This window comes from Rhopilema esculentum, chromosome 14 (genome assembly GCF_057945365.1).
Source record: "Rhopilema esculentum isolate cy_ngs chromosome 14, ASM5794536v1, whole genome shotgun sequence".
In the NCBI taxonomy this organism is placed as follows: domain Eukaryota; kingdom Metazoa; phylum Cnidaria; class Scyphozoa; order Rhizostomeae; family Rhizostomatidae; genus Rhopilema; species Rhopilema esculentum.
In genome coordinates, this window is record NC_142828.1 from 1,738,559 (window position 1) to 2,019,750 (window position 281,192).

At 36.4% G+C, this 281,192-nt stretch overlaps 22 protein-coding genes across 35 annotated transcripts; 11 read left to right on the forward strand and 11 right to left on the reverse strand.

The window, feature by feature from the left end:
• Window positions 1-1,359: 1,359 nt before the first annotated feature.
• Window positions 1,360-10,664, reverse strand: LOC135695916 (protein O-GlcNAcase). The gene is made up of 15 exons (XM_065215140.2): window positions 10,552-10,664; window positions 10,242-10,293; window positions 10,002-10,099; window positions 9,220-9,350; window positions 8,737-8,908; window positions 8,077-8,175; window positions 6,532-7,305; window positions 5,704-5,894; window positions 5,157-5,331; window positions 4,703-4,797; window positions 4,185-4,289; window positions 3,499-3,590; window positions 3,016-3,151; window positions 1,900-2,055; window positions 1,360-1,590 (listed from the first exon to the last, which is right to left on the reverse strand). The coding sequence occupies exons 1-15, from the start codon at window positions 10,595-10,597 to the stop codon at window positions 1,387-1,389; spliced, it is 2,526 nt and encodes an 841-aa protein (XP_065071212.2). The 5' UTR covers window positions 10,598-10,664; the 3' UTR covers window positions 1,360-1,386.
• Window positions 10,665-13,038: 2,374 nt separating this feature from the next.
• Window positions 13,039-15,675, reverse strand: LOC135682974 (52 kDa repressor of the inhibitor of the protein kinase-like). The gene has a single exon (XM_089112464.1). The coding sequence runs from the start codon at window positions 15,673-15,675 to the stop codon at window positions 13,039-13,041; it is 2,637 nt and encodes an 878-aa protein (XP_088968590.1).
• A 1,969-nt stretch (window positions 15,676-17,644) lies between these two features.
• On the reverse strand, window positions 17,645-27,066 carry LOC135696052 (uncharacterized). 2 transcript variants are annotated; one of them, XM_089112383.1, is made up of 7 exons: window positions 26,935-27,066; window positions 24,027-24,218; window positions 23,313-23,401; window positions 21,580-21,754; window positions 20,301-20,529; window positions 19,081-19,215; window positions 17,645-18,662 (listed from the first exon to the last, which is right to left on the reverse strand). In XM_089112383.1, the coding sequence occupies exons 2-7, from the start codon at window positions 24,216-24,218 to the stop codon at window positions 18,298-18,300; spliced, it is 1,185 nt and encodes a 394-aa protein (XP_088968509.1). In that variant the 5' UTR covers window positions 26,935-27,066; the 3' UTR covers window positions 17,645-18,297. The 2 variants fall into 2 exon arrangements, with proteins under 2 accessions (XP_088968509.1, XP_065071393.2); XM_065215321.2 differs by having other exon boundaries at window positions 17,648-18,662; window positions 19,081-19,219; window positions 20,305-20,529.
• LOC135696053 (rRNA-processing protein UTP23 homolog) lies at window positions 24,253-26,815 on the reverse strand. Its single transcript, XM_065215322.2, has one exon. The coding sequence runs from the start codon at window positions 26,800-26,802 to the stop codon at window positions 26,092-26,094; it is 711 nt and encodes a 236-aa protein (XP_065071394.2). The 5' UTR covers window positions 26,803-26,815; the 3' UTR covers window positions 24,253-26,091.
• A 2,943-nt stretch (window positions 27,067-30,009) lies between the features above and the next one.
• LOC135696051 (uncharacterized) lies at window positions 30,010-45,380 on the reverse strand. The gene is made up of 13 exons (XM_065215320.2): window positions 45,082-45,380; window positions 43,306-43,644; window positions 42,662-42,887; window positions 38,221-38,792; window positions 37,397-37,665; window positions 35,292-35,375; window positions 34,561-34,680; window positions 34,157-34,301; window positions 33,218-33,353; window positions 31,342-31,457; window positions 30,939-31,025; window positions 30,501-30,518; window positions 30,010-30,105 (listed from the first exon to the last, which is right to left on the reverse strand). The coding sequence occupies exons 1-13, from the start codon at window positions 45,119-45,121 to the stop codon at window positions 30,026-30,028; spliced, it is 2,232 nt and encodes a 743-aa protein (XP_065071392.2). The 5' UTR covers window positions 45,122-45,380; the 3' UTR covers window positions 30,010-30,025.
• Window positions 45,381-50,879: 5,499 nt separating this feature from the next.
• LOC135696144 (pyridoxal phosphate homeostasis protein) lies at window positions 50,880-56,279 on the reverse strand. The gene is made up of 8 exons (XM_065215426.2): window positions 56,047-56,279; window positions 55,103-55,219; window positions 54,648-54,683; window positions 53,881-53,956; window positions 53,397-53,531; window positions 53,131-53,276; window positions 52,170-52,268; window positions 50,880-51,612 (listed from the first exon to the last, which is right to left on the reverse strand). Exons 1-8 carry the CDS (start codon window positions 56,197-56,199, stop codon window positions 51,538-51,540), a joined length of 837 nt encoding a protein of 278 aa, XP_065071498.2. The 5' UTR covers window positions 56,200-56,279; the 3' UTR covers window positions 50,880-51,537.
• A 4,989-nt stretch (window positions 56,280-61,268) lies between these two features.
• On the forward strand, window positions 61,269-63,350 carry LOC148958511 (uncharacterized). The gene is made up of 2 exons (XM_089112465.1): window positions 61,269-62,409; window positions 62,556-63,350. Exons 1-2 carry the CDS (start codon window positions 62,245-62,247, stop codon window positions 62,706-62,708), a joined length of 318 nt encoding a protein of 105 aa, XP_088968591.1. The 5' UTR covers window positions 61,269-62,244; the 3' UTR covers window positions 62,709-63,350.
• Window positions 63,351-66,348: 2,998 nt separating this feature from the next.
• Window positions 66,349-79,527, forward strand: LOC135696114 (putative E3 ubiquitin-protein ligase HECTD2). Its single transcript, XM_065215395.2, has 21 exons — window positions 66,349-67,337; window positions 67,789-68,195; window positions 68,626-68,728; window positions 69,684-69,773; window positions 70,032-70,096; window positions 70,288-70,333; window positions 70,590-70,699; window positions 70,825-70,870; window positions 71,677-71,779; window positions 71,923-72,037; window positions 73,090-73,189; window positions 73,540-73,647; window positions 74,142-74,274; window positions 74,522-74,610; window positions 74,961-75,122; window positions 75,429-75,503; window positions 75,785-75,872; window positions 76,540-76,646; window positions 76,992-77,107; window positions 77,781-77,930; window positions 78,425-79,527. Exons 1-21 carry the CDS (start codon window positions 67,209-67,211, stop codon window positions 78,543-78,545), a joined length of 2,463 nt encoding a protein of 820 aa, XP_065071467.2. The 5' UTR covers window positions 66,349-67,208; the 3' UTR covers window positions 78,546-79,527.
• A 7,415-nt stretch (window positions 79,528-86,942) lies between these two features.
• LOC135696115 (uncharacterized) lies at window positions 86,943-94,116 on the forward strand. The gene is made up of 9 exons (XM_065215396.2): window positions 86,943-87,187; window positions 87,594-87,723; window positions 89,151-89,271; window positions 89,375-89,505; window positions 89,985-90,067; window positions 90,817-90,928; window positions 92,137-92,262; window positions 92,690-92,854; window positions 93,342-94,116. Exons 1-9 carry the CDS (start codon window positions 87,105-87,107, stop codon window positions 93,468-93,470), a joined length of 1,080 nt encoding a protein of 359 aa, XP_065071468.1. The 5' UTR covers window positions 86,943-87,104; the 3' UTR covers window positions 93,471-94,116.
• Window positions 94,117-99,293: 5,177 nt separating this feature from the next.
• LOC135695884 (uncharacterized) lies at window positions 99,294-130,577 on the forward strand. Its single transcript, XM_065215091.2, has 33 exons — window positions 99,294-99,641; window positions 102,887-103,045; window positions 103,887-103,972; window positions 104,150-104,195; window positions 104,419-104,521; window positions 104,938-104,977; window positions 105,502-105,559; window positions 106,013-106,094; window positions 107,402-107,478; window positions 108,912-109,153; window positions 110,065-118,285; window positions 118,425-118,493; window positions 119,028-120,096; window positions 120,820-120,988; window positions 121,273-121,376; window positions 121,911-122,021; window positions 122,468-122,623; window positions 123,226-123,327; window positions 123,520-124,940; window positions 125,269-125,344; window positions 125,488-125,583; window positions 125,701-125,747; window positions 126,344-126,387; window positions 126,763-126,837; window positions 127,369-127,427; window positions 127,545-127,615; window positions 128,159-128,210; window positions 128,640-128,713; window positions 128,866-128,928; window positions 129,233-129,289; window positions 129,413-129,532; window positions 129,894-130,028; window positions 130,452-130,577. The coding sequence occupies exons 1-33, from the start codon at window positions 99,438-99,440 to the stop codon at window positions 130,536-130,538; spliced, it is 13,575 nt and encodes a 4,524-aa protein (XP_065071163.2). The 5' UTR covers window positions 99,294-99,437; the 3' UTR covers window positions 130,539-130,577.
• Window positions 130,578-131,285: 708 nt separating this feature from the next.
• Window positions 131,286-144,217, reverse strand: LOC135695885 (uncharacterized). 3 transcript variants are annotated; one of them, XM_065215093.2, is made up of 18 exons: window positions 143,841-144,217; window positions 143,217-143,281; window positions 142,975-143,078; window positions 141,016-141,102; window positions 140,790-140,877; window positions 140,132-140,229; window positions 139,734-139,833; window positions 139,359-139,482; window positions 139,172-139,251; window positions 138,815-138,855; window positions 138,467-138,525; window positions 138,159-138,257; window positions 137,670-137,784; window positions 137,144-137,248; window positions 136,483-136,534; window positions 135,890-136,029; window positions 135,016-135,508; window positions 131,286-133,555 (listed from the first exon to the last, which is right to left on the reverse strand). In XM_065215093.2, the coding sequence occupies exons 2-18, from the start codon at window positions 143,248-143,250 to the stop codon at window positions 131,307-131,309; spliced, it is 4,068 nt and encodes a 1,355-aa protein (XP_065071165.2). In that variant the 5' UTR covers window positions 143,251-143,281; window positions 143,841-144,217; the 3' UTR covers window positions 131,286-131,306. The 3 variants fall into 3 exon arrangements, with proteins under 3 accessions (XP_065071165.2, XP_065071164.2, XP_088968470.1); XM_065215092.2 differs by having other exon boundaries at window positions 143,217-143,318; window positions 143,841-144,216; XM_089112344.1 differs by having other exon boundaries at window positions 143,217-144,217.
• Window positions 144,218-147,866: 3,649 nt separating this feature from the next.
• On the forward strand, window positions 147,867-152,475 carry LOC135695881 (armadillo repeat-containing protein 7). Of its 3 annotated transcripts, none has more exons than XM_065215084.2 (7): window positions 147,867-148,029; window positions 149,046-149,144; window positions 149,824-149,892; window positions 150,068-150,134; window positions 151,260-151,330; window positions 151,534-151,619; window positions 152,033-152,475. In XM_065215084.2, the coding sequence occupies exons 1-7, from the start codon at window positions 147,921-147,923 to the stop codon at window positions 152,057-152,059; spliced, it is 528 nt and encodes a 175-aa protein (XP_065071156.1). In that variant the 5' UTR covers window positions 147,867-147,920; the 3' UTR covers window positions 152,060-152,475. The 3 variants fall into 3 exon arrangements, with proteins under 3 accessions (XP_065071156.1, XP_065071157.2, XP_065071155.1); XM_065215083.2 differs by having other exon boundaries at window positions 147,868-148,029; window positions 151,528-151,619; XM_065215085.2 differs by lacking the exon at window positions 151,534-151,619.
• Window positions 152,476-154,911: 2,436 nt separating this feature from the next.
• On the forward strand, window positions 154,912-164,576 carry LOC135695878 (nucleolysin TIAR). 3 transcript variants are annotated; one of them, XM_089112435.1, is made up of 14 exons: window positions 154,912-155,040; window positions 156,635-156,663; window positions 157,751-157,871; window positions 158,821-158,913; window positions 159,857-159,920; window positions 160,262-160,355; window positions 160,555-160,630; window positions 160,742-160,772; window positions 161,107-161,193; window positions 161,763-161,937; window positions 162,046-162,121; window positions 162,379-162,647; window positions 163,010-163,038; window positions 163,910-164,576. In XM_089112435.1, exons 1-14 carry the CDS (start codon window positions 155,035-155,037, stop codon window positions 163,987-163,989), a joined length of 1,230 nt encoding a protein of 409 aa, XP_088968561.1. In that variant the 5' UTR covers window positions 154,912-155,034; the 3' UTR covers window positions 163,990-164,576. The 3 variants fall into 3 exon arrangements, with proteins under 3 accessions (XP_088968561.1, XP_088968563.1, XP_088968562.1); XM_089112437.1 differs by lacking the exons at window positions 154,912-155,040; window positions 156,635-156,663 and adding an exon at window positions 158,231-158,281 and having other exon boundaries at window positions 157,857-157,871; XM_089112436.1 differs by lacking the exons at window positions 154,912-155,040; window positions 156,635-156,663; window positions 157,751-157,871 and adding an exon at window positions 158,231-158,285.
• A 1,475-nt stretch (window positions 164,577-166,051) lies between these two features.
• LOC135695877 (uncharacterized) lies at window positions 166,052-170,499 on the reverse strand. The gene is made up of 2 exons (XM_065215072.2): window positions 170,339-170,499; window positions 166,052-167,505 (listed from the first exon to the last, which is right to left on the reverse strand). The coding sequence occupies exons 1-2, from the start codon at window positions 170,380-170,382 to the stop codon at window positions 166,128-166,130; spliced, it is 1,422 nt and encodes a 473-aa protein (XP_065071144.2). The 5' UTR covers window positions 170,383-170,499; the 3' UTR covers window positions 166,052-166,127.
• A 2,040-nt stretch (window positions 170,500-172,539) lies between these two features.
• On the forward strand, window positions 172,540-183,707 carry LOC135695882 (small ribosomal subunit protein bS18m). 2 transcript variants are annotated; one of them, XM_065215087.2, is made up of 7 exons: window positions 172,540-172,590; window positions 179,728-179,812; window positions 180,445-180,524; window positions 181,908-181,982; window positions 182,235-182,301; window positions 182,881-182,940; window positions 183,300-183,707. In XM_065215087.2, exons 3-7 carry the CDS (start codon window positions 180,498-180,500, stop codon window positions 183,356-183,358), a joined length of 288 nt encoding a protein of 95 aa, XP_065071159.1. In that variant the 5' UTR covers window positions 172,540-172,590; window positions 179,728-179,812; window positions 180,445-180,497; the 3' UTR covers window positions 183,359-183,707. The 2 variants fall into 2 exon arrangements, with proteins under 2 accessions (XP_065071159.1, XP_065071158.2); XM_065215086.2 differs by lacking the exon at window positions 172,540-172,590 and having other exon boundaries at window positions 179,564-179,812.
• On the reverse strand, window positions 175,354-179,552 carry LOC135695870 (importin-13). The gene is made up of 2 exons (XM_065215064.2): window positions 178,082-179,552; window positions 175,354-177,153 (listed from the first exon to the last, which is right to left on the reverse strand). The coding sequence occupies exons 1-2, from the start codon at window positions 179,403-179,405 to the stop codon at window positions 175,673-175,675; spliced, it is 2,805 nt and encodes a 934-aa protein (XP_065071136.2). The 5' UTR covers window positions 179,406-179,552; the 3' UTR covers window positions 175,354-175,672.
• Window positions 183,708-185,812: 2,105 nt separating the features above from the next.
• LOC135695874 (uncharacterized) lies at window positions 185,813-187,735 on the forward strand. The gene has a single exon (XM_065215068.2). The coding sequence runs from the start codon at window positions 185,813-185,815 to the stop codon at window positions 187,733-187,735; it is 1,923 nt and encodes a 640-aa protein (XP_065071140.2).
• Window positions 187,736-188,798: 1,063 nt separating this feature from the next.
• On the reverse strand, window positions 188,799-208,927 carry LOC135695868 (tRNA (34-2'-O)-methyltransferase regulator WDR6). Its single transcript, XM_065215063.2, has 22 exons — window positions 208,805-208,927; window positions 207,845-207,940; window positions 207,282-207,381; window positions 206,716-206,901; window positions 206,292-206,454; window positions 205,820-206,063; window positions 205,482-205,586; window positions 204,581-204,686; window positions 204,041-204,207; window positions 203,414-203,757; window positions 202,280-202,441; window positions 201,761-201,835; window positions 201,393-201,488; window positions 200,646-200,735; window positions 199,704-199,764; window positions 194,198-194,257; window positions 193,532-193,946; window positions 192,231-192,652; window positions 191,706-191,849; window positions 190,160-190,260; window positions 189,356-189,444; window positions 188,799-188,936 (listed from the first exon to the last, which is right to left on the reverse strand). The coding sequence occupies exons 1-22, from the start codon at window positions 208,893-208,895 to the stop codon at window positions 188,867-188,869; spliced, it is 3,387 nt and encodes a 1,128-aa protein (XP_065071135.2). The 5' UTR covers window positions 208,896-208,927; the 3' UTR covers window positions 188,799-188,866.
• Window positions 208,928-208,999: 72 nt separating this feature from the next.
• On the forward strand, window positions 209,000-235,668 carry LOC135695867 (poly [ADP-ribose] polymerase tankyrase-2). Of its 2 annotated transcripts, XM_065215060.2 has the most exons (35): window positions 209,000-209,240; window positions 211,277-211,345; window positions 213,531-213,686; window positions 214,812-214,907; window positions 215,436-215,472; window positions 216,091-216,166; window positions 216,335-216,373; window positions 216,566-216,660; window positions 216,784-216,850; window positions 218,038-218,108; window positions 218,752-218,867; window positions 219,585-219,706; window positions 219,857-219,948; window positions 220,352-220,430; window positions 221,005-221,176; window positions 221,552-221,631; window positions 222,091-222,236; window positions 222,660-222,726; window positions 223,013-223,111; window positions 223,465-223,605; window positions 223,736-223,814; window positions 224,402-224,511; window positions 224,673-224,795; window positions 225,368-225,433; window positions 226,052-226,322; window positions 227,162-227,247; window positions 228,547-228,676; window positions 229,540-229,640; window positions 229,948-230,022; window positions 230,274-230,330; window positions 231,224-231,272; window positions 231,842-231,919; window positions 233,126-233,234; window positions 234,713-234,869; window positions 235,397-235,668. In XM_065215060.2, the coding sequence occupies exons 1-35, from the start codon at window positions 209,000-209,002 to the stop codon at window positions 235,466-235,468; spliced, it is 3,624 nt and encodes a 1,207-aa protein (XP_065071132.2). In that variant the 3' UTR covers window positions 235,469-235,668. The 2 variants fall into 2 exon arrangements, with proteins under 2 accessions (XP_065071132.2, XP_065071133.2); XM_065215061.2 differs by lacking the exon at window positions 216,335-216,373.
• On the reverse strand, window positions 235,466-240,707 carry LOC135695876 (tRNA (cytosine(72)-C(5))-methyltransferase NSUN6). Of its 3 annotated transcripts, none has more exons than XM_065215071.2 (10): window positions 240,567-240,707; window positions 240,047-240,168; window positions 239,187-239,383; window positions 238,521-238,674; window positions 237,947-238,107; window positions 237,723-237,763; window positions 237,310-237,448; window positions 236,684-236,850; window positions 236,453-236,578; window positions 235,466-235,816 (listed from the first exon to the last, which is right to left on the reverse strand). In XM_065215071.2, the coding sequence occupies exons 1-10, from the start codon at window positions 240,651-240,653 to the stop codon at window positions 235,619-235,621; spliced, it is 1,392 nt and encodes a 463-aa protein (XP_065071143.2). In that variant the 5' UTR covers window positions 240,654-240,707; the 3' UTR covers window positions 235,466-235,618. The 3 variants fall into 3 exon arrangements, 2 of the variants coding, with proteins under 2 accessions (XP_065071143.2, XP_088968560.1); XR_016144595.1 differs by having other exon boundaries at window positions 235,794-235,816; window positions 236,453-236,594; XM_089112434.1 differs by lacking the exon at window positions 235,466-235,816 and having other exon boundaries at window positions 236,443-236,594.
• An 82-nt stretch (window positions 240,708-240,789) lies between these two features.
• Window positions 240,790-279,601, forward strand: LOC135696343 (drebrin-like protein B). Of its 3 annotated transcripts, none has more exons than XM_089112430.1 (18): window positions 240,790-240,930; window positions 241,482-241,537; window positions 243,350-243,462; window positions 243,581-243,655; window positions 245,705-245,845; window positions 247,010-247,087; window positions 250,341-250,427; window positions 251,326-251,390; window positions 251,790-251,922; window positions 263,339-263,665; window positions 266,305-266,361; window positions 266,808-266,855; window positions 270,730-270,787; window positions 271,682-271,827; window positions 273,602-273,764; window positions 277,908-278,059; window positions 278,250-278,337; window positions 278,967-279,601. In XM_089112430.1, exons 1-18 carry the CDS (start codon window positions 240,845-240,847, stop codon window positions 279,101-279,103), a joined length of 2,010 nt encoding a protein of 669 aa, XP_088968556.1. In that variant the 5' UTR covers window positions 240,790-240,844; the 3' UTR covers window positions 279,104-279,601. The 3 variants fall into 3 exon arrangements, with proteins under 3 accessions (XP_088968556.1, XP_088968557.1, XP_088968558.1); XM_089112431.1 differs by having other exon boundaries at window positions 273,605-273,764; XM_089112432.1 differs by lacking the exon at window positions 266,808-266,855.
• LOC135695871 (extracellular calcium-sensing receptor-like) lies at window positions 259,310-263,252 on the forward strand. The gene has a single exon (XM_065215065.2). It carries the CDS (start codon window positions 260,362-260,364, stop codon window positions 263,068-263,070), a length of 2,709 nt encoding a protein of 902 aa, XP_065071137.2. The 5' UTR covers window positions 259,310-260,361; the 3' UTR covers window positions 263,071-263,252.
• Window positions 279,602-281,192: the final 1,591 nt, after the last annotated feature.

Genomic DNA, 281,192 nt, shown 5'->3' on the forward strand with positions numbered 1-281,192 from the left:
TTGACATCCAACAAAGTGATGACCTCATGGAAAATCATTTTCAGAATGATCTTTGGAATTTCGTTGTGAGGGTGGCTCAGTGATTAGAGTTGTAGACATCAGATCGAAAGGTCCGGGGTTCGGGTCCCTACCATGACCAAACATTCAACCAGAGTGAGGAGAGTCGCTGGCTCTTTGTTATTCCAGGCGGTGGTCACGAGGTGGGGTCACACCACTGATTCGCAATTTGGATTGGCCAACTATAGATGACATTTATAGAAACGAAACAGCTGCAATAATGTACAAGTCGTTAAATGGGCTCGTACCAGAGTACCTTTCCAACCTGTTCGAAAAAAATTCGACTCGAAATGTTAGAAAACTGAGAAATACCGATAGCGATCCTACGCTACCCTTACGGAAAACAAACAATGGGCAGAGAGCTATTTCTTTTCGTGGACCTAAGCTTTAGAACCAACTTGAAACGATGCCAAACAGGCACCTTCCCTGGCCACCTTTAAGAGAAGAATAAAAAACTAACTATGAACGACCTTTATTTCGTAGTATTTATCTTCTTACTTATTAATGTTTTTGTCACGGCCCCCTGAAAAGCAGTTATCGTGGATTGACGGGGCTATCGTGCCTAAATAATTAAAAATGTAAAAATGTAAATGTAAAGGACCTGGACTGTAGCTTTCCAGTGTCCTGAAAAAGCCTTTCTTTGGAAGCTTGGAAGTAGCAAAAACAAAAAAGGAATCCTTAATTTGGACTACAGAGCCAGATAGAACATTGATCTAGGGGCAAAATTTGGTATTTTTACAAATTCGTTTACTATTTCTGGAGCTGTGATTGGCCCAGTGGCGAGAGAGGCCACGTGACTTAGCGTAAACTCTCGGCTAATCACTACTCGAACCTTAGGCCTGTATCTCGATGGTCGCTTATAATCATCTGTTCTGTTCGAACACTCTGCATAGACTCAACAATAATTATTTCAAACAGGATTACAACTGGGTTTCTTTCTAAATGGCCTGCATTTCCCTTACTTGAAAAGTCTGCTACTGTGTACAAAAATCGACAAGACATTAAAAGAGATAATCAATTCATCTTATCTTTTACCTGATTTTTAATTTTTCGTTCCAGGCGAACCGAATTTAGTCTTGATTACTAGCTTCAATTTAACATATACTTTATACCGAACATTCTGGCTGCAACTAAATCCCTTTAAGAGAGTTAAAAACTAAAAGAACAAACAGACTTTGTTCATTTTCACTCTCTTTCAATAAGAAGTCGCAATCTAAATCACAATACTTTAGACAAGGCTAAGAAATGGACAAAAGATGGCTGACGCAGCGATCTCCTCGAGCAACAAAAAGAATTTAAATCTTTTAAATTCAATTACCTTGCGGCTTCTTACTTGGATTTTAAGTTTCTAACTAGTATCACTTCTCCATCAGTGTTTTCTTCGTTTATAACAAATTTACTAAAGCCGACGGCACCAAGAAGGGCTAGGCAACGGTCGCTGCTTGGGCGTACTATTGTATGTACTCCGATGACGTCATGAGCTTTGAGAACGGAAACGAGGCATGTGAGAATTCGCTTACCAATGCTGGTGCCCTGGAGGAACAAAGTGCATCGAAAGATGATAATTAAATTGCGTGAATAAGTCAATAAAAAATATTAATGATTACGCAGGTATAATGCTATAGAAATCTTGCTATATATCAAATTATAAGATAACAATTTAAATAGCGCTTAAGAATCTCACAAAAGTAGACATGGAATCTCAAATCTGAAATGAAAGTGTGCTGCGAAATGCAAAAAATAAAGGGAGGGCGAACGATGTTATATCGTGGTTATTTGCAAGCGCCATTTACATATACAGGAAGCTACGTCTTAATACAAAAAAGAAAGAAACTGACTTACTTGGGCACGTGGTAACAAAGCAATAACAAGCGAGGCCGGGTAATTGGAGAGACCGTTCGGATAGACGAGCGAGGGATTGTGTAGGAATTCGATGAAGCTTTGTTCAGGGCTTTGAAAACCAGACCCGGATTCAGGTTGTTGGTACTTTTTTGAAACCTGACAAGGAAACTCTAAATTAAGCAACATCATTTGACCCATGAGACACACAAAGTAAGCCAAGCAAGTGAAGAAGTTCTACCAGGCAAAAATCCTTGAAATAATAAATAATAAACATGCAAACCCTCCTGGGTGTTTTGCCTTTCGTCATTTTTGGAAATTTTGAGAAAATTGTGAATGGCCACGGGGTTGTTTAGAAGATTCATACCCCTTGTGGTATCGTTATAGCACTGTACTTGTAGTAGTGTTTTGTAAACTTATAAAGAGAAAAATTGAAATATAATGTTGTTTCTAGTAAAATATTTGCTTTAGTAAAGAAAATTGCATAGTGTAATCGCATAGTAACAGAAATAAACATGTTGGTATGTGTTCATTAAGTTTCGAATGTTGCAACTTCTGCATGTCAAAGTGGGTTTGGTTAAATAAGAGAAAAGAATAAATGTTTGTTTCGATTGACAGATCCCGCCTCAGTTCTTATAGGACCTAAATGCTTCGATTTTGCTATTTGATCGATTCTATAATTGCGAAAACATGGTTCGAATCTGAGACATTAATTTGTTTAAAACACTCACTCAAGAGTACTAGATAACATGTAGTTACGAAGTTTTAGTATCATTTGATGGGTATTTTCATTCATGTATTTTGGAACCCATCTTCAACATAGCGAAATTCATATATCAAAGAGAGTTCCTTTTTCATTAGGGCTCTTCGACCAGATTCGAAATATTCGAAAATTCGAAATTCGAAATTCGAAATAATAAAGCAATTAAAATTAATTTATCTCTCTGGAGCTATTTCGTCCCAGACTTGGATGAAGATTCCGGTCACCCGTAGTTCATTACACGATTATTCCTGCTATAATGAGTATCAGAATAAGTCTTTTCATGCTTTTTTCCTTTACATACTAAAGGTCAACTAACTTACTATAACAAAATAGAAAAATTAAAAAGATATTTATACCTCTGCAAACCACTGAAGGGACTTATCGTTGAAATCTTTACAGTCTAATGCTGCCCCGCAATACCCACACAGTCCATTCTCATCTTCAAGAACGAAGAATGTTCCTTTTGCATGTTGTAAGTACGCACCAATGAATCTGAAACAACATCATGCAAATTCGTTAATGTTCAAACCTAAACAAGATAATAGGCAGGGATAAATCTGAAAACCATCAAGTTTATTTTACCAAATCTACTTCCAAGTCTTGAAACAAATAACTACAAAAGAGATAATTAGCAATGTAAACCTCAGCTTAGCAAAATTCATAATGATAATAAATATTCCACTCTTGCAGTAAGCAATCAAGGAAAAAGATTGAAGCATGTATGTTTTACAAAGACTGCTGGCAACAAAAATAACAAATTTGGCAGTTATTGTACTGGCTTTTATAAACATGTACAAGGCTGAATTTTCAATAAAAAGCGAAAATCTAAAATGGCCTACCTATCACCTGCTAAGTCAGGTTGATTTGCCAACGCATCTTCGTCCCCGAGTTCGATCGCGTAGGCCTGTCGACAAACGTTATACACATCGTTCTAGAATGAAGTAGGATGAAGTTAAGCATTAGAAGTAGCGTAAACATGAGAAGCGTTAACATGAGAATCTATAAGGAATCTTAACAGGGAAATTCATTTTTGGTTTTCATCCTACCATCTTAACAGGGAAAATCATTCTTGGTGCTAGGTATTTCAATATGCAGTGAACCTATCGGTTATGGAAATGAAACCAATAGAATACTAGAAGATCAGATTTTGTGTTATTCTATTTGTGAAAACTGGTCGTAGATTGAACGAGCGTAGTGAAAGAAAGTAAAGATTACGTTAATATTCCATGCATGGTTGCAGCCACATCCGTTACAAAAATAAACTAAATTATTTCTTTTATCCAGCATTTACCAGGTAGTATCTAGCACTAAGCATGCAGTGTGTAGAGTGGCATTTTTTGATCGCAGTGCAGAATGTAATAAGCTCGAGCAGTAAGTATTAGGAACATTGGAATCAATCAACCAGAATAGATTAGAGAGTAAAAGTCATAATGATCATAATTAACATAGTTAAAAACTGTACAGTTCATTATATGTAATTAATTAGACGAAAAGGGGACATGGAGATAGAAAATGAGGAGTTTACCTTGTCACTGTCCAGATACGGTCTTATTGTGTACACCTCGGGTGATGGTACAAGAGAATGTCGTACAGGTGCAAGATCAGGTTTCATGTCAACAGGAAGAAGGCGCTGAAAAGAATAACAAACGGGTCTGTTGTCAGTTAACATCGTTGATACTAAAGAGATAGGGTAATCACTGATACACAGTGACGGAACACTCCTTACCAGCATGTAAAATAACCAACTATTCGTTTACAAGGGCGAAAGGGAGTCAAAATTTATCTTTTCTTTGCTCGAAAATGGTAGTGACATTGGAGAAGAGATCAGTTTCGTTAACCAGGTAGATTACCGTTCTCAGGAGTTAAAAGGGTAGTTACGGTGTTTAAAAGGTATGAGATCAGTGTATACAATAATTAGGATCGCTTTTAAGTTTCGCTAAAGCAATAAAGATACGTTGTTGAAACGTTTGCAGAGACAAAATAAAATAATTCTTCATTAATGAACAGATTAAATGCCGTATTTATATCAACGCCGAACTCTACTTCTAGCTCCTCCGCAATGCCGCCTCTAAACATCCAGGGTTCGGGGTCTTCAGGTATTAAGTTCGATCCGGATTTGCATTTGCGAGTTTTTGATCCTACAAGAAGACTGGAGTATTAGGGGACGATTGGGGATCTCCGTTTATGTCAACAAACATTACAAAACAATGGCTTTGAAAAAAGCAAACGTTTTTAAAAGTATTTAGTCTCTTCGAGAGATCCTAACAGCCAATCGAAATATTCTGAGCTTGTACACCCAGTTGTACACTGTGCTCACGCTTTTGACTGGCCTATCTCAATTCACGACCTGGGTTTATATATATTTTCTAGCTAAGAAATTTTCGACCATTGCTCTCTTTACTGCCAAAGAGTTGTTTCCACTAAAAATATTTCAAGGAACTGCGCAACTGCCATTCCCATAGACACTGGCAAACCTTTTTTGAGCTAACTGACATACCTAGCCATTTTATAAAAGCACTCAACAGCATGGCAACCTCTTTCACGTCCCAGATGTACGGATAGAGCTCTTGCACAAGAAGCTTATTAGGTGCATTCAAAATGCGTGAAAACATGTCTGACACAGCTTGGCAATGCTTGTGGTAACTGGCAGCTCGCGTCTCCCAATCTTCAACCTGTAAAGCAGAGTTTTGTGAAATAAGTTACAACACTGGAGCAGCTATGAAATTTGGCATTTTGCTAAATTACAGCCCTCAATGCAATTCTTGCCATCCAATTGATTTCGAAGGGGGGGGGGATGGAATCCACCACAGAAGGCACCACGGGCTCTCTTTTTGTGGAGCTCTTGGGGCAGTAAGGAACAGACAAATTGAAGCTATCAAGTCTTACGCCTCTTCATGGCGAAAAGTTTATTCAAAATTTCTTGAAGTTTGACGCAATCTACCAAATTAAGTCGAAAAGGCTTTCTTTTCCACCCCCCCCCCCCCCCCCAATGATGCCCTAAACCTATGTCCCTGGTCTTTCAAAAACAATTTGAATAAGCTTACCAGCTTCGACTTCTTGTCCAAAGTATCGATTGGAAGTGCGTTTGCTTGAAGCCATTTAAACTCAGCAATAAGATGTTTTGCTTGTTTACCATGTTCATATGGCAGAAAGAACAAGTCAATCAACAGCTCTAAGTCACGTTTTGTTACATCTGACTTCTTCTCCTCTTTTACATTTAGTTTAATTCGCTTCCCTGCAATAATCAATTAAATTTTCATTAAATGAACCACTTAATCAATGTTTCTCAACAGTGGCACGAAAAGGCCAATCAAACATGATCAAAATTGAACAAAAAATTGAGTATTTGTACCTGCTTGATGAAATACGGCAGAAGAGCTCAAGCAAGCCACTAGGAAAATTTATAGCATTTAGCTAGTCCCCCTCCCCCAAAAAAAGCTTTAAAAGCATTACCTCCCGCCTTACCTCCTGCCTTACCTCCTGCCTTACCTCCTGCCTTACCTCCCGCCTCATCTCTTGCCTTACATCCCGCTTTACCTCCCGCCTTACCTCCTGCCTTACCTCCTGCCTTACATCCTGCCTTACCTCCCGCCTTACCTCCTGCCTTACCCCCTGCCTTACCCCCTGCCTTACCTCCCGCCTTACATCCCGCTTTACCTCCCGCCTGACCCCCTGCCTTACCTCCCGTATTCAACTGCATAAATAGTTTACATAAAAAACAAATGATTCTCATTTTTCTTGAAGCATAGGAACCAAAATCAATTTGAAAGGTAATTTCTATAATAAGCGAATAATATATAATACATTCTAATGTTAATTTGCTTCAATTTTATTTTGACACACAAGAAAATTTTATATGATAGAATAAGCACCTGAAACGTGATGGGGACAGCATTCTTCCTCCACGTCACAAAGCTCGTCCTCTTGTCTGCTAAAAACGGCAGTTTCTTGGTGGCCTAGTCCAGCGTCTTGCTCTTTTTCCTTCTCAGCCGAATCTGATAAAGAATTTACGTCACCAGTGACTGCTAGTTTTGATGGAGACGTAGATAAGACCATGTTTTTACTTTTTAGTTCTTTTGCCTTTTTAAATTCCTGAACCCAGTCAGCCACTGCCCTAGATAGTGCATCTTTCACATTATAACCCAGCAACTGATTTACAGATTCTGATGCCTCCACCGTGTCATCTGAATTATCATAACCAACCTCTTTTAGTGAATCGCTTTCATGCTTCGTGATACTTGTACAATCCATATCCTCCACTTCTTCACCAGCCTTTGCCGTCGCCTGATCACCTGTTTTCATAATTTCTTCGTTTCTTTCTTGTTCATAAAGGTTTTCATTTCCTTCTTCGGAGCTGTTTGAATTATCCTTCCCAGCCAGAGTAAAAGCCTTACAACAACTGACCCAGGTTTTAATAGTATGAAATGCAATAAAATTACATTCATATTCGCAGTTAGGGTTACTTAGTATGCCATTCACGTGCTGGTAAAGTTCTTTTGCTCTTCCATCATAAGGGCCTAAGAATAACCTCCTCTGGTCATAATCATTTGAATGGCTGTTGTCCCAGATAACAGGCTTCCTTTTCAGAACCCCAGCTACTTCCTCAATTGAAGACACTGAGATCACACGAGACACAACCTTTGGCCCTAAAATTGCAAATATATCCACTTTCATCAATGAATTAGAAACATTTTTTGCCAAAATGCCATTCAAAGTTAGTTGAAAGACTGAATAATTGGTTTTGTACTTCTATACTTTTCATTTCTTTCCTCAGCATTTCTTGGTGCCGGAATAAACCAAATCAAAAGATTCGAAACAAATATTACCACTTCCGCCCACCCCCCTTTCCAGAAGAAAGTTTATCTATTTATCGTAAAACTCACACAAAAAACGTACTTCCAGGCCTTTTTTTGACGTGAGCGATCACTAGCAAGCAATGGGCCACTCGAATGGGCTATTTCTTAAGAAAAGGCCTGTACTTCCTAATTTCTGCTTCGTTTTATAGAAAATCAACATTGTTCCCAGTGGCAGAGCAGGCTGAATTGGCTCTTGAAAACCAAACGTTGGTGTTCCAAAAGTTTGTGCAGAGATTGTGCTACTTTTAAATAAATTTAATCCCTGAGTTTATTAATAAGAGCCTTACTTTCTAAACATCACAAGTTCCTTTAAAAAAGACTGTATAACAATAAAGGCATTGACAATGTAATAACCAAACTGGGAGACTTTATTCAATTTCAGCTTAACTTGCTGCTCTCGAATCTATAGTTAGTAAAAATCAGAGCAGTAAGTCTACTTTCATTTACACATCACCTTGTCATTTCTATCATTCATAACCCTAATAAGTTTCCCTTCAGCAACTATTACTTTTAAAACAAAATATAATTGAATCCAAATTTCTATTGAAAGATAAGCAATACCTGTCCAAAGGATGTCAATATTTTTGTTCAGCTTTTTTCCAAGGATCTTCAGATACTCTGACTTTTTAACAGAAGGTTTTGCTCTTGTACAACAATATTCTGCCAGGTAAATAAAAATCATTTTTATAGCAATCATCCTCTTCAAATATTAGTACATAATCTGGACTTGCACCATACCTTTATATTTTGAAAGTTGAAGGGGTTACCAACAAGAAGTATTAAAGATGGCACATAGACTATGTCCTGATAATTGAGATAAACTACACACTACTTGAGAAAATTTAGTGGAAGTTTGAAAAAGTTGAGTACACTCACTGACTTTTATACTCATTCATACTTCTGATACCATATTGGGAAGAACATGGAATTTGAAAAAGTGATACAAAATTTGCAACATAAACCATTGTGATCACCTGTGCTCAGAAAACTAAATGCAGAACAATAACAAAATTAGGAAAATAAGATACAACCACAATAAATAAACTAGGTATACAATATCATGTGAAGTCATTAAACCAACAATGCTCCTCAAATAATATGTGCTATTTTATCTGAGAATCTGATTCCAACTTCCAATTTTCTCAAACTTCTATTTTCTACAGATTATAGACACAGCAAACTTTGTAAAGTATATACTCCTAAGTTTTTATGACAACCAACCTGTTGGACAGAACAGGAATGTATTTGGGGTTCCAAGGTGGTCATAGATCTGGTTTGCTATTGCCACCTGGGCATCTGCAAATGTGTCAAAGTCTTGCCTGTCTGGAAGACTGAGTTCTGGCTCTATGTCATCAAACAGCAATGCAAAGGCCTTGCAACCAAGATCAGATACCTAAAATATATATGGTTTCCAATATAATAATTCATTTTGATAAAATAAGAGTCTTCCAAAAGAAAAACACTCCTAAAGAAGTTAAGATCAATAAGAAACTTAGTGAAAGCAAAAAAAATACTTTTATATGATACAGATCATGATCTAATTCTAATCACATCTTGACATACTTAATTACATATGTAACAGAATCACTGTTAGTCCAACTTTTCCAACCTTATTCATATTTTTCTAATTTTTCCATGTTGGTCTTAATTTTTGGATGACAACAAGGAAATCTGATTGCTATGGACAAATTATCTATGGAGTACCTGTTTTAATTTTTTCTTCAGAGATTCTACATCTTTTGGACAAGAAAATATCATATCCAATCCAGGTGACAAAGCATATACAAATGTGATGCCTTTATTTGCAGCTTCAATGATAAGACTTTTCAAGTTCTCTGTTTGAAAGCAATTGAAACAACATCTCTGAGAAAAATAGTTTTATAAATTTAAACAACAGCAAATCTACACATTGGCGTGAAGCAAAAACTCTCAGTTGCAAATTTTTGTTTTATGCTTAGTGGAATCATCATACATGTATTTGTGTTAACTGGATGTTAAATACTACATATCAATTATATTACATATAAACATTTTGATGTAACAGTTTTGGTCATTTGTGTCAACTGTTTGAGTCACTAGAAATAACTAGCATGTGATTTTCAATGAAATATCCCTACAATTCTATGATTTTTTTAAAAAAACAACAGAGCAATAGTCCAGAAAATTTACAGTTGCAGAACTTTTACAATAGGAGGCATGTGGGGTGTGACACCCCCTTGAAAAAAAGTTCCATGGCAAAAAAATGATGAGTTTCTTGCCATTTAGGGGTGCTTCATCAGCAAATTTCCAAACTTATCTGCAAATGGGACTTCCAAACCCCCTTGAGCACAACAGCTTTCTTGAATATTTCACAGGATATATTTAGGTCTTCATAATCGCAAAATTTTCCAAAAGGAAGATTGGCTGACTCAAAAATTATTGTACATACATCAATTCACATAAATAGCAACAAAAAAGATGATTACTATAAATGTATCAAAACATACCCTGCTCTTGTTCTAAGTAAAGCTCTCTCCAGCATTTTCTGTGTTTAGCATCATCTTTGGGTGCATACATGTAGGTATTTAATCCATACTCCTTTAGCCTGGAAAAAATCAAAATTATTACATCAGTTCAAACTAAATTATTTTCAGCATTTTACGGTATCTAAAAATCAAACTCAAGCACGGTCTCAAAGCATAAAATTAATTTAAATACAGTTTTTAAAAATATTAGATAAAGCTTACCTTTTAAAAAGGTCAAATCTTTGTTCCTTTGTCCAAGGTCTTCCATAAAACCCTAAAATATGTACAAAAACCTGTGCAATCGCTGTAATTCAATATCACAAACGCTTAAATAATTATTATCTTGTGCGTCTAACTTTTTTTATATATCGAAACAAAGCTTTATTTCATTTAGCTCTAAATTCATTTATAAATGTTATGAAAATTCAAAAGAGCGTGGGCCACAAATCGAGTTGCTAGGAAATCAGTTCGGAAGAAAAAAGAGCGCATATAAATGTCAGAAATTAAGAAAAGTTAAGAAAACATCAATCACCTTCCACAACTCCAGCAATAAATTCATTTCCAATCTCTTGGGTCATGTTTGCAATAAATATCCAGGGACAAAATAAAATGGCAATTTGAACAGGTCAAAGCCTCTTCTTCACAACGAGGCCCATTTTTTATCACCAGTTTGGACTACTTCTATCTGAGCTTTTTCTATTGAGTTTTTTGAGCAAAGTAGTTTGAAGTACATTCATCAAATCTACATTGTGCTAGCATGATTCAATTCTGAAATTGTTTCAATGATGAAGAAAGACAATATTAAAATTTTGAACTCTTTTTCCCAATTTTGACATTGGCGCCAGGAATTTTAAAGTGGTGGCGTGGGGGGGGGGGGGGGGGGGGCTCGAGCTGATATTTTTATTAGACTAAGAACCAACTTTTGAAAAACGTACTAAAATGCTTCACGATAATTTACGGCTATGATTTTATGGGGGACTCTATTTGCTAGCGGTACATTGGAATAGGGCGGGGGGCGAGAAGCTGTCATATCCAAGATAAAATGAAAGAACTCTTGGTACACCTAAAAGAAGAAGCTTCCCTGCGAGCGAAGCGAGCAGAAAATTTTGTAACCACGTCCTTAAGATTAGCTTAAAATACATTTCAGAATATTCCTTGCAGTTATTTTCTTGCAATTCACTACTTTATGAGGCCTCGTATGATAATAGACCTCGGCTTATTCCTCAGAAATTAAGCAATAAAAGGATTTATCACACTTTTTTCTTTTTCTTTTCTTTTATTCTTTCCATTTTCTTAAAAACATTTTTTTGGAAAAAAAGTGGGGGGCTCACCGCCCTTGTTAATGGTGATTTGATAATGATTTAAGACTCAGCATGATAGATTTTAGATACGAGGCTCAGTAAAAATTTAGATATCCTTGTATAAAAGTGTGCACGATGAGAATAAATTAAAATGTTTGTTGCATTCAAAGCAACATGGTTCCAGGGGCGGACTGGCTGGTCGGGCTATTCGGGCGATCGCCCGAAGGGCCGGTCGGTTTAAGGGCCGGTTGATAAAAGTGCAAGAAAATAAATTAGCTTAAAAAGTGAATGCAAGGCAAAAAACTATACCCATGCGTTCATCTGTTTGCCTTGAATTTTCAGAGACTTTGTGGAAAAGAATAAATATACACGCGAGTACCCCAAAACCATCAAACTTATGAATTCATTATTGTCACCGCAGCCCAAACACACTTCTTCAGAAAACATGTTATTGACATCTTGTTCTATTTTCTCTTGACGGTATTTTTCTTTTTGGCGACATATTATACTGTTTCAATGTTTCAATGCGATAACACCCCTGTTTCAATGCGATACAAAAGATTTTAACCTGCCCTGATGTCTTTTTACTTAGCTTTTGCTTGAAGCTGGTCATGTTTTTCCCTAAGCACAAGCTATTGCTAAATGTAATAAATTTAAAAGTCCAAAAATTAGAGTTCACTAAGCGATTTGCTCTGTGATGTGAGGCAATGAAGATGACATACGTAGAACAAGAGATGAGCAAGAAGACTTCGACCAAAGGTGATGCACAGAAATTTCGTGAGGAAAAGCTGCGAGACTTAAAAAAGGATTCAGCTACGATAGCTTAAAAAAGGATTCAGCTTTTTTATCAAGCAAAAGCGACAAACGTCACAAAAAACAGCAGGGTCTTGCTCATGCTCCTTTCAATAAACTCATACAAGTTATGGTAAGTTTATTAGGCTTATACTATCATAAGTCAAATGCACCACCCCCCCCCCCCCCAACAGGGGTATGGTGCTACACGATGAAATTTCAACAGGGGTGCCCATGTTCTCTTTCTGGGGTCAGAAATTGACAAATCGATATTTTTGGGCTGCTGAAAATCATTTTGGTTTTCCGGAGGATTATAAAATTATTTGTCACAAGTGGAGTGTGATAGAAGCTTTTCCACTTTAAATATATAAAGAACAGATTACGTAGTAATTTTTCGCAGCCAAACCTGGAGTCATTCATGTTAATGTTCTTAGAAAAACACCTGTTAGATGACATCCAGAACGATCACATTATCAACATTGGCGGATCTACAGGGGGGGCCGGGGGGGCCATGGCCCCCCCCAAACGATTCGACAACGAGAAACTTTGAATGAAAAGACAGTAAATACATTAACTAAACATGTAAATTGATAAGGTAAAAGTTTTTGCATAACAAGAAACTAGTTGTTTATATAACTAACAAACCAAAATTACTTATTACATTACATGAGAACACTAACTGCGAGCATAGAAACATGAGAGCTTTGATTGAGTAATTTTGTGGAAATCAGTGATCCCAACTGATGTCAATATATTCAGAAAAGAATTTGAAAAGGAAGTAGCTATATCGTAGCAAAAACGTTATCGGAGATTTTGCCTTTGAAACGAAAAGCTACATGCGAGCTCATTTTGCGCGAGAAGTGGTGTGTTTCAATGTTGAGTATTGCGATATAATAGCAACGTCATTTTGTCCATCTTTTAACTACTTACAGCTTTAATGGGATTCGTCTTGATTTTAATGCTGCGAATGAGTCAATGAGTTTATCGCTCGTTGGTGTTCTGTCACGGTGAACTTGCAGAAGAAGTAGGGATTCTAATCTCTCCTCAGACATTGTTGACCGAATTGCTGTCAGGGTACTATTCAGTTTAGAAAATAGTCGTTCGGGTTCTGCTGTTGTCACCGGTAGCACAGTGAGAATGTTGAGTAATGTATGCAAATTAGGAAATACATCACCTTGGCAGTCGCCTAAAGCGCCGATAGCGGTATTTGCTACTGTACTTGTTCCACGTGACAGCCATTGCTGCTTCCAAATTTCATACTCTCCTTCAACAATGGACAAGGGGTCTAAAAAGACTCCGTATTTTAGTGCTGCAGGCAAAATATCTTGCCAAGTTGATTCTTTGACGAAACAAGGCAGAATTCTTGTAAGCGTCGCAATCTTCTGCTGATGGGGACCAAATCTTGCTTTCATATCTCCAGCCACTTCATCAAGAAGAGGTAAAAACACATTGATACGATAATAATCAATGGCTTTTTGATTGGCTTCACCTGCATTTGATCTGAACCTGGATTGACTGACTGCTCGAGGAATTGCGTGCATCTCTTCTCTGGTCACTCCAATATTTTCGCCAAGAAGCATTGCCTCTTCAAACATCGAAGCAAACTCATTTTCTTCACCTTTACGCCACGTGTAAAGCTTTGACTGTGTCGCAGAAATCGTCGACATTGCTTTCACAAGATCGCTACCAATTTGTTGCAAAGAACGGGACACTGGGCGAAGTACAGCAGACACTTTCTCGGCCAATACTAGCGCTACAAGGAACTGAGGGTCTTGCAAACTTTTTAACAATCTCCTGGCATCTTTTCTTGTATCTAATGAGTCCCAAGCGAGCATTTCCTCCAAGCACACAACGATGTAAGGCAAAAGCTGTCGTGCAACCAAAACTGATTCATGTCTTTCGACAAATCTTGTTTCACAGAGGGTCACCAACTGCCGTCGCTGAAGCTCTTCAATTGATTCTCGTGCTATGACTGCTTGCAAATAGCTGTTTCTTTTCGCATGCTTGAAGAAATTGTTGATATCTTTGATGTCATCCATGCAATGTCTGATTGCTGGTATCTTTGCGGCTCGAGAACAACTTAGATTTAGCGCGTGCATGCAGCAGTGGAAGTAGTCAGCGAGTGGCGCAGCAGATTTGATAAAGGAGCAAACACCAACTCGCTCACTGGACATCGATGCAGCACCATCATATCCTTGACCAACGAGGTACTGCAAATCCAACCCAAGCTCACTTATATGGCGGAGTAGAGTCTCCCCTATTGCCTTGCCACATAGCTTAATTTCATTGTGCTCTGTTTCATCTGATTGGTCACTGCTTTTTATGTCTGCAATCAGGTCTAAAATTGCGACCGGTTCTTCTTTGATAATTTTTGGCACATTTTTTGTGTCAACGTAACGAATTGCAATGACCAACTGTTCTCGTTTCGCACAATCTTGGGTTTCGTCGGCCATTATTGTCCAGAATTTTGCATTTTTTACATCTCTTACTATGTCCTCTTTGACAATATTTCCTGCACAGGCAATTAGCTCGTTTTGTATCGTTTTGCTTACCAAAGAAGCATTGCGTTTGCAAGATTTCAAGTGATCTTTCAAGTTTGTATCTCCTCCCCGTACTCTCAATCGTAGCAATGCCCTGAAGTTTCCATCATTGTGCTTGGGTTCCATCCCAGTTGAATCTACTGGTCCATCATCACGATGGCCTCTAAGCGCAATATTTTGCCTGGCGCATGTTAGAAGGGTGTCGATGATGGGAACCAGCGCAGTCCTGTTTCTTTCAATCTCTTTCTGCCTTTCAATGTTCATTATTGATCGAACGTCCTTCTCACTCCCAGGTGTTGCACGGCTCAAGAACTCCGTGTACTTTATGGCACATGTCTTATGAAAAGATGTTTCTTGGTGACTTGTGAGGGCTCCATTTTTCCCTGTCAAGTCTGAAAAGTTTACAAGAGGCTTGTTAACAAGTTTGCCCATTGACTGGCCTGCTCCACCTCCGTATTGTGCACCTCTTCCACCTCCACTCTCGCACGTCTTGAATAAAACGCAATAAACACACCAAGCACCGCAACATTTTGGCTCTCTGCTGACAGCTAGCCAGGGGAAGGTTTTCAAGTGATTTTCACCCAGAAAACGCTTCGTTGTCGAGGACATACCAACCATGAGCTGATTCTTTGGTTTTTTCTTTTCAGAAAATGGATATTCATCCCTTCTCTGCGGCACCCACCTCTTCGATAAATATGCTTCCCTTTCGTTATCTGTCAGCTGTTCTCCTCGTTTTGTTTTCATTATAGCTCTACCAATGTCATATCTATCAGATATTGCAACATTTACTTGTGTCGCCATACAACAGAGGTCTGGGTGTGTTTCCTCTTCAGGACAATCCTGGACTACCGCAACTTGGCTTTGTGTGTCGAATTCTTCACCAGTAGATTTTGATTCAAATTCTTGGCAAGTGGTAGTTTCACATGTTTTAGAGATTTCAGGGTTATCTCCAACTGAACTGGTGCGGCTACTTTTTGAGAAGAATGATTCAAGAGTTCTTGATTTCTTTGGCGGACCAGACATTTTAATCAAACCTCCAGTCGGCTTTATTCTCTCGCTTTCAGTGAGGCAATAAGTTGCAAGTGGATGTGTAACACAAGAATTATGATAAGCCTAAAACAATAGTTCAATGCAAAATTAGATGTGACCGGATCTCGCGGCTCATATGGACTATGGTTTAACACAAATCATGACTGCGATCATGAATGAATGACGTCTGCAAACGTTAATGGTTGAGAAAGTTATGGCTAAAATGGGTTACAGTTCAAACATTGTTCATCGTGTTATTGCGATTGTGATACCCAAAAAGCGTCACTATTTCCAACAAAAGCAAAACAGTACCTATAACTACTCAGCTTTGCCTGTTATGCTGCGATGAATTTTTGGTGACTACCCATTTTGAAAATTTACCATTCAAATTATACGCACCAAATACGTGGGGACTTTTGCTCATTTTCTAAATCTTTTTTTCATCTTAAGGGTACGTGTCTTATGCCGGCTTCTTGAACACAGGAATTATAATGTCATTCACGAACTCTGATGCGTCATAGTTCCCCTCCCAAGTCAAGCGCGAAAGCTGCTGACCAAATATTCAATATGAATATTTGTAAAGGCTGAAATACACGATCAGTTTTTTATGTCAGTTTTCCCCAAAGTTATTTCTATATCCGTTTTTCATCAGTTTAACTAAAGAAGCGCGTGTTTACACGATTAGCCAAAGTTCATCAATTTTTCATCATGTATTTTAGCCTTTACTTCGCTTGGAAGTTTCTCGCAGCAATGAAGTTTCTTAATTTTCAGTGTTCTGAGAGTGTACCTTCTTATGAAATTTTTTGATAGAAAGGGGCGTTTCCCGCGTTCGGTGAGACTTTGAAGGGCGTGTCTGTGAAATTTTCGCAGGCCTCCTCTTCTTTCATAAATGGCCCTCCCCAAACGCAGACGCTGGATCCGCCCCTGATTATCAACATATAAGTTACTGTATTTAGAAACAAAGTCAAACTAATGAGTTAAAATTTTTCTTTATTTACTATTTAGTCAGCATTGACATATTTAACATGTTCTGTTAACCATGTTCTGTTAACCATGCACAAAATTGCTGAATTTAAAAACTTGTTTTCCTTACAGACTAAAATTTACTTGCATTTTCCTCAAGTTTTTATTTGCTATTATTAAGGGCCGGTTTGATCAAAATTGGCCCGGGCCAAAAAAATTAGCCAGTCTGCCCCTGCATGGTTCTGAATAACAAAATGCTCGATATATTTGGTGGATAGCATCACAGAACTCCTTCACCGTCATCGGATCTGCAATGGGTTCTGGTTGTGGTGGTAAAATCATAATTTTGCAAAAAGATTGGACTTTCCCAAATTCTACTCATTGCTAACAATGAGCCATTGCGCTACGCAAGCATCCCATAATGCATATTTAGACAGTCTGAAATCAATTTTGGCTAATCCATAGAAGTTTACTGCCATTGTTTGGATCCTCGCGACGCTCGCAAAGGCCACAAACAACATTTGTTTGATTGATAATCAGACAGCTTTTCTAAACAATGAATCTTTACCATACGTTGATGCTCCTTCGGGGCGTAGCAACTATTTTTTCATAACATAGGAATAACTTTTTAAAACACGCCGGAATGTCTACTTGATCACCAAATTGACGAAAGGAAAAACGAACAGTTCCCAACCTTTGAACGACGTAAGCAAAGAATATTGGTATATCTGGTGTCCATAATTCACTTCTAAAAGGGGCAGCCCTTGGTCCTAATGTTTCACGTTAGGCTCACATGTTCACCTCACTCAAGCAGTGATACAATCTAATTTCTACTATAAATTTGCAGCAATGATTTAAACTGTAACACTGTCACAACATGACTGGCTCAAACATCCACCGTCGAAAGAAACTAAAAAAAATTGATTTCAAAGATTTTTGTTAGTTTGAAATTTTTTTCTTTTGATATGAATAAGTTTGTGAACCGAAGAGAAAAAGCAAGAGAGCTTAGTTCAGAACGAAATCACCTCAACGCTCATTGCTCGTTTGAAGAATTCAGTTTTCTAAACGGAGGACAATTAGAAGTTTAACTCAAATGTTGAAAACTCGCCGATGTCTTTCGAAAAAAACAAGACCAGACAAAAAATGTCACTGTTTTAAGCATGCGCTCTATCGAGTAAAATCGGAGCCTGGATTAAGTTTCTGCCTTTTTGGGCCTGGCCAACATCAGAACTCGGGCCAAAGGGTCGAGTCAAGGTTTTCCCTGGCCTAGCCTGGGCATAGTTTGAAAGAGCTAAATATCGAATTGAAGGACTTTTTTATTGAAATTTAATACATTTTTAGCAACTTCATTAATGTTGATGCAAGAAAATAAAGCTGATGTTAATCCTCGGGTAAGCGCTCCATTTATATCAACCGAAGTTTTCAAAAAGTGTCTCCTTTAAAAACAAGTCAGCTCCTTTCATTTGTTTTGCAAATGGTGTACTCCAATTGCGTATTAAATTTGCTTCTTCTAAGATACATATCAGTATGAAGAAGACTTTAGAAAAAATTAGCATTAATTATGAGGCTTTTATTTTGGGCAATCTGTTGTGAGGACAATGTACCCTATTACGTAACTCTGCCATAACCAAAATCCAAAACCCTACTCTACAATTATAAAGTCTTTACGCTTCCAACCATTCTTCGTATTAGTTCTTTCAGTGAATCTATATTGATAGAAAGCTTCCCTGAGATACCAATGACAGGCACATCCACAGATTTCGCTATCCTTTCTATCGATTCACAATCTCTCTCCAATGTGTCTATTTTATTTGCAACAATCGCTGTTGGGAGTGTCAGGAGTTCTTTGTTATAAAGACTTACTTCTTCTCTTAAAATTTCGTAATTTTCAATGAAGTTGTCGTCATTTATGTCAATAACATATAACAGAGTAGAGCATCTTTCGATATGGCGGAGGAATGAATGCCCAAGTCCTTTATTAGCGTGTGCACCTTTCACCAGGCCTGGAATATCTGCAACTGCAAATAAAAATATAACTCAAAAGCTCCTTTTCTAAAATCATACCAACATTTAAATACGACAAAATATTTCAAGAAATGGAATGGAAGTTAGCTAGCACGAATATTGGTAAGATCGTCACTCAAGTAACTTTGAATCGAACACGTGGTTACTTGAAACGGAACATGTGATTACTTGGAATCGAACATGTGCTGAGTTAAAACTGAACATGTGGTTACTTGAAATCGAGTTTGCTATGTGAATAATTTTGCATACGTTCTTAGGCCATTTCAACACTGCGAATAGAACGTATTAACTTGCGCTAGACACAGAATTGCAACCAAGGCTAGAAACGCATAGGAAAACTGCAGAACACATCATTAAAAAGTAATCCCAAAAAAGTGAAGATAATTTTAAGAGAACAAAGATCAGCCATACCTGCTATTTGCAACATGTCTTTATATCCAATGATGCCAATTTTCGGCTTCAATGTTGTGAATGGGTAAGAGGCTACCGCCGGCTTTGCTCTTGAAAGAGCACGCAGCAAAGTGGATTTACCAGCATTTGGGAAACCTACCTAAAAGGAAATTAAAATATCATTGAAAATTAACGGAAATAAAAACCTATTTCCAAAAAGCATTCTGTAGTGCAAAATTTGAAGATACAACAGAAAAGCTGAAACATACGGATCTTATGTAATTTTCGTCTGTCTCTCCTCTTCAGAGTAATGTCCGAAGGTAAGAAGAAAGTTTATACCGAGGAATAAGACGGAAGGTAAAACAAGTGGAAGAAGGGATCATTTGATTGGTTTCTTATTTTGACCAATCAGACTTTTAGGCTAAGTTCCGCTTTTCGGTGCTATCTTCAAATTATTTAGGGACTAAAGATGAACTCACATTGTACCATGAAGGACATCAATACATTGTAATTCAGTTCTCAACTAGTTTAAATGCAGTTTTTGTTAACATTGTCTATCTGCTGGAAAATAATATAGTTACGACCTTAAACCCGGGGCTGAGGTTAAGCATGTAAAAACACACTAAAGATTCCTCTAGACCCCATGATCAAAAATAAATTTTATGCCAGTTATAAGTTTTCTTCACTAGTGAAATTTTGCAGAATTATCAGAATTACATGCTGCTAATAAAAAATTCTGACCATGACCAGTCTAAAAGTGTCCGAAAATTGACAATTTTGCCACGGTATGCACTAATGCAGTATCTTCCATTTGTGATCAATGTAGTTGTGCGTGTTGTGCGTCGAACATGAACAAAATTTGATCCAATAATAAAACAACTTTGTACAAGAATTGAATATTTAGTATGACGTTTCAAGGATAACTCTTAATCAGGTAAAAAGAATAGAAGGAGAAACGGTTAAGAAGCGAATAGAAGAGTAGAATAGAAAGATAATATGTGGCAAACAGTGGCGGACACTTGGGGGGGGGGGGGCGACCGCCCCCCCAATACTTAAGAGAGCAATGATATTTTGTTCTAAAACAATGGGAAATGTGACGTCATCTTATTAAAACAATAGGCTTGCCCCCCCCCAATATTTGACCAAGTGCCCGCCCCTGGTGGCAAAGACCAACGGCATACCAGATGGAGTTACTATAATTACATTGATGAATAACAACAACAACACAAAAACCATTGTACTGACCAATCCAACATCAGCAATGGACTTCATCTCTAATTCTATTGTCGCTTCTTCTCCTGGAACTCCAGCTGTTGCTTCCATCGGCGACTGATCGGTTGATGACTTAAAATTTGCGTTACCATAGCCACCAATGCCGCCAGTTACCACAACAAAAGTATTGCCATGACTTGCGAGGTCTGCTAATATCTCTTTCCTGTCATCACATTTCACCACCGTACCAACTGGAACCTGAAATATTTTCATAAAAGTTTCTTTCACGTCACGTATATGTTAAAAATATGTCAAGGTCATTAAACCAAGGACATAAAAGTGGCGGACACAAAGCTGACTGTAAGGATGGTCAGTGATAAAAATCGAACTCGAGTTACCCCAGCCATGACTTTGCCCCAGCAAGACCAAGCCTTTGATTGATTGTCTTTCTAGGGTAGATTTTGAGAGTTTTGTATTTTTTGCCAAAGAAAGAATGAAAACTTTAGTGAACTTTATCAGAAGCATTAGATTGCAAAATTGGACCTCATGTTTAATGCTATCCTCTGGCAATAGGTACAACATGAAACCGTTCTGTTCTACACATCAAACAGGTACCGCATTGTCTATATAGCATGGACGGAACACTATAATGGAGTACAGTAAATAATAAATTGTCGTTATGGCCCAAAGTTACGTACCAGGTTAAGGAAACAAAATTGGACTTCTGATAAGTTATGTCATACAAATACATTTCTATAACTACACAGTAGAAGCAAGAAAACTAATAATACACTCAAAAACAATGGCAATTTTAAATCAATGGAAACTGAGATATGTAGATGTCAGGTCAACAAAATTTACTAAGCAAACGTTTGAAAGTTTTTTACTTTTATCATGCCTTGAAAATCATAACCTTGGATTAGATTATCGACAAAGGTAAAACCCAGACCTTTGGCTCAAACCATTCCTTCAAGTAATGCTAAAACCCAGACCTTTGGCTCAAAATATTTATTCAAGTAATGCTAAAACCCAGACCTTTGGCTCAAACCATTCCTTCAAGTAATGCTAAAGCCTAGCCTTTGGCTCAAAATATTTATTCAAGTAATGCTAAAACCCCGACCGTTGGCTCAAACAATTCCTTCAAATAATGCTAAAACCCCGACCTTTGGCTCAAACAATTCCTTCAAGTTACGCTAAAACCCAGACCTTTGGCTTGAACAATTCCCTCAAGTAATGCTAAAGCCCAGGCCTTTGGCTTGAAGAGCCAGTGACGCATTACATGTAAGCGTTGACAAAATCTATACTGACCTTGATAGTGATGCCTTTACCATTTCTTCCTCTAGAAAAATTGCTCCCTCCTTTGCCACCATTTTCTGCTTTATAGTGTCTCTTTATTCCGGTAAGACTTTTTTGCGAGTTGTCAGCCATAACAGTAACGTCTCCACCTCTTCCACCATCACCTCCATCAGGACCAAGCAATCGCCTAAAACGAACTTTTCAAGTTAAATAAAAACTTGTTACAAGCTTGCACTCCAGAGTTTGTCATTAGTATGACCAGGTCCATAGAAGTAGGGAAACGGGAGGGCTTGGATGCCTGGAAAGTTTCTTTTGACTGGAAAATAAACGAAACTCAATGACATAGAAGATATACAACAACTTTCTATAAGGGCTGCAGTGGTATAAAGAATATGGGGCCCCCATAAAAAATTCTGAGAAATCAATAGCAGAAAGTAGAAAAAGGCTACTTTGGCAAGCTCCTCCCTCCTACTGTTAAATCAGGACAATACAGCCTCGAAAGAAAATTAGGACCACAAATACATTAGAAAACGTTTCACTTGTACGCTTAAAATGTAAACAATAACCTAACAAAATAAATCTTTAACCTTAAAATTAGAAGTGGAGGTAAGGTGCAGGGCCAGATAGTGGACTGGGGTGGACTTGTCCACCAAATTTTCTGTTCGTTCGTTCGTTCGTTCGTTCGTTCGTTCGTTCGTTCGTTCGTTCGTTCGTTCGTTCGTTCGTTCGTTCGTTCGTTCGTTCGTTCGTTCGTTCGTTCGTTCGTTCGTTCGTTCGTTCGTTCGTTCGTTCGTTCGTTCGTTCGTTCGTTCGTTCGTTCGTTCGTTCGTTCGTTCGTTTGTTTGCTTGTTTGTTTGTTTGATTGATCGACTGACTGAAGTGATTGATTGATTGCTTGCTTATCTATTGTGAAAGGGAAAGAGAGACTTTGCACCTGATAATAAATGATTACCTTTGATTTTCACTGTATGATAAAAGACAAGAAATTCTTTTTCATATCAGCATAAGATGTGACTTGGGGAACAGTGTATAGTATCGTAGATAAACTGAAAGTGCTAGTTGCTGTAAACTTCTGCTACTAAGCTTATAAAGAATATGTCTTGACTATAAAACCTGACAAAGCCGAAGGCGAAAAAGCTGTTTTCACACTGCTTTTGAAAATTTTTGAAAAATAGATGCTTAAGAGGGAGTGATACCTGAGAAATTTGTTGACAAGCCCCCTAATGCCCTGTCCATCCCACACGTTTCCAGCTGATGCCACCCATTATATGTTTACTCGGGGGCATATAAGGCAGATTGCCCTCAAAATCCAAGAGATTCGAAGAAGATTTTAGTAATAAAATTGATCGAAATAGTGTCAGCTTTTCTGGGCCTTTGCCCTTGGGCCATGTGTAGGAGCTTTTACCGCCACAGCTCCAGGAGTTGAGCGCCCATTGTTTTCGAAATTACGTCTTTGGTGTAACTAGTACCACTTGACATCAATCTTCGCTCCCCCACTTAAACCTTGTGCATACGTGCCTGATTTGTAATCAAATTATAAATATAATCGGAATATTCTGGCTATATTAGGCTACAGAATGTTGACTCTTCTTCTTACTTTTTGCATGGATGTTGTACTTTCAAAAAAGTGTGTCTAAGGGTCGTTTTTTAATATTGTGCCCACTTCTGACTGGTCACTTCAAGACTGGATACGTTACCTAAAGAAGGAGAATTGTGTAAACAGATTTTTAAAAAAGTCAAAATACCTTCCTCTTTTTAAATGTGCAGCCCCACCACCTCCATCACCAGCCTTGACTTTCAGATACATCCAATCAATAAATCGCCCCTCAACATCCTAAAATTTGAAATAACATTACTACAAGGACAATCTTTAAAATAAACTTAGATATATACAATGGGTTCCCAAAATTCCAATAGATTAATTTCTTCAGAATATTTCCTCCTCGTGCGCTGAATTCTTGAATAACTTTAATAGTGTTATACAATATATTATCCTTTTAGAAGATAACTTAAAAACCCAATAAAGGGCATATTTGAGAAATTTTCAATCGATCCCTGACCCCTATCTCCAGATCTATATTCATAAGAAACAAAATATAACCCCCAACCAACCCCCAATTTCTTACTGCTGGTGCAAATTTATGTAGGCATTATTGCATAAGGATCTTTTAATTTCAAGCTCACCAATTTTTTCAGCATTTGGGGTCCTATTTGTGCTTCATGTTAGAAACCATTTTGGAAGACTTTTGAAGTTGATTGTGAGGACCATGTGAGAGGTTTCTTAGGAAATTTCTTGTAGAATTTGTTTTGTTTCTTTGTTAAAAATACGCAAACTAGTGTAAGAACAGGCCATAATCCTAGGAAGTAAAATAAATAAACTACGTTTCTCCTAATTCAAAGATTTGAGACCCAATGTAATTCAAATTGCACTCTAGAAGAACAAAAATAGCAACAATGACCTTTCCATAGTTATCTTCCATCCATTCAGTTAAATTTTCATCAGAAGTAGCACTGCCCACTTTGGTCCTCAGCAAAAGAAACATGAAATTTGGTTTCAGTCTCCTCCAGACAAATTGTGACATAAGTTGCTGCTGCATTTTACTTCTAGTGATAAAAGAGCATTTCCAACATGCAATTGGCAGCATTGTCATCTATAAAAATAAGTATTTAGATAATGTGTTGAGACATCTTACAGTCAATATAAAAACAGGATTGTTCATATTTTGTAGATAAAAATAAGAGTTTTTCTGCCAGATAAGAAAAGAAAGTTACTCAAGCAATGAAAAGCCCAAGTGAACCATCAGGCTCAAGACAAGTTACTTATTTTCCAGGTACAAAAAAATGTAGCCTGGAAGTTTCTTTAAATTTTATCACTCAAGAATTTTATGACAAATGACACCAGGGTAATGATTAACTATGATTGACTATGATTGACTATGATTGACTCCCTGCCTAGTAATGTTTTTGCTAGTTGATCCCTTCTAAGCTAACTCTCTTTGAAGAAGCTGCTTTGCTCTACTTCATAGTTACTTTATATCTCGAATGCTGGAGATCTGTTGTTCTAGTTGTATGCATCATTTTTTTTTAAATTTTTATCTTCTATTTTTTTCACCCCCAAATGCTGGAGATTGTAGCACAGTATGGGGGAGCTGGCAACTTCTTTATACTTGGAACTGAATAATAGTGCACTTAGTAAGGAACCCAAGATGAGATGCTTTTTGATTTTTTAGAAGTAGTGCTGAGCAGAAGTCGTTGGTACAAATTTCTTGATCATCGTGTAAGACAATGAAAGGTGCATTATCAATGAACCCACTGTTGTAACCTTAAGACACCAGTATCCTCCATGTTTCTTGACAATTAAACATTTGTACCAGGATAATCAAAATTTCTATTACCTTACCATAGTAAGGAGCCTTTGATGTGTTCTAATACACTCTTTTTTACAGGAACCAGGTAATTTGAATTCAGGCTGACTGTTCTAAATTTTTCCAAAAATGTTCCAAATTAACAATAAGCATGTAAACAGCAAATTCACTAGCTATTATGCTCAAGGGGAGTGTTCAGGCACCACTTGCCAACAAAATTAGTAGGCCATCTTTAATTTGCCGAAAAGTTTGAAAATTCACAAACAAAACACCTCTAGATGGCAGAAAACTCCTTGTTTTTGAGTTGATATTTTTAAAGATATAATAGAGATAGAATATTACAGTACCCCAGCCTCAGCTTGATCTTGCTTTGTTCTTAGCATAAGACCAATTCTGAGGCTTGCGTTCTTATAAAATTGTTCTTCTAAGGAAGAACGTAAATGTTATGCCTTGTTTTTAATTTCTTGCATAATTTTTCTTTGATCTTACACTAGGTAAAACATGACAGAGCAATTTGTTGGGCAACTATAGAAAAAACAGGAGGAACAACATAATGAATTCTTGCATTAAGATCAGGATCTTTAAAAATATCCAAATTTATTTCTAAATGCATAATAAAATATCGATCACTTAGCTGTCAGGAATTTAACACACTTTAACCCCTTAAAAAACCTATATGCAACTGGAACTTAGAACATCTCTTAGGACAAATAAATTTAGTATAACAATACCCACAGAGTGAGTATTTTTTCAGCTGTTTGACAAAGCCTGAAACTCGGTGATGCAACTTAGCACCACCCTGTACTGTGTACACTGTCTTGAGACTCATCGAAAGTAGCATTCATTCATTTCTATCTGGCATATTTTTTGTTTTTTATTTAAAATTGCAAATCTTAGGATAAATATTTCAATAGACTTTAGTACATCTGTTTGAAAAGAAAGTTGCATGTCAGTAATTGCAATTTCTTGATTTAATTGCAATTCATAGCTTTATGTCACTTTCAAGACTTATTTCTATGACTAAACTTTCAATTCAGCCAAGACAATCACATGTCTATTGAATAAATGAGCAGCTAGCTATCTACATGACAGGTCTAAAAATATAACAGGTCTAAAAATATTCCAAAAACATATCATATATTGTTTTTAGTACAATGTCTTAGGCCTCTCCTCCATTGGCATTTCTTTTTCTTCGTCTTTTCCTTTTCTTCTTGGTGACATCATCACCAGCCTTCACTGTACTTACAGCAATTTTTTTCTTTTTCTTCACAGACAGTGGATTAGGTTCTTTAGGCCCTTTTCTTTTTCTTTTGACTCTAACAGGTTCTTCAGTTTTCTTCAATTGCTTGAGAACTTCTTGTTCATGTTTCGAAATAAGTCTTTTACTTTCCTCACACTCAGATGCTGATACTGATGCGGCAGATGGCTTCTCTAATACAATGACATTATGATTTACATGCAATAGAGGAACCCCTGGAATTTTTCTAAGTTCATCTCGTAATTCAGGATCTTGAGTTGCAATGAAAAGTCCATGTTTATTTCCTTTCTTCACAAGACTGCTTATGCATTGCACTGCTGTGACTGGATTTTCATGGTTACACTTCCTTATCTCAAAGTTTTCAGCAACCACCATTGCTCCATGAACAATTGTACCAAGCTCCTTTCCTTCTGCCAACGTGCAGCTTGTGACAAAAAAATTTATCTCTCCATCCAAATACTGCTTGAGCTGCTCTTTGATTTGAACTCTGTTTTGGAGTGCAGCCTGACAGAATGTCAAGTCAATAATAAGCTGGTACGGCTGATGGATTTTAAACTTGTTTTGATAAAAGGAAAGATATTTATTACAATGTTTCCTTCGCTTAAGTTTCATATTATCAGCTGATGATGAAAGGAGTCACGCTGTTGCCGATTGCCTACGACAACGTAACAACCCCCAAACGGCACTACTTTCTGTCTAACGCTTCTTAACTTTTTTCTAAAAAAACTTAAATTTGATAATCACCTTCGCTCAAGCTAGACAAGTAAAATTGCCAACCTCTGCAGACATGTATTGCACGCGCTTTCTTTACTACTGGCAGTGCCGTTGGTGGCCATCTTTGTCCGCCTCAACTTGTAAACGAGACTGAGCGTTTCACTTGAATGTGAGGCTAAAGTAGTCTGTTTTCGACAAACAGGGGGGCCGTGGCCAATCGAAAATCAAGAGTGTGCTAGATGTCCACAAAAACAAAACGATTTCCCAGGATGTACAGATTTCTGCCATAAAGTGATTTGCTGCTCGGATTTCGTCAGTTAATATCCGAATCTTCAAGGGCCAAATTTGGCTATGGAAATTTGCAATTTTGGTCATAAATCATATCTTTATTTGATTTTGAAGATCGGGACAGTGCCAATTGTTTGCCTATTACCAAATTTGAAAATGTTGTCCCAGATTTGAAAATTTAGCCAGTGATGTTGCATAAGGTAAAACAAGGAAGAAGTCCCTCATTTTGAAAATAAAATTCATTATTAAAATTTGCTCCAAAGAATGCAATTTCCGGTGAACTTGAAGCATTAAGATTATTGAAAAAAATTTCCTTTGGCGCCAACAATGGTGCCGCTCAGGTAATAACTTTATTCAAATCCTTGTCCTAATCTACCGATCTATAGGGTTGCGATATATCAGGGACTTTCAGATATATCAAGTATGAGAGAAACAGAGACAAGTTAAAAGTGCATCTTAAATATCTTTCTAGCCAAAGCAAAGCAAAGAAACTCTCAGTCAGAGCCTTCTGTGCAAGGGGCATCACTTGAGGGGGTATGGGGGCAGGTGGTTAACCCCCCACCCCAAGACACGAAAATAGAGCCGTCTCGCATGGCAAAATTGATTTTGCAGGGCAAATGTTTTCTACCAATGGACCTGCTTTGCTGTTTTTCTTATAATTGTAATAAGAAAGAAGGTTGTGCTTGAAATTTGTTTGTTCCAAAAGTAAAATGATACAGACTACCAGTTACACGAAATGGGAGTTGCCGGCGTGAGCTTGGGCTGGATGGAATAGATTTCTAAATAGATTCTGATTTTCTTTAACTGAGGACTGAAATGCTACACCCTTTTATAATAATTGCGTCTTATTACAAAAACCATACAAAAAAGACAAGCACTGCTTGCCAGAAAACTAAGAAAGAATGGTGTAATCCAAAACGGGCGTTGCCACATAGCGTTGTACCGGGAGAGATCTGGAATCCAGTTTGTTGCTAAAGTAATGTGCCCAAATAAAAGCAGCATTTGTCAGAACAGAAATGATACAGTAAACTCGCGGATGATATAGTGTAAATTCCTGTAGGTTTTGAAGCTTATGTTGCCAGATAAAAACTGTGTTATTGATAAATATTTTTCAAAACATTAGAATACGCCTGATCGGGGCATTGCTCAAGATATGTTGTTCTATGGTTGTCATGAATATGCTGGCATAATTTGTGGCAAAGGGCCCTATTGCTCTGCTTCAAGGGAGGTTAACAAAATTTACATCCCATGGACGGCTAAAGACATTGTTCAAAGGCCATATTCAAAGCTACATTTTAACTGCCATAAGTATAAAATGTAAATGACTTTTTTCCAAGTGGTATGCCTAAATGAAATCATTCCATAGATATTTAACAGGATCATAGCCTTAAAAGCAAAATGCTTGTACAAATATGGATTGGGTGTGTAGATGAAAAAAATTGAAAGTTGGTGTTAGGATTTGTATATTGTGTTGTAGGGTTGCCAAACTTTAAGTATGTCAATTCTTCATAGATATTTGTTGCTTAATTGGCCAACACAGATAGATATGATTCGTAAAAATATCTCCACATCCACGTGTGGTTTTCAATATTGAAAATTGAGCTGAAATTTAACACAAGGTCAGTCGATTTCTTCAAACAGGAAAGCAAAACGACTTCTAGAAATATTCCTTTCGCAAACTTTGTGGTGCATTACTTTATCTAAATACATCCTAATATCAAAACCTTATATGATGTACTTTGGTCCTTAAAATTGCTGAACAACTGTTAAATTACATTCACAATTACTACCACAGGCTGAAAGCAGAGAAATGTTATGAAATTATGAAAGCATAAAAGGAAATTGCATTGTGAAATTACGGATAAGGACAAACAAATCAGTGCAACTAGATGTTTGCTTCAAATAATTGGTCCCGTTTCTTGAAAGAGAATAAAAAAGAAAGCAGATTTGAGTCATACTTCAACTTCGATTGACATATATTTCCAAGGCAACTTGATATTATGTATCTTGCTTCGTTGATATAAATTAAATATAGAAATTATTAGTAAATCAAATTATCATCCTAAACGTTATTTGTATAGCATGGAACTTACATTTGCTGATGGATCTGTAATTAAGTGACCCCAAACTATAAACCGCTCTATTTTTTGCCTGTCCAATACCCAAAGAGGGACTGGAGAGGGTAGCAATCCTAGAAGCTTATGTGTCAGAAAAATGCAATCTAGATAGTGAAAATTTCAATAAGATCACAAGTACAAAGGGAGATGTTTAATCAAAATAACAGAAACTGAGATTTGGCGAGATTCCACAAATAATGTTTTAATGCAAGGCAAATATAGCTCAAATTTGGCCACACCAAGCTCCTATCCAACGTAACACATACGGTCCTGCCAATAGAAATTGTTATGATTCGTTCAAGGCTAAAATGTTTTGAAAGGGGGCTTTGCCATTCAAGGTTTAAACCTCCGTAAATATTTTTGTAGAGGTGGAGGCTCTGGTTTTCTAAAAAGGGGAGTGTTTTACCAAGAGACGATGATGTCATTTTCTCGTTGTCTTTGTTTACTGGCACACGTCACATATTTTTTCTTGCAAATGGTGTTTATAATCAAAATACACCCGGCTTATTTCTGGCACCATTCACGAGACAGCACAGTAATTTCCCTGGATAAAATTACAAATACGATGGCCCTTAATAGTATGAATATTCCCTACAAAATTAAAAACCCAGCTGGATAAATATCATCCCAAATTCAATCAATCTTCTTACAAAAAATTAAAAGGTTAAATCATACGAGAGAATGACAAGGTTTATTTACACATTATTTAGAACATTTTATTGTCTTACGAAGTAAAAGAGTAATAATGAGACAATACAAATTGTCAGCGAAGATGGAGCAAAAGTTTGATGAATTCCTGAAAAGATAGAGAAAATAAATCAGCAATGTAAAAAGAGCAGCGATGAATTGGTCAGGTCCTAATTACAAGGTTCCTACAGACCAAAAGTTGAAAGGTGTAGTCTATTGTAACTTTTAATCGAATTTATATATATATAAAAAAAATCAAAAGTTGGAGTGTTATAATTTGGCATAAAACTGGCAACAGAGAGAAAGATAATTCTTATTCGCCATTCCATTCGTTATTATCCAATGGCTGTTGTTACGGTAGATGAAAGTCTTAGCAAAATATCAAACAGTACGAGAGACTCAATGTGTTTATACAATCATAAAATCTTCTGTATAACTTGAACTGACGAGTAGACACAAACGTTTTAGAACAATGAGCAAACAAATTTAAAGATTCGTCCATACCTGCGCTTATTGGAAGACCTGAAAATACAACAAAAGATATCATCGTTATCGAATGACGTCATCGTTAATACAAAACGGATAAAACCATCATCAATTAAAATTATATGGGTGACATTAAGAAATAAATAGATTTTTCGACAGATAGTCATTTCTAATAAAGAGAAGTCATTTCGATAGTTAGGAAGAATAAAATAGAAAAATCATGTTGTTTGGGTCATGTGACAAGTTGAGTTTGACGGATTTAACAAATATCATTTACCATTTTAACCTTTGAAAATATATATACTGATCAATATAAAATTATCAACACAACTATAATTAAAGAGTTTGCTCAATAATAAACAACATTAGATCTAGTGAGAAAGATCTTTTTTCGAGATAGAAGGTGTTCGAGATAAAGGGCATTCATGATAGCAATGAATCAATGGGCTCACTCACAAGGATTGTATTTCCCTAACTGCTTGTTTTTGGCACGTTGTTGAAGTTGATGCTTGTAGTATGTTGCGTTGGGAGAGCCACGGTTATCTGAAAAAATACGGAAAAGATCAATGAAATTATATGCAACGTATAGTGTGTGGAGAACACAATGCAAAAGAGAACACAGGGCATAAGAGAACACAGGGCATAAGAGAACACAGGGCATAAGAGAACACAGTGCATAAGAGGAAAGAGGCGATTAAGCTGAAAGAAATGCCTTACTTGGATTGATTAAAGAGAGGGAACCAACATTAGCGACCGTAGGTCAGTAAAGTATTGAAAGCTATACAAATAAAATGATAAAAATGTCCATCTCATAGAAAAGAATATTCAGTTTTGAGGACATATTGCTGATAGTACATACCTAGGACGTAAAAAGAGACAGATCTGCAGACTTTTGAAGACAAAGTGCCTTTTATGTATCGAATTTGCCAGGAAGCGATTCTTAAGGTATTTGCGATAAAGGTCTGAATATCCGTTCTAGAATAAATATTTCAACATAATAAGATATATGTAATCCAACACCTTGCAATATACATATGTTCAGATTTTGTACTGTAGATATTGTAATATATTGCAATGAAAAAAGGGGAATATATTTGAACATAGATAGCGCTTTATATTTTAAACAATCTTTTGGTGGTATAAAACTTGAAAATAGCTTTTAAAAAAGCAAACATTTAGTAAACTAAAGCTTTCCACAAGCTTTAGTTTACTAAATGTTTGCTCTTTTCAAAGCTATTTTCAAGCTTTATATTTTCTAAAATATTGTTACTCAAAATAGTGTTATATGGTATTTTACAAAGAGTGTTATACCTTGTAGCATCTAGGTATTTTGACATGCTTTGATACAATATAGAAAAACAATGCAATGCAGGTAAAGTAACTGTTTACTGCTAGCAAACTGATGGCAGATAACAAGCCGTTGTACAAAAACTAACTTGCAAGTTTGTCTAGCCATGTGAATCTTAAATCACGTATGCACAACTTTCAAAATATTGCGAATTATCTAAATGAAAACGAATCAAAAGTTCTGTGTCTCGTTGAAACGATGCTCCTTAAATTTTTCTACACTGGAAGACATTTTCAAATGTTTGGAGTTTCAGTTACAATTGCATTTTTGCATGCACCCAGGATGAAAAACCTGGGGAAACGATTACGTTTTTATTTGTCAATTCTACGTGTAGACGGGTCTACGCAATACAAAAAGACCTTGGCTATTTTAGATATCCGAACAAATAAAGTGCACGTTAACTATGTTGCAACAAGCTTATCTCCAAAACGATTTTTAAGGTCTTGTTAATAACATATTATTCTTTAAATACGGTAAAAAGATGACCGATAAGAAAAAGTGCTGCTTCAAGAGGTTCATTTCAGTATATTTTTATAAACTGTCTTTATATTAGGTTTAATTATCTAAAAGCTTAACCAATAACAACAAATGGAGGCTCTTTATCAGCATTTAAAATATATACTTGAAAGAATTTTGAAATTATTTAATAGCTGATGTTTATAGAGAATGATTAAAGACAACAATGTTAAGATGCAAAATTTAAAGACAATTTTATAAAGGCATGTTAAAGTTATTGTGTTATATTTTTTTTAAAAGGGAAATTACGCTTTCTAATTTAGGTTTACAATTTGCGTTTTAATTTCAACTTTAAATTAATGAGTTTTGATCTAAAGGTCTAATTTGCAGAATGGCTTCAATTGGGCGTTCTTTAGCAACGGAGAAAAGATTGGAAGTTTAAGATTATTCAGTAGTTTTAGGTTCCTTATTTGCAGAAATACTCGAAGCCTAAAGTGTGATCAAGATTATTTAATTGATCGGCAACCTGTTATTATTGAAGCAAAAACTTAATATACTTTGAATGCTTAAAATGCATCTTTAATAGTGCAGGCACCGTTGCTTGAAATGCCTTAAATTTAATTTGCAGTTCTCTTGCATTATTTGATAATCAAAGGACACTTTCAGATATAGATATTTTATGCTATTTAATAATTAGTTGTCATCTATTTTATAATTTGAGACTAGCAAGAAAACATAGGTGCACTTTCATTACCCATTAAGTGTCTAGTTTAATATATACTTGAACATCTAAAAATACGAGTTTTAGGCATATGGCTTTTAAGCTTGCTTGGTTAATCTTGGTTCTACAAGCAGTTCTGGCGAGCAGCAGAGAGGGTGAGCCGATTGTGACCGGCTTTGTTGAGTTTCATTCCCGTGCGGGCAGCCTTACTTATTAAAAGGAACGTCTTCTGGGAATGTCAGATCAATTTGAGCAACTGCAGCAATTGAATCTGGGATGATGTCAGCACAGGCTAAGCGAGGGGCTCCAGCATTTTCAGTATGCACGGTGATTGAACGGCCGATAACTGAAAGAGGCAAATCAAAAATGGTGTTACCTACACACAGAAACCAACAACCCCAAAAAACGAAATTATCAAGTGAAACCACCCTAAGGGAATTCAACCTATCGACTGTTTTTATTTTCTTTTTATTTTCGTCAAAATAATGTAGCTTAACAAAAATGGCTGTTTAAGCAGAATGGGCACTGAAGGCAATGGCTTCCCGGCAGAATTATCTACAGCTGAAATAAGACTATTGGCCTATCAAAACTTCGTAGAATAATACTCTCCAGTAACAAATAATGGAGAAGCAAACAAGATCTTAAAAATATCTACTAGAAAAATTTCCAAAAGCCAGACCGATATTCGCGGCAAGCTATTCCTACCAGTGTCTCAGACCAGGTCTACACGGATACATTTTCAAAAGACATCTCATGTTAATTTTGAACTTTTCATCTAAAAATACGCTGATGTAAATATGGCCTTCGTTGCACTCTCATTACCGGGAGGCCAAATATTGGAAACCAAAAATATATCACTACTTTGTGCAAAACCAAAAACTTTACATCTTGAGTCAATTTAGATAGCCTCTTGAAAAATACTGAAATTAAAGATAACATCCTGACTGTTTTCTAAGTCGAAGCTAACAAATTAGTTAGGAATTATTTAACTTCTTGCTTCGGTTTTGTAAATATGATGGTTAGCCTATCCGCTTAAACCAAAAAAACAAATTTTTAAATCAGTCGATGGAGAAGTGGTTCTATGCATATAAAAGATGGTGTTACATGCAACATAGCGAAGAGAGCTAGCAACAAATGTGACAAACTAACCTGATGTTGCGCTGAACAAAGGAGTGTTTACGTCCAAGTAGTATTGCTTGCCACCTCCAATGTTATACTTAGCTTGCTTTGCACTCAGGTCTCCCAATTCGCACCGGAATTGGGTATCTGGGGAGCACTCTTTTGAATATGTACCCTTCAAAAATAGAGGATACAGTTAAATGTACAATAAGAACTTTAATGGTATCATGGAGTCACTTTTGAGGCTGGGTGCATAGGCCTAAATTTTTACTGAAACTCCAAGGAAAGGTGTAAGATTATTTACTGTCTTTCCTGTGAAAATGTGAAATCTGAGTTATGATATTCTTATTGTTTTCTATTCCACAATTTACACGAAAAATGGTAAATTTGAACAAGAAAAAATCAAAGTGGGAGCTATAGTGAAATGAACTCACAGTGGCGTTAACTTTGTATGGATTGTAATGCGGCCCAACACTCTTGCATCGCTCATTGATGGCAGATTTCCAGTCACTTCCAACTGGCTCTATATGCACGTGCCAGTTGTGGTTCTTTGTCTGTAAAAATGAAAAAGAAAGCGTGTGTCTACAATACAAGAGACAAATCCTGGTAGCTTACAGATACTTTGCATTGCATTATTTGGTAAAATACAATTATGGGTTTTACTAAAGCTCTCCGTCTGACACTCTTCAGAGTATAAAATTTTAGAACATAGATCGAAAATTCTACACTAGGAAATATATATACCCAGTTGTGGATCGAAATAGGCCAATTAGAAACACGAGCACATGACTGTTGTGGTTGCCCAATTAGTGCCGCTTGCCTGTTGAAAATGTAACCAAAGGAGTCCTAACGTGAAAACGAACTCCTTCTATCTACACAAATAAGGGTTTCCTTGAACAAAGCTCTGTAACAGTTTTGGCTTAAAAGCAGATGGACTTGGGGTGCTGAGACAACTTAAGGGGCCGAGTGCATATCCCATTGGCCACTTCTTATCTATTTTAAAACACAAAGATTTTATCATTTGTATGACTGTACCAAAAACAAGGGTTTTTAACCCGTCGGAGCCCGGGGATGGTGGCACTCGATCAAGACCAATTATTCTCAAGATGTGGGGGGAGGGCTAATCTCAATTTGGGGGCCTGTTAATAATGAAAAACATACTTACGTTCTGTGATGATGAACTTTTGTAATCCAGTTTCATTGTAATTCCTGTATCCGTCATAATACCATCTGGTAGCATAAATTGAATCTGATGAAAAAATAGTTAAAGACAAGAGTCAAGCCTGATAATATTAATGGAAACGATAGCTTAATTGAAAGTAAGCCTATATCATACACCATATATCATTCGTTGATTTTCTGACACGGAAAGGATGTTGCAGTACAAGTTGTAGTGCAAAAACAAGGATGTTGCAGTACAAGCAGTACAACAACAAACAGAAAGAAAGAAAGAATTGCTTCTTCAGGAAAATAGGTAATAGAAATCGTTGTATCAGAAGAAGGCTACATCATCGTGAGCGAGTTTGGCCGTCGGTGTATCGGTGTAAATTGCTTAGCCTACAATACACTTCTAACAGGAAGGGATAACTAAGGGTAGCTACACACAACCTCAATTGTAATTTAATTTGAGCAGGGAATAGGCAAGAAAAGCACCTTTTTCCCTATAATGAGCTGAGATGCCACCTCTTAATTTAAGCATCAAAGGTACGAGGAAGTATGGTAATGGTGAAATCAACTGATAAATATGCACATTTACAAACAGAATGAGAGTTGGAGGGCTAGGAAAAACGAACAATACGCTTGTAATGAGTATGAAGGCACAGCATTTTAACCACAAATTCTCATAAAAACAAAATTCCCCAGCACTGGGCTTAAGACGGGCACCAGAAAAAGTGTGATGAAGAATGTCACAAAAGACCATCAACATTAGCAAACAATATCAATGTCCCTCGTGAAATGGAGTTCGGTTAAACTTTATTCAATCATCATTCAATGTAGTAATTGTAATTGCTGCAACAGTGATGCAATAACTATTGAAAGAGTAACTTTCAAAAGTAGTTGCATCTCAAGTTTATCAAATGACATTTTAGAAATACTTATCAGTACAATAAATGCCCAAGAAAGCAGAATGGGCTAACAGGTTATGTAGCACGATAAATAAATGGCAAGGATATCAACAATAGCAGTAACATTTGACAAAAACTCCAGTAAAATTAATTTCATTAACATTTTACTGAATAGAGCCTGTAAAGAGACTTAGTTTTGAAGGAAAAATCACAGCCTATATGAACTCAAATTTATGTGTCATAGTATGACATGTAAACTAATGAAAAAAATTTATATTAGACTGTAATTTCTTAATCTACATAAAGCTCTAGGGCATTGGTACTATGGCGAGGGCATATCTAAACTGCGAAGGAGACTAAATTGCGATGGAGATAATAGAGGGCGAAGGAAAAATAATAAATTTGTTTGAAAAGTCAAAACTCTCCATCCAATAGCGTACTTCAGGTTTGCTTTTCGTTGAAATAACAGTACCGCTGTGCCTGGTATTGTAAACGCCTGCACATTAAATAGAGAGGTGGTGCAGTGGTAGTTATCTGAAAAGATTAGATTTGCCCTCGCAGTAGAACGAATGCCTTACCGCTTTAACAAAGATGACTTTAGGAGAGGCTAGTAGTTCGTTTGTCCGCAGGGGATGGCGGCAAACCTTCTCAAGTTTCACAAGATTTGCATTTGCTACTTCCTCTTAGAAAATCGAAGTAAAAGTAATCTACAGGCAGAAAAGGTATTTAAAGTAGGTTTTGGGCCTTTAGGAAGTTAAAGTTTCTCAGTTGAGAAACGAGTATTTGGCAAATTAATTTTGATTAGATAAATTTGCATGTCTTATTTGCATCATCTATGCATACCTAAACAATGCAAGCACAATATCTGAGGTAAGCAGCAACGTATTGAAGAAATGAATCGAAGTTTCAAAGAATATTAAATCGGATCCAGACAAAACCGTACTTGAAGCAGCCTTAGAATTCAATTCTGTGTTCATCGTGAATTTTGTTTCACGACGGCGAGTTTTTGCGAATTGTACCAATTTTGTTAAAAATATGCCTTTTGGCTTTCAGTTCATGATAATAAACGGAAAACTTAAGAATTTTTTAAATAAATATGGGCCGTATCTGCAAAAGCTTCTCAAACTTTCGGTGACTGTAACACTTGTTTCTTATAAACGGGTTTCAGCAATGTGTGTGTATTCTGAATAAAGCTTGTACATACCAAATTCACGGTTCCCTGTAAACCAGAGGTTGTAGTAAAATTTGCAGTTGCGGACAGCTGCTTTGACGACGCGTCCGGGAGGATATTTGCACAAACCCATCTGGAGCCGGAGGCATCGTTCCGGTGAATAACCAATCCCCGGTTCAAAATGCCGTACCGACCAAACAGGTCCATCTGTACATCGACGACTTCTTTATGCACTGATGACAATCCTACTAAATTTCCAAACTTGCCACTTATGTCGCCAACTTCATATTTGTCCATTGTAACTAAAAATTCATTTAAGAAATTCAATAAACTGTCCAAAGAAAAGAAACATGATATAAAACCGGCTTAAATTTATGTGAATATTAATAACTTAGAGAGAAAGGTCATACACTGAATAAATTATTGGCAATACTATTTGGTCTCACTGCTTAAACGACTTGTCTGCTATATTGAGTCTTGATTTGAAGATAATCATATCAAGATATATATCTTGGCAAATTTTGCCTTCAAGATTACATGAAAGAGCAGGACCACATTGATATAAATTAAAACAGAAAAATATTTTACACTAGTAATAATAAACTGGAAAATTGCTGCTGTACCAATATTGGTATGCGCTCAAATTGCTCCACTTTTTACACAATCTTGAATTTTTTACTGCAAAAGGTTTTAGCTTGGTCTTTTGCACCTATTCCTCGTTGGGGTCACATGCTATTCAAATGTACTAATGCTAGCGTTAAAAACTGGATGACAGTGGAGGTAGGGGGAGGGGGGGGGGATAAACGACAAAACTGAAAACTGTGCGGGCAAAAACTGAGCGACTCTGTAATGCTTACCATTAGCCCCATCAACAGGGTAGCTGGAATCCTTGACCACTTTGTATGGATTCAAATGCCCCCCAACAACTGCATTTGCACAAGGGCTGGAAACAGGGGCAGGACTGGGAATGGGATACTCGTGCACATGAATTCCATTGGCTTTGTTTGCTAGGCCATCTATCGCAAATTTGATGACTGTAGGATGGTATGGGGAATCTTGCTTGAATGATACTGAGCCGCTAACACCATCGTGTTTACCTGATGAAAAGGAGGCTGCTAGAGAAACAGAACCTCCTTTTAAAATGTTAGTACAAGCAACCGGAGATCCTGAAACATCACGAATAACAAGTGCATGGCCAAAAACGTTTTCTACGGCTAAGTTCCCATCAATAAGTCGGAATGGTTTTTTGAGACTGTTACTGTTAGCAATACCGACTGAGATGTTGGCAAGCTTCGAAGACAAATCTCCCATTTCACACGCCAAAGGCTCATATATGCTGCAAGTGCCATTGCCTTTGCTACCACTTGAGTACACCGCGGTGAGTTTCGAACAGTCATTAAAATCTGACGATGAGGAGGAGCTTATGAACCTGCAAAAAACAGATATGATGTGAAGATTGTGGAATAGAACAAATAACCGCGCTGGAATGACACGTGAGTGGGAAATATGCGCAAATTTGGTACCGTATGATTGAAGATGTATCAATTGCTCATCAAATAATACGGAACAACACAAATACACCAAGAAGAACAGTTTGGCGCAGCTTTGCAGCATTTTCAAATGCATAGTTCTTTTCAATTTAGAAAAAAATCGTGTCTAAATAAGGAAAGATCTTACAACGGATGGGCTACAAAGCAAATATGGTAACATCGATCCAGAAACACTGACAAAAATCATTCGTCGTTACAGCTTGTGAGTTATTAATGAAATCCTGGAATGATTCTGACAATAATGTACATCTATCACGCTACCTTTGCCACTCGAGCAAAGACTTTAAGGGCAGTACGGCTTGGTGAAAATCTTTAATGAAGAATAGCCCCAAGGCGACAAAGAATCAATGAATCCTTATAAAGGAGTTTGTCTCTTATCATAGCTTCTGGGTGTACATAGACAAAGTCTATCTCATGCAGCGCAGGTTCGAGCACATGAATACACTTCGTTCATTCTCAACATAACATTCATGATATGAGCCAACATAACTCAAAAAATACATTCAAACTAACGCAATACATTAACACCAAGCCCTTATAAAGCCTTGACCCTTTAACGATTTAAAACATAGCATTGGATCATAGTTGTAATTCCTTGAAAATCGTCACACTAATTTGTAATACCACGCCAATATCTTATCTGAGGTTCAGCGAGAGACCCTACACTATCTCTTATTTTACTTTCACTGAGCTAAAATTACGTTTGGTTAAGAGAACTAGTAATAGTTGACAATCAAAGAGCGGCGGAGATATCCGGCGGAGAACGAGCTTCTGATTACTTTCCCCCAGAAATTTTGGCGGAATGTTTTTAGCTTTAACAGTATTGGCGTGGCATTGGCGTGGCGCTGCATCAAATTTATAAATTAATGACTGAAATTGGCGTTGCACATCATTCAGATCAACGAAGATAATTTCACAACTTTCTCTTCGAGATGAAAATTAAATTCCAACCTCGCTTAAGGCAATTTGAATTGAACAATAAAATGGAACCTTAAATATTTTCGGCTAGTTTTTCTTGCCCCTTCGGTTTTGGCGGGTATTTTTGCCCTAGGAAAATGCTGGCGGAAATGTCCCGCGGAGAGAAAAAATGGAATGTACCCTGGATCCAAATAAAGTCAAAGCCAAACGATCGATCCATTATCCAGGACAAAATTGTTGTGAGACAAAATGCAATTTTTGCAATTGTCTACTTTATGTTGCCCCTGTAAATTCGAATCCCCCCTTTTTCCCCGAATCAATGTTAGATTTGTAGTTCTATCATTGCTTCTTCAAAATAATGCATTCAACATTGAATTGGGGGAGGGGGAGTTATTTTTCAAAGGAAAGAGAAAATATCTACTTTCATTGAAAGTCTCAACTATTTTTGTCCGGGATTGCAGCATTTGACCATTTGGCTGGATGGTCTTACCCATTTCGAATTAATTTTGGATTAAGATAAATTATTTTTCAAAGTAGTTGAAAAGTGACGTTTAATAGTTTGCATATACAGATTGAATATATAAAGGAGTTTTTTCATTTGAGCGTGGGTACAGCTGATAATTTAATTTGTCAAAATTGCAACTCGTAATTAATAAAGCGAAAGAGATTTTCTTCAACCTAACTTGAAAAAGGGAAGAGCACGAGTTTTGTTTGTGTTTCAAAATCCCCATTTCTTCAGTATTTTATTAGATGTGAAGCTGCCTTTTTTTTCTAAGTAACGCACCAATCGACTTTGGGTTTCTTTTTGATAAATATTTAATAAAGCTTTAGATTGTTTGCCCAGGTTATCCAAACAAGGATCGTGTTGGGTTACGGCGCAAAAAGAAACGAGGAAAGCATGAAGCAATTAGTATCAACCAAAAAACAGAACCAGGCGTAATTGAGGCAGCCGTGGCCCCTAGGGATTTTTTAGTTCGGGGCCCCCAAAGCTAATCAACAGCAGTTCCATTCATTTAGACCAATATATCACACAGACTTTAGGCCCGTTGAACTCGTTTATAATATCCAGTATACCAGCTTCAAAGTAAAATTACAAAGAAAATTTTTTGCTGGGGGCCCCTAAAGGTTGGGGGCCTATAGTTTTTTAACTAAATGTAACTTAAGTCCGTTACGCCACTGAATAAAACTTTCTCTCTACACATTGCTCACATTGTCAATATAGCAAAAGGAAATTGTTTGCCTTTGCTGCAAACACTATTTCATTTCCTTTTAAATTACTTTCAAAGACAGAATCATAAAACAAATTGTCCTTTCATGCGATCACAATAGGGAAGTTGAGTGACGTTAGTAAAGTAGATAAGTAGTTAAGTAGGAAGGAATTGGCCATTTAGGAATATCGGAACGAAGCTGGGAGTGGTCAGGCGGATACTGGACCTAGAAGGAAGGAGGGGAAATTATCCCTGTATCCGTTTGCTGTTCTATGCGAATTGTGTGTTGCAATGTTGCCAGCACATGGGCTCCGACAAAGGTTGAAAAGTAAGGGGGCCAAGGGAAAATTTAACACCCATAACAAAAGATTTTGAAAAAGACTCAAAAAAGACGCAAAAAAGTGGGGGGGGCCAAGGCCCCCCCCCCTTCGTCGGAGGCCCTGCAGCAAGCAGCAAGAGAATCTATCAAACAAAGATATGAAATCTACGGCTTGACAGCGCTAACACTTAAATGATGGTGCACTCTGTTCGTGCATTCAGATAAACCTCCAAATGGTCTGTATAATAAATAGTGTTTTGGAGAAAGGATTAAAATTCTTCATGTAACAAATGAAAAAATGAACTATAAGAGAGAGAAGAATAACACAGTAGCATATCCTTGATAATCACCTTGTTTGTAAAAAGAAGTTGTAAGAAATGCATGCCAGGCGGCTACAAGCTGGAGGGTATTAAAAAACACAACAATAGTGCATTGGCTTTCAACAATATGATGACATTGCATCATCTTTGGTAGAGTAAATGTGAAAACACCTTGTGACACCATTCAATGGAAACATGGTCTTATTTTGCCACAGCCAATGATACCATACTAAGGTAACATCAAGGAATTGAGCTTCAGAAATCTCTAATGGTTTTAGACTAAACAAATTAGAAAGCTTAAACTTTCTTTCTTCAACAAAACCTTCTTTAGACACCATGGAGATCCTTTAGTCTATTTTTTCCAACTCTTTGTTTAATGTCAATCTTGAGATTTGCCAGTTTCACAATTGGTAATTATTTAAGACCATTAAATGATAGCTTTTTTTTCTTCAAAGCTCCACTGCAAAAGTATGTTGAAAATGTGACAGAAATAAGAATGCTTTCTGGCATGCATGCCTAAGTTGATCTGATGCCATTTCCTTAACTGATAAAGCTATCCATTGCTGTTGAGAAAGGGCAGTGCAACGGTTCCTTCCAGCATAAGAAACATTCTGCCATCGGTCAACATCTTTTAGAAAACCCAGATTGTGCAAAACTCTATAATGACAACATGTTTTGGATGTTTCTTATTCTGACGTTTTATGCTCTGAGGAGTGTCAGACGAAAAAGCTTTTAGTATGTCGTGAAATGTTTGCTTTTTTCAAAGCCATTTTCAAATTCTGTACCGCAAAAAAATTGTTCACATTTTTTAGAAGTGGTGCATGAGGCAGTGATTTTTCAGGAGTTTCCTGTTCGATTTGTTTTTTTCCTTCATATCACAAGGTGTTCAAGGTTAACTTTTGGAGCTTTACTGATTTCTGCCACTGAAACCGATAAGATGTTTAAAGCTCTAAGAAATATAAAGAAAATTTGCAAAGTCTTACCATCCATGGTTATCAGAGCCTTTGGCCCTACCATCAGTGTAATACAATTCTCCAACAACTAGAACACCACTTTTACTATCATTCTTGTCTTGTAAAAATCTTACTTCTCCAGAAACAAGCCCATTGAGCCTGGCTGTTGCATAGATGACCTCTTTGTCAAATGGGAGGATAGGAGCACAACCAATCACAACTGAAGTGACTCTGTTCCTTACCACTACTGTACGACCTAGAAAAGAAGCACAAACTTAAATTCAAACTCAAACTTTATAGCAATATAGTTACTTACAATGGCTAGTACTTGAACAAATTTTCAGCATAATGCAGATTTTAATAATGAATAATTAGCATGATTTTAATAAATTATTATAAAATGTTGAGGGACAGGCAAAAAGAACTCTAAAAGAGCTATCAAAGCCAGCTTTCCTAATTATTTGCTATCCAAAAAATAAAGTCCTTACTGAGCTACAGTTGCTTCAAAACCTGAGTTCATTTATCACACATCAAAATAATCAATCCTCTGTAAAAAACTAATCTGAAGGTTTCTAAAACATTGTCACAAAAAGTTGCTTTACCAAAAATAAAAATTTGATACATTTGGATAGGAAAAGGATATAATAGAAAAGCAAATTGTTTGCACTGCATACCAAGGATACTGTCTCTTCCATATGCCTTCAATTGAGTATTAGTAACAGCCATCTTGTATGTGAATGGTCCATGCTTTTCAGTCAAGTTACCATTAGAAATCAAAGCTCCAACTTGAGCTGAGCTGCAACTGTCATGGGCATTGCCATTGTACACCATTGGGTATGAGTAGATGCCAAGACCCAATTCTCCAGAAAATGGATCCATTTGCACTTTGATATCAAGAGGCTGATTTTGCTCTTTTTGTAGAAACATTATTGCACCCCGTAGCCCTCCCATACTGAACCTGGCTTGTAAAATGTACTTTGGAATTGATGTCCCATTTTGTGAAGACACCAGCTCTGAAAAGAAAAAAAACTTCATGATCATGTTACATTCACAAGAAATCCTAGTTGAAATTGTAGAAAAATCCTCAGTACTCAAAAAGGTGTGTCTTTTCAATTTTTCAACTTCAATAACAGGGATGTAATGGTGGAGGAGGGGCTCAGGGGGTGCAGCCCCCCTTGTTAAAATTTTTCAAAAAAAGTAGGGAGCTCAGCCTCCCTCATTGCTTTTGCTTGGATACAGCCAAGAATCATATAATGCAAAGAAAGCTGTGAAGAAGTAAAAAATTGTTACTCTACCAATGGTCAGCCATTGAAAACTAAACCAGAAAAGGAAAAGAGAAACAACTGAAAGATTTAAAGGCATTGCAAGCTTTATATGCATGAAAATGCACACAAAGTTTGCCATATACAGATAGAAAATTCTTGAACGATTTCTTACTGAGTACGTTTAGTTGCAGTTTTGTATAGACAGTTGGTTTTCAAGAAATGCCTGAATCAACAAACGGTGCTATTATTTGACTCTGTCTTGTCTAGTTTTAATATTTCATGCACTACACTGGATGCTCTTATTTTTTGGATAATTTTAGGCTCGGGTGTTCTTAAAGCTGTAATTATTTTAAAATTGATGTTCTTTACCTGCGAGCTATCAATACTTTCCAAGACCAGTGAACAACAGTTCTGCATGACATTTTTTGTAGCACTGCTCGTTAGCTGATAAAATCCCATTCAATTCAAAATCCAACCAATGGATGGGTCATTATTATTAAAAAGAAAGTTCTTCCTTATCGATGCCATAAAAATTTTAGATGCGTTTCTCGCCATTCTTGGAATGCCATATCTCAAAATTTTCCTCGCCGCCAACCATAATGGCGGCTTTTACTGAACCCCCGAGCAATATAAACAATTTGCCTCCTCACTTGCAATAAAGTCCCCCCTCCCCCCTGCACTCTTCCCCATAGATTTGATGCTCTCATCTCAGCTGGCGCCCAACACAGTCAATGTACCTGGCTGCTCAAACAATGTTTAGAAAAACATCAACCCTCACCATGGTCAAATTGCACTGATTACATGACAAAAACAACTTAGAAATTTCATAGAGCCCCCCTTGATAAAATTTTACGACTACATTCTTTTTTAATAACTCTATTTTTCTGGCACTACGAAAGTAATTGTGAGTTCCTATTCTATTTCACGTTTAGGAATATCAGGTTGCTCTGGTTTCTTACTGCCCTCCCTCCTCCCCCGGACATTTGAAATTTGTGATGCGTTATTTCTTGCGGATGCAGCCGCTCTATGGCAACTAAAATCAGAGTGAGCAGTCCACATTATTCAATAATTTATTTGAAATTGACTGAAAAACCCGACTTGAGAATGTGAACAAAACAAATAAAAAATCATGCAATTGTACTTTAACCGATTTGATCCTAACTATTGAATAAAAAAACAGCTTACCAGCAAAGCAAATGAGAACCACCAAAAGAATCTGTCTCATGTCAATTTTTTTGTCGTTACTGTGAAACTCTTCCGGGTTACAACCTTCTCTGTTGACTTGGAGTTTGGCACTGAGATCCGATGTCTGAGCCAAATTAACTTATTTTCTAAGAAACAAGAAACCTAAAGTTTAGGAATACTCGAATTTCTCTAGAGATAAGCTTTATTTTTCTTTACAAACTTAACTATACTTGCTGGTAGTTTTAGAACGAAGCAATGATCCTTCGAACATCCACCAGCAGCAGATCTGAAAGACCGCATGGGAAGACGGGGAACCCTGTGCCGCTACCACAGGGAGATCCAGTAAATTCTTTGTGATCATTTGTGGAACTTTGTTTTGTCAATAGCAAGCAAACAAAAAGATTTACACCAACCAAACATTTTATAATAACGATTGTATCTCTTTGTTGAGCTTTTTATTCCATAGGAATAGTCTAGTGAAGTATGCTTGTGTTAAGTAAACAACACACTCTATTCCTTCTATATGAACTGACTTTTTAAAACAAAGGCCTGATATACAATGAAATACTTGAAACAACGTAAGAACATGCCCAGTCTTAAGTAAAAAGTTAGAGGAAACAAACAATGTGTTTTTGAATACTTTATCAGTAAATGAACACAGGGTCGTTAATATCCCAAGAAAAGCGGTTATTTAATGGTCTTAGAAACAATTCATAGAGAGTTACCCGAGCCTTAAATTATCCAAACATAGAACATCGAGCCTCGGTAAAAATCATAAAAGATTAATCAGACCTTTTATACTGACCTTTTCAAATCTCATTGACCATCGCGAAAGTGCTTGAAAGACTATGAAAAGTGACATCTTTGGTGGTGCTTTGGCTTCAAGAACATTCCTTATAAAGAACCACATTCATTTATCATGCCAGATTTTCGACTCTGCTGACACGTCCTGATGCCTTTGGCACAAGTCACAGCCTAAACAAGTCACGCAATAAATAACTGAATGTTGTTTATTTCAATATATCCCACCCAAAGTGATGTTTATAAAGTGGGAGCAGGGAAAACCGCCCCCACAGAATTGAATCAGTATTTTTGTCGGAAAATTTATCAAAAAAATTGAGGTCCAACTCCTCTGTTTCCTTCCTTTACACGGTTTTCTTGTCGGAATTAAACAGAAGTCTTCTCCCCTGAACAAAAACACAAATAGATACCCAAACAGCCAACAAAATTTGGTATTGAACCGCATACGCATCAACTTGCCTTTTTCATATAACAAGTGTCGACAGTAATCACAGTGCAGTTACGCTGCAACTTGGCAATCGGTACCTCAAGCTCAATTCTACATATAAGCAAACCATTATTTTGAATAAAATGCATCCCTGGCTTTCAGAAATGTTTGTAGGGTTTTACTTATGTTGTATTGAGCAGGGGCGGATCCAGAGCAAATTTGAAGGAGGGGCAGTTGGTAGTGGGGGCGCTGAAAAATTTTCAAAAATTGATGACAGGAGTACGCTGTATACAACAGTTTCAGATAGCTTTTCAGAATAAACTTGTTGAGGGAGGGGCAACTGCCCCCCTTAAATCTGCCACTGGTATTGAGAACTTTTGCCTTAATTGTTTCTTTTTTGTAGCTAAGCAGGTCTTTTCGTCTTTTTGATTAAACTTTGGACAATCCCATAAGTGTTCAATTCATTCCTCATGGAAGCCATATTTTTAATTGTTCTTTATTAGTTCTTTCATCTGACAGTCCTTTAGGTTGATATCAATCATTTTCAGGTCATTTTTATCAACAACCTGTAACAGTAACAGGATGTCACTTCCAGTCTCGTTTCAGTTAATCTCACTTCCATTCGAATGGTCAATGAAACTTATTTAGCTTATGATTCACGAATTATATTTAGTCATGAAAAGGATATGATTCGAAACTTATATAAGGCAAACTAAAGCCCATACACCTTCAGATTGGCTGGTCTGCAAGAAAATTTTCAGAAGAAAATTCTCTAGACCGCCATATTTGCAACCAATCCTCCCTTTTTCATTAATTTTTATTTTACTACGAGAAATGTTAAAAATACCAATGGCAAGGAATTTTCCCTAAGATAATTTGTTCTTAAAGGAAGATTGGAAGACCGAGAATTGACCAACACTCTTGTCACCACAATGTATGAATAACTATTAATGTACCTTGTTCATTTGTGGCCGCTGCATTTGGCACTATAAACGAGCCCAGTGCTTATTGTCATTGACATTAATGAGCCAAGTAGGGCTGATTAGAGATCTTAATTGGTTTCATCAATTCCTCTAAAAATAGAAATAAAACAACCCAAAGGGATTTTCAGATATCGCTTACCACACATTAATTATTGGTTTCCTGCTCCAGGTGCAGATTAAGTTTAGACAACTTTCCCTTTTCACCTTCCAGACAGTTTGTAGTAGCTTAATCAAACCTTAATGTTGGATAGAATATACATCCTCATCATTTTACATTTTGAGATTCAGGCAAAAGTTTGTGAACAACAAGATCTTTTGCTGAACTACTCTTACAGCTCTTTAAAGTTATTTACGACAAAGCTGAACAAGCACTGCCTGTTGATCCTAAAAAATATCAGCATGCATCCAATCAGCACAAACCGATTATAACTGCCCAATGTTTTTGTGATGTGAATTAAATTTTTGTAGCGAAAATTTCAAAGTTTTGAAATTTAAAAGAAAGCCAAGAAGGGCTACCGTATGCTGCAAGGTGCTTTGCTAAATTCCTCTTCTCCACCGCACTTAACCTCAAATTAGATTAAAACCATTTACAATAGCGTTCCATTTATTCAAAATATAAAAACCGTTGAAGCTTCAAATGTATAAACTTTCTCAAGGCTGCTTCTTTCCTTTCAAAAGCTGCTTCTTGCGGAGTGTGGTTGCAGCTTCCCTGAAGCACTGATGTTTGAAGCGTCGACATTTATCAAGACTAAACAGGTTTCTTGCAAGATGGACACTTTCTTTCTCGAAGTGCGCCTTTGAAATTTGATAATTTCACAATAAAGTAAGAAGTTACAGCCTAAGGAAACGAGGTCAAGATAATCTATAAAAGATTTAGATAAAGATCTAAATGTAAATATATTGTTCAAAAGTAAATTTACCGTTACTGTCTGAAGATGCAATGAAGTGGTGAAAGATATATCACAAATAGGAAAAATATCATTTCATAAGGTACAGGAAACTAGAAGGGGGGCAGTTTGGCTGAAAAGCAACTCCTCTTTAAAGTGGCAGTTCATAAAAAACCAGGAAATTTAGGCTAGCTAGCCCAGCTGTACTTTTAAAAAGAGCAAGGCAGGTTTATTCTTAAATTGTTTTTAAATTATTAGGATATAAGCTAAACAAATTTTGGCACAAAACAATGTCTCATTGCAGAAGACAATAAACAGTTTCATTGCAAGTATTGTTATTATGATAACATTAGCAAGAGATACACCTTGTCTTTAAGACATATCATTAATAACTAAGTTTTTGAATTTTCGCATTATATGGTACCTGATTCTCAGCATAGTACCTGTTTCTTGATTTTTTTCTTGGCCACAATGGCCATAAAGCTTCAAAAGGGTGTGAACTCTTTGCTTGCCTCGCATCATTACATTTACACCTCCCCCTCCCCCAATTTTACCATCCTGGCTATGCCACTGTGGCTGGCCTCAACACGATATTACAGTATGCCACTTGTTACAGACTAATTTGACTGACTACAGTTACAGATTTTTTGAATTGAATAAAATAAACTCCTACTTTCCCGACTGGCAGCTTGACGAATTGCTACAGTCACGTAACAAGATGAGGTACTTTAGTGCAGACACCCCCTGATGATTTCATTAGTATTTTTGTATGACGATTTGCAGATAGTACACTTCATTTCTGCCTCAAAATCAATCATTTATTTAAAAATCCCATCAACCCTATTGAATTAAAAAAAAAGTTTAAAAGAATTTAGATTTCAACTATGATACTTTCCAAGCAGATGACATTGCTATCTGCCGAGAAAAAATTATCTCAAATCTGACCCCAACTTTAAGAATCTTAATTCTCTGAAGCTTCTGAAGGCAATGGCAACAGCAATTATGTTAGAAGAACTATATTATAAAAAGAGGAAGTGGTTTAGAAACGGCTTTGATCTTAAAGAAATTAGCTTTTGATTGCTGCTTGGACAAGTGCGTAAGATACAGGGGCGAAAAAACCGGGGTGGTGTGGGGGGTGTGACATCCCCTTTTTTAAAAGTATCCGATTTCGCAGGGCAATCGAAGATTCCACAGGGCGCCAAGAAGAGCTTTATTGCCACGCAGAAACGCCACCTCTAACGCCGGACATGTCCACCCCAGTTTTCCAAGAAGTCGACCTTCTAATTTTCGAAATCTGTTGAAAATTCTTCAAAAAAGTTCCCTCCAAATTTCTATTGTTTCTCAAACCTTCCTCTGGTCAATGACCGTGCGACCGTAATGTTTTCTGGACTCTGCCGCAACCCTCGCAACAGTAAGTATAAAGCCTTGGCCAAACTGGGCAATATTGTCGGGCAACATTCACAAATTCATAATGTTGCTCAAATGTTGTCCAGTTTGGCCACCATGTCCGCCGACAAATTCATTAAGAAATTTGTTGCTCGAATGTTTGAACATGCTCAAACATTTTCCGGCAACATTTGTTGCTCAGCTCTATGTTGTTCAGTTTGGCCACATTGTAGGGCAACAATTCACCTTAATTTCCCATCTGAGAAAAAATCAACATGCGCAGTGTTATATTGCAAAACAATATCCTCAACTCGATTCAATTAAAATGGCTTGTCAAAATTTAAGCTTCGAAGTTGATTTTGCAGAATGGGAAGTAAACCATGGTAAGGAAGAATATAAAGGTCTCGTCTGAAACAAGTCCAAGTGCAAGTTCTTGAAAACAACAAATCAGTCAAATGCTACTGCTTCTACGAATGCTCAACCAAAGAGTGCTAAAAGCAACACGATGGTGTTGTGCTGAGTCAAATTCAGCTTCCAGTGGCTGCAGCTTGCTATCTTTCAGCCATACTTATCCAAACTTTTGAAACCACTTATCAATTCAAATTTGGCGCGCTGCTTTGACAACAGCAGCAAAAGATGCTGCATGACAATGTTGCCCAGTTTGGCCATCATGTCTCGACGACAAAAAAATCAACAAAACTTCAAGCAACATTGTCGGGCAACAATGTTGCCCAGTTTGGCCAAGGTTTAAAGCAGCGTTAGAACAATACCACATTGAATTGTGATGAAAAGAAAGTTGATGGCAGTTTTAAATCCAGTTAAATGTATTGTTGCCCAATAACACTCTTTTTTGTAAGAGCCAGTAAATTTAAGTTCAGGCTGACTGTTCTTAATTTTTTCGAAAATTTGAGGCTTGGTTGTTCTTAATAGTAAGCAGTGCTATTGCTAGCTTTTTCGCTCTGAGGAGGTGTTCAGGCCTCATTTGCCAACAAAGTGAGTGAGACAACCTTCATTTGTCACCAGGTTTGAATATTCACCGTAAAAGCACCCAATCTTGGCTAAAAATCCTCGTTTATGAGATAAAACGTTGTTCAAAATTGCATTTTACAGTAGCTTAGCCTCAGCTTGTTCTTAATTGGTTCTAAACTTTTGACCAATTTTGAGGCTCGTGTTCTTATAAAATTGCTCTTATAAAAGGAAGTGTATGCAGACAGGTCAACTGAATGTTTGCAAATCCAAAGCATTCAGCAATTTTGTGAAGCATGGACTAATTGATCGAGGAAACAACAGCAAAAGCGAGAAAATACAAATATATTCGTTAACAATGATGCATTCTGCTACCAGGGTATAACGACAAACAGGTCCTCAAGTTACGGGATAAAAAATGAAGTATCAATACACCGCAAAAAGATGATACAAATGAACGATAGTCGACTAAGACAAAATAAGTGACAAAACTTACAGACAAAATAAGTGATAAAACAAACAGTTTTCAACAAAAATACGATCTACGTATAATAGCTCAAATGAGATTCAATAACGTTTAGGCAATCACCATCATGATTTTCTTGTTTGTCTCCAAATTGGGCATAGCGTAGATTCTAATTCTTCATTAAACAAAAATAAAATATAAATTTGACTCTACACAATAATAGTTAACATCAAGTAAAATTTAAAATAACGTTGATATAAGGGTAACAATCTTCGAAACGGCAACACAAAATGCAATTCGCTGAAATTAAAGCCACACTAACTATCGAAATAATATAAACTCTATTCCATTTAAAAATTACCAACCAAAATGAAAAAATGCCACGATAATCACGATGTCTAATTTTTTATAAATAAAGGATTAAATAACTTGAAAACGGAAATTATTTATTTTAAGATACATAAATCATTTATGGGTTAAGTAAAGTCTCTTTCAAAATAAACTGACTAACTAAGGTTAAAAATAGAACAGGCCCTAAGACTAGGATTTGTGCTGATTTTCTCGCTGACCAAAAATTGTACTTCCAACTCTTATATTTGTACTTCCGGCAAGGATCTAAAAGAATAAAAAAATCAGCACCTTTATATCAGCTTTTGCAAAATATTTGATGCTGTGAAGACAGAGCTGTCCCAGGGGATACTCCCATTAAGGCCTGACAGGGGGGCCCAGTCGAATTGTGGCCTTACCAAATGGCTTCCAAATGGCTCAGTTTCAAATTTTTGGATAATAAACTCAGGCCTGAATAAGCAAACAACCATAAACGCTTGCATATTTTGGGAGTTTTCGACAAAATTTTGACAAAGTTAGAAATCCTGCCAATGTTCCAAAGCAACAGTTGCAAATGTACATTTGCCACCTGAGAATAACTTGTTGTATGGCGCATGGCGCAGCGCCAAGAATTTTTGGCACCAACTCAGGCCAGTGTCGAGAGAATTTCATGAATGGGACGTAAATCGATGCATATTCAGGGGGGCCATGGCCCCCTGGCCCCTCCTGCCACCACGCCACTGATCTTCACGAAAGCATTAGTTCAAGGAATATTTATAATAATTTGTCTATTTGTCTTAACACAAATGAATGAGAAAAAAACAAAAATTATCTTGAAAACTTACCGCTTCCTCAAAATCAGCAGACATGCCCATACTCAGCTCAACATCTTCAGTAGGAATGGCAAAATGTTTGCATACTTCAGATCGATAAGAAACTAACGTCTAGAAGAAATTTTAATATCTGTTAGCAAATTTATAGAGTATTATAAACAGGGGAAGTTTTTAGCAACCTTCAGAACATAGAGAGCCTCAGGATGAAAAGTTGTTGCCGTAACTGTTGGTTTTACTCGTTAGTTTAACTTTACTTTATTTAATAGTTTTAATTAGCTTTACTTTAGCGTTGATTGTAATCCTATGTAATTCATTGTTGGTTGAAATCAAAAATTCTTATGTTTTGTTATGTCTTATGTTGGAACACTTGTAGGTTTTATTCGCCCAGTCCTTCAAACGGGGTTGTCAACTAGCAAAGTTTAGACATACTTTCGTGACAAACCTTGTATGGGTGCACCCATGACCGAATCAGTTAAGGACTTGATGATGATGATGATTTTATGTTCTGCTTTGTTTCAATATTGATTTGGGGGGAGGGTAGTCTATTAAAAACACAGAAAAGAAATGAAAGACGAAAAATGTAGCGAAAAATGTTGGTGTACCGAGAGGTTTTAGCGGCCATTGAAGATGTCTGCTAGGAAGAGTCCTCTGTCAATTGATTTTCTAAGAACCTTATTCTAAATAATAGATATTCTGATATTCTGAATTTTAAGAATAAGGATTTATCTTATCTCTATATTCTTAGAAGAGTTTGTTGTTTATTCGCTTTACAGGATTAATTGCAACATAGAAATCACCACGAAAATAATAAATCTGGTTTGCAGGCCGACATCACCTTCTTTTATGTCCGGATAAGTTTCCTTATTTTTAAAAAGCCATCAAATTTAGAATCTCTATATCAAGGAGAATGACATCTCGATGTATTACTTCAGTATAGAAGAAATATTAACTTTAATAAGCTTTGTTAACTGACCAAGAAGTCCTGATTGGCATCAGTACTGTGGCTTCTTGCTAGAGCTCCGATTGTCATCAATCCTGTAAATTGTAAACTGGGGCAGTTTGCATGAACGTAATTTACTAGTTCTATGCATTCTTCCATAGTATTGCAACCATATTTATCTATAAGACAGAAAAAGATTTATATCTCTTTAGTAAATAATCATTGGTGATGGAAAATTGCATATAAAATTTTCATGGCATATATTTCGATGCCTGTTTAGAAGTATTTAGATAACTTACTTTCTTCACCACTTGTGTTGACTTGTACAAAAATCTTTAATTTCCTGTCACCTTGTAATCGGCCCCATGACCTATTCAAAGAATCAGCTATCTTTACTGAGTCTACTGTTTCGACCAATGCTAAATTCGTAACACCTGTAAAAAAAGAATTATATTTTTAGGATATTATTGGAACATGCATTAAATACCTTACCAATTACTGATTCTCACCTACTTTCAATAACATGGTACCTCCACAACATCTGAACATAAAATGAATAGCCACAAGAAAACAGCACAATAATTTTTACCATGATTTGCAATGGAGCTCAGGGATTAGGGTTGAGAAGCTTCTTTAAGCATAAAAATGGGGAACTTGGGGGTAGCCCCCGTGGAATATATTATATGGAAAAGCTTTGCTTTTGTGAATCAGGCCTGGAAGACATGGATCATAGCTTGTTGAAAAAAATCAAAATAAATATTACATTTTTATTAGAATACTCACTACATAGATTATTTACTTTATTCTTTTGAAGATGGCCAATAAAATGCCACTGGATCTCTTCCAAACCACCATTATCCTGGAAAAAGTATCATAATAGTCAAAGTAGCACGTGATCTATGCTTATTGCGAATTAAGACTTTTAAGAATGTAAATATGAAGATATCAGTTATATTTCAATATCATATGTGGCAACCAAAAACCTCCTATCAGTTCAATCAAAAATATTTCAGAAAAAGCTGGAAGGCTTAGGATTAATGACTTGAGCACACAACTGCTAAGACAGCCTTTCTCGCATATGGCTCAACAGGTCATAGATAGAATCAAATTGACATCCCTACCCAATTGATTCAAATTGTCATCAACTAACCAGAATCATTCTATAGTTTGGGGTCAAGTTGTTATAATGTGATCAGGGATTAATTTAAGGCTCTTAAAGGCATATAATAATTCTAGAGCAAGAAAGCAACTCATGGACAGCCAGCCAGACATCCTGACATAGCTTTGTTACCAAAATGATTCCCCTTCGTTTGGTTTTTTCAATTTAATAACAAATTGAACTTCATATGAAAACAGGTTTGTTTTACTGAATGCAACAGGACTAATATTCTAAGCCAATAAAATGAATGCACTCTTTGGTTGGAGGGAATAGAGAGGACCTTTTGTGAAACCGATTCAGATTGGTAGATATGTGACCATGAATTTATTTCATCAGCAGCTGAGGCAAGGGTAATAAATTTCATGCCTATTCCATGGTTGGCATGTCTTACCTCGATTGCTTTTGATTTCTCTGCCAATTCTTTGACCTGAATTGAAATAGGACAGGCTTTACAACAAAGAAGCTTTTAAGAAAAATGTAAAATCTAAAAACCACCTATAACATACCGAATCCTCTGCAGATTTTTAAGCACCATTGTGAGCTTTACTCCAAAAACAGCGTTTGATGGCTGATTTTTGCTGACCTTTATATTAATTTTTTAAAACTTCCTGGCTGATACCATCAAGCAAATGTTTTAGTTCACATCAAGCACACAAAAAAGCTTAAGGGTATTCATATTAACAGTCTATTTGTGACCAATCTACAATAAAGCTAGCAATATTTTGATAACATTTGTCCCAAGGAATTGAAATTAATACAATGCAGATTCAATAAGAAAATGTTTATTATATACTATAAACTATAAAGTATATTCCTGGAAGCTGTAAGAAGATCAAACAATCTTACATAATTTTCCCCAAAACATTTTTGGCCATATGAATATGCCTCAGCAATCATGCTGATAGGTTTGGTTTTACTGACGGCAACAAGTCGTGGAAGCCTTGGCTCTGCATTTCCATTTGCCTACAATTATAATGAATACCTTCAACTGAGATGGAAACAAACATGAAATGGTGGAAGACAATGTTTGTTGCATATACAGTCCATACATGGGAAGGTGCTTGTCAAAGGATATCCTGCCTGAAGCCTATAGAATTCATAATTGTCCTGAGTAAAATATTCAGGCTCAAAATCATCTAATTTTTAGAAAATTTTAGGAATATTGCTCTGCTCTAATAATTGTATCTCATTTTCAGCAGTTGCCGTTTCAGCTGGTTCATAGCTGCCAAATTTTTGAAAAATGTTAAAGTGAGACTTTGGGTATCTGGCATTGACTCTTCAGCAAAATGCCTCCCTGGAAATGTTTTAACATTAAGCTTATCATTTCGCTTCAAATAGGGAGATTTTAGGTTTTGAAAATAAGCATTTTACCATCACAAGCCCCTAATTTTTAACGAGCTCCCTTCACTCAAAGGAAAGTCTACTAGTTTAACAAACTTGACAAACTATTATTATACTTCGCTATAAAACTGGCTGAAGATTTCTAGACCCGTGACATTTCTAAATCTGTAAGTCTCACGACAGATCCGTAAGACTTTGCAACTATGCGTGTTCATAACACAGCATCGCGTGACTGACATATCTCATCTTTGAAGACGTGATTCAATTTCGAGGGCAAGGCGATGTTCCCATGAAACTATACCAGATTTCAAAAAAGTAAGAATACTTTAAGAATATATCCAGGCTCAAAACAAAAAAATCCTTAAGAACATTGAGGCTTGACAAAATTTATAGCAAATTTATTTCGTCAAATTGCAAAATTTCAGCAAGAATAACTCATGCATGCAAACCTGAGCAAATTTTATAGCTGCCTCTTTCATCTGACTCCATACGACACTCAACGATCCTTCCATGGTCGGCAAAAGCTCATTCCTAACTAAACTTCTTGCTTGTTGTAATGTGGCTCTTAGCAGAAACCGAAAATGTCCTGATGTAGTGTGCATTAATTCCTTTTTTCATTTTTCCAACCCGGCAACTGTCTGAGTAGGCTAGATCTCCATGTTGACTGTTGTTGTTGTGTTGGTGGTTAAGTTGTGTCACATGTCTACATTCACGTGTCATTTATGAATTATATAACACCAAAAAGTGAGGAGCGGTAGGTTTTTAACAACCTGTGTTGTTAATAAAGTAACAGTCTCGAAGGACGAATTATTGAAGAGCGAAGTCGATAGCAAGAGACGTACGTCGTGTTATTTTCTTATTTCGTACCAACTAACTATTTCTAAATAAACACAGCGGTATATACAAGCAGCGAAGCGTAGCATGAAAAACACAGCGGGAACAAAACAAAAGCTTAGATGTTATCACTACAGTACCTCCCCCCTAGAATGCAAGCTCGAGAAAAGCATTTGGGATAAAAGTTAATTAAACGTATATACGAATGTTCAGGCATGTCCATATCTGTCGGGAAAATGAACTTGTCTCCCTGAACGTGTCCGAGAAGTACCAGGTACTTGGTTCTCTACCGGCTTGGCCCTCGCTGAAGCATGGTTTGATGGGAATGATGTGTTTTTGGCAGTTGAACGTTGGTTATCTGCATCGGTATAAGCAACTTTAAGACGATCTATGCTTATTGTTTTTTGTTTTCCATTGACATCTACGAGGAAATGTTTGTCAGAGCGCTTGAGAACCTTAAAAGGACCGTCATAGGGAGGTTGAAACGGCTTTCGAACAGCATCATGGCGAACAAAAACGTGCGTACAAAATGGAAGATTAGCTGGGATGTATGTGTAAGCTTCTTGAGAACGGGGAGGAGTTGGTTTTAGTTGTTGCATAAAACTTTGTAGACGATTAACGAAAACAGAGGGATCAAGGGCTGTGACATCAAATGTCGGAGATATGAATTGACCTGGAAGACGAAGTGTGGAACCATAAACAAGTTGGGCAGGTGAACAACCGAGGTCAGTTTTAATCGTTGAAGCTTTAAGCTGTCGATGGAAACGCTCAACCATGCCATTGGCGCAAGGGTGGTAAGAAGTAGTATGAATACGTTTGATTCCAAGTAAATCAGCGAGGGAACGGAAGAGAGCTGATTCAAACTGAGCTCCTTTATCAGTTGTTATCGTTGAAGGAACACCGAAAGTTGCAATCCAACGTGAAACAAAAGCTTGAGCGACGGTTTCTGCGGTAGCATCTGAAATTGGAATCGCCTCCGGCCAACGAGTGTAGCGGTCGATGCAAGTAAGAAGATATCTACAACCGTTTGATGGTGGTAGAGGGCCAACAAGGTCAATGAGTATGTGATCGAAACGTGTGTCAGTAGAAGGAAAAGTTCCAATGGTGGAAAACGTGTGACGGGTGACTTTAGCCTGTTGGCATGGGATACAGGACCGAGTCCAATTGCGGATGTCTTTGTTGATACTAGGCCAGATGTAATGTTGTCTGATAAGTCGCTGTGTTGCACGAATACCGGGATGTGCAAGTGAGTGGAGGTGATTAAACACAAGGCAGCGATAACAGACAGGAACATATGGGCGAGGAGTGCCGGTTGATATGTCACAAATGATGGTTCCAGAATCTGCCGGTAAAGGAAACTCTTTCAGATTAAGGGAGGTGTTTGACTGTACCTGGTGGAATTCAGAATCTTGCTGTTGAGCTGCAGACAGTGTGACAAAGTCAAGTCTTGGGATATTGAGCAAGGAATTGAGCTCAATGCGAGAAAGAGCATCAGCAACCACATTCTGATGGCCTTTTACGTGTCGTATGTCAGAGGTGAATTGAGAGATAAAATCAAGATGGCGAATTTCCCGTGGCGAATATCGATCAGACGAAGAAGACAGTGCATGGAGCAATGGCTTGTGGTCTGTCATAACATGAAATGCACGTCCTTCCATAAAGTACCGAAAGTGCTTGATAGCTAAGTAGACGGAGAGTAGTTCTCGTCCAAATGTGCTGTACTTCGTTTCGGCTGGTTGCAGGCGCTTTGAAAAGAAAGAAATAGGTTGCCAGGCACCGTTGAGGAATTGTTGAAGCACTGCTCCTACAGCCACATTCGAAGCATCAACAACTACACTGCATGGTGCTACTGGTGATGGGTGAACAAGAAGAGTAGCCCGGGAAAGTGCTGTTTTGATCTCTGAGAATGCAGATAATGAATCCACAGTTAGTTGGAACGGTTCTTTGGTAGACTTGGCAGAAAGAAGGTCGGTGAGAGGCTGTATTAATTGAGCACAGCAAGGCACAAAACCACGGTAGAAGTTGATCAATCCCAGGAACTCGCGAAGCTTTTTGAGCGAAGTAGGAGGAGGAAAATCTTTGATTGCTTTAACTCTTGTGGAAAGCGGTGAGATTCCTTGTGGTGAAACATGATGTCCTAGGAAGTCAATATGAGATTGGCCAAAAATGCATTTGGTAGGATGAATAACAATACCATGATCGGAAAGACGAGAGAATAAAATTTCAAGATGCAACAAATGTTCTGCTTCAGAATTGCTTGCGATAAGTAAATCATCAATGTAAGCAAAAACGAAATCCAAACCACGAAGTACTTGGTGCATGAAGCGCTGGAAGGTCTGTGCTGCATTACGCAATCCGAATGGCATGCGAACGAATTCAAAAAGTCCAAAGGGAGTTGTTATAGCAGTCTTAGGAATGTCACTAGGTTCGACTGGAATCTGATGATAGGCACGCACGAGATCAATTTTTGAGAAAATGGTTTTTCCATGCAGAGACGAAGAGGAATCTTGGATGTGTGGGATGGGGTAGCGATCGGGAACTGTAGCATTGTTCAAGCCACGATAATCACCGCAAGGTCGCCAGTCACCTTGAGTAGCCTTAGGAACCATATGCAACGGAGAAGACCAACTGCTTTTTGACGGTCGAATGATGCCAAGTTGTAACATGTGATCAAATTCAGCCTTGGCAATGGTCAAACGTTCAGAAGCAAGACGACGGGGATGAGCAAATACAGGAGGGCCTGTAGTTGTGATGTGATGGGTGACGGTATGCTTTACTTTTGATTCATTGTATGAAGGACGGGCAATGTCAGGATACTTTTGAAGTAAGGGTTGGTATGGCGAAGTAGTATCAGGGGTTGCCATCATAGGATAAGGTGAGCTGTTGGCGGACAAAATACCTTGAATGGTCAAATTTGTTGTAGTATCAATGAGTTTCCGATTTTTAACATCAACTTTAAGGCCAAAATGAGCAACGAAATCAGCGCCAAGAATAGGGAGCGGTATTTCAGCAATAATAAAAATCCACCTGTACGTGCGGCGAAGTCCGAGGTCTATCGTTAAAGACTTTTCTCCGAAAGTACGAATTGGCGACTTATTCACAGCCTGTAAAGAAATGTTTTGAGAAGTTTGTCTGTCAGTAGAAGAAGGAGGTAAAACGCTTACATCAGCACCTGTATCTACCAAGAAGCGTGTACCAGTGATACGGTCGGTAATATAAAAGGGGCGACTGGAAGAAGCAGGACCAGCAGAACTAGTCGCCCTTAGTTGCTGGTGGCGTCGTTTCCCTGGTTTGAGGTGAAGCTTGAAAAGTTGCATGGTGGAGTGCAATTGCGAGCAAGTCGACCATAACGTTGATGGTACCAGCAGTAGGTAGAGTTTGAGGGTGCTGGGCTGGTGCGGCGATTACGGCTGATAGAGCGGCTTCGGCTACGCCCTGGGAAATTATTGGTTGGCTGTGTGTGGCTTATGAGGGCTTGGACTTGAAAAGTCAGTTCCTCTACTTGAGATCTGAGAGCATGAACTTCAGATGCGATAGGCAGTGTAACAGGCGTGGGGGCCGGCGCTGACACGGTAGGTGTTAAAGAGGAAATGCCAAGGGGGGTCGCAACCTCTAAAATTTTGTCTGCTAATAAAGCAACCTGCTCAACGGGAAGGGAGTCAGCAGTGGAGGCTAAAATCCAGGGACGAAAACAAGTTGCTAATTTTGGGGGGGCGTGGAAGTATGAAAATTCCAACTTCAAGTGATAAATTTTTCATTCGACCAGTAGATCTGTTGTACCTACCAAATTGATATTTGTAAATAGCCCGAGCACCATAGTTCTATTTTCTTTATAATTACCAAATCTTTACTCAATAATTAGCCTAAAGCATAAAAGCCTAAAATCTCTAAATTTTGATTAACATGAAACAAACATTAAACATACTGTAAGAAGTAAAGCAACATTTAAGCAAAACCAGTATTAGATATACTTGATGATTAGTAGTATTCTTTCAGATCAATTGATCAATTTTATCTAAAATACATTTTTTCACGATATAGAAGCACCAAGAATTTGGGCCTTTTATTTTCGTTCTTGATCGAAGAAAACTACCTTTAAACTTTTCAGAGGGCCAAATGCCTTTTCATTCTTTACAATTGAAATGATGATTTGAGAACAAACTTGTGCATATGCCTGATTCGAAAGATGAAATACTCTTCTTTGATCAAATACTTCTACTGCAGTTTTTGCAATGTGTTCTTGCTCCACAGCAGTTTTGTCATAGGAATTTATGATAAGGACTCAAGGACATTAACAAATAACAGGGGGAGTTTAGCATAAACTCGTTTTTTATAAGAAGCGTTGAGAATTTTTAGTACTGAAAGATTCTTAATCTTTTATTGAATTAACTACTCGTAGTTTTTAAAAAAATTCCCACTCTAATATTTTCTGATCAATGCGGGTATTATTATTCCAAACTGTAAGTTTCAAGTTTCTTATCCGTAAGTTCACCTTGCCTGTTCGTAATTTGATTCAACTCCCGTCAGAAAGAAAGAAAAAGAAAACGTGGCAAGTGTGCAATTTGGATCCAGTGGAGACGGGATTCACAATAGAAAACGATTGGATGGGTCAGCTTCAGCCTGTGAATTTTAATGTTTAGAATTTTTATATTTAAAATAAAAAAACTTCTTAAAATATAAAATTCACAAGTTTGGTCTTAAGAAAAAAATTTCAAGTCAACCGTTACGTTTTCCAACTGTAACTGGATTTTCCAAACTTTGGGGGGGCGTTACGCCCCCCACGCCCCCCTATTATTTACGTGCCTGCTAAAATCAGCCTGACATTGGCTGGTAACCTTCCCAAAAACAACTGTCGTAAAATGTTGTTTTCTAGTGTATTGTCTCCAAGCAGTTGTCGCATATGGCGCAGTAATTGAGAGGGCTTCCGGTCACCCAGTTCTTCTGCAGTCAGCAGTTGGTGAAGCCGCTTTTGTTCAGATGCGGAAGTGCGCTGTATGAGTTCGGCCTTGAGTATATCGTACTGCGTTGCTTGAGGGGGGTGGATCAAAATGTCGCGTACCTCCTGTGCGATTTCAGGCTGGAGAGCGGAGATTACATAAGCAAACTTTGTAGCCTGTGAGGTCATATTTATTGTGGAAAACTGGGCCTCTACTTGAGCAAACCAAACAAGGGGATCGTTAGGCCAAAAAGGTGGAAGTTTGACACTCACCGAAGCAACTGGTGCTGGTTCTGAAGTCGTGGCGATGGCTGCAGTTGCAGTAGTGCTGGCTGACGGTGGCGTGTTGGCATCTGTATTCATGTCGAATTGTAGACGTAGAAATAAACGAAGTGGTCACCAATTTAACAACCTGTGTTGTTAATAAAGTAACAGTCTCGAAGGACGAATTATTGAAGAGCGAAGTCGATAGTAAGAGACGTACGTCGTGTTATTATCTTATTTCGAACCAACTAACTATTTCTAAATAAACACAGCGGTATATACAAGCAGCGAAGCGTAGCATGAAAAACACAGCGGGAACAAAACAAAAGCTTAGATGTTATCACTACAGGTTGTGGGGGGCACGGAGTCCCAATTTACCCGTTAAACTTCCCAGTAGGGCAATTTTGACGCACTTTTAAAGAAAGGATCCGCACTTTCGAATAACCAGACGTTCAACATTTGTTTAAGAAAAAGCCAAAGCGCAGAAAAAGTATTCAGTCCCTTGTGGCGCGGGCCCTGTTTGTTGAATTAAATCCATCAAATCAAAAGAAGATGCGCACCTCCTACAAAAAGGGGCCTTTGCAAATTACAACAATGGGCCATCACCTGGCAGATGGCTTTTAGCGTAAAAAAGTGCAAAATGCTCCGTATAAGCCTTAAAAAAAATCTAAAAAGATCAACTTCGAGTACAAAATGTTCCAGTCATCAGCCTCACAGGAAAACGATGCTTCTGACGAAGTTTTTAAATCAGCCAAATCTATATTTGATGATGGAAATATATCTAAATTAAATTTGTACAGCTTGGAGGAGACTACGTCTGAACGTTACCTTGGAGTAATTATAGATAATAAGCTAAATTTTAATGAGCACATAAATTACATCTCAAACAAAGCCACAAAATTGTTAAACCTATGTGGCTGAAACTTGTACATGTGTCCCCCAGATGTTAAAGCTACAGCATACAATGCAATTGTCCGTCCCCACCTAAATTACGCATCAGCATGTTGGAGTCCACATACAAAGAAGAACATTGACAAAATTGAAGCTGTCCAGAGACGAGCTGCAAGGTTTACATAAGATTATCACGTTTATGGCACAGACGCTCAGTTGACACAGAAAATGAGATCATTAAACTGGCTACCACTTCAGCATCAACACTCCATCCATGACCTTCAAATCTTCAATTAAATTCGAAACAACATGCTCAACATCTCGTTTCCAGAAATTGTCCTTTCCTCAACCAGAAATCTGCTCAAATATCAAACAATTCAATGCCTCCACTCTGAAGCTTTCAAAAGTCAATTCTTCGTTAGAAAAGTTCGGATTTGGAATAGCTTACCGTCAGAAATTACGAATTGCGTGAGAGAAGACAAATTCAAAGCATCAGTGACAGAATGGTTGTGTCCACGTCAGTGGGTGAGGGTGGCCTCCACCAACACCTGGACCCTAGTATAGACTTATTAGAGACAATTTTTACTCTTTCGTTAGCCTTTTGTTATCCCTTGTTTATGATTAACACCGCTTCCACTCTGGCAATAGCCAACCTTTGCTTGGATTTGTTGAACCAAAACCAAATGCAACATTTTGTAGAAATCAACAAACTGGAGCACTGGGTGGAAATGGTATTGATCCTACTCCTGAGTTAATTTTCCTTTCTTTTTTTAATGCTCCTTGAGTAAATGCTCCAGATTGGTTGTAAAGCCTTTAGGAGTTAACGATTGAAGAAGTACTGAAAGTTGTTTAAAGGCCTTTAGATAAATAATAAGCTACATTTTTTAACATGAAAACAATACTAACAAGATAACGAAGCTTGCCAATATTTGTAAATGTGGACCGAAAAAAATTAAAAATTAAACTAAAAGCACAGAAAAAGGTGAACGAGGAATTTTTAAAAAGCACAATAAGCAACTTGCTGCAAAACAATTTCAAAGATGCAAAACAGGACTCCTAAAGAAGATTTTATATTTCAAGGCAATGGACATTGGGTTATTTGTTTCATGCTATATTTTAACTACTACGCAGGATGGACACAAGTTGTTATTTCTCTGCTGTGGAAGCTAAGGTGTTCACGTTTTCCCTCTCCAGCTTATGAAAAATCTTTAGGGAAGTTTTGCACTTAAGAATATGGAAATTTTGTAAAAAATGTTGAACATGAAAATCTAAATCCTTCCAAGAGCTCATCCTTGGTAACTTCTGCATATGTTCCGTATTGGAATGCCATATGTTCCCTAATTGCGTTTATTTAGAACTAAAAAAGAATTAAACAGGTTTCTCCGTTATGCTATGAAAGCATTATTAATTGTATATTTAGCTATATCTGCTTACAAAAATAAAAATATTTTGAAAAGTTACTTCAATGAAGAGGCAAATCCCCCCCCCTCTCTCTCTCTCTCTCTCTCTCTCTCTCTCTCTCTCTCTCTCTCTCTCTCTCTCTCTCTCTCTCTCTCTCTCTCTCTCTCTCTCTCTCTCTCTCTCTCTCTCTCTCTCTCTGAAAAATAATATAAATCTGTGCATGCTTTTTGCATAGTTTGAAGACATGCTGCATATAATAGGCGGTTTGAAATGAGAAGATACTTCGAACTTCAAGATTTTATTTAATGGAGTGATCTAGCTTGAAATGTTCACATGGTTGTTGCATTCACCTTATGCTGTTTGAATGTCGATATTTCACAGAATAAGGCCATTCCCCATCCGAGTTCATATAAGTTGTCTACTCCCCTGGCTAAAATGTTCGACTGCCAACACAGTTCACCTCCATCTTACAAAAGATCAATGCAAGCTATTTAGACAAAATTTTTGTCTTTTTTAAACTCCTTCAGTGGTGGATTTAAGAGGGGCAGTTGCCCCTCCCTCAACGAGTTGAAGCAAGTCTGGCGCCCCTTTTTTGGTAATTGTGCGCCCATTTAGAAGAATGAGAATCAGATGAAAAAGGTTCTTGGACCGATAGGTTAATTTGCTTCAAAGATCACCTCAAAGTTATGTTGTTCATTCTGAAAAGGTATCTGAAATTGTTAGATACAGCGTACTCTCGTAACTAATTTTTGAAAATTTTTCAGCGCCCCCACTACCAACTGCCCCTCCTTCAAATTTGCTCTGAACTCCTTCACTATCAGATGTTGAATTGTTGAACTATATTTGTATTAATGTGATTAATTAATGGTTAAAGGCTGCTTTTACAATGTAACCGTCACAAATAATATTACCGTGTTAACGTTTAAATTGTTATGATACGTCGCCGATTATGACCTGCAAGCATAAGATGCAGTGTGCTCTAGTGTGCTCTTGAGTTTCGATTCATTCCATTTAACCCAAGGGATTTATGGTAGCTGTTGGTAGCTAAGAGAAAAACGAGCCATGCCTTAACTTGAATTCAATGAAGATTAACTTTGGCATTTATTCCGACCTTCTTTTTCCCCGTTTGCCTCTAGGAGGCTAAATCCAGTTTGCCAGTCTAGGAGGCCAATCTTTGTACCGACGCATTTTGCTGCACATTCAAAGGTCCCATTGGTTAGAAAACACAAAAGACCAATTGCTACGTATCCAATCCACAACGCAAGGTTAATTTTCAATGTTATCAAAATCATATACGCGATGCAGAGCCTACTATTCTTCATAGCCTCCTCTCCGCATCGAGGCTTGCTATGCATGCACAGCTCGTTACGTTCTGACTGGAGTATTCCTATAGGCTAGGAGGCTTGAAGAACTCAAATCGGAGTTCGCCGAGTTTTTTTCAATTAGGATTTAACTCTCAACAATTTACTGACGGTACATAGTACCTTTTATAGGACCCAGGAGATACTCCGGATTGTTTCTGGCTTAGATTCTCCTTAGAGAACTTTTACAGAAAATAATTCTTTACAAGCTTTATACCAGAAAAATAGCTTGCACTGGAAATTTCAGACTTTAACAATGAATTCGAGATTGAGAAAAAACCACCAATAATGCAAAGTTGTATTCATTGAGTAGCTTAGAATTTCATGAAGCCCCAAAATATTTCATGAAGCCTAAGTTAAAACCCCCACAATACAATGCGAGCATTTTTGCCAAGAATACAGTCATATACCTCTAGACTGATCGAATTCATATAAAAAAGATTTTTATCGAGCAGTGCCAAAATTGTTAAACTAACTGCCATTGTTGGACGTTAGGGCAGTGCCATGAGCATTCAGCTTTATTCATCTCCTTTTTCCTCCATAGAAATATTCGAATAATTAGCATCTTCATCAAACTGAACAAACTTTATCGCTTATTTACTAGAATTGGACAATACTGAATAGAATATCTCAACCAGTTTCATACAATGCAATCTAAAAATGTATAAGAGCTAAATTTACATTATATGCGACCCAGAAAAAGCGAGCTTATCGTGCCTGGACCGCTTCAATTAAAATTCTAATGCAAAATAAACAGAACCGTATGCAGGCTAAAAGCAGTACAACAAACGTATGGGTATAGGATAGAATTAAAAGATTTTTATTATACAGCATACAAAATTCATTAGATTATGTCAAATCAAAAGATTTTAATAATAAAGCATATGAAATCCATTAAATGATATGAAATGATAGTTCTTATTATACAGCATAATAAACTTGATCACAGCAGGTTAACACAATAATACAATGTTATCACAAGTCACACGAATATGACGCTGTAATATGTGAAATGATGTAATTTGCTATGCTAAGATGAATAACCAGCAGAATAGGTTGAACGTAAAGGGATAAGGAGATAAGAATGTATTTATAAACTCATCACAATCAATAGCGGCCTTGTGTAGATCGATTGTTTATCGTCTACTTAACAAGAAGCAAGAACAGGTTCAAAATCTGCAAGGCTTTCTTATTTTGTAACCACTTGGTGAATTTCTAGGATCCGTGAGGCATGATTTCAGACTCATTGGTAAGGTGACTTAGCCAAACTTATTCCGCAGATTAATAATTCATTGCAAGAGAATCAAACAACCTGTCGACATCCCCTTCTTCATTGCTCTGCTATAGCAAATGAATCACAATTTGAAACCCATCGAACTTTCAAACTACGTAGATGACTTTATGCAGCATGGACGTCGTTGAAAGATCGATAAACTTTCCATTGGCTTCTCACTAGATGTCTTGAAGTAGAGGAACAACCGTATCTTCCTACAGTCAGTACAGAAAGCTAGTGACTGAACAAATGGATCTAAAAGAAAATAATTGAGAACTTGGAGGAAGCTAGATGAATTGATGAAACTCTCAAAATAAGCTCGGTTTTCACGTTACGTCAATTCATTTCATAATACAACAGGATTTGAAGGATTGCATAAGATTAATGCAAAGTTAAAGATTTTCTTTAACGGCAAACAACACTGCTAAATTCGAGATATATTTCTGTGTCGTTTCAATTGATTTGCACTTTGAAGATTGATTTTCTAAGGAGTCATCTTCCTTGAATAGCAAACTAGATATTCCAATTGATTTGCACTTTGAAGATTGATTTCCTTAGGAGTCATCTTCCTGGAATAGCAAACTAGATCAAGCAAATTGAATGAAAATGCTTCAAAGAGTCATGGAGTAAGCTGATTGCGTGCCAGTCATTATGCCTCTTTTAGGGAAGAGTTCAAGAGACGTATTGCCACCTATAAAGAATCCAGTTTTCAGCCTAACTGAGCGAAATGCTGTGACTATAACGGAGCAGACAGACTCAACTAAGGATGAAGGCAAACAGGTATGCAGTTAAATGCTAGTTTGTTGATTCAAGTCGGCCCTGAATTTGGCTATGTAACTGCAAAATGGGATATTATGGAAAATATATTGACCACGGATGATATTAGTTGTATGTCGTCCTAAATCTAAAGGCAAGGTTATAATATTATCCAGAAAAGGGGCTGAGTTTAGATATGATAAAGCAGCTATTTTATTTACTATGGTTACAGTTGCGAAGCAGACGGATCAGCTGACTAATAGGAACGATCAAATCAAATTGTGCTTGGGACAATGTCACATTTTGCAATTCCATATCTAAAAAAAGTTTGATGTATATAGGTTAAATAATATAAGGTTTAATAGTATACAATTATCGTATAAGCTTATATTTATGCAATCTAAGTCAGCTGCAAAAGTTTTTCTGATTGTTTGTTGAAAAATATAATTTAACATGTGGCCATATTGTCTTTCAGCCGATTGAGAAAAATTCGAAAGCACAGAAGAATGGTCGATTTTCAGGGTTCGGTAATCCCTTTAAAAGAAGACCTACTTCGACTGGGTCAACAGCTTCAGCAGCCTCATCTAACACAGTATCAGGGGGAGATGAGCGGATACCATCAAGGCAGAACAAGACGGAAAGCGGAAGAGCCGATGCGGGTCCTAAGCATCTTTCGCTTGATAGCGCTCAGAGCAAACTTGTGGTTGATAATCGTAGATCTCCGAGGCAACGAGTTGCCACCCCTTTGGAAAATGATAAATTCAAAAATGCGGGCGGCAATTCTGAAGTTACTCATTTGCAAGTTGGGAAACAGAATGTTCCCTCTTCTTCGCCCGCAACAAGTCCTAGGCCTTGCAGTGTCAACACTATTGAAGATCTAGGGTTAGCCTCTTTTTATTTGCTCTTGAACTGCTAAAGTAATGAAAAAAAAGAGTTATACCACAATTTAAATGGCACTTCAACGATTCTCGGGAGTAAAGAACGTTACGAACACATTTGAAATTCTCCATGTCTTGAATGATGTTTTGAAACGTGTCCAATTGAAATCATCATAATTCTCCGCTAAATTTTAAAAAAATGGCGCAATGATGACAGAGTAAGCAATTTGTTTTAAAACTGGAATAGGATCTTAAAATTGATTTCTATAATGATTTGAAATTGAAAATGAAATTGAAATAAGATTTCTCAGAGTTTTGTTTAAGCCTGTCTGAAACTATCGACAGACATTAAGTATGCTATGTCATTCCTCATTCTGTTTCTCATCCCATTGCAAGAACACATCTGTTGAAATGCATATTTTTCCAAATTATAGCGAGATTATAACCAACGCAAGAGCGAACGATAATTACAGCGAAATCGAAAGCTTTCTCACCTCAACATTTGAAACATTTGCTGCAATAAACAAGAGATTTCAGGTAAATATTTGTTTAAATCGCTTGTTTTAATTAATGTTTGATTCATGGATCAAAAATTTTATTGTGATTTTATGTGAACCAAGCTGCAGGATACTGTTCGTGCTATTTCGAGTGAATCTAATCTAGACATAGAACAACATATGAAATTAATAGCTAAATATTGTTTTATTTGTTTTACATCATATTATTCATGCAGACAGCAACGTAAAATAGTAAGAATAAAAGAATAATATGTTTGTTCAATTTTAAAGTTTAAGATGATCTTCTCAAAACAAAATATAAAAGAAAAATGTGTATTTGCAGAAGGGAGATTATCAGAAACGCCGGAGAGGGGGGGGCACGGGGCTCAACCACTCCAGTTGCCTTTTGATAGAATAGACAAGGGGGGCCAAAGTGCCCCTTTCATAGAAGTACCCTTGACATCGGCTGTTTCTAATGATTAAAAACTTCATATATAATTATGACTGTACTGCCTTACTCAAGTCAAAATTTCTGAAAAATTGCGAAGAAACCTCTTATGAGAAAAGCTAGCCGATTTTCAAGATACCTTTAAATAAGATCAAAACAAAGCGACAATTACGAAAGAATGGTCGGTAGCTAGGAATTATTTTTCAAATGCCCTTTTACTCAATCTGCCCCTCTTGCCCCTCGGTTGTTCCGGCTTCCCTAGAGACTTTTGTCATGCTATGTGCTCCCGAGTTTTCAATGTTGTTAAGACAGAACTGTACACGGTTTTATATGTAGAACAGTAGGGTTCTAATACTAGGTATCAGATCTGAGTTTGACTCTTAATAACCACTGTCATACATTCGACAAAAATTCTTCAGAGCTGAAGGTATCAAATTATTTCCCTTTTGGTTTGTAAAAATCAAAACTTTGTGAAGATAATAGTTGTATCACAAAACGAGTGTTAAGATAGGCACATGAAAATGATACCTGTATTTCTATATTAAAGGATCACAGCACTCAAGAAAACATAGACCCATATAACACAGCAATCAACTATGACTTCATGGAATATGTTTACGAGTCTATTCGCCACTTTGTAAGTAGCTTTTGCTTCTTAATATTTGCTCTCTATTTCGTACTGCATACAGCCAGATTTATCAATTTTTCACTGCCTTTGCTATCTTCTATATTGGTGAATACATAGTCTACTTTATCACAATCGTTTGTAGCACTCATTTGCTCAACTTTTGAAGGTAATTCCTTTCAATTTCATAAAACTGTATTCAAGTATGTAGCCCTTTTCACGTAAATTTATTTAAATCGTATCGAAAAAAGACGTATACTTTCTTTTCAGCCAAAAGACCAGCAAAAACTCGCCTTAAGATCAATCATCAATTGCTTGTTGAAAGATGCAAAAAGGTAAACTTGATATTTCTTTTTACAACACTGAATGAAAGGTGAAGCAAGATTGCAAATCCTCTTTGCTTTTCTGAATCGAGAAACTGACGTCATATTACAGGTGCTCAAAAGAAAAATATTCCGTTTTCAAGGAGTGAAGCTTGAATTGGCTCTTCGTGACGTTTCTAATAAACGCCTTTGCCTTCATCTAGGCCTGGGAACAATGACGACTTAAGAGCTTTGCTTATACTCTTAATGGTGAGTATTTAATCTTTCAAAAATATATCAAATCGATGTAAGTTGAAAAGTGAGGAGCTTGGGAGGATAAAAGAACCATAAAACAAAAGTTTGCAAAAGGCTACGGCTATATCCCTTGGCCCTGTCGTTTTCGTAGACCCTGTTAATCTTTGCTCGTTACTTGATGAAAAGGTTTGTTGTTTTTCCATCTGCTGAACATTAAAGCTAGTTTGAATTTTATAAAGCTCCTGCCATGAATTCTGTTTTTCATTGACAGAATCCTCAATTCTTTGATGTTTCGACCTATACAATATTTGCTCATCTATTGCGACATATCTGCACGTTGCCAGATGCTGATCAAAGGACGATCCTCTACTGGTTTTACAAGTAAGTCACCGATTTGAATTTAGCTAAATATCTCAGAGATGTCCTTATCTTGTGATTTGTAGTTTGTAATCTGCCAGCTAGTGCCAATCGTTGTAGTAAGCCCTTATGAACTCCTCTCATTTCAGAGTGCCTGTCGAGCAATTCAAGAGGATGATAAAGTCTATCCACCAGGTACAAGAAGAGTTGATCTGCACCCTTATCATCATCTTCTTGATTAATACTTTTCTTAGTACCCTTTTATATCATCTGCTTTTTCAAAATAAAACTGGAATAATATCGTTTTTTCCGTTATCCGTCTTACACTTTGTCGAAGTGCGACAATTATGAGACTGTCTAAGTGGGGGTTGTAACCGTTATAAAGATCTGGTCATAAAGATCATCGGGCGTTGATCTTGGTTTAAGAAGCAGAAAATTTTTGCCGATGCTTGATGTTCTTATTGTTTTGAATAATAGAGAATAGAAAGATCTTAATGTTGTCCTTATTTTAACGTTGATTTTTCTTCAACAACAAAATTTGAAGTTCAATCAATTGTCACTAAATAACAGTTTTGCATGACATTTTCATTCGCACAGTTGATTTGCTGATAAAGTTTCTATAATTTTTATCACCGGAGGTAATTGTAGAAAAATGTTTTTTCTTCTAATCGTTTATCTAAGGCTTGACATGCTTGTATTTCTCTGAGAAATTGAGTCTCGGGGACTTTATAAAGAATGTTTTCATTCGCACAGTTGATTTGCTGATAAAGTTTTTATAATCTTTATCACCGGAGGTAATTGTAGAAAAAATGTTTTTTCTTCTAATCGTTCATCTAAGGCTTGACATGCCTTTACATTGCTTGTATTTCTCTGAGATCTCTGAGTCTCAGGGACTTTATAAAGAATGTTTTCGTTAAAAAAAAGTTTACGTTATGTTGGTCCTATGGCCTTTGTTAAATGGCTATTAAAATGGATTCATTAAGAGACTTTTGCTTCTTCAGTTTGTCGCTCAAAGATTGTTTCCAACAAATGTCAGTGAGATGCCTCCAGTTGAAAAATGCCGATGGTGGATCCAAACTGCAGTGAAAGTCTTGGCTTTGTTACGTAAGTTCAATTTCAGGCAGATGTACATAGCTGAGATTACTAATTTTGACAGTTAAAAACACAAGTTAAGCACAATGATTGTTCATGATGAATCTTTCTAATGTAAAACGAATCTGAAAATGCGATTTTCATTGTCTGGATAGATTCTGCAAATTGGGTCATTCATCCACCTGTTGTCGACCACGCTTTCTTTTATTGTGATGAACTGAACAGAATGGATTTGATGAAAGAATACGACACTTGGCAACGGCAAACTGGGTAACTAAATCATTGATTACCGATCACTTGCTTTTCTAAATAAGCTCAAAGCATGTTAAAGATTTATATCGTGGCTTTTTTATTCTCCTCCTGACAATCATTAATCCAAATAGTAAAATGTATCATTCACTCTTTTTTTAAAAGAACACATTTTATATGAACACTGAGGCTCGATTTGCCCAAAAATAAGAACAAGGCTAGATCATGCTCAGCCCCAGATGAGAAATTTTCAAAAAAAAACAATTCCCATTTTGAAATTTATGTCACGTCAACAGAACAATACTATGCAATTTATAAACATAAAAACAATTTATTTTTAAACTTTATCCAGTAAAACGTCTTAGAAACTATATACAGTATGTAACTTCTCAAATATTTGCAAAAAATCACTTTTCAAATAAGAACAATTTTAAGAACATCTGAGCCTAAAATTATCAAAAAGTTTAAAACATCGAGGCTGGGCAAAAATTATCTGGTTCTTATAAAAAAAAGAGTGTACATTTTTTTAATAGTAATCAAACGGTTTTCCTTTCATGTAGGATTCGATACAATTTGAAAAAAATTCAGGTTGATTCCTTGATTTCTCCATTTTTGAGGCCATAGATTGTGAGTTGATGAGGACAGCTGCATCCACTGTTGTTTGTATTCTGAATGGAAATTGTGTCTAATGAAGCTGTACTCACTTGCAAAGGAGTAAGAAAAAACAGTGTACTAGCAACCCAGGTTAACTCAAACAACGATGTCAACAGAAACATTTCAAAAGCGTAGTTTTAATTTGTAGAAGTGTACAGATTTCATCGACTGTAGACATTTTGTCATTATGCTCATCAATCTAAAGGATAGATAGATATGTGCCTTTTCCCAGTGCTCTATACACCGCTCAGTAAAAAGAGTGTCTATTTTTCAATCATTCTGCAAGGAAAATTTTTGAAGCTTTTAAGGCCGTTTTCTCTACTTAAAAAATACTTTTGTGGGTCCTATGTCTGTAGTATTAAGGTGGGACGGTATAACCCATTTAGAAGCTGCTTATGCTGCATTTTTTCATTTTTCAGACGATTTTCATTCTGTCAGTATCCATTTTTGCTGAGCCTCCAGTCGAAACGCTTTGTGATGCAGAAAGACTCTGAGATGAAAATGTTGTTTGAAGCAAGGGTATGCTGCCATTTATCAACAGACTAGCACCAATAATTACCCGATGTTACAATGTTTCGACACAACGACAAAAATAAAACTAATATGACTAACTTAAAAGGATTTATAAATAAAAAGCTGACGTGTTAAAGAACTAAAAATACAGTTGTATGAAAGCTGGATAAGCAGCACTACGTTCTTATGATAAATTTCACGCTTTTTTAATTATTAGCTTGCGGTTGTTTTCCATAAGGCATTACAATAAGTTAGGTTAGATTTTTTACAACTGTTTGCAAGTCGCTTTTCTCATTTGCCGTTATTTATTCTCATGCTATTTGATTTTGTGTTAAAAGATACTTTTTAATATACAGGAGAGCATTGTAAAGCATGTGAAGCGAAGGGAAGTGCCGAATATGGGAATGTTGTTTCTGAACCTGAAAGTGCGTCGATCGCATCTGGTGTCAGACTCCCTCGATGAGGTATATGATGTATTTTGCGTTAGCAACTGCAAGCATAGCTCCACCATTGTGTCTTCTTCTCCTTGAAGGTCAGGTCAGCGGAACAGATTATCTGATTAAGAGGCTGAGCACGTAGGCTCGCGGTTAAGATGTTAGAGTGGCTGGAATTGTGTCGCTATTTAGTTTAGTCCCGAAACAATTGACTCTGTTTTTCTTTAACAATTCATAAACAGATGGGCGAAGAGAACTAACAGGGGCCAAGTCTTAAGCAGATGAAACGCCAGCTTTCTGCTTTTAAACAGATTTACTCAAAGCTGAGCTAAATATTTCCATCTGTAGTCATGTTTTGTGAGACTTTTTTATCAACAGTGCATTTAGTGTCAAAGTAGATTATTCATAGGTTGTTGCTTCGTATCAATCTCGTGTTAGCTGAATCAATCTTGATTTCATTTTTCTTCCTTCGATCTGTATAGCAACTTCATTGTTTACTCTTCTTTACGATCGACCTTTTGTAGATCGCAAGGAAGAAAAAAGACCTGAAGAAAAAGCTGCGGGTCTCTTTTGAAGGAGAGCCAGGCCTCGATTTGGGAGGACTGACAAAAGAATGGTTTCTTCTGCTTATCAGGAAAATATTTAGGGAAGAGTATGGTATGGAGACTCGAATTCATTTACTTTACGTACCTAAAACGTTTACTGGTTATCTACAAAGCCAACAACTTGCGTTGAAATTTTTTTCCAGTGCAAATATTTCAAAATCACCCAAAATTTTCAAAGACTTATCCATTGTATGTCGTTACATTAAGTGCCAGCCATAGTTTGTCAGTTATTCTAGAAATTTCTTTTGTTGTGTCATTTTCATCAACATTACTTCAATATAACAAGATTCATTTTTCAGGGATGTTTACTTACAACGCAAAGACACGAATCTGGTGGTTCAACAGCGCCAGCATCGATACTGAGCACGAATTCAATCTACTCGGTGTCGTATCTTTTCTAACATATAAATAGAGAATTTTAATGGACAAGAATGTCTTTGAAAACCAAGGTCAATTTACATTGGTCTTAGTTAGTATGTTTCGGCCGGTTTATCTTATCAAAAGTTGAGGTGCCATGAGGACAAGGGAAGAATTTCAATCGGTTCTGTGGACACATGTCCGAAATTAATAAAAGTTTGCTGGGTTCAGATAATCATGTTTTGCTATTTGAAAGAAGCACTGTAATGATCTGGCATTGAAATGATGCAAAAGGCACTATTCATTATTGCAAACAGGGCTTTGTCTTAAAAATGTTTGTTAGCAAATAGTCTCTTTCTCCTTTTCCTTAAATCTGCAAAGTTGATGGGCCTGGCAGTTTACAACAGCATCAACCTCGATATCCGGCTGCCTCTTTGCTGCTACAAAAAATTGCTTAGCCCCGCTGTTGTGCCGTTCCAGAATCCACAAGCTCCTGTGGGAATAGCACAACTTGGCCTCCATGATCTTAGTGACGTCAACCCGGTAAGTTTCAGCCCCGTTGGCAGGTTGTCTTTTCGAGGGAAAAGAGGTCATAACAAGTCATTCTAATTCAGATATTGTATAGGCTCATTACTGCATATTACACCACACGATGACATTGTAAGTAAATACATCATGTATTAAACATACATATTCTCAATTTAATCCTGCATCCAAGGGAAACGGAATCTTTGCCTGCAATACAGTTATATTGTCAATAATAATTGAAATATAGTATGTATTAAATCAATTTTCATACACAGTAGTGTGACAAGACATCACAGCTAATTGTCGTTCTTTCATTACTAGGAACTTGCCCATGGCCTGAAAGAGCTTGTATCCTACGAAGGAGACGTGGAGAATGATTTATGTCAAACATTCCAGGTTCGTAAAAATTTGCATCAACCCTTTAGGTACTATTGCAAAGAGGATAAAGCAAGATCATACTGAAGTGAAAAAAGGATATTTAGGCCAAGAAATAGCTAGAATTATAATAAAAGTGAAATAAACAGAGACCATACACAGTCGAAAAATTAAAATCTTACGGATTCATAAAATATCAGAGGCAAGCCTCACTTTCCAACGATGCGTTTAAAGTATTAATTGACTCAGTTGACTGATGTTAGTCTGTTTCAGGATTGTTTTAAAAGACCACCCTTTTTTAGATTTCCTACAAAAGTTTTGGGGATGTAGTTACTAAAGAATTGAAAAGAAACGGAGCACAGATTCCTGTGACGAAAGAGAACAGAGATGGTATATCGAAAGAATTGTTTTTTAACCATTGGATTTTGTATTTTCATGTTTTACTGTTTTATATCACTTATAAGCGTACGGGACGGGGGTCTGGGGAAGCTTAAGCCCCCCCCCCCCATTAGATACGGGCAGCTGATTTTTTCGGGCAAAATCAGGCAGGATCCTTCTGCTCAAAAATCTATGAGATGAAAAAATCAAGTGGTCGTAATCGTGAGCGCTTTCGAAAGTAATGGAATAAGTGACAAGAACAGCAACAGTCCAATTAGTGCTTGAAAAGATTGTCGAAGAAGTAAAAGAAAGCGGCTGTAATGCTGTCATTATTGTCAGTTTGTGTCAGTTTGTGTCAGTTTGTGTTAGTTTGTGTCAGTTTGTGTCAGTTTGTGTCAGTTGTGTCAGTTTTGTGGAACTTTGTGTTGGAGTATAATCCGTAAAACTTCAACCCCTTGCAAAAAAGTTTTACCCCGCACGCCTATGATCTCACTCCTTAGGTAGTTGCCCTTGACTAGCTTTGAAGTTTGTCGTTGCATGCTTTGGGAGAATCCCCTTACAAATATTTTTATCGATCTTTGCTCTGATTCAAGGAATAAACTTTCATTGAACAGATTATCAGTCTTGTTTTGAATCGAAGTACGATTGCTTGTAAAACTCTGTTTCACATTTTCTTTAGAATACGTGAAGCTGTACGTCAACTACATCTTAAACAAGTCCATTTACAAGCAGTTTTATGCTTTCTACCACGGATTCCACAGTGTCTGTGCCTCAAATGCATTAATTGTAAGTCGTGAGACTTGATTCATTATCTGCTGCTAATGGTAAACGGCTGGTCATATCAAGTAACGTATTCAAGCAAAGGCCATTTGTAAATTCTCTTTTCATAGTGCAAGTTCAAATTATCATATAAAAAAGCATACTAGATTCATTTTCATTCAAAATTCCTGCAAGATATTTCTTACACAATGTAATTATTACAAGGTTTAGTCATATGTAACAATATTTGACTTCATCCTTAGCTCTCTTAAAATCTATTAGCTTCATAGTCTAGGTTAACTGAAGAAGTACAATTCTCTTTTCATAATTATAACACAACCCTAGATAAATGTGAATTCATTTTATGATCAGCTTCTACGTCCAGAAGAGGTTGAAATGCTTGTTTGTGGCAATCCGCACTTTGACATCGAGGCCCTGCAAAAAGTAACAGTCTACGATGGGTTTTCAAAAAACGATGCAATTATCAGGTATGAACTTTAGTGGATCTAACATCATGTCTGAGTATAGATTAAAACTTTATTAAAGCTTCAAAGTTGCCTAATTTCATCAATTGTTAGTCACTTATAAGTAAATAGCTTTGTATACCTCGAATCAGTCACGAGAAGCGATTTCTATCTAAACAGCAATATATTCGTACAGTCAAATACGTCACACATACGCGCTGAATGAAACTTGAAGCCCAATTTTGCTTCGAAAATTTTGACTTGATTTTTCATACCAAGGACCGAAACGTCGGAACGGGGCCACCAGGAGCAGGGTTGTAGTGGTAGGGGGCTCAGGGGGCTCAGGGGGCTCAGGGGGCTCAAGGGGCTCAGGGGGCTCAGGGGGCTCAGGGGGCTGATCCCCCTTGTTAACGCTGAAGAGTAGCAAAATTTCTACTTTTGCAACATCTTGCAGAAGAACTCTCTTTGTCATTTTGATAGCACTTCACCCCTGACCATAAGCATGAGCCCTCACAACTTTTTACAAAGTCCTTTCAGAAATTTTTGAACAAGTGCCCTTTTCTGAGTCATATTACCTTTCTCAACCTCTGCACCATCAGCTTTGAAATATTTCTGGCTTCCCTGATTAAAGGGATTTTTTTATATTTGTTAAACTATGTGGTTTCATTGTTTACAAAACAACGCTTACTTTTTGCAGGCGATTCTGGGAGGTGGTATGTGGATTCAATATACAGCTAAAGAAAAAGCTTTTGCTCTTCACGACCGGCAGTGATCGAATTCCTGTTGGAGGAATGAACGAAATGAAATTTAAAATCACTCGCATGGAGGGCCAAAACGTCGACAAGATGTAAGTATATTCTGGTACATGAACTATTTTCAATGACGACAAAATAAAGCAAGCTTTAAACACATGTCAATCTTTTTATGAAGATCCATAACTATATCTAGTTTCTGCTAAAAGTGTTTGGTGAACCCTCAGTCCCTAAATCACATAAAACCAAATCAACAGCAATCAGTTAGCAAAAATCAATTCTTTTATTGGCCAGGTCTCGTCTAATTGTTGATATATTCAGTTGATTTTCACATCAAGAGGTATTTCATGGTGTCCTTTTTGCCTATATGGTCAAAAGTGAAACCATGAAAAGAGACATTGAGAAATTTTATGCATCCCATTTTAGGCTTTATACGAGGGAAGATTTGATTAAGAGGGATTTTACCAATATTGTTTATTTATCCATTTCTCTGTGATGGATCAACAATTTTTGTTTTTTTTGTGAATTGTATTCACACATTTTTCCATACCGTATTTCTAACTTTATGCAATATTTTTTTCTCTGATAGGCTGCCAATGGCACACACCTGCTTCAACCAAATCATCTTGCCCTCTTATAAAAGCCGGAAAACCTTGAAACAGAAACTGACAATAGCCATTTCAAACTCAGAGGGCTTTGGAATTGAGTGATGCAGTCCCCTTGAGATGCCCCCCTAAATTGGGCAGGAGGGATGTCCCCCTAAAAGGAGGGGTGTCTTTCGAAAAAGGGAATATGTGATCCACTAAAAACTTACCAAAAAAGACAGGCCAGGCTACACGCACCTTTTCCATAAAACCAAACTCAAAATTAGTCTTAATTAGGCTTAATCTTAATCCTTTTGTTGATCTTCTGCTAAAGTTTTCTTAAGTATTTTTAGATGATACCAAAAAAGGTAACTAATCGCATAAAGAAAAATTTTCATCCCATTTTTATTCTAACCACTTTCCAACAGTTTCTAGAAGCTTAGGTGATCACTAACTACTAGGGTTACTTTATATTTCCGCATCTTAGCGCTCTGAACCTTATACACAGTATCTTATAAAAATGGGTGAACACGGTCGATTTCAGGAGCTGTTTTTGGTGGATCCTTCACTTGTTTCGCTGTGAAGTATGTAAAACATAGACCTATACAACAAATCGTGTGACAAATCCTTATAAAACAGAGTAGTCGGATGCATGCCTTCCGCGTACCAGCTGCAAAGGCCATTCCGTAGAGGACTCATGACGACAACAACTGCTGGTATCGCTCGATCCGACGATAAATGCACATAATAATTTTGTCTTCAACCAAACTTCACACAAGGCTATTTTATCCCTAAAATATGCGAGATTTCCTGCAGATATTAAATCTTCCTACCCTTTGTAAATTTTCTTGTTGATTTACGATTCCTGACCTGTGTGAAACAGGCCAAAACTTAGAGTTCTGAATCTGACTACTTACCTAGCGCTACTTTGCAAATAATACTTACTGACATAACCAAAGAATATATAATAAATGTTTAACATCTTGACTGAGGGTTTCTCTAGAAAAAAATATGCAAGATTATCGGATACCAATTTTGCAAAGACACATGCAAAGAAGATGTAATATATATGTTGTTTATTTGTAAATATGCAATGAAGAATACCTTACTTTGTCGTCTCTATCTTTCTCGCAAATTTCTGCTTTGCAGTTTAATTTTACCTCTGTCTTCTAAAGTATTTTGCTCAAGAGAGACGATTAAGTGACTCCTCAAGTTTTTAAAGCTGCGTGTGAAATGACAGTTTGTATCAGATAAACAAAAATCGCTTTTGGAAATTCTTTGTGTGAAAATTGCAAAAAGTGCGAAAATATCGATGTGTTTTTAGAAGAAAATGATTTTCCCGACCAATTTAAAAAGTTTGGTGATTTCCAATCGATTAGGGATGCAATATTATGTTATGGAATAAAAACATTGTAGCAAAATATTGTGAAAACTAGAACCTGCTGCAATCAAAAGTTGTACCCATAAATCATAGCTATCGTCATCAAGAAAATTCATTTTTATAATTTTAGAATTTTAACACCAAAATCTGAAAGAATAAAATGAAATACGATAAAATTTGCAGAATCAGTTGAATCTGTTGCAAATCCACTGAGGTATGGCCACTAGATGGTAGCTAGCAAAAACCTTCAGCAAAAAGTTTCGTCTCCTTATTCAGAGAACCAAAATTAAAAACTTATTCATATCAGAGGAGCATAGATCATTGATACATCGAAAGTTTTCGCCCTAACTGTCTAACAATGCAAATACTATTTTCCCACATTCACCTAGACATCTGGCACTGCCTATCAATAAAGAATCCCATTCTAAAAATGTGAAGAAATCAAAAGTCATACCACTCATGGGCTGCGACCATTAAAAGATGCGAATACCGGTGGGAACTCGCCGTGAGAATTCCCAATAGAATTAATGTCCAAAATAGCCTTCGGAAAGTCTACCTTGGGAATATTGATAAAAACCTAGAGAGTATTTGTGACCGTTTTAAAAAAAACAAAACATTCAAAGGACATTGAATTCGGCTGCTCTTTCGTGATACAAAGAAAAAGAGTCAAAAATATTTATTCACACATTTCATTGTAAAGTAATGTTCTGACTTCCATTTAAGCCAGGAAACTTTAGCAGGGCAACACCCTTAATTAGCCTCTAACTTCTGAAGTTGAAGATATCACCTTCTTAAAACAAAATATTAAAAGTTTCGATATTTACAACGCACAAAAAGAAGCAGTATGTACCCATAATTTCAAAAGCGAAATAAACTTCAAATAATCTAAAGGGAACATCTACATCCGATTGGGAAACAAGGCTGTGCCTGTATATCGTGAGGTTTCCCTCAGCAGAGGCATGGGCTGCTTCAGGAAGATGTTGTGAGAATATGTTTGCGAGACAATATTTTAAATGAAGAATTTCATCAATGTGTGTAGAATATAGACAAAAAACGAACAGGTTTTTTGCAAATGGCCGGTTAAGTTTCTCGAAAAGACATTCTTGTATCAAAGTTGACGTCGCATGCATCATTTCCTTTTAAATTTCTCTTGGACATAAATGTGTGGTTGAGATAAGCCCTTTTGTCTGCGTAAATGCTGCCTGGGTTCTTTTGAGGTCATGTTGATAACAGAATTCCAAAAATAAGATTGCAGCTGAAACCCATAAGTGGATTGCTTAAAAATCATCGAAGAGTCGATAAATATATTAATTGGCTTAAGTGGTTCTGACCCAAAAGACCAGTAGGCTAACGGGTTCTCTCTTAGAGATAAAAAAAGCAAAGACTTGAGATGGAAAATAACCCAATTTTGTTTGAAAGAAACCAGAATCGAGACCGAAATTGAGACCCTCTGAAACCCTCACCAATTCACTTCCGTTGTCGCGAAATATCATGTTCCCTGAATAAATGTGCGCCGCGGCATCGAGGCTGACCTGGACGCTTCAGTAAGGTTCTAAAACTACAGCGACCACGACCGCCAATTCAGGAAAAGATCAAAGAAAGGCGAACAAATGACGAAGGTAGTCTATAAAGGTTTACCGTTAATACCTTTTATTGACCAGAATAAAGAAGAATTGGATTTAGTTTAAGAAAAGATGTTCACAGTGATCCAGTTTTTATTTTTAGGAAAATAGAGGGAAGGAACACATTTATTCAGGGCCTAAGTACTTGAATAAATTGGTTCCACATAAATGTGCAATAAGCCAATCAAGCAAAGAACTGGAATTTTCATCAAAATAGTTCTATTATTATTTGTTTACAATAGGAAAGTGTTCACAGTGATCCAGTTTTTATTTTTAAGAAAATAGAGGGAAGGAACACATTTATTCAGGGCCTAAGTACTTGAATAAAAATTCCATCGCCTGGAAGAAACAATAAAAATACACTTACTTTTTACAAGATTCAGTCTCTTTTATCTACATCTTAGTGTAATTTAAACATATATTCATGTAGAATAAGTAACCAAAAATTATTCTTACAACAAACTTCTTGTTCCAGAGTTGCATCTTTTTCAAGTGATGATGGGCCGGCTCTTTCGTCTGCAAAAGATAAAAAAATGCATATTCTAGTCTTCATCAATATATGTTGATGCAGAAAGCTGTTGATATACTATTAAAGATGAAGATACAATATTGTGATATTTTTGCTATTTTGGAATGAAATTCTTTTCAATGATACCAAAAGCGTTCTTTCCTTCCCTGCATATTCCGTATTTCATGCCCAAAGTATTTCATTTTGCAACACATTTTATTTGCACACATCATACCCATAGTATCAGTTTATAAATAGTCTTTTACCTTTTTGCTCCTTGTATAATTTGAGCCTGGTTTTATGAACTGGTTTCTTCAATAAATTCCCCTCCATATCGACGAGAAAGAATCTATTGCCTCGAATTTCGGAAATTCTAACTGGACCCGAGTATCTTTGTTCCAGCTTTCTCCCTTTTTGGCTTTTGATTGCAATATTTGAAACCAGGACTTTAGAACCGACATTCAAATCAGGCAGTTTGCCGCGGATCTTTTTTCTGTGCGCTTCTTTTTGTTTGCTCTGCGCGACAGCAACATTTGAGCACAGCTTCTCATACAGCTTAACATTGGCGGCTTGGAAACGATCCATGTAAGCATCTATATCGCCGTCGCTCGGTAATAATGTGTTTATCTAAAATAAAGATAAAGAGCTAAACATTGAAAGTATAATTCAAAACAACTGAACTCTTACTAAAGATAATTCAGTTTAGATAAAAATCTTGAGATTCTGTTGAAATCACGTTGCAAAAACATTTAAGGAAAGGTGAAATATATTACGGCAATAGTGTTTTGTACTGTTGTTATTATTTAAAAGTTGAAATGAAGTACGTTCAAGTCTACATTTGAACATTATTGTTAGGTAAATGAAAATACTAAGTAATGACCATCTGAATTTATAATCAGTTTTAAACGCGTTGAGACACTTGACTACCTCTAAAGTTTCCGGCAAATCTTCAAGTTCTATGGGAAATTTGGGCTCCCGACCATAAAGGACTTTAAATGGCGAAAACTTTGTGGTGGCCTGTTGCTTCGAGCGCATTGACCAAAGTGCCGCATCTAAAAAATCGTCCCACTTCTCTGGGTGACCATTCACAAAGGTACGTAATCGCCTGTAAAAGAACGTTTTTGATTAACAATAAAATATTGCAGTAACTAATGAAAATTAATGCTTCCAAGACACTTTTAAGTTCATAATTCAGAGATAATTTGAATGCTGAAACAATCCCTTAGAAGTTGTCAGTCGAATTACCCGAAAGTAAAATGCAACAAATCTTGATATAAAATACCGTTGGATTGTTTGATTTGTTCTTTCGTCCAGTCCATTGGTTTGGGGGTGATACGTTGCTGTCTTTTTATGATTTGTCCCCAGCACTTTCATCAAGTATTCATTGATCTTTACAAAAAGTAAAATTTATAAACAGAATGACAAATGAACAAGTAATCAGAAAATCTGTTCGCAAGGATTCCTCTATCAAGAGAAAAGACATTTTGCCTCTTCTAGCTAAGATTGAAGATGTAGATTGTAGATTTTGGTTTACATGCATTAGCTAAAAAGTGAGCTGCCTGAAGGTATTCATTCTTTAACTTAGTTCGCATTCTAATTTATCATCGCAAAGTTTTGCTTAAATCACATATTATTAATATAAATGCCTGCCAGTTGACATAGGAAATCCTTTATTTCTTGTACAAGCATCATATTATCATATTAAATTAATCTTCCTTCCCTTCAACCTAATATACTTTCCAACTAAGAGTTGCCTGATGATCGCATTGAGCGTGATATTTAGAGTAGCAACCTAGAATCATCTGGTTCTTCTACACCAAAAGCGTGTTCAATTCGGCTTATATTGTATCGATTACTTTATAACAGACTGCAGAAATTTTCATCACTTTCCTACTTAATGGATATTTGAAATATTTCTCGTTACTAAAAAGCTTTACCTCGTTCACAAATTCACCTCCGTTATCCGACAAAAAAGCATGGCAAGCACCGTGGCGGAAAAACAATTTCATTATGCATTTGGCAATTTCTTCGGCATTCTTGCTTGGAATTGGAAATGCTTCTGTCCATTTTGTAAAAAAGTCTGTCGCCGTAAAAATATACGTGTTTCCGTCTGCAGTTTGCTTTAATGGACCAACAAGATCAATTCCCATCATCTCAAATGGGTATGTTGCCTGTCGAAGAGAGGCACAAGTTTTTAACAACTACATTTTCAGGGAGAATATTTTCGAGCAAAAGAAAGGTCAGGGAAAAAATTAGTCATCTTACCCTGATTTCTTAATATGATTTTAAGTTATTCATGAACAATAGATTCTTTTACAACCACATCAGAGCTCTATTTAGCATTTATTGCAAGAGATAATATCTGCTAGGTGTAATAAATGATCTTTTTATTAACTGCCCTTTCAAAAATTTATATTGTTAGGGAGACATTTATTGCAAAAATTAGAAATTAGCCTTGATTTACTTTGAATATTAGAAGACTTACTTTGATTGGCTGCAGATCTTCTTTGATCACTTTAATTGGGCAGCTCTTTTGGCATTTATCACAAGATTCAATCTGAAATCAAATGACCACATCTCCAATATTTATTAACACCAATAAATTGTTGTAAAATTAAGAAAATAGAACATTTTCCACTGGCTTAAAGAATGATGTATCAATAGACCTTTAGTATTCATCAATAGAAACAGTAAGTTTTGACAAAGACCTTTAAATGTGCAAAAGTATGCAACTTTGAAGCATTCTAAAGAATTCAAGATATTTCAGAGATTCATTACATCTTTGACTTTATGAGACAAATGAAGCTAATAAAGCCTTGTTATGTAAGCAAAAGACAATTTCAAAGTAACAAAGCTATAGTGGCAAGAGCAAGCTATTTTGGATCATTACATTATTACTGGAAAGCCCTGGAAAAATTTTATAGCTGGGACTAGAATGGATCTTTTGTATAAATCAGCAAAGTAAAGCTTAGAACAGCAAAATAGTTAATGCTGGTAGTAGGAAAAGTCTAGGGATTAGTGTAATACTTTAGTGTAAGTGTAAGATTTTGCGGTGTCTGAAAAATCAATCCAAGCACAATGTTTGCACATTTAATGAAATTTTAATATCTCAATATTGGAACTAGGGAACCCATTATTGAAAAAAGAACACATTTCATAGGCTAACCCATTTTTTTGTATCTTGCCAAATACCAGGCCAGTAGTATCTTGCAGCAATAGCAGTACATGTTTTTGTTGTTCCAGTATGACCCCCCATCAAACTGTCATGGAAGGCATCAAAAACACGCCGTGCTTCTGTCATGCCTCTTACCACCTGCCTATCATCATGGGCTACTTTTGAACCTCTTGAGTTCTTTTCAACCGACTTGAAGAGCATTCTCCCACCTTTGAGAACAGAAACGTTGAAATACCATTTAAATACATTCAATAAAATCAGGGTTTCTCAAGGGCTGTCCCTGACAGAATGATTCGATCATAAGCATCACGCTCCCTTGATCTGACAATATAAATTTAAAAAATAGTAGAATTAAGTAATTGCAGTTTGAAAACTCCTCTTTGAAAACTATAGGCTGCTCTGTGGGGGTGTGGGATGGGTGGGGGTGTGGGATGGATTGGGATGGTTATCAGGCAGTCTTTGCTATTATCTTTTCGGAGGGAGCGGAGGTTGTGTGGCAGTTGTTTATGTTGGTCCTATGGCTCCCTCCTGGGCAGCCTGTGGTTTAAATACTAAATTAATAGATTGTTACCACAGGGGGTGATCTCCCCTCGATTAGTCTATCTATTGAGAGAGCTCCTCCTTTAAGAAATTCCTGCATGCAAATCTCCTTCGTTTTTGTAAAATCATCTATATTTTTTTTCTTGTTCTCCGTTTCTCTCTTTGTATGTAATGCATTTCATCTTATGTAACCTGTTGCTGTATTTTAAAAGATTTGTATGTATAGATTTTTAAAAATGAAATGAACTGAACTGAATGAACTGAACTGGGAAACAATCTGGCAACAAAGTCTTTCACAAAACATGGAAAAATTCTAGCACTTGCAGTCCCTTTACAATGCTTTCAAATGTTTTGTTTCATCATCCTTATCATTTCTTCCTTTCTTGGTTTATATTTATTACAAGAAAACCAGAGACAATTGGACAAAACCTAAATTATGATATGCTATAACCTTAAGAAATTGTTTAAGTCATAATAATCAAATTTTCTACCACTGATGAAAAACTTCTTGCTTGCTCTTCTTATGTCCTTTCTTTGATTGCCATTTTCTGGGAGCTCATTTTTCTCCAAAAAAGTATATATTTGGTCATATCTTTTTTCTTCCATGTCTATTCAGAGATCTACAGGTATGCAATTTAGGTATTAAATTAATGTTGATTATGAAATTGCTGTAAGAACAGCATCATTTTATTATGATAACTGCCTTGTAATGTAGCGATCAACAAGAAACAAGCGCTAAGAAGACGCCAAGACTGGTAAAACTTATGGCTGAAAAAATTCTGCAAAATTGTGCAAAATGATCACACGCTGCATTTCTGTTATTAAGAAAGACACACTTACTGGTTGATTCTATCAGTATATAATTGAATTCTACAATAACCATTGTATATGAATTTTGAAAACCTCAGTGCTAGGCCTATACTACGAACTGAATACTGGAAGCTAAATTGCTACGCTCGTGCTACTTATGGGAAGAATTAAATGAAACCCCTGAATACATAAAACATTATACATACAAAAATGTACACTTCTACTAAATTAGCAAGTAAGAAGTCGATGAATGATGTGAAATATTCGCACAGTCGAGCACACAGCCACACTTCACGAACTCGTAGTGTGGTCGCAATAGACAGGTATTTGGATCCACCCCACGCCTTGAACATAGGAAACCTCGTATTCATTTTCAAGAATCACGTGATGCTTTTAGTCAGGAACAACAATAGAGGAACATACTTATTCAGGGAACAGAGTTATTCTTGACACCGTCTGTCAGGACCTAGAATCCACAAAGAGCCCCTACCTCGTTCCAGTGTGATGCTTCGCAACAAACAAGTGAACGGCGGGAACTTAAAATGGTAGCTGTTGTTGTTGTTATGGCGAGTTGTTGTGGTAAATAATTTAATTCATATCGCGAAGATGTGCACATGATTTGGAAACAGACAAATCCAGAAAATAAAGTATGTCTGCAAGTTCTAAAAGAAGACTTGAAGATGCTTTGATGGTTGGGAGAGAAATTGCTGCCAACGGCGATGAGGAACCAAGGTGACATTTTTAATTATTTGTGCATATGTATAGCATCATCACATACCAACACTTGATGCAAAAGTTTGTTCAAGCTAGGCCTCGAGTTGTGTTACAATATATGCGAAAAATGTTTATCTTGTAACTACCCGTATCCTTCCGTGAACGATTTAAACAAACATCTTCTAAAGTACCTTCTGTGAATGTAAGTATTTTATTACTTGCACACTCATGAATATTTCATCAATGATAAAAAACAAGAACCTTTCGCTTGTCTTCTTCACGGTTTCAATATCAAAGCAAAGGCTATTTCTAGCACCTTTTAGGAGGACACTTACTAAGGTATAATATTGCCTGTATTTTTCACATACAGACACGTTAGCATTAGCGTCACTGTAACGTTTATTCATGTTTGATTGCTTACTAGGGAAGAAAAAAAAGGAATTGTTGAAAATGTACAGAAGTTCAAGCTTGGTGATGACAATGGTGTATTTAGTGTCCAGTTTGATAACTCTGGAGGAAAAGCTGCTACTGGCTTAGGGAGTGGGAGCATACAGGTATATTTCGTTTTCATATCATCTATTGGTGACTATATATATCCTTAATGTCTGTCAATATAAAAATCATGTAAGGGCATGTAGCTGTTGTTTTATCAAGTCTGTTCATTCTGTAGAAGTTAGTTCTGTTATCATTCTATGCCTGCAGAAGTGCAGGCGTTAACATATTCTGTATATCATGAATCAACATATAACCCTTAACAAACCTGTACATAATAACCATAAGTTTTTGTTAATTCAGTGGTGGCAATTATGGGGCTTTAGGGGGGCTTGGGCCCTCTAAATCAGCGATGTTATTGGAAAATTTGGGCTTTCGTCAGATAATTGACAACTGTTTAACGTGTCGAAATTACTTCAAGAAAAGGAATTGTTCTGAAAAGGAATTTTAAGCCAATCTAAAGGGCATAGTTGCCAAATTTTCTACTCGCTTCACTCACAAGTGATCTACATTTTCCCTTTTTTTCCAGGAGCATCTTTAACCTCTCAGCGCCCTAATTAGCTATACATAACATAGCTGATTAAATATTAGCCAGTACTTAATAATCAATCATACAATATATGACCAAAATCAAAACTGTTTGTGAATTGTATATTTAATTTCAATTCCGTAAAGATTAACCGAAATTTCCATCAGATTCTTCTGAATAAAAGTTATTTTGAAACATATTTCCCACTGATGAAAACAAGATAAAATGCTTAAAATGAACGTACTACTTGTCAAAATTGAATCGGTCGACATCTTGAATCATCAATTGCCTTAGATGAGATCTTGTTCTTGATATCAAAAATCATAAATGTTCTTCTTGCTACTTAATTATGGTATGGTCAGCAAAGATTTCTAAAGGGTCCTTTCAAAAACATCTTTTTTATCAAAATGCACAGTTTCTTAATTAGACATGATTCGAGATGTTATCTTGTTGGAAAATTGTAGGTCTGGGCCCCCCAAATTTAAGCCTGAATATCCGCCATTGGGTTAATGTACAATAGTAGTGTAGATGGATAGATAGAATGCATGCTAATCAACATATGTTTTATTGCTCTCAGAATGAATATTTTTTACAAGTTGCTATATCAAATTTATGTCTCCATTATATTAAAAAAATCAGCTTTCAAATAATTGATTCTGTTATATGCTCCACGCAATACAAAATTTTCAAAATTTTTATCAATTTATAAAGAAGGTGTATAAATAAACCAAGCACAAAAAAAATGTAAAAAAGTAAATATAATTTTTGCTCAATTACTCCATTTGCTAAAATTCTCAATCCAGCTTCATGGCAATTTTTGGCTAGCCTATAAACTAGTATTTGGTTTTTTAGTTGAAAATTTTTGTGTATATTTTTACACTTTGTTTGAAGAACTAACATTTGATATTGAAATTTTAATTGATTTTTTGATTAAATAATGATTGTTTTTCTCTTCATTAGCTATATTCAAGTTTGAAGCTGGAAAGGATTCGAAAATTACTGCCAGGATCTTTTATTGGGCTTCCAGTCATGAGTGTGAAATTTTACCCAACTACAACAAAAAACCTTTTGCTTGCAGCAGGTATGGAAAAGCAATTTTTGAAAGATCTATTAAACTTACCAAGGTGAAATACTAACACATTATTGAAAACAAAGCTTCATATTTTATTTGTTTTTCCAAACAGGTGCAGATGGTTCTATATCTGTCTGGGATACAGAAAAATTAGTTCATAATGAATCCATAGATGAGCCAGGGAATCAAATTGGTGCAATGGATTTCTCTAATGATGGGACATATTTTGCTACTGCTGGAAAAGTAACATATTGTAGCATGTATTTTGTAATACTCATGAAAATTAAACGATAATAGTATCATTTTGTTAAGGAATTTCATTTAAACTTTTTTCGAATCTAAGTTGGATAATAAATCATTATTTCCCATGTTTAGCATGTTTAGTATATTAAAGCCAGCCATGGATGCTATCTTTTCAATTTAATCAAATTTTAAGAAGTCTGACATCTTTGCTTTCTTTTATTTGATTTGTGACATGTTACCTATAAACGCTAAGAAAATTACATTTTGTTTTATTAGCAGCTATAACTTTCAAGGTAGGCCACACTAACTTAGTAATGAATAGCTCTTACGATTGTTTTCTTAGTCTCCCTGAGTGGAAATTTTCTCAGCATTCTCTATTTTCTGTTGCTCTGAGAATAGGTTTGTATTCAAATTAGTTTTTGTATGAATGGACAAACAATTTGTAGGCAAAGAAAACATTTTGAGACTCTACATTTTAGGACAAAAGTGTTCGGCTTTATGACAGTGAGACTTTGCAACTAAAGAAAAATTATTTTGGAGTAGATGTGCTTGAAATGGAAAGGTAAATGTTTTGAAGTGAATTCTACTAAGCATGTTCTACATCATATCAATTGATTTTTTGATGCATAAAGGCAATTCTTTTGTTTCTGTGCAATAAGATTTATTAAACTGTCCAGGTATTGTCAAGGAGCCACAAGAATATATAGTGCCACCTTTAATGTGTGCTTTCATTTTTTGTATTGCTGCTTAATATTCAATAATGTTCCAATGCAATTTTGTTTAAGCTGCAGATCAGTGGCTATCAATTATTCTGTTAGGTTTTGTTGAATGGTTTATCCAGATTAAAATGTAATTGTACACCATTGAATTTTAGGTCAAATTTCTAGGGAATATAAAATATTTATTGGTAGCCTTTGATTTTGTAAATTAGAGGATTATCAGCCTATTATATCATAAATAATATATAATGTGACTTTAGTACAGCAGACAAGATAATTTTGCTTCTTTTTATCTATTTAATCTTTACTTTCCTTTATAGCCCAATGTATAATGAGCAATGTTTATTGTGACTATGATACATCATGCAACTGTATGTCCTTTATTTACTAACAAAGTGGTCATTATTTTGTCAATAAGATTATATATATTTGCATGTGTTCAGTTATTCCCTGTTTCTTGTTTATCATATTAAATTTTATACATTGTTAGCTTGTAAGGTTAAGCCTATATTTTGGCCTTCACATTAATATTTCATCTACCTTTTTATAAGATGGTACTATTTCAACTTCACCATATTTTTTTCATTTTCAGTGACGAAATTTCATCATCAGAATCAGGCCATAGTCGAAAAATTCTTGCTCTAAAATTTCATCCTGATGATAGAGATGTAATTTTGACAGCAGGTTGGGATCACACAGTAAAGGTTTGTAGCTTTGTTTAAGAAAATTACCACAAATAATGGCAATAGTAGTCTGTTACAAATTAAAATGATGGTGAATGATGCAGTGCCCCCCACCACCCCCCCCCCCCACTTCTGAAGGCCTTGGCATGAATATGTGATTTACATTTATACTTGCTGTTTTGCGTCACAAGGAGAAAGGGCCTCTGTACACCCTCTCAAACATGTTTACTTTCAATAGTATGTTAAGCGAAACTGATTTTAAGTTTCGTATTTCGGACAAAATTTCGGATTACAAACATTGGCAAAGGTGTTTGCGGAAATTGGTTTAAAATAGTTTATTTCTTGGGTTTTTAACATAGCAAATTCTTAAAAATCCTTGGTAGAAAAATGTTTTTACCAGCCAGTATTTGTTACAAGTTGTTTTTCACGCTTAAGTTTTTTGCTGTCAATGTAGGTCAGAATTATTTCCTCAGTGCAAAAAATTCTCTCTCTGTTTAAAGCCAACAGTCGGCAAGTTTTAATATACAAGGTTTTTGTGAGACGACTTAATTTTTCCTGTTTTGGTTAACCAAAAAGCATTTTTAGACAGTAAGAAAAAGAATAGTAAGTTGTACCTCTTTAAATTTTACAGCTGCTCTCCGAAGGTGGTAATATATTATGATATATTAATGTTGGTGTGTATTGTTATCCAATTTTTATATTGTAATTAAGCGAAATATCAAAGTGGAAACATTGAAAACAAGTTTGTACAATAGTAATATACAATTTATTTAGATCTTCTTTTATAAAAACCTCACAGCATAAAGTATTTGCATAATATTATCATTTTTTGCAAGTTTTTCAAGTTGACAAAATTCTCAAAAATTTCTAGCTTCATTCGAAATGTTAATATTTTTTTAGCTCTAACAGGGAGATAAATAACGACGTTGCTTGAAAAAAGCCTCGCTATTTAAATGTTGTTTCGTTGTTTATGGGATGGTTGCAGGGCCATTGAGAGCCAACTCGAGCCCCAGTGTAAAACTTAAGATAGATAAATGATACGTTTTGTGTTATTTAGACATGTTATTTTAAAGGGCCGTAGGGATTCGCCCAGCTGTCCCCTCTCTCTTGATTACCCTCGGTGGGTGCATTTCAAGGTTTGTTTGGAGCATGTTCTGTAGAATTGCATTAGTTTTTGATTCAAATATGTTGATACAAGAAATAATTGGATAGTGTTTTGTTTATCTTAGATATGGGACATACGAACTGACGGTGTAGTACGAACAGTGAGAGGGCCTTTTGTATGTGGAGATGGGCTAGATGTCTTGGGTGATGAAATCCTTACAGGATCGTGGGTTGCACACCATTCTTTGCAGGTTTGTATCCCTTCGCAATGCATTTTCTGTAGCCAGTGTTTGCAACTATTGAACTTGCGGCGAATCTCTGCCTTTGAAACAATTAGGGTAATTATATGCATAATATGAAATATATTCTAAAATCATGCTAAATTTTATCGCAGTTATATCATATATTGTGTGAATATATGTTATTTTAGTTCAAAGAATTTTATCCCATAATTTTAGTTCTAAACTTTGGAATCAAAAGGAGATTTATGCACGGAGGTATGACTCGTTAGTTTTGGGGGAAAATAGTTCTTCATAAGAATAGGACTTAGATTGTTGAAAGTTTTATATGCTTCAAGTAGTTTCCTTTGAGTTGCCGATTAGATCCTTACAGGAGGATGAATGTTCAGAATACGCTAGTCGTACGTAACCCTGTCTGAAAATATGTTTTTGTTTTCAGGTTTGGGATTATGCAAGTGGTAAAATGATCGATGAACTCCCTTTTCCTGTTTCTGATCACCAAGGAGAATTTTTATACTGCGCACGATTTTGGAACTCTAAAACCGTTGTAGCAGGAGGGAGTGGAAGCAATGACGTCAAAATCATCAGTAGAGAAACAAAAACGGTAATTTTTTTATACATTGTACCACATCAGGCTCAAAACTAAAAGGTGTGATGGGGTTACGGAAATAAAAAAGGTTTGTGTATAGGTTGCTTTGTTTTCCCATTTTGTCGGAGGCTCTGTTAGTATCATATTTATATTTCTCAATGTGTGGATTAATGAAACGTTAATTCAAACTTCTTATGTGCCTTTCCCAGATTTGCACGTGCTATTCGCGTTAACTTTGACGTAATACCTCCTGGACTAGTTCCTAGGCCTTTGAGTTGAAGAGATAGTAGGTAGTGAAGCGTGTGACAAATGGTTACTTGTCCATGATAATATATATTAAATACGATTCAAGCTTTCTTCTTTTGCTTGCAACTTAGACACTGAAAAATGGGTGGGGGATATTTCTCTCTCTTTTTGATCTTTTTAAAGAGCAGCATCACTAATTTATCACGTTCTCTATTTTCTGGCTGATCTTTCATTCTTTTGCATTTCGGTCTTCCAGGTTATTGACAGTATTGATGGAGAGAACCATTGTGTTCAAGCAATGGATATAAACAAAAAGACAAAGAAGATTATTTTTGGCACATCTGGGAACATTCTTAAGCTGGCAAATATTGATTATGATGACTAGCCATTCTCCACATTCGCATGATCTTCACGTTTAGTTGTCCTTTCAAAATTCTTCAACGTTTTCATGTTTATTCAGGGTTTTTAATGCTGTGAAAGGTTTTAAAATAGATTCACCTGCTTTTATGCTGTTAGCTGTAATTAAATTCTAAGTGAACAAAACAGATCCTAGCTTAAAAATCCTTTCGCAGATAGACACTGCGGAATCATTTATTTTGTTATACTGAAATCAGTTTTCTTTTCGCTACTTTCCTAATGATTTTAATTCCCTTTCAAATCCTAAACTGTGAAAATATAGAAATGGAGGATGGAAAAGTTTTGAAACATTTCATCACAATTTATATTAGATGAAAGTATATGTTGAAGTGTTGGATACAACTTTTAATGTGTCTTTTTTTATTTTTCTTTTTTTAAATTTTGAGAATTCTGTATAATTAATACATCCATAAGAACGCTTACGTTCAAATTCGTTCGATTATTGATTCCGTTCATGTCGTGCTTTTTGGAATGATTTTATTGGATTTCGACACGTTTAGACTCCAGCTTGTATGTATTTTGTTCTTAAATTACATCTTTTAAATGCATCATATATTAGTTCATATTTAGAATTTAGTTATTGATTCAATCAATTCTTTGCTTCCATAAATGAACGTTTTCTTTTTCTACTTTCATTTACTACATTTGTACACTATAAACCAAGGTTGCCAGATTGGGTTTATAGAAAATAGCCAGAGGGGTGCCAAACCCAGGCCAAAATGCTCATGAACAGGCCAAATCAAAACAATTCCCATGAATACACTGCGCAAGCGTAGTAAATATTTTAAAGTCTTTTAAAAAACTTCCAAAACTAAAAGAAACTGAGCAACTTTCTCCTTAAAATAAATTCCGTTGCTAATGATTACTTTTGGTGATATTCGTTTAGGTTTACACTGTATAGTATTGCTAAGTTTATATAAAAAAGAAATGTCCGTAAAATCTCGGCTGAAAAAGCCAAATTTAAGTAATATACCCAAAAAAATTCCAGGTAATTTATTTCAGAAAAAAAGCCAAAATTAGAAAATTTGGCCTGAAAAAGAAAAATCTGGCATTTCTGATATTAACCGCGGTGTCAAGTCACCTGAAGAGGAAGTTGTATTCAAGGCTGCAGTTTTCTGTTTTATCAGGGCTTGCAGTTATTATCGTCATATTTTTTTCAAATCTTAATTTTATTGTAGGAAACATTGTATCCAACATTTTGAAAAGCTCTGTTTCCGGTGCCTGTTGTCAAACTCAAAAATTACCTTGTTTTTTTCTCAAAATTTTTAACACGGAAAATGCGGTTTCTTGAACGCTCAGTCAAATGAAAGCCCCTATAAAAGTTTAGCAAATCTAAAGATCGCTCTTGGCGTTTTTTCCGAAATGATAAGAAGGTGTTAAGAAGTTATTTCAAGAAAGCATTGATGAGATCAACGCACAAAAAAATTTTTTCTAAAACTAGCGAAAAATTTTCTGTTAGTTTTTTGTACTCTTCTGTCCCTTGTATTTTTTGCCTACATTTTTCACCTATGCTGATTGTGTTACGATTCGACTACAGATAAGAAGTACCGTAAAAGTTCCGTAATTTTATCCTCGAATAAAAACCATCTGTGAAATAGGTATTGCGTTGCCACAAGTTTTTTTTTCTAATAGACTGACGTAAAGTTCTGGGTTTGGGTGAGACAATCTTCGCTTGAAGATCCAAGGGGAGCTTGTGTGATTTGCGTCTCCTCACTCTTCTAACATGTCCCTACCCAGAAAAGTTTTACCCACATTTAAAGTTTATTGTTCAACTTTAACTCCAACATTCTTATTATCAGTATATTTCAATTAATTACAAATGATACGAAAATACTAACATAAACGATTAAAATATTAAAAAGCATATTTTACATGAAATTGCTAGGAAAAAAAATTGGAATACTGAAGAACAAGTAGAAATAATTCAGAAGAGCTCTTCTGAAAGTTACATTGTACATATGTATTCAAAGAATCAGATTCAAGAAAAGCACATGATGAAGTTGTATCAATAACAGCAAGAATAGATAACGGAACAGAACAGCTTAAAGAAATTAAAAATAAAGTAGAGATAAAAAAGAAGCGTAATAAAAAAGAAATAGAGAGCGAAAGAAAAGGGGAGTTAAATTCAAAAGTTGATCGCAAAATGCAATTTGAAGGCCTATGAATTTTTTTGAGATATATTTTTAGGTGCATATTAAACGTTTCTTTATTTTTTATTACGCAATTCAAGAGGAAGATAATTCCAAATTTTAGCACACTGATAAGAAATAAATTTTAGATGATGGTATGCAGCGTCAAAAGGAAGGGTGAACAAATCCAAAGAGGACTTTTATAACAAAATGTTCCTAAAAAGAAAAAAGACATACATTAAGAATGTTCTTTGTAGATCTTTTCCCGTGATTTTTCTATAATCCCAACGTTCTAAGGTTTTCTGAGTAATAGAAAAAACGTCATTAAACAGCACAGGCGTACGGGACGAGGGGGCTGGGGGGCTTCACATTCGGGCAGCTGGTTTTTTGGGGCAAAACTCGGGCAGGAACCTTCTCCAAAAACAAAAAGTATAAGAAAAACTACATTTCGAACATGCTTGAAAGTCTGTGTGCTGGAAAAATCAAGTAGTCGTAATCGTGAGAGTATTCGGAAGTAATGGAATATGGAAAAGAACAGCAACATCCCAGTTTGTGCTTGAAAAGATTGTCGAAGAAGTAAAAGGAAGCGGCTGTAATACTGTTATAATTGATAAAACATCTGACTTTCGTCTGCACGAATAAATATCAGTTTGTATCATTTTTGCATTGAATGGTGTCCGAAAGAAAGTTTTTGCTAAATTTTGCAAAACTCAGTCTTTAGCAATTGTACAAATTGGGTTTAAAAGCCTATGTAAAAGTTTCTTGGTAAATGCCTTAACAGTCTAAAATGAGCGGCAAAGCTGAGGGCCTGGCAAAGCGAATGGACGACTGTTGAACCTCTATGTCCACTCCCTTGGCCATTGGTTGAATCTTGCAGAAAGCGAGTCAATGAGAAATGGACTTGATGTTGTTCAAGGTCTCTAAAATTTCAATTACCAAGAAACTTTGGCCAACACCAAAAGACATGTAATTTAAAGAGAAAAGTTGAACATGAACCGTCATATAGGTAATAGGGACAAAGCGCAACGCACTGGGCTTGCCAGAAAGGGGAAAGCAGTGGGCAGGACACACTTATTTTCTTTGCAAGGAAAAAGACCCGAAGCTCATCTAGAAAGTAAAGCTCTGTTCAATTGTTTCTAGCATCTTATGTGCTTTGACGTAACGGAGGCATCTGGGCCCTAAGCAAAAAACTGCTACGAGCACGGACAGCAAAAAGATCACGTCAAGAAGAAGGGTGTAGAGCATGTCAAAGACAATAGAAAAAGATAAACTTTGGTCAGGGGCCCTTGGATGTTTTCAACAAATGTGTCACGACACACCATCGTGACTTGAGGTACTGCATAGTGTGGTGTGCCGTGGGAAATTCTCTAATTTCATTTCATTGGTCTATGAAATTTAAAAAAAATTAATAACTATCTGCAAAAAATGTGTCATGGATATAAAAGGTTGAAAAACGCTGAATCATGGTGCCCTAAGCTGTGTTACGCTACTGGCCCGTGATTACGTATGCAAGCGTGAATGCTAACAATTCGACAGAAATCATCATAAAGGTTTGCTCCCCCTACAAATAGATTATGAGTTTCTGACTTCCTAGAAATGGAACACGAACTGCTCAATAATCACAAAAGTAGTCCGATGTTTTTACATGATTTTAATATAATTTGTTTTATGTTCTTTTCAATTTATTTGAGAGTCTATAATTACTACAATATATTTATGTAAGCAGTGCACTAAAGTCCAGCTATGCCCTACTGCTTCTTAAAGCTTGACAATAGCAATATTCAAACTGAAAACGATGCATGAAAATGGGCAATAGTTTCTATACTTCATTCAGTATGTTTGCGTCGTGTTCGTGTTTTATTTCATCTGTAGTGTGAAATAACTTTTCACGTTGTCGTGAAAATCATCCCCGGGACCCTGTCGTCTGAATGCGAAACTTCATATTAAACTAATGAACTTGCTGTTGGAGATTAATCCTGAAAACTACTAATTTTTGCTCCACAATGCAATAAACACATTTCCCGGAATAAGTGTGCTGTCCTATAAATTTAGGCTTTACTGCTGGCTTTTTTAGTTTAGAAGAGGACTTATGCTCGAATCGTTGAAATTATATTTAACACGCGAATAATGTAAACATTCATTTAATTATATTTATTTTTTATCATTATGCTTTAATTTAGGCAGGCATCACACCCTTGACCACACCCTTACATTTGCATGGATTAAACCTACCCCCACGCAAAAATCAATAAAATTTAACTTAAAGTCCAAATATATCTATAGTCAGTACTTTTTCAGACACTGCCCTTCAATATTAGCCGCACTGATGTTTCCCAGACATCGATTGCGTTATTTGATCGAAAAATGCTAAATTATCAGTGCTTCCACTTGGAAGGATTTATCCTTTTTTCGGGAATTTTGGTCAATTGGTAGGATAAAAGAAGGATTTACAAATTAGAAGGAACTTGAATCCTTCGAACTCATGCACTCAACATTGAATTGGGGGAAGGGGGGGGGGAGATAATTTGGTTTTTAAAGGAAAGTGAAAATGCAAGCTTTCCTTGAAAAGTCTCAACCATTTATGCAAGCTTTGACCAAAAGAACGAGTTGACCCCCCGCATAAAGTTCCCAAAATAAACTCCCATCCTAGTAGGACAAATTTTGCATATGTAATAAGCCCACATAGATCTTAATTGACAGGTGCACCTTTAAAGATCATTTACGAAGAAACCAACGAAAGCAATGAACCTTTCAATATTTTGGACTAAAAATATTTTTGGTGTTTTGATTTATACTTTGTTGGATATTTTAGAAAGAGTTATTAACTGAAATTGTAAATTTAATGAGCTTAAACATCATGAAAAAGTACAGAACGAGCTACGTATATGTATGGAAACTTGGAGATTGCTTTTACAAGCACACTCTCGTATAAGCCCCCCCCCCCCCCTCGAAAGGGCCCCAATCTAAAAATTGTCCAAATTGATAAGCCCCCTGGAGCAAGAATTTAAGGTACTCAATAAATTATCCTCCGCATAACTGATAACTACCCATAGAGATGTAACCACCATTGTGGCGTCGAAACCCGCCATTTCTAGAACGAACCTAGGTAATAGGGCAATAAAAAATCGAGTAACAGGGCAGAAGGAAATCGGAAGGATTTTTCATACATTTTGGAAGGAATTTTTAGCAAAAATAAGGATTTTTTCGGGAATTTGGTTGAGCGAAAATTGGAAGCACCAAAAACTATTGATTTTACTCTGATGAAGCCCTGTATGCCGGGGCGAAATATTAGTATACTCTTAAATTTAATTTATTTTGAAAATTTATTTCGTGACATTGGATTCTCGTCGTCGTATTGCTTTGTTCCTGTATACCTTTCATTTTAAAATCTCATTGCAGATTCACAGAATCCGGCGGACAGCCTATCCTGCGGTTCTTCCTTCTCACACTAAAAATTATGCTTCTTTTAAATCCTCTCACAAGCAAAAGATTTACATAAGAGTTTCGTCTAGTTTGATATTGAAAATTTTTAGAATTAAATTGATGCGATCATTCAGTGAAAGTTCTTCCTTATCCTCCTTTGCCCATAGAGATAGGCCTTTGACTTCTCTTATGGAGGAGCTTTGATAACTTATTTGCATTTGAACATACGATTTGCATAAATTATAATACTTAACGCCAGATAGAAGTACGAACTTGCTGAAAATGCTTCGACTGACTTTTTGATAAGCAAAACCTTTTTGATGGTCCTAGCAGGCTTCAATAAATGAGGTACAGTCAGGAAGAAAGTTACCACTTGCAAAACTATGTTTCCAGTGAGGAGGGAGTTAGTTGGTAAGCGATTTGCATATATTCATGGGAATGGAAGAAGCGGCACTCGCCATCGAGGTTCGGTGTCAGGCCTTGATCAAAATTGGGATGCTCTCAGCTGGGTTACGGGCACGATTCTTGCTTCAAACGTAGATGGATTAGATGCACAGAATGAATCTGTTTTTGTCAAGAGAGTCAAGGTTCGTTCAACACATCTAATATCTTTACACAAAGCTACTTTCATTATTACTAAGCGATCCGAAGCTTCTGTTTTTCTTGCGAGGAAATGGCGGTTAAGCGACTTCTAAAAATTTCTCTCGCCTGCGCTTCCACGTTTTGTTATTTATCACGAAAATCATCATTCGAAGCTAATTTAAGTGTAACTTTGCTTTTAAACCGATGTGTTTTCTTTCTTGGGTATCATTCGTAACGTCAGCAATTTGTCAGGACCTCACTCACATGCCCTATATGTTTGCCTTTGGGTTACGGGGTGAAACTGCAAGCGAAATTCTTTAAAATTAAACTTCTTATAGTCACTGGAAAATTATAAAAAGTTTAATTGTTTGAGAAAATTGTCACTGCTCTTAGCCGTCAAGTCTAAGAGTGAAAATAAAGACTTTTTGGTCAACAGTCGGAATAAATTCGAGAGGGCAAACTTGCTGCAGCTTGTGTGAAGAGGCGCACGTCCATTTTTAATGAGATGCAAAAGAGAGAGGCGGAGATAATGATATGCATAACAGCTTAGCACAGGGTAACCACAAAAGATGTTCCTGTGCCACAGGTTGTCCGAAAAAATATTTTGTTTCCATAGCAACAAGATGGGGTGTCCTTAATTATAATTTCTTCATTTCATTTCATCAAATTTTTTCAAGATAATTTTTGAATTTTTACGAAAATTGATATATTTTAGATGTTAATTGACAAAGTAATCTAACATGATGTATAACTGCTTTTATCGCACCGTAAAATATGATGCCATTTTTGTGGCATAATAAACTGACGTTTCAAAGTATTGCACCACTTGGCGGCGGAGTAATTGTACTTGAATAATTTGGGCTATTGTTATGCAAATTATTTGTGTATTGGGTCAGAAGTATAACAACCAATCAAAGCTTTAATTCGATTTAGAACAATTGTTTAAAAGTTGCATGTACCAAAATACATTCCCCTCAGGAAAGTACCCGAGCAGTTCAAAGATCGATTGCGCTTTCAGACAAAAACAAATTTAGGCTGGCGAAAACGACTTTTTAACTTTGTGATAATAATTTTTTGAGAAGCCCTTCCGAAATAAACCAGAACATTGAAATGATGCGAAACTTCTGCGCTTTTTATCTGTTATATTTTTTTGTTAAAATGAGAAACCTTTGCGCTACAAGCCTTACGCAAATCAACTGATATCAAGTAAGCAGAGAACAGCAAAGTCAGGTGACTTGGACTCAGTTAAAATCAGCCAATAAAACATGATAATTTTTTACAAACTGGTTATTGAGACAAAAATATTTTCAAATAAAGATAAATACAACGTTTTTACTCTCAGTTGGGAAAATGTTTGCATGGAGATGCCACAGATCGATTATAAAACATGGATGACCTTTGGTAACATTTTACCAAATCAAAAACTTTCTTGCAAAGCAGATATATCATTCAGAGTACACATCTTAAATAAATGACATTGTAACATTCTTGTTTGGCTCACTATTGAGTCTCAATAGTTTGATGTTGCAAAATTGTGTAGAAATTTCTTTATCATCATATCTATACAGATATAACTTGCTCTTGTTTATAAGCCACCCTTGTTTATAAGCCGCCCTTGTTTAGAAGCTGCCCTTGTTTAGAAGCTGCCCTTGTTTAGAAGCTGCCCTTGTTTATAAGCCACCTCCTATTGCCTGCCACGTCATTTGGGGTTCATAAAAAATGTAAGGTGCCTTTGATTACAGCAGCATCTACAAAACCATGCAGAGATACTTTGTTTTTTGAATGACAGACACAAAAACTGATAAAAAAATGTATACTTAAATCCCAACACCTGCCATCATCATCATCGTCATCATTAATCCAGTTTTGATCTGGTTTTTTCCATTTTAAAGCAGGTGGTCGGATTTACTTCACTCCTTCGTGCCTTCCCATTTGTTCTGTAAATCAAAACTCTTCATTTCTTCTTCCACTTGCTTTTTCCAAGTCCTCCATTTCTCCATGATCAACTTTGAAAATTTGAGCCTTTCTAAGAACATCATCGCAGTCCATTTGCTTTCACTAGCTTATCCACTGTTTCTTTCAAGTCCACATGTTCATTGGTTCATCTGTGTTCTTTTTATCCATCAGTTTCACCCTACATATCATCCTCACCATGGCTGTCTCAGCCCCTCTTAAAATTTTCATCACATTTTCCTTTAAGCACCATGTTTCACTACCATATAACATAGCTGATCTTACTCCCGTCTAATAGATCCTTCCTTTAATCTTCAGAGAAAACCTTCTTCCAAGAAGCAATTCATTGTATTCTTTGAATTTTTCCTATCCATGTCTTGTTCTTGCTGACAATGCAACTTCAAATCCTCTGCTGGCACTCAACTTATCACCCAGGTAACAAAAACTTCCCACTGTTTCCACATCATCCTGTAATTCTTTGATAGGCTTGATTTCCCCTTTCCTGATTCTCACACACCAAGCACATACCAAATGCATTGCCAGAGCTTGGGTCACCTTTGTCATCTTTTCACATCAACCATAAGTCTGTTTATCGCAATTTGTACGCAAAATTGAGTTAATTATTACTCTCCTCCCACACATGCCACATAGATCTATCTTACTCCTTTTCACCTCCCCTTTTCTTCTTCTCACGATTAACTTTTTTCCCAGAGGTTAACCTTCATTCCTTTGCTGTCAAACATTTTCTTACAATTCGCAAATTTATCTTTCACATCCTCCATGGTTTCACTCATGGCAGCCAAATCATCAGCCTATAGAATTGCATATAGCTACCCTTCTCTGGCATATTCTGTAACAACATTAACCACATTTGCAAACAAAAGTGGTGATAACACTGATCCTTGGTGTACCCCTACATTCACCCAAAATGTATAAAGACTCATCACCCCTTTCACCAGTGCCTCTTTCCTCATTGCCAATTCATAACCTTCCCTGGGACTCCGGCAAACTCCTTTTCTAAATCCACAAAACACATGTTAAGCTTTTTCTTCTTATCTTGATATTCTTCTTGTATTCTTCTTAGTATGAATAGTGCATCTATCTTCCCTTTTCCTGGTATAAAAACAAATTGTATAATTTTAATAATTTATATTATTCTTCATCTCTTCTCCAGCACTTTTTTCACAATTTTCATTGCATGCTCCAGCAACTTCACCTCTCTATACGCTACATGTTTAAAAACCACTTCTATTCATAAAACTTATTCAGACATTTTATTTATTCAACTCTGTTTTAGGTGTTTGTTGAATATGATGGGAAATACCAGCTGCCAAAGGAGTGGATCAAGCTATACTCAGGGAGTCATAGAGTTTTTCTGATTGAAGAAAATTTGGTGTTGTGTAGAAGAAATGATGGAGGCATTTATGGACAGCAAAGTTACAGCTGGCCTGCTCTGGTATGTCTGAAATCTAATAAGCTTTGAAAAAATGAGATTACTTGTGGTAAAACAGCAAAAAAATTTGAATATAAGGTCTGCACAAAATAAAAGTAAGCAGTGAAGTTGTTTGTAAAAGCTTCTTACAATTTTTAGAAGTGTTTAGAAAAAGCTTACTCTTGATTTATCATTGTATATGTTTTTCTGAATTATTTAATTTACCAAGCACATGTCTCTGGTTGCTATTAGAACATTCCCATTTTTAAAAAAATTGATTTTTTTAGAGCCCCTCTCTAATTTCAACACACATTTCTTTTCCTTCAAAAATGTGTGACCCCCCCCCCCCCTCCACCACACTTTTTTGAACCCACCCTGATTTCTCTAATTTTGACTGACTTGTAAACTTTCAACCAATTTGATATTTTCTGTCAATATCATAACAGTGAAGATGTTATTCTAGTCTACTACGTTTTTCATTCAAGCTTAGAACTTTGTCAGTTATATTATATAAAATCAAGCTCTAAATATAAATTTTTCAAAATATTTATTCATTGAACTACTCTGATTATCTGATGCAACAAAGTCACTGTTTTTTCTAAGAAATGATTAAAGACTGTTTGTTTTTTAAAATTGCACTTTATACAAAATGAAGGTTGGTTGAGATGAAACCTAATTCTAAAATGTCATTGATCTTCCTGTGAATTTCATCTGCGGTGTTTCCTGCATATTGTGTAGGGAAGCCTTGTTAGAGCAATTTCTTACATTGATTAGGATGTTTTCTACTATAAGACATATTCATAAAGAATTTTCCAGATCTGATCAAAATTTGAAAACATGAATTGTTTCATATTTTGTTTTTTAGCGAATGGTTCCTGTTCTTGATAGAAATTTTTTGGATGAAAACCCCCATCTTATTCCAGTTGAATACATGGGATCAAGAAAGCAACTGTAAGTTAGGCTAACGATCATTTGCCAATGGCAACTTGTTTTGTATTATCTGTGTTCAAATAATGAGTGTATGTTTTGCTTTTATGTTTTGTTTCATTACCTCTTTGGTACTTAAACAGAGGACTGGTGATTGGCAAAGCTGGATTTTGTCTAAGTTAAAATAAATTATTATTCTAGGTCCTTTGTTGTGTTTGAAGACATTATACAACTTTTCCCAAGTGAGGTATGTGGCTAATGTTTCATTTTTTGCCAACAATTTTAGTGCATTGCATCGTTCATATTGCAACTTTTCAACCATCCCTAGTATGCAAAATTTTTTTATTATTTTTCTCCTTGACTTTAGATTAGATTTTGTTGGCCCTTTGCAATGATTATCTTATGAAGATTAAAAACTTCATGTGAAATCTTTTAACTCTTTATATACACAAACTACATTTTCAATGCAGGACCAATCAATTATGCTTGAAAGTATTCAAAAAGATAAATACTTGAAAGAAGACTATCAAAGATGGGAAAGAATTCAGAAAACTCAAATGATACTGTTGTTTGGTTAGTTTAATTTTTACATTTTTGGAATAAATGATCATGTTCCTTTCTTCATTTAATACAAGCCCATAAGACAAAGGATTGTCCATTTTGCAGGGCAATCTGTTAGTATATGATTACTACTGCATATGATAGAGTATCTTTTGTTTTTCTTGGTTAGTAGATTGGAAATACAAGAAAAATATGCCAGCCTAGTAGCTGAAACTTTAATTTTTATGTTGTTCTATTTAAAATGCAAATGGCATTCAATGGCAGCTATATTAAAATATATCAAAATTGCTTCATATTTTTTGCTATTCCAATGCTTTTGGAGCAGATCACTTTTCATATGTCTTATATGTCTTATTTTCTTTTCAAATCTCTGGATTAGATTGTCTTGCATCTTTAAATTTTTCAACATCTATAATCTTTATTTTCAGGACCATATTCATTAACTGGATGCAGAGTTGAGATCATTGAGTAAGTGAAATGCCTATTTCATTTTTGTTTTTTAATGAATTTCAGTTTAAAGATCTCACTATTAAAAAAGTTCCTGCACTTAGACCTGTTTGCAGGCATGCAAGTGCCAGGGGGTTTAGGGTGTCAAACTTCCCCAATCTTTTAACTTCTTTGAATCAGATTGGTCATTGAAGAGTAATCTAAAAATATAGTCGTATTTCAAATGCTTATTCACATCACAGAATTGTATTACATATTGCTAAGGCTGATAATTCTCTCGTTTCAGAATTCTAAGGTTCTGTTAGTAAAGCTTTAGTACAATTTTAGTACAGTACAAAGATTCAATTGAATTGTTGGCAGTCAGAAGTTTTGTCCTTCATCCACCCAAAAATATCTGTCAATCTACTCCTTGCCTGTTTATTTCTTTGTGATTTCTATAAATGTTTCATATTTTCCTTATAGATATTTCATACCTTTTCAGGTTTCTCTTTGGAGTTTTCTATGAAAATGTTTGTTATAAGGTGTTATTTTTCCTCTTTTTTCAGCACATCAAATGGAAGATGTTTTCGTGCTGTTATCATATCTCATGACTATATGAAAAGAGTAATTACAAAAATATTTATATTATTGCCAAGAACATTTGATTTGATTTGATTTGATTTGATTTGATTTGATTTGATTTGATTTGATTTGATTTGATTTGATTTGATTTGATTTGATTTGTTTCTACCTAGCATCTGAAGGTAGTTTCAGGACACTGAGAAGCTATGCTTATCGAGCAGTGTCCTGGTCCTTCCTCTCGATGTGACAACACCTTGTGATTCCTATACCTGGAATTACAGAGAGGTGGCGAGTCTCCCCACTCTGGGTGAAAATTTGGTCATGTCAGGGACTCAAACCACGGACCCTTGCGTCTGTAGACAGCAGCCCTAACCACTGAGCCATCCTTGCATCCATGTGACTACCTGCTGGAATTTGTTGACATCACAAAGTAAAATTCTGATAAGTGATCTTCATATAAATGAACTAAACATGTATCCTTGATTTTTCTTTCAGGTAGTGGATGTGATGGATGATCAGCTTCTTAAAAGTCGCAAAGTCAATCCCAAGCTGATTCATATCAATTTTTTGGCATCAGGTGTGAAATTTGTTTTGTATTTGTTGCAAGTAAAAACAGTTTTTGGTTAGTTCTCTTTGTGAGCCCATATATATTGTATTAATGAGCTCAATGAAGTTTTTATAAGGAAGTTACAACTCTCTTAGTTGCTGAATTTTTCTCAGACTTAAGATTACTACATATATCAAAGGATAAAACTTGTTGAGAAATGTATTTAAGTTAAGGCAATCTAAGCTACAAAATACATTCTTAGATCCCATGATATATTATGTCATAATATTATTGGTTCTAAAACAAATAAAATAAGGAAAAGTGCAGCATTATTGAGAAGATTTTTCATCCAGTATAATAAGAGCACCACCATAATTAGGGTTGTGTAAGAGTGTTGTCCAGTAGCTGACTATTCTCCAAAGCAAAGTATGCTTAGATACAACCCAGTTTTGGTCACTAGCCTTTATTTTTTTTATTGTTTTAAGAAAATAGTTGAATTTTGCTTAAATAATTCGTACACTATGATCCCAGCCTTTTCTAACGACTCAAACACTTGCCCCGAAAGCCAGATATCTGCTCCTTTAACCGAAGCCAAAGACCAGCCTCTGACGCAGCTTAAACTCTTTCAAAATGTACCTTGAGTATTCTATATTAACTCGTTGCAATTTCTAAACACCATTCTTCAGAAAATCGTTTGATTAACTTTAGATGAATGAACTCAAGGTTTTACAGCTGATTTTCCTGGTTTATCACAATAATCGAACTTCTCCAGCTTTCTTCAGACTTCTTCACAGCCGACTACAGCGCCAACTTAAATTCAAACTAGGTAAATTAAGGAATTGGCCATACAGCTGATCATATGACCAACTCATTAAAAGTAAGGGTCTAGACCGGCCTATTAGATGATCATCGGAACTTGTTTTGATTTGATTGACCGTTAAGAATGACTGTGATAGCGCTGCGTCAGCGCGGCGAAAAGTTTCAACAGACATGCTTTCATAGGACTACGGTCGACTGCGGCAAATCTCCATTATTCATGTCGCCTTTTAGAGCCAAAAAAGAATTTAGACTTTTAATCGGACGTCTGATGCATGTGAACGAAATCAAACAATGCAGGTGACTGAATCAACAACAGTCGGCCGTAGATAAAAAATGAGATTTTCTTTAACATCAATTTACTCGCCATTTGCATTAATTGACTCACCATTTTAAAATGTTTTAGCCTTTTCATTTTTCAGATTTGATATCTTTATATTTTTATATTGCGGTATAATAGTTTTAATAACTGATATTTGTTCGTATAAAATTTTGTGTTAAGTGCACTCTCTCTATTTCAGATGAAGAAATAGACAGACTTATGTATGGCGAGGCACCGAAAGCCATTCCTACAAGATATTCTCGTTACGGCCATAATGTAAGGAGATTTCATACTTGTTCCTTTATTTTCAATATTAATTTAGATTAAACTTTTTTGACCCTTAGTTGAGAGCTCCAAGACCACTTTAAGCCTAGCCAAATTGATGGCTCTTTATAATTCCCCATTTTGTCTGAAGATGTCCCTTAACTTTTAAGACCTTTATTTATTGTGAAGGTTAATGTTTAAAAGGTTTCAGTTTTCATCGATATCCTCCATATTTTTTATCATGAAGTTGCTGTAGATTCTAAGTTACAACTTAAAACGTTTTTTTTAGCCCCTCTCTCTTTTTAGCTCCCCTCTCCAGTAAGCCCAACATTTCCTAGCAGAGGCTTGAAATAAACCTCCACCCGCCCTCACCCCCATCCCCCCTGTCTATGAAACCATTAACCTCCTCTCCACACAGAATAAATGGTTAACCAATGCGAAAATTTGTTAATCTTCGTACTATTGAAACATTTTAACGTTGTATGCCATTTTTAAAAGCAAAGTAGCTTGTAAGAAGGGAATTTGGTAAGCAGGGAGAAAGTTGCTTGCCGATTTTCAATTACCCAACTGCCAGCTTTATGTCTCCAATCTAAAACCCTAAGAATTCAACAAGCTGCCGTGGGTTTGAAAAAGATTTCATGGTGGTTATAATTATCATAATTACTTCATGTACGAGCAAGTGACTTGGTTAAGAGAGTGCTGGTATATCACCCCGCTTATAGAATACCGAAGTGATGACGTCACAAAAATCTATTTTTAGAATTTTTCACTTTTGATCCCAGAACCTAAAAGAGAGTCATGAAATACCTCTAAAGATGCACAATCAGTTAAAGGCATCACGAATTGGCTTAGATATGGCCACCTAAGGACAGGCTCTTGCACCATCAAACCTCAGTAATTTGGTCTTGGTTCATAACTTTATGAACCAGGCCAGAACAACAGTAATCCGTTAGCAAACTTGAAATCTTTCATTGGCCAAATCTCGCTCAGTGTGCTAACTAATTTTGCACATAGAGAGGTATTTTATGCCATTCTTTCAGATTATGCAGCCAGATTCAAGAAATTCTAAAAATAGATTTCTGGTGACGTCACACTGAAATGATGACGAAGACAACCTTAATGAAATACAGCTGATTGAAGAACTAATACAGCTAGTCGACTTTGAATAACTGTGAAAATATCCAATTTCTGTTGTTGAAACATTACTCATGCAATTTTATTGTTAAAAATTGTCACTTTTTATAGACGCATGCGCCTGTTTCTGAATCTTTTTTCGTACCCTGGAAATGGCAAAATCGTGAATTTCCGTTTCTAAGCGCATGCGTTTTTAAGCGGAGTAATAGGCTAGAAAGAGATGTGGATGTTATTACAGGTTCAATGTCTCTGAATGTATTGCATTCGGTGTTCGTTTTCTTTAATTTGAAAAGTGGAATATGACGTTTCAGATGCAGTCAACACGAAGTCAGATGGATGCGGGTTTGACGGGGGATTCACCAAGTCATCAATTGCGCCAATTTACCTTGCCTCAATGGATGACAAACAATGTGCTAATGAATCAGGATCAGTATGACAACCCCTCAGCAGCGCCACATCAGGATTACCAACAAGAGAGTGGACTTGTGTGCAGTCCGCCGAATTCTGTCTTGCCTTTTCATGATGATCGACAGTTGGAGTCAAATAGCATCAGGTGAGTGTTCAAACCCTTTTGGTTGCCAGCATTGATTCGGTATGGTAGAATCAGGTCCTTCTATACAGCTTAAAGGGGTGAATTCCGAAACGTATAACAGATACCAATGTAGTGTATGCAGTAAGTCCCCGCTTTAAAGAAAATCAAATTTTCATATCACGTTTTCTAGTTTCTTTCTATGCAAGGAAATATTCTTCATTGAGCCTTGCTGGTTTCTTATCTGTTCATTTAGAAACTTTTTTACAAAATGCCTTTTTGTCAAAAAATCATCTTTTAATTCAATAATCATGTTGCATAGCAAACGAGGGTACCCTAAGAAATTGCATATAAGTGAATAAAGTATTGATTGCTCTATATATTTGATCTTTGATTAAATTTGTTCAATGTTTGACCTATTTTTAAGAAAATCGAAATGTCTGCCTGCTTAGTTGCTACTAAATGAAAAACTATTCTCTATGCTGGCCGGCTGCAGTTTCTTATTGTTCCTTTCTTTAAAGCAGGGACTTAACTTTTACCAACTCTCCCTCATCCATGATCTTCTCATTTGCATTTTGGTAAAGAGATATAATCATTGAGCTAAGGTGGGGGTAGATTTTTAAATCTCAACGCTATCTTTCCAGGGTAGACAGCTAGCTGCTAGGGTGTCTAGATAAGGATGATGTCTAACCACAATTGATTGGTTTTCCTATTCAATATATAGGATCTTTGTATATAATTTGTGCCTTAAAGATTTTATTGTAACAACGCAGGACAAACCTATCAGTATTTGGGCACTGTTATTAAGTGAAACGAATATGCTTACTGAATTAAATGTTATTTATATGGTTCTTGAAATATTGGTATATTAAGTCTATGGTATTCGTCAAAATATCAGAAAGAATTTAGCAATCGTCATCTTGAATTCTCGGCAGCTTGATGAATACACCAGATCGTGGGAGGCAAATGCTGGATCTGCAAGATGGAATGCAACAGAAACAGGAGCAGATTGGCACCCCTTACAACGACGCTCAGCTGCATCCTATTTTGGCTTCGAAGTCAGGGAGCAGTTCAACAAATATCATGATGTCTCCAATACAACAATCAAGCCATTTACCATCCATGTGTCCCTCACCATTGCATAAATCCCTTTACCCTAAAGACAAGCAACATTTTCGTTCGCCAGCGTCTTCTGTTGGTTCTCCTGCAAGCTTGATGGATTTTCAAACTCAAGAAAGGCCAGATACTGCCCCTTGTATCGATACCAGCAGCAAAAAAAGGTTTTCGCCCAACTCAAGATTGTCTTCCCCAAAAGGACAGATTGCAGAGTTGTACTCAAGTTTTTCACGACGGCCTAACAGCTTCGAAAGCCCCCCATTTAATTATGATGGACATTTACCACTTGGCAGCTGCCATCCATCGAATTTATTAAGAGATGGTTCCACAGACAAGTGGTCTTCTCCTAGTCAGCAGTCAACTATGTCACAGTTAGACCGGTCGTTTACAGACTTCCACAGACGATCATCATTGCCTGAAGGGCTTGGTTTTAAGGAGCGACCAGATTTGCACAATCTTCAAAATGCGGCTAGCCCCTCTCATTTGGCTGATGCTTTCACTGAACAACGTGCAAAGTTGAATCTAGAGCATCGAATTCCCTTTGAACAAAATTTGGATCGAGCTACGGAGAAGTCGCTTCAGCAAATGCCGTTGGGGAATATCACAGAGAATGATCTAAGCCACTTCCTTAATCAGCTTGATGCTTCCATGAATGCACCCTTGAGAACGTCACCAAATGCCCAAGGTATGCACATTCATTCCAGGGAACACATTCAGGCCGTACGCAGCATGCTCGGATCTGCACTTAGTAACACCGAGTCTCCAAGGGATGAAATGCTCAGTCATTTTCAGCAGAAGCTTGCCAGATACTATTCACAGTTTCAAAAACTTGAGCCGGCTGACCCCAGACAGCTGCAAGACACCTACGAGCATCGACTAGTAAAACAATATTTTGACCGGCTCCATGCAACAATGCCTTCGCAAAGACGCAACTGCCCAAGTGCCCCACCTTTGAATCTATCACGTAGTTTGAGTATGGACAACTTCCACCCTGCTGCAGGACAATTCAGTATGTCACCTCCAAGTGGGGTGCTGAAGAAGCCAAGAGCAAAAAGGCCCCCAAGAAAGCCAAAGCGAGAAAAATCCAAAGATGACACAGCTAAACCGTCAATTGAGGCCACAAAGAAAGTTTCTTCGTTGATATCAGGACAGCTTGACAAGACAGTAGAACCGAAAACTGAGAGCAACACGGACACCAAAGCTGTTGGGGAAGGTAACGAGCAAAGAAAACCTGAGTTGTTGAGTGAGAAGTTGGACTCTTTGAGTTTGCCCATTTCTGGCAGTGCTATATCTGCATCTTCAAAGCATGATGGCCAGACATCAAAGTTTCCAGTCGATGAAAAAAGGCGCAAACAACGAGATGAGACTGAGTTGGCGAAAAAAGTTACCGATGGTGAATTAAACGCAGTGACGTTTGATAAGGCAGATGTAGTCTGCGGGCATAAGGAGAACATTTCCAATCAGGACATCCCAGCTCAGGTTGCCTTGGCTGCTGCACGTGGGACCGAAGGCTCTCAATCAAATCCTGCTAATGAAGAGGTACCATTTGATTCAGAAGGACAAAAATTGCCATCAGAAGCTTTGTGGTTTGAAAACACAAAGGATGGACAGAAAACAATATCTAGCAAAAATGTAACGGGAGAACGTGTTACTGATAAAGACAATGAATTGGGTGGCAAAGCAAATAAAATATCAAGTAATGAAATCCTTGAGCAGCCACCTTCTCCTGAGTTTTTGCCTATGAAGGACAAGGAATCAGAGATTCTTTTTGAAACGAATAATGAGGAAAATTCCGTTTCTGGTGGTGTGGAGACACAAAGTCAACCGAAAACTCCCCCAAAGATACCTCAGCCTGAAGTGTCCCCCCAGAGTCTCAAAGATAGAGAAATGAGTGGTGGAACCCCAAACATTGGACAAGAAAATATTGAAGATGGAGAAAAATGTAGCCAATCGAACAAAGTATGTTTGCCTTTGGTTGAATATGATTCAGGTAATGAGCCTGTTCTCCCAGAGACTAAAACTGATTCAAGTGAAACTAAAGTTGATTCAGCTGCGGGTAGCCAAATAAATGATACAGGAGAAAAAAGAGGGGCTCTGAGCCCCAAGGTGCCAACAGCATCATTACCTTTTTCGTCCTTAGGCATAAATGTAGGCACGATTTTCAGTGGGACGCCTAGAGAGGATAAAGACGCTAAGATCATCCGTAATATGTACGGAAGAACACTTTATCATTCAAACCAAAAGGGGCCCAGCCTTCCCCATCAGCTCAGAACTGATAAAATAATTCAAGATTTGTCGTTACCTGGTAAAAAAATAAATGAACTGCAACACCAAGAACCTCATGATGAATCTAGCACTGTTGGGGATTTGAAACAAAAAGAAGCTACAACAGAAGAGAAAGTTGAGATTAATGAACCGAAGAAAATATTGCATTCTCCAACATCAGCATTGAGAGAGATGTTAACCGACGTAACAAAACTAGCAGATAAGAAATCACAAGACAACGTCACCATGGCTGAAGGCAGCTCAGATAAACCTGTTGAGAAGCCAATTAAAATCAAAGGCGAGCAAAGGAAAAGAAAATGTAGACATAAGAGGAAGCCTTGTAAGTGCGAGGCCTTACAGCAACAATCTGATGAGCAACAGCGTAATTTCATGACAGACCGAGGACAAGGAATGGTCATGCCGTTTGCAAATTTACAGTTCTATCCCCAAGCACAAGAAAACCGGAATGTATCTTCAACGCCATCTAGGCTGAATGAAAGGGAGATTGCTACAGCAAAGGACTTTTCTTCACTTGATGCATCATTACCTATTGAATATCAGCAATCAAGTCTTATAAATTCTTCAGAAAGGCAACCTTATTCTACCATGCATTTTCAAGAGCCATCTTTTAGCGTTATCGAAAGCAAGGAAGTCCGTGAAAGCACTTTCATTGCTGCACCAGTTTCCAATTCAGCATTGCCTTCAAGGCTTCCTCCAAGTCTGTTACAAGAAACGCCCTTTTTCCCCACTCAGCAAGAACCATCTATTCCCAGTGCTGGTAAAGTGCAAAGCTTCAGTGGGGTAGCTGAAGGAACATCTGAAAAGGCTTTCAAGGGTACAACTAACGTGAATCAGGCTGGCACCCAAGGAATCATACATTGGAAAGAAAAGACACCCGGTCAGGTGGTCAAAAAGAAGGCCAAATGCAGGCACAAGAGAAAGCCTTGCAAGTGTGAAATCGAGGCTGCTGCAATGGTCGACGCTCATTTGGATCTTTTAAGATATTTGGACCAATCGAGTGACGTAGGTCCTGGTGGGAATAACATGGCGGATATTCCAAAGCAAGTTTTTGAAGAGGAAGGTGGAGAAACAAGCACAGCTTCAGCATTTGCACCACCGGCAGTTGTTGTTGCTGCTGCTGAAAATAATGCCTCTGAAAGTCCTTTTGTGCTTCCTGGCCAACATAAAATTATACACACACCTGAACAGTCAGGAGACTCTAGCTGGACTATGTCTAAACCTGATATCACACTGCCAAGTTTCGCTGAAATTTCTAAAATGGCAGTTAAGGCCCTAAATCCAGAAAACAATACCTTGGAAGGAAATAAATTAGCTGAAGGTTTGATGGATATAAAGCCATTGAAATACATTTCTTCTGCTGGAGTATCCGATGCTTCTTCAAACAAGCAGAGAGTGATTACCATGCCAAATATTGCACCAACAATGGAAGTCACAAATATTCCAGGTACTTCAAATGCAAGTCAACCTCTTGCCAATGTAAATCCATCAACTCCTCCTGCGAATTCAGGCAATGACTCTTCTCAAGTGAAAACCGGGAAAAAGACAGCGCGATCTGCAAGTGGGCGAAAATGTAGGCACAAACGGAAACCCTGTCGCTGTGATGCAGAGCCTGGTATGGCGCATCTGGAAAGTCTTAAATTGAACACTGCTGGTGAAATTCCAATTGCACATCTAAGAAACGAGGCAAGAGAATCCTTGTCCAGCCTTATGCAGCAAGGCACGGGACCTATTACTGGTCAAGTAAAGCCATACACAGGGGATGAAGCAACGTTCCGAATTCCGAAGGACCACAATGCCACATCGCATGCAACGTTCACTGATGCTCCTAGCAAAAAATCGGATGAAGAGATCCAGTTACAAGCGGGTGCTTTAAAAAATAATGGGAATTCTAGCAAAAAATTAGTTGATATTGGAGGCACACTAGAAACATCTACAGAAAACCTTGACGTGCCGGTAAAAAATCTAGCCGGGTTGGCTAAAGACGATCTTACTGGAAATAAAGACAACTCTAGTGATGGAAAATTCATCAGGACACCATCGATCGCGATGACTGCCAGTAAGGGGGTTAATGGTACCGGTGAAGAATCGAGCAGTGCTGTTGCAGCTTTAGCTAATAACTTTAAAGATGAGAAATCTTCAATTGCCGTTGTTAACCCAACTGGGGATAAGTTAATTCAAACGCAACTAGGCAAAATGGAAGTCGCAGATGAACAAAAGATTTCCAAGATTGATAAATATCATGAGTTTAAGAGTGAAGGCAACAGAGTGCCGGTGACAGGTTCAAGTGGTAATGGTATTGAAATTGGCAGTTCTAGTAAGCGATGCACTGAATGTAACGAAATTGATGTTGCTGACAAAGGAGAAAAAGCAGAATGTGAACACGAAAGGGGAAGGAAGCAAGAGTTGGAGCAGAGATCGAACATTGTAGAAACATGCAAAGCAGTTTTGGCAAATATGCTTGACAATGTCACTATGTTTGAAAAGAAAGTTAAAGGAACAAGACGTAAAACTTCTAAACCCAAGGATGTCGAAAAATCAGTCGGTGTGAAGTCATCAAAAGCAAAGGCTGACATTATCAAGCCAAAAAAAGGCAAGGATGCTGCGAAATTGAAGAAGTCACAAGAGAAAAGCAAGGCGAATTCTACAGCGAGCACTAGCAAGCCAGGAGATACGTCTATAGTTTCAACTGGAACATCACCAAAGGAAGGACCAACAGAAGGACCAAACATTTCAACTGGCAGTGCCTTTACTATCAGTGTTCCTACCACGATCTCCCTGCCAACAGATCTTTTGAATAATGTGGGAAGCAGACTCACTGCAAGGGCCAAGATCGTCTGCCCGGAGAAAAATCTTTTGCCTTTGAAGGGGACACCGGTTAATGTAAGTTTTGATGGAGGTAAAACGTTTACTTTGGCAAATATTATTGGAATAAGAAATGGCAACCAGTCGTTGTTTGAAGGTAAAACTGAAGGTTCTGCCGTTAAGTCAGTGTCTGATAAGGACGAGAATGGTTCATTAAAACAGGTTTTGGAAAAAGATGAAAATAAACAAATGAAACACAGAAACGTAATAGATGCAGTAGTGCTGGGTGTCTCTAAGGCCGAAAGTTTACCCGAAGAGCCAAAAGGTACGGGAAAGAAACTAGAAATGGAGAGTTTATCTATGCTTAAAAAGAAACTCTCAAACAAAAAGGTGGTGTCTGCTACTGATGATTCGTCTAATGAAATAGATCAAGACGATGATGCGATGGATCAGGAGAAAGAAAAAGAAAGGAAGATCCTGAAAGAAAGGCAAAAGAGAAGACGAAAAAAGAGCAAAGAATTGCGAAGAAGCAATAGATTTAGACGGGAAAGTGATTCGGAGATGTCCAGTGGAAAACCACAGGTGGGGGACGATGCAAATGGTATACCCCCGAGTCAACTCGTTGATTGTCTGTTTCCCCTCTCTGAAAGTGAAAACAGTTGCGATTTATCAGATGATCCCAGCTATAATCCCGTGCGTCCGTTATCGGATCTTGTGACAAGAGGAGAGAAAAAGAAGTTGGCTTTACGCAAAGGGCCAGATGAAAGAGAGCAACATGAGAGTGACAAGAAATCTTTAGAATCCGCCGCAGTGAGCGCTAAAACACCCGATAGTTCGAAAAAAACAACAGAAACAAGCAAGGATGAGATGTTTGATTGTTGTGATATTCACAAAAATTTATTCTGCCCAAAATGTCTTCCGTTTAGAGAAGTAGAGGGTCTTTGGCCAGCTGCATCAAGAGCAAAGGAAGTGAATACCGCATGGAGGAAGTTTAGCAAACAATGTGAGAAGCATGGTGAAGCAAAATGCGCCATATGCAGGAATTGTAATGCGGATAAAAAGCATAAGGAATTTGTTTTAGATCAGACAACAGAATCAAATAAAGGGAAACATAAAATTGTCAAGAGTAAGGCTTCTAGAGGTAACAGAGAAGAATTGCCTTCTTGTCAGGAAAATTTTCATGAGAATCGAACAGACAACGAAAGTAAGAAAAGAGATAAGTTGAAAGAGGAAAATTTTCATGAGAATCGAACAGACAACGAAAGTAAGAAAAAAGATAAGTTGAAAGTTGATCAAACTGGGTGGTCTGAAAGTGGAAGTCTGATGAAAAGCTTGTTTGGGGGTGAGAATGGGAGCATGCCGAATGAAAACCGACGATTGAGAAAGAAAAAGAATGAAAATGATTCAAAAGCTGTTAAACAAGAATTGGACAAGGAAGATGTTAGTGATCACAACAAAGATTCTGAAGTCAAGAAAGAATCTTGTCTTGATAATAATGTCGACGAATCAAAACATAAAACGTCTCATGCTGTAGCAGCCGAGGCTATTAGTGACAAAAGAAAAGAGCAAAAGTGTAAAGCTGAAAAATCGGAAGGAATTAAAAAGAAGAGAAAACTGAAAGATGAGCGAGTTGGTGCCTCAGAGGAGTGCCCGTCTCCAGCGGAGAAGAAGGCCAAACCAAGTCCCCCTAAGTTTGAGCTTCCAATGGAACAATGTTTGATTCACGGGCGATTTCGTTGCGCGGCCTGCAAGTCGTTCTTTGAAGTGGATGGGCGGTGGCCTGGCTGGGCAAGGCGTGGTGAAGTTCGATACCGATGGGAAAAGGAAGACAGCACGCGAAAGAATCGCATGACCGTCAAATGCAGGATTCATCTCCGAGCAAAATGTCCAAAATGTCTTCCCTTTAGAAGTAAAAAAGGAATTTGGCCATCATACTTGCGAAGGGAGGAAGTAGAAATGAAATATGAAATGATGATAAAAAAGAATGAAACGGAAGAGGGTGAACAAGAAGAGGCGCCGGAGAACAAAAGCGATTCTCGGAAATCAAAGAAATGTAATGAAGTGCAGATCAAGGAAAAACAAAACGGGAAGAAGGAAGTGATGCGTCGAAAACCGGAAGATGCTCGTGATGGAAAGGACGAGGAGCAGGGGACTTCAAGGAGAGGTAGAAAACGGAGCAAGGCGAAAAATGGCGATTTTTGTATCATTCACGAAACAGCTTTTTGTCTATTGTGCTATGAACTTAAGCTGAAATTAGGATATTGGCCTCCAAATGTTAAGGCTGTAAAGAAGAACAACAGAAGGCGACTAAAGGAAAAGGCACTCACTGTTGAGCAGTGGAAGAAATGTGTGATACACCAAGATAAACTATGCCTTCAATGTTTTTATTTTTGGGAGCGAGAGGGAAGAACCCCAGATGCTGCTGATGAAAAGCGAGTTACGGAAATGCAAGAAGAGCTGGAGGCAGACATCGGTCACAAAAAGTGCGATGTACATGGGCATTACATGTGTCCTTCTTGTGTTCCTGTATACATTACTGAAGGAGAGCTGCCATCCAAAGAAGACCATTTGAATTCGATTTACTCATGGAAGTTGTTTGAGGGCATGGCGACACAAGAAAGTTCTAGTAAGAAACAGAATGAAACCAAGAAGAAAGGTCCACAACAGCAAAAGGTTGCTAAGTATTCAATGAAGGTTGCTAAGAAATATTATTGTGTGATACATCACGTGTATCCGTGTTTTATCTGTATGCCGAAATTCATCGAAAATGGCTCTTGGCCTAATGAAGAGAAAAGTGAAATTACTGAGCAATGGCCGAAAGAAAGAATTGAAAGCATTAAGTGTTCGGAACATAACAAAATGTTCTGCAGAAGATGCAACAAAATGCACATTCTTTTTGAGAAGTATGCAGTCCCAGGGGTAACAGATCAGTTTCGGACTATGGTAATGGAGGTAATAAAATATTCTTTCCTTATCTGAGCATTTTCTCAAAATATAAATTTATTATCAATTTCCTATTGTAAATCTTGTGACGTCATTTTGCCTTTACATAGCAATATTTTCTTTTTTGATTGAATAATTATTTTTTCAGAATATGAAGTCGCGACGTGATGAAATGAAGAAGAAAGCGAGAAATAACATGGCCAAGGGCAGAATACCGGTAAATTGTTTTGTTTACTCTAACTTTAATTACACTGTCATTCATTTCCTGCTCTTCATAACAAAACTTGACATCTCTTGTTTTCGAACTCTCATTTTTATAGCAATGTTTCTAGTTTGTTTTTTTTTAAACTATATCGCGAATTTTGCTGTGCAAATTAGCTTTGAAACCTTCTGCTCGTTAATTTTGCCAGATTCCCTATTTGAAAGATCCTTTGTTTAGGCTATGCTCAGAAATTTGCCAATACTTTGTGGAAGTGTAAAAGAGACAATTTGGCCTATAATAAGGTCTTTGACAATGTATTCTGACGTTTCGTTTAAAATTTTCGCAAAAATATTTTCCAACTTGCCAAAGAAATTAACAAGCATCTACAAGTCAGATTTTGATTCGAGGGTGACAAAGCCATGAACCCATCCCATCTCTTCACCTTGAAGCTACATCAGTAAAAACATGCTTTGCTTTAAAAGAATATTTTCATCTGTAACTTGTAACTTTTTCATGTCATATGTAATTTATGTATACAACATTTTTCAGTTTGAGCAAAGAGAGTTGTCAGCTGTGAAAGAACGTAAGAGAAAACGGGGTAATGAAGAAAGCAGCCACAAAGATGAGGAGTTCGATGAAAAGAGCAATTTATCTGTAAGTTTTAGTGGTCGAGTGAGGAACATGGTTTCAAGGCCGGGAACAGTTGATATCTCGAAACTTGCTGATGATTTCATTGAAAGAGGAAGTGAAAGCGGAACTGGAATTGGAAACACAGATTTCAAGAATCCCGAGAAAGTAAAGGCAAAAGCGAAATCAGTAATGGGAAACGAGACCGAAGTACCGATAAAGAGAAAAAGGGGAAGACCACCAAAAAGGCGTTTGGAAGGGGAAGACCCTGTTCCGAAGAAGAAGAAGAAATTTGCTTTGATAGACAAATTACGAGATGGATCGATCAAAATAGTTAATGTGGAGGATCTTTACGAGCAGCTGCGAAGCGAAAGACCAAGAGACCCTAGTCCAGCCCATTTAGAGTATATTCAATTTCTTGAAAATGCTGAAAAAATGAATGTTAAATATTTTGCTATCCATGATGAAGAAAAAGGCGCCTTGAAGGCGGGTGATCTGAAAAAAGATGAAACCGAAGCAACTGTTGCCGAAAATTCAAAGCAAGTCAAAGAAAATACTGACAAGGATACACACGATGAAGAGGCTGCGAGTGTAGTGCAAGATGAAAATGTCGACGAAACTGAGCAAGATGTGAGCGAAAGTAAAGAGAACACAGCAAATGAGACTTCTGGGATTGCAACGAAAATTGGTGGCCTTGACAGCTGGTCGGAAAAGCACGTCGCGTTAATCATCGAAAGAGTTGAAAAAGCTGCGAAGGCGGCAAAACAGCAGAAAGAGGCTGCCTCGCAAAAGAGAAAGCACAAGAAGTGCAAGAAACCATTGACCGTTGCGCAGGTTCTGGCAATTAAGCGGAGCAAGGGAGCTGATGCGATGCCTGTAATGGACAAGGGTATGCAGAAGGATTTAGAGAAAATGCTGGTGGAAGCAGGCAGACGAAAAGTAGATTTAGATACAGTTTTGGAAGAAGCATTAAAGGCCAAAGATAAAAAAGGTAAGGAGACAAAACATTACAGTCATTGCAACCAAAATTTTACTAATCAGTTTTTCTTGGTTATTGCTTGCTTTTTACCCTTAAAATGTCATCACTTCTTCTATCAGGTAGGGTTTATTGGGCTGTAACCTCTGCCTTCACCCTATGTACGTACCTCTGGCTTTCGAAAATGCATAGCTATTTTCACCTGGTAGAGAGAGACAAGTTCAAAAATAGCTCAACTTGTAAGAACGCGTCTATTTTGTACAGTGATTTTGTTCAATCGAAAATTCTTGACACGGCCGTTTAAAGAAATGCCTAAACTCGTGCCCGATAGCATGGGTTTATTGGGCAACGGGCAAATCCCCTCCCATCACTCTAAGTTAAGGCGTGCATACTTTAATTGCTGAGGCATCCAACTTGAGCTAAGGGAGATGTGAACAATCTCAACGCTGTTTGTCCAGAATTTCACAGCTCAACTCAGTCTGGTATCACGACAGCTACGTCGCTTTTTATAGTATATTTTGCGAAACCCTACTGAGAACCTTTCAATTAACGTTCTTGTACTTTCTACTAAAAACCTATTTCTGGTATATATGAAAAGAAATGCCGGAATTCCAAAGTTAAAATGCTTTTTCCATTTGTATAAAATTTAACTGTGCTACATTTATATATGGAAGGATGGCTCTAGGTTATATAAGATTTAGCTATAGAAGCAGCAAGTCATGAAACTTTGTTTTCTAGCTGGTATGAAGAAGAGAGGCAGAAAGCCAGTGTTGCACAAGACGGAAACGTTTCTTCAAGAGCGACCCTGCAGCCAGACGCCGAAGCTACCGAAATGCAGGGATTGCCGAATCGTGGATAAACGTGATGCCGATCAACATGCATTCTGTCGATTCGTCATGTTCCGAAGGTATGCAATTATTTTCTGAATGTGTTGCATGATTTATGTCAGTTTCCTTAAAATCTTCTACTTTTGCCCTTCTGTATGGCGCTGATATTGTTGGCCGCTGATTCCGTATGCGGCTGGTTCTTTGTCACGCTGATTCTGTAAGCGGCTGATGCTGATTCTGTATTCCGCTAAAGATGACGTCATCAAGAAAAGTATGGAGTTAGTGTTTGCAGAATATTCACTACTAGAAATATCTAACATATTTAGCTGCAGAGAAAGCTGTGATAATTTGTTTTTTTCTGCAGGTTGTCGAGGAAGTTAAAAACTGGCAAATTGGAAAGTGCTGGCTTTTGTTCGCCACAAGCTGCTACCCTCGACGCGTTTGTTCCTTGGACCTCTAAGGCAAAAGGTGTGTCACAATTGCCATACTTTCCTGCATTTTCTATGGAAAACATCATAGGCAAAAGAGTTGTATACTGAATATGTTAAACTAAGAGCTTATAAAAACCTGCTCATGTCTCTTTGAGTTTCAAATTGAAAGACCTTCATCGATTTTGAAAGAAATGTGTCGATGGGACGAAAAACTTTCCATAATGCTCAAATTCTAATTTGTATCAACTATTACAACGCGACACAGTACAACTCGTGTTTAATTTGTGCTATTACTTCATGTAACACGACTTCTTCTGTTGTGATGTCCTCTTACTCTGCGATAACAGAAATGGGCTTTGCTTTTACCCCTACAACTTTTCAAAGCGTCCTTTATTCTTTTCTTCAAACTAAGAGAGATTTTGTTTTTTTCTATTTCTTTTGTTGTGTTTTCATAATAGCTTACCTGTATTCGGAAAGTAGAAATGATCTTCCAGTGTATCTTTGATTTATTTTCTTCAAGTCACTTCTTATCGTCTTCAGGAATGTATTTTGGTCTTTATCACTTTTTTAGATGTTGATATGAGGGTAGCTGTTTGCCACTATATCATTAAGAACATCGCAGGACAATTCTGTGCTGTTGTCGAGGAAGAGTGCAATGCTCTGCTGCTTGGAACCAAGGATGGTAAGTCTGTTTTTGTATCCCTATCCCCTTTCCACCTAAGTTTAGTGCGAGGATGCTGCAGTGGCTAGGGCTGCAGACTCCAAGTCCAAGAGTCTGTAATTCAAGTCACTGACACGAGGAAGCTCTCACCCAGAGCGAGGAGAGTCGCTAGGTCTTTGTAATTCCATGTGTAGGAATCATGAGATGTGATCGCAGCAGGAGGAAGCACCAGGACACTGCCTGATAAACATAAAACTGTTAAGGGCATCTTAATATCCTTAGAACTACCTTCGGACGCTAAGCAGCTACAAAACCCTATTGTAATTTGATATTGAAATGATCACACTTTTCCTATCATGTACTGTTTTGAATCCATTTCCACTGGGATTCCCAAACCAGCATACAATTAGATCTCTAATTGTTTGTTCTTTCGAGTGGTGGACCGTAAACTCTTTCTTTGAACACAGGTGCAGTTGGCTGGAAAAGAGCAGTCGCTGGTGTGCGTGAGATGTGTGACGCATGCGCAACGACCATCTTCAACATTCACTGGGTGTGCGAGAAGTGTGGATTCGGTGTCTGCTTGGATTGCTATCGTAGCAAGATTACAGAGCAGGAAGTCAAGGGTGTGTTCCTTTATGTTCTCTTATTGTTATTTCTACTAAACTATGGGCTGTGAATTTTAACAGCGTTATTATATTTTGTTTCAATTTGCATTTTGTTTTTTAATTACTATGTTTTGCATACTATTGTACTCGTATTGTTTTTACATGAGTCCCTTTGGATCGGAATAAAGAAATGTCACGTTGTTCTAAAATTTATGGTACAAATAGCAAAGCTTTTTATAAGTATAATTGTAAACGAAAATTGCTGATCTTCTAGCAAGTCGTGTTATGTCTTCAATTTTTAACCCTTCCGGTACCAATTAGGAATTTTGTTCAATCTATTTCTGAAGACGGCAGCTCCCTGATGGTGACATCTTTTATTTTAGACTTGTTCAATCACGCAAGCTTTTCTTAAGTTTTTCGAGGCTTCCTCTAACATCATCAAATGTTGTTCTGAACTCTACGTTATCTAAACTCTATGTTTGCTATGCTCTCTTCATGGATGCATTTTAACAATGTACTTGGGATAAATGCTTTTTGTCGATTATCTAGCACTTGTCAAGCAAAATGGGAGATTGATTGATCGAATTTTTTTCCTATTTGTGTTGTTGATTTGCTTGCAGATGAAGGCGACACGACGTTTGAGTTTCATTGGATCAGTTGTGCGCCAGGCCTAGCTCACAAGCCTCGAAATATGACGGTTACCCAAATTATTCCTGAAAATGGTTTGTTTTTTCAAAGTTATCTTTATTCTGTGATTTCTTATTACGCTTGTCTTTTCTCGACTTGATTATTAGCCTTGAATGTTCCATTACACTCTTAGCTTCAATGCCCTGAGAACTATTAACCGAATTAATATATAAAAACGCAAAAACTATATACTAGTTTGTGTCTGATGGTTATTTTTCTTCCTTCAGCCTTATGGGAACTGTGTCAGTCAACAATCGACATTTGCACTGCTCTTGGGGTGCCGTTTAAATTATCAGAAAACGTTTTGAAAATGGCAATGCCTTTGCGCGAGGCTCAAGAAAAGATGACCCCGCCAAAAAGCATTTCCTTAATTTCGCACATGGAAGACGGATGTGTTGGATCACCGACACTTACTGCCTCGAATTCAAACGAAAATACTGATCAACTGGTCTTTCCAAGGTTCGTCAATGACTCTGAGATCAAGAAAAGCCAATCCCAGGCGGATATTGCTACGCCAACCAAGGAACTGATAATACCTATTGAGAAACCCAATGATAACAACGCAGAATTGACTGTCCCTAGTTCTATTAGCCCTTGCTTGAGTTGCACAGATAATGAATCACGTAATCGAATCACCACTGTTAATAGTGAATGTGATACTATCACAAATGACCCTTCGAAGATGCAAGAAAACTCTTCTTCAGGCAATGCGAATTTTGTAAGCAAAGAAGGAGAAACACCCGCCAATATTATCACGTCAATTGTGACGACGGTTAAAAGTGAAACATCGGAGGAGCCTATCAAAGAAACAGTCGTAGGCGATGAAAACGGATTGATCAAAATACAAGAGTTGTTACCTGGAAGCATTGAAGATGCTGGAGAAAAGACGCTTAAAGAAGAGAATGGCATTGTGTTAAGTGGATTTGCAGGATCGTCCAAAGAAGTTTTTGACAAAGAGGTTGTCGAGGAAAGTAATCAATTACACGTTTTAGCCAGCTGCGAGGATGGCGGGAAAATTGGTCAACACATCAAGGAAGAGGTGAATGCTGGGAATGAAAATGAACATGTAGAATCACGTGACGAGAAAGCTTACGAGTACTACCATGCGATATGTGAAACTGCTTTATCGGTTGCCCGTGCTATCCAAACCTGGAAAGATGCTAGTGAAAAGATGGTTGAGCCAGGCGAATTTTCGGGTTGTGATGAATATTTTTACGAAAAGCCGGAAATCTCAGAGTCAGGCTGCGAGGGGGTGATCAGAGACACACAAACTGGCGACCAAGGCGACTTGGACATTGGGGGCAATGAAAAAGGAGTAGAAGAACCTTCTTCGGCAAATGAAGGAAAATCAGCAAGGAGCGAAAACTATTTCGGAAATAGCCTTGATATTTTAGCAATGGTTGCTTCGGGGATTTTTGATCAAGACAGCAAGAAAGACAAAAGCAACTCCAATGATCAAGACGAAAATACTGTTAAGGACGATAAAACTGTCAAGTCCCCAAGTTTACACCCAGAAACATTTGTAAAAAGTGTTGCAAGGGATTGTCCAGTTGCTAGCTACTTGTGCGATGGAGCGTTGCTGCAGCTCAACTATTCGAGGCACCCTGAGAATGTGAGGCTGTTCCGAAATGTTTGGAAAAAGGGCTTTGTAAGTATTAAGCATTGCATTACTTTTTCTTTAGCGAACTAAACAGTCACCTGGGTAAACTATCACCTCCTCCTTGAGATGCTCAACCGACTTCGTCCTTTATCTTTTCGGGCAAGTCTAATTAAACCTTTTTTGTTGCTGCAGGAAAGAGTCTTAATATTAATTCAACACCCAAACTTTTTGTGTATTGATTTTAATATTGTAGTCTTCGAAATAAGATGTTCGTTTTGCTGAAACTGGGCAATGTGTTGACATCAAGGATTTATCTTTTTTAAATGATGCTCTCCTAGTCAAATGTTTCTGAGGATCTTTTCTCTTTCTGTTGCAGCCTCTAATCGTCAGTCGAGTTGACGAGTTGATGGATAAAAGCTTGTGGAGACCGGAGTCTTTTGCAAATGAATTTGGTAAGCGGGATTCGCAAATTTCTAAAGTTGTAAGATAACACTAAATAGACTTCTTGAATGTTTGTAAAAAGCTGGCAACTAGTGGTGTTTAAAACCATCTAGAGATATTTAGGAAATATTGTTATCAATTTTTTGTTTTGTAGGTTCTGAGTTGGTCGATGTTGTCAACTGTCGCAGTGGACAAATTCTGCATCAGTTTTCAGTCGGTGATTTCTGGGAAGGATTTGAATCAGTTAAAGGTAAACATCACTGATATCTAAAATCGTACCATGAGTATCATCTCACTTCATATAAAATGAATAATATTGTTTTATGTTCCAGTGCTATAAAGATTGATTGTCAAAATTGACTTTTAGATCGCCCTGTTGATTCGCAAGACCTTCCAATGCTACTGAAGCTCAAGGTTCGTCGTTTTTTGCAAACAATATCTTTATCATCAACCCCCCTTCCCCGGGATCGATGTTGGTTTAAATGGGTACAGAATAAATAGGGATTATGAATAGGTTACCAATCCAATCATAACATTGATTTGAGGGGAAGGGGGGTTGATGATTTGAAGTGTCTTAGTATTTTTTAGAAGACTTTTGCAAATTTTGTTCAACTAGTTATTACAGCTTTGAATCAATTTTTGTCGTTCCCATGCCTGACTAAAACCTGTTTTAAACATGTTTTAACATCTACAGAGTGCTTTTTGTTTGTTTCCATCGTTATGCTGAGCTGAAACTTTTCATTGCCAACTTTGATCATTAAAATGTGAACATGAGCAACGTAATCAATCAAAGTAATCCAATATGACTACAATTTCTGTAAAAAAACCAAAATTGATCAATGAAATCAAAATTGATAATATTTTGCCTTGACATACACGGCTTCATCAGAGTCTCTCACCAATTTCATATGTCTCATCTTAAGTTCATAAGATGCGACGAAGCCTATTACAGCATGTCTTACTTTTAGCAAGTAATTTACAATAATACCCCCAACAATTTACATCAATAGGACTGGCCACCGGGAGACGATTTCCGTGATAAAATGCCAAAAAGGTTAGTGATCAAAATATCGATCTACCTGTTATGTTCAAAGGTTACCAGTAAAGGCAAATTTTGTTGTACAAAATGATATTTTATCAATAAACAAGTGGAACAGTATTGTCATTCACGCTCAATTCTAGGAGCCTTATCAGTATGTTGTGCCAAGGGTAGAAGTGAAGAATTTTGTTATCAATATTTGGGTGAAGCACAGAATATTCCCGATTTTATTTCCAATAACTTACAAAGCCAATATATATTACAAAATAAAATATTTTCTGCCGAAGACAAAACATAAATTTCCTAGCTAAATGAGAAGAAAGCTTACTTATTTCCACTTGCGCTTACTTAATGTTCATATTGTGAATTTTGCTTGTTTGATTTCTTCAGATTTGAAGACTTGATGAACGCCATACCATTGCCGGATTATACCAGAAGAGACGGACAATGGAATCTCGTTTCAAGGTGACACTACTATCTAAATCAACCTACTATTTTTCGCTAGTCTTTTTTAATATAGTTCTGTAATACGTTCGCGTTGAAAATGATGATTTTTCATAGACCCTACTCTGCATGTATTTTTCTAATGAAAATTGTCGTTTTACCGGTCTGTCATATAGTGCTCGATGCCATATTGGCAGAGCTGTACGTGCTTTGGCTGTCTATATCCGGTTCATGCTTTTGTTTTCAGTTGGGACTCTTAAGTTCTATTTCAGAGTTTTACATTTCATGCCATTATCAGACAACTTAATGCGATCACAACCTCACCTTATTATATAATCGTTTACAATGCACTGGGACTGGGTTTTTTGCTTGTTTTTCTCGTAGTTTATTTCTGATATGTGCTTATGTATAAACGACAATCTTTCATTGCCATCTCAAATAATTTCCTCTCATTTCCTAAAGTTACATTTTTAAGTACATTCATAGGACATAAATTGACCATTTTCACTTCATATATTTTGTATCAGATTTTTCTAAATATTTACCCCACAGGCTTCCAACCAACCACTTCATAAAACCTGACCTTGGTCCAAAGATGTACAATGCATATGGTAAGTACAACTTCATTTACGCCTTGATTATCTTATACGGCAAAGTATTTTTTTCAATTTGGTAGTCAGTCTCTAACAGCCATCTAACAGTAAAATTATATTTTTCTGCTACATCAGGTTCGGCTGCTGTGCCTAGCGCTGGAACAACCAACCTTCATCTTGATATGTCAGATGCCGTCAATGTCATGGTATGTTTCTTGTAACACCAAATATAAACACTTTTCATATTTGCTGTCACTCTATCACAGTTATAAACCAAGGACAACCAATTTGTACAATAAATCAGGAACCGATTGTTATTTAAGTGTTTGTTGTGGGTGATATCCTATTGAGCTCTCAGGCGTGTTCTTTCACTTGTCTTTTCAGGGTTGTCTGTCTATTAACCAAACTGAAGTCAAGCCATGTCTGTCTGTTTCAACCCAACATTCGCCTCTCCAGCTTAATCTATCATACCTTTTTGTTTTGGCCTGACATCTTTCTGGCCTTCTGGTTCAAGATGAGCCGATTTGCATCCACGTCTATCGATTTACTCACTCTGAATCTCAACCTGCTCCTGGTCATAATTCATCTTTGTCGTTTTCTAATCGAGAATACAATATCAAGCATTTTGTGCTACAACATTCCAGCTCTTTTCATGAAAGAGAAAACCCTTTATCAGACTTAATTGTAGATCCAACAAGTCAAATGTTTGCAACAGAATCTCATTTTTTATTTTTGAACTTGCACAACAGGTTTATGTCGGCGTACCACGTGACCCATTGCTTGGAGATCAGGAGAAAGAAGGTAAGGCGGTTGTATTTTACTTCATTTTTAAAAAGTTAGTTAATTGCAAATTTGAATCTCGAACTTTTCTCGACTGTTGCACTTTGCCATTTCATCACATGTCATGCTTAAAAAATTAGTATAAGCTTATTCAAAAACAGTCGTTGTTCGATATTACCTGATTTTTGTGAGCTTTTTGTGTTCTGGGCGCACATTAATTGTTTCACTTTCAGTATTATTAAAATTACTTATTTCAGATATATTTTTATGTGATTGAAATTCAAAAATAGATATAGCGAATTTCACTTCGATTAGCGATTTTTAAATAGATATATTCACTTCGATTAGCGATTCTCAATTTCACAGCATTTTAATCCTACAGCATTTTATCAGTTTCGATGTTATCATATAATAACCTCTCAAAGCCATTGATATATTTTATCCTGTTAGATGCCTTGAAAACTGTAGAAATAGCCTGCTGTGACAAAACCATTGAGCGAGTCCGTCAACCAGATGTCTTACCGGTAAGAATTCTCTTTAATCTCATACACAGTCTACAATATTTGTACCTAGCGTAGACACATTCATTTAGAACGTTAGAAAGAGCCTGGCTATTTGTGTATTATGTATCGTTGCTCAGTGGCGGTTTATACATTGACTTTTAATTTTTTCAAAGGGAGCATTGTGGCATATTTACGCTGCTGAAGATGCTGACAAGATTCGAAAGTTCCTCAGAAAGGTACCTTCCCTTCCATATTTTCTCTTGATAACCAGAGCCGAAAGATCTTGATTGGCTGTAAAGCTAACTTTCAGCTCTCTTTCAATTAAGCGAAAAAATTTCGAGAAATCGTGATGGGAAACCATTTTTTGGACACAGTTTATTTTGTTCTCTAGATACGATCTAGATGCAAAGGCCTACTGCTACTAGCTACATTTGAATATTTTCATTATTTTGTTTAATGGAGAATATTTGTACATTTCCCTCCCATTTATACATCTTCCTTACATTTACCTTATATTATGTTTAACTTGTTTTTCACTAGGTTGCTGAAGAGCGAAAACTCAAGTATTCCATCCACAACGACCCGATTCATGATCAGGTTTGTGTTCACTCTCTTATCTCTTCCCCATCTAGTTTAATAATAACATTCTAATCCTTTTGTATTCCTTTATTAATTGGCCACCTCAATGCAATTGTCATGTGATTTTGCAATTCCCTGTAGAGCTTCTACCTGGATCACGAGCTGCGAAAGAGGCTGAAAGCCGAGTTTGGCGTGACTGGATTCGCCATTTGTCAATGCCTTGGTGACGCTGTTTTCATTCCAGCCGGTGCACCTCATCAGGTAAACAAATGCTTATAATACTTATTGTGACATTTCTCTTACCCTTTCCTGGCACAGGGCTTCACGAATAGGGTTGGTTGTTAGAGCCCCGGGGGGCATACACCTGTAAAATTTTTGACATCATATAGTTTTCACGTTAATGTGACGCCCTTTTTAACCGTTGTTATCGTGTATTTTTAGGAAGTATTAAAGGAATATTACTGCCCTCCACTCTCTGCCAAAAGTACAAAGGAATGTGGTAGACCACCTTTTGGCAAAGTGGCCTCCGTATCTTCCACCTCTGATCTTCGTATCTTCCATATGTTTTTAGTCTAAAAACCATTGACTAGAGGTTGCTTCTATTTCATTGACTTTTTTCTAGGTCTTAAACCTGCACAGCTGTGTGAAAGTGGCAGAAGACTTCGTATCACCAGAGAGAATTGGGCAATGCTTTAATTTAACCCAAGAATTCAGATATCTGTCCGATCGCCATACAAATCACGAGGATAAACTACAGGTAATTCAATTTTTCCTTGACAATCATTTTCTTATGTTACTACCAATTGTCTAATCCCTTTGTATATAAAATCCAAAATGGCACGAAAAACGCGAATGACTAGAATAAATAAAGACATGACATGACGCAAAATATTATACAATCTAGGATATATAAACACTGCTCTAAGCATAACACATCGTACAACACCAACTTTGAATTACAAGAAAATTCTGTCACAAAATACTACAAAGTTTTTTTCTTGAAAAAAATCATTCTAAGGAGCATAGGAAGGTACTCTGTGTTTTAACGACATATTGTATTCAAATTTTGCAATCTGTTGCTTTTGTGAATAAAAGAGAAGTAGTTTGGAAATTGGGGGTTTTCTTCGCAACTAAAATGCTTGACTGAGTTCATCCTGCTTTAATGTTTTGTTTTTTTCAGGTGAAAAATATCATCTACCACGCTGTTAAAGATTCGGTTTCTGTATTAAAAGAAAGCCTGAAGAGGCAGAACAAGAATGAGCTATGATTTTAAGATACCAATTTGGAAGGTAGTGGACTGCAAGGCTCCTAGGCGAAGAAAGAGCACACAGTGACATAATAGCCCTGTGGGACATCGTTTAAAGCAAGCAGAATGTTCACTGATTATTTTTTAACGAACTAAGTCGAATTATTTGTGATGCAACCAAATAGTTATTTCTAGCTCTGTTTTTGTAATAAATCTGATATATGGCACATCATTTGTACAATAAATTAAGTTGCTATGCATGACAAATTAATTAATTCTTAAAGGTAACGAACCAGATTTAACATTTAAAAACCCTATAATATGAATAGACCAAACGAAATTCCACGCTTCTCTACAACGGAAAAACGCCATACAATCACCACGTTTACTGTTTATTTGCTCTGCGGAAGCAAGCGGACATATCACATTTTGCATAAATAATTTTATTTGGTTTGCTTCGAGCAGGCATTTATAAATTGGCCTTAGCTTTGTAATTTTTCGTTTTGTTTGATGTACCTGATGCAATTCAATAGCTGTACGACAAAAAAGTTTTATGATATTGATATTATTAATGATTTTGTATTAGTTTGATCGTAAATTCATCGCAGTTTTGAAAATAAATTTTGAATTTTGTTCAAAACCAACTGCTTCCTTTCCTTTCAATGTAGTATTGTCAGCTGTCTGAACCTGCTAGGCTGGGACCCAGGGCATTTGTACTCCCCCTCGATATCCAGTTTTTGATGACTTAACAGAGAGACTTTTTGTTATTTTTTCAGCTGGTTACAAATTTCATTGGATGACAACAGAAACAACTGGAGCTTTGTATCCTGCACCCTTTTTCCACCAAAACCAGTTGGATAGGGACCAGGATTTTTTGACAACAACTCCTTGTTGATTTTCAGTGTTGTCATCAAGTTCCGGTTCAATGACGTCGCATTCTTTTTCTTGTTCTAGCATATATTCAATGTCACCATCATCTTTCACCAGGGGGGACAAAAACGAATCTCCGTATTGGTTCTGAGTGACTCCTGTTGATATTTGAACTTCAAGTAAACCACAGTCTCGAATCAACAGTTTCTCGAAGGATATCGTTCGTTTCAAATTAGCCCCTGATTTAGTATCAAGTTTTTTCCCCTGGCAATCGTCTACAAATCCGGTACTATTTTCGTCAACTAGGTATCCGAGTTTTCGGTCTAGTTCTTCATCAGATGTGAGAGAATCGTTGTCAGTGCTTTTGGATATAGTTAATGCGTTAGCCGTTCCATGTTCACAGTCATTCCATGAAGGGGCTTGCTTGCATTTGCAAGACTCGATGGATTGGATGCCCAGCTCTCTCAGGTGCTCATCGTAAGAGGCAGTTACCCTGGTAATTGGTTCACCTTCATTTTCAAATAATACATTTAGTTGCTCGTTTTCACCTTTCAAAGACTTGGAGTCCACAGAATTATGGGCACGTTGATGTTCATCAAAACCATCAACATTTCTCCCTAAGCATTGGTTGAGTCCTGGAACTGAAGAGACCTGCTGCTTCCCAGCCCAGTTGTCTTCCAAAAAAAAATCTCGTTCATAACCTGTCACTCTATTTTCCCCTTGGCGTTGAGTTTGTAAATCTGTTTCGTTTGAAGTCATGTCTGATGCCCTTTGCAGTGTTTTGTTGCTTTCGGCTGCACTTTTGCTTACCAGCTCGTTTTCAATCGCATTGCTTTCACTTTCGCTACACAGGTACTCTCCAGCAAATCGATTGTTGATTGTTGCATCAAAAGGAGCTCCTAACAAACGCTTGCAAAGCTGTGCAGGCTGAGCTGCGTTCCAGTCGTCGTAATTTGAGCAGTCATGGCAACAGCTTAATGCATCTGCCTTGCACTGAAAGCAGCAGGGATGCATTGGTGGGTGCAATGCCACTGGGAAAAAGAGAAATGATGGGACATAGTAGCCCCCTTGAATCAACTGCGATGGCATACAAAGGTCATTATTGTGTCGTGTTTTGCTAATGATTGACATGTGAAAAGGTTCTTGAACTGCCAATGCTTTCTTACTGGCTGTCATGCAAGCATTTTTACCGTGTCCAATTATTTGCTGGTTGTGAATTCTTTGAACCAAATTCCTATTTACTGAAATCCCGTTGGCAGCAAACGAACTAAATTCATTTAAAGCATCGATACCCTTTTTTCTACCTTTCTTCTTTCCGTATTTTATCACACCAAGCTCTTTTTTCTTTTTCCTCTCTAGTTCCGCCTTGACTTTAGATATTTCTCCTTCCACATCAATGCATTCGTTTATGAAGTTTTCTATTTCCTTGACGTCAGAAACAAAATTTGATAAAAATGCTTTTTCTTTAGGTAAATCGAAATTGGTCAATTCTTTGTGCAAAGAAACAAAATTTTCAAGGTGAGGGGCCTTATTTTCTTTTTCCTCCTGTTTTATAAATTGCATCAAATTATCCTCTTGTTTAATTTGGATCAATTTTGAAAAAGCTTCAACTTTGGTAGCATTGTTTGTTCCTTGGTGCTCCTTGCCTTTATTTCTCTCCAAATATTGCTTGTGACGAGCTTCCTTCCCCTGCAAAGGCAAATCTGCTCTGCATTCGTTTGAGTCCCTACTGTGATCAGTTTTTTCACTATTTGCTTTTAATGATTTCTTTTCCATTTTTGTGTTATTATCATTCCTGGTAATCCCTTTTTGTTTTTGAGATTTCAATTCAGCATCGTCTTTCTCTTCCTTGCCACTTTTTTCGGCAAGAATATCTTCAATTTTACTTAATGTAAACTCAAATCCTGAAAATTTGTCATCCACATCGGTTTGCACATCAAAAGCCATTTTCAATTTCTCTGCAAAAACTTCCATGTTTCTAATCTGATTTTCAACCTGCTTTGCTCTAACTTCGTCCTTGTTTGCTTCAGTTTCTCCAAGTATCGAAGCTATTTTCATTCGCAACTCCTGATTTTCAACAGCTATTTTACGTGACAAATGTCCTTTTTCGAGTATAATTTTGCACAATTCCAGCACATTGCTTGACTGGGCATCACTGCCTTCGATGTCTAACAAAACAGAAAGAACATAATTCAGAAATTGTCTCTGGGTATTGATTAGACCGTAAAAGCTCTATTTAGCCCTCAGGGGGCTTATTTATTTTGTCAGTCCTAGAGGGGGCTTAAAAGAGAGAAGGGCTTATTAATAATTCAATGTAAAAACGTTGAAAAAATAACCTCATTCATTTTTGTCATAAAAATGTCATACAAACGTTCTCAAAAAACTTTGCTGAAAAGCAGCTTCAAAAGTTTCTTAAAATCAATCAATTATGTCCTCATCTTTCTCAGAGTCACCAGGATTGATTGATATCCCCCGGGAAATCTTCTAAACAAATTTCGACTGATTTCCAAGGGGTTTCAAAGGCGCACAAATAAAAATTGACATGGACTGTATTTCATGCACACAATCTTATCATCATCACACCCATCAAGAGACCTACTCAATGCATATGTTTTCTTTGTTTGATATCAGGGGCTTAAGAGGAGGGGCTTAATAGAGAGGGGAGCTTATTTCAAATTTTTGCTTCTCAAGGGGGGCTTAATAGAGAGGGGCTTAAATTTACAAAAGCAGGCTATTGGAAGGTCTTTGGCTGTTCAGATTGTTATCTGCAAGAATTAGGGACAAAAATCTATTTTTAAGAAGATTATTTTCTTTATTGATATAAACAATATCAATTTGTTTTCAACCAATGGTTATTAACACAGTTTGTACACAACAATTCTAATACAATTGATTGTAACTGCAGAGGCAACCAGCCACTTTGCTCAACATTGTGCTAAAGTCTGAAACGTTTAACAGTAATAAAAGGTGAACAGAAATCTATATCCAGGTACAGAGACAGGGAAGGGCAAAAGGAAAAACTGTATGTTTGAATGACCCATGATTTGGTTGGCTCTCTAATATCAGCAATTGGCCCCTTACACCGGCAAAAGCCAAAACAAGAAAACTAAGTCTACCTGTCTTAAAAAATCTGTTAACAGCATTTACCCAGTGGTTCTAAAATGGTCAGGGGCATAGCTAGAATAGGGGGTTAAGGGTCATCAAAAGAAAAATACACCAACAAGATAGATTAGTTCTAATTAACAAACAATGATAAATTGCTGATCACTTTCAGTCATTTCTCTTAATTTCACACTTTGAAAAGTGTCTTACAAAAAGTGTTTTATCCATGACTCCAAATGTTTCCATTTTTTATTAAATTGTTTTAAAATCTACTTACTATTTTCAAATTCATGTCATTCAACCAAATAAAACTACATTTAGTATCTTAGAACAGTTCCATTAGTATCAAGTCTTTTATAGCAGAAGTGCTAATGACTTTAGCATTTTGGTAAACAAGACAGAACAAACACTAGCATGCTTGCATACATGATTCTTTTTCAACCCACATAAGGCCTAAACTTCCCCCTCTTATGTGAATAAAATAAATTCAACTCTTTAGACTTTGCAATATTACAATTAAACTTACCACAAGACTTCTTGTTAGCATGGTCCTGAAAAAGCCTTGAAAGTTCACAGTCCATTTTAATCTTACTTTGACATAAAACTTCCTTCAATTGCTGAATTCTCTCCTGGCCACTCATCTTTCTTTCAAAAGCAGTGTCAACACTGAAATCGCCACCAGCTTTTAAAAATAATGGCATTGTGTTGTTACTAGCAGTTCCTTGACCCAGAAACAAACTGGAGTACTGCAAGAGAACTAAGCAGTGCTCAAGAAGAGCATTTCTAACTGCTTTCCAATCATTTTTACATGACACATCATCTAACTGGTTACCGCATCCAGCTGCAGCAAGCAGATCAAGACTTGTCATTTCATTGAGCAGGAGCAATTTCGCAATTCGATCTTCATCAATCTCCTTTGTTCTTGCACTCTTGAGTTCCTCTTTTAAACTTGCAATACAATTATCTTTTGAAGAAATTTCACTTTCAACATCTGCAATTGTCCTTTTCAGATGTTCAACCTAAAAGTATTTTATTCATTATAGCCAATTACTTTATTAATTCAAAAATCTGAATTTATTACAAAAATGCTCAGTCTGAATAAAAAAACTGGCTTGAATTGTCCAGTCTTTATCAATTCACTCTTTTTAAGTGGCTCTTTTCAAAAGTAGAGGGAAATGGGGTTAGCCCCATTTGACTGGATTTAAGAAAAGAAGTCAGTTTTTGGCCACAAATGTTTGAAGAGCCAGCTTTGCAAAGCCTGGGTTTACATCTTTTAAAAAGTGAGCAACTAAATGGAAGACAAGAAAACCTTATGATAGGCGATAGAACCAGAATAGCCAAAGACAACAAGCTAAATTTTAACTCTAGGCTTCTTAAAAACAACTATGAAGTGCACTCACTTGTTGCTCGTACATTGTCTTCAATGATTTTATCACTGCTTCAGACTCACTTGAAATTGTTTCCACTTGATCTACCAGTTCTTGTTTTTCTGACTGCCACTCCTTGTTGCAGTTCCTGCGAAGTTCTGTAAGCTCATGCTCTGCAAAATAATACATCCTAATGATCAACTCCGTTTTGAAAGTCAAAAGTACTCTTTATAAGTTTTCTAAAAATCTACGATCTAATGTTGTGGTGCATATTTTGTATGCAAAAATATCAAGGGATTTTGTATGCATTGCAATCATTCAGTCATTGTAGTAAAGAAATCAGAAGCATTTCTTAGTTGAAGGGTCACAGATAGAAAAGAGGAACTATTTCCCAGAAAAAGGGACACTTTTCTGGAAGTTCTAAAGAGAGTACTTCTAAGAATTACGGCATTTTAAAAAAGTTGGGCTATGGCATGTGCCCCCCGAATATGCCCTATGATTGCAACATCACTGTATTATCATCAACTTAAGGTTTCTCTCACGAGGGAAAAAGCCAGTTTGAATCAAAGCTTCAACAGTAAGCAATCAATCTTTGAGGTCCTTTTCTATGACATTACAATTTTTACCTTGTTGCTCCAGTTTCTTCAGCAGACTCTCAGATAGCCTCTTAAAATCAACCTTTAGAAAAGAAAGTCATTTATTAATGTAAAATTCTCTACAATCTTATACATCTTAAACAGAAAACAAGTATACTCTGGATAACTTAAAAACCCTTTATGTTAACACTCAGAACTTGCATTCTGTTTTTCTCCATCAAAGCAGCAACTTAGAACAAGCAAATATTTGTCTGTTTTGTTAATTCATGTTTTGGAAAATGAATTAGCCAATAAGTGTGTGCCAAAATTGCAAAGTTTTAAGTTTTTAAATTTTGATATAACTAAAAAGTTTCATTTATAATACTTGTACATAAAATGTTTGTGATTGCTAGTTTCCTTGTAAGTTTTAATTTTAGTTTATCCTTTCATGATGTTTACAGACGAATTAGTTCCAAGTTTTAATTGTAAGTTTATTAATATATACAATTATTATGCAACAGGTATAAATGCACTAGCTGTTACACCTCATTAGGTATAACCTCATAATTACAACATAGAGCAGTTCTTCTTGTTTAACTCCTGTTTTTGCATCTCCATATCACTTATACCTAGCACTTAAATCAGGTAACAAAAACTTACATCATTGCTGTTTTCATAGTTCATAGAATTTGATAGTGCAATATAAATTTACCTCCATATTCACAAAAGCAGTATTTGTGACTCTCATGGCACGTGATCCAAAATTCAATGTGCTTTTTGTCTCATGAATGTTTTTCAATGTTGGGGAGACACAAACCTTGTTCAATTAAAAATACAATTTATTAGAAAAATATAACATTTGCAAACCTGTGACAGATTTATACTGTTTCAAAACTTGTTCTAGTTGGGTGTGATTTATAATTACCCCCAAAATCTATGCAAAAATTAATCTCAAATGAAGGTACATATTAACCTCATAAAGTGACCAGTAAATCACTGCTGTTTCATGGAAAAAATAAATTATGTCAAAGTAGAATTTAGGTCTTGATTTATCCAATCTATTTTTATTACAACCTGTCTGTGCACTGCAAGGCTATGTTGTAGAGTTCAGCTATCTTGAATGGAATTTCAGCTGCTAGATACAACTTTAGCAATATTACCTACATAGCCTGAAATAATCAATGCTTTAAAATCATTAAAGAGACACCCCTCAATAAAACAGTGACATAAAATCTTACAATTAAACTGGTTTTGCAATTGCCACCAAGACTTTCTTGCAGTAGCCTAGTAAGCACTGAATTTCGGAAGGGAACATGGCTTTTTCTTGAGTCAGCTAGTGCTTGAATGACATTCCTAAAAACAAATGTAATCATAGCAAAAATGTTTTCTTTATATTAAAAGAATATCAAAGAGCAGAAATAAAATCAATGAACAGACATAAAACCATGGGAACTTGTGATGAATTATTTTCTTCAAAATCTTGTCAATAAACATGTTTTCATGTCCTTTTATTGTTTGTGCATAATAACCATTGTTTTCTGTCTTGTGCACTAATTTTCACTGAAACAGTTTACTTGTAGGTTCATTGGTTGTGTTTTTGGTTAGTTGCTTAAAAATGTTTGAGACAAGCAATGGAAGATATCCCTATAGCTCTGGTCTCTCAAGCGGTGGGTTTGTTCCTTTGAGCTAATATGTAGAGATTTACTAACTAAATTATACAAACTTACCCAAGTTCTAATAAAGAAGAGTTGATATGTTGTGCTTCGCTGAGCCTTTCTCCTGATGCACATGTTTTTTTCACTCTTTCACTTCCAGCCAAATCACAGCTGAAATGATAAGCCAGTTTGACTTTGTTTATGAGGTCAAATGAAATAGAAATGAAATTAATAATTTGATTCAAAGACAAAATGAACTCTTTGATCAAGTAAATTTTGCTCCTGAAAAGTTATTTGAAAAGAGCGAAAGAGTCCCAATTGTCATCAATTTTATCTTCTGTTCAAAAGTTTAATTCATTTGTGAGCAAATGCATACTCACAGATGAATTTTGCCTTTTATGATAACATCTTCATCCAAACCCATCCTTTCCATGACACTCTGTAACATCAGGAAAACATTTTTTAATTTGAAAGTTAATCATTATCTTGAGTTCCAATTCACTTGTACAACACTGACAGTTAAAATTAAAGATGCAATGCCAGAAAAGTGTTATACCGTTTATAGATAAGAAAGGCTTAGCTAGTACTATCTAGCTTCATATCTTAATCACTGATGGAAAAAGAACTATCATAAATATTTTACAGTCATGCGAGCTTGAAACTATTGGAAACAGTGTATCCATGACACATTTTCCCTTATTGAAGTTTACCGTTTAAGATTTTTATACCTCTGGTGTCCTTTTAGTTGATGACTTATTCTTCCGCAGGTCTAAAGAAAGGTAAATTAACATTCCATATATTAGCAGTAAAAAAGTGACTATTCAAAATGCTAATACAACATGCAAATAAATCATTAGTTGTGATTGTTAAAAAGACAACATTTTGAGCATGTGCACATTATCGTTATCACTTGATATTGAGTCAATAAATGCCTACATATTGCTTTTCTAATCAGCATTATATCATAACAGAAAAGCTATTGGATTTCCATGACTGGCAAAAAACATCAAAAGCAGATTGATGTTTTGTGGACAACTGTTCACTAAGACACAAACAAAGAAAAATAAGACAAAGGCAACAAGCACCTTTGTATGTGTTCTCCTCTGTGGTATGTCTCTCTTTCTTTGGTGCTTTTTCAATTGAAAGTTGAAATACTGAATGTGATCTATCAAAAAATTTGGTCAAAATTAACTGGCTAGCAACCTTTTTGAGAGGTGACAAATTTTCATCATGACATAATTTTGAAAAACAAACTAACTTGTTACTGTTTACCTGCTTGAAGTTCTATTCATTTTAGTTTCAGCAAATACCAATCTTCGTTTTCCAAAGGCAATCAAGGCCAGGGCTTCTGCTGGGCTTCGAATAACATATTCAGTGAGGTTCTCGACATATATACCTAAAAACAAACGATAATCTTTCAGAAACACCCAAAAAATAAATTCTATCAATTCACTACATTTCATTACATTTATCAACCCTCATTCAACCTTATAAATCTTGTTTAATGCATCTTAGGCACTTGCTCTAATGGTGCGTCTTTGTGTTTTCCAAGGAATGCAAGATTTTCACAAATTTTCAGGAAAATGAATAGAATAAGATTATGATTGAAAAGTACAGGTTATCATTAAGGTGTAAAATTTCACCCACCCGATTTAGAGTTTTCTCTAATGCATAGCTCAACTCTTGTATTGTTTGTAAGCAGATCGTGAATCTTTTCTTGATATATTTGAAGATATGAAGCTGAAACCTTTTTAAAAAAAAGGCAAGTATGTTTGAAGCTAGATAAAATTGGTTGAACACAATGGAAACAGAATGGCATAAAGGATAGTAATAAATTGACCAGAAAATAAAGAAAGTTCATCAAATCATACAACATTTGGTTTTAAGAAATGTCACCTTGTTGATATGTTTTTGCAGTTAAATCTCTGTCTGTTCAAATCCACACATTTTGCATTTTGATATTTTATTTTTGAAACAAGGTGAAAAGTTCTTGGAAAGTATGTAAAATAACAGTTGTATATTGCAAGAATCTAAAAAGGCATTACTTTGAAATTATGCTTGGTGTCACTGTTAATACTATTAAACACTCTGTGTATGATGTCATGAGTAATTCCATCAGCTGCCATAAGAGTGTGTGTTTTCCCTGCAAAGAAAGGAAATTACTGACTCAAAAATGCAAATTTCGAAAACCTCATAATTTATCATACAGTTGTTTTCCTCTTGAAAAAATGTGGCACCCATTTAGTTTCTCCAAGGAAACCCTGTGAACAGAACAAAATATATAAACAAAATATACAGTATATATAAACAGTTTTTTACCTTTCAATTTTCTGTCTTTGTCTGAGCATTGCTACATTCCCAGGAGGGATTGCGGTTTCAGACCCCCCCCCCCCCCCTCCTTCAATAATTTCCAAAATGTACTTAGAATCATACCAAAAATCATCCAGCTCTTAATTTTTAGCATGTTTAGCTTCCTCCGGAAAAAACATTTTAGCCCCCTCTATGTGTAATATGCTCCGCCGTCCTTGGTTCCCAGTTCCCATTTTCTACTTTGCCAAAAGACTCCAGCAAGCGGTCCTAATACAGTGGCCTTTCCATTCTTCGCCCATCATTTTTAATAGTTTTACCACAATTCTTCAATGCAAGCCATATAAAATAAAAAGCTAAACATGTTTACTTTTCAAAAACAATCTTATAGAATACCTGTTCCAGTTTGGCCATATGCTATCAAAGTACCATTAAAACCATTTAATGCAGAATTTACAATTGGCTTGCTCAGTTGATCACAGACCTGAAATTTGAAGAAGATTTTATTTACCATGTAGTGAGTTCGGTTAGGAAGGCATAATGGAACTACCACTTTATCTAGAAATATTTAAATTTTTTTTGCTTGAATTCATAATTGACTTAATTGTTCTAAAATATTTACCTGCTGATTGGTTACGTCAGGTGGAAACACATGATCAAACTGGAAAATTTTATCAGACTTTGTCTTCGCATCAGGGCCAACAGAAATCTGAAAAGAATAATAATACTTTACCTTACTAAAAGTGCAAATTGTTGCAGTAAAAATAATTACAGGATTTACAGGCTTTCTTTATAGCGTTCATGTATTTAGATATGCATTGTGTTACCTGTTGCCATCGTATTCAGAGGCAAACTGGGTGTGCATAAGGCCGTCTCTCGCATTGGTACCATCTGGCATGACATTAAAGCTGTTGCTATTTGGTAAATAACCTCAACCAAAATTTAGCCAGTCTTATCAACATATGCCTTTATGAAGACTGTTGTTAAGTAGGTGGTCAGATGGTGGTGTAGTTTCATTATTTTTAGACAGAACTGCACATGCTTAAATGTGTGTAATTTGATAGTTCTATCATTATTGGTATACCACATGCTTCTTAATCATGATAGAGACAACATTGATCACATAAGAGACAGCATAGTATGAACTGCTTTAAATTTTTCATAGAATAAACTTGCTTCCTGTACTGATCTTTATTTCTGATTTCTGATCAAACTTTTTGCAAAAACCTGTCATACAAACGATCAAAAGGGACTTTTCAATGATAGAAAATGAGTTTAATCCAATGGAATTAAGTTAAGAAGCTATCAAGGATAAAGTTTAATTGTTATTCTCTATGTTGATGCCATTTTCATTCAACCTCATACAGTTAAAAATATCAAAACTGGAAAGTATGTCAAGAGTGCATCTGAGATTGTAATAATCACAGAAATTTGGCACACAAAGCTTGGAATGTTTTTGAGCTTTTCACAAGCACACTTAATGTTTAGGGTGATTCAAGTCTGAATTGCTGGGCCAGAGCTACCATCACTGTCTTTGTTTTAATTTATTCATTTGTTTTTTTTAAATTAAAAATTTTATCATTTAGATGCGCTTCTTGAAGCTTTCTAATTCAAATATTTTTTGACAAAAATGTAGCGTGCTTTCTATTCTGCTCTGCTTGCTTGTAGGATGGGGTTAAAGACTGAGGTTGTGAAAAACAATTAAAATACTCTTCTATAGCTTAAAAGATGCAACAGTACAGTTTAATGCTACGTTTCTTACATTTATATTGCTATCAAAAAAGCAATTCACGATATTTTCTAGAATAACTCTTTAAGTAGCCATTTCGCCTCTGTATATAACAACATTTTTTGATGTTTCATGAAGTTTCACTTCATAAAGCAGTTCAGGGTTCTTCATCACTTTCTTCAGCTCCTTCCAAATAAACACAGATATATTCTCCGCTGTGCTGACAACGTTTTTAAAGTATTCAACATCAAGGTCGAGATTTTTGTGATCAAGTTTCTCAAGTACTGCAGTTTCAATATCATTTTTTAAATCACATAAATTCATAACCATCCCTGTTACTGGATCGATGGGCCCTCTAACGACCACTTCAAAGTGATAATTGTGGCCATGCCCATTTAAATTATTGCACTTTCCATATAAAACTTTGTTCTCTTCGTCGCTTAAATGTACACTATGTAGCCTATGGCTTGCACTAAAGTGTTCTGATCGAGATATGTAAGCAACCCGTTCACCCATCTTGGATTTTATTCTTTGCCTAGAATTTTGTCGTTGTTGTTGTTGCAATGGTTCTTATGACGTCATTGCCGGTGGGCTGAATTTTTCGTGGTTGTTCTGAAGAGGCACCCACCCATTTGCTGAGGACCCCTGGCCTAAAATTTTTGTCAACCTGTTGTTTTTTGGCGATAAGCTGATGCACGCAACGAAATGACATTAAATTATGAATCGAAATTAAGAAAATAAACGTCAATGCTATGAATAAGAATTTCAGAAAAGTTTTTTCCTTATTGAAAATTATTTCTTTATTTTCCACGTACTTTGTACAAATGTAAGAACTGAAAGACTGGGCATTACCTGCGAGAGCTCCTTCGAGACCTGCAGCACACTTTGTGTTTTAGTTGCATTTTCTTCTCGGTTCAGCGGTCGTATTCTCACATAGACCTTCACCCTGCCAGTATCTAAAAAATTCAGAAGGCTTCTTACTACTGTCAGAGTCAACGAATATTGTTGGGTTTTATTTACATTCAAAATCAAAGAATGTTAATTCTTCTATAATTCCTTGTAGTTGGGTGTTTGAGAAGAGGATATTCTCATACCTTTTCCAACTTGAATCTGCTTTCTTTCAGACATTTCAACAACGCATGCATCACGTGCCAATTCCCTATCAGTTAACGAATTTATTCAATCTTTGAGTGTAGCTGAAATAAACAATCAAATTTGCGCAAAGTAGACAAAAGAAGTGACGGGTATGGAGAGAAAAGCAAGATTTAAATTATGTATGTGTTTTCTATAAGCAAGATCCACTCCTAGCTCAGGTTGCTCGAATGTACAAATCTTTTTATATCTTTCTGCTCTATAAACCTTCAAAAGTTTTACGAATACTCCGAGAACATATTCCTTAAATGCAGAATTTGTGATACAATGCAATTAAGATTGTTTCCCCTTGTCTGCCAAACGCAAATACACCGCATAAATATTATCATTGGATCAAGATAGAATTATCGTAATAATTATCTACTTTTAGGTCTTCATTTACCCATATTGTACAAATTCAAAAACAAAATTGTTCATCCCCAATGTTAATTATTCCCCTAAAAGTTCTGCTAGTGGCAAGAGAAGATCCAAAATCGGAGCGATAAGGACTCTTATAAATCCATATTTTTTTACTCGCACAACTTAAAAAAAGAAACTTTGAATGAAAATGTAGACATCTGTGTTACCTTTGTTAGTGACTTGACCAGGCGATCAGAAACAATGTTAATTGGCAGCATTTGTTGCTTCCTCAAGCTGCAGCACCGATAATGGCAGCAACCATTTCCCTAGGTGGCAGGTGTAACGAATGTTGACACCCAAACTTGTTTTCGAGGCTCACACAATGTTCAATGCATTTTGTGATAATGGAATCGCACCTGCAATAGCGTCCCGCTGTCAAGCCAAATCTTATGAATTTCCATCCGATGCAAATTTAATATAAATAGTGAATTAATGTCATATTCAAAATACACTTACGTTGACGGCATAGCCAAATTAAGTATTCTCTTCCCCGGCTCTAAACTCTTGTTTATGACCTGCGCGTGAATGCTCGTTGGAGCGAATACACGGACTGGCAATAAAACTTGGAGGTTTCAATTAAAGCTTGTGTATTCATATAGAGCTTAACAAACTTTACTGAAATACATACATCAACAAAAATTTATTTATGTATTTGATGACCATGATACAAATGAACTTTTTGTCTCATAATCCTTCTTGCTCACATTTACCCCTTATTTATTTTAATTCTTTCAAGAAAACAACCTTTTATTTTACTAAATCTTTCTCCACTTTATAACTTTGTGATTAATATAAATTAGTAAACTTTTGGATGACAGAAATGTATTATCCTTTCAGCCTTCTGATTACACAAAAGTCTATGGTGATGATCGGCTTCTGTCATACACTCTCTTTTTATAAGAACCAGTAAATTTAAGTTCAGGCTGACTGTTGTTAACTTTTTCGAAAATCTGAGGCTGGATTGTTCTTGATTTGTTCTTAATCTAAAATGGTGTAAGCAGTGCGAGTGCTAGCTGTAGGGTGGTGTACAGGCCTCATTTGCCAACAAAGTGAATGAGACTACCTTAATTTGCTGACAAATTTGGATATTCACCGAAAAAGCACCCACACATCGCCAAAAAACCTTGATCTTGAGAATAAACGTTGTTCAAAATTGCATTTTACAGAAGCTCAGCCTCATTTTGTTTTTAATCTTAATTTGTTCTTAACTTTTGACTAATTTTGAGGCTCGTGTTCTCATTAAATTGTTCATATAAAAAAAAAATTTAATTCAGTTCAGCGCAATTCTTTTAAATTAGTTTCAAAACGAACTGGTTTTATTTGGATTGTTTCTTATGTTTATTTGTGCTTAGGCTGTGGATTTTGCTCCAAGGAGAACGGACTTGGTTTAAAACTTTTGAATACTGTTTATTCTTTTTAGATATTTGATTACAACTTTGAAAAATTACTTTTTACAAGCAGTGCTTCCTCGCCTTACACAATTCAGGATATAAACTTTAGTGGAACTGTGAAGGAAATAGACAGTTGTAGAATATGGTCAGCCACAAAACGCCACATATGACTTTGTATAAAGTGAAATTGTAAATGGCTTTGAAAAAAGCAAACATTTAGTAAACTAAAGCTTTTCGTCTGACACTCTTCAGAGTTTAAAACGTCAGAACATAGATCGAAAACTCTACCCTAAGAAATATATATACCCAGTTGTGGATCGAAATAGGCCAATCAGAAACACGAGCACATGACTGTAAAGGTTGACCAATCAGTGCCGCTTGCCTATAGAATGTTACCAGTAGAGTCCTAAGGTGAAAACGAACTCCTTTTGTCTACACAGTAGCGGTTTTTTCGTGCTTATGTAGATAGATTCTAAAACTGCTAGGTGGAACGACGATCGGTTTTTACCAATAATCCGAAACATGTCGCCATTATAGTTTTTGCACAATCTGGGTTTTCTAGCAAATGCTGCCCGATAGCAGAATCGCAGGTTTTAGTTGTTATTTTAGATTTGCAAGACCGAGGTGGCTGTTCTCAGTGAAATTGCCACGTAAAAATGCCATAGCTTTTCCAAACCCATTTACAAAATGGGTGTTTTCCCCAATTTCTTAAGGGTCTGGTAAGCAAGAATTTTCTCCTCTTTGCCATACCAATCTTCTAACCCTGGCTACGCCACTGCTTTATATCGTCCTTACCTTATAGTTGAAACAATCAAAACCAACTTTTTAAGAAGAAGAACAAGCTATGCCCTCTTTTCTAGGATGGGTTTTGATTGTTTCATAAAATTTTCCGATTTGGTTTACAAACAAGCTGTAAGAACGTCTTAAAAAGATTTTGTAATAGTAATTAGAGTCCAATCTTGAAGCGTTAAGACGCTAAGCTAAGATATTTCGCTGTGGAAACAATGTGATTATAATTTCATGAACATTTTGTTAAGGTGATAATTTGCAAACAATGCAAAAATTTCAGTTCCGTATCCGCTAACTTCTCTTAGCTAATGCCACTGGTAAAAACATATCAACAAAATTTGAACTTCTTAATATAAGTTATACGGGCGGAAAATAAAAATATAATTCAGTTTCAACTCATAGTTCTCTTTATATTAGACTTAAAAGCTGAGTAAGAAACTTATAGCAATGAGCGTTCTAATGTAATTTTTTTTCAAATTTCTTCCAACCGATTTTATTTTATACATTTCATCATATATTTTATGCTCGAATATCATCGCTAATTTCATTTTCTCATTTACTTCACGGAAAATGAATTTCGTAATAGATTCAAGATTAATGTGTGAAACAATCAATCTAGCCCTTGCAAAAATATTTTAGTGTTAGTGGGAGCATAGCATATTCTGAACCACCGGTCTATTAAATCACTTCAGTATATGGTGGGGAGCGTTGGCTTTTTTTGAAAAAAGGCCCCATTGCTCGAAAATCCTTAAAAAATGCCCAGGTTTCTGTTCATTTACTGTGTTTCGCTATTAGAATTTATCTGTTTTGTTGTTCGTTATGTTGATGCAGCCACGTAACCAGTTTGCATTTCTTTGTGCTACGGGTAGGATGCCAGCTTACAAAATTTTTATACCTTTTGTGAACGGTTTTTGTAGAATAGGACGCACATGATTAATGCTCAATATAAAGAGCAATGGCACTAATGTTGAGCACTGTAGCACATCTCTTTTTCCTCCAGCCAACTCTGAATATTTTTACCAAGCGTGTTTGTATTTTGCATTTATCTGGCTCTCTCAAAGCAATTTGTCATATTTTTCCTGAAATATTTTTAACCATAAACATCATGATAATTAACCAAAGTTTCTTTCAGAAATTCGAAAACGTAACTCTTCTGACCGAAACTTGATCATGGAAAATGAAAATGCTCATGTAAAGCTGAGCTATATTGTACTTTTACAAAGAAAGTTTTTGTCGATTTTTTCTCTGTTTATTGCTATTTGCCAAGAGTGTTTGATTCCAATTTGAAAAGCAATATGGAGTTTGTGCTTATGATTCTCGAAGAAATTGAAGTGGAAACATTAGTAAATATTGTATGCATCACTGCAGAATTGAACCAATAGCAAAACAATTTCCGAAAATCGCGAATCAAATATGTGGTCTGAAAGACTAGAGGCTAGACTAAAGATTCACTAAAAATAAGCAAGTATTTTCTAAAAGGGGCGTTTTCCGGCGTTCTAGAGGACGTGTCCTCAAAATTTTTCAAGCACATTCATTCCAGCCCCTCTACTCCTAGACTGGTGCGCGGTCCCTGATGTGCACAAACTTAGGCGAGTTAGTGATAAGATACATTTGTGATAAAATGATAGATTTTTTTAATTAAGAAAACATTACATCTTTGAGGTAGATTAGTCGACGAGCTTTGTTCCTTAATGTAGAATTAGTCTCAAAGCCCAAATTTCATCCCATCATTGGTTGGTGTAACGATATCGATTATTTCGATTTATTAACTCTTGTTAGTTTGCAGAATCTTGTTTTGAAAAACTCTGCAAAAAGATGGCCCTCACTAACCCCTCCCTCCCCCATTGTGGCGTTGGCCCTGCAGTGTGCTATAAATCTGCGTTATTATTGCCGTATTAATTTCCTTTTATTTTATCTTATTTTCTTCTCAATTTCTTATTTTATTTTTTCTCGATTTATTTGCCACAACTCCAACAACTCTTGCTGCCAACGTAAAAGGAACAATCCATTCAATTCAATTCACCCCTCTCCATTTCTCAAAGACAGTCCAAAGAATGGAAGAAAAACATGTTCTCGACAGAAGAATACGTTGAGAGGAAGTCGGCTGCATCAGGTCGAGGAAGATTTGACTATTTGCAAGCACTGGTAACAGAATTTCAGGATACTGACAGTCAAGGTAAATGATTCAGCGCCATTAATTGATTTGGGATTCAGCGGTACCTTAAAATTGTCTCTTATAATCAAGAGAATACATTTTTTCAAAACAAACCAAATCAAATTTTCATTCAAGCAACCATTAAATACAATATACGTGGAATATATAAACTAGATAACTGACAATAATTTAATAGCAGCTTTAAGAATGTGTTAAAGATGAATTAATTAACAAGAGGCATAACCACCAATTTTAATATAATGTATTAATATGCAACTTGACTACTTGGAACACTTGGAACACTATCGAGCTAAGAGTCCCTATTTATTTTCGTAAACTAGACTAGAAAAGAAGAAAATAAAAATAGAATAAAAAGAAATATAATAAAAGAAAAAAATAATAATAAAAAAGAAATAATAATTTTTTTGAATATCTATCTAGTAAGTCTAGATTTCATGACAGTTTTCGACTTGGGAGTGCACAAGCTAGTACCCGAAAAAGCAAGAGTGCATTTGTAATAAGTGTCCACATTTGAGTGTGCATCACATTTATCTGTGATTCTTGAGGGTGTGCATATTTTGTAGGCAGATTTTTAAAATGAGGTGAACTTGAGCAAGTCTTAAAAACGTGGGTCATACCAGCAATCTTCTCTGCCTTATTGAAAGGTATATTTTGTTTTTGAGGGGATTCATTTTTGTTAATAAATTCTAATTCAATTAATTAGGAAAATATTTATCTCCAGCATAATTTATGGTGTATCTATATTGCACTTGTCTATCAAATTGTTTTTCTTTACCATGGATCTTTCCATGTTTAATCAGTCTCAGTTTTAGATGTAATCCATGTCACATTTTTTCATTTACTTTTGACATTAAATATTGCATCAACAAAGAAGGGAATGATCAAATGAAGCCTATCCAAATATAAATTTGATAATTTTTGCTGAGTTGAAACAACCCTTTAGATAATTTCTCTGTCTCCTTTCAATGTTCTTCTTAAATCACTTTTCAATGTTAATCTGAGGTTTCACTTGCTAGGTGCAAAGGTGCAGATTTTGGCAAATTTGGCAAACTTTTCCTATGACCCAATTAATTATGGGCATTTGAGGAAATTGAATGTGGTTGACCTCTTTCTAGGTACGTATACACAAACTTGTATTCTGTGGAATCTCAGGGTTTGATGTGAAACTGGGCTGTTCTAACTTGCAACTCAGAGTTTTGTGCAGAAGCAACTGTTAAACTGTGCTTGTTAAATTATGTGGCATGTCAAATATGTTTGATCGCAACTTTGAAGGGGCTGGGTCAAATAACCATAAACAAACATTTTGTTCAGGATTGGCTGCATGTAAGAAAGGTTTTGTTTACCAATCTTCAAATCAAAGAGTAGGACAGAATGGCAGGGTGTGAAACATTGATGCTTGTAGCAGTGCTGCCAAGTCTGAATCATGCTTTTGGCAATGTTTATTGTTCGTGGACCTGGGCTTTCACAGAAAGATGTCTCTGTGATGTCACTTTGGCCAAACAGCCTGTTAGGATATTCACTGCTTGTGTTCCTGCTGCAGTACAAACGGCTTCTTTTTGTGGACTGATCAATGAAATGATGTTGAAATAATTGGCTTAGATAATTTATTTGCAACAAAAGATGTTAAAGTCTTCTTGTTGCACAGCGATTCTTTGTCATCCCCAATCTGTGGTGGATTCACCCCTTGCACAAGCATCAACAAAACAACATTTTCCCACAGCATAGCAGGTGACCCACCCCTTTAAACAGTATGGTTTTCACATTCCATCACTTAACTCTAAGATTAATTTGTAGATATGATCTCAGAGGATGATGCTGACTTGGTGAAATTTGGCATTGGAGGAATCTGCAATTTATGTCTCGGTAAATAATGTCAGCTGCATTTTTGATAATTAACAAAACTACATGATACTTTAGACCATTATCTGTTGTCAAATGCTCTACATGTTTTATTAATTCACAAATTTTAGTAAACTTTACCAATAAATTTTCTTACAGATGGTCTATGTGCTTTACTGCCCCTATTTGCTTATTCTAGATAAAGAGAACAAACAGATCATTGCTGAAAATGATGGAGTTGAGCTTATTATCAAATGTTTGTCAAGGTTTGGTTTTTGTGATTTTGGTGGTTTGATGCAGGAGTAGAATAGTTTGTTTATTGACTTTGTTAAAGACAAATAGCCTGCCAGCTTCGTGATAACCTTTTGTACATTAAATTTATCATGGTTACTTCAGAAGTTATGCAATGCAATATATAACTACTCTTTTTGTTTTTCTGTGGTTGGAAGATGATCTCTAGTAGGAATCACCAAAGAAAGTAATATTAGGCACATGCCAGATAGAAATGCTTTTGTACAATTCTCAGTATAAAATGAAATGAAACAGAATAAATTCAAACAAAAAGAAAATGAAATTTAATGAAAAAATTCCTGACAGAGACACCTAGATGAAGACAATTTTACTCCTGCCATGTGGTGATTTTACTGAACAACCTGTTTCTAGGGACTGAACGAAAGTCAACTAACCATCTCATGGAAAACTTGGGGTATCACACCCCAAGAAAAAATTGGCTGTCTTTGTTTTTGTCTTTGTTTTTGGCTTTGCATTACTAGAGACGTTTGAAGTTTTATGGAACCCAAATCTAATTTAACAAGTTAAAATGCTGGAAAGTGTAGAATGTTGTGCTACTAAGCTAGTAAATAAAATCATTAGACATACCTTCACTTGAGTAGAGAAGAAGGCATGGAGATATGATCTTAACATTTAAGCCATTAAATGGTTTATGATTACTGATTTATCCCCACTCTGATGATAAAAAAGGACACAAAATAAAATCATTTAAGAAACTTAAACATTGGCAGAACGTTAATTCACACAAAGAGTTGTGAGTGAGTGGAACAATTTAATGAGTGAAGACATCAACTCTCTGACATTGCAACAATTTGAGCAAGCATACTATCAGCTAAAACATGCGGTCAAATTCAAGTACACTTGATACAGTCAAGTGATACTTTATCATGGAGTTTTTTTAGGTCTCCATGACCTTCTTCTCCCTTAGCTCCTTTTATTTTTATTTTATTATTATTATCATTATCAGGTTGCCATTTTTAATTGCATTTTGCTAAAATGTTATCCAAAATTCTCAACTTTTTTGCTGCAATTTGAATTTTTATTGTTTTTTCACAACATTTTCTGATTTTCAATTTGCCTTTGTTTTCTTGTAAGTACAGTCCTGATGAAGAAACTGTAATCAACGCAATAACAGCATTGATTTATTTATCAAGCCACTCAAATAAATCAGGTATTTGAAACTTTCTTCTAATCTCATTAGTTTTTAGAAATGAATTGTCATTTTTTTTTGTTTAAATATATTGTATTTGGTGGGTTGAATTCACTAATATTGCACTTTTCTTAGCGTGTTAAAGATATTGTTTTACATTATACATACTGCTTTTACCTTTTTGTCAACTTTATGTATTTAATCTTAACCATTTGTAGAAACAGCTTCCGAGGATGTCATTGAATGCATGACAAAATTTCAATCATCTTCAAATATCAGACTAAGAAACCTCGCTGTAATCTATTTGCAGGTAATTTAAGTATGCTGCCTTCCTCTTTTCTTTCTTTTCGGATTATATTATTCAATAAATGCTGTTTTGATAGAAAGAAAACTAGTATTTACCTGCATGTTGAAAACTCTTCTCTTTTAGGCGAATTTATTTTTTGAATTAAAAAAAGAGGAAAATTTCTTTGAGATTCAAGAAAGCAAAAAATATCTTTTCAAAATATTTGGCACCATTGTTTTCCAAAATGTAATTTGCACTTCCACAGGCGTACATCCAAATGACATTGAGCCACTTATGTGCTGACAATTTAAGAGACTGTACTTACTAAACATGGATATTGTGAATCATGATAATGATTAATGTATCACCTTCTATTATATTTTCTTTATGAGTTGGTTCTATTAGCAAATGATAAGACTAGTGATTCTTTTCTTTAGGATTGTTGTGGCCTGAAAGAGAAATGAAGTTTTGAATCCTTGTTCATGTCATGGTTCAAATCAAAATCACCTTTCATGTCAACAACATTTTCCAGTATGAGCAAGAGACAGTCTTTACTGTGGTCTTAGAGGTGTTGCTAACAAAAATACTGTTAGGCCTTGTCCTTACAAGGAGGGAAGGAAGCAAGTGGAAAGAAATGCTGAAGGTGGCACAGAGCAAAGCATGACATGGATTTATATTTGAAAGGACTCCTCAGAACGTTTATAGTTACAAATTTTGTAATCCATAAAAACCATGCTTTCAATAGGGGTCTTCAGCCCACCCACTTAAAGTATGGTGCCCGGTGCCTCCTGAGATATTTTAGTTGCAAATCAGCAAAAATATCTAGATAGAATCACATACTTTTAATGCATGGAACTGCAATATTGCCTGGCAATGTCAATTATCTCATGTTTCTACTGCCTTTTGTTTTTTGCTATTGCATGATGGTTTTTTCTGAGTGCTAAATTGTGAAAGTTTTCTAAAGACTCTCCAAGGAAACTCTCCTAGAAATAAGTTTTTATAACTTGCATTTAATAGCAGAGACAGCTTGGAATATAAACTTTAAGAATCTCCGAATTTTGTCTCCATATCACTAAGGTTTTATTCTATTACAAACAAAACAATTTCGCTAATCTTATCCAAAGTTATTCTCTTGTGTTTTCCTGTCCTGTTTTGATCAACTCCCCAACAACATATCTCCCTTTCGTGTCCAATCGAGAAATTTGGCATAATCTACGTGAGATAAAATAGCTTACCACCTTTTTAGACGAAACTCTAAGTTTTTTATACATGCTAAGGATGCAAGATTTTGTTTCGGAATTATCTCAAAGTCCGGTTCGGTTTCTGTTAGGAAGACCATTTATTTCTAGGAACTGTGATAATCACTTTACTTAAACCGCTTGATTCGTGAAGTTCCTCTTCGGATAAAAACAATTCACGAAGTTCCTCTTCGGACACCCGAGATGTATCAAAAGAGGTGGATAAGCATCAAATGAGCTGTGAGAGGAAAGATCTGTAGAACCAGAAAACTGTTTCACGGCCATGTCCTTTGAAAATATTATAAAAGCAAATACACATATACTGCATTTATACATACAGACATCAGCATAAGCATAAGTATATGCAAGTTAATTCGAAACAAATTTACGCCAATCCTGCCTTTCTAGGATACCTTTCGTTTGAATCTCTTTCATAATTCAAAGCATTTACAATCCTTAAATAAATTGTGAGACTGCATTGAGTTTTCGCCCCATTCCGAGCCAATCAAGCTGTTTTAATTTAAGTAAACATAGTAATTATTAGCTTCCAAACAACATTGAGACGAGGGCATTACAATTTTTGTCGTCTTTCCTCCCTAGATCTTGTGAACTTTTGAATGCTCTCCTCTGTTTCCCAGACTCTTGCAACCTGTCTTTATTCAAAACAAAAATTAAATTTCTTTAAATTTAATTTATTTGAAAATTTTATTTCGTGACATTGGATTCTCGTCGTCGTATTGCTTTGTTCCTGTATATCTTTCAAAAATAAACAGCTTGATCTTTCCTCTCTTTCTCATCACCAGGGGAGTCGCGACCAGGGGCGTGGAGTCACATCTCCCCCAGTGGTATCCCGAAACGAAATTTGAGGTAAAATCCGCTAGGTTGAAGAAATTTTAAGGAGATTCAAAGATCTTCGTGCTATGAAATCAATAAAGCACCAAGCAGGCTAAGGCAATTGCTCCTTTGGTTGCCTCTGATTTTACCTTGAAGGTAAACAAAACTAATCATTAATGGTTTCAAGACTTTTTGTTGGCACTTGATCCAAAAAGCTAGGCCCTTGCGTCAGTTTTCTCTAAAGTTTCTTGGAAGAAGCGTCAATTGCATTACACAATGAGCTCCAAATCTTTTTACACCCGAAAGGAATTCCAAGATGGAGAGAGTGGTTACCTGCCTTTAAAAGTAACCAGACAACATTGTTTTTTCAAAATCATAGCAAAATTTTACCAGTTTTTTATCTACTGCACAATCCGTATGCAAAAATAAAATAATTTTCAGTGCGATTAGGAGAGTTGCTTTGGTGATAATCACATAAAAGAATGCATTTTCCAGTGCCAAAAAATTCGAAAAATCCCTTTCCTCGGCGGTCACCATGAGGCCGCCTCCGGTAGTGACTATATCCTGTGCTCATCCCGATATACCAATCTAAAGGGCTTGAAAAGTCTGTTGTTATATAAATGGAAGTTGCGAATTACATTTCATAGATGTACTGCAGAGGAAATGATTGAGAAAATGTACTGCAGAGGTTTGTGTCAGCAAATTGGTTTGTATCAGGTAAATTCGTAGTCCACACCCATCCCCCAACAAGGCCTGCCTCACGACGGTCCTGCTGACCACTCCTATTTTTCACTTTTTAGAGCCCCTAGCTATCGGCACTGAAGCCTTTCCCTAACATCAGCAATTAAAATAAATTAACGATAAAAAAGATTAAAATTCGACCGCTAAAAATGGAACAAAATCAATATCGGAGTTAAAAGTAATTCTTTGTTTTGTTGTTATTGTAGATTTATTTTAATTCGATATAAAGCAATAGATATACATAAATATATAATGTTAACTAATCAAAATTGAATAAAGTAATTATAATGTTTGATCTAATTTACATTGTTCAACGAAAGTTGAGAAGCAAATACTAGCAGAAAAGCTAAAAGGGCGTGGTGCAAAATATTCCTGCAGGATTCCCCAAAGTTTCTACACCTTTTTTCATGTTCAAGTTTATCTTTACTCGATTCCTTGATTATTTTATGAAACTGCGAAGGAGTGATGCGTCATTCACTACGTCAGCCCACAAAAATCTTATACGCATGTGCAGACCTGCGAGACAAAAGCATTCTTTTAGGACAACCCTTCCTCAAACTGGTTGAGACTCTAGATCACGCACCGTTTTTCATCTGTTCTTGTAGTTATAGAAAATTATAATTAAAATGGAGGTATGTACAACTTCTTTGTTATTTTTTCAACGTTAGTTGTGTGTTTTCGAATGCAGGAAGTCTCATTTTCCGGCCAAGCCGACGACAGTTTGGACCGGCCAGCGAGTAGGCCCGAAGCAAGTTTATTCAATCCGAGGAAGAATAGATTTCTTGCGAATCGAAAAAATGGTCTATCTTTAGATTTCAATTGCTGCTTTTTCCTGAAGACCACAAGAAGATGCATTTTTATTTAAACTTGATTGAGCTTTACCTTGTAGCAAAATATGTGTAGGAACATGAAATTGTAACGCGCCGTTTCAGTCATTTTATCACGATAAAATAACTGCGTCACTAATATTTACTGATAACCAATGTCCTCCCTTTCCTCTCAGTGATCAGGAAAGTTGCGTATTTCAAACTTAAGTTTATATCAGAGATTAGATCAGCGAAAATTGAGTGATTTCGACATCTCTTTGAATTTCGTTGCAACAAGAAAAAGGAAAGTCAGACATTGCCAAGTTTTTTGAGGAAGAAATAAACTTTTAATGGTAAGGAAGTAGTCACATCTTTGCAGAACGACAGAACATTAAAATTCTTGGTTTTGTGTTGCCATCATCGATTTGGCATCTCGCTATCTACTGTCCTTTTTCAAAATTGGACCTCAAATTTGAACAGGAAGAAATCTTCATTTTTAAAATTATATAATTTGTATTGCGTTGACAGACAGGTTTGCAAATTACTCCTTTTGATTATTTGGATATTTCTTGAGATTTGCCTGGTGAAATTTTTTCAAAATGCAAGATGCAATCTTTGTGTAGCAAAATGGAAACTGTGTAATTTTTAAGGTTAGCTCCAGTCCTTGAGGGCCTTTACCTATATAAGGACAACCTTTGTGTCAATATCTGGTGTTAATATAATTTGCCCTGAGTGCAGAGATAAGCCTGTCATTGCCTAGCGCAAGGTTGCCAAGACTTCAACATATTTAAGCTGGAAATGCCAATAAAAATGGTTTAGATTGCAAAAGTAAAAGGTTAATATACAACACTTTCTTTTACGAATTGGCTTGCTTGTGAACTATGATATAGATTATAAAACTTGCAAAACTTACTTACAAAATTGTTAAAGGTTTTGGCTTGTGAGAATCCCAATATTGTTTTGTTGTGTTTAAAGGCCACTGTGGTATTGCCTCTCCAATTGGGTGGACTTTTAAAAATAAAACATCTTAAAGAACAACCTACAAAACATCCCAATTGCAACATAAATTGCCCTAATCACATTCTGGTTTCTGTCATGTTTATTAGCAGTGAATCATTTGATAGCTAGTGAATCTTTGCAGCCTTTTCTTGAAGTTAATATGAAGCCCTAATTGCAAGAGATGAAATAATCACAGTGTAATTGGTCTACAATTTGTAAAGAGGTCTAACAATTTAGATTTGGTCATTATTGTAATTATATAGCTATATATTTATATTAAATATGGACATGATGATTATAAAGTTTGATATATATGTTGAATCCACTTAAATTTTAAGTATCACAGGGAATCTTCAAGTAGCTTTTGTTGATGTTTTTCTATTTTTCATATTTGTGAGTTTTACCCTGCTCTCTCCAACAGAATAAACAAGACGCTAGTGGAAATTCACTGTAAGTACAAAGATTTTGTTTATGTTTCATTACATTGTTACGTTAAGGCTCAAGCAAAAATTGTACCTGGTTGTTGAATCACTTTGGCATTTGTATAATGTTAACATACACACTGTAGCTGTTCTTATTGGCTTGTGTAAAGGACTTTTGAAAAATCGAGGCTTTTTCAAACAAAGTTTCCTTTTATTACTTCTTTTCACTCAACACAAAGTCTTGTTTGCTTTCACTTAAGGGAAGGATTGATGATTTTTATGGGGATGTAAAATGTTTTTTATTGCCCTTATTTGAATGACGCTTTGAAAAAAGAAAACATTTAGTAAACTAAAGCTTTTCTGATCCTGGTGTATGATTCTGGCTACCTAGGACGCACTACCCAAAGATTGGAGGACAGAATAAAACAACATGTTCGGCCTAGTATTAGAAACAAAACTCGTCCCCAAAGAGAACAGCAACCTCGGTCTTGCAAATCTAAAGTTACAACTAAAACCTGCGATTCTGCTATCGGGCAGCATTTACTGGAAAACCCTGATTGTGCAAAACACTATAATGGTGACATGTTTCAGATTATTGGTAAAGCCCAATCGTCGTTCCACCTAGCAGTTTTGGAATCTATTTACATAAGCACAACAAAACCGCTACTGTGTAGACAAAAGGAGTTCGTTTTACCTTAGGACTCCATTGGTAACATTCTCAATAGGCAAGCAGCACTGATTGGTCAACCTCGACAGTCATGTGCTTGTGTTTCTGATTGGCCTATTTCAATCCACAACTGGGTATATATATTTCCTAGCGTAGAGTTAACGGTCTATGTTCTGACGTTTTAAACTCTGAAGAGTGTCAGATGCAAAGCTTTAGTTTACTAAATGTTTGCTTTTTTCAAAGCCATTTTCAAGTTTTGTACCACCAAAAGATTATTCTTTGAATGCTTTATTAGGATACTAAAGAAATATTACTAAGTCATCCCAGAGAAACATTTCGAAAGCTACTAATATAAAAAGGCTCCTGCAACATTTTAGTTCCTTTAGTAACATGTTTCAGCTTTAGCAGTATTGCAGGTCCTTAAGCTGCAGTTTCTTTTTCTCTTCAGGTATGTTGGAAACCTAGATGGTACACGGGTCACAGAACAGATCATGATAGACATATTTAAAAATGGCCTAAAGCATATTAGTGACAAAGTTCTTGGAGCAAAAATGTTCCACCCACAAGATGTATGTCTATTATTTCGTACTTTCAACACCTTGTGTTTTGTTTTATATCAGTATGATTGTTGTTTTATGGTTGTCTTGTGCAATATGTATCAACTTGCATCACCTAACTAATACTATGTAAAGCTGTGTCAGTGTTAGTCTGTGTTGTATATCTCTTGCAAAATAGCAAGATGCGCATGTCTCTGTTACTTCCTCATAATTCCTGTTTCATTTGCTTTCAGTTCTCACAAAGTAAATATTTTTATTTTGAGCCTCGCAGTGTCAGAGCCTCCTAGTCTTCCTTTCCAATTGTTTGGGTTTTTTCAAATTTTGATAGTGATTGGTAGAATGTTCAAAGCTTGTCTACATCTTATTTTCAGGATAGCATGGCTTGACCTGCCTGTTCCTTGGAGTCAATATTAGGTTGCCAGGCTAGTGAGGAGTGTTTTGATTCTTATTACTACTTACTATTTTTTTACTTACTACTTTTTACAGTTACGTTTACAATTTTCAAAAATCCTTTCTTCTAAAATTTCACTCCTCTTTTTTGGAGTTTATTTCTACACTAGCCTAGGTGTTCCTTGGGGTGGTGGAGTCCACAATGGGGTGGGTAACAAAAATAACGTTTTCTTTGATAAAGCAGGTTTTAGGCTCATCTTGGATGTAGGTAAGTGAAACCACATGGTCTTTTTGGACAGAAGTGGTTAGGCAAAAGGTAGGATAGGGTGGTTGTTTCTGGCGACCTTAGACAGGAAGTATAGCAGGCTGTTTAGGCAGCAACAAACAAAATGTTTGCCTTCAGAGTTAGCATTTGGCCTTCTTAAAAGAAAGACAGTAGTGGGTTTGCAACATGGTGAGGTGTGAGTGAATACAAGAGTGGCCTAAAACCAAATGCTTCATCAAGGACTGTGATCCTGGCCTGGTGCCACCATGCAGATTGCTTTATTTACAATTTTCTTTGCTTTTTCAGGGCACAGATTCCTATTGTTTTGTTACATTTGCTGATCATGATGCAGCCATGGCTGGAATGTCATTTTTGAATGGACGAGAAGTGTTCAATAAGGTATATGATCATGTTCTTTCTATTTTTCTTTCACCAAAATCTAGATACCTAGCTTTTTACTAATTTCTAGCTTCTGGGATATTTTAAAGGGCCTCTCCAGCCAAAATTTGCAATTGCATTTTATTGGCTAATCTAAAGGAGGTGAACCTGCTGATCACGAATTCGTTATTTGTTTTTCGATATTTTGTACAGTTTGTGAGATATAAGCTCTTGCATTTCGATAATTGAATTGAATTAACCGACAAAATATTTTCGGTTTGGTGACACTGTGACGCAATTTTGACGTCACAGTGTATTTCATTAGTCTCGCCTCAAACCGAATCGAACGTCGGCGATTTGCAAATTGAACACTGCAATTGTTGGTGCTCTCAGTTCTGTTCCACCGGCTTTTATTTTGAGCATTTCAGATATCAATTCTGAAGCCTTTAGTTGTTCATCGTTTCTGGAAAACAACTTGAAGTGTCAATTGCGATTAATTATACGCGAGGGAAGAGCTGGAACAGGAAGCCGTAGCTTTGTAGGCCTCCACAGGTGATCAAAACAAAGTTGTCACACAGCATGGACACATTCCGACCCGCAAACTTAGAATAATTGTAAACATTTAATATTTTTCGATCCTAAAAAGCACCTGCTGTAGATTTAGATGCAGTTATCAACGCGTGACCATGACTCCTTCACGATTCGGTGGAAGATATAAGAAATTCATGACGAACGAGAGCCGCACACTGTGACGTCAGAATGTCACAAAACTGATTCGGCTTTTGTCGTTTTTTTCTCGGAAAGGTGCAACTTTAAAGCCTTGTAACTTCTAAACTAATTGAAACTTTGCAAAAATGACAACTTTGCCATAATACACGCACCAGATGCTAACTTTTTAGTCAATAAAAAAAAATTTTTTTTTGGCTGGAGAGGCCCTTTAAATTAATTAATTATTGAATTCTAGAAAGTGAAGGTTAATTGGGCGACTTCTGGAACTTCAAACAAAAGTCAAACAGGCCAGAAATATTGTGAGTTGAGATTTGTTGTTTTTTCTCTAGTGAAGTTGAAATTTTTATTATTTGATATTATTATCTAAATTATTTGAATTGTTTCTTCTGTCTATGCATATCTTTTGCTATTAGTAATATTTTTTGGTGAAGGTCGTCAACTAATATAAAATAAAGAACTCAAATGGAAATTACTAGCAGAACAGTTTACTACGCCCCTGCTAAAAGTCTTATGGGAGGTGTGAATATCTGGTCCATTGTTAGTGATATTCTCCTCCCTGTGAACAACTGTTGCTATCAATAGATATTAGCTCAAGTGTGGTTTATCATAAAATGTCAATTACTTATCTCATTTGCCATAGATGGGGCTTGCTCCTCAATCTTTGTTGGAGATCTGGACCAAGACATAGGTGAAGAGGCATTGCAGAAAGCTTTTGAGATTTTTGGCGAAATTGTGTAAGTAAATATGTTTATATGTATTTGATGGTCATTAAATTTTCAAAAACATAACTGCATATATCCTCAAATAGACAGATAGTATATATATCAACACAGTTGACTATTCAGTTGGAAACCAAAAACACAGCTCCTTGTTTATTAATTATTACTTAAATTGTTTGAAATTTGACTATTGTTTTGTTTATTTCCTTTTCAGAGCTGTTCGCGTAGTTCGTGATGCAGTTACCAACTCAAGCAAAGGATATGGCTTTGTCTCTTTCAAATCCAAAATTGTAAGTCATGTAAACACTTGGTTTCTTTCAAGTTTTTTTGTCTAATTTGCCTCATGATATCTTATAATATTAATACATACCCATGTGATAATATTGGTTCATTATTTGTAGGATGCTGAAGATGCTATGACTAAAATGCAAGGTTTGTTAATGTTGGGTATTATTCCCTTTATCTTAACTATAGCTGTACATTTCTTTACTTTCTATTACATGTTATTATTGAAATCCAGCAATAATTAAAGCATTTACAACCCTTTGCTAGCAATGTCCTTTGTTGATGCCTTAACAAAAGAGCATTTCTCTTAGCAAAACAATAGATTTTTATTCCCCCAATCTAGCATCGAAATGAGCCATATCTCTGAACCTAAAATGGAAGCGAATTTGTTATCACCTGTTTTCAACTTAAAGTTTATTTTCGTAATGTCAATTTATAGAGGTCACATATTCATTGAAGTGTTTAAAACGTCTGATTTCAGGAGCCACTCTTGGAGGAAAAGCTATTAGGACAAACTGGGCAACGCGTAACAAAGTCCCTGGAACTGGTGGAGATCAACAGACGAAACGTAAGACTTTTGATTCATACATATAAGCTCAAATTACGGTAGATCAGGAATTACATACTAATCATACCAGAAGGTGTCATTGTTGCTTTTTTCGAAAGGGCTTTTTGTATTGTTATCCTGAGCTGTATGTTCCGATTCCTTTTGAGTAATGAAGAAAAATTGACATTTGTTACAATAAGATTCTACGTGGAAAGTTGTTGTTTATGTGTGTCTACTGTTCAAATTAGGTTCTAATATTATCATTGACGCAAAAGGCAGCTTGCTTTTTGTGCATGCACCAGGGGCGTGTAAGATGAATTGAATGATGCAGAGCAATTAGGCTTCATTTAATCATTCCCAACAAAGTCAATGTTTTGCCAATGTTCAGCTAAAATAAATCAATTATAATTGATTACTGCTCTATTCGATCTCTTCATGGTTGCCTTTATCTGTTCCATTCATATACTTGACAACAAAGTCGGATATAAAGGGATCTCAGTTTTTTAAGTTCTTCTAAAAACAGATAAAATTAAAAAAATTAGTCATATTTGTTTAGCAGATGTATTCATCATATTCTCTTTATCCTGAAGCTGCTGCATTGAATTACAACGAAGTCTACCAGTCTGCAAGTTCCAATAACACCACGGTCTATGTCGCAAACCTGCCTAGCTCCATCTCAGATGAGAAGCTCCGCCAGACTTTCAGTTGTTTTGGCCAAATCCAGGACACAAGGATATTTATGGACAAGCTGTATTGCTTCATCAAGTAGGCCTCTTTTATTCACTGTTCACATCTACTCTGGTCGTTTCTAGACTTGGTTAATTTTGTAAGTGTTGTCAAATCTTTACTTATTTTTATTCTGTTTGATTTCAGATACGCAACACACGAATCTGCAGCGACTGCCATTGTTAAATGCAACGGAATGGATATTGATGGCTGCATAATCAAGGTTGGTTCTTCAGCTCTGTTCTAAAACAATCACTTACAGGGGGGGGGGCTCAAAATGCAAATCCAGTCATTGTTGAAAGTGCGTGATTCTGTCTACCGTAAATCTCTTGAAAGGGGGTCCTTCTGAAATGAGCACCTTCCTAAAGCAGTTAAAAATTTAATGATCCCCCCCCCCCCCCCACTTGGACTTAGTTAATAATACCAATTAACCTTATTCTGTCGATAAAATATCGTTACTCATCACATTGTTTTATTTAGTGCTGGTGGGGAAAGGAAAGTGGCGAGAACTCAGTGCCATCTTCTGGTGCAAGTGCGGGACAAGGTCAGCAAGGAGGCGCAGGTGGAGCATACTCCATGTACAATCCATACCATCAGATGTATTACAATTATTGGGCAGCTGTGATGGCGCAGCAGCAGATGACAAGTAACTCGCAGTCCGGCCAGCAATCAAATACACAGGCGTATATGCCGGTGGTGCAAAGCCAAGGGTACCCTATGTATGGAATGTACTCTGCACAACAGTACGGGTAAGCCAGTTTTGCACCGATCAATGGGTTATTCAGTGTGATTTTCGCATGAATCTGTGAGGCTGAAAGAAATATCCTGCTACTTTAAGTGTTTCTTAAAACACCGTTTGAACAAATGCTTTTTTAGGCGTGTGTCTGCTTTCATGCTACTTTTGAAAGGCATAACCGTCAAAGAAAAATAGGGATGATGAAAATCGTTGTTATTTGGAAGTGCCCACCTCAAGAAGTACGTAGTCTTTTGATGGATTTGAAAAGACTTTTCCATTCCTGAATCCCTATGCCATCAGAAAATTAGGTGATATCCAATTTGCTCTCATGTGTTGCATTATGACGTATTTTTTATCACTGTTTTATTTTTTCAGACAAATGCCAATGATGCAAGGATACGGAGGTAAGAAATGCAATAGCCTTTCTACGCAATAAAGAGCTATGCTTTCCGTAACATTTTCTTGTTTTTCCCTGTTTTAAATGGTTGCTGAAAATTCGCACCGAAACTGGTAAAAGTCTACCTGTGAGCCCACATTGTTAACAGTCTTAAGAAAGAAACTTGCGATGAAATATCCACCTTAAGATTCAAGAAGAAACTAAATCTAGCGAAGTTTTTGTAAATATTAATGCAAAACGCTTCGTTGTATTTTTTCCTTTAGTTGTAAATAAAATTTCTCACCCTTTTTCTTTTAACCTTTGTACCTCAAATTTTTTAGGTAATGTTAGAGGTCCTTGAATGAAAACAGATAGTGTAACACCTGACCAAATCAACCTGTTAAAAATATAGTTACCATTAAACATACAGTTCTTCACGGTCATAAGAGAGTCTTGATATGTGAACAGTTTGTCACTTGTGTTGTATTGCAGTGTAAACACTGCTCAGTAAGGTTTTACACAATCAAACACAATCAAATTAGAAACACAATCAAACAACTTAAACTACTTTTTAGTTTGTCGTTCTCGCCCATTCCATCAAGACTATTTCGCCATCTTCAATTTCCTGATCTTCATTTTCTAATGTCTAGAATCAAGTCTTCAGATTTTACCATTTCCTGGCAGTTACAATAAAGGTTTTCATTAATTTCTGAAGAAGTAGGCTCACATTTGAAAGTAGGCGCTTTTAAGTTTACTAAAGTTTGTGCAGTCTTCCTAAAGTGAGGGTAAAAGTAGGTAGCGAAGGTTTGGTGATGGACTTTCGCCGGTTGCCAGCTTTTAATGAAATTCCTGTACAATATATATAAGGTTTTTTTCTTAAAGCCGTTGTTTATCTTTAGGATCTGGACAACAATCATCTAACCAAAATGGAGCCCCAAGTGGAAACTACGGAACACAATCATATCAAAACTCTCATTAAGTTATCAGCTTGCGAAGGAGGAAGTGGATTGTTGTCAAAAGAACTGGGACCTATTGACAAATTGAAATAAAGCCCCAATCAAGGCTTTATTTAGTTAAATGCAAAAGGTTGCATTTTTGAACTGTAAAATAACAAAAAAAATTGAATTGGTGACATGAAGACAGTGTTGCAATATTTAAAGGAGACTCGTGCATTGGTTTTTATGAGGCCGCGTTGTAATGCGGTGACGAAAGGAATTGTTGATGTTTAAGCAAGAAGGGGACTTGAACTAACTTAGAAATTGTAATTAGGCAAGGTGGAATGTTCTTATAACGGACAAGACAGTATTTAAAAAGATCACAAACAAGTAGTGATAAAATATTTAGAAAGTACCAGTCTAAAAATGTTTGAGTTTCGAGTAATTGTCAAGGCCTTTTAAAGTCATGATGAAATAAATCTTAAAATCGGTAAAATGCATGAATATTTACGATCAACGTAGAGTAGAATCAAAAACTTTATTTTGAATATGTAAAGTAAAGATGAAGAAAAACCACAACGCTGCACTTGTAGTAAATAACATTAAGATTGAAATGATAAAGTCTTCATTATGCCATTCATTGCTCTACCACCTTTCTCCACTTTGATTTGTAAATGATTAATGGCAACGTGCATCTGGAACTGGATTTCAGTCGGAGTACTCAAGGTTACTTTACGTCTCAAAATGAAGAAGAAATTTGATGCTAATCAAAAATTTTCACGAGGGGTTTCTTTTCTGTAATATCCTGCATTACTTTCAGTAATCGGCAGATTTCTGGTTGAATTCAAATGCACTTCTTATACAGTAATTCCTCCGTAATACAGTAAAACAAGAACCTAAGAATTCGCAAACGTGATTGTTTTGATTCAGCATCTTAAAAACATTTCTAGGCTGCCAAATAAATAACGTTCTTGAAACAGTAGGTATCGTCATGAAATTGAGCATTTTCACCTACTATCATTTCTTACTGCAGCCATTTTGTTTACAATTTCGAGCGTCAAACCCCCAAAAACTCTCTATTATTTATTTTTAAACAATTTTGTGTCTCATTCGATAAACTTAATGGAAGCATATTTATATCAGATTGTTTCCTCTTCCCCTAAATGCAAGGAATATACTCCTGGGAATAAGAAATATTAACCCTGCATCTTTAGAATGAGAACCATGCTTGACTCTTAAAAAAGTATGTTCTGCGTTACAGGCAGATACTGTATTCTAGGACATATAAATAACAAATTCAGTCGTTGTCAAATACTCAAATACTCGCTAGATATATTTCTTATACGAATTCTTATTGTACCAATTGCAAGACAGGGATGCAGTGGTTGGGATGCAAGTTTTGCTTCATTGTTGGATTTTGTAGGAAAAATCTTTAGCTTCTCTCTAACGAAATAATTTTACCACAGTGCTCTCTGCTGAATTCAGCATGGGAAATTGAAAGTAAAAGAACGAGACTTAATACTGCTTTTATTCAATAGTAGTACCGTATTTCCTTTAATTAACGCCGCACCTTCAGCCAGTCATTTCGAAAAAACGCCGCCCTCTATTGAACGCCGCATCTTGAAAAGCGGCGTTCATTAGAAAGCACACCAAACAAGAAGTAAGGAATCGTTTAAACGCTTACTGTTCGAATACCATGAAAGTTTTTATCTCATAGAGACGAGGACTCTGACGGAGACAGGGATACTGATATTCCTTGACTTGACATTCATCTTTTTTCATCGCATTTTTTTGTCATTTGTCATTTGACAAACTTTTCATCTTGTATTGAACGCCGCATCCAAAATTTAGAGTGTATAATAAACGCCGCGGGGCTCTTTAGAGGAAATACGGTATATTTATTTCGTCGTTCAGAATGTAAGCTAGGGCATACTAGTTCACAACAAGTTACTTAAAAGAGATTTGGGATGTTCGCTTTGTACAATTTGTATTTGCGGGACTAAAATGGACTCAGCCAAGCTGGGTTTTCAAAGAATGCAGACAGGGTATAGATTTGTGTTACCCCCATCTGAATCCGCAAGAATCTATTTCAAATAACGATATTAATCGGCAACTTTATGTACAGATTATAAATAAACAAATTTAAGCAATTAAAAATTGCTGATGCATTTTGTTACGAAAATCATGCAAGAGCAACTGTTTCCACAATTTCACCCATCCCCATGGCATTAGGAGGGTAGAAATATTGATGTCCGTTATTGTCCTTGGCGAATTTGTAACCATCCGTCGAGGCATGCAACTCTGCAGGGTGAAGATCCCTTGCTGGACAAGGGGGTAACCTCTTTTTTCTGTAATCATCATTGTAATTGGTTGAAAATTCTTGATCTCCAGATATTTGAATTCCACTGGCCTTTGGCGCACAGATATCGGGCTTTTTTGCTTGTTCGCCCCTAAAGTCACTGTGGTGCGTGGTCTGTCCGTAAAATGGGACTGTAGGAGGGCGATAGCCTGCTCTTGGTTTCAGTGTCTCTCGTTGACTGTACCCCCAGGGCTTGTAAGTTTCGTTGTGTGTTGTTGAGCCATCAAAGTCTCCCGGCGCCACACGAACAGTTTCTGGGCGTGCGCTCTTCGCTTTCGACACATGTTTACCTTGGTAATCGTGCCGAAATGTAGTTGTTTGTTCAAAAGATTCGACAGGAGGTTTCCACGCCACTTGGGGCTTCCATGCATCCATTGGTTCAACTGCCCATTTCTTGAAGGTATTTTTGTATGTTGTGTCACCCTCGAATGGCTTCTGTGATGAGAAGGCTGCCAAAGAAGGCTTGCAAGTTTCAGCAGGAAGACCGTCGGGCCAGGTAAATGCATGTTGATTTGTTGTTTTGTGATCGAAAGGGCCTGGGTGACGAATGTCCTTTTGGAAGGGCTTGGCCGACTTTTCAGGATGGCCGTCCTTTCTGTCAAAATCTAAGCGATGAGTTGTTTCACTTGACATTGCTCCTGTCCCACTTTTTAAAGATGGCTCGGGGGGCTTCACTGTTTCTCTTGCAAGTTTCCCAAAATATCCAGGATAATCATGCTGCGCCGTAGTGCAGTGGTCAAACTTCGCACTTGACCTCCGAATGCCTTGATTTGCGGGTCGAACACTCTCTGTCTTAGGAATGTCCCAGGCTTTGTATGTTTGATTGTGAACTGTACTTCCATCAAAAGGACAGCCACTTGCAACTGGCTTAACGTTGGGCCTTGCCAACTTTGGTTTTTCAGCCTGCTTTTTAAGATAATCAGTTCGATAGGTCGATGACGTGTTCATTTCTCCAGTTGGTTTAACGTAGGCTGCCTGGCCGGGTTTACTTGGCGGTTTGTATTGGTGAGGTACATAAATCTCTTTGTACGTTGTGTTGTTGTTAAATGGGTCCTTGCTAAGCTTCGTACGATTGTCAGGCCTGATTGGTTTAGCCCTGCCAGAGAGTGGATATTCCCTGTACGTATCATGATATTCTGTCAACAAACATCGTGTGGAGTCGGCTGGAACTGATCGTGGACGATGCACACAGTGGTGTCGTCTGTAATGCAAAAGTTTGTACGTTTACTTAAACTTCAAGCAGCACCGTTTAAACATGCTTAGAGGTATGAAATAAAAGCAAACAGAAGCGCAAATTTCCCAGGTAGTTATAAAATTCTAAGTTTAAGACAGAAATAGTTAAGTTTGGCCACATGCAGGAAGTTGTGGGGGGGGGGGGGGGGAGTCAAGTATCCATCTCATTCAGCCTGTGCTCTCGGAACTTTTTTCATTATTTCGGGTGAACAATGAAATATATTTCTGCTTTTTTGAAGATTTTTATATCAACAGGTGGTCGAAAGGCGGCTTTGAATTCTGCAGTTTTAGTCACAAAATGTTGAGAGATAAACAGCCTAAGTAGTCTTATGCAGAAAAACACTGCCTTTACAGCGTCAATAAGCGACACTAAGGTGGAAACACCCTTTTATTAGCATGCAGTTAAGTCCCACTCCCAACTTAAGGGACTAAAAATTTTGATTCCACAGTGCCACTTGTTACACACCGTAGGTAAAATCAAGGGTTCATGCATCCTTTAACTGGAAGCTGACAAGTAGGGGTTTTTTTAAAGGAGGGGAGGTTATCTGGAAATAAAGAGTTCTGAATAGCTTAATATTAAAAGATAACATACAATTTCCATGTAATCTTTCTAAGTATAAAGTCATATAGCTAAGGACCCTTTTAGAGAAAATATGTTTTGTTCTTGCAATAAAATATCAGATAGCTCAATGATTTAAGGTCAGATCCACTGATGTTATCCCATTAAGTGGCACTACTCTTTTAGACACACAGGTGTGAAGGAAGGAGAAGCAGGCAGGCACCGTGGAGCAGGGGGGGCTGGGGGGATTTAGCCCCCCCCCCACTTTTTGCAAGAAATGCCAAATATTAAGTAATAAACTAACAGTAAAGGTTTTTTTCATACGGTTTTAGCCCCCCCACTTTTTTTAGACCCCCCACTTTTCTCAACGCTCCGCAGTGCCTGGCAGGGGGTGTAGAATATATTTGCATCCCCCAATTTTTTGCAAACCTAAGAACATAGGTACATAATGTTTTCGCAAACCCCTGTAATCAGCCTTTTCCAACCCCCCCTCCCCTTCTCCAAATAATATGTCACATACACTCAATGCTTTCCACATGGAGTTTCACTATTCCATCTGTTTCGATACTAAGAAGCAAATATCTGCCTCACAAATGTGTCCTTACAAGGTTCCTATTGTTTTTTGTAAGGCGTTTTCTAAATTAGATGGAGCTAGTGTTGAGAACAAAGGTACCTAATATAACTTTTAATATTGTTTACCTAAATAGGTAAACAAATGCTCTGTTGTAGCTTGACTGTTTATGTTAAATTTTCAATTGTTTGACAATAAAGGAAATCACGTAATTGATTCAAATAAAGCAATCTGGTTATAGATAAACAATGTTGATGAAAGTGATTTAAAAGAATTTAAGAAACCCCCCTGCTTTAAAGAAAGCTCATTTGTCATTATGCCACAATGTAGCAGGTCAAAAGCAAAGATGCTGGTGGCATGAATTATATATTCCTTCTCTGAGGTGAGGTTCAGACTCTTAATATGCATTTTGAGGAATATCTCATCAGACTTAAACAGATCAGACCTGAGAATATGACTTTTCATTTGAAACTTCTAATGGTGGGTTTTAAAAAACAGACGATGAGGACAATAGAAGTATGGAAGAACAAAAAGTCATAAAAAGCTGTAATAACTAGAGACCAAGGAAGCAGGTATAACTTTGAAGGACACATTTAGAGGGATGGTTTCCAAGGTCACCAAAAACTCTTGAAACAAGGGCATGAGACAATTAAAAAATAATCTGAAAGGGGCATTTTACCCTTCCTGAAAGGGTACTCCTGAAAGGGCATTATGCACCTCGTGCTCCCCTCTTTTCATGTCTCTAGTTAGAACTAATCAAAGTTGTTTGCAAAAATAAATATATATTTAATTTAGAAAGAATCAAATAAAAATACCCTAGCAACAAGAGTCAAGATTAGTCACTCATTTGATCTCCCCTGTAAATCAATTTTGAACAAATATATCTTGTGATTTCATGGATGTATGAGACAAAGATGCTCAGAGGGGTGCAGCTTCCTGATCAGATAAGCTTATAGCTCCATTCGAGCAGTCTTGTCGCGATGAAACAATTGTATTCGGGTAAGAGCCACACTGAGCACCCCTTAACATTTTGCATCCACTACGACCATGCCATATTCTAGAAACAGTCAATCAGGTTGGAATGGGACCTTCAGGCAGCCAAACACGTTTGTCAGGGGTCGTGAGTAAAAAGAAAAACTATAGATGCATGATAAAATAGCTATAAATTAGGCAGCCAAGGGAGAGGAACTTGTCCGCTTTTGTATATTGTTGTTAAGATATGGGAAGGGCAATGGGTACGGAGGAAGTTTATGGACTCGAAAAATCTACGTGATATGCGATTTAAAGAGCACAAAAGTACGTTTTGAGTTAGAAAAAGGTGAAAAACGGGAATATTGACCAGAGTAATAACTTAAAAGTGCTAAGGCTTTGTTTGGATTTAGCGTGTTTATGGTAATAGCAAGCGCACCCATCCTTAAGCTCCAATATCATTCATAATTCTTACGATGTCTCTTAAACAACAATCCAATTATAAAAGATAACATATTCCTTTATTCATACCTATCAATGCTCTTATTGCTACCGACCAGCTTTCCTCTATTTTGAGATATACCGTGAATAAAATATTAATGATGCCGGGCCTACCTACTCTGACTTTGAGTACTCGCAAGCAGTGATCGTTTTAACGATTTAAAAACTGTAATGCTTAAATGATTACCAATTTTTACTTACCCGCAGTTGCATATCTGACAAATACACAGAACGTTTTTAACCATTTTCTTTCTCTACACTGTTTCAAACAACTGCGTTGAACATTGGCAAACACAAATGGGCGACATGAAGAACAGCCTCACTCGATACAGGTTGTTTTTTGTTGTCAAGGAAACACTAAGCAACAACAACGTCGCCATGACCACACTTTACCTGTGTCAGGATTCCATAAATTATCGATAGATTTGAAAAGCTAAGGCTCTTTAAAGGATTTTAATGATAACATCAGGTGCATAACAAATTTCAGGGCGTAATATTTGTGGAACTGGTTTATTTTCTGGTTGCCATTCTCAGTTTGTTGGTATACAGTTTACTTAGGCCAAGCAGGGGATGATGAAGAAGTATATTCCCCTCCAAAAAGTATTCGAACGGAAGATAATGCTGCCACTGTGCCGGGTAAAGTTGTTGAAAACAAGAAGAAAAGTTAATTGCTTATATTCATAGGACAATAGAATCTCTTCAAAATCTCAAGCAATCATAAAACACGTTTCAAATTACATAAATTTTTTAATTTAAATCAAAAATTCATTTTAGTAATGGAATAACTTCAATATTTGGTGGGGTACTTATTCATGAGAAAAAAGGACAGCATTGGGCCGGCCAGGAAATGAGCTCTGCGAATTTTCAATGCAATGGAGAGGAATAATGGAACAAATGTCAATTTATCAACTTATTGCTGCTTGGTCTTCGGAGGCAATCGATTCTTTGAAACATAGAAGCCATTTTTTCTGGCACTTTCGGGAAGGTTTTCTTGGGCGACGCCATTAGGCCTAACACAACCTTAGACCATTACTGAAATTCCTTCCTTTCTTTACATTTGGTTGAAAGGACCTCTGATTGCTTTATTCTCCAGTTCCTTTCCGGATTGAGAAGCCTCCAGAATCATTTTTTGAAACTAAATCTACAATCGTTTCAGGGCCCGCGCCACTGATCCCAAACTGGGGGCACCAGCAATGTAGAGAAAGCTTCCTCTTCCCCTCTTTAGCCTCAATTGTGGCAATCGCTTAACTTACGTTGTTTTATTTGCGGGCTTTGGTTCAATGTATTCGTTGTAATCTGTATATTTGTTTATTTAAAAAGGTTTATTTGTATAAATACATTTTAGCTAATTTTAGTCTTTGATTTAGCGAAAGAGTGGGTAGGCCATTACCCCCCTGCCCCTGTGGTGCGGGCCCTGCGTTAAATAAGACATTATCGCTGTTTGGGAAGAGTGATTCACCCCTCGACACCAAATATCTTTTTCATATTTTCATATACAATAAATCAATGTTTCTACAACACTGTTGTGCTTTGGAATGATTTAAAATTAAGTTTTTTAACTTCAACATTTTACTTTGCCGATAATATTTTTTCTGGCTTTGTCAAAAAAGGAAATAGAATTGAAAAGATTTGAATCTGTGACAAGCACTTCACCCAAAGAGAAATCAGCATCACCCATATAGTCTTTTGTGAGAGCTCTGTAATAGACACTGCATAGATGGAACTTAGGAAGGATCTTTAAGACATTCGAGTGATAAGGGAGCCCGCCGTATGTATATTTCACTGGCTAAATTTGTTGTCAGCTAAACCCTTCATCCATATTGAATTTGTATTTGTTGCTACCTAGCATCCGAAGGTAACTTTCAGGACACTGAGAAGCTATTCTTATCGAACAGTGTCCTGGACCTTCCTCTCGATGTGACCACACCTCATGATTCCTAGGCCTGGAATTACAGAGAGCGAACGCTCGGGTCTGTAGTCAGCGCCTCTAATGATCATGTGTTGTATTCTTTTTATATCAGAGTAATTTGTGTAATTTGGGGTTTTACTCAATGGTTTTAAAAACTTTAATTTTGGCCATGAAAAAGTCATTTGGTAAAAGAGCGATTTTTCGCAGCAAAAGGGGTGTGGTCTAAAAAGCAATTTTAGATCATCCACACCACATGTCAGTCGGCATCCCTACTTTTCACAATGCTTTTTCTTTGATGGACATCAGTTCTTCAAAGACTTTGTACACTAAATTTTGGATTATAATACACGAAGACTTCAACGAATTCGATTATTTTAGATATTTACATAGCACGTTGGTTTATGAGGCTTATGAGGAAGCTGAAATTTGAAAATTGATGTAAAAGAAATCTAGAACTCATTTTTGCTTTTTTTGTGTTTCTTTCAGGGTACATACATGCAGTACTGTGAAGAGTTGATACATAAACGTTTTCTTGATTATAAAGGTAAAGAATATATACATACGCATTTTCGGGTATTTTTAAAAAAAACACATTTTCGGGTATATGCTATTGCTAAATCGTTATTGATTTATTTAGCCAAGTGAAAATTTTGAGAAATTCAATGACATCAAAAAAATTTTCTTGAATTGCTGCTTTCAACTTGGTTCACAGTATTCACACCAACTATATCCAATGTTAATTGATAAGATGCAGTGGCAGTTTGATGGTACATGCGACAAAAGTGTGTAACAACAAAGAGCAGCAAGAAAGCAAGAAAGTGGAGGAAAGCAAAAATAGAGAACGATCCATTTTCAGAGGCAGACGATGTCCTAAAATTATTCACAAATTGAAAATTGCACCGCGCAAAGAAGTACGTCACAACAAAGAAACCCAAGCGCCTGGGAAAAAAATGTTCTGCCGTAAAGGATCACTGCTAATGCTTTGGGGCTTTTGCTAGTCAATAACGTTTTTTGAGACAAATTCACAATATCTAGCGGTAAAATAGTTGAAGTGTTAGGTGAAAAAGCCTCGAAATCTCCAGTAATAAATAACAGGTGACACCAAAAAGAGAAGAAACCTGGCAACAAGTTTGGTTAATTGGTCATTCAAGTGTACCACTCAAGTGGTCATCCATTGCTCTTGACAATTATATAGTTACAAGTGGTTACAGATCAATACGAAGATCTCAGGAGCGAAACTTCACTATTTTCATTAGGGGGGTATAAAGCTTCGATAGCCGACGAAAGGGCGTGTCATGCTTGATGAAAGGGCGTGCCATGCCGGAACATCATTTTTAGGGCACATCGTCTCAAAGGTTGAAATCATCGGGGACCCCGAGAGAGGGCCAATAAGTATGATAAGCCTTAAGACTCAGGCTGTTTTTCAAAGCCAGAAAAATATGCCTCTGGTTTTTTGGTGTTGGCTATAAACATTTGTTTCCGAAAAGCAAGCATTTGTAAGGCCTGTCTTTTCTATAAAAGAAAAGTAGTCTTCACTTTCTAAATCTCATAGCTATAAAGAGAGCAATCTAAAAAGGAGATTGAAGTAGAGTCTCAATTTGATCACAGTGGAAGAACAAAACACATTTGGAATTTTTGGAATTTAGAAACAGCTACACAGACTACAATGTTTCAACAAAAATAGTAATCCCATAAAAGAGCACCAGTTTAATTTTCTGAGCTTGATTTTCAACTTTCAGTTACTCCGTAAGGAAATTAAACATTTTAGACACCCAAACACAAAGTAAGTATCTATGATTCACTATAACAAAATCCCCACAGCTCGTGCAAAGAAAACCTTTTTTATTGGAAATATTTTACAGGTATATCTATCATAAAAAAAGCTCAATCTTCGCGTTTTCGTAATCATGGATTTCGTAATTGTTCAGAAATATAAGAAACTCGAATTTTTTTGCATTTCTTATCTTAACTACAATTCCTTGATAATTGTTCTATAATTTCCTGCATGAACTGTCAGCTTAAAACTTTCTGTCACTTGTAACAGCTATTTAGATTTTCTTTAGCTAACAAAACGGCCTTTTTGGGATAGGGTGCAATGCTTTCGGACCGTAAGTGTAAAATCTTAAGAGAATTTCGGGACACAACTCCTTAAGAATGTATGACGAAGGTTACATACAATTGGAAAAGAAAATGTTGTTTGATTTCTCAGGTGGCTGCCCATTGTTTTCCGTCTCATTCAGTACAAACCAAACATACTACAGTTTGACAATTCCCTCTCCCAGGCCCCCGGTTCCGACGGGCCTGCTGGCACACATTGCTAGAAGCAAAAAATTGTCGCACCACCAGCGACTGTGTGGAAGATCACAGGGAGCAAGATAATATCAGCTGTCACACCAAGTCCATGCTTTACTTTCGTTTTGAAGTAATGTTTCCAAAGTTTTGGCTTTTTGATCATTTTTTGGACTCTGTGCTTTTAATTTGGGTAACAAGCTCACTACCAGACTTTCACTATTTTTCACTATTTTTCACTATTTAGATTGGCTATTTTTCTTCCCCATATCGGGTCAGTGCAAATAGCTCCTTGGATTGTAAAAATTCGAAGAGAGAAAACGGACATTCTCGGCCTACATACCAACGTTAGGTTTTTAAGACTCTCGTTGCCATACGCTTTATCTTGAAATAAAATTGCGTCAAAATGAAACATGGCTAAAAATATTTACACTCTTTTTTTTTATAAGAACAATTTTATAAGAACACAAGCCTCAAAATTGGTCAAAAGTTAAGAACAAATTGAGAACAAGCTGAGGCTGAGCTTCTGCAAAATGCAATTTTGAACAACGTTTTTTCTGCAAAATGCAATTTTGAACAACGTTTTTTCTCAAAATCGAGGATTTTTAGCAATGTGTGGGTGCTTTTTCGTCGAATATTCAAACCTTTCGGCAAATGAAGGTTGTCTCACTCACTTTGTTGGCAAATGAGGCCTGAACACCTCCCTAGAGCGAAGAAGCTAGCACTCACACTACTTACACCCTATTAGATTAAGAAAAAATTAAGAACAATCTAGCCTCAGATTTTTGAAAAAATTCAGAACAGTCAGCCTGAACTTAAATTTACTGGTTCTTATAAAAAAAGAGTGTATAACCTCAACATGACGTTTTCCATTTTTCTTCTTTACTTTCTAAATCAATAACTTAAAGGATTTTTATTTGTATACGCTGATATCAAATACATGATACTTAAAGTCCTGAGCTAAAATCATACTAAAAGTAAGAGCATAGCAGAATTACATTCAAGCAATAAACAAAACAATTTTTGATCATTGATAAAAAAAGACTTGCATTGAAAATTTAAATATACGAAAATTTTTCTAGATCTTAAGTAGCTGTAAAAATATTTCCTGCAAGTGGCTAGAATTTCATTATCCTAGAAGCAGGGTTACAGACATGTTTTTGACAAAATAAAAATAAAACTATTGAAAAATCGCGTTGTCATCATATGACAGTCATGAAATCACGAAACATATTTATCCATTACACTGTCAAAACTGCAGGTTTCATTGTTGATTCAAATTATGTTTGGTTCAGTTGACTTGTCATCCCTAAGAAGCATCCGGCATGGATTCATACCTAGGAAACATACAGCATTCCATGCAAGCCTCTACAAATTAAAGAAAATTCCCGAACAATTTCCTTCAATGCTCTTTTATTCACCTTTTCTCGCAAAACAGCTTTTTGAAAATTCTTCTTCTGTGATAAATCAACAATCGGGGATGGAAATCCATCCTGACTGAGACATGATTGCAACCAAAGGGATGTCTTTGTGATGAAATGCCGATTTAGTACAAGCAAAATATCTGCAAATAAATCAACAGATGTACGAGGTGACTGACCAGCTATACTTAGCAGTACACGACTGACAAGGTCCTGTCCAAAAAGATCAAGCATTTCAGTTGCACACTTTTCAGAAGCAGCTGCTGTTATGTAGGAAACGAAAAAATTGCAAGAAGCTTTGATCGTAGGTGACTCTTGGAAACCCAGTGCTTGGAGGGCATGTTGAATCACCTTAACATGCATTTGGTGATCTTTGAATAATAGACATGGAGCACTCTTCACAGCCCTATTCAACAAGACAAGGAAGCCTTGAATCAAATCAGGGTCTTTGCCAGCAACTTTGCTTTCTAGCAGAAGAACACTCTCTTGCACAAGCCTTTGAAAAAATGATTGAAGCATATCACTGCTCTCTTTCACATTGCCTAACATACCTATGATGGTTGATGAGACCTCCAAAACAGTGGCTGTTGGCACTGCAGCAAACATTCCAAAAATAACAAGAGACGTTTGTGGGAGAACAGCATAGAAAGGGTCCCTGATTGTGTCAACTGCTTTGTTGACTGCATTCATCACATCCTGAACCAGCATCTCTGACATTGATTCTGCTGGCATTGACTGAATAGCTTGAATAAAACCAGTAAACACAGGTATTAGGGAATGATAACCAGAGCTTGATTCATTGTCTGAATCACATGATCTGAAGTACGCTGAGTAGCATTGGATCCAATGATGAACAAGCTTATTTGCTGATGGGTCAATCAAAGAGAACTTGATTGCTGACTGCAACATTTCAAGCAAGAAAGATGTCATCAAGTTTTGTTGCTCCTCTTTCAACTTCACAGGAAGCCCAGCTAACACATATCCAATGCATTCAATACATCTAATCTGCTCCTTTTCTTTCAGTCTTTTTGATTTCAAAATGCTCAAGCAAGTGTTCACGATATCTAGACTGACATTTTGTGGGAATGAAAAAGAACTTTCTCTACAAATGTCCCTAAGTGACAAAGTACAGGCTGTACTTAGTTGGTTTTCAGAAATTCCATTCTGCAAAATGGGGAGAATAAAACTCAGCTGATCTGGATGCGAGGATAACCATTCAGAGAATGAGCCAATCATGTAGACTGCAGATTCTAGAACTTTAGGATGCGTGGGAAGCAAAGGAAGCAATGAAATGACTGTTTGCAAGTACATTGGGTCATCACTGTCTGTATATTCTGATGTTCCTTGAAACAAATACAGAACAGCTTCTACTTCTTGCCACCTGACTGACTTTTCACCTAAGAATAATAATAACAAAATGATATTTCATTTTCAAATGATTTTTCAACAGCCAACAACGCATATCATTTTATCTCAGTTTTTGATAAATACTGTGTAAACATTAAAGACAATGAGATAAACAAACTGAGAGAGAATTTAGATAACATAAAAATTTGACCATTTCCATTAACTGAGAATATTTTTGAACAAAATAAGTTCTACAAAAATATTATAGCTTTGAAAGCAGATTCCAAAACACCTAAATGAAAAGATGACCATGCCTGCCCAGTGATTTTGAAATTTTTATCACTATGGATGTTGACCAATTGCCAAATGACATTTTAACTTGACATTCTAGCTTTTGCTAATATGCTGTGGCTTCTTCTTTTCAGAACTGTTTTTGCCTGATGCTTGCTGGAACATGCTGTTTTAACCTTTTGATTAATCACTGATGAGTGTGTCCTAAAGACCCAGCTTCACATACTTTTAACATTTTTCATTGGTAGGGAGGCAATCCTTTTGAATGGTTAGGAGATAACTTTAATAGTACAGGATTTTCTAACTTCATGTCAACATAACAATAGACAAACTATGGGACATATGGATAAAATAAAACAAAGCTTGAAAAAATTGCCATGGATTTTCCTTCAGTCAAAATCCATTCTAGTTATAGTTTCTGGCCATCCTAAAGATACCACATTTCCAAATTTTTCTTGTTTCCAACCATGGTGGCAGCCTTTTCTAAACCCTTTCAAACTTTGATATCCGAACCCCTCCACTTTCAAATATGTTTCCCTGGCCCTGGTACTGCTGAACAAGTTTAACAACTATGTAGAATAATTGAAGGACATGCCATAAATACTGTGTGTACATCCATTTGACAAGACAATTAACAACAGCTGATATATAAGGGAAAAAGTGCAAGAATTACACCAAAAAACATACCTGATAGAAGGTATTTTAATAGCTCTGTTAGACTTTGTAAACATCGTTCTCTCAGTAGGCTGCAAATGTAGGTAACTGTATCTTGAATATCCTGTCGATAACAGCGTAGCATTTCTTTTTCATCAGATGTGAAGCTTTCATATATATTTTCATCAGGAAACTGCACTTTTTGAAATAAAATTTGAATAAGAGCTACAAAAGCTTCTCTTAGACAGAAATGGTAATTAGTGATGGTATCAGTGTTAATTGTGAGTAGCTCGTCCTGAAAAGTATACCAAAATGTGAATGTAAGTTCACTGCAGGTTTCATCAACAGGATAATTTCCAACAATACCAGTGCATTTCAAAATGAGGTTTACAAGTTGAAGGCAGTGCTTTTGTTGATCATCTGTAGCTGCTTGTCTCAAAAGATTTGCATGAGTTTCACCAACAGATGTCAGGATTTTGCAAATACTCTTAGCATTATCCAGATCATTTTCTGTTAGGGCTTTCATAAGTAGATTTTCAAATCCATCCAAATTTTCTAGAAAAGCATATACACTGTTCTCTTGTTTAAAGCTTGTTGGGTGACTAAGCAATTCAACAAGAACAGATGATGATTCTTCAATATGATTTTCATCATTTAACATGTTCAAAAGACTTGGTATCAAGCTTTGGCAATCTGCAATTGACGCCCCAAACTGGACCCAAGGGTGCAAACATTTCACAGCTGCTGAATGAAATGTGACCAAATTACGTGATTCAAATATCCCTTTCAGCATTTGCAATACCTTAGGAATTAAATCATTAAGTTGCTGCCTAACAGCTGTTCTTTGAAACCCATTTATCGCTGATGTTGAAAATTCTTCAGGCAAAACTGTTAAATATTCCAACACAACTGGGTGCACATCACTAGATGACATTGCCAGTTTTTTTTGCAAGTCATTTATGCTTTCTTCGCAACCATTTGGCAATGGTTCAGGTACCACATGCAAAATGTAAGCAGCTAAAACAGCACAGAGCTTTGAAAAAACCATTTTTGTGCCACTGGCAAACAAACAAATATACTTTATAATTTCATCTTTTAGAGGTATGTAATCATCTTCAGACAACTCTTTCCAAAATTTTGATATTTTATAATGAAGCATGCTGGCTCCAAAGTATTGGCTTTCTACGTTCTCTGTTAACCCTAACAGCTTCCAGCATATTTGCCATGCTTCTTTGGACTGCTGTACTTCAAGCAAACACTTATGTGCAGCTTCCCTTGCTGTCGGATTTGATCCATGATAAAATGTTTCCAAGGCTTCCACCGTTTTCGAAACAGACATCTTAAGGTTTTCTGCCATTTTCTTCCTTGATTATCTGGCTATCCTTTGCTACAAGTTAATAGAAGGTCATTTCTCGAACCCTTCAACTACTTTACAATATATAATTTCAAGCTTTCAAGTTAGTCCTTTAGTCCGAACTTCTTTGGAGGGAAAATCTCGTTTTCAAATAGGGGCTGAAACATAAGGGCTTTCGACCTGATCATATGTTAGGTGCTTTTTTTGGACAGCCGTGGAGTGGTTTAGTTTTTGGAGAGAAGAAAAATAGTTCAAAATGATCCTAAATCAATTTTCAAGAAAAATTAAAAGCTGCAGTAAAATTCTTCCAACAATTTATTCGCAGGGAGGCTCCCTATGCGTGCTAAGTGTAAAGACGAATCTGATACCAAATTCAATTTGCACTTCAAGACAATTTCATCTCTGGCCAGGTAAATTAAACCATTAATTTGCTGGCTAACAGCGCTTCTTTAAAACCAAATAGTAGCTGATTTGAAAAAATGTTCTTAAATGTTCGTAACAGATTAAGTACCTCTGTAAACAGGTTTATTGACAGTACAGAACCCAGATACATGGTGGGGCAGCGCCAGCCTAGGGCCGGAGGGGATGAACCAAAAACTTTTAGGTCACACCCTTCTTCTGTCGGAAAACCCCCCTTTTACCAAGCCGGGACACCAGTTTAACCAATAGGGAATGGCAATGACCAATGTTTGGTCACTTAAGGACAGTTTCAAAATCATAAGATTGCATCACAAAAATACATTGCCAAAAAATTTCCCCAGCACTTCTGACGAAATACAAAATTGATTCTGCAAAATACTGGGGGGATATGCCCCCAGTGGCGCTGCTACTGTCCAGATATCAAAAGAATTAAGATTTCGAAATAAATATATGTGCTTAGCAGGCTAATTTCATTGAAGAGAATGACCTTCATGACTTGAAGCTGCTCTCTGAAAACAAGATCTTGAAAATTGGCTTTGAAGAACTGTGTTATGGCTGGCTTTTCTTACGTTAACTTGATTACTTGGTCATATTAATATCATATATTTTGTTTTTTTTACAGCTTGCTTCAAATACCATGATCTGAAGAAAAAGAAAACATTAGTAAAGCAAAGGATGGATATGTTAAAAGCCAGACTGAATGTAAGATGTCCCAACAATAATCCTTTGATAAAAAATTAACTGTCAATTTTGTTGGTATCTTGGTTATATTCAACTGAACTTGGATCTGACTAAAATTATTTCTGGATAAGAATACAGACAAGATTTTATTTTCCATAGAAGATCATCTTTATTGATGGAAGATCATTCTGACCAAGGCAATTGCAAATCCAGGCTAATCACTGTTGATCAAATGTCATTTTAGGATTAGTATCCAGTGCAGAAATGTGATATAATTCAGGAGCATCCAGTTCCTTTTTTACACAAATAAGGTTGTTCCACTTTAGTGCCCTTAAATTGAAAGATTAAAAGAGAGATTCAGAGCAAATCAGGCACATAAAGTCATAAAGATTGCACAGTGTAGAACTTTCTAGTTCCAGAAAGGTATTAAGTGGAGAGTTCCAAAATAGCATCATTTTAATGTTTTTAAGGTAGAATTTTATTGAAATTTGAAAAGGAAAGTTAGCTTTAAAGGGATTTTTTGTGATTTAAGAAAACAGTCTTCACTTAAATTTGTTTATACCCATGGTAGATTATTAATAAGATTGAAATTAGACACCTTTCTTCTTCGAGAGTGAAAGCTCTATTGAGTATTAAAATTTATACTTCTTTGTGTACAAATCAAAATTTACCAAGCACTTAAATCTGCAATGATTCCAAAGTTGTGGCTAGACCAATATCTTGTGTTTCCCTGTGGCATTTGAAATCTCTATTTAAAGTACTTTGGAAGTAAATTTTTATTCAAATATATAGACTTTATTTACATTTTACTAGATAGGTGCAGAATTCTTTTAGTATGAAACATGCTTATGTGAGTTGAAAGAATAAAACAGCACCTTTTTGCGACCAATACTTTTTCAGCACAAGAAAGTTGGGGATTGAGCTGTTTAGTGAATTTTTAAAATATAAGGTTTCAAATTGTAGATCTGACAGCCTCAGCTGGGAATAATCCATTTAAGAAATGATCAAAGAAGAGATATAGATTAGAATTAAATGAGATAATTTTGCTATAAATCAAAGTCAAAGTGAGGTTTAGAAATGACATGTTCTAATGATTGTGTTCACATTAGGCTATAGTCACTTTAATGTCACCTCAAAAGCAGTGATTTGACTAACAATTATCAGAGCACTTCATGCCAGATATCTACCAGGTAATGTGAGCAGAATGCTATCTGATATAAAATTCAAAAAAGCTAATATGTATAGTGGGAATGGAGCTATAGTTGGGAATGTGATACCCCAGTGTAGCCACAAGGAGGCCCAAAGACCTTAATCAGTCAATTTTATAATAACAGACCTTGGAAAAGTTGTAAATTTGTTGAACATATGCAGGTGAAATTTATAGATCTTTTTATTCTGTTGCAGAGACTTGATAAAGAAGACAGGCCTACTGGTTGCATTCTGTGTCCCATGAGAAATGATGTCGAAATTGACTACAAGGTTCTATAACTTTTAAATAAAAACTTTTAATATAACAAATGGTTGCTGCCTTTGTTCAACTTTCTTTGGAAAGGTGAAGACAAATATTTTTGAGAATATTATAAATTTATCATGTATTGAGTCAAAAGTTTAGCATATCAAGAAGTATTCACATCTGTGGAATATTGAAGCATTCAAAGACAATTGTATGTAAAATTCTATGTGTAAAATCACTAGAGACTTTTTATTAACATCTTTTATTGCTTTTTACAGAATACCAGACTATTGTCACAATTTATATCTCCGCACACTGGAAGAATATATGGGAAAGCAATAACAGGTAATGTGCCTTTTGAGTTTGTATGTTTTTGGATTATTTTTCATTTGTTTATAGCAGCAGGCCATGCTCTAAGCAAAATGAAGGTGCTCCATAAAAAGAGCCCCCTAGAAACTCTAGGCGCTCTATTTCGTACCTTTAAATAAAATATCCTTGAGAGCATCCTTCAAGAGCTTTGGAAGATCGAGAGCTTCATATCAAAAGCTTTGGAAGAGTGTTAAATAAGAAATTCAATGGTGATACCAAAAAGCACCATAATAGGAAATAACAAAACATGCAGCAAACACTATGTTAATACAAATATAGAAATATAGGAAAATGCATGGCTTTAATTAGCTTTGTTTCCCTTTTTATGCTTTTCATTCTATAAGACACACTAGAACATCTACTACTCGCGAAAGCAAATGAAAACTGAAAAGCAATGTGGTAATTTGGACGGAAATGTGATCTCTGATTTGCACTCTAGTCTAATTTTCTTAACTTCTAAACTTTTTTATGATTAAAGTTATGTTTCCTCATAAAAAGAGTAAAACTTTGCAAATTTTATAATCATTCTTTAGATTTTAGCTTTTTGTTTTTCAGGTCTATGTGATAAAAAACAGAGGGAAATTTCAAAAGCTATCAGAAGATCACGGATGTTAGGTGAGTAATTTACTAAATAAAACTGTTGCAAATTATAAACAATGCCCAATAGAATCAGTTGAGTAGTGAAATTAACCCACTTTCTGATTAAGCATTGGAAAGTATATTTCTAGTGTCAAAAAATGTTTATCAATCTCTCTTTAAGTACACCTAGCAATATGTTCTAACAAACTCATCAGCCTTTTTTCATAATTAATTTTTTTGGAATAAACTGTACAGTCCAATCTGAAAAAATGAGTATCCTATTGCAGGATATTACTGTATCATAATAATAATAAGATAATCTTTCTTTGAGTTCACTTTTGCTAGATAACTTGAAATTTGTATTATTTTTTAGCAATATTCACATTGCGTTCCAGGTTTTCTTCCAGTCACAATGAAATACTTTGAGTATCACAACGATCCAAAGCTATTCTAAGATGTCCAAGAAAGAAATTTAAAATTCTGAGGTAAAAACTTTGTTGCGAAAACATATTGTGATACTTATCATATGAAATGTGCTGTGTACATAATAAAGGGATCTGCAATTCGGACACAACAACTTTTGTAGTTAAACTTGTCTTGTCAACATGTGAAATGAATAAACTAAGGAAAGAAGAAGACACAAGATTCCTGGAAGAGTGACATTTATGATAGAAAAATTAATCTTTTTCACTGCATTTTCAAAATGGAAATGATACAGATATATACATATCATTATATTGTGTATGCTTAACTGTGATAAAGGTATCTCTTTGATCTTAACCATGATTCAGTGATCAAGGCCATATTTCTTCCTATAATTCTTCTTTATCTTAATTGTGAGTTTCCCATGCTTCAGAATTCTACACCTCAATTCAATAGGCAGTCCCTCTCTACTCTGGTAACTTCCAGAGGCAACTTTTCTTTTTTAAAGAGTGAATCTTACTTATTTTGATCCTAAATTTAAGATGGAAATTTGAAGCTTTTCTTTAGTTGGCTTCTCACTTGAAGGTAGCAAATTTCCCTGATTGTTTTGAGTGTAACCTTGTCAAATGATTTCTTGTTCATATTGTACAATAACTGTACACAGTGCACTGATTTCTCGTTGCTATGCGCCTTAGTGAATTCTTGAATGTATTGGATAATGCAGTAATATTTTGCAGTGGTTTTGTCTCTAGGCAAAGTTTTGTGTTATTTCTACGCTTTCAAGACAGTTGAAAAATGTATATGGTAATTGTGATTAATCCGCTGCGATTTATTGCGATTAAAGAACAGCTAAGCATCCTGCCACAATTAAGTCACCTTTGCTTCGGTATAAGATGCAAGCTCATATTTAGCTCATCCCCTTTTGCTGACCTTTAAATCGTGTATTGTATTACATTTGCGATTGGTGTTTTCTCAAAATTTGGAAAACACGTCAAAGTTTCCAAGTCAGCTCAAAACACTAATGCAAACCATCGAAAAGTCAGTTACGATAAGGACCCTATAGAGCCTGCGATAAAGCATTGATATAGCGATCATTATACCATCAAATTCGGAAGGCGAGCTCCACAATAACATCTCTCTCATATACTGTAAAGACTTCTGTTAAAATGCAGTTAGGCGCATCTTCCTGTTTATCTCGTCCTTGACAAAGCTTTCCGTACAGTCAGTCGGGATGCAACAGTCCAACATTTACAAACATTAACCTATAACTTTGAAATAGGACAGAATTCAGAGAAAGGCCTTTCTTTACAATAATTTTAATCAGCAATGATATTCTTGAATTTGCGAGTTATCCAAACAAGATCAATTTGCATGTCTAGAGCTAGACTCTTAAATAAAATTCTGGATAATCAGCAATGGTTTTAACAACTCGTAAGACTTTATTTAACAAGTTGGTGGATATTTTAATGTGCTTAATGGTTGGTTTGTGTAATAAGTATATCAGAAGAAAGACATGAAAGAAAGAAAATTGACGCAATCGGGTGTGTTTCGACAGGCGGTAAATTTAAAGGTAGCTGATAGCACGTGACATTGATGACCTAAGATGCATTAGGAAGATTCGAGGTTCGAGGCTCCTCTTTTCTGCTTCATGTTCACGATTCTTCGTTTCTTGTCCGGACTCCCTTACAAATACAAGAATGCTAACCCCATAGTGCTTTGTACATCACGCCAGTTTACATGAAATTTTCAACAGGTGGAGTCTAAAACAGGAGCTCATTTTGCTCTTTTAATATCAATTTGAGAAGCAAAGGACAAAAACTTCGCAAAAGCGAAACGTACAGATTAAATTCAATTTACCTTTGAGAACGAATGAATACTTTCGATGCTGGAATGACTAGTGTTTTTCATATTTTGAGTTTTCAAGTGATCTCTACTTTGTGTGTTATTTGTTGCAAAAACAAGCAGAGTTATTGAAAATAGTAACTATGTAAAGCCTATTTCATCATCTTTCTATGAGATGTAATATTGAGGTTCCTGGTGTAAGTCCGGTCTGATAAAATGACGTAGAGATTTCAAGCAATTCTTTTTCGAAACTGTTTTTATCAAACATTGTGACCGTTATTAATGAGAAAAACAAACTAGAAAACTAATTTTAATATCAAAGCCATCAAATTTTCTCGCAATAAGAGACTTTAAACAAACAATTCTGGAAATATCTTTGTGAAGTGGCATCTCACGAAATTAAAGTTGAAAGTAATATTTTTTGTTTGAGTAGAAATATGAAAGTATATTTTTTATTGCTGCAGTGCGTGACAAAGCAATATGATGACAATCATGACAAGGTTACCATGGTTCTGCTGAAAACAATTTTGCATATGAATTTTTAAGGGGGTGGGTTTCATTTGAAATGCTTCTTTTAGCCGCGAGGGCTCATGAAACTTTAATCAAGTTCAATTGAGATTTGTGTGAGTCACCTGCACAGACAATGCAACTATACTTCAAAAAAGTTTTCGTAGTAAATGTTGAGCGGATTAAACTAAAAAATACAAACCTGAGAAAGTCAGTGTTTTTAAGGAGATGCAATATGCTGAAGCATTGCAAGTCTAGAAACAATTCTGTCCAGCTCAGTTTTGCAGAGTTAGGCCCGGATAGCCTTGCGACGTGGGGCTCAGATGGGATGAATGAGTCGAGAGGAAAAATAAATTGCAAGAAGACGTCCTTAGATTTCGAGAAAAAGAGTTCTAACTCCGTAAGACCAATGTCAAGTTTATCGTGGATGACGAGCTCTACGATGGAAGCAAATGTTGCGACAAGTAGAACTTTAGAGAACACAACAAAAGAAGATAACAAAGGAGTCGGGAGCCATGTTTCTTTCCCTTATAAATGTATATTGCTTGCTTCAATAACAATGGCCTTCGTTCTTGGAATCACCTTTGCAATCGGTGTCATTTACATTGGCTATTACCCGGAACAAAAATTTCTCAACACTGGTGACGCGCTGGTTGTAGATTATTCAACGTATTTTTGTTCTGCAGTTTCTACAACTAGTTCTAATATTTGGCTTACTGCACTGGTGAATGTTGATAAAAACAAGGAAGTTCAATACACTATGAGTGATGTTTTAAGAATTGAAATAGGCCAGTTTTGGAGTAGAATGTTTTATCTTCACAGAAACAGTAGTTTGAATATAATCTGGCAGAGCAATGAAATCATCTACCTTTTTATTTTCGAAAACAAACGACAATTCGATATTTGGAGAGGAAGAAAAACTTCGGAATCGTATCTTGTAAAAAGGGCATGTTGTTTCAACAAGAATACAGTAGATTCTTCGTTCGAATTTGTCTCTGAAAAAGAAAGCGACTATTATATTGCATTTTATCGCCCAGAATCTTTTGGCCGCGCAGTTTCTTTGAACCTGACTTTGAAGTTCAGGAGACCTTCGTTCGATTTTAGCAAAACAACAGCCAACTGCCAGACATCAAAGGCCACTGGTTGTTCTGTGCCATTAAGCTTTGGTTCAGATGAAAAAACAATAATCGAAGTGCCAAACACCACAAAGCGGGGCATCCCGAAAGAAAACGAGGTTGAGTGGAAATGTGAGGCTAGGGTTTGGTTTTATTTGGTTGTTTTTGGTTCGGCAGTCATTGGACTTTGTGCAGTATTTGTTTTGATATTTTTTATTCATAAACATGCCAGGATGCGTTTGCATGGCGAAAAAAGGAAACCTACGGAACCTTGGCAAGTTTTAAAAAGTGAAGCAACTACTGACGGCAATAGGAATCATGTTGCGAGCGGGTTCGTAAAGGGGCCAGTTCCACGTGACGCAGTGTCCTACGAAACGATTGAAAATTATCATAATTGGGCGCTCGATGAAGAAGAATGGGTAGACATAACACAAGATACGCTTAAAAGTGTAAGTAGTTACACGCCAAGTGAACGTGAAAGTAGAAGTGCCTCGCAAGTCGCAACAATCTATAAAGACAATGCTGACGCGAGAATGAGTCGCCTTAGCAGCAATGCCTCGATTGTGAAATACGTTGCTAAGAAACCCAGGAAACAAGCTCAAGCTGAAATTGGAAAGTCAGAGAATGCTGGGTCTAGTATGGCTGCAAACCAGGAGATAATCCTGAATTTTCCACCTTTTAATCCTACTGGCGAGCAAAAAGAAGATGGTCAACATAAGAACGAAATGACAGAGAAAAATAAGGAGCTGTTCTTACACCCAAAACTTAAACCTTCACGTTCAACAGGATATTTTAGAGTATTGTCTCCTATTATTCAAAAGAAAACTGGAAAAGTCACAGGCCAAAAAGAACGCCGTACACCAAATCCTGTGTTTTATAGACCTGGCTCTCGGGGGTCCGTTTCAAATGAGAAAATATCCATAGGAAATCCAATCAATATTTAGACGCATTTTTCTTGAAGAAGTTTATAAAGCAGCTTGTTTCATAACATATACTTGAATTTTGTATGAATTTATATATTTGATTACAAAACCTATTTATATGATAGAAATAACTAATATATTTACATTTCAAATGTTGGCTTATTAAAATACGAGAAGCTTTGCTACTTCTTTGCAAATATTAAACGATATCGTCGTATGTCCCTGGTCAGATACACATGGTTAAATATTTAGGAAGTTAATCCTTTCGATAGCTTTTTGTAGGTAGGATAACTGTTTTATACCGGAAACCATAAATATATATTTTCTAATTAAACATTTAGGCTGCTGGGTGTTCTAAAGACTCGTAGGAGGAGGGAAGATTCTTTCTGTTTAAATCAATTTAACTGTCGAAATCGCTTTTTTATCCTTGAATAACTTGAGGTCCTGCAATAAATAAGAGCAAATGATTCTAATAAGAAAATTGCATTTCCCGGAATTCTAAAGCCGTAAAGAGGAGGGACATTAATTCTCTAAATAATTGCACTAAAGAGGAAAAAAGTCGCCAGTTTATCGTCTTGTTCTGAATCAGATAGAATTAAGTCATAAATCAGATACGAGTCATTTTACTGCTCTTGTTACAGTGCTTTAAAGCTGCGCGTTGACAGTGCTTTAAAGCTGCGCGTTGAGAACAATCTTAAAGGTTCCCTGTGTTGTTTATATAAGAAGCGGCATAACAGAGTTCAGGATTGATGTCTCAATGCTTTCTTATTTTAGCTTCATATATTTTTGGCCATTCTTGACGTGTATTAAGGCTCTTGCGCAACCGGCATGCTTAGCGGCAGTTGTCTTGAGAAATTGAGATTCTGTTTTGTATTTCCATGCAGTGCGATATTAGGCCGGTCTTTTGAATTATAGTCGCAAAGCGTGCCGGTTGCGCAAGAGGCTTTAAATCTGCTTCATTGGTCTGCGTTGAAAACAGTCTAATCTTACTTATTCTAATTGTTCTCATATTGTCATTAAATGACAACACGACCCGAATTTGTCGAATCTCTCTTTACTTAGAGAAGAGGACGATAACTCCAGTATGTTTATCTCGCTCAGAAGGCCTTTTTTGAGCCAATCAATGCAATGTTATCAGATCAGATAATGGTATCAAGTCTTCTCCATTTTCAGTGTTTTGATTTGAAGTCCAATTCCACACACTAAAGCCTTTATCTCGTCCCTAGGGATAAATATATTGTAATAAATAAACAGATTGATACGACAGGTGTTAACAGCAAATTGCGATCACCATAATTTGCCGATATTTTCAAATAAAACTCACTATTTTAAAACTCTCTTATAGTAAAAATCTCAATTTCCAATTGCTAAGGTAATTTTAAAAGCTGTAGGTGGTAAAACGGACAACAAGAGGAGAACCTTTTCTGATTGAAAATAAAATGATTGAAAAAGAAAGGTCTTGAAAAAAGATGATTTTTTAGCAAAGCAAATGGTATAACAGTGCTTTCTTGGGGGGTTTAAAAAGGCAAATTTTCCGACGGATAACAAATGAAGTTTTCTTGTGAGAAAAGTTAATAGCATTCGGTCATAGCAACACTGTTAGGTAGAAACGATCGTAATATTTGCAGTTCAGAGACTTACTGTTTTTGTAAACAGATTAGATCACTCGCATCTGAAATATCCACAAAATCCGTGAAAATGTTCTTCCAGCAGCTTTTCTCTTTTTCATCCTAAAAATTAGAAATAATGAATTTAGTCTTTGAAACGACTAATCTTTGGACAACGTTTGTTATTATTGTGAATAGATTGAAATATCTCAACTGAGACCCCTACAAAACCATCCATTCTTTATTTCGATTTGTTTGCACTCTTACTTGTAAATTAATTATTCCACCTCCCAATAGGCAGTTTTTAATTATAGAAAAAAAGAAACATGCAAAAGTACCAAGGGAACAGAGAAAAACGAAAATTTAAAAGAAAATTCAGGTCTTATCCAGGGTTCAGGGAAAATTCATCTCTTTTTCAATATCTGCAGTATTTCTTATTCATATTTCGCATAGCATTGTGAAACATCATGGTAACGTCATAGGCAACTTAGAAAGATAATTTTTGGATGGTAGTGCGGTGGGGTGGAGTGGGGTGGGGTGGGGTGTGGTGGGGGGTTAAGGTCGTAACAAGAATGGTAACTTCTTGCTGGTAAATGCAAAAATACGGTTTTACAAAGTTTCAAAAGGCTTGGTCTTTGTAACTTTCTTCGAAGGGCCTACAGACCTCACATTTGAGGGTAGTTTAGTGTTCTCTTGTTTCCTCTCTGAGTTATACTTGTTTCCCTGCTCCTTTGAGAAAATTCCCCTGTTCCCCCGATTTCTGTTAGTATACTAATTTCTTATAACGTACAGTTTGACAATGTTTTACAGGGTATAGTCCTTGAAATTTCATACGTACTTCGTTTAAAATCTGGAACCCACTGTCATTAGTTTGCCAGACTTTCAATCGTTGGTCGATGGAACATGACACAAGAACATCAGGCCTTACCAACTGTATACCTATAATGAACGATAACGCTGTTACTTTGTGAATATTCAACTCTTAAGAGGGATTTTGCTGTCCTAATGAATCTTAAAGTCCCTGTATCGAAAATGCCCGTCCTATCTCCATTTGAATAAAACTGTGAACTGATTACACGACCCTATTATTTCAGAGAAAAAGATTAGAAAAGAAAAGAAAATAAAAAGAGAGTAAATTGTTCATCAATTGGGAGCTACAAAATTGAGCACAATAGCTAGTGACGAATCTACACCCCTGTCTTTAGTTTTTTTTTTCTTATTAAAATTACGGCATGTTAAGGTTTAGTGTCACAATTTTAGAGTTCTAATCAACTGTAAACCTATTAGGAAAGATAAAACTTGGTGTAAGCTATCCTGCTCTTGAGAGAGATTTGACTACCGTAAAAGCTCTATTATCCCCCTCTTTCTAAAGCCCACTCTCAATAAAGCCCCTACAGTACTAAAAAAAAAATAACCCCTCCCCCTCTTGGGCTTGATAGAGCTTTCACCAATACAAGTCCCAATGAAAAGTGATCCGCAGTTTGGTCACGTGATATGCTGGGTTTAAGCGACGTAAAAATCTCCAACATGCCATGTCTGTACTGTATGCTTCAACCAGGTTAGGCAGAATAACACCAAAGGCTTATTTTCTGAGAAGGGGCTCTTAGGGTAGTTGTACAAGTCATACTGTCACAAAATTTTCATTTTCCAGTAACAAAGATACTCCAAAACTTTAAAAACAAAAAATGACCCTTTGATATGACTCTATAAAATTGGCTGAATAAAAGATTCAGACATAGGTCAAATATATTTTGGAATATTGGGATGATTAAGCGTTTTGTTAAAAGTAAACGCTTGCAACCCAAAGTCTATTGCAATAATAGGCGAAACAACCACACTCGTTTCAGCTATCTTATACGAACATGTATTCAGGGTGTGACTTTACCTACGCGATAGTTCCATCTGATAGTCTCAGGGTCTGTGTTTTGAAAATTTTTGTAGTTTAGGGGTACAGAGCAATTTATGTACTGCATTGTGGTGAAAATGTTTGGTTTGCAACAGGCAATTATAGTTAGAAAGATTAAGTTAGAAAGACAATACATGTAATGCACCTTAGTTAATGTTTTCGTTTATTTCACAATTACAGGCAAGATCCTTTTCCTTTGATATTCCAAATACTAACGATTTAATACCTCATAGCTGTGTTAAAATATACCTCATATTTTTATATCTCAATGTGTCCAATATTTTCAGGTATCATCTTTGCCTCCCTGGGGAATCAGCGATAGTTTCATTCGTAAAACTGTATCATCTTTTCCGATAAAGTTTAAGGATCTTTGTGAAAATCTGTACTTTAAATAAACTACCAAAGTAGACAGGGATATTCATTTTTACATAAACTTTGCCATACTCAGAAAAAGTTTGTTTGCGAAATGCAGCAATACCTGTGATCGTTGAATGGTGCGCAAATATGTTTTTGTCGGTCCATTTCACCGTGCAGGCGATGCGGTCTGCGAGTTTAGTAAGCGTGAAATTCGATGTGAATATTGAGTTATCGTCACCCCCACTTGCTAGGGTTATCTGCGAATCTACAAGAAAACAGTCTGTTTAGATAGATTACCCAAAGTATTGGCTTTCAGATACGAATTTCACTCAACTTCTTTTACAACAGATATTACCGGAGTTGATAATTACTAGGGGTTGAGAAGCGGAAAGTAAAACAGGATCTTTTCGTGTGGAGCAACTTGCTGAAATAAAGGCATATATTCAATGCAGCAAGTTTCCTGTAGAAAGAAAGTATGTGCAATGAAGTACCACGATTTTCCAGACTTCCATGGCAATGGTGAGCTTTTGCAGGGAAAGAAAACATTAGTATTGGCAGCAGTTTAATAGTTTAATGTGGTATCGAACCAATTCATTGCCTAGGTGTTACCGCGTCAAGAAAGCAAGAGTAGTGTGAGAAGCAATACCTGATGGGCACGCCTTGACATCCACACAATGCACCCCAGACTGATGTGCCTGGAAAACATGCAGTGGCTGTTGAGAACAACTGCTACGTGGTACAGAAGAATTCAACTTTTCAATGTGAAAAAAGTTTCCACATCTTTCAACCGTTTGTTTCATATTACGACGGTCGTTACTGGAAAAGCCGCCTTTTGTACCATGACCTGATTCTTTTTCATCTTTAGTTTCCAAAGAAGATAGTACATCTATGCATGAAGTTATATCCCATAATGCAATGCGACCATCAGTTGCTCCAGATACCAGAAAATGGTGATGCTTTGAATCAACGGCGTGGACAAAGCTATGAAGAGTTTGAACGCAACGTCCGTGAAATTCTGAAGCCATGAGCAGTTTAAATGATTTGTTTGCAGCCTCGAAGCCATAGACCCTAAAAACGAATACGAGAACCAAAAACGTCGTTAGAGTTGGAATTGTGTTCTTTTCGATATGAAAAAATATCATGGTGTTTTAACCGTTTTGAGGCAAAAATCCTTTATTGATTCGTATGATATCCAGCAGTTGATAATGTGCGCTAAATATTAAACAAAAGTTCGGATCTAATGCTGATGTCGGGCGTGATCAGGTCATCACTTATTACGTAATAGGTGTGACCAAACTATCCTCAGATTATTGTGCCCCTTAAAATTTCAGTTGTGTCCTCTGAGCAATACGAGGCCGGTTGGCGGTACCTCTTTTGCCGTTTATTTTAGAAGAGCACCACGGTAAATAACACTTGTTTTGACAAGGAAATAAAGAGCCTTAGAGCTGCATAAAGGTTATTAACAATGATGAAATTATCAGAGACTGATCAAATAAATAAAAGATCGTACAACTGAAATCAGCGTTGCAGTAGAGTAGTTCAACATTCTTACCACATTCTCTATAACAAAGGAAAACACCCTTCCCATTAAGAAATAAAAGCCTCATTCCCTTTAATAAGGGAAACCCTTCAATGGAAAATCCTCTGCCCTTCCACTTCTCCCCTTGGTGGCAAGTCATTGACTCACACAAATGCATATGGAAAAAGTGTGTTTATCCGAAGGGCGATTATCTCTTTCAAATAACGTAATTGATATTCAAATAACGTAATTGATATTCACGAAGGCAAAAGGATTTTCAAGGATTTTCAGATAAAAACAAAAGGATTTCTAACAAAGGTGTACGAGATTTTCTTGGGGTGATTTGCCCCTCACGTTTATCAGTGCTCACTTTCATGCTGTCGAAATTTCTTAAATCATCAAAAATTCCCTGAACAGAGTTACTGTACCTGATATATCCATCAGAACAGGCCACAGCAAGGCAATAAGAAAATTCCGTAGTATTCACCGGGATAACATTCATGGAAAGAAAGCGGAGATCATCGTACAGGTCACTTGGCTTGGTTTTCAAAGAGTTCATTGGCGTTCCGATTTCTGCCAGCAAGGACGTGCTCACATACCCATCAGCGTGGTAAAAGACGCGGTTGCATTTCAATGAGCTTCTGCTACCACACGTAAACATGATGTATGACCTATTTAAACTGCTTATAGCTTCCCTATTAACGACCTTTCCTTGTCCCCCAAATTCATTGCCTCCGCTCATTTCATCAGCTGAATCTTCTTTCACTGCAACCACTGACTTTACGCTGCCAATATGGCCGTCAAAACTATGAACCACCTCAAATTCGCTCTTTCCCGTGTCATCTGGACATTGCATTAAGGCTTCATGAAATCATATCTGAACATATCATGATCAAAAAAACCCAAAAATATCCTGTCTGGTTGTGTAAGTTATGTCAAAAAATGAAAGTTGTCAATAGTTCAACGAATTTTGTTTCCGGGATGGATGCCCGGAAAACCCGGTATCATATTCAGCCGGTATCAGATGCAGCCCAGTATCATATAAAACCCGGTTCCAACCAGGATACAGCCACAGCAAGGATTCAAAAGGATACAAATGACCAGATTTACCAAAGTGTCTTCACTACCAGTTGCAAAGAGTATTTTTGTCGTATCTAAAAATATGAAAATTTCTTTATGAAAATTTTGTTAAAGCCACTTATATTTCCATTAACATTTCTTTTTGCATCACTATCCATCTATAAGACATTCAAGGTTGCAAACTTTCAACAAAGTTTTTAAAGGTCAAAATCTAAGAAAATACTGTCCAAAAAGCCTGTGTTAAAGGTGTCTGCCATGCCAGAAGAATTTTGGTAAAGACTCTACCAAAATTCTTCTGGCATGGCAGTAAAGTAAAGGATAAATACCTTGTCATTTCTTTCTTTTGTATAAGAACCAGATTTGCAGAGGCTCAATGTTATTAATTTTTGATAATTCGCATGTTCTTGATATTGTTCTGATTCCAACATTGATTTTTCTTCAATTCTACGCTCAACATTGTCAAGGGGCAAATCACTCTAAGAAAATCTCGTACACCTTTTGTGAAAATCCTATTGTTTTATCTGAAAATCCCCAGAAATCCTTTTGTTTTAGGGAAAATCTCGTACGCTATTTGCAAGAGTGAATCGCACCTCAAACATTGCTCCTAAGACCAACAAATAGCATTTTTGCATGAATTTTTGTAGTGGCCTGATTCATAAGCTAAGCTGATAAAATCTGCTTTGTTTTTGACAGGGAAAATTACAAAAACAACGTTTTCTACTAATTTTATCGTCTGAGGCTGGGTATGTTTTTATTTCTTTGGCAAATCGAGCCTCGGTCTTCTAACAAAATGCTTTCTTATAAAAAAATGTATTTTGTAAACATGCAACATTTTCAGATTTTTTGTTCTTGTCGGGAAACAACAGTAGCGATTAACGAGTAAGGCACTTGGTAACGAGGAGTGCACTCGTAGGAAAACATATTCTTTGAATAGGCGGAGCTCCACAAGCTAATTTAACTTGGATTGTATTCACCTTCAAATCATATTGAAATTAATGAGTAATGTTCATAGGAAGTAGAACAGAGAGGTAATATTGGTTTATTGGTGCAGAGGAGAGGTTGTTATCTCTGTAGAATATAGGGGGCCTGGTGAAGATGGAACAATGATGGCAACGCGAACTAGTTAATGAAACAAATTCCACACACAATATATTTGTGAAAATGCCAATTTTATGAAAAAACTGGACCGGTTTTTGGTTGCAAGGGTGAATTGGTCAAGTGACGTATTTGTTCTTGGGAAAAGAATATGTCTAGCCAAAGGTTAAATGAAACAAATGAGTAATGATTGAAAAAGTAATTAAAACTCACGAGAAACTAATAAAAATATAATTAAGGTCAACTCGTCCGTCATTTTCACATTAAGCAAGAATAATTCAGCAATACTTTACAAATTTGATCGATAATGAATGCTTGGGAATAAAGAAGATGTAGAAATACGTTTAATGTTTCCGTTGCGTCCTCCGATTGGCCATTGGGTCGTTTGGCTGTGTGATCTTCGCTTACTTTGAAATTGTTTCTCAAGGCTGCAGAGGGTGAGAAAAGATGACAACCAAGTCTAGCGATAAAATCTGCCTAAGTGCCAGAGAATCTTGTCCGCCTCCTGCCTACGTTGGGCGGCACAACCATGGTTTTGAAAGCGATGTAGAGGCCGATTGTGGTGATAGAATACGACATGTTCACGTTGGAAGAGGACAAGAGCCAAACGGGAAACCAATTAGCAATGGAGCGACAGTGAAAAGTAAGAAGATTCACTCGATATGTCTATGCACTGCCTCGGTTTACCCTCACTACCACGGCGAAACTATCATTGATGACAACGTGTATGACGAAATACTGATAATCGACCCAAAGGAACTGCAGACAACATCGAACAAGAACGTGCGTTTTAAAGGACAATGCTTGCGACTCTGTAAGTTCTGCATTTTGATATTTGTGATTCTAGTTGGCCTAGCATGCGGTCTATATGGAGTAGCACACTATTTCATTGTGAATAAAAATGGGGATGCCGTAATGTCAAATGGAGATGTCAAGTTATTGCAGTATTCCACTTATTTTTGCGAGGGAATCAAAGCAGAGCCTTCGGAAATCCAAAGGTCTCTCGTAGTATTGGAGAAAAAGGTCGGCCATGCGGCAAACTTCTTTTACAACATGTCACTTACACTCACACTAAGCCCACAACAGAGAACATATGAGCAGGGTTTTTATGCAATCGAGCAGGGAGTGATGCGCATTATCATAGAAACCGAACAAGATGTCGATGTGCTAATTTTTGATACAGAGAGCAAGCTGAATAATTGGAAAAATAACAAACAGTATGCAGCGTATAACTTTAAAAGACAGTGTTGCAAAGACATAACGATAAACCGAGGTTTATACAGTTTCAGGGCAGAACAGGACCGGCGTGCTTTCTTTGTTGTATACAGCGATGGACCGGGCAACGCTTATATCAATCTGACATTATCATTTGAAAGGTCGTTTATTGACTACAAGCGAAACAATGTCAATTGCTTTGCTGATGTTAAGAAGAGTTGCACTGTTCCCATCTCGTTTGCGTCTGCTGATAAAGTTGTTGTTCAAGTGCCGAGGACATCGACCTTGTTGGACTCGCAGAAAGTCGAATGGAGCTGCGAGGCACGTGTCTGGTTCTACGTTTGCGTGTTCTTAGGAATTTTTATAGCAGTCATTATCATCATGTGTTTCATTTACTGCTTGTTGAGCTGCTGTTTTTGCGATCCTTGTTGTTGCTGCTTTTGTTGCTATATTGTAGCTAAAGAAGAGAAAAGCAACCCTAGAGTGGTGCAGTACCATTGTGGCACATTGCGGCAAGACCCCCACTATGTCTCTCGAACACCAAGAGGCCCAAGGGCAAGACAAATCGAGGGCATTCGCCGGCACGACTCCAACTCCTCCATTATGAAACATGGTTACACGACCTCAGATACGAGCGATACGGAGGGACGGGAAAGTAGCAGGAGACATCAGCTGAGCAGGAGGAGCAGCACAACAACAACACACAGCATGGTTAGCAACCATTTATCCCGGAGGAGAAGTAGCAGTAGCATTGGCAGTGACCTGAAACGAGGCATGTGCGTGGATGAAAGCTACGAGGAACTGCACCCACCTGACGCAGAATGGGTAGGCGCACGGGGGGCAGTGGCAAACGGCAAACTAAGTGTTAGGCTTGATGATGTCGATGGAATGGACGATCCTAAGGGTTTAAAAAGGGCGAAAATGTCTCGAAGGGCGCGAAAGGGAGTTCGAAAAGAAGAAAGCAACGACGAATACTCGGATATTGAAGCACGACTCAGAATGAAGAAGGCACAGTTCTCCGATTCTGAAGGGGAGGAAGGGAATGCACAAGATCATGTGGCCCGCAGGAACATGGAGCAGGCTCTCAAACAAGCGCCCTTTTCTGATGATGATGATGATGATAATGAATACGATTACACGTATGACGTCGTAGGATTCCAAGTACCAGGTCCATCAAAGTCAACTGCCGATAAGATAGACACACTTCCACTGGGACCATCGGGGGCACCCCCAGAAGCGCCCCCCAAATCAGCTGCCAGCATCAAAGGAAAACCAGGCCTAAAGGCGGTAAAGAGTCTGGAAAGCCTTGAGATTTTACCCAACGGAATGACAAGAGCAAACGTCGATAGGCTGCAAAAGTCAAAATCCGATGTGATGCAGAAAAATCCCAGGGTGAGGAAGCATTCGCCTATGACGCCACGCATTATCGTTTTGAATGGGACAAGAGAAATGTACAACACTTGTGACAGAAGACGGAGTAATGACGTCATTGAAAATGGGCTGGGAAATAGGACAATCAGTCTGGATTCTGGCTTGGAACGAATCGATGGAAACAAAGGTCCAAAAATCAGACCAGCCGCAGATGTTAAGTTTTGACATTTCATTCCAAATACTTTTACTTTTGTCGATGACAAAGACCTGCGAACTGAGCAGCTTCGTTTATATAATCATTGTTGTATCTGCAAATTTATAGGCAGACTTTAGAATTTAAGAATGTCAGTTCTCATAAGTGTTGCATTCATATATCGTATACATCACTTAAACTACTCTTCAGAGTAAGTTTAATCATTGTCATTATCATACTTATTTAGTACAGACTGAGTCAAGTTTTGGAGCTCAGAAACTGTTTTTTGAAGAAAACTGTTATTTTCGGGCTTAAAAAACAATACAGACAGATCCCTCGCTCAAGGGGGAGAGTAGTGGTGTGTGTCCTGACAGACTTCCAAAATTTGGCTTTCAGACGACCTTTTGCCGTAAATTCGCCACTCTCACGTATATACCTCTACAAGTATAAAATTTGATAATACGAAAATTTCCAAAGCAACCCCACAAAACCCCCAAATTGTATTCGGTATCGGATACTGGTATTAAAGCTTAAAATATAAGATTTTCTTTAATTGGTTATGTTGATTTATTTTGATAATGATTAATGTCGCACCTATGTTTAGTTTAAGGTATTTAGGTAGCACTTAGTGCTGCTGCTTATGCGTGAACATTGACATGCTTTAGGGCAGATTCTTAGCATAATCCATAATGTATATTGCGTATTCAAGAGTCAATTTGTGCCAGCTATTCAGTGGTCATAACTTTAAACGCTTCTCGTTAGGTTTTGGGAGTTTTTGTTTACATTGACAGCCTAAAATAACACTAACAAGAAACATTCGCGTTACTTCTTGTTAAGATAACACTTACAATGTAACCTTCATTATCCCCTGTTCTTATTATATCAATTTTTCCTTTTTAGTGACTCGTAACTCATTATTAAAGAAAAAATGGTAATTTTTGGATACAACGAGGCATATTTAATATACTGACTGATGGGGCAACCGCTCAATTTGCTGCCCCATCACTGAAAATCAGATAATTGTTTTACCCCACTTTTTGATGGACTCTCTCCACCCGGCATTCATCATTTTTCCAAAAAACATGCCAGGATGGGGCTCTTTGGAGGTTTTGCCTGTAAGAAAACTTTTAAATGTGCACTTGAGCGTACTGTTATTGGTTTTTTAGTTTTAGAAACCTGCTTTATGTTAGGTGACCGTGTGATTCGAGTGTGTCCGTAAATAATAGAACGGTGCTAGAATATACCAGTTCAACTCGAATGGAGATCATGTGTTTTTGGTGCATGCTCAAAGGCCTAGTAAAAATCGGATCCTCTAGCCTGATAACAAGCCTATTATTCTAAAGGAATAAGTGTTACGGATCATCTCAATGAATATATTTTTCATCCGCTATATTGGCAGTTAACCACGCCCTACTAGACCACATATTTTCTCGTCTGAAAAATACTGAAGACCGAGCATGAAATTTTGTTACTTTTATTGTTTCACAATTACAGTTCTAAGAAATCTAAGAAATTTTTATTTAGAGCTTTAAAACTTGCAATGTTATCTTGTTTTGTTTAAATTAATGCAGGTTTAGAAAATATTAGAAAATAACAGACCGTGCAAACTGGAGATCTTTTTATACTGGAACTCGATAACGACTTACCACCATCTTCGATGTTATCAATCAAACATAGACAAGTGATTTCTCTTCCATGCAGAGGTTCCTAAAACCAGCAAAGAAGATTTTTCAAAAATATAATAGAATACTACACAATATTTGTACAAATATTCCATTGGATTGTAACATTGAACTGAGTTTGACTCTGTAAATGAAAATCTAGATGCTTAGTTATAAAGAATGTAACCAGAGTTGAGGCGAGGTGGCAGTGGGGGGAAACTTATAATAAAAGCAGCTTTAACCAGTAGTGTAGAACCAAGAGAGGTAGGGGGCCATAGAGCTTCCTCTATATTTTATACAAAATGAACGTTTTAGTTCGTTTCGAACCTTTCTTTTGCATGGCTTTTCAATATCAATTTCTTTACACTTTCATTTTTTCTAGAGTTAACTCATTTTCCAATGTCTACCTGTTACTTGAGTAGAAAAATCTTGAAAACAAAGAATTTGAAGTAGTAATATTTGCCAGCATTTATTAAGTATTCAGTTATCAAGGGGCTATTGAGGTCACACATGAATGCAAATGTCAAAACGTAATATCGGTTCAATAAAAGATTTCATCCTGGCAGAAATTAGCCATGTTATTTTGGGATCACCAGAAAAAGGAGGAAGAAGGGGGCTGAGAGCCCCTGAGCCCCCCTTTATCTATAGCCCTGGCTTTAACTGTACGTAATCTAACAAAGCAGGTTTGTAGTTGAATCGGGTTAACGTAAAGTGATTGGTTCGATTGGCGAATGATTGATTGATTGTTTTAAATAAACCTATAAGAGCACCACTTTGCAAACTGATAAAGATTAAAGTAAAAGTTCTTATCCAAATCTAACAAATATAGATTAAGGAATATGCAGCTGACTAAACCGAGTGCCTCATACTGTGATATCGTATGTAAATTTAAAGCAACATGTAATAAGAAAGGTTACACAGAAATACCTTGAGAATCTGTTGACTGTTGGTGAAGGATTTCTTGTATAATAAAATTGTTGGTCCTTTCAAGTATGTGAAATACGTATTGTCGTGTCCCTGAAAGGGTGTAAAATTAAATTCAAGAGCAAAAAGGGTGATCAGAGACGCCCAAAGGGGGCAGTAGGCAAGGTTGATGCCAAAGGGATTTGAAAAATGCTTTTTCTTCATCTGTTATAGGTATTTTGAACATGGGTGGCACATGAAAGTTGTGTACGATTTTTTGAGTAGAGTCATCATAAGACGTAAAGAAAAACTGATTGAAAAGAACACTAAAATCAGATAATCATACAAATATCCTTGGTAATTACAAGGGCCTGTGTCAATGTCACATAGAAGGGGTAGAGGGGCATTCACCCTCTCCTGGCCCCACTCTCTTATGTCCTTTGGATGACTTTATGGCTTCTAAATAAAGCAACAATTTCATTACACCATACGGAAACAAAAATGAGATGGAGGAGAATAAGGGGGAAGTAATTCAATGTCATAATACAGTTTACGATAGCTGTAGAATTACAGTAGTGGCACTAGAACGCTGGGAACACGTAGGATTTCCCCTTTATATACAGGTCAGTCAGATTTTTGGTAAAATGGAAGAACCAGGTTAAACATGCTTTGGTTGGCCCAGTTGCATTTTGTGAAACGTCCTGAGAATTTGAAATTAAGAATAGCTCTGCCTGAAAAAAACAGCAAGCATCATGACAAATCCTGACTCACATGTAGAAGCAAATCCCAAGAACGGTACCCTCCACCACAATTGATCTTCAGTATTATCTCGTTTAGGTTCGTGCTCCAAACAGCAAAGTGTGATTGCTATAACGGAAGAATTGAGTCAACTGAACATTCAAAACTTACGGAACGCTTAAGTCAACATACAATGTTGAATTCAGCTAATACCTTCTCACCCCCTTAAACAATGTTTACAACCAAATGTTTAGGAGTATGTTTGACATGCGACTTTTATAATATTCATCAAAAATGTTAACATTGGTTTTCGAAGAAGAGGAAGAAGGTTCAGGCCTTAAGGCGGTGCCAGTCATTTGCCAAGAATTGGCACAAAAAACTTGATTAAGGAGACGTCTTACCATGTAGAACCCATAGACAAGAATATCTCCTTCATTTAAGAGCAAACCTTCAATCCAATCCATGCCTTTACAGACCTGCGATAGAACATAATTTGTTATACCAGTACTGACACAGCTCTCTACAGCTAAACTCACCGAAATTGCAAGGAAAGTTGAAGTCATACTACTTAAAACTTCTTTGAATGTACTCTGAGTATGAAACAAAATAACCTTATATAAACAACTTAATGAGAAGTATAACAGCTGTACAGGGTGATATTGCTTATGCTCTTGCATTGTGCAAAATTTCAACCAAATAAACTTTTAAATCATCCAGAAAATTTTATCAAGTAGATTATTTCTAATTTTAAATTATTTCAAATTATCAAGATTGGGATACACCTGGCTAGCCTTTGCACGAAATCGATCAATCCATGGCCTCTTCAGCAAAAATCTAATAGTTTAACTATTAACATTAAACCTGCCGTCTTCAATAGCTGTTAACCTATGAATGGGTTTGATTTAGACTTGCATACTAACCTTCTTTCTTTCCAAAATATCCAGAGTCCCATTTCCGTTCACACTATACTTCCTATAAAATCCGTCCCTGCCAGTGGAAAACACCCAATCTTTACCAGCGTAAATTCCTGTGACTCCATTTTTACCATGCATCGACAAAAGCGTTTGCTTTGGTCCAATCGCCTAAGAAAAGAAAAGGGTAAAATAGATAGGGCAAAAAGTTAAAAAACAAACTGGGCTGTTGTAGGGTCAAAACTCTTAGATACTGAAAAGTTCATACCAAAATATAACTCTTCAAAATCCAATGAGGTCTCTTTTAGGAACTTGGTGGCCGTGCCTTCGTAGTACCACATCCAAAGGGTAAAGAAAAGGGTAATTAACGTATTAATTTTCGCACTCGACCTCATTCCTAGCAATACTCAACGTTGGGGATCCATTCCCAGTGAAAATTTCCCTTGCTCTTACATAAACAAAATTAAAACTGAACATCCACTCAATTCTCTCTCGTTTGGATTTACTCTTTCTTCAGTTGCAACAGGTTTCATGAAAAGATGCCTGACCGATTTTCCTTGGTGTCATCTGGTACAAATCAAATCGTTACATACAACCCATGCAGACTGCAGCATCATAGATCAACACAACACAATACGACACAATACGACACAATACGACACAATACGACACAATACGACACAATACGACACAACACAACACAACACAACACAACACAACACAACACAACACAACACAACATAACATTGGTTAATACAAGACAGCACAACAGATAGGAATAGAACATTACAAAACATAACACAGCACGTTGCAACACGAAATAACAACACGACACTACATAACACAACGAAATAAACCAGCACACGAGACAAGACAGTAAATATAAATCCAATAAATACATCACACAAACAAGCTCTAAGCTTCACTAATAAGATATAACAACAGCGACAGAATCTACCACTCTTCTATCTTCATCACACGCAGCTGCACAACCCTAAATTGTACCGCATCAAGTTAAGTGACTATGACCAAATGCGATATTTGTTTATTTCGAGTCATAAATTGTGTGAAATGAGAATAAGAGGTTCTCGATTCGTAAGAGGTTAAGAGGTATTCAGTATTGTATGATAAAGAGGTTAAAACCTGTGCTGCCTCATTGGCCCCATCTTCTACATCAAAGACATGAATAGATCCTCGCCTGTCGCCAACAATCAAGCATATCTGCAGTTGTGGCTCATGGTCCTTTTGACTTACGAGTGTCGCGGCTGCCAGCCATCTTTGTCTGCAGTAAGGAAGCTCAAACAGCCCTTTATGTAACACTTGTACACAGCTATCGCGTGAAATGAGGTGCCATAAAATTAGGATTCCATTTGGTCCTGAAGCTGCAACATACGTTTCTGGAACATCGCGTGCAGAATCTCTTGTTAAAATGGAGACGGAAAACACCTTGCCCGCGAAAACTTGCTTATCGATCACTATGTTGTCATCTGTAAAAGATATAAAAACCATGATATGATTAAACTAAAAAAGAATGTATCGCTTCGGAAACATAACATTGATGTAACGTACTGTCTCATCGAAAATACCGCAGCAAAAATTCTCTAGCACTTCTTATTTCCCTTTTCCTTGAAAAGCATTGCTAAATTTTGCAGCATTTTTAATCAGCTTTAATAAGATTAGAAAAAGCAATTCTTGTATTATCTACCCTTGTATATAATGATTCCGACTGGCTTTTCAAGAAACTGGACGTTTTCTACGCCACCCACTTACCAAGTGAAATGATTTTCACTCTGCCATTTAAACTTCCAAAGACAGCTAGTCTCTTATCTTTCTCCACCGCCATACTTGAATGTCTTGCAAATTCTTTGTCATAAAACAAAGTTTCCCAAGAATTGCTTTCTTCTTTTGCCGACGAAAAAGTGTACTTCAACAGATATCTAAAAATAGGATTGGATATCATTCGGCAACTTCTCCGTAGTTTTCGTGTTTGGTTGTAAAAGGGTACAATAAGATTGTGTCTTATGATGCCATTGAAATAAAGAAAAAAGTTTCAAAGAAACACTTTTTAACTCTATCTAGCAAAGTCTTGAAATGCATTTAAAATGATAATGCATAGTATGTTTAGAAATAGGAAGCATTTGAAACGGGGGGAGGGAGAGGGCACATATTGGCAGCACCTCTGTGGGCTGCAATAGGAGCTTTACCCCTTTTTCTGAAAGTGGGGAGGCACGTGCCCATTGTGCCCCCGGTCCCTACGTATTTGGCAAAGAGTAACAGTGCGTAATAGAAAGTTTTGTAAATGAAACAAACCCTGCATTTGTTAGAACCAACAGTTCGCTGCTGCTAAGGACAAACAGGTCCCGTGGGAAATCATCGCTGTCATCAGAGGACGGTAAACTTAGGCTGTCCAGGGGAGCTGACAAGAGACAAAACACGAATTGAGTTGAAGGAGGCAAAAAAGCAGCATATCAAGCAATTTCTCTAGTCTGTCCTATTTCTTCCCAACATTCCAAAAAATTGAAAATCTTGAAGGCTGATCTCTTTTCATGAAGATATTCTTTAAGAAAATACAAGAAACATAAATAAGAGCCACATGGTTGATATATACCCCCAAAAAATTTGGAAAAATTGGCTTATTTGCGGGTTCTTTGTTGACAAACTGCGATAAATGTCAATTATCGAGGCGAGCCCAGTGATTACAAACTGAATGAGGATCCCGTAGTTCATGTTTTACAGACAATTAATGTACAGAAACATAGATGGCAAAGAGGTCAGAAGAAGATCTTATTCTGCCGAAAGTTGAAATTCTGGTATTTGTTGCTACCTAGCATTAGAAGGTGGTTTTTAGGCCACTCAAAAGCGATGCTTATCGAGGATTGCCTTCCTCTCAATGTGACCACACCTCGTGATTGCTATGCTTGGAGTTACAGGGAGACCCTATGGATCTGTTGTCCGCGATCCCTAACCATTGAGCCACCTTCACAACCATTGAATATCATAGAACTGTACTAGTTTTGCTCAGATACTGACTTTAACCAATATACATTCACAGATTGTTTGTGCCGCACTGCTTGATAGTTTACTACATTAGCTTATTGACAAATTATCAAATTCTACTGTTTGCATCTTCGTAAGCACTTTTGTTAACCTACATATATGGTAACATATATAGCTCAAATAGAGGAATTCTAGTTCAAAACTATACACATACCATTTGCAGTAGAATTTATGGTCCATAAACGAATGCTAGAATCCCCACCACCTGTTGCTATCAAATTGGATCCTTCATCTACAGCTAAACTCCAAATGTTTTTCCCTGAAAAAACGGGACTATCCTTTATTCACTCATGAAAGAATCAACACATCTCAAGCAGTGTTGTATTGCTAGTTCAGTAAAAATTCAGCACGCCATTTATTGAAGCAACATTGTTGCATCACGGAAAAAGAATACAACATAGATCTGCTCTTCTATATAAAACGAAGTTACAGTCTAATATCGATTGCTAACTTTCTTTTACCTGATTCTATGACTAACTTTGGGAAACCAACCTTTGTGTCCTTTAAACTTCTTGAGGACTGTCGACTGATCATCCCAGACGAAACACGTTGCATCTTCTCCTATGCTTACAATTAATTCGTTGAGGTAAGTCGCATCCCAAACCCTAGCAGTATGTCCATAAAGAACCTGCAAACACTCTTCACTTTTGATGTCCCATTTTCTGATGCTTCGGTCATCTGAGACGGAGAGAAGGTGCTCCCCTGAACTTGTGAAACGGATAGAAAATATGACGCCCTAGAAGAAATGAGCCTTGTCGTGAGTCAGAGATTTCAAGGCAGTTCTGAAATATCAGCAGTGAGGGAAACAGCCTTCATGCATTTATCAAATCAAAGTTTTTACGCAAGTGAAAGCGATGGTGGCATCTAGAATCAAAAGGGAAAGGGTGGACCTTGACTCTATGTTAAGGAAAAATAGGAAAACATTATTATTTATTCAAAGTATTTGTGCTAATGTTCTTAATACCTCATGTCCTTTTAGCCTTTTGTCAACAGGATGCACATGCTCTGAGCAAACTTCCTCATAGTTGGTAGACGAAACAGTCTTCCATACAAGAACTTCATTAAATACTGTTCCAACAGCAACCAGTAAATTGTCTGAGATGGTGCCCCAAAAGCAAGCAGAATATCTTTTGAAATTAAGAAAATCTTCGGAAACTAAGTTGACTTTTCAATGATATGATTCAAAAGTAATTTTCATTGCCAGCTCCTTTGAAACATTCTCATTTGCTGCTCTTTAGTTTTCATTTCTTGGCTATGATTATTACCTTTATCTTTAACTGTTTTTTTTACAGTTTCTGTAAGACAGTCTACAATTCTACTACCAAAGCCACTATACTAAAGCAACAAGCACTGCTTGTTATAATGACAAAATTGAAAGAAATGGATACAGTATACAATGCTCTTGGCAACTGTGGATTTTTAAGACTTCATCAGCTGCATAATTCCAAATAATGGTCTTATTTTGTGATGTGATTAAGGCAACCACTGCATCACTGCCATTCACAGCAGGTGTTACCTTCGTAGCATCCCAGATCCAAGTTTCAAAGTATTTTTCTTTTGATATTAGCTTAAACCTGGTAATCAAATGACAGAGGATTATTTCAAATTTAGAAACATGTAGTGAAGTCTGAGAAAATCTAGCACTGTTGAAAAATTTCCACGTAACTGTCTGAGAAGTAACATAAAGAGAAAATGACAATTAGCAAATATGTTAGAGATACCATTGAAATTCAAGATACACAATAATAATGAATATTGTTGAAGGCCAATAAGATAGAATGTATGAAACAAAAAACCATTATTCAAAATTTCTACCTCCATTGTTAGATTTTATTTTGAAATCAAATACCAACAAATGGACAACAATGCGATGATAACAAATCCAACAAAAGATTCTAGTTTATTTACATTTTATAATGTACATAGTTGTAGGCAGATTGTGAGTATATATAACCTGATATCTTTTCCACATACAGCAACTGAGAAAAACCTAACTGACTTTCCTCCAAGGCCCAAAATCATAAAACTTTTACTTGATGGATCTCTGGAAATCACTACAATAGAAAATTGGAAACAACAACATCTTGGGACAGAAGATGCAAACAGATCTTTTTTATGTGAGTTCATATGTCATAAATTAGCACAACCCAAAGCTTTTCCTAAAAGTTTTGTTGTTGTTGCTGTATAGGGTTCCTGTAAAGGTCTGTGACCACAAGTATTCTGTTGTCATACCTGGATATAGTTGATGTGCATGCCATAATAAATTGAAGATACAAGACTGAACTGCTTTGACAGGCACATACAACAAATTTCTAGCTTGATTCAATTCAGCAAGGCATGGCAAAATAATAAAGCTGTAAACGAAATGATCCTGTTTTTATCATCATCTGTCTAGGTGAAGTTAATTCACCAAACATCAACTTGAGGCTACATGATCACAAATGCTTGCCAAAGGGGCACCTTGAGCAATTATAAGTTATCAAACAACATATTGTTGTATTGAAATTAAATAATCACCTTTAAATTTGTGTATTCTGCCAGTCTGCAATAATTTTGCATTAAGTACACAGCAATTTTTATCAACATTGTAGATCTTTACAAATGATCCTTCTCCTGGGTGGAAAATTTTATTTAAAAGATTTGATTACTTTGATGAAACTGTCAATAGTTTCTTCAGTGAAATAAAAACATCACAGTAAAAGATTAAAAAAAGCTATGTAGGTAATCAAGGATAGAAAGCACATGAGGGCAAAATCGAAATCTTGGTGTGTTGCAAACAGGTGCTTTACTTATATACTTATTCTGAAAAATGGGGGAGGTGCCCCCTGTGCTCGTGTCTATGTCTATTGTATTCAGGGCCCGTGCCACAAAGTAAAGGCCAAGGCTTCTTACACCTTTTACTGCAGCTTTAAAACCACTTGCTTTGCAAAAAGTGGGGGGCTGGTATTGTTTGTATGTCATATAATTGGCAAGGGGATTCGCAAAGATAGGAGGCTCAGCTTAATATTGGGTGATCTGTTTTTTGGGTTTTAATTTTTGTTTAAAAATTCTGTGATCGAGTTGAATCATACAATACTGGAATGGTTGCCCCTGACACTACAGATCTGTGGTGGACACACGTGTAGGCTATAGCAAATGGCATAACAAAATAAAAGTACCATATTAGGGCTAATCTCAGGGAGTATTCATTTTAACACATGTTCATTTCGAGCAAAGTTGGCAATTTCTCTCTTTTAAGACAGCCTGGTGAGCATTATTTGGCTCCCTAAGTTAACTGTCACTGGCGCAAATGGTATGTGTATAAGTTTTTGCCTGGACTTTACCTGTAGCGTACGATTCCACTACTAGACTTAGGACATTAGATGACGATCAGAATGCCGTACTAAACGTTTGAGTGGATCAATTTTCTATTATTGAAAAGAAGGCAATTAAAGCATGATTGACAGAAAATTAATATCTAATACTAGAGACGAATACCTATAATTAAATATTCTTTGTTAATAAAATGTAGCGCAGTGATCGGAGCACTGATTGCACTCCCCTTCTCCACGATTGAAATTGCCGCCATTGCAAAAATCCAACATTTTCTGAAAGCCTCGTTTCCATACGGCAGTCGATCCGATTTCTAAAGATCTTGTTTCAGAGGCCGATTTGTTTGGTTTCGCAAAAAAAATGGCCGGTGAATACAGCGATGGGCCTGTTCCCTCGTCAAATAACCGCAGCAGTAGCAGGAGAGATGTATTTAATGCATCTCGAGATGTTGTAGGTGATCCAGACGATAACAGAAGAGAACTTTTCGAAGCTTGTAGAACTGGAGATGTAAATAAAGTTGTCAGCTTGGTTCAAAATCGATGGAGCGTGAACATGAGGGACACGGCAGGAAGGAAATCAACCCCACTCCATTTCGCCGCAGGTAACAGAAGCTACCACTTCCTGTCAAACTAAATATCAAATGATTTTATTTAAGACTACCTGTGGCATTTTGAAGTTGTTTTCCGAATACTTTTATACTTTCTTATGCAATTTGATGTCATTTTGCCCGGAGGTTCGAAAAATTTTTAGAACTTTTTGCTGGTTTTGAATGGAAGTAAATTCCAAAGGGTAGTCGACTTTACTTTCGTCGAAAAAGGTTCAAGTTGGTACATTGTAAGGTGTAAGTTCAAGGTGTAAGTTTAGATTCTAATGAAGAAAAGAATACCCACAATAAATGTTTGAACAAAACTGGATGATGAAGCTAACGACTTAATATGTGGTTTGAGAACTATGTGAGCAATTTTTTGGCAATACAGAACTTGAAAATTGCTTTGAAAAAAGTAAACATTTTACAACATATTGGCTAAAAGCTTTTTCGCCTGATACTCCTCAGAGCATAAAACAGCAGAATTAAGGGTTAAAAAAAACATGATGAAAAATATATACCCAGTTGTGGATTGAAATAGGCCAATCAGAAAAATGCAAGCACAAGACTGGTATAGTTGATCAATCAGTGTCACGTGCCTAAAGAAAAATTACCACTGGAGTCCAAGAGGGAAAACGAAATCCTTCTGTCTACACAATAGCGGCTTTTTCGTTTGTATGTAGATCGACTCCAATACTGCTAGATGAAAGGACGACCGGGCTCTGCCAATTATAAAAAACATGTGGTCATTATAGAGTTTTGCACAATCTGGGTTGTCTAAAAGATGTTGACCGATGGCAGAATCACTTGTTTTAACAGTTTTATAGACCTACAAGATCAAGGAGGCTGTTCTCTTTGAGGGGCAGTTTTGTTTCTTATGTTGGAAGAAACAGCCAGAATCACCTCGGCACGTAAATTCATAAATAACGGAACATTTTTGTGTGACTATGTGACTGGAGAAATCAGTTAATGTGCAACTATGCTTGCAACTTACAGCATCAATAATAGTTGCTTGATGTGGTTAGCAAAAATCTATTGTAATTTATGGCTAATTCTTATGTAATTCTTGGCAGCCTTGCAGCTCTTTAAGATCTAACACCTAAGGACAGGCCAGTCAGGCTGCAGATTGAAGGGCTGTCAATAGAAGGGGTTTTAAAGGCCCCTTAGGTTTTCCACCAGAAGCTTTTCCATCAAATAGCTGTACCGCAATTAGGTCAGATTCTTTTTTAAGACTGCAATGAAAAAGTGTGTTATGAAAGTTCATCTGTACATATTTTAACTGGGATGAGCTCAACTGCATTACAAATATGCCTATTTGATAAACAAAAATTTAAGCAAACAGATTGACCTAACAGTTCAGGTCTAACTGCTTGATAAAAGAAGTTACGTACATGCTTGTGAAAGCTATAAATAAATGGAGACTTTCATTGTGATACAAACCAAGTGATCTAGATAGCCTTTTACTTGGATAATATATTTGATAAAATAAAGTGGAAAATAAGACCTGCAAATGTTATTTTGATACAGTTTTGCAGTCATCTGGCCATCCCCAACAAGTTTATGTGATTGCTATCCTTCTAAGACTTTTATGACTGACATACAGAAATGCTAAAATAATGGATATTAAACTGTATCTAAAGTATATATTTAAACTTTAAGCTGTATCTTAAGGCACTGCTCAATTTTGGAAGAGAAGCCAATTGAGACAGAGTGCTTTTTGTTTTAAGGGACTGTTCATCAAGATAAACAATGGGTAAACAAAGTAAATAAATGAATAAATCAGTAAATATTGAATAAACTGCAAATTGATTCTGCAACTAATATCTTCTGTTTATTTTTCATTCACTTAATTGCAGTTGAATTTGTACAGCAATTGGAAAGCAATAACATATTCTTTTTGTTTTTGTAAACCCTGTGATCAATATTGAGCTACTAGATGAGCTACCAGATCATAGATGTTTCATAGAAAGTCTTTTTTTTGGAAATAGATATTAAAGTTTGAATATTTTTGCAAAGTTTCATGGTTTTTTTTTAATTTTTTTTCTATCAAGGATTTGGCAGGAAAGACATTGTTGATTTCTTATTACAACATGGAGCAGATGTACATGCTAGAGATGATGGTATTTTCATTTTTTTAAAATATTTCAACCAACATGCAAATCAGAATTTTTTAGACACCTTCTAGTTGAAGCTACAGGTTTTTGGCTTGTTGCTCTTTCTTGGTAATCCTTAATTTTAATTATGAAATATTAAAAACAATATTATTGATAATATTTAAAAAAAGTGGCAAAGTATTGTCTGGTTCAACTTGTTAATGTACATGTCTAGAATTTTCCTAAAGCTTTTGCTAGGAAGCCACCTCTTAGGTAATCATAACTTTACTGTCATTTGTTCGTTTGAAAAGTCAGGTAGAAAGCAAAAGATATAAACTGTGGGCTCCCACAATTAGCCAAATGCATGCTAGAGATTTTAAGCAATTGCAGGCCTTCCTGGGGAAGGTGTGCGATCACACTTGCACGTGCTGGTACACGCCTCCTCACACTGAGAAGTGTGTTTAATCGCACGCCTATTTTCGGAATCATTTGTTTTTTTTTAACTAAAGCCCTGGAAACTAATAAGATGACAAAAAAACAAGAAATTGTTTTGTGTTTTTTATTTTGATGTGTTTTACTTGTCTTGTCCACCATACTGGGTCACCGTAATCATTTTGAAGAGCTACTGTGAAAACACTTGAATGCAGTCAAACACAGAACAAATTACCAGCATCAGGGCTAGTAGTAGTCAGGACAGAGCGCATTTTTAATAAGACCTGTGTTAGCATGCACATGTTTCTAAAATGCCATTTTCAAATGGTAAATTAAGGTAACTTTTTGAACAAAAGACTTCCAGTTTAGACAAGATTTGTGCCGTATTACTTCTTATCTGCACTCATAAATTTGGCAGCTTCAGTTAAAAAAGTAAAGGGGTCACAAAGAAGCTGGTCATATTCCTAAAATGGAACAACAATGATATTTTAAGGCTACACTATTTAAGCCCACAACAATAAGCAATATGTAAACAAGATTTGGTGCAAGTTGTGTGCGAAATATCAGATCATCAGGCATCCATCATTCTAAGGAGCTGCAGTTTTTATGTGGAAGCCTTTGCTGAAGGTCCATGGTGGAAAGCTTGTACGTTATTGGTTTTACGCCAGTGATTTCAGTATCCAGTTCCTATCGCCAGCTGGGTTAAAAATAAGCTGAGTGCAACGCAATGCTAAACAACCCTTCCCAGAAGGGCTTACACAATATGGCATGTTTGTCCGACGAGGATGTTCCATTCTTCCACAAATTATTCATTTTTTGTATCATTTTCATATGAAAATGAAAAATTTGGAAAGTGGCAGGTTGTAACAAAGGCATAAAATTTTCCAGGGTTACACTTTGAAACAGAACGGTAGCCCTTTGGATTCAAAAAGTGGGAAATCTGCAATATAATTGTTCTGTTTGAAGCATTTGCACTGAAATGTTTCATACCATTTTCAAATTGTACCATTTTCAAATCATACTGTTTTCAAATCTTGCCATTTTCAAATCGTGTCGTTTTCAAATCGTGCCATTTTCAAATCATGCCATTTTAAAAACTGTTTTCATATCCCTTTTCATGAAACACAATTGAAAGTTGGGGCCAAAATATTAATTTTATTTTCAAGGGTTTCTTGAAAACTGCCACCACGGTTTTCAAGAGGGATTGCTGGGAACTTCATCTAGAATATTTTCAGCATCAAATTTAGCGAAGATCCCTGGCAATATTCATAAGCTTTCCTTTACAGTTATACCACCATAAGCTTACCACAGATATTCATTGTTAAAGTTGTGTGGAAACTGAAGAAATGACTTCAGAATAGGATTTTTAAGGCTCTATATACTATGTGATTAAACCTTTGTTGAAGTAAGACAAAACTCCAATAGCACTCCATCACACGCACATGCCTAAAACAGTCTAGGGGTGCGAAATGCAACACTTGTGCTAATTTATTCCCAGGAAGGCCTGAATTGCATTTGAAGTAAAACTAGTTACCATATGCTTTATTTAGCCTTTTAGATAAATCACCCTGTTTCCAAACATGCAGTGCTATACCTCTGTTTTTCGGAGGTGCAGCAATAGTTAATTTTTGTAGTGGGTAATGATGAACTTTCTAACGAATTATTACAAAGTAAACTTTCTGACAAATTTAATGCTAGAGTTGGGGGGGGGGGGATTAAATCTCCCTGCCTCCAATCCAATGTGTCTTTGCTGTTAACTTCAGTTCATTATACTTTGTAGGTGGCCTGATACCTTTGCACAATGCATGCTCTTTTGGTCATGTTGAGGTCACTTTGCTGCTACTGCGACACAGTGCTGATGTTAATGCCAGGGACAATTGGAACTACACCCCATTGCATGAGGCAGCAATCAAAGGCAAAGTTGAAGTCTCTCTTGGTATGTTTATGGCTAAATCAGATTCTGATACTTAAGCAGTTTAACAGTTCAAAATATCTTGATATGATTGCAACCTCAAAGAGATGTTAAAGCTGAAATATTTGTAGGCAAAGAATTCACAGTATTGTGTGCTGTTTCATCTCTGCAAAAAATCATTTCAAATTGTGGAAAGCAACACTTTTTCTACAGAAATACCTTCATTTTTGCTGAGCCAAAATTATTCTTAAATCATTCTTAAGCAACACAATGTGAACATTTGGTAAGGAAAAAAAGAATGTTCAAATCTTTGTTATTGTCTCTCTCTATCATGAAAATTTTTAGAATATGAAAGAATATATGAGCATAATGCTAGATTGAGAAGTATATCAAACTTTCTGCAAAAAAGTCACACTCGTCTTCTTTGCTAAAACAGTCAGGTAGATAGAAAGTCAAAATGGTGAAGAAATTTGAGCCTTGCTTTAGTTTTATAAATAGTTTTGAAAGTCTTGAAATTTTTATGAATTTATTCTTACAAAGATAATGACTGTAGAAATGAACGCTGAAGTAATCTCATCTTTGGCATTCTTGTCTGTGGCCAGTTTTCATGATAGTCAAGCTTTTTTGATCCTTCTATCTTAAACCAGTGTTACCAGGATTGAAATGCAGTAGTGCAGTTTGAAATTGGACAGATTTTTGTTAATTTGCCACACATAAACCTAAAGAGAAAATCATACAGATGCAAATCATACAGAAGCTTTTTTTACAACTTTTTGTGATATCGAAAATAATTATGGCTTTGAAAAAAGCAAACTATTAAAAACATACTAAGGCATTTTGCCTACAGAGTATAAAGCATCATAATTATGATGAAAAGTTCTAAGCTAGGAAATATACACATGTTCCAGGTTTTTGATCAAAATATGCCAATCAGAAGCACCAGCACATGGCTTTTAAGAATCCCAAATCAATGCTGCTTATGGAGTCGAAGGGTGAACATGAACTCATTCTGTTGAAACAATAGTTGGTTTTCATATTTCTTTAGAGGGATTTGTAGCTGCTTGTTGCAACTGCGACTATGCCATGCTAAATATCCGAAATTTAGTTTTATACTATATGTGATTTTGCCAATGTTTTTTCATTCAACAGTCCTTCTTCAGCATGGAGCAGACCCCTCGATTCGGAACACAGATGGCAAGACAGCTTGTGACCTTGCAGACCCAGCTGCTAAACTTGTTTTAACAGGTCAGCTCAAGATAAACATAAATTAGAAAATACATCCCATCCACATTGACAAATTTTGCAGCCTTATGAGTGAAACAAATGTCAGATTAGATTTTTTGTGATTTTTTCCAGGTATTTTGGTCAATAATTTCACACACATATGTATTCCTGTAAGAAAGAACTGATCTCCATTCATGTATTTGCCTGGTGTTTGCTTTGATTCTGTACTCTTGTATTTTTGATGACATAAACCACACTGAACTACTTTTCTACTCTTTTTTTGCAATATGTAAAAATGCATTGTAACCAAATGCAAATAAGGATTCTTTCTTATTTTCATGGTTGCAGAGTTAGTTTTAAATAAGTTCAATGACCTTGAATCTTTATGTACTAGTTTCTTGGGATATAGTTTCTAGAACCAAAAGAAACATAGCTAGAATGACATGCAGACCCCTGAAATATGACCCTGTGAGACTGATTTTCTGATTGTTCAGGATGTATCATAAAGTCTCTTACCTAGTTAAGTTTTTCATCTTTCCTTGAACTTAGGCGAGTACAAAAAGGATGAACTACTTGAAGCAGCAAGGTAATAGATCATGCAAAGTTTTATTCATTATCAAGTCTTATTTGTGAATACAAGATTGCTTAAGCAAAAACATGACTTGATATTTGAGTTTGAATAGCATCATCTATCGTCATTTGGTGTCCTTTGTATAAATGTTAGATTTTGACTACAGAAAAAGTGGTGGGAATAAATCGTTTGTCGGATGCTTGGAGGTGTCCGTTATAGAAAGAGATGTATTTGAAAATATTCATTTGTATTCACTTCAAATGTACGCAAGGTTTGCATTAATTGATTCAATTTACAGTAAAACGTCAACAGGACATTGAAAGGCAGAGCTCTTTATGTTCTCACTGTAAGACTGTTTTCTTTTGAAAATTATATGGCTGATCAAAATGTTTCACCGATGGAAGCGGGCCAGGCTGATACTGTCTTTATCTATTGGCGACTTGTACAATTGATCATATTTTGGTAGCCCCGTAGAAATAAGTTTTCTTATTTACTTTTGAAATGATTTTACCGTATAAACATGTCAGTATTATCTTAAAGTTTATAACTTAGATGATTTTCAGCAGATGTGTTTGTAGCTGCTGAATTTTTCCAACGATTTTAAGTTTTATTACCTCTGTCTTTCTGCTCCAGGTCTGGATGTGAGGAGAAGATGAAGCTGTTGTTGACACCAATAAATGTGAATTGTCACGCAAGTGATGGTAGAAAGGTAGATGAAAATACTTTTGCCATTTTTTATTTTTCGTTTGGTAAGATATAAAAACAACTCATTGTTTGAATTTTTCTTTTGGCATGCAGTAGTAAAGTAATTATCTACTCCTTCCATAAATATGCCTACTAGTCATTTCAAAAACTTGACAAGAGAATATTTTTTCAGCTATCATGTTGGACGCAAATATATACATTTGTAGCCAAGGTACAAGAAAAATCCTATTTTCTTCTTTGGATACTGCCTTGAAAAATATAGTGTTATTTTGTATATTGCATATATTTATCGCATACATTGCAAAGAAAAGGGGGCGCTTTATTTGAAGCCTTTACAAACAAATTTCTTAATCACCTTGATTTTATTGTCCAAGATGTCGTTAAAATATGTTACATTTTCTAGTCAACTCCGTTACATTTGGCTGCCGGGTACAACCGTATCAAAATCGTCGAGATGCTGCTAAAAAGTGGAGCCGATGTGCACGCCAAGGACAAAGGGTAATGTCGTTTTAATGAAACTGAACATTTAGAAATGACCAATTGTTTTATTTCTTCAGAAATGACTCACCTGTGTATCTCAATTCACTGTTTTTGAGCAGAGTTTTATATTCTCCTTCGCAGAGGTCTTGTCCCCTTGCATAACGCTTGTTCATATGGACACTACGAAGTCACTGAGCTGCTTGTCAAGGTATGAATCTTAGTTGTTTGGGACTTTAAACGATTCGCCTTTCACCTCAACCTGGCAGTACCTATCGAAGTTGTGTTTCTATTCTAATCGTTTGCAGTTATTGCTATTTCTTCCTGTAAATTGCACACATCATTCAAGGCAGGGCACGAAACAATTTTTTTCCTTTATGCGACCAGACAAAAATCATGCATAAGTTTCCTGCAAGAATGGAAGCTACATTTGTTTTGTCTTCATGTTTTTTCTTTTGATGAACATGAAAGAAACAAAAGTGCCTCTTCCAAATTATATCTAATATAAGGTATATTTTAAAAAAATTCCTGCAGAACTTTATTCATGAAAAATTTTCATACCCTGATTCATGACCGCCCGGTCAAATGGTCGGGTGGGTTTTCATACCCTGATTCAAAGTTTGATTTGATTTTCAATTATTTATACAGGGTAATACATTCAGTAATGAAAAGATACTAACTGATTTACAATGTTCCCTGTCTGAAAACCTAAGCTAATTAACATACAACTAAATAACAAAGATAAACGAAAATAAATATACTGATATTCTGGTAAGGTAAAAAAATAAAATAAAAAAAGTTTGATGCTGTGTGTAACGGTTTGGTATTCGTATTTAATCAATTTTAGTAATATTCCCGTTGCGTGTTATAGTCACGTGTTCTGTCAATTCCTGTTGTGTTAGTGAACAACGCCTTTTTATGGCAATGTGTTTGTCTTTTAACATGTAGTGTGACGCTCCTATTGTCCTGTTAATTAGCTTTGTTTATGTTATTAGGTTATTAGTATGTGTTGATCACGATATGAGTTAGTCTTCTGATGAAAGCATTAGAGAAAACACCAGAGAACGAGTATCTTTTGTGCGTTACTTATTCGGGGCTTAGGCCCTTTGGCCTAGCCCATCCCTCAGCCAACGACCTGGTTCTTCACCGTCATAACAAGAACCCTGACCGTTACATGTGCAAGAACTCTAACACCCTTTGATTTTTCAGAGATTGTTTCAGCAACCCTGGACTTAACTATTGCTTCCCCAGTCTTTGCAACTGATATCCCTTCGTATCTGCTGTATAGCACCATAACCATCACCCCTCGGCCTCCTTTAGATGGAGCCTCAACCGCCACCCTCTAAGCGGGTAATGAAGATGCTAAATTTCCTCACGAACATCACGCTTTGTTTTTAGCATGGTGCTAGTGTGAATGCGATGGACCTTTGGCAGTTCACCCCCTTGCACGAGGCTGCTTCTAAGTCCAGGTAGGACAGTTCATTTATCCACATATTTTTTTTGCCTTTGATAATGCACGCAACTAATGTTTCTCGTGGATTGTTCTTCGTGATCTTGTATTGATCCTGCTCGCCGTTTTTATGGTTGTACTTCAACGCCAAATTTATAATGTCCTAAGAATGACATAGTTACTGCCTATCTATCTCTTGGCAAATTATATTATTTAAGTTATTAACTTAAAAAAAGCATGAAAGAGCGGAAACAGGTAGTCCGATTTTACATGATTCCGCTCTTCCGTGCTATTTTCAAATTTTTGCGGTACCAAAGGCTTATTCAATCATCAATGTGTGTACACATTTTTCTTTTTTAGTAAAATTTATTTAAGATCATAATTTCAGTTATAACTTCTACCCACCCCTTTCAACTTTTGGTAACATATTTCATCAGGACTAAAGATCTTGCTTATAAAAAAAGTTATTTTCCAGTTTAGAGCAACTTTCCGGTTTCAGCTCTTGGAAAGTGCCTTTGAGTTCTTAGAGCGTTGATGATAGTTTTGCTATTCAAACGGGAAATGGATTGGGTCTAAACAAATAGGAAATCCTGGTAGAACTTTTCTTCATTACAGTCTCATTCCATTGCTGGATCTAGCACAGTTGTACGTATCTTTTACAGAGTCGAGGTGTGTACGTTTTTGCTCAGTCACAATGCGGACCCAACAGTTGTAAACTGCCATTCCAAAAGTGCCATCGATGTAGCACCAACCCAAGAGCTGAAGGAGAAGTTATTCTGTGAGTTAGTCACATGATCACCGTATTCAGTTATGCTTCCTTTCAAAATGCTTGCCCAAGATTTTGATCGACCAAAGGTGTTGAGTATGTGAAATTTATTGGTCGAGACGTTTGCCCCCCCCCCCCTTATCTAAGTTAAGTTGTTTGTTTTTGGCACTTTTAATAGTTGCTTAATGAAGGTGGATAAAATAAAATGCTGAATTGTAGCTCTTATAATTAGTTTTTATTTCTGTTTGATTTTTGAGGACAAATGATAAAAAGGAAAGATTTTTAATTCTCTGGCAGACTTTTAAGAAAACCACCAAGAGCTGCACCGCAAAGAAGTGCTATGGGAGGCTTTGGTAGATAGACTCCGTATCATCCCGTGGAGTTGCAGTAAATAGTGAAAGAACCGATAGGGCCTATAAGACTCTCTTCTTTCCTTTTCACACGACCTCCCACATACATAGCCACTGACAGCCTAATGATTTGCCTGGTCGGCTTTGGGTCCTAATTCAGTCAAGCAGTACTGATTAGCGCTGATATGGAGCAAAACCGGATATGGAGCATCGTCTGTCTGAAGAGATAGTATTTTTCTTCTCTCCCTTTTTCTTCTCTCCCTTACACAGATTTTGGGGCTTTGTGTTCTGTTTTGGCGTTCTTGATTTTCCCTCTGCACTCAGTCTGCCTTTAGGTATTTCCTTTTCCCTTAATAATTCTAAACTTTTGTCACTTTAGTCGAATTTCGAGGCCATAGCTTCTTGGATGCTGTAAAATCCTGCGATATGGGAAGAGTGAAAAAAGCGTTTGCCCAAGACTTGCTGAATTTTCAACATCCTTACACGAACAACACAAGTTTGGTGAGTAATCTAATCAAATATATTTGTGCCGAGGAACTTTCTTCTTTCCATTTTCCACCAGATTACTGCGCCCTCAGTTTTTGTTTTGCACAACCTGGTGTCATTGAAATCAATTTTTCTTATTTAATCAAGTTTGTTTTAATTTTACAGCATTATTTGGCGATGTCAGATCACCAGAAGAGAAAAGCTGTTGTTGAGTTTTTGATCAGAAAGGGGGCTGATGTGAATGCGAAAAATAAAGAGTAAGTTTTTAAAGTATAAGTTTTTAAAGTGTTTATTATTGTAGAGTTAAGGGAAGATTCTGACTGCAGTACGATATAGATCTGTAGTCTTTATGTGAAAGATTTGGGGAAAAGTAGCTTGTTAGGTACGAGGAGCATAGGTTCCAAATCTTTGATTGGCTGAGCGACCAAAATTCTGCATACCTCATTAGCCACGTTTGTTGTCATATTCTTGATTTCTCATTGGCTAATGAGGTATGCAGAATTTCGGTCGCTCAGCCAATCAAAGATTTGGGACGTATGTTGGTACGAGGTCTATTCAGCCCTCATAATCACGTTAATGTACCCACTGATTAGTGATTGACTAATGCTTTGTTGTCATTGTGATGCATCTAAGCATTATAAAGTTTGTGATTCATTGTAGGAAGATAACACCCCTCCATATGGCAGCGGAAAACGGTCATTCGGACATGGTAACGTTGTTTCTGAAGAACGGAGCTGAGGTATGCCTAAATTGTACTGGCTGCAATGCTTTTCATATCTCTTAACTTTTGCTACAATCCTGCGAACAGATGTTGAGATAAACTTTAAGCACACGACTGGTAGCATCTTCAAATAGTGGAACATATAGCCCCTTAAATCCATTCAGAGTTAGAAGTCCCTTTTGTTAAGTATAGAGGAATCAACACTAAACGAAAGGGAGGAACGAAGAAAGTTAAATTCTATCCAGGATTGTAACGTTAGAATTCTCATTTTGTTTTCTGTGTTTTATTTTGTTCGATCTGTTAAGCGATAGAAGCTTAAAAAGAAAAATTGGGTAGATAAAACATCTTTTTATGAAACTTTTTGATAATCACGGTTCGATCAATAAATGACCATCGCATCATTTCTGGTAATTCAGTGCAACAGATCTTTGTTACTTAAATTTAAGAATAAAACGAAAAGATAGCTGTAGAATTTTTAATTTAGGAGTCAATGCTTTTGTCTTGTTGGTTCTCAATCACTTGTGAATTATTCTGTTTTCAATTTCTTAAACTGATGAATGAGCAAACGATGATTGATGCAATTTGGTTTCAGGTGAACTCGTTGGACAACCTTGGTCAAGCCCCACTGCATCGCAGTGCCAAGAATGGCCATGTAGCCATCTGCGAATTTTTATTAGACAATGGAGCTGATTCGGCTCTGAGCTCTCTCCAAGGCTACACCGCTGCACAAATATCCACAGATGCTGTGAAAGCCATTTTACAAGGTTCGGCCTTGTACATTGAATGTAAACCTTTGAATTGAGTGCCAATGGGTGCTATTCGCTTTAGCGTTTTAACTCCGTGTCTAGAAAAGGGGCATTTGTAGACATTAGCACCCCATCTTATGATAGGAAGAAAACATTGGAATATTTCACACTTGTTTTTATGATGCACCTTGGTTTTTTCTTGAAACACCTAAGCTCTTATGCAACAAGAATTATATTTTATTTTATCTTATCGTATAAACTTCTATCTTCCAGATAGTGTACTCTTATTTGGCTTTCTAATTAAATCCTTTGAACCCACGATACATAGATTGTCTGCTCAGTCTATACTTGTACAAATCTTTATTGACTGAAACTTCGATTCTCCCTTCTCAGCCTCACAAGAGCCAACTTCAAAAGACGCAGACAAACAGATATTGGAAGCAGCAAAATCTGGTGACATGGATATCCTAAAGGTGATTATTTACTTACCCTGAAAAATTACTTACTGCTTAGTCATTAAAACACTGTGAAAAGCCTGTTTGTTATGGCCCGTTGTATTAACCTGTGCAGCTTCTAATTGCAGACAGCACAGCATTGTTATACACCCACAGGGCAATTAGCCTAGGGCCCCAAACTTTGGTATTTTTTTCTTAACAATATTTCAAAACATACCAAGTTTGCTGCCTTGTGTTGCTTGCATTTTGATCGTTTGAAAAGTGAGAATATTTCTTATTGATAGGCAATGAATTTTCCAGAAAAAAGCTCCAGATAATATGTTTTATCTCTAAGCATATCTGATGGCGTAGTTTGCAAATACTTTAGACGCTAGAATTCTTTTAAGTGCTTCACCTTTTTATCCCAATGGCCCCATGACGTGGGCCCCTTTGCATATGCTAGTGGCAATAGCGATTATAACATTCATTATCTTGTAGAGCCTGGTGACGTCACAAAATGTAAACTGCCAAGACGTTGATGGGCGCCACTCCACTCCATTGCATTTTGCTGCTGGCTACAATCGACTCAATGTTGTCATGTTCTTATTGCAAAATGGAGCCGATGTTCACGCAAAGGACAAAGGGTAGGCAGATTTTGAATTTATGAACCTTTTTAACGGAATTACATTTCATAATTGCTAAGAATCCTCTTCATTCCGCAAGCATAATTTTAAAGAGTCTTCGGAAACCGAAAAAACCGATAACTAAAAGCACATTTCTCCATTTTTTACCTATATGTATAATGGAGTTTATAATAAACCAGGAGAGAATACAAAAATTATGGAATAAAGGGACGAGTATATAAATTATAATACGACTTTGCTTTTATGTCGCAATTTGTTAAATTCTAATGACCTTGTTATCTGTGTAGCATCTTTCACAAGGCAAGTGACTTTTAACCGATACCGTTTTGTTTTATGGTTGTAATAATACCATCTGGATGTAATATAGTCTCTTGAAGGACTTTCCTGGCTCATTCTTAACTGCTGTAACTCATTTATTTTCAGCGGCCTGGTGCCATTGCACAATGCGTGCTCTTATGGTCACTATGAGGTAGCAGAGCTTCTTGTCAAGGTATTCCTACGCTAAAATCTCATCTGATACAAAATTGCAAATCCAGTTTAATGCAGTGTTTTGTATGTCGTAGAATAAGACTTGATATATGTAGACCGCAAGAATCGACCTTGTACATGGAGTAATTTTATATTACCTGGTCAATAGAATGTCTTATTACTGCATTTGAAATTTCGCTTTTTACATTTTATTTATTGCAAATATCAGTCTGCCTGTCCGCTCATAAATTTCGTACTCAATCTAGGCTTATGTCACCATTTTGAATGTAAAAGTACTTCTTTTCCAGTATGGTGCTAATGTGAACGCATCGGATCTCTGGAAATTCACTCCTCTTCACGAGGCCGCCGCCAAAGGAAAATTTGACATTTGCAAACTCCTGCTTGGGGTATGAGCTTTTAACAAATATATACTTTTTCTTTAAGCATCAATAGACTTAGCTGCCTTTCTTTAAATCTTCCAGTATTGTTAGTTTGTATTCAATATTCTTAAACAGCTTTAGGTGCATTTTTAATAAGATTTCATTTTGGATTTATATTTGTCACCATCTAGCCTCAAAGATAGATTTTAGAACACTGAGGAGCTGTGCTTTTCAAGCAGTGTCTTTGTCCTCCCTCTCAATGGGACTATATACCAAGTGAACGCTTGCCCATGTCAGTTACTCGAAGCACAGACGCTTGGATTTTTCGTTCGCGACCCTTAATACTGAGCCATTCTTACAGTTGATTGCTTTTGTTACAGCATGGGGCAGATGCAAACAAGAAGAACAGAGATGGACACACACCTTTGGATCTTGTCAAAGAATGCTTCCCTGACGTCATCGATCTACTGCGGGGTGACGCTGCGTTGCTCGAAGCTGCCAAGAAAGGAAACATGCCGAAGGTAATAGCCCATCTCTAGATCTCCATTCCATATGGTTAATTGGTTTCGTCATTAAGAAAGGAATCACAAATAAATAACAGCATAATTGCAAATTAAACTATGTAAAGCTGCTTTCACTGTTTTGTCATAGGTAATGAAACTGGTCACGAGGGACAATATCAATTGTCGAGACACTCAAGGAAGGAACTCAACGCCTTTGCATTTAGCAGGTCTGTTTTTATTAATCTATTGGGTTCTTTATGTGTTGAATATTTCTCTCCTACCTCAACCATTGTAATTAGTGCAATTGCTTCTACAACTTACCCTTTTTATGCTTTCTAGTATGTTTTATATATTGTAACATTAGTTTGCTGTTTTATGTGTGAAAAGTAAAATAAGCTGCAATTAACAAGCCACTAATTAACTCACGAGCAAGTTCATCTGTTTTGATTTACTCTTTTTATATCAGAACTTGATAATTTCTGCCCAAACTAGACGTTCTTATTTTTAATATGATTTGAGGCTAGAGTGTTCATAAAACTGTATACCTAATTCAGATTGTTTCTAAGAATGCTAGATAACAGTTTTGCATGAAATTTTTAGTAGCACGGCTGATTAGTCGCTAAAATCTGCCCTGATTTGTCAACATGAGAGTTAATCGTTATGTTCTTACGATGTTTTTATTTTCTGGCAAATCGAACCTTGGTGTTTCTATATTGTGTTGACCTATAAAAAGAGCGATTTGTTAATTTTACGCAAAGATTTTATCAGAAAATTTTTCAAATAGTTGCCAATTATTTCAAATTGTTTTCCTCAGCTGGATACAATCATCTTGAGGTTGCGGAATTCTTGCTGGAAAAAGGTGCCGACGTGAACGCCCAAGATAAAGGAGGCCTAATTCCACTTCACAATGCATCTTCTTATGGGGTACGTTTGCACAATTTGATATTTTATTTACACAATGATACAAAAATACAACATAGTTACGTTTAAGGGGTCTATTAAACTATCTATAGGACCATTTCGTGAATTTCTTTGTTTCTTGTTGAATGCGATGATTTTATATAAAGTGCTTCTTTCGACCGTAGCATGTTGACATTGCTGCCTTGCTTATCAAATACAAGGGAAACGTTAACGCCACAGACAGATGGCTGTTTACTCCCTTACACGAAGCTGCTCAGAAAGGAAGGACACAGTTATGTGCTTTATTGGTGAGCTCATTTCACTCTTTTTTCCCAGTTGCCCCATAATTTGATTCTACTCGAATAGATAAACATGCTGCTGTAAGGTCTTAATTTGCAGCAATTGAAATTTGCACTGGGGCAGCCCCTTTAAACCTGCAAGTAATTCTCACAAAGACTGCCAAAATAAAATTGGCTTTGAAAAAGAAAACATTTTGAAACATGTTACTATAAGCTTTTCGTCTGACATCCTATTTCAATCCTCGACTGGGTATCTATAATTTCTAGCTTAGAGTTTTTCGATTTATGTTCTGACGTTTTATACTCTTAAGAGTGTCAGACGCCAGTTTCAGTAACATTTCTCAAAATGTTTGCTTTTTTCAAAGCTATTTATGAACTCTGTACCACAACAAAACTTCCAATACACCAGAAGCGCTGATCACCATATCAACCAACAACCCCATTTATTCATACCTCGTTAATTCCCTCCTTCCCTTTCCGTTTTGCATGCTTTATTTGGCATTCACTCTATTTGCTATTCAATGCTGATATTCTCCCTCACCCACCCTGTCTAACATTGACAGCAATTGTCTCTTTTTCAGCTGACCCACGGTGCAGACGCAAACCTAAAAAATCAGGAAGGACATACACCAGTGGATGTTGCAACGGTAACTCAGAGTTTGTTTTATTACCTTCTGTCTTAACTATTGTAACAACTGTGCCATAACGCTCTGTTTTAACGACTAGCAATTCTTATAATTGAAAAACTTTTCTTGCTGCCAAGATCAAAGATCTAAGGTATAGAAGGACCAATTTGGGAATTTACCTACCGTTGGAAGCAGTCATTTTTTTCTAGTTCACTATTTCACAAAAAAAAACAATTCAAACGAGAGGCATAGGCCATTGCATTCAGTATTTATATAAATTAGTTTTAAAATCTAGAACTAAAAAACACGGGATCGTCCTTTATCTCTTTTGCCAATTGCTGAATTTATGGGGCTCTTCCAATGTTACAGAATTACAGATTCAAATCAAAATCAAAATTACAGAATGTTCAGCTATGTTGCGATGTTTCATCATCTCATTACTTTGGCAAATCTCTTTACTGTGGCAGATCTGCATTTGTCATAAAATATGATTTTTTTCTCAAATACATTCGATCTCATTGTTTTTTCTTGCTTCTCAATATTTTATCCGCAAAAATGCAAATACTCCTTGAGGTCGGTTTCTGTTGTTTTTAAACACTAAATCATCAAGCAATAACAATATTTTTATCTTAAATACAGCAAGATGACGTAAAGATTCTTCTGCAAGACGCCATGACGAGCAAATCACAAGTAACTCAAATCCCTGCGAGGAAAGCGGCTGCCACCCCCTCCACTGTGAATCAACCAACCAGCCAGCCCTTGGCCGCTGCCGCAACATCAGCGAGCAGCAACGCCGGGCAACCGTGTATGATGCAGCCGTCTGCTGCAAACCAAAGCCTTTTGAAAGCCAATCCAGTTGGAGGGGCAAGTGACGCGGTGTCGGCAGTGAGGTCAAAGGTTGAGGCTGAAGGTAATTGTTTCTTGATAGTTGACTACATAAACTTTAATCATTATTTTGCCATATACTTGATTAACCATAGAGGCATTCGTACACAGACACATTTCCAGTCAACACCATCTTTCTATTGTCAAAGATAATCGATATCATAGTCAATAGAAAAAGCCCTGTTTTTGCCAAAGACGGTTATTTGGAAACTCTTACCAGGTCTCTGATTAAGGCACAACAAGTATCAGTAAACCCAAGATTTTACTGGGCGAATTAGGCTATTCTATATGGCTATTCTTGCATGTTCCAATCATTACGGTCTCGTTTTATTTTGGCATCACGGGAAGAGAGAGAGTTGAGCATAAGAACAATACAGCAAAAAAGTACGACTAAGGCAGAGAACAAGGTTACTTAGCGTTATGGCAAGGAGTTGTCACATAAGACCTTTACTTAGCTATCCATTTCTTTTGTTGATTTGTGCCAGCAAAATTCCATTTTCTTCCAACCTGTTTCTCGTTTGTAAACGCAGCACAAAAACGTTTTGTCGAAGAACCTATTATTTGCTTGAAAAGACTCGTAGGACAAATGGCCTTTAATACCTGGTGTTTGTTTATGCGATCTTTTGGCAAATACTGCTAACAATGTAGTGGTAACTCTTAAGTTGCCATTGCAGTGTCTCGCTACTACTACCTTCAAATGTTTAAATTATCCAACATCTCATAATATATGCGATTTTTAGTTGCCTAAAAGCTATGTTATTATGATGACCACGATGATTATTATGTCGCTATCCGTTTGATTAAGTGTGCTTGAGCTATCCCAAATGCTGTTTTTCATACTTTGTTTTAATGTGACTATTGCAGGTGAAAACTCAACAGAAGTTGACATTTTGGAGTTCCTGGCTTCTGCACAGTTGGAACATTTGAGAGAAATATTTGAGAAGGAAAAAGTACGATAATCTACCTTTTTCTGAAAAGACGTTTCTTTTTTTATTATAATAACAATTTTGAGAGAACACGAGCCGCAAAGTTGATCAAAAGCTAAGAGCAGATAAAGAACAAGCTGAGGCTGAGCTAATGCAATATTTCATCTCAAAAAGTGAAGTCTTTGCCATCTAGGAGTGCTTTTTCGGTGAATCTCCAAACTTGTCGGCAAATATAGAATGTCTCACTCACTTTGTTGGCAAAAGTGACTTGAACACCTCCCTAGAGCGCAATAGCTAGCCATTGCACTGTTTACACCCTAAAAATTTAAAAATAAATTAAGAAAAAGAACTTGTAATGTAATGCTATGTTATGTTATGTTATGTTATGTTGTGTTATGTTATGTTATGTTATGTTATGTTATGTTATGTTATGTTATGTTATGTTATGTTATGTTATGTTATGTTATGTTATGTTATGTTATGTTATGTTATGTTATGTTATGTTATGTTATGTTATTGTTGTGTTATTGTTATGTACCAGGGGCGACGCGCTTGGGTATTAAAGGTATTCATGAATACCAACTTTTTTTCAAACAAAGGCTTTTAATATGTTCCGAAATAAGAATCCAAGCAAAGCCCTATTTTTGTGCGGTACAATGCTATTACAAAGTGGGGCGAAGAAGCTTTATAAAAAACAGTGATCTTTACACCCTTGATTTTGTTTTGTTTTGATTTTGTCAGCGGCCAGCAGTCACAAAGTATTCAAGGGTCATCTTGAATACACCCGCATTGTTTTTGACTGACCCTGACGCCAGTCACAAGAGATAACTGTGGGGCTAAACAAAGAATTTTGAAAGCGAAGGTGTTCAGAACTTTTCCGAATACTTTAAGCGTACGCGTCCCCTTGTAGCTTGTATTTTCGCAACCGCATACTGCTTAGACAATTGCAAGTTTCAAAGTATGTTCAACACAAATAATCAGAACAAAAACAACTTATTCCGCTACACAAGATATTTAGCAAATAAACCATTCTATGTAAAACATTGAATGTATGATCTAAAGCGTACCACAAACGTTTTGGGTTTCTCGTTATTTTTTGTTGGACAAGAAGTAGTCTATCAAAACTATTTAGGCATCATTTTAGAAACCAATTTTGAGAATCCTTTTTAAAGGGCTATATAAAGGGCGTGGCATTGGGAATTTTATTTTATTTGGGTGTGGCATTTTATTGATTAGATTGTTAGTACCTTGATTACCTATTTAATATTGCTCCAAGCCGCTCCCGTTATAAACTAAACTGAAACAAAAGGCATCTTTTTTCAGATTACAATGGACGTGCTTGTTGACATGGGACATGAGGAACTCAAAGAAGTTGGCATTGTTGCCTACGGTCATCGACATAAACTGCTAAAGGCTGTTAAAGAAAGACTGGGAGTTGCAGGCTGTACAATCGGTAACTTTCATGGTCATTTTGGCGTTTACTAGCAATAGATGTCTAAAGTGATGACTTCACAAAAAATCGATTTTTGAATTTGTATCACATAACCTGACAAAGCGTCTTGGAATGCTACTTAATGTGAAAATCCAGCCAAATGTGTTAGGAATTGGCTGTGATAAGGCACAGGTTTTTCCAATTCAAACCACTGAAATCTGTTCTCTGTCCATACCTTCATGAACCAAGCCAACATAACAATAATCCGTTAGCAAACATCAAACATCTTTCATTGGCCACATCCTACGCAACTAATAGCATATTCAACCTAAATAACATAATTATAAAAAGAAATGTTATTATTAAATAAGGTTCATTTTCTCATCCATTTGAAGGCGAAACAAAATATATATTTCTTAACATTTCTTTCATTTGTGTTTTATGCACATTTTTTTGCTTATTCAAAACCCTACCAAATCTTTTATATTTTTCACTCTCTTTGATATTTTGAAAATAGCACGGCAAAGTGGAAACATGTCGTGCTATTTTCACACGTTTCTTGTTCACATGTATTAAAGTAACATGAGATGAAGAATTGCACGTATGATTGGTTCTTTGTTTCCGCTTTTCCGTGCTATTTTCAAACAATAAAAAGGGAGTGAAAAAATAGGTTGACCAGGAAAATGGATACACATCCGCATTTGGATATAAATACTGCTTACCCTTGGAAGTTTATTGGACAGTTTGGACATTTAGACGTTTAAATTGTCGTGTAGAAGGTCGGACGAAAAGTACTTTCGCTTGATGTTTTTTCCTTTTTTCCGTTCTTTTTCAAATTTTGCGGTACCAAATCCCTATCTTTTATCTTTTCTTGCCTATTACAGTTGGTGGTCCATTTCCTTCTGCTATCACTGGTGGTGGCAACGGAACGATATTACAAGAGCTGTCATCTTATGATAAAGATTTCATTTCTGTTTGCGATGAAGTAAGCCTTTGTTTTAGTTCCTACTTTTGAATTTACTTGGCCATATTTATTTTGTTATTAATGTCCATTATTGCCAACAATATACACCTACTATAAGAATGTATATTAAGGCCCTCATTCAAAGACTACAGACTTTCAAAGATGGGAATCAAATTGAACCGGCCGAATCACATTGTAATTTCTAAATCAAATTAGAATCTACTGTAATTGATTGTGCATAACTATATGTACATATCCACAAATTGTTTCAGGATATTAGAAGGTCAATGTTCGCGCATCGTTAATTGACTTTTACTTTCATCTGCAGATTCAGTCAACCATTGTGGAGCACAAAGACGGGGGTGCCGCTGGCGGTATTTTCAAATCTTATACAATCATAAAGGTGATTTATATGTTATTGTTGTTGTTGTTGATTTTGTTTCTGTTAGCTGCATCTGCTAAGTAAAATATCTGGTAGTGGGTGTCATGTTATTGATGTGACGATGAGTAATTGGAAAGGGCAGAATCCACCAACGACACAATACTGTATTTTATTATTAGAATTAAAGTTTTATCGTTGGTAGATTTTTCATTTGTTTTTTTATACCTTCTATTGGATATCGTGCTTTAATGTTTTAAACGATACCTTCTTAGGTGGAGAGGGTGATCAACAAGAAACTGTGGGAAAGATACGCTTTTCGACGCAGAGAAGTAAGTTTCTGTCTCTTGGACTGGTTAATTTTGTTAATTATTTTCTTTGAATGTACAGTTGTTTCTTGGAATCTCGAAGAATTTTGAAAATTGCTAAATTTTACGATCTACAGAGTTACAGTGGAATTAAATTTTATTCGTGTTGGGAATGTGCACGATTGGAATTTTGTAAATGGCTGCGCCATTACCCTGTTCCAATTTAATAGTCGTCTGATTAGGACGTATATTTGGTGTTATCTGCAGTTTATTAACTGTTTTCCGATTTAAATTGCTTTTGAAGAATCAGACATTTAAAGACGCTAAAACTTTTCGTCTTTTTATACTGTAACACTAAAAGCAAATGCAAAATTCAAATTGATTATTGTTAAGGTGGAGGAAAAAAACATGGCATTATCGAGTTGCTTCCTCACCAAATATTACAAATATTCCTGTCTTATAGTGAATTTAAAAAATACACTATAAATGCATAATGCAGCACCATACAACGCAATACAGTACAATATAGCACAATACAGCACTATACAGTACAAAATGTTTACGTCATCGTGGCAGGAACTTTTCGTCTGACACTCTTCAGTGTGTAAAACTGCAGAATATTGATCGAAATCTTGGAGCTAGGAAATGTATGTATATATACGGTTATGTATCGAGATAGGCCTATCAGAAACAGAAGCAGGAGACAGCTGGGTTTATGCATTTTTCGACCTATTTTCTGACGTATTGCATTCTGAAGAGTGTCAGACGAACAGTTCAAGTTTGTTTTATAGTGTCTGCTTTTTACAAAGCCAGTTTTAAAGTTTGAAATCTACCTGAAATTCGTCTTGAAGATTTTTATAATAAATTTTTAGCGTCATTTGATATATTTCTTAGACCATATTATTTTGTCGTTTTAGGTTGCTGAAAGCAATCACAACAATCCAAATGAGAGAATGCTCTTTCATGGTAAATTAGATACAAAATATAGTGCACTTTATCATTTATATAGCACAGCACCTTATAATTGCGCTGTAAAATTCCTTTTTTAAGTCTCTACAAACATAAAATGTCCTTTTTCAACTTATCAAAATGAGATATATGTAGTTTTTTCTAAAACGCTCCAATTTTAGGTCATTGTTTTATTTCATAAGGTATATCGTTCAAAGACAACGTATTTCTTAATAATTTTATACTTGTAATAATTCAGTGTAGTGAAAAGATTTTACCGAACACGATAGATTGATAAAACATCATTGATAACAAATCTTTATCGATAAAAAATCTTTATTTTTCATATGGGCCTTAAAATGTGCTTGGCAAGCTGCAATTAATTTTCTCTTTAAAAATTATTATTTCATCTAAACTGCAACTTTAGCTTATGCTGCTATTCTGTAGCTGTATTTTCAAATATTGAAAAAAAGTCATCTCAAAATACAAAGTTCTTGTTGTTAGTAGTTATACTAATCATCTTTGCCTGCCTGTTTTAAATCTAGTTACCTTTTGATCCTTTATCGCTCATACTTTTAATTTAAAAGGTTCGCCATTCGTCAATGCAATTGTTCAAAAAGGATTCGATGAGCGACATGCGTACATTGGAGGAATGTTTGGCGCAGGTGGGCATGGCTCCTCAAGTTCCCGTTATTTGCAATCTAATTATTCGTCACAAATTTAACCTTGACTCAAACGTTCTGTACCAAAATTTTCCTAGTTCAATTCATTCCTTTACTCACGTTCTTTGGTGTATAGAAAAAGACGGTTCTAAGTTACATCTTTGCTAAGGTCTCCCTTATGTCATCGAGCACTTTATGACGGACCGGTAAACCAGCAATTTTCGTTAGTTATTAATTTTTATATTTATTAGCTCCTTTATTTATTTTCTAAATTATTCATTTATTTGTTTATTCATTTATTTTTTCATGACAACTTCACTTTCAAATAATTAGCTTTAAATTATTTGTGATATAATTTTTGAGTAATGTTAAAGTCTCCCTCCAGTCAAAACTTGTCATTCCCTTTTACTAGCCAATCTTATAGAATTCAACCTGTTGATCACGAGTTCGTGTTTTGTTCTCAAATATTGTGTACAGTTTTTATGTTTCTAGTGCTTGCATATCGGCTACAGAATTTAATCCAGTAAATTTTCGGGTTGGTGACACTGCTACGCAGATTGGCGTCACGGTGTATTTTGGATGACCTCGCCTTCGTTTGTGAAGCCAGAAATTTGTAGGTCGGCGATTCGCAAAATGCGGATGCAAGTGTATACATTAGCTCTCAGTCGTTTCTATTATCGGATTTAGCAGACTGGGCTTCCTATAACGCCCAAGTCAAAATACTTGAAGGAGATTCCGAAAGGCTTAGGCCACAGTCAATTTACAGCGTACGGCTGAGCATGTCACAGTCGCACTCGAAATAGGTCTATCAAACTGACAGATTTGACGAAGTAGTATTCTTTTTAATCATCTCAACTAGTCTCTTATATAGATTGATCCGCCGTGGATGCTTTTAGACCTTACTTTAGACCCTTCAAATGTATAATATATTTCGAGCTAGTGAAAAATTAACCTCAAACAAAAGCTGAACATTGAGACAGGGGCAATTTTTGTCTTGAAAAGAGGCAACTTTTCTGCTTTTTAACTTAATATTGAGTCAGCATCTTTCAACGATAACAGTGTTATTATCCTACAGAAATGTTTAATTCGATAAAAATGAAATAAAATTTTGGCTGGAGAGGCTCCTTATAATGGTTGTTGCGATAATTGGCTTTATTGCAAGAGGGGACTTTTGACTTGCTCTTTTCAATCATTCTATTTTCGTCCCAGGCATATACTTCGCAGAACACTCTAGTAAGAGCAACCAATATGTTTATGGGATAGGTGGAGGATCTGGCTGCCCATTGCACAAAGATCGGTCTTGCTATGAGTGTCACAGGTATGTTTTTTAAGAACTCGATGCTTCAGAGCATCTTTCAGTCCGTTTGTTTGATTAAAATGCAGACCCAGTTGTTGGCAATTGTTCAATTGGTCGATTAAATCTGATTGATCCCATTTAATGGAATCATTTTTCAGGTAACGTAAGCTATACTCTGGTGACACTGAGGCAGCATCGGTTTCCTTTGGTCTTTGATTGACACAGATAACAACGCATTAATCCTGCAGCTGTTGTGCAAAAGTTGAACCAGTTTAACTTGTTATTCCAGTCGCCAACAGAAGCATTTTCCTGGCCAACCTATTGTGCCTTGTAAATTGCATTTGTAAATGAAAGAAATTCAAATCCAATATTTAATCCAATTGAATTTAATTCATAGCTTGTATTAATTTATTACAAACAAAACACAATGACTACTGTTAACAAGATAGAAAGTTGGTAAGAAAATACCATTAAGTTAATCATGAATTTAAAAACATTAAAATGCTGCCACCTGCCTGACATGTAGAAGAAGCTTGCAAGTGCCATCGGGCCAAATATCTCTGACATCAGTGCTCTTAGAGGCACTATTTATCTCCACAATCTCGCCAGTCAACAATAGGCTCTGTATAACCCATGTATGATTCTTAAAATGTTGAGAATCAGTATGTTGCCGACTGGAAATGTAACAATAGGTCTATTGTATTGTCCAACCAATGGAAGTTTGAATGGCCATTGAAATACCTTGAAATATGAAATCTGGTATTGAAAAGTCATAGAAATAAGTTTGTGTTCATCGAAAAACAAAGTTTTGTTTTTTTCTGCTGTTTTTATGTCAAGAGTGATAGATCATTCCAATTTTTTAACCTTGGAATTCTAGATTTCTAACACTTCATAGTTATGGAGAAAAGATGTTTTGTTAAAATATTCATGAAATAAATAAGAATGTTTCTTTGAAAACTATTAGAAATAAGTTTACATTTTGTAGACAAAAGAGTTCGTTTTTACCTTAAGACTCCATTGGTAACATTCTCAATAAGCAAACAGCACTAATTGGACAACCTCAACAGAGCTTGCGTTTCTAATTGGCCTATTTCGATCCAGAAATGGATATGTATATATTTCCTAGCGTAGAGTTTTCGGTCTATGTTCTGATGTTTTAAACTCTGAAGAGTGTCAGACGAGAAGCTTTAGTTTACTCAAATGTTTACTTTTTCAAAGCAATTTTCAAGTAATGAATATCCTTGATTAAAGAATGCAAAAAGCAATGACCTCATATGAAAGAAGCTAAAAATGCAAAATGTATTAACATTTAATCAGAAACTCTTTGTACAGCAAATATGCTCTGATCCTTTGAAAAAAACAAACATTTACAATTCTTTTTCAAAGTCATTTCAAATTTTTTTCCCACCAAAAAATTATTCCCATATGCCTTTATGGGTCCCATTAATTTACTTCTCCTCTAAGTTTTTGCGCTTACCTAGCCTTTTGTTTTTTTAAAGGCAAATCATCCTAAGCAGAGTGACACTGGGTAAGCCCTTTTTCCAATTCACGGCTGTAAAGATGGCACATGCACCACCAGGCCACCACTCTGTTATTGGAAAGCCGAATGCTGGAGGCCTCTCTTATCCAGAATATGTTGTGTACCGGGGAGAGCAGGTAAATGCTAGTTTTCAACTAGGAGTATTGCAAGAATTTTTTAATAGAATATTTCTTATTTTCCTATCAATTCTTTCACTCTTCTTTTCCTATAACCATGCTTAATCATGCTCAATGGAATTAAAGCAGTATGAGATCATCAAAAACTATCTTCTAGCCTCTCTCTGCCTGACCTATGTAGCCTCTTCCCTAAAGTATGGAGTGCTTAATGCTGTGGAGAAACACTAGCTACCTTGCCTTATTACTAAATTGTTTCAAAGATGATAAATTGATACAAAACTGGCTAACTACACAGCTTTGAAAAAGCAACAAATCATTATGAAATTGTTATGAGTTACCAGACATTCAATAAAATTATGTCCTTTGACACAGCTAAATTCCAATTCAAATTAAATGACTTTTTTGGTAGATTCTCTTTGAAACTGGTAACTGTTGTGTTTAGTTTTTAAGTAAAGTTGGGCAATGCTTTAAAATATAGTACCTGCACCATTCTCAGTTTAAATTTGACTATTTATTCTTTGTTCTAGGCATATCCAGAGTATTTGATAACATACAAAATAGATAGAATGGAAACACCAAAAGAACCAACAAGTGACTGAGGTTGATAAAATGAAAGTGTCTGCTTTTAAATGTTGCTATTACTAGGCTATATTACATGTGTACAAATTCAAGGAAAATTTATTAGAGGAAATTGTAGTCATAACTACACTAATTTTTCAAAGTGATAAATAATAAAAAATATGTTTGACTCAGCATGTGATATCATCAGATTTGATGAATTTTGCAATGAAAAAGCCAATTGTGTCCTTGTTCACTGAAAGAAAGTCTTCAGATTTAAAGCAATCTTTTGTTATAGAGATAAGACATGGATCAAAACGTTGCACTAACAAACAATGTACTTCGGAAAGATTGTGGCCAGCAATGCCTGTTCCACCAAGATGCAGTTTCTTGAAATAAATACAAAAGAGAAAATCAAGAACATAATTTAATTCTAAAAAATGTCTAGAGATTCTCTAAGAAAATTTTATTTTTAATTTGAGTAAGATATATTGAATTTCACTCCTGAATGTTTATTAGTAATTGGCTGCCTACTTTTTATGCTGCAGCAATCTTACTTAAAAACTAGGTTTTTATGGTGCAGAAGTGTATTTATTGTCTAGCTTGATGATATTTTTCAATCCATTTTGAATGAACTTATGTCATTGAAAATTATTTCTTGGCACTCCCAGGCTAACAAGGAATAACATTTAGTCACATAATAGTAAGAAGGCATATGGGAAACTCTATTTGTAAGAACTTTATGCTTTTTGCAAGCAAATGTGTTAATGTATTCGAAGCTAACAAAGTTTGTCATCAGCAAGGAAGGCCACTCAAGGTATCATATTGTTTTTTAATGATGATGCTTGTCTTTTCAAAAAAAAGGTTAAACAAAAGACAGTTATTTTCATCACATAAAAAACAAAAAAAAGGTTAATGAGAGTTTCCTTTTTGCCATTCCTTGATTCTGTGGTTTATTGTTTTATGCAATCTGTATAAGGCAGGAATCTACTTCTGATTTGATATAACATGTTGACTAATCTTACTTGTGGTATTAAGTTTAGTTCTGGAAAGGTTTCCAAAGCCCAAGCAATCTGGTTTTCATTTTCATCAACATTCAATGTGCAAGTTGAGTAGATAAGAGTCCCACCAGGTTTAAGCAGCTTCACAGCCTGTTCAAGAGAAAATCTGTTATTCCTTAGAACATAAAGATTGATTAAATTTAGCTCCTTTGTACAGAAAGATAATTTTAGATGTATGACTGGCAAGCCATTTACCTGGTGAAATATTTTCTTCTGATAAACTGCAAATGATGCCAGTTCTGACTTGGTTGTCTTACACTGCAGCTGGGGGCGTTGTCCAAGAGCACTGCATGGTGGGTCTAGTATTATTTTATCAAAGACCTCAGTTTGAAATGGCGGATGTTGATCATCCCTGGGGATACCTGTAATTTTAAATAAAATCCTCACTAGTTATGTAGGTCCTGAATGATCTTACTCAATCATAAATTGATATTTAAAATGGCTTTCCTTCTTTTTCCCCCAACGAGGGCCATTTATCTTAAAAATAATTTGTCTTGTCATTTTCCACATTTATCTCATTTATATATAATGCCACTTCAAAGCTGAACTTTTTCTGGCATTTTTACTGTTTTTGCAGACCTTTTGCCAAAATGATCCCTCTGCACTTTAACATCCTGACATAGCCCTTGTTTATGTTGTACATCTTTGTTTACCTTATAAGTATTGATTACTTTCAAAAACTTGCAGTCCAAAATGAAAATGTTTGTTTGAATGAGAAACGGAGTTTGCTTTCTTTCTATATTAAAATAGCTACTTGGACAAATGTGGACAAAATATACTGCTATCAATCAATTTTAAATGTAAACTATGGAAGGGAATACCTTCACTGGAAGGGGATACGTCACAAAGTTTTGTACTGTCAGCCGCAAAGCACCTCACACATGACCAGTTCAGCCTGTGGCACATTTCTTCAAGTTTCTTAACCTTTGACTTTGATTTGTCAATGGCAAAAATTCTACCCTTTGAAGAGACAAGTAGAAATGCCATGTAATTTGAAAGTAATTGAAAATAGTAAAAATTACTTCTAGGTAAAAAAGAATTGAAGATGTCCTACAATAGCAATAAAATCATTATGTAAGTAATTAAAAGTCTTTTGATTTCCCATCAATACTAACACATATAGGCTAGTGAATGATCTAAAACTTACGAATTGAAATGATGTTATAAGTGGAAAGAGATGCATGAACTGGTTTAGGATGCAAAGCGTAGTTTGAAAAGAATTACATATATTTACCACATTTCCCATCAGCATTGCTGCATGTGATGTCTTCCCACCTTTTAGCAAAAAAATGAGCATTTTGAGATTTGTTACCTGTACCATATCTTAACAAACCAAGCATTTGCTTTTTGTCTTCTGAATACCCTCACCCATCCAAATGCTTACTCTCAATAAAGATATGGTCAATAAAATCAATTATAGAAAATAACTCAATTGAACATAGAATCAAAACTACAAACCTGGGGCTGCACACATGTCCAAAATCATATCCCCTTGGCTTGGCTCAAGATTGTGTGCCACTAGTGTTGATGGTAAGTTCTGTGGAAAGAATATCAAAGGATCCAAAGGAGCAAAAGATGGATGGGCATATCGCTGATTATTCATTTTTACTGCGACACCTCTGAAAGGAAATAAGATGAAAATAAAAACAGTGGTAAAGAATTATTGTTAGATATTCTCAATAAAATTTAGATCAGCAAAAAAATTAGATCTCTTATAACAAATAAACTACACATTATAAAGATTTGGTTTTACATGCATCCCCCAAGGGTCAGAGAAGACTATTTTGTAACTCCAATAGCTTATTAATAAACCGGAAGCACATTTACTTCCCTCCCTCCTCTTCAACAACATTTTTATTCATTAAGACTACTAGTTTATAACTATCTATTAGGGCATGTACAAATAAAATGAGGGCAGGCTACAAAGGGGTTGTTTAGAGAGACAAGGAAAAGATAAAATTAACATGAAGCAATGGATGATATGATTGTTTTGCAACACTGGTCACTACCAATTTGGAAATTTTGGATATACCTTGGTTGAATCTTTTTGAAAATTTCATTTCGCGCAAGTATTACTATACCATTTCCAACAAAATACTTCTGACCATCATAATGTTTCTTGAAACCTTTTTTGCATAAACCATCAAGATCTGCATATACTGATACAACTTCACCCTTGACCAGCTCTTGAAAAGCAAAAAACATTTGGCCTATGACAAAACTGATTGAGCTTACACTTACACACTTTATACAAAACATCAATACTTTTATGAGAGCTTTGGGTCTCTTAGAACCAGACAAATTCAGAAATATCAATTTTTAGTCTTCAAGCACTGATATCTACTAGCATGAAACATTCGCTTGCATTGCCACAAAACACAATGACTGAGGATAATACTGATTTAAAAGATACAGATTCAAATGATTTGTAACTATGAAGAGTTTAGGCTCTATGACCCTGATTGCAAAAATGACAGAATGTCAAACTTGCTGATGGTACAATTTAGTAAAATAACTTCAATGGCAAAATCTTGGAAACCTTGTTAATAAATTATGTGAAATGTTTTGAATCTTTGCCAACCTTTTTTAAACTTTTCATAAAATATTAAGAGAGATAACCTAGAAAGAATTCTGCTAATTTGATCTGGAATGAGACTACTGAAAAAACATAATGGATTTGAAATGACAAAACACTAACCTGGAGGTGTGCCTAAAACACCACAGGCAAACACATCAGCACCTCTGAGGATGGCAGCACCACACAGTTCATCTACAATTACCTCTTTGGCATTTGGAAGAATGTCTTTTTGCTTGCCATTGGAAGAGGTGACAAGGATATCTGGTATGTGTTTATGGTTCTCACAGATTAAATTTAAACCACTTTCTTCATTCTGCCTAGAACAAAATCATTAATCATGTTGTTTTAATGTGAGTAAAAACAGAAGATAGGAGGTGTATTGAACTCAAAACTATGCGGTATCTTTTTCATAGTAATTAATACAACAACTTAACAACATTCAAATGAAACAGCCTTACAGCAAACATAGTGTATTATTTAGAAGAATGGAGAATAGAAGTATTGAGATCATGATCAAACTAAAGAGCTAAAATAAAAAAAGGGAGAAAGCAGTCAACAGAAAAACAATTACAATATTTCCCCTTTTTGGGAAGAGAAACAAAGAACTCTTAAAAATTAAAACCATTTGATGTCTCCTTTGATAAAATTTAATGTTTTATACTAGTGATTATTTTCTGTGTCAGAGATAAGGTCTGGAAAAAAGATGGAAATGATTTGGAAGTTGCTCTCATTGTTGAATCTCATGCTATCTGTGTTGATGGAAGAGAATCTAAAACAATATAACTCATATTCTTTAACTTGCACTTTAACTTTGAGTATATGATTGATTTTATGGTATGTGTGTTCCTTTGTCAGTAAGTACTTCATAAGATTTTTGTATTTCTGTGTGACCATTTTTCCTGGAAGTAGTTTTGAGAGATTATATAAGTGCTGATCTTAGAACCTTCAAACATAAACTTATCTATTCTTAGAAGGCTTACCTGTCTAAGAGTTTGCCAAGCTGTTGCTTTGCTTTAGAAATGGTTGAATTCAGGGTGTTCACTCTTAAAACTGAAAACTGCGGAGGTGTTGATAAAGTGACTGATATTCTGTGGTACAGCTCCTTTAAAAATTAAGGATAATGATAAAAAAAATACATGAGAATTGTAGAATCATTGAGATGGAAAAATACGAAAGGGCTTTATATTTAAAGACAACAATTAAAACTTAAAAATGAAGTGATCAAAAAAAGCACCCGATCAAAGTAAAAAAGTTAAGTTTTTAAGGTATTTATTGATTGACGAAACCCATTTTTAACAAGATGTGGTGTGTCAATAATTATCTTAGGCAATAAGCAAAGTCTTTGCCAACTGCGCAATTTATTGGCTTTTCTTTGCAAAAAAAATAAAATAGGTCATATCGATATCATAATCAACATATTCTGACCATTTAGGGTAGAGAAATTCAACATAAAGTGTAATAAATGCATAAATTTGAAATTCTTTATCGCATGGCTCTAACCTCCTCACTTATGGCAGGTCGCAGTGGCTGATAGGTACTCTTCAGCACATCGAAAACATCAGAGGATAGACGGCATCCATCCGCCATTTTTCATTCACATGGCTGGATGCTGCCTCGTATCCGAGGGGAACTTCAAGGCGAGACTCTAGGTTCTGTAGGCTGCAAAACTGAAGGCACTTCCTCTTTATGGTATGTTGGGTTGTTTTTCTAGATCATAATCGATTGTTTGCGTCTCGAAGCAAAAATAAATAAGGTAACCTATTAAAGTACTTACCAAAATGGCAAAAGTAGACCTTGTGAAGAATAAAGCAGCCCTCGAGCAAGCTTGGAAGGAAGTGACGCGCCCTGAATCCAAAATCAACTGGTAAGCATTTCGTAAAAACATTAGGTATATAATTGTATATGTAACTGTTATCAGATAAATTTATGTTCTGGACTACCAAGTCCCGCTGAATTCCTTAGAGGGAATAGTTACTAACCCTAGACTCTTTCCAAATACAAATAAAATAGTCATAGAAATGGTAGATTCAGTTCAGCTCAGTTCTCTTGATTTGAAATTCCACAGCATACAGTGAAAACTGAAAGATATTATACTCACAGAAAAAAATTACAAAAAGATGAATTGAATCGCGGGGGGGGGGGGGGGCAAACTAAGCTGTTCGCAAAGTAAATGATCCAAGCCAACATTTACCCTTCAAGAGCTAGAACCAGTTTTAAGAATAATTTTATCACAAATAGGCCCAGTAAAGCACAAAATTTGCTAATCTGGTAGTTCTCAAATTTTCACCAATTGAAAGAGGCTTGCATTTTTGTATACGCTTGAGCAAAGTCGAGGTAAAAAGATATTTTTGCTAATTTCTTTTTTCAAATATTATCTTGACACTGTCTTATTTTTTGCTTCTTTCTTGCTTCCAGGGCAGTCTTTGGTTATGATGGAAAGACTTTTACTCTTAAAGTTGTGGAAACAGGAGGCATGTTATCGTTATCGTGTTCCGAGATATTAGCCAGATTTTTTTTGTCATCTAACATAAATTTAAATACACTCTTTTCTTAGATTCTCCATATGGTTCTTCCCCTGTATGTCTTTCTTTACAATCTATCACCATTAGTTCTTTGTAGCCCCATCATCATTTTTCTGGCACCTTTCATTCAATCATATTTCTAAACATTCCATCATGTCTTCAGACAGTGATGGGAAACTTACAACCCACAGGCCAAGTCTGGCTGGTCAGCAAATTGTAGTCCTTGGGTTATCAGAATTGAAAATTCAAAAAATAATAAGGTCTCAATGATAACCTACAAAATATATGAAATTAACATGACATATTTTGTATCTCCAGCTGAAGCAAGCATTGAAGTTTTTAATAAAGCAAAGATCTCTACAAGCACTTGTATTTAGAAGCAGCTTTTCCTCTAGATACAATTTATCTGCTATAAAATTAAAAATCCATAATATGCAAACATGACTAGATGCAGCATTGCACATATCTTCATGTGGCTTTGGCCGAATCTTTGAAAGCTTGCTAGGAAAACACACTAGAAAAATAATGACTCCATACCTTGCACAGGACAAATCTCAATTGCAGTAAATATGAGGAAATCAGCATATATAGGGAGATATGCATATGTTCTCTTGAAAATCTAATTAAAAATACCTGAAAATTTGGAGAAATGTGATTCAAATTGGGCGACAGGAGGAAGCATCTTATTTTGGGAGGTAACCTGGTGAACCAAAAGGTTTGCAGTTATGAATTGATATGTGGTGCAAGTTGCACACTCAGGCCATCCTGGAAATGGCTTGCGGTTGCACCACCCTTTTGCAGTCGCAAAAAGCCCCTTTTTGTGCATTCACACTGTTTACAGAAACAGATTGAAAATAACCCGCTATTGTGGTTTTTACCGTTAACATTGCTTCCGTAAATTTGTTTGGAGTGTTCCAAAAAGCTGCTTTTTGTGCGTTCACAGCCTGCTTTTGTGGTTTTTACAGCTCACATTGCTTCCGTAGATTTGCTGGGAGCGTTCCAAAAAACCTCTTTTTGTGTGTTCACACTATTTACAGAAATGGATTGAAAATGTCCGTTTTTGTGGTTTTTTGTAAATTGTTAGCAAGAAAAAAAAAAGGTAATTTGTGTATACACATTAATCCAGTGCATTTTTGAAAACCTTTTTTTGTTGATATCCATTTTTGATTGCATTGCGATAAACCTCAGTTTTTTGTCATTTTTGTGTCTTTTTTGTCCTTTCTAAATAAATTTTTTTATTCCATTTGACAAATAGCTTTGAAAAAAGAAAATCTATACCCTTGTACAAAATAAATAATTTAAAAATGGGTAAAATTTTCAAACTTTGTACTTTTAATAAATGTTCATAAATACTTCATTATACTGAAACAGACATAGCACCTCATTACACCCCTTGATTTGGGAGTGCAATTCACTGCATGCCTTCATATTTATTCTTGGTATGGCTTGACACTGAAATTGACTTTCCAATTTTGCTCACCCTTTCCTACTTCTTCCACACCTCTATTGAAGAAAACATTGTAAATTTGGCCCCTGAGTAAAAAATGTTGCTGGTCTCTATCTTGAGAACTTTGTAAATATTTCAATGTGTAAAGGAATTTGTTCATAGAAGATTCTTTTGTAAGTCAATTTGTCTTTATCCCATAATGTCACTGTTATTTTTTTTGGTACTTAAGTCTTAAAATGCAGACTTCTGAAGATAATTTTTAGCTGTACAGCTTTTATCATATAGTTTAGTTAATCATTATATTCTTATTCCAGAGGATGGCTTTGAAGAAATGGCAGATGAGTTGAACGGGGGCAAAATAATGTATGCTGTTTGCAGAGTAAATGATCCAAACACAAATTTACCCAAACTTGTTTTTGTTAATTGGGTGAGTGGTATTTTGGCTGCAACTTCAAAATTAAGACTTTGTAAGATCAGTTAAAAATAAGATTTAGGATGAAGGAAAGTTGCTATTCATATTTCTAAAGATTTTTTCTTCTTTTCAGCAAGGTGAAGGTGTTCCTGCCAATGTTAAAGGAGTATGTGCAAATCATATTCGTGATGTTACTAATTTATTCAAAGTGAGTACTTGTGTCTTCTTGTCTTCTGTTTTGGATCTGAAATGATACATCATTTGAGACCAAATTCTAATTGATTTGAGCCTCAGTATTTCTAGTTGACTTTTTGTATATCCAGAAAGTTTAGAGTTTTGAAAGTTGGGAAAATCTTGCACATAATATTGCCATATTGGTTGGTATCTAAGAATGATCTTGCAAAAATCACAAGGTTGGCATGAAGTAGCAAAAATAGGTGTTAATTGAGTGTTTTTTGAAATGAAGATTAACTTAAATGAATTTTCTGAGGGATGCATTATAAATTTTAACATATCATGGTATACTTTGTTGTCAAATCAAACCCCTGCGATTTCAGTCATAATTGATTATTTCTTAAGAATAGAATGGAATTCTATATAGGTACTTAAATGTTATGGATGCACTTTGATAATTTTTAGGCAAGGCCAGAACTTTATACGCTGCTCGTAGTTAATCATTTTGCTAGCTAGCTAGTAGGCTATTTAATTGGTTTGTTAGTTAGCTAGTTAGTTAATGAGTTTGAGGCAATAGCCGAAACACAAAAACGAAACAATATTAAACTGAAAAAAAGCAATAACTAGTACAAATATGGGCTGGGAGGGCTGTATCCCCTTCAATCAGGCAAGATTCATTGCATTTTAAGCTTCATTCTGGCAGTTCTTTTTTAATACAGCAATGATATTCCAACAAGATCCAACCTAAGCCCCCCCCCCCCCCCTCCTCACACTCTAATCCATTAGCACCAATGCTACTACACAAATAGACAACAGATTGTACATACTTCATTGTACCAGTCTAGGCAATAAAAATACCATACTACTTGATATAGAAGATGATAACGAAGACCTCATTGGAAGCATTTATTTTGCCTTATGAATTCAATAATGCAATTCAGTATCAGTTCGTTTATCTCTTTGCTACAGGCATTACTTCCAGACAGAAGTAAATCACATGCACTCTTTTGAAAATGAAATTCAGGCTGTTTGTTCTTAATTTTTCCAAAACTTTGAGGCTGGATTGTTCTTAGTTTATTCTTGAATCATTAGGGTTATTCAAGCAGTGCAATTGCTAGCTATTACACTCAAGGGGAGTGCTCAAGCCCCGTTTGCCAACAAAGTGATTGAGCCAATCGTTATGGGCCAACATCTTTAAAAATTCGCCAAAAGATTATCCTTAAATGGCAGAAAACAGAGAACAATTTGATTTGGTTATCAATACTATCGACATGTTTGAAGATACAACGTTATTGTTAATGGAATGTCAAAAAAGTCCCTTTTTATGATATGAATGCTTTTGCAAACGTTGGAAGTATATATAACATGCGATAGTTATTGCTAGAAATATTTTGCCAATCAGTTTCTGTTCCAGAGCTCTATGCTCGATGACAAAATAGCAGTATATATGGTTTAATCTTGAGGCAGAGCGACGTATACACAACCCCTTGAAAGAGCAGTTGTATTTCTTTTACTTAAAGGACAAGTGACACACTTTTCACCCTATCTTTCTTTTCATTAACTTATAGATCATCATTTAGAAGTAAGTTTTTCCTGGTTTAGAACAAAAAATTCTAATCAGGGGGCGCAGGGGGCGCGATTTTGCTTTTTATCACGTGACCCTATGACGTACATTGTGATAACTCGGAATTTTCCTGTCATTAATAGAGAGTTTACGAAACACAACGCGACAGGTCCAGACGAACTGAATTTGTTTAGAAGCGTGTAGTAAACGTTAATATTGCACTGTATACCAGTAGCAGCAATAACAAATTATCACAATCACGTGATTGGTGTCACGTGATTTATTTCCCGCCATAATTTGAAAAGGGTTTTTAAGTAGGAAAATGAAATCAGAAAGGAAAAATATTCCAACAACACTCTCATACAGCATTTTACTTTAAGTTAAAAGAAGAAAACAATTTGGCGCCAAAAGCGTGTCACTTGTCCTTTAATGTTTTAGTTATTTTCTTAGTAAACTAATAGGGTGAACGAGAATAAATTACTTTCTGTTGACTCAATGGCTATTGCTTTATCTTCAAAGGGATGTCACGTGACAATAAACGCTCGTTCAGAGAATGATTTAGATTATGACAGTGTATTGGATAAAGTGAAAAAGTCATCTGGAGCAAACTACAGTATCCACAAAGAGAAACCAAAACCAGTCGAGCAGATCAAACCAGTCGTAAGTTACTAAGTTTGTTTTATGGGACAATTTTCCTGCCTTGCTCCTCCAGAACTTGTTTTCCTTATGCAGAATTTACATTAGCCCTGTAAAGATTCGATTTGAATGAAAAAGCCACTCTGGAAAAATTTGATTTTAATGAAAAAGCCACTAAAAGTTGATAATCGAGATACGACAGTCAGAAAAGGACGTTAAAAAGCAATGCAAGAATCTTGTTCCTTTTATGATTCTAGAAAGTTATTAAAACATTTACGTTTTTCCAATTCATATAGTTGTGCCAACCAATGTAGAATTGCTTGCCTGAATCTGGCACCACTCAAAATGTATTATTGTTTACATGGCCATAGCTCGATTATGTATAGAATTGATATGGAAGGCTGAAAACAGCCTACTTAGGCCACAAATCAACGCAAGAGCCTTGTATCATTGTACTCCAGCTTCACACTATGACAATTGCTAAAAAGGAGGGATGAATTCAAAATGAAAGGCATAGGATTTGTCTCTGTATTTAGAATATGCTATCTTGTAGCATATGTTTTAATCATAACAGCATATCATCGATTTTATGCTCGAGAAAATGGAGCTAAGGGAGGCCAGGAGCCAAGCTCCTACAAGATAGGGGAATCTCCTCTATGATTATGATGGGGCCACTTGACTCTTATTTGAAATGTTGCTGCAAGCTCATTTAATCTGTTCAGGTTTTTGGCTTTAGCCCCTCTTGAAATATCATCCTGCTAGAATTTTTTAATATGAGATTGGATAAAGCAATTCTAAAATTAAGTAAGATTTGTGGCACAGTTTAAATGCCAAGATGATGAGTACACTGCCTGGCTAGATTTTTCGGGAGCTGAAATTTGTTTTTGTTAGCAGGTTTTGATATAAAGAATCGTTAATGGCATGGAAGAAATGAACATAACATCATAACATAGCATTATGTATCCAAATTTGGAATGCATGAAACAAACTAAAGCTTTAAATTTAGCAAATTTGAAGTTAAACTGAATATAAAAAATCAGCATTGAATATAACAAATATCTTTGTTCTCTACGCCATTGAAGTTATCCTCACTTGAAGCTTAAATTGAAGTGCCAGTGAACTCATTTCTTCGCCTCCTCTTTCTTGCAATACGAGACGACGCATTTAAATATCTTATTGTCTTTGAAGGGTGCAGTATACAAGAAAATAAATCCAATTCGCGAAATCGATATTAAGAAACGTGATACGTTTTGGAATAAGCAAGAGGTGAGTGTAAATAGTTGAATTTTCATGAATCAACATTTGCAGAGTTTCTAGCCGAGTTAATGCTGCATTTTTTATAAAATGTAGACTTTCTTACAAATGAGTGTATTTGATAATGTTTAATATTAGATAGAGATAGAATTAAAGCAATTTATAACAAACAATGGTATTGATTATATTGATCGCTTGTGAAACTAAAATTAACAACGATGTGCTTGATTCAGAATTAGGTCTGGGTGATTTTTATCGCCAAGATAGAGATTTACACGGAGGCGGGGTACTCATCGCAGTTAAAAAGACATTAAATCAGTAAAACGAAATATAGCTAAAAATTGTGAACTAGTTTTTGTCAAAGTGATAAAAAACAATATAATCCCAGTCATAACTGGCTCATCATACCATCGAATTCGGAATAAGCGGAACGTAAGCAAAGCTTACTTAGCTTAACATGTTTTCACAATTGCAGCTTTTTACTATGTGGGGATTTTAATTTGCCAGATTTTGATTGGTCCGAAAACTGCTTAGAAAACAACAACCTAACTCGACCATGTGAATCGAGGCTCCTCTTAGAAATTTTTGCAGATTACAGCTTAAAGAGCATATGTTGCATTAGCAGTTGGCTAATGAAACAAAATCATTTGGAGTGGAATTCCATTGTTTCGTGGCTTTTCATTTCTTCTTAATTAATTTTTACTGCCGTAAAAATTCACCCTCGATGCCATGCTTTGTACTTAACAAAAGAGGTAACTGTATTGCATTAGCCAATCATGTTCACGACACATGCCCTTTAACCCAACTTATGAACTTCCCGACAAGAGAATCCCTTACTTTAGACCTCATTATAACTGATAATCACTATAACTCGACGTAAACAACATAAAACCCTGTCCTGGGGTTAGTGATCACGACATGCTCATGTTTAACTTTTATGTAAGGCCTCAAAGATTATCCAGTCGTGCCAGAAAATTTATCTTTACCACCAAGCAGACCTACCTTAATTTAAACAAGGCCTCACTCGCGTACACAATGAAATGCTTACTAGGCAAAATTACGAATCGGTTGATGTGTTGTGGTACTTTTTTAAAAATTCAATCAATTAACTGACTGAGGATTTTGTTCCATTCAAATATGCAAAAACAAATCCGGTCTTCTCTGGATAACTAAAAGTGTCCGTAGGAAACTTCGCAAAGAGAAACGGTTATTCAAAAAGCAAAAAGGTCTGGAAATCAAAATGATGCCACAAAATTTAAAACCCAGAGAAAGAAAGTAAAGCAAATAAGGAAAAAAGCTATAGATAAAAAGCCAAGTAAGTTCTGGAGGTACATTCCATTAAATGGCTTGGTAAAACCTTTACAAAAACAAACACTCTATTTTATGAGGCATTTAGCAAAAGTGACTCCTCCATTAGCGATACCAGTAACTCTGGTCATAACTTTCCTGACGTTTCCGATATGCCTGACATCGAAGTATCGTGTTCAGGTGTTGAAGCAATCGGCGGACTTGATGACAGCAAGGCAACCGGTCCTGATAAGATTGGCGCCAAGTCATTGAAATTAGCCCCCGCAGAAGTGAGCCTTTGTTTAACTATTATTTTTAAAAATTCATTGAGAAAATCAAGAGTGCCAGAGGATTGGAAAACTGCAAATATTATCCCAATATTAAGAAAGGGGGACAGATCTGACCCTGTTACCTTCATACCTTTATCCATATCCTGTAAACTTTTGGAACACATAATAAAATCAGCAATATACTCGCATTTGGAAAGCTTCTAAATAATAAGGCAAGCAGGATGGATTCCGTAAAAAATATTCGTGTACTTCTCAGTTGTTGATGCTTGTAAACAGCCTTGCAGAACTTATTAATTGGAGGAGCCAGACCGATATTATATTCCTCGACTTTTCTAAGTCTGTTGATAAGGTTTCTCACGATATGTTAGTACTGAAACTACATAGTTACGGTTTGCGGAGACAAATTCTTCACTGGATTAAACGTATTCTAAGTGGTAAAACTCAAATTGTCGTAATGGATGAAGAAAAATCGTCTTGTCACCTGCTGTCAGGTGTTCCTCAAGGATTTGTCCTTGGCCCCATACTTTCTTAATATTCATAAAGGACATTGTTAATGACGTTTCTTCTGACATACGTCTTTTTGCTGACGACTGTGCTCTTTATAGAAGGATAAAAAAACACTAGATGACGCGGTAACATTGCAGAACGTTTCAAGCAAGCTCTGTGCATGGAGCCGTCGTTGAGATATGGAATTTAATGTTAGCAAATGCTATTCTATGACAATTACGCTAAAAAGAAATACCATTCGAAATGAATACTACACCTCTGAGGTACCAATTGAAAAAGTCGAATCTTATAAATATTTCGGCATTTATATTAGCAAGGATTTACGCTGCATAAAGACTGTTGATCAAATAGTAGGAAAGGCGAATAAACTGAAACAATAATACTAATGAACTGAAACAAAGAATCGAAACGGTCCAAAGAAATGGAGCTCGTTTTGTTATGTGAGAGTACCGTCAGAGATCTAGTGTGACAGATTTATTGCAACAACTGAAATGGGACTCACTTGAATCACGTAGATTACTATTCCAACTGAAATATGTTCATAAAATGTTCACAAATCAGGTTGCTTTGGACCCTAACGTTTTCTTTTCCCCTGCAACTTGTTCAATTACAAGGAACTCTAACTCATTGAAGATTATGCCTAAATTCAAAAGGATTGATGCTGCAAGGTTTTCATTTTCTTGTTCAATCGTTTCTGTATGGAACAGCCTGCCAGACAATATTGCAAAGCAGGCGAATTCGGATTCCTTTAACAATCTATGTTGAAATCACCTCAATAAATTTTAACGTTGTAGTTGACTTGGTAGACATTTTTATGACCCAAAGGGTTGTTAAATGTAATGATGATGATGATAAAGTCTACAAAAAGATTCGGTTCTTAAACGAGATTCAAATCTAAAATTAAATTAAAAATATCATAAATTATCCTTCTATTGGGTTAGAAAGGTTGTATCCAATCTTTCTTTATTCGATTTCATTTTCAAATTATCGTTTTAAAATTTGAAGAGTCATTTTACTATATTATGCATTTCTGTATATTAAGAAAATAACAAATGTGCTTAATACGTTATCACTAAGAAACATGTCATAAGAAAAGTATCATATTGTTTCTTCTTAACACTTCGGTCAGTGTTGATAACCTTAAATGTATTTGACGTTTAATTATGACGATTGGAAACTAGGAAGAAGAACGAAGTCGGGTATCCCAAGAAAAGCAAATGACAGAGAAAAAGAGACAGGAAGAGGAAGAAAAGCGCAAAGCTAGAGAGGTTAGCTATTTCCTTGTCTAGTTTTGTTTATTCTCCAGTTAGCTTTCAGGGAACTGTATGAGACCTGCAAAATTAGATTTGTAAACAATGTCGTGCTTTGCCAGTCAAAAACCGCGGATGGAGAGAGGGGGTGGATTGAAATATAGTCGTACCAAGATAGCCAAGGTGTTCAAAAATCATGATTATGTCAAGTTAAGGATCGATAAATTCTTAGAAATGATTAACTCTTTTAAGTAAAGCTTATTGCAGGGTTTCTGCACGAATAAACTGCATGGTTTCATATCATATCTTTTCATATCTTTCATTCATATCTTTTATCATTCTTTGATAGGTTGTATTTCAAGATGCTTTTCGCAAAAATCTTAATCCAATTCCAGGTTATCATTCGTTGCCATAGCAGCAAAAGCTGTTAAACAAAATTTTACTGGTAACCATTCCTAGCATTTTTTTAATAAGTGCTTATGGTTTAAGGCCGTCTTCCACATAAATCATCCTTTCTATAAGCAAGCGGCACTGACTGGGCAACCTTAACGATCAACAAATGAGTATAAATTTCCTAGCTTAGAGTTTTCGATCTATGTTCTGATGTTTAATACTCTGAACGTCAGACGAAAGTTCTATATTAGTTACAAAATGTTTACTTTTTTCAAAGCCATTTTTAATTGTACCACAAAAAAGATTGTGTATAAATCATTCTATTTTCACGGCGACTCCGTGGAAATCGGCGATCGCGACCAGTGGCTGAGTGGTTCAACCGAGTTGGACTACGCGACGCATTCGTAGCGAAAGAGGTTGTTAGACTTTGAACTTGCCCGAAAATGCGTTGGCGCAGTTGCGCGGTCAGAGCGAATCATATTGAAAACAACCTTAAGTGTGCGTTTTTATTGTTCGATTTTAGAAAAAGGAAGAAGTTGCTCGTGATGAGATGATCCGCGAAAGATCAAAATCGATTGACCAGCAACGGTATCAGCTTGCCATATTTCAAGAATTTTGATAATGCGTTAACTAGCATGTTTTTATCGTCTGTCAAAGTCTCTGATATCCTCTAATCTTCATACCATTTAATGTTAGTTTTTCTTTTATTGTCATTCCTTAGCATTCTTTTGAGCTTTAATAATGCTGCTTTCTCCTACGTTGTGAATTGCAAGACCTTCTCTAACTGCCAGGTTTGTTCTATAAACTCCAATAATTTTTCTATTAGCACATTAATTTCTGTATCTTTTATGTAATTAGGCTATAATTTCGTTGAAAAGAGTCAAAACTGTTTTGCTTGCATATGGGTTTCTTAGAATATCCTAAACTAAGTGTTATTCTAGGCATTATTATCTTACCTATTTTACGTCGCTCATTTCTTCCTTGCAGGGCCGCCATGGTAAAACAGGAACCAAAACGAGAAGAAGAGAAAAAACGCTATCAAGATATGATGAAGGAAAAGGAAAGAGACGACCAAGAATTCCGTAAGAGATCCGATTCTGAGAGAAAGAAAAGATTGCAGGTTGGATTTTTCGCTATTTCTAATCTCTTTCTTACTTCATTTCTTTACTTTTATATTTCTTGGCTTTTTGCTTGTTGCTATCAATATCGTAAGTTTTTCCTTAATGATGTAATGTCGATTGACATTATCTTTAAACTGAAACCAGCCAAAGAAGGTTTTGTAATGATATGTTTCCTAGCATATAGCGGCGTGTGTTTCTTGACAACAAATCGGGCCTTAACTTTAGTGCAAAGAGATAATTGACCAAATTAAGCTCGCGATTTACCGGAAAACGAAACTGGGAATATCAATGGTTGATTATTTCATTTCGCACCAAAGGACTTCATACAAACTTCGTTTGGAACACATTTTACACACAAATTTTCCAAATGTACTCCATATCAAGCGAAGGAACGTTGTTATACCTATCCTGCATGCAAGAAAGTTGCGACAATTACAGTAGGTTGGAGAGAGCTTAGGACGTCTGGGAAAAGAGGTACTGAGCGACAAGCAACGCTAGTTTAGCTTACCTAAATTCAAAAAAGTTGTGAGAATGGCAGTGTGTCACAGATTGCTCAATAATTCTGGGACAAAGAAAACTGTATATATCGACAATGCTGTTTAAGCCAAACTAAATGCCAAAAAGTTGTGAGAATGGCGGTGTGTCACAGATTGCTCAATAATTCTGGGACAAAGAAAACTGTATATATCGACAATGCTGTTTAAGCCAAACTAAATGCCAAAAAGTTGTGAGAATGGCGGTGTGTCACAGATTGCTCAAGAATTCTTGGACAAGAAGAGCTGTATATATCGACAATGCTGTTTGAGTCAAACTAAATGCAAGAGAGTAAAATTGTCTCACAGATTGCTCCATGAATCTGGGACGAACCAGATGCCACTCGCGGTACTGGAAAAATTGTCTGAATAACCCTTTCAATACGAGTGATTATCTTCACGTCACTGTTATCGAATCCTATTGTCGCTTCAAAATTTACAATTTAACTTTCAGTCGGATGCGACACTTGCTTTGGGTAAATCAATTACGAAACAAGATTGCGTACCAGTGTTTTGTTGTGGTATTTGCAGTCTTGAGAGAGACTCTCTCTTATCTTATATAGAGTGAGTCTGGTACCCAGGGAACCTTAATTGAAAAAAATGCGCAAGGAAGATTGAGATAAAAGCGCTGAAGATGTTTAAATGGTGAAATAGTCTTTTCATGTGATATCTCATGGATTTTCCTTGAAATTTTGAATTGAAGACAGTGATTGATGATCAAGCAGTCATGAATCATGATACGATGATTTTTCAAACCAAAAATTATGAAGAAATCTGACAAGCAACAACTGCTCATTTTCAAAATCTCAAAAAATATTCCAATTGCCTGTAACCATAAAGTTGAGTTCATTATCTGAATGGAATATTCAAAGAAAGGAAAATTTTGTTTTGTTGAAGTTATATCCGCTTTAGTTTAGTCAACTTTTGGTTTTACGAATCAAGGCATACACTGCCACTGTATGTAGCTTGCGATCGTAGAAAGATTGGGTAGAGGAGCTATGAAAAAGTTTTGCATGATACTTTTCATTGAATCTGTAGATATTTTTTATGAAATTTGATGAATGGTGAACGACGATGTAAAATTTGATGAGACTGTAGAATGAATGAAGTTTTCAAATGGAATGCTAAATCTAAAAATTAAATCTGGTATCACTGATAAATCTGAAAATTAAATTATGCCTATTTATTCTTGAGCCATGTCAGACATGATTTTGAATTTTCATATATATCACAAAAAATCTTTTATGAAAGTAGCTGTTCCGCATAATTCCTATAATTGCGTTGACAATTAAAATTAAAGTTAATAAACTTTTTTATAAGCTTCAAGCTAGACGCATGATTTGCTGAAATAACTCTATTTGAGCTTCAATTTTAATGTCTTTCGAGGTCGAAGTTTAGTAAAGGATCAACGTTGGAGTTGCAGTTTCTTTGAATACGATAATTTTATCCGTTGCAATGTAAACTTAATACTGAAGGAGGAAGTTGATCGTGCTTGAGGATTTTCTTTTCATTTTATTAAGAGGATCAGTTTTAATTGCACGGATAGAGAGACAGAGAGATAGAGTTTATAGGAACTCGTTGAGTACGTGCCCAGCTGTGTCTTGAATATTTTTCTTGTATAGAACAGTTCCAATTTAGAGTTTTTAAGTGTGATGTCAAAAAAATATGTTTTTAAAATTTGGAATTTTGACCATATAACTGAAAAGAAAACCATAAAATACTTCTAAGCATGCAAAATTAGCTACATGTGTTAAAAATCGGATGAGATATGGCAAATGAAAGATTTAAAGTTTGTTAACGGATTACTGTTATTTTGGCTCTGCTCATAAAGGTATGAACAGAGACAAAATCACAGATAAAAGGTTTGATGGTGAAAGAGTGTGTGCTAATGTTGCCATACCTCGGCCAATTTTGAACACATCTAACTGATTTCGCACGTTTAGAGATATTTCATGATGTTTTTCAGGTTATGAGATCCAAATTAAATGTTCTAAAAACACATTTTCGTGAAGTCATCGCTTAAGAATTCTACAGTTTAGACAATGGGTTTTACAAGAAATGCGCTGTTTTAGTGCTCCAATTTCAAAATTTGAAATTGTAGAAAGATTGAGGGGAGAGGGCTAACAAAAGTTTTACAATATGCTTTTCGTTGAGCCTTTGTGATAAAATACTTTTGAGGTTATGATTTTTAACAAGTTGCAGTCCAATGAAGTCATATTGTGATTTCCTTTTTATCGCACATTCTGGTGCACTTTTTATGACATTCTGTTGTATCATTACGTTTGTGTCTAAATATGTCAAAATATGTAAATCCATGCTTTTCTTTAATAGATAGTTTTTGGTTTCAGTATTTTGGGGAAGTGTACTGCATAAATAAAAAAAATCTGAATTGAAATAAATAAAGGAGAAAGTAGTAAAAAGGGCATCTACATTCTATGTTGTAAGAACAATCCAGTCTAAAATTTTGGAAAAAATTGAGAACAGCTAGCTTGAACTTTAATATACTGGCTCTTATTCAGAAAAAAGAATGTTTTGAGGCTTGTGTTCTTATAAAGATGCTCTTATAAATAAAGAGTGTATGGCAAAGAAAATTTCGAGAGCCTGGTTCATGATATATTACATTATTGTTCATGTGTTTGATTTGCAGTTCAGCACGAACAAGAAGAAATTAAATATGAGAATCTTTTATAATTGACGCCGCATGCCAATTTAGCCAACGACCTAATCTATTTTTAGCCAGCTTCCTGCCCATTGATGAAAACGTCCGACTGACGTGTTTTTAAGTTCGGTCTGATTTTCCATGGGAATCGTTGCACGTGCGGATAACAGTAAAAGATACCGTAAAAGCCTTCAATTTATAACTCCGAGGAGGCCCTGTGTACCAGGGCGAGTTATCAGCATAACATTTATAATTTATTTTTGTATTCGCTGTTATTTATTCTCGGTGCGTTGCAGTTTTCCTTATTCTAAACCTCAATTTGTAACTTGTTGCAGTGGAAATCTTTTTGCCGACGATTTCAGAAATTTCCTCATGCAATATGCGGTTGAGAGAAAGAAAATGCACCTGGTGCCTGTTATAGAATAAGAAGTATGAACAGAGATATTAAAATGGATATTTTAAACAACAGAAACACAGATATCTTGGCAATGAAATTTTCGAGAAAGTAAAAAAAATTAGAATACAGTAGTGTCAACATATAAGAAACACAATTTAAGAAACACAGACCCTGATTTTCAAAAAAATAAGCCCTTTGATAAGAAACGGGTTTGGGTCTGAAAAAATGCTTGTTTCTTATTCAAAGGTTTTATACAACTTAATCCTTTGAAAAAACAGAACAAAATTATACACTTACAATTTTGTCAGTTATTTAAATAAAAGGATAAGAGAGGGTTCACAATCATTGACTGGAAGAACTGTTTGTTTTCAGCTTTCCAGTTTAATCAAACTGAACCTGGTCAAACGAATAAGAATTTTCAATGCAAACAAAGCACTTTTCTGTATTAATTGTAGCTTTTCCTAAAAGTGATAAATTACAACTACAACTCAAAATATTATGGTATTTTTATCACAATCATTTAGATTGTGTCTGAGTAGATGATCAATAGTAGAATATGGTTTTTTGTATAAGAAACATTACCATGATTTTAAGTGTATATTTCATTTTATAAGAAACGCATCAGACCTGAAATCAAAGAAGTTGTTTCTTATATGCGGGACACTACTGTAATAAAGTCAAAGTACAATGCACCATTGGGATTTTTTATAAACATGTCTAGGGGAAAAATGATACACAAACAATAGAAAGCTCTGTCTCCTGTATCCCCCTAAGGTCTATGTTCTGGGCTATAGTGGTAGGGAGCCTCATTCCCCCCTGATTATTGAAAGGGAACCCCATGATGCTGAGCACGTTGACTTCTAGGAAGAATTGTAACGTTTCTCTGCTGAATATCATGAAGAATTTAATGATCTACCAAAGGTTCTCAAGCAATGGGATGCCGACCCCCCTGATGATTCACAAATACTTTGACTGGATGGGGTGAAGGTACTCTGGGGATCAAAGCTACATAAATGAGAGCGCGAAAATAAAAAAGAGCATGCGTGCTTCCGCTTGGTTGTTCATTTCCAAGATCGAAATTTTGTTGCTCTGGTGCCCAGGGTGGTGTGAGGTGGGAGGCGTAATCAATCAATTTTGGGTGTTGTTGTGTAACTTCCCTTGTTAGAAGATGGTAGGTTGAACGGTTTTCGCCGCTGCACCAACTCAATCTCGATGATATGGAAACATACATAGTCTCATGACTGACAATATGTGTTGCAATCATAGACCTGCCCCCCCCCCTTCTTGTTTGGGGGGGCAGCCCTGATAAATAAGTGTAAAACAGCCATATTTTACAAAATGAAAGTATTTTACTTATACTGCTAAAGTTTGGGGGGCAAGGCTCCCTGGCCCCTCCTGCACCTCGGTCCTTGGTTGCAATGGAAATGACGTTTCACGGAGAGATGCAATCAAGGAAAGATTTGATAAAATGCTGAAAACATAATATATCCTGCAATCGACTTTGGTTTATATTTTCTTAAGTAAATGGAAGAACATACTTTTTCAGCATAGCTGGAAAAAGGCAAAAGGAGGTTGGGTTAGAGTCAATGGTTAGAGTTCTAGCGAAATTTAGTTTTTAGACCGACGACATGCAATGGAAGGAGAGCTTTTGAAAAGGAAAAACCGTTCCCTTCAGTTGCATAAGAATTCAAGAAAAACAGCTGTACTGAAGGTTTCCTCTTTAGCAGTAAACTGAAGAAGCTTGACAATTAAACTCTACAAATGCGCTTTTCATTTTCTGTATATTTTCTGACAAATGCCCCTTTCCAACGAGGAAGACTTTTTTCGAAGTGTCGTTAAAAGAGAGGTTGATTTTGCATTTTATCAATATATAAGGAGCATTCATTCGAGTGGTTGTTTCGTCGTAGTTAGCAGTTGCTGTTGCTGCTGCTTGTTTTTATACTTTGCCTGTTCACCAATAATTAAAACTGAGACTTAAAGGCAATCTGTCACGACGTTGATTGGTTATAAGAACAAAGGGATTTTTTATTGTTTCCAGTCCCCCTTTAATTCATCGCATTGTAAAAAATATGGCGGAGTCCTGGAATCGTGTTTAGGCTATTGTTCCAGCTATTGTTCTCGTTAACCAATCCACAACGAGACAGATTGCCTTTAAGGGAGACTCCTTTATCGAGCTTCAGTCCTTCATGCATCTTGCAGCATCGAATCATGTTATTCTAAAGATGTTTTTAAGCTAAAAACGGTAACCCTATGACATTTGTTTGGATAACAACTTCAAAAGTTTGTATTATCACATGTTCTCACTAGTTGTAAAAAGTCTCAAATAAAGTTCTTACAAGCTGATCCTTTTTGAAGTAAACTGCTTGCAGTTTGTTTGTTGGCAGTTTATTAACAACCTGATTAGTAACACGCACCTGCACCTCTGCTGCCAATGTAAACAGCCTGGCAAATTCTATTGTCAGTTTCATTTGAATATTGATTCGTGTTTGCTTGAAACAATCTGATTTTTCCTTGTTAGACGAGCTGTAACGGGGGAATGTTCAATACGCAATCGAAAGCTATATATATTTTGATACTTTTTCCCCTAGATATGGAAAATCGCAAAAGATCACAATTCCAAAGCAATATTATTTTCGGAAAATGATTATCGTGATTTAGTTTAAATTTGCCTGACTTCCGAAATTTCCTAGCAACGCCACTGTGATCTTCCGGGAATTTGTTATCATTCTAACTGGGGGGAGGGGGTCAGCCCCCTCCAGCCCTAGTGATTTTCCATAGTTTCATTTTCCGTGTTTAATTCAAAAGAGGGGAGGATCACCAACATGCAGATACTTTTTTGGCTATGTGTTTGTGCCAAATCTGATTAGGTTTTCGAACCAAAAATGTGTTTTTCAAACTGACCTGAGAGAAAGCGTTTAGTAGGGTGTAGCTAATGGTGCCAACATAAGCATTTTTGAGAACAGTATCTAGAAAATGTGTCCCTTTGTACGGTGGCAGTTTTAAAGGAATGCTAGGGGGCCACAGTGGCGTCGCTAGGGAGATCACAGTGGCGTTGCTAGGAAATCGCAATGACTTTGTTATGAACACTGCATTTTTGATACATCATGTAAGAATACGAAACTAAACATAAGTTCCTCCTTGTGCTCCCAATTAGCTACGCCTGACGTCATTAAGTAACACCACAAACTCCCACGCATTTGACGTGTGAACGAATTCTTGTTGTTCAATAGTTCATTCAAAATAGATTATGAAGACCTATTTTTTGCTGCATACGTATTTGTAATTTTGTCACCATGACGACGCTATTGCTAGCTTTTTCGCTCTAAGGAGGTGTTCAGGCCTCATTTGCCAACAAAGTGAGTGAGACAGACTTAATTTGCTGACAAATTTGAATATTCACCGAAAATACGCCCACACATCGCTAAAAATCCTCGATTTTGAGAAAACACGTTGTTCGAAATTGCAATTTGCAGAAGTTCAGCCTCACCCTATTCTTAATCTGTTCTTAACTTTTGACCAGTTTTGAGGCTCGTGTTCTTATAAAATTGTTCTTATTAAAAAAGAGTGTACACAATGTAGTAGGTCTAGGGGAACAACGAACAGTATTCCAAAATACTTTCATTAAAATCTCATTCTTTTTGTATTTCAAGATTATCTTAGTTATTTTTGTTCACAGGCCTAACTATTTTCTTTTTATAAGAATAATTTTATAAGAACACGAGCCTCAAAATTGGTCAAAAGTTGAGAACAAATTAAGAACAAGCTACTGTAAAATTCAATTTTGATCAACTTTTTATCTCAAAAGCCAGGAGTTTTAGCCATATGTGGGTGCCTTTTCAGCGAGTACTCAAATATGTTGGCAAATGAACGTTGTCTCACATAAGGCCTAAAGCGAAAAAGCTAGCACTCGCACTGCTCCTCCCTCCCCCCTCAACAAATTAAGAACAATCCAGCCTCAAAATTAAGAACAGTCAGCCTAAACTTAAATTTAGCTACTGGTTCTTATAAAATAGAGTGTTCGTATGTAAGAAATTATCCGGACTTTTGAACCTACCCCCTTCTCCGCCAGTTATATTTAGCGTGTTTTCGGCTCATATTTCATTTGTTAATAGAATTCTCCTGGTAAATTCACTGTTCACTTATAAAAAAGATTTGTTCCTTGATTGATTAAATATTGACAAAACTTCTTCCTTTTATAATTGGTTTGGCAATGTTGAAAGAGAGTGAGCGATTTTCGTGCGTGTTTATGTCATCATATATTGTGTCAGACTGGTAATATGATAAAAGTTTGTTCATACACCCCCGCATCCTATGTTACTAAGCAAATCTCAGTATAAATAACAGTGATGGAGCTTTCCACAATGTTTCCGGGGGCAGTGAGGTTAGCTTGCAACTTGCAGTACAGTGCTTGCAGCTTCCAACTTTTTCAAGCTTGTTACAGGAACAAAAGACACAACATTCAGGAAGTAGAAGTAGATGTAATTCGCGCCTGATTATGACATGTGGTCGCGATCAAAAGAGCGCGCAATTCTTACATCCGATTCCGCGGAGAATGTTATCAATGAAGGCTGTTTTGATTGTCAGTTCGATCGCCCCCCTGAATGAAACAAAAGACAATATTTGACACCCTCAAGACTTTCAGTTGATATAACGAATTGGGTTGCCTAACTCACATAGAACCGATAGAACACAGATGAACAATCAGAAATCGACCTTCCGTGTAAATGATGAGAACACTGCTCTGGCAATTGTCATTGAATTGAGACTTTGCAATTATTGATGGAGCGTAACGCAAGGCGGCTGTTTTCTCATTTTGAACAGAACTCCAGGAAGAAGCAAGCCACCGAAAATGCATGACATTGCTGTCGTAAGAGTGGTGCATTTAATTATCGCCACTTTGATTGTTGTACCGCCTCTCCCGTTCACAGAAGCGCAACATCAGTGCACATCGCTGACATGGCATAAGAATACGACTGCAGACTTTATTATTGCAGGCATTTTCCCAGTTCATTATTACGCAGCAAGTCACAAAAAATTTGTTTTTAATCCGGCTGGTTTAATGTGGGTCGAAGCAATGCTGTACACAATAGAACAAATAAACAAGGATAGGAAACTCTTGCCAAATATCACGTTAGGGTTCGCAATTTATGACTCCTGCAATAATGCAGATTTTGGATTGCAAGCTACCCTCGACATTATACAAGAACCAAAGGTGATTCCTTCCGCTCCTAGAAAACAATTGACCTATAACCAACCTATGGAGGCGGTGAAGTGTTTCTGCAACAAAACTAAACCCCCAATCGTCGCAGTTGTCGGAGACGCTGCTTCTTCGTCGTCTATTACCATTGCCAGCGTGCTGGGAGCTAATGGCGTGAAGATGCCGCAGATCAGCTATTCGTCAACCTCAACAGCCTTGTCAAATAAGAACTATTATCCTTCCTTTCTGAGAACAATTCCACCTGATGAGTATCAAGCTATGTTTATAGTTGACATACTGAAAAAATTCAACTGGACTTACGTCTCGTTCATAGCCTCTGACGACGCTTACGGGAGACTTGGTGTCGAAAACCTTCTTCCTCGCCTTGAAAGTCAAGGCATTTGCGTTGCAGTAAGTGAAGTTTTCGAAACAACAAAGGCTGGAGAGAGAAAAGTTACTGAAATTATTAGCAAACTTGTTGCAGACAAGAAATCGACAGTAATAGTTTTATGGTGTCAATACCCAGAAGCGGATGTTGTCTTGAAAGAGGCAGAAAAGCAGAAACTGTATGACAGAATATGGGTTGCCACAGAGACATGGGGGAGCAATAAGCTCGTATTTAATGTAAACAAGCGTGTTGTAAGTGGACTTCTTGGAATTATTCCAACCACTGTGGTGTATCCAAAGTTTGAAGACTTTTTAACATCCTTGTCCCCAAATAAAACTGCATACAACCCATGGCTGGATTTGTTTTGGAGAAACAATTTTGGCTGTAACTCTACAGACAATATCACCTACTATTGCAATAATACTCCCACTGCTACAGGCTTACCAAGGAACAAATTTGCTAATGTAATGGATGCTGTTTACTCAGTTGCGCATGGTTTGCACAATGCTTTTGATACGTTTGGTAAAAAGATTCAACCTGACACGCTGCTTGATTTTATCAAGAAAGTGAATTTTGTTGGAAAAACAAGCCTTACAGTCAGCTTTAATGAAAATGGAGATCCAGGAGTTGCTTCATATTCATTGACAAATTTGCAAAGTGATGGAAATGGTACAACAAAATTTACAATTATTGGTGGTTGGGATTCAAGATCTCGATTGCTTTCATTGTTACCAGGAACAAGGCCTGTTTTTTCTAATTGGAGTACAGCACAGCCAAACTCGAGCTGTTCTGAACAATGCCAAGCTGGATATTTTGCCTTTACATTTCCATCCAAGCCTTGTTGCTGGAGATGTGTGCCATGTGCCAGTAAGATGGTACAGCCTAAAGCTGGAATGAAAGAATGCATTCTTTGCCAAGGGGAAAAAGTTGCAAATGGAGAACGAACACAATGTGTTGTTCCAATGTACAAACATATTGCACTCAACAACTTTTGGGGTCTTTCTATTTTTGTGTGCTCTCTGGTAGTACTTTTCATTGAGGTTGCAATTTTGGGTGTGATTTTGCATCGCTGGAATACCCCATTGGTCAAAGCAATGAATCGAGAGTTGACATTGTTGCAACTTGCTAGTATGACAGTGATATTTTTAATGCCACTGTTGTACATTTGGAGACCAACCAGTGCAATTTGCAGCCTGAGAGCATTTTACTTTGTAATTTGTTACACTGCGTCTGTTTCAGTCACATTCACAAAAACAGACAGACTGCTTCGTATTTTCAAAGCATCAACTGCTGGGAGGTTGAAAAAAACAAGCAGAGTTCTCAATAACAAGATCCAATTTTTGACTGTTTTTGCACTCACGGTTATTGCTTGCCTGTTATGTACAATTTTTCATTTTGTATTTCAACCAAAGCTTATCGAAAAAGTTGGACAGAGTGCTGATGGGACAGAAATGACATTTTCATGTGGTTCAGACTTTGATGTGTTGTTTCTTATTCTTTTGAGCTACATCATTGGAATTTCTTTGACCTGTAGCATATTTGCTTTCAGAGCTCGAAAACTCCCAGAGAATTATAATGAGGCTCGATATACAAGTTTTGCAATGTTCTCGTTTTGCCTTGCCTGGCTTTTTTTCCTCCCATTGTACTTTAGTATGAGTACACCAATTACAAAAGAGTTCATGATACTGATCATTTCATTGATATCCACTTCAGCTAGACTCTTCATACTTTATGGGCCAAAAATGTTTGTCATTGTATTTCGGCCAGAGGAGAACACAGTGGAGAGATTTAGGGCCAAATTGAAAGCACAACAAAGCTACAAAAAGTCAACCAGTGGGGCATCCCCCTCACATCATGCACGCAGTCAACATGAACGTGGAGCAACTTTGAAGACACCTATGTCATCCCCAAAGATATTTGACACATCACAAACAAGGAATCTTGCATTTGAAATTTCTGTTGAAAATGGATAACCTCTTCAAAGACTACCTGCTGAAACTATTTTTAAAATCCAGTGAACAAAATGTTTAGATTTAATGATTTATCTTTATCAATAATAATTCAGTGATAATGAGTTTCTATTTGTTTATTTCAAAGTTTTCAGAATATTTTTTCTTAAATGTTAGTTTGTACAACATATTACTGAAATTGTTTATCAATATCTAATTTCTGACTTTCCAAACTCAAAATTTTTATTCTATAGCAATTTCTTATAATCTTGACTCTTGATATTAACTCAAGGAAGTCCAGTCTGCAATTTCTTCTCGACAATCAGTAGACTCGGAGCGCAGCAAGTTTGCCCCTGCTGCCAAGAGCAAAGTTCCTCCTCCGACACAGCCAAAGAAAAAAGTTCCTAAGGTCATCAATGAACCACAGGAGGCTGTACAGCAGCAATACGTCTCTACTGTAGATACTACGCATGATGAACCTAGCCCTGTGCAGGAGCAAGCTCCTGTTGTTATAGAAGAGCAAAAGGAATTACCACCTAGCCCTGTGCAGGAGCAAGCCCCTGTTGTTATAGAAGAGCAAAAGGAATTACCACATGTTCCAGCTGTAGCCCAGGATTTGGTATGTTAATTTATAATTTGCCTTCTCCAAAATTTTCGTATGGCAATGAATGAATGAACTCTTCACAGAACCTGAACAGTTTTCTTGTATACTTTTTAGAGATGTCTTTTGCGTTCCTTTGCGTTAAGCATATCGTAATTCAGAATCAGGCGATTTGTCATATTGTCCTTTAAAGCTAGACTATACTAAGATTGCGCTGAGTAGAAGGAAAAGATTTTGGAGGTTTATAAATACACATTTAAAATAACATTAAGAGCAATGTTGATTCGGTTGTGAAGCGCAAAGAGGGTATTGTGTGATGAATGGCTATTAAACTGAAGGAAAGAGTTAAATATTGAAAGAGAAAGTTCATTCATATTGGGAAGTACGCCAGCTGCAAGAAAGAAGTCCATCAAGGAAGCCTTTAGTATGGCCGTTGAAAGGAACTCTTAAAATAGCGTTTAAGACGAGGAATTGCTGCGCAATCTAACAATGTGCAAATGAAATGGGGAGGGGCAAAGCCGTTACGGGGGCATGTGTCTCTTTCCAAATTTGCAAAGAGTAATATTTAGCACAAAACCATCTGAGTATATTCTCTGTTCTTATGTATCCCTTCCGAACGCCAGATAGTATAGTTGAGTGGACTATTACGTTCCCAATATTTTCATACCATGTGGGAAGAGAGGGAAAGTGCCATTGCGCCCTTCCTTTCCTTAGCAGTTGTATGAATATATTTAAAAGTTAATTTTTTCTAGCAGCTCTTGGCTGCTTTAACAAGATATATTCACGTTTTATCCGTTTGTACGGCGAAATATTGCGCTTAGATCCTGAAATACAGACCCTAGCACCTGCAACGCGTAATTGTTTCCATGGCTGAAGTCGCCGCACAGAAGTAATGAAAAATAAAAGTCATTAGCAAAACTACAGAGAATTATTTTCGTTAAAGGCGCTTCAAAATCATTAAGCTACTACACACCGTTTTAAACCATAGAAAAGATTCACTATGGATTGGACGGTTTCCTTTCGTTATTTAAAAAAAACGAAAGTGCTGGCAAGTAGTTAATTGTTGAAAATATAAAAGGAAAAGCGACACGACAATATAAAGATGAACAAGATGATACAGCTCTGCAGAGGGTGTGAGCAAGTACATCGCCTCGCTAGTCAACCAAACAGCTTTTAACTGAATATTGACCTTGACTTTTTTCGGCAAGAAATGTCCAGGTTGTTTCTCACTTAATCCGTTTGAGGTCTCCGTGTGTCCTGGCCTTGGCTAATGTATTTGAAAAGGAGCTTTTATCTCTGAAGTAAGGAAGAAATAGCATGTTTATCTCTGGAGCATTTTTATTTCATTCTAAACTCGTTTTTATATGGCTATAAACTCAAATCAAACGTCTGCTTCAAGACTTATTTTGTGAAAAGCATACTTAAAATACTAACTTATTCAAGGTTTGTTTGTAGAACCTATTTAACATGTTATATGATACGAAGCTAAAACGCTAAAACATACGCGGAACGCTACAAAACGGAACCGTCAACGCTAGAAGTCCTCGTGAACTCTCACTCTCCATTTGAAGCAATGGAACGAATGTGCCAAGTTTTTATAGCAAATTCGAAGATAGACGTTCTTGGATAAATAAAATAGGAAACTACATAGTTAACATCTTGCAAAGTAGCAGAGTGTTCAAAAACAACTGAAAGACATCCCTAAATGACTGTATATTTGAATTTTCCTCCTATGAGTCAAGAAGATTTATAATCTATCCAAATCAGCTAAAGTATTTCTGGTGTCGATCGGTGACGAATTTCCTTTGATTTACGGACTGTTGTTTAGTACTCAGTTTATCTCGAGATCAAGAGAATTATCTTTAAAATTGACTTTGAAAAGAGAAGCATTTTATGACATTCTTCAGCTAGGTATAATCTGCCACTCTCCAGAGTATAAAACGTCAGAACATTGATCGAGAACCGCAGCTGTTGATGGAAATAGGCCATTCAGAACTGCGAGCACATGGCTGTAAAGTTATAAAAGTTTCACCTTTTCTTGATGTGCTTTCAAGAACGACGAAGAAAATTTTGCACTGCTGTTATTTTGTTCAATGTTTTTGTTGATAAAAGAAAGCACAGTTTATTTTTAATAACAATTCTTGCTAATTACCTGCTTCACCTCCCACCAAAAGTCAACGTTGCATAAGGTTTTTACAGAGTTGCATGGATGTAGCCAGTGTTAATCTTTCCATTACAACATCGATTTAAGTAAACTTACAGATTGAGGTTGATTTTTAATAAAGGTCTCAAAATTTGAACAGGATCGTATTTCAATTTTGGGTTATCTCAAGTTTTGCGAGAAAAGAAACTGGGGCCAAAATAGGTGAATGTACGAAATGAGAAGGATTTTTGATAAGAGTAAATTAATTAGGTTTCGAATCTTCGGCTCTGAACTTGTATGCTGCCGATACAGAACAGCATGTAAGAACAGCATTTTGTCAGACCTTGTAATATAGCAGTGAGAAAAACTCTAGAGTGCGAAGCTTTTTTAAGGTCTCTTTTGATGTTAGCTTTCGATTGACGTAGCGATTAGAGACACAAAAAATTTGTTGAAATTTCGGCCTGTCTTCGTGTTTTGAAATGTATCATTAAAGCATTAAATCAACCTTTTATAGCCGGAGCCTGACCAGCAAACCTTTTCAACTGAAGCTGAAGTCGAACAGCAAAGTGAGGTAATCTTATAAAAATTCCCATTTTTTGTTCATTCAGCCCATTGTTAAAGTATTTTTTCAAGTAAGGAAATATACATTTCCCTTTAACGGAAACTTCCCATTCACATACACCCTCTCGCAACAGACACCTCACAGTAAAAAACCTCTCAAAGTAGCAGATTCCTCCCAGGAAGGGACACCTCCAAGTGATCTCCGAATAAAGGACAAGTAGGTTGTTCCAAAAATTCTTCCCAAAATTGTAGAAGCAACTTCAAAATTATCAAGCTAGCAGTAACTCTAGTTTCCTTGGTAGGGATAAAATTATCTATTAAGAATGATATGGTGGGTATGATAAGATGGCTATAACCAGTCTTCACAAGGTAGCCTTGACCGTAAATTTTAAGCAGTTGTTTTTCATGCAGTTGTTTTTTGTTATTGTTGTGAGTTGTTTTTTGTTATTGTTGCAGGAGGTTGACCACCAAAGTCAGGCAGCTGAAACCGAAAAAGAGCCCGAGGTAGCGTTACAATGTTCCTACAATATGTTGTAGTCTTAAGAGCGTTGTTTGAGTTCAAGTCCCGCCCGATCGTGACACAAATTTTTATATATACACGTCTTGGCTTTCTGGGAATTGTCTGTGCATCTGACCTCAAAATAACCACGAAGACCAAGAGACATAAGCCTGATTTACACGAGACGAATTTTTTCGTGCGAAGCGAATTTTTCGCCGCGAATGCGCGAAAAATATGCGCAGAAGTAGAGATTAGAAAATTCGCAGCGAAAAAGTAGAAACCATTCCTACTTTTTTGCTGCGAACTTTTTCGCCTTGTAAAATAAACCAATCAGAACAGCATTGGAAGACACCTGACTTCTGTTTTGGTTTCAGATGGCCTGCGTTTTTCCGCATTCTTTTTCTCAAACACTCTCGCCTTTAAAATATCAATAAAATAGGTTGGTAATTATTCATTTCCTGTTCCTTGTACACAATCCATGTAAGTTGATTTATATCAGATTATTATTTAAAAATTTGAATTTCAAATTTACGAAAACTGGCTTGAAAGTTTCATCGTTCTACTAATATGGCAGAAATAAAAAAAAATAGGCAAGATTTTTTCAAATTGCTGAATTGTTGGTGCTTATTGGCCTGCTCAACAGCAACAGTTTTAAGCAGATGCACTAACGCGAAAAATTCGTCTCGTGTAAGTCAGGCTTAAGAGTCTTCACTGTAAGCGGCGCTTCCTCGTACTGACTGCTGTTTGATTTCCAGATGAGGTTCAAGACTTTGAGAGGAAATTTCCAAAAAAGACAGGGCGTTGTTGCAAAAGTAAGCGACCATCCATAAAGTACGTATGCAATCCTAATCCCCCACCAATACGGACCCGTACTTTTTTACGCCGCCCCACCACCCCCCTCTCCCTTCGGCTTTTTCACGCCGCCCAACAAAAAGAATCCCAACGTTCTTTATAGCTTTCACTGTGTTTTTTTAAAAATTTTATTTTCAATTCAAGTATTACAAGGGTTAAAATGGTAGGAAAAATTTTATTAAACGGGATTCGAAAAAATTTGGTAGTTTGTCACTTTTTACAGTCTTGAAAGTTTACTTCAATAGATGGGGACTTGAAGTAAAGAAGCACCGACACCTGTCGCCGAATCCCTTTCAATTTCGTTTGTTTTCTTTGCAATTAGCAAGAAGTAAATTGTGAATTTGTGTGTTCAACTGCTCTTGTTACTGACGCGAAAATAGCAAAAATCTCTAAACACAATAGGCTCCCTTTAAAAAGAACGGAAATTGAAAAAGATCAAATGGATCAAGGGAGATATGTTTTTAATCAACGCGAATGAGAGCTTTGTTTTCTCCGTCCATAGTGATTAAATATAGTTTCATTAGAGTTAATTTTACAAGGGATGTTGTAGAAGATGTTTTTACGGTGGGTTTTTATTTTATTTGTGTTATTCAAATCTGGGTGGTAAGGCTCATGCTTTCATTCCTGCATTAAGCCTTCAAGTGCTGCTTTTGTGACTTTGGGAATAAAAGAGAAGTAGGGGTTTTGAAGTTTGTGTTTTTGAATGAAAGTTTGTCACTTGACTCGGATGAGTGTATTTATCTGCTTTGGGTACTATGTCTGCGCTGTTCTCTTCTCCTGTCTCTCCCCCCTCCCAATCCCCTTTATATATAAAGCATGGTGTGTTTTTTCGAATCAGTGTTTCCACTTTCAAGGAATTTTCCTTAGATCAAGGATTTTTTTAAGGAATTACAAGTTCTAAGGAATTTTTTAAGGAATGGCAAGATTCAAGCAATTTTCAGAGTATTAACTTTTTTTCCAAAAGTTCAAAATATTTTCAATGTTTGCTTTTTTAGATGTGTAATTTAACAACGAGGATATAGCGTCTTATGCGTTAGCAACGAAAAAGTTGCGGTAGAATTGTCTTAATGACGACCCAAGAGGTTGTCGGTTGTTGATTTTCTTATAGCTTTTTTAGGTGATGACGACCCATCACCGATTCTAAAGGAAACTGGTGTTTTTGAATAACTTTTTCCGTATTTTTGAATAAATCAGATCGTTTCTTTGGGCTAAAACAATTGGATTTAAACTTCATTTCGAATTGCTCTATCGTCACGATGAAGCGAAATTTTTTTGACGGTAAAACTGCAGCTTTAGCAACAGAATAGAGAAAAAGATACTAGCAGAAATTTCGGAATACGTGGCTAGAGGATCCCCTCTTCAAGTTTTATAATTTATGATGATTATTTGACTGTTTCAACACCTTAGCATTCAAATGGCCATTTAAAGCATAAAATGGATGAATTATTCATTAATCGTTCAAAATTTGTAGATGCATACTGACTGTTAGTCATGGGATGACCAATTTTTGGGATGGAACTAACAAGGAAATATTCACAGAAAATAGATTTCCGGTTTAAGGAATTTTAAGAAATTTTGAAAAATTTCAGCCTCGCTTTAAGGAAATTTAAATTTGAATAGTGGAGGCACTGCTTCGAATCCATGTTAATTTCATTGATCTCTTGGGGTTTATGGATTATTTACATTTTTTTATGATTTTCACTGTTCTTTATGTTTTTGGTGTGTCGGCCCCTTAGTGGAGGGGAATGTGCACGTTTCTTGTCAAATCCCTGCCCAGAACTTAAAGTTGCTTTGTAACTTGAGCTAATCAAGTTATATATAAGGTTTGGGTTTTATTAACAAGGATAAAAAATGTTTTGAGCCAATCAGACTGTTTGTTTACAATTTCAACCAGCCAATGGTATAGCGTCAAAGACAATAGAAATCTGAAGAGAAAATAGCATCGAATCAGCCGCAACAGTAACGCTCGCACCTCCTATCCAAAGCTGTGGGGAAAAACCGGCGCCACAAAAAGTTAACGCTGAACGCAAAAATTGTCATTCTTGAAGTTCTTCATACAATTATGCATAGCAAAGGAGTATATCTAAAACTTTGTCGTCCCCATTTTTAAAATTCGGTCGTTAACCAGAGATAAGCGACGAAACGTTTAGCCCATTATTGCCCTGATTGAATCTGCTTACGTTGGTTATAGTTGGTTGTACTCCAAGAAAACGGCATCAAAACATTTTTCATCCTTGTTTGGTTTTAAATAGGTTAGGTGGAGCGACCTGTGTTGATGCACCAACGGAAAATGGACTGCTATTATAAAGGAATGTAGCCCCAAGACTTGATTAAGGATGTTGCAGTTCCTATTGGTTGGATGATGGGGGTATTTAATTTTAATTCAAAGACTTCCTTTGTTAAAATATCCCCTCCCCCTGAACAAACCTCTGCTTTGGCAAACCCCTTCGCCATATGCGCATGCGTACTTTACGGATGGCACCTAACAAGAATCAAACGCCTTCTGGGAAGACTCCGATAGCTGCCTTAAATACGAATAGCATAAACCATTGGCAACTTTCAGCATTAAACAGAAGCCGTATGTACGTACCAGTGCTGCAAGCATAGCCCTAAAAGAACATGAAGTGCGGATAGAGAGTTAATGTTTTAATCATTTAAAATGACAAAAGAACATTTCTATGTATTCAGTATCCTTTAATTTGATGTAGTCGTCGGTGCTTAGTCGATTTGTACACTGTGCTTGTTGCGAACTTTGGTATGTCTAGTGTGCAAATTACAGTTTATAACCTTCAGTTAAAGTTCGTTGGTATAAACGGGGGAGTTAAGAACTTTCTTTAAAGTATTGTAGTAAAGTAGTTAAGTACATCCACCAGCGCTTCATGATTTGGTTTCTTACATACGGGTAACTTATAATAGTACAGTTATCTGTTATTAAATATTCTAAGATCGACATACGGCTGACCGTAATAAACGAGGATTTTTCTTCATTTATTCAGGATAGTAATCGCATTACTTTGCCGTTTTTAGATCACTTCAGGAACTCAGAATGTCTGCACTGCACGAGCCTTGTTTGACTATAGGGCAGGTGTGTACATACATTACTTTACAATTAAATTTTGCTTTTTCTTTGAACCATTCTTCCTTTCCACTCGCCCATCACCAATTTCCATGCCAAATCATTTCTTAGTACAATTCTGAGGAACAGAGCTAATATAGATGCCGTTGGATGATTTTTGATAAACTACACTCTTTTTTTATAAGAACAATTTTATAAGAACACGAGCCTCAAAAGTTAAGAACAAATTAAATACAAGCTGAGGCTGAGCTTCTGCAAAATGCAATTTTGAACAACGTTTTTTCTCAAAATCGAGGATTTTTAGCGATGTGTGGGTGCATTTTCGGTAAATATTCAAACTTGGTGACAAATGAAGGTTGTCTCACTCACTTTGTTGGCAAATGAGGCCTGAACACCTTCCTGGAGCGAAAAAGCTAGCACTTGCACTGCTTACACCCTCTTAATTTAAGAACAAATAAAAAACAATCCAGCCTCAAATTTTCGAAAAAATTTAGAAAAGTCACCCTGAATTTAAATTTACTGGTTCTTATAAAAAAATGAGTGTAGGTATCAAATCTAATTCGCTAGAAACAAACGGAAAGCAACAAACCTTACTAATTCAAGAAGTCTCCAAAATTTAAACACAATCTACTGTTTTGTCTTTTGTTTCCTCGGCATCCTTTCAGGTTGTACGCAAATTTTAACGAATAGTCGCTCATACTTTACTGCAGATTCCAGAGAGTGTCCACTTTTCTTCATTATTACAGTGCCGAGAACACTGATAACAAAAACTTCAAACAATGAACAGTTAACTATATTCAAGAATTGTTTTTCTATTGTCAAAGCCTTGTGTACGTAGTCTCAAGGCAAGGGTGACCTCAATACAATGTGACGTTGTGAGAGATTTTTTTCTTTCATTAACAGAGGGTCAGGATGAAATAAGTTTTGATCCTGGCGATATCATCGAAGGGATTGAGAAAGTTGACGAAGGTTGGTGGAGGGGAACGGCTCCAAGCGGAGCTTATGGACTCTTTCCTGCTAATTACGTCGAAATCATTGACAACGAGGAGGTTAGAGAACTTCATTGCCTCAAATGATTGCTTGCAGTTATGCATTAGATTTTCATAAACTGCTTACCTAGTAGAGTTGATATTAAGAAATGTAATGTTAAGTATTGATATATGCCTTGTTCCATTTCATTCCAATTTCCAATCCAGCTATTGCCTCGGAATGTGGATATTCCCAGTGGTCGAACTGCGAGGGGGGTAACTTATAATAGTACGAAGGAATTATATCGGCTAAAAGTCATCGGCATGTCCTGATGCTATAACGCTGTTTTTGTAAATGGACATTTTATGGTTTAAATAGCACCCACCTGGTGCAGTTCTTTTGTAAATACCCAATTGGAAGTGATGGGGCAATATCGAAGCCTCATCTGCATTAGTAAGTTTTGCATGAAAATTAAGCCATTTCTTTTAAAATGCTTTAAATAATGGTATATTTAAAAGCGCAAGAATTTTATAAAATGTACGTTTCCGTGTAGACGTAGAACTTGTTTCATTAAGGTTAGAGCGCAGATTTTCAAGCCAGGTCCATATAGACGTTGCCTAAATCATAGAATTGTGTCGAAACGGAGAAACCATTGACAAACTACAAAAAAATTTGGTTTAGTTTGCCAAGAGTTTTGCCAGGAATTTGAGCCTAGCCATGTCAAATGTAAAGTTTTTCTTTATAGCCAACCACCAAAAGGCCTATACATTTTACCCTTGATATTTTTTTTACCAAAAAACTCTATTCCCTTAGAATCTCTTGAAGGGCAATTTAAATTTGCTGAAAAAATTGCAAAAATTTGCAAAAATCTGAAAAAATTAAATTTGCAAGAAAAAAATTTGATGACACAAATTGGAGTGCTGCTGAATGGCGAGGGGGTATATCACAGAATACGAAATCCAAGAGACAGCTCTTCAGAATTGTGCAGTTCTACTGCCGCAAGCCCATTTTATATTTTCATAGAAGCGCATTTGTGTTCGTAGATGGTTCGTTACATAAAATAATCAATGTTGAAATCCAAATGAGACAATCTGTACAAGTAGATGCTTCTTGATCTTCCCGAACCATCGCACTATGTCCCAATTAATAAAGTTCCAAAGCTGCCATTGTTTTCTATATATCTGGTTTCATAGCTTTGAAAAAAGCAAACATTTAGTAAACTAAAGCTTTTCGTCTGACACTCTTCAGAGTTTAAAACGTCAGAACATAGATCGAAAACTCTACGCTAGGAAATATATATACCCAGTTGTGGATCGAAATAGGCCAATCAGAAACACGAGCACATGACTGTAAAGGTTGACCAATCAGTGCCGCTTGCCTATTAGAATGTTACCAATGGAGTCCTAAGGTGAAAACGAACTCCTTTTGTCTACACAGTAGCGGTTTTTTCGTGCTTATGTAGATAGATTCTAAAACTGCTAGGTGGAACGACGATCGGGCTTTACCAATAATCCGAAACATGTCGCCATTATAGTTTTTTGCACAATCTGGGTTTTCTAGCAAATGCTGCCCGATAGCAGAATCGCAGGTCTTATTAGTAATTTTGGATTTGCAAGACCGAGGTGGCTGTTCTCTTTGGGGATGTGTATATATACTGGGTATATATATTTCTTAGCGTAGAGTTTTCGGTCTATGTTCTGACGTTTTAAACTCTGAAGAGTGTCAGACGAAAAGCTTTAGTTTACTAAATGTTTGCTTTTTTCAAAGCTATTTACAAGTTTTGTACCACCAAAAGATTATTTGCATATCTGGTTTCATACACCGTGTATATATAATATCTGATATCCATTTCAGAAGCAGCCTACAGAAGCACCAACCATTCAGACTCCAGCTTCTCAGGCCGAGGAACAGGCTCCAGCTTCTCAGGCCGAGGAACAGGCTCCAGCTTCTCAGGCCGAGGAACCGGCTCCAGCAAGTCAAGGCTTTTCTGCCAAAGCACTTTACGATTACCAAGCAGGTTTGTAGCATTCTGTTTTATACAAAAAAATGCTTTTCTAAAGTTTAGTTTCTTGTTCATGTACAGTTATATTCTGAAATTTCCAAGCACAGGAAAAATAATATTTTTTCTTAGGGCCTGTTTATATTGAGAAAATCATCCCACCTTCCAGCCTGTGAGCTGAGAGGTGAGATCCCACTCTTCTATAGAATCCTTTGTGTTTTTCGTCTTGCTTTTATATGGAAAGCAAGCCAGTCCGGCTAAGTGAGACCCCACTTCATGAGAGGTGGAATTTCACTGAGGTGGGATGAATTTTTTTCATATAAACGCTGAACAGTGGGATGAAGCTGTAAGATTGGATGAAATGTTCATTTAAACGCGATCAAATTTCGTCCCACTTGTCAGCAAACAGGCTGGAAGGTGGGATTATTTTCTCCATATACAGCTGGAAGGTGGTTTAGAAATTGCATGTAAACATTCGACGATTTTATCGCATCTGCCAGATTATGGGTTGAGAGGTGGGATTAATTTGCTCATATAAACAGACCCATAGATTTTTTTCTTTTCATCAATGCCTAACAAAAGTACTATCTGGATAACTTACACCCCTCTTAAACGAATATTAAAGACAATCAAGTAAGTAAATGTAGTAAAAAAAAGAAAGACAGAAGAAAGAAAGAAAGAAAGAAAGAAAGAAAGAAAGAAAGAAAGAAAGAAAGAAAGAAAGAAAGAAAGAAAGAAAGAAAGAAAGAAAGAAAGAAAGAAAGAAAGAAAGAAAGAAAGAAAGAAAGAAAGAAAGAAAGAAAGAAAGAAAGAAAGAAAGAAAGAAAGAAAGAAAGAAAGAAAGAAAGAAAGAAAGAAAGAAAGAAAGAAAGAAAGAAAGAAAGAAAGAAAGAAAGAAAGAAAGAAAGAAAGAAAGAAAGAAAGAAAGAAAGAAAGAAAAAGCCGCTCGGAAAGTCGCTCAAGTATCTTTGATCCTTGAATCCTTTTTTCCTGATTCTATTTTGACTCCCAGAATTCTAGCTGCATGCTTATTATTAGGGGTGTTCTGATTTTGATTAAAGGGTTCTAGACGTGGGATCATAAATTCCATAGATGCACTCTTTTGGCATTTAACGAAAAGTAGCCAAGTCTTGTATTTTTTTATTGTTTTCGATAAGACATTTTTTATTGTTTTTCTGCTGTCTATTTTTCCTTAAATTATTATTAAAGCTCTGTTCTGAATAGATTTGAATTTCAATAATAGCTTTAATCAAGCTTCATTTGCAAGATTAAAAATGGTAGTTTTGAATGCCACAAAAAAAGTTATGCCTTTATACTTTTTCCACCGCATAGCTCTGCATGGGCGCCATCGGCATTACATTTTAAGCATTTTTTATCGTTCATTTATCGTTCATTTGGTAGATCTACGTGCTACATTTCAACCTCAACCATTTATGATTTACTGTTATCCATGTTAAAGGGTTCATTTGGTCCCCTATTAGTAAAAGCAAGATAAGTCAATTATCCTTGTTCCTATTGCTAAAAATCTGAAGGCACGAGCTTAACAGGTTCTTTTAAAAAGTAAACTGCCTTGATAAGCAAGTAAAGACTTGATAAACGTTCTCTGCTGTACGTGTATGGCTATCTGTAGGAAACAGCCATTCAAACGTCTTTACATTTAAAATGTTACTACCATACTGCTTATTGGCGAGAGTTTCATGTATATAAGTTATGATGTCGTATTTGCTCCTGTTTCAAGAACACCAGTAGTTTGTAGCTCTTTTGCTCTTGTACATTTTTAATCCCAGTTATTTGGAAGTTTATTCATTGCAGGGCCCACGCCACCGGGGGGCCAGGGTAACCATGGCCTCCTCCCCACTTTTTGCGACCTAGTTTTAAAGCTGCTGTAAGGGTAAAGAAGCTTTCGCTCCCTACTTTTGCTAGTCTTGCCCTCGAACTTTTCAATTTGTGGCGTGGGCCCTGCATTGCATAAGATTGTTTAAAAGATTTAGGAATTGATTTCAAAACATATACAGGGCTGAAGTAAAACATGACCTGGTATATACAAGCTCTGGATTTTATGACCTCGAATAAAGATTATTTTTGCAGCCTTTTCAAAAGTGCTCTCAAGCAGGCTGTCAAATCATGGCAAGCTCGTGAAGCACTCTGAGTCTTTCCCCTTCTTGGTTGGGTGTCTCTGCTAGGTTTTTTTGAAAAAATGTCGTATCGAAAACTGCTACTTGAAAGAGCGTCGACTTTGATCATTTTATCAGCAATGCGTTTTCTGGCCATCCAAATTAAAAAGCAATGAATTTTTTTTCTAGAGGCAGGTCTGAAACCCAACTGATTTTCTTCCAATTCGTGAAGGGTACCATGAATTTAGGTTATATCTTATCCAGTTTATTTTGACCTCTAACCAAAATTTTAAGTGACATGCCTTGCTTTGGTTTTCATTTTAGTCAGTTTTGTCTATTTTTGTCTAAAGCAATAGCAAAAAAATAGGACTTAGGCAGAAAGTTTGTGGGACATCATTGAAGATGCATTAGTTTGACATTCGTATATCTTTGCGTTTAATTTGTTTACCTACAAAGGCTTGCTAGCTTTTGCTTGCCTTTTAACTGTGATTGCGAAGCGACGAAGGAGCTAAGGGCGTATATTCTGGATCTAGTAATTTTATATTCCGCTGACAGCGCATATATTCAGTACCTAACCGCTGACATTAGGACCAGCAATGTCAGATAAAGCATCGTCAACTTAGGAAACACGTGATGGTCCCAAACATACAAAATCGAAGTGATGCAACCACAAAACTGTCTTAAAAATCGGTTGTTTATTAACATAAAACATATATCTTTATGAATCCTCCTAAACTTCATTGCTTTGGAACTAGTGAAACAAAATTTTAAAGCCGAGAGATCTGATCAATGTAGCAACTTGCTGTCTCTGGTTTAAAGGATTAATTCTTACTGCTTTACTGATCTCTTTTTCCGTGTAGCGTTTGCACAGAACGCTAAAGAGAGATCAACATCAATTACAAAGAACTACGCACATTATAGCAAAATGTTAATTCACGAATTTTTATAAGAAGCTTGTCCCATGGTTGCTTTCAGTTTTGTTGATTTAAGAGTTGCAGTTTCTAAATGTTTCTCAAATACCAATTGCTAGCGAGCTAGTTTTGAAAAAAAGGAACAGGTAACATAAGATGGCATGAAATTTATATCATCTATTTAGTAGGAAGGAATTCTTCCTCCCTTTATCTATGTCAGTTGTACAGCAAATAGATGTCATATCGTTGAGGTAAATTTGATAGCAAGGAGTTCTTCCTCCTTTTATCTATGTCAGTTTTACAGCAAATAGATGTCATATTGTTGAGGTAAATTTGATAGCAAAGAGTTCTTCCTCTTTTTAATCTTCAAAGATGGATTTCCGAGCAGTTTTAAAGGTTGAGGCTGATCAGTACTATGGCTTCTTGATATTTGTTGTCATCTTAAGGCTCCGTTTCTTAAAGACAGTTTCTTAATAAACATTTGCGCGTATGCCTATGCCTTAGTTTCTACGTCTCGTGTTTTTATGAGAGTTGAACAGGCAAAGGCACTTGAATTCTGCAGTTTTTCTAGCCATCCACTCAAATTTCCCCTGCTTAACTGCTTGCAATTAGCAGAAAGCTGTGAGTGAGAAGCATCACTAATAAAAGCAAGCAACGAAACTCTGCTGGTTTTTGGGTTATTTCACTGATCAACGTGTCTTTAAATTAACAGAATGCGATGCCTTTAGAAGCCTCTTGTTGTATGTTTCTGTTGTGAAGTTAAACTGCCAGTCCCTTCATCTTGATTTCAAGAAAATGCTTTGAACTGTACTTGTTTTAGAATCACTCTGTTTGTACTGAAGTATAATGCCAGAAAAATTGTTTGGCAGCAAAATTTGAAAATATGTATTATATATAAGCATCGACATTGAAAGAGGATTGAAAACCTTCCAATCATAGAGTTTAAATAACATAACCAAGTATTTAAGGACTTGTAAGAAATGTATGGCCTGATGTAGCATTGCAAGTTTTGTACAACATAGGTTATGTTCTTACTTGGAAGATATTTCGTCTAACCATTCCTCGTTGCTTGTAGCCTTGTTTATTAAGTTCTAATGTGATTTTGTAATTAAGAGCTATTTTTCTCTCGTTAACAGAGGGTGAGGATGAAGTAAGCTTTGATCCTGGTGATATCATCGAAGAGATTGAGAAGGTTGACGATGGTTGGTGGAAAGGACGGGCTCCAAGTGGAGCTTATGGACTGTTCCCTGCTAATTACGTCGAGTTGCTTGATTCACAAGAGGCAACGGTACGTACAATGTAAACAGATTATGCATTTTCACGTTCACTTTTCATAAACGTGCAATACCGAGGCTAAATCTATCAACGGCTTTGGTATTTTTTAAAGGTTCACTAGATTATATTTTAGTGCCTTAAGTTAGAAACTGAATTTAACTGGTTTTATGATGCAGTTACGTCGAAACTTCGTCACTTTTTAGGGCACAACCGAAAGCCAACTCGAAGAGGCTCAAATGACAAGTCAGCCACAAGGGATCTCCGCCCGAGCCCTTTACGATTACCAAGCAGGTATAAAATAGAACTTCGCTTCTATGTAACCAGTTTGCTTGTTTGCCCCCATCCTCGCGTAATTTCTGTTTTATTATCAAGTACCATCAACTCAATTTTATTCAAATTTGTGACTGAAATTTTGACAATTATGAAAATGGCTGTTATTTTGGCCGTGCTCAATGGCATCTTTTACCGCGCTCTTATAACGTTATTTGACTTGCAATCCATTCGGAATATTACCCGTGGTAGTTGGTACCTAATCCCTCCTCACCGCACAAGTACTGCTTTTCCCTCTGTAGTTGATCTTGGAAACCCTATATTAATTCCTTATACTTCTCGCTTTCCTTTATGATTAGTTACCCCTTCTGAAAATAAACAGAATAGCAAGCAAGAATAAATGGTCATCTTTATGTTTCAACATATATCATTCCAACCAGCTTTACCCTTATGAAAATAGCTCTTAATTCAACTTTCTTTTCCATATTATTGATAAAAACTTTCCCCCACGCTGATCATACCAAATGCATACAAATCTTAAAGCATTTTTCATTTTATGCCTCTTTTCGTAAGATCCTATACCCTTCTGTGTTTTTATGTGATGCTTAGTACCAGTCCTCTCACAGTGCTCTAAAAATAACTTCTTTTAGCTGACGAAACTGAAATTTCATTTGATCCTGATGACGTCATCACGGAGATTGATCAATGTGACGAAAACTGGTGGAGAGGACAAGCGCCTGATGGACGTTATGGGATGTTTCCTGCGAACTACGTTGAACTTATTTAGCATCAAACAAAGCGATTTTCCGCTTTATTAAATCAATCGGCACGATATCTAGCTTTTTAAGAAAATTTTATAGATATAAAACTAAGCTTGATTCTTATCAGGGTATAAATGTCACGCTGTACTTGAATGCAGCAAAGACCAATGTGCTGTTCTTAAGAGGAAGAGGTGTTTTCGTGAGAGCATGTCTTATGTTGCTGAGTTGAACTGAGTAAAACAGAAGTGCAGCTTTATAGGCCCCAGATTAAAGCCAAGTACATTTTATTTGCTTTAATTCTAAATGTTTTGTCTTTGCTTATATCTCCACCTTGTACTCCTCGCCAATTTTCTGTATCCACATTTGCACCCAACGTTAGCTTTTGATAATTATTTTTTGTCAAACAAACTTTTTGTAAAACGGTTCGTAAAGATTAACTCTTAGTAATATCGTCAGATGTTGCTTTGTGATGAACAGTTGACATTTGTTCTGCTTTTATTATCCCTTGTGGTCCCTGTGTTGAACGTTGTCGTCAGTGTTTTTGGTCTGCAGAAATGACACCGGCCAACGTGCAAACGACAAAAATAAGGCACCTAGCCTGTTAATTCTAACGATATGATTGATTTATGGTTCCCTAGCTTATAACTTATAGAATATAACACAACAGTATCATTTGAATAAGCTAAATATCACTTAAACTTAATAAAGGAATGAACTTTGATGAACTAAGGAGCACGTTGTATCGAAGTCATAATCAGGTTTCTTTTTCTAATCGAGCATTTGTTTTGTGACCTGTTTTATGCTCACTGTATATTACGTAGACACAGTTGCCCATTAGTGAAAAGCTGTGCCCGAGATGAAAGGTTACTAATCTGAACACACCATTTCGTAAGTGCAAAAATACTCTAATATTCACAGGTGATTTTATTCCTGATTTATAAGTTAGAATGAGTTGGAGGGTTTCGCAAGGCTGACTTAGACATAGTAACTAAAGTTCTGCCTGTTAACGCAGAATTTCTAGGAAGCTACCCAGTGAAAAAGGACCTAATAAAACGTTAAACATCGATGACTATATAGTGAATAAGGTTGATTATCGGATATGAAGAAAAATAACACAAGCTAAATTTTGTATCAAAAGCCCTTCACCGCCACAGTGGCGGATTTAAGGAGGGCAACTAGGGGCAGTTGCCCCTCCCTCGACGATCTGGAGCAAGTATAGCGCCCCTTTTTTGGAAATTGTGCGCCCCTTTTGAAGAATGAGAATCAGGTGAAAAATTTCGTGAGACTAATAGGTTAATTTGCTTCAAGGATTACTTCAAAGTTATGTTGTTTATTCCGAAAATGGATCTGAAATTGTTGTATACAGCGTACTCTCGTCATCAATTTTTGAAAATTTTTTAGCGCCTCAACTAACAACTGCCCCTCCTTCACGTTTGTTTTGGATCCGCCCGTGCCTGCCACAAATACCGACATTGATTCAAATATGGCTCAATGGCACCAAAAAAGGCATGTTTACACGGGATAAAACAGGTTCCAAACAGAACCAGGCAAAAACTGACTCTAGTTCACGTCAGGTCCAGTAATCAGGGGTGTAGCTAGGGTGTAACATCTACCCCCCAGTTCTGCATGAGTTTCTTCCTTCTTTTACACTTTATGAGTTTTTCGGTAATTCTTCAGTTACTCCACAATCGGTAGAAACGCCTATCAGTAGGTGAAATAGCAACTAGATTTTTCTTCATCTATGTCTCCGTCGGTAAATTTTACAATTGATGACCCTCCACTCCCTTAGTCTAGAAGGTCAAGATACACCACTGCCCGCATTGGCTAAACAGGAAGACATTTTCAGAGCAAACATGCTCCATTGGAACCAGATTTGGTACGGTTCGAGCTTCTACATTTTGTACTATGAAACAACGAAGCCTGAATATTAATAAAGCAGAATAACAAGGTTAAATGCAACTTGGTAAAATAGAGAGAATCTGCGGTAGAAGAAACGTCAACGAATTGGCATTTGGCTATTAGTGGTGTCCTTCGAGGATTAGTTTTGGGATCTTCATTGTTGATACTTGTCAACAATTGGCTGGGCTGGGGGTCTCAGGGGACGGCTGTGCCCCC

Bases quoted from the DNA above. Each gene is read 5' to 3' on its own strand.
- LOC135695916 (XM_065215140.2), bottom strand. From the start codon at position 10,597: ATGACCCAAGAGATTGGAAATGAATTTATTGCTGGAGTTGTGGAAG. The intron at 8,909-9,219 runs GTACTCCATAGA...TATATATTTTAG, and splicing joins TGAAGAAAAAATTAAAACAG to GTATCTGATCTTGGTTGCAA. The intron at 4,798-5,156 runs GTATGTCAGTTA...GTCTTCTTGTAG, and splicing joins TGCTTTTATAAAATGGCTAG to GATCAAAAACTCGCAAATGC.
- LOC135682974 (XM_089112464.1), bottom strand. From the start codon at position 15,675: ATGTCTGGTCCGCCAAAGAAATCAAGAACTCTTGAATCATTCTTCTCA.
- LOC135696052 (XM_089112383.1), bottom strand. From the start codon at position 24,218: ATGACAATGCTGCCAATTGCATGTTGGAAATGCTCTTTTATCACTAGA. The intron at 23,402-24,026 runs GTCATTGTTGCT...TTCAAATTTTAG, and splicing joins TGGAAGATAACTATGGAAAG to GATGTTGAGGGGCGATTTAT. The intron at 20,530-21,579 runs GTCAGTATAGAT...AAAATATTTCAG, and splicing joins GTAAAGGCATCACTATCAAG to GTTCCAGTTGGTACGGTGGT.
- LOC135696053 (XM_065215322.2), bottom strand. From the start codon at position 26,802: ATGAAACTTAAGCGAAGGAAACATTGTAATAAATATCTTTCCTTTTAT.
- LOC135696051 (XM_065215320.2), bottom strand. From the start codon at position 45,121: ATGAGACAGATTCTTTTGGTGGTTCTCATTTGCTTTGCTG. The intron at 37,666-38,220 runs GTAAGCATTACA...ATGAATTTTTAG, and splicing joins CCCTGTTGATGGGGCTAATG to TTACAATGGACAAATATGAA. The intron at 34,302-34,560 runs GTGAGTTCATTT...CTATTTTTGAAG, and splicing joins CATACAAAGTTAACGCCACT to GGTACATATTCAAAAGAGTG.
- LOC135696144 (XM_065215426.2), bottom strand. From the start codon at position 56,199: ATGCACACTACATCAGGACATTTTCGGTTTCTGCTAAGAGCCACATTA. The intron at 54,684-55,102 runs GTAAGATTGTTT...ATTTCAATTCAG, and splicing joins AATGTTTTGGGGAAAATTAT to GTCAAAGAATTGGCAGAGAA. The intron at 51,613-52,169 runs GTAAGTTTTCAA...TTATTCTTTTAG, and splicing joins CTGCTGATTTTGAGGAAGCG to ATCCTTGCCGGAAGTACAAA.
- LOC148958511 (XM_089112465.1), top strand. From the start codon at position 62,245: ATGGCTTTTAGCGTAAAAAAGTGCAAAATGCTCCGTATAAGCCTTAAA. The intron at 62,410-62,555 runs TATCTAAATTAA...TGTGGCTGAAAC, and splicing joins TATATTTGATGATGGAAATA to TTGTACATGTGTCCCCCAGA.
- LOC135696114 (XM_065215395.2), top strand. From the start codon at position 67,209: ATGCCTCTTTTAGGGAAGAGTTCAAGAGACGTATTGCCACCTATAAAG. The intron at 70,700-70,824 runs GTAAGTCACCGA...CTCTCATTTCAG, and splicing joins ATCCTCTACTGGTTTTACAA to AGTGCCTGTCGAGCAATTCA. The intron at 74,275-74,521 runs GTATGGAGACTC...TTCATTTTTCAG, and splicing joins AATATTTAGGGAAGAGTATG to GGATGTTTACTTACAACGCA.
- LOC135696115 (XM_065215396.2), top strand. From the start codon at position 87,105: ATGTCTGCAAGTTCTAAAAGAAGACTTGAAGATGCTTTGATGGTTGGG. The intron at 92,263-92,689 runs GTTTGTATCCCT...TTTTGTTTTCAG, and splicing joins TTGCACACCATTCTTTGCAG to GTTTGGGATTATGCAAGTGG. The intron at 92,855-93,341 runs GTAATTTTTTTA...TCGGTCTTCCAG, and splicing joins TCAGTAGAGAAACAAAAACG to GTTATTGACAGTATTGATGG.
- LOC135695884 (XM_065215091.2), top strand. From the start codon at position 99,438: ATGTTTCCAGTGAGGAGGGAGTTAGTTGGTAAGCGATTTGCATATATT. The intron at 109,154-110,064 runs GTGAGTGTTCAA...AATTCTCGGCAG, and splicing joins TTGGAGTCAAATAGCATCAG to CTTGATGAATACACCAGATC. The intron at 127,616-128,158 runs GTATGTTTCTTG...CTTGCACAACAG, and splicing joins CAGATGCCGTCAATGTCATG to GTTTATGTCGGCGTACCACG.
- LOC135695885 (XM_065215093.2), bottom strand. From the start codon at position 143,250: ATGTCTGAAAGAAAGCAGATTCAAGTTGGAAAAG. The intron at 138,526-138,814 runs GTATAAAAATCT...CTGATGTTACAG, and splicing joins CAACTAAAAGGACACCAGAG to AGTGTCATGGAAAGGATGGG. The intron at 136,030-136,482 runs GTAAAAATTGTA...ATTATTTTGCAG, and splicing joins GAAGAAACTGGAGCAACAAG to AGCATGAGCTTACAGAACTT.
- LOC135695881 (XM_065215083.2), top strand. From the start codon at position 147,921: ATGTTCTCGACAGAAGAATACGTTGAGAGGAAGTCGGCTGCATCAGGT. The intron at 149,145-149,823 runs GTACGTATACAC...ATTAATTTGTAG, and splicing joins TGTGGTTGACCTCTTTCTAG to ATATGATCTCAGAGGATGAT. The intron at 149,893-150,067 runs GTAAATAATGTC...TGCTTATTCTAG, and splicing joins AATCTGCAATTTATGTCTCG to ATAAAGAGAACAAACAGATC.
- LOC135695878 (XM_089112435.1), top strand. The intron at 160,773-161,106 runs GTTTGTTAATGT...GTCTGATTTCAG, and splicing joins TGCTATGACTAAAATGCAAG to GAGCCACTCTTGGAGGAAAA. The intron at 161,194-161,762 runs GTAAGACTTTTG...TTTATCCTGAAG, and splicing joins TGGAGATCAACAGACGAAAC to CTGCTGCATTGAATTACAAC.
- LOC135695877 (XM_065215072.2), bottom strand. From the start codon at position 170,382: ATGGTTAAAAACGTTCTGTGTATTTGTCAGATATGCAACTGCGG. The intron at 167,506-170,338 runs GTAAGTAAAAAT...TTTGCATTACAG, and splicing joins TGTCAGATATGCAACTGCGG to ACGACACCACTGTGTGCATC.
- LOC135695870 (XM_065215064.2), bottom strand. From the start codon at position 179,405: ATGGCAGAAAACCTTAAGATGTCTGTTTCGAAAACGGTGGAAGCCTTG. The intron at 177,154-178,081 runs GTATGTTTTTTG...TATTATTCTTAG, and splicing joins ATTAAAATACCTTCTATCAG to GTGAAAAGTCAGTCAGGTGG.
- LOC135695882 (XM_065215086.2), top strand. From the start codon at position 179,659: ATGATCCTAAATCAATTTTCAAGAAAAATTAAAAGCTGCAGTAAAATT. The intron at 179,813-180,444 runs GTAAATTAAACC...TTTTTTTTACAG, and splicing joins ACAATTTCATCTCTGGCCAG to CTTGCTTCAAATACCATGAT. The intron at 181,983-182,234 runs GTTCTATAACTT...TGCTTTTTACAG, and splicing joins ATGTCGAAATTGACTACAAG to AATACCAGACTATTGTCACA.
- LOC135695874 (XM_065215068.2), top strand. From the start codon at position 185,813: ATGCAACTATACTTCAAAAAAGTTTTCGTAGTAAATGTTGAGCGGATT.
- LOC135695868 (XM_065215063.2), bottom strand. From the start codon at position 208,895: ATGGCGGCAATTTCAATCGTGGAGAAGGGGAGTGCAATCAGTGCTCCG. The intron at 201,489-201,760 runs GTAAGACGTCTC...CTTCCGTTATAG, and splicing joins TTGTCTATGGGTTCTACATG to CAATCACACTTTGCTGTTTG. The intron at 193,947-194,197 runs GTATCCTTTTGA...TGCAATGTCCAG, and splicing joins TTTGGTAAATCTGGTCATTT to ATGACACGGGAAAGAGCGAA.
- LOC135695867 (XM_065215060.2), top strand. From the start codon at position 209,000: ATGGCCGGTGAATACAGCGATGGGCCTGTTCCCTCGTCAAATAACCGC. The intron at 213,687-214,811 runs GTATGTTTATGG...TTCATTCAACAG, and splicing joins CAAAGTTGAAGTCTCTCTTG to TCCTTCTTCAGCATGGAGCA. The intron at 223,606-223,735 runs GTAATAGCCCAT...GTTTTGTCATAG, and splicing joins AGAAAGGAAACATGCCGAAG to GTAATGAAACTGGTCACGAG.
- LOC135695876 (XM_065215071.2), bottom strand. From the start codon at position 240,653: ATGGCGGATGGATGCCGTCTATCCTCTGATGTTTTCGATGTGCTGAAG. The intron at 238,675-239,186 runs GTTAGTGTTTTG...TTGCTTTTCAAG, and splicing joins TGTTTTAGGCACACCTCCAG to AGCTGGTCAAGGGTGAAGTT. The intron at 238,108-238,520 runs GTATATCCAAAA...ATTTCCTTTCAG, and splicing joins TTCAAAAAGATTCAACCAAG to AGGTGTCGCAGTAAAAATGA.
- LOC135696343 (XM_089112430.1), top strand. From the start codon at position 240,845: ATGGCAAAAGTAGACCTTGTGAAGAATAAAGCAGCCCTCGAGCAAGCT. The intron at 243,656-245,704 runs GTGAGTACTTGT...TTATCTTCAAAG, and splicing joins ATGTTACTAATTTATTCAAA to GGATGTCACGTGACAATAAA. The intron at 251,391-251,789 runs GTATCAGCTTGC...TCTTCCTTGCAG, and splicing joins AAATCGATTGACCAGCAACG to GGCCGCCATGGTAAAACAGG.
- LOC135695871 (XM_065215065.2), top strand. From the start codon at position 260,362: ATGCATGACATTGCTGTCGTAAGAGTGGTGCATTTAATTATCGCCACT.